At 38.5% G+C, this 288,358-nt stretch overlaps 2 protein-coding genes across 10 annotated transcripts; one reads left to right on the forward strand and one right to left on the reverse strand.

Moving 5' to 3' along the window:
• The first annotated feature begins 4,762 nt into the window (after positions 1–4,762).
• On the forward strand, positions 4,763–223,951 carry LOC127438980 (nuclear factor 1 A-type). 9 transcript variants are annotated; one of them, XM_051694943.1, is made up of 12 exons: positions 4,763–5,765; positions 57,566–58,094; positions 142,040–142,105; positions 151,801–151,875; positions 167,851–167,968; positions 171,780–171,907; positions 175,488–175,538; positions 182,840–182,968; positions 190,255–190,433; positions 191,797–191,962; positions 192,529–192,620; positions 213,666–223,951. In XM_051694943.1, exons 1-12 carry the CDS (start codon positions 5,670–5,672, stop codon positions 213,678–213,680), a joined length of 1,644 nt encoding a protein of 547 aa, XP_051550903.1. In that variant the 5' UTR covers positions 4,763–5,669; the 3' UTR covers positions 213,681–223,951. The 9 variants fall into 9 exon arrangements, with proteins under 9 accessions (XP_051550903.1, XP_051550904.1, XP_051550908.1 ...); XM_051694944.1 differs by having other exon boundaries at positions 151,801–151,836; XM_051694946.1 differs by lacking the exon at positions 4,763–5,765 and adding an exon at positions 51,951–52,848.
• Positions 223,952–251,055: 27,104 nt separating this feature from the next.
• LOC127438997 (TM2 domain-containing protein 1) lies at positions 251,056–286,228 on the reverse strand. Its single transcript, XM_051694967.1, has 7 exons — positions 286,089–286,228; positions 281,028–281,101; positions 279,451–279,559; positions 279,263–279,354; positions 264,835–264,908; positions 257,193–257,312; positions 251,056–252,351 (listed from the first exon to the last, which is right to left on the reverse strand). The coding sequence occupies exons 1-6, from the start codon at positions 286,220–286,222 to the stop codon at positions 257,202–257,204; spliced, it is 594 nt and encodes a 197-aa protein (XP_051550927.1). The 5' UTR covers positions 286,223–286,228; the 3' UTR covers positions 251,056–252,351; positions 257,193–257,201.
• Positions 286,229–288,358: the final 2,130 nt, after the last annotated feature.

Here is a 288,358-nt window from a genome sequence, read left to right on the forward strand (position 1 = left end):
CATAAATGCGTTGAGATCGCTGCTCAATTTCACCAATAACCGGCTCTGACTCGAGCAGCATGGTGGTAGGGGTGTGTGTGTCCACTGAAAACTCGCATTCTGATCTGCCTCAGTTCCACTATGCAACGCCCATATTTTCACAATCCAATCAACAACTACTGAATAAACTCAAATCCCCGCCCTACATTTTTTTCTTGTTCGATAAACTCAGAAATACGTCACAATACGGAAGTAAAGTCGGTCGCAACTTTCGTTTCATGCCGACTTTAATGCAATTAATCATGGTGTTACTACAGTAATATTGTGTTATTATAGTAACCATGTTTAATTTTGTAGTTACTATTTTCCACAAAATACCATGGTGATACTATGGTTACTGTAGTAAAACCATGGTTAATTTTTGCATGGGAAGGTTAGGGTTAGGTTTAGGAGTAGGGTTTGGTGTAGGCCAGGGTGTCTGTGGGACTCTAACTAAACACAATAAACATGCTGCAGTGATCCCGCTATACTGTATGTTATTATTTAATTAGGTGTGTAAACAGTATCTGCCCGACACTATTTGCACTTAGTGCAATGAAGATGCTTTTGGTTGCTATTTACACTTAGTGCAAATAGCCTCTGCCATTATTTAAATTAAGTATTTATACATCATATTAGTACTCCCTTGCTATTACGTTTAATTTTTGCTAATTTTATTTTATTTTTTTACTGTAATGCAGTATACAATTAATGTGTTGCTAGAATGAGAGAGAGACATAATTGAAAACAATATAAATACTAAATGCCTGAATGCATTACAGTAATGAAAATTGAGGGAGTAGGCCTAAAATGTGCTTGTAGAATTTGTTTTGTTTATGTAAAACTGTATTGATTTGGATTGATTTGGGGTTAAATGCAGGATCATCACACATTTAATGTTTTACAATCTTTACACATATTGTACAGTATATTAATGTCAGCTCCAATGGTGTGTCTTTGCACGCAGTTCACCCCCAGTAAATTGTTCTGGATTTCATTCTCATTGCTTCCAGACAGATTTTTCAATATCTTGCTGTAGCACAACAATAGCTTCATTATTGGATGGTTTTCCCTGGCTTCCTCTGGCAAATTGAAACATTTTGGAATGCGCTAAGGCCGATGACTATGTGGTGTGTTTCTTATTGTCGGAGCACATTTGCAGCAGGTCCCTATTACTTTTTTTGTTTAACATTTTCTCCAACAAAAGGATTCGGCCAGACTGAGAGGAAGTTTTCAACAGAGGCTATTTCTCTCATGTTAATCACTTATTGTAACAAGTACGTCTGGTTTGGAGAGTGCTTTTTATCATACCTTGTCTACAATACTTTAATGTCTCGTACAGTAGCTCATTAGCATGCATACTTGTCTGATCTTGCAGTGCACTGTAGTTTTTCTTCATGTGACATTTTAAAGAAGACACAGATAAGGTATCAGTCATACCATCCAAGACAAGTAATATAGACGCTAACAAGACTACAAATGATGAGGAAACATTTATTTGGCTTCATGCGGTTCCCTTTAAACAGTTTAATAACCTGGAACATAATGGCATCTGACAACAATCAGAGTGGAGAATGCATGGAAATAAACACTGATGTTTAGACTGGTGCTGCTTCCTGGTTTTGTCAAATGCTTTTGTACCTCATGTTGTACCTTCTAAAAGTTTCCTATTGCCTTGAAGCAGATTTTTTAGCATGTTACCAAAAGATGTCGACAACTGCTACATTTTACTTCTAACCTTAACCTACACCTAACCATAGGTTAGGTATTACAGGTTATTGACATCAGTCTTGTATCAATTTCAAATTCTGCTTGTTGATTGGTTGGTCTCTAAGGGAATAATGCTGCCTTCACTAGCTATCGGAATTTTTGTAAATATGAGTTTCCCACTCTGAAGTTTCACATGAACGACCCCTCAAGACGTAATTGCGACTGGGAAGCTCGGATATTTTGATACTTGAGTTTTCAAGTTGGGAGAAGACGAAAATTATCGACATGGAGGAGGAGAGTACACTTTCTGTAGTAAATGACAGGTTTTATTCATTTTTCTAAATACAGCTAATTGTTAGTGCTTGCCGTTTTGGTCATATATATTTATGTACAGTATATCAGTAATCATTTGATCTGTGTCAAAATAAAAGTTTCTCAAGAAATATGTATGAATGAACCTGGTGTCATTCTTGTATCTTGTTCTTTCCGACAGCAAAGCACTTGAACACAACATAATCGTAATTACCAATTCAGAAGTCGGAAGTAGGACAATTCCAGTTGCACATGAGGCAGCATCAAAGTCATACCTTTCTGTAAGAGCCAATTCGTATGAGATCTTATGATTTCGTATGTTGCCATGAGACTATGTTGATCGATACAAACACTTCTTGTCTTCCATCTGTTGGATCAATGATGTTCGAGTTTTGACAAATTCTGTTTTGCCAGGTTTAAAAAAGCAGTGGGTTCGTCCTGCCGCTGATTTTAGATTAGCCAAATTTTTGTAAACATAAACATGAAAACAGGCATACTTTGCATCAAATAGCAATGATCTTAAAATGGCCTGTAAAGAAAAATGAGAGTGTAATGTTTAACCAAGTGTGAAGTAATGGAGTGCATGGAAAGGTTAAATGTGCATGAAGGGAATGGCTTGTTTTGGAAAGTGAATTTGTCAAATCAACCATTTAAAAACACTAAGTAACGTCAATGTATTAGCATGGTAACAGGAACATGTGATTCATGGTTTGCATTGCACTGATATAGAGCATAGCTGGACATGATGGTGGTGGTATTGTAGGTTGCAAATTATGTTTGCATTGCAGACCTTGTGCCAGAGTCATGAAAGAAAAACAGATGTTGACAATCATGTTTTTGGGCATTTGAATTAGACTACGGTTAGCAAGATTATACAGTACATACACTTTGATTAAGTTATTGCATTTTCAAAAAATAGGAAAAGACTTTCTAACCACTGTATGAACTATGTCTAACTGGAATAACTGAATTCCTTAATTCAAAAAATCTTTTATTCAAACTAAATCAAAGTAAATTATTACTTAGTTATTTTATGCTTTATGACAGATCATAATTTAAACAGGCCTATATGCCTTCTCCCATCAGTGTTTTCATTGTTGGTACTTAAGTATTTGATACATGCATTTTATCGATTATAGTGTAATTCAGTTCTTTTTTTCATTTGAATAGAGTGGCGTTGTCCTCCAAATTTTCAAACCCGAAAGGGAGACGCTAGAGTCAGCTGTATATTCAGGTATGTTATTTTTCTTATCAGCAAAGTAAAATTATGCTATAAAAAGTCAGAGAAAGTGTTACTTTTGGAACTTGAGAGTAAAATAGGGTACATCAGAACAAGAGTGCCTTCTGCTGGGCAAAATGGGAAAATAGGAGACACACATCTAATTGCCATGTCTCAGTTTTCTCTAATTCAGTAAATGACTTATGCTCATTTTAACAGTTGATTTTATCTTCATGATTTTTTGTTGATCATTATAAAAGATACATTAAGCTTTGAATTTGTGTTAAGTTCTGTTTTTCAATTTTATAAAATCTCTTTTCATTAATTATTTTCTTGGATTGAATTATTTCAATAGTACACCTTGAAAAAGCACAACTTTTACAAACTGATCTGGTATTTACATAATTTACAACCTTGGTGAGATTCTGTGATCCACAGTTACTTAATTTAAACCAATCTCTTTTTAAATACTGTTAGGATTCACACAACACTTATCAAACAACAGTGCTGCAATTATTACCCCCCAAGCCATCATAGTGTAAGGGCTTTAATTGTATTCCCAGCAGTGTTAGCCTAGTCCTTGGCTGTGTGAGGACTCTGTGGACACTGATGACCTATCAGATGTATATAGTAAACAGTGCTTGCTGGCCATTTGGCACAGCTCCCAATCAGGTCTAGTGTCCAGACTCCTGCCGTTCCGTTCGCTCCGCAAGACTCGCCGCCATCATTTCTCACCAAGCCCAACATTACTGCGCTGGACGAGCCATGAGTTTATTTTGTCAGAAATTCACACTGAAAATAACGTAAGATATACGATTAACAACTTTTAAAATGTAAGATAATTCTTTCAAAATAATTTGTTTTTAATTTTTTTATTTGGATTTCTTTGAAATATATTGCATATTTAACACATTTTTATATATGTAACTTATTTTTTTTTTAGTTTGAAATTATTTGAACCTAATTTAGTTTTAAAGATATTTAAAAAGTTGAATGTGAGTAAATGTTAAGGACATAATTTACGAGCTTTATATTATTTAACATTTAAAGGTTGTTAATTAAATGTTAATTTAACGCTGAGAATATTGTACTTTTTGTTTTAATTGTTTAGTGTATTTTTCAAAAAGCTAAAAAATAAAAATAATAAATGACCATTCCCATGAGCCTGCTTTGTCGCTTTTTGAATATTTAAATGCTTATTTTGCATTTAGTGACCTGGACCTTCGGGTAAAGGTTACCTGTGCTTCTCTGCTCCCCACCCAACAATGTTCCCAATGTCTCTGGCTAAATCACATTCCTCAGCCATCGTCACAATGGGAGAACTGTTTGATGCTTAGTCTCTCCCTCTCCTGCCCAAATCTCAGGTATTCCCCTTACATACAAGAATCTGAAATGCACAGAACTCCCATAACCTCTGTCACTGTCGACTCACTGAGCTTCCCACTTTAAGGCAAAAACACTAACTTCAGAAAAGTTTATCACATTAAACAAAATTGCTTGACATCCAAATCATCCTGTTGACATTGAGTATATTGTGTTTTATTAAAAACACATCAATCAACCAGTAATGGAAAAAATATTTAACAAATATTTAATAAAAGTATTTAAAAAGTTATTTAAAAGTGCCTAATAGTTTTTTTAAGATAAAAGTTTAAAGGTTTACTTTCAGGAAGTGGTCACTTAAAGTGTTTATACTCACAAAATAAAATGTGAACGTTGTCGTAAATTATACTGCGATGGTCAGTGCCTCTGTTTATGATACACAAAATGATTTGAACATTGAAAAAGCATAGAACAAAGGTGACCCATCAATATCCGTTAAATATTTTTGTTTATGTGCTCTTTGATTTCAAGATAAATTTGCCAAAAACAAGACCTTTTCCGGCAGAGGGAACTTGGGGGAAGAAGTCCAGTACAAAACATTGCATGATAGTCTTTAAGCAGTTCCATCTGTCCAGCAGAATTTCAGGCTAATAGCCTGTGGCGCATCTGTCCGTACCCCTAACTCCCGCAACCTGACTCTGTCCTATTAAATCTCTCCACTCCTCCAAAAAAAGGAGAAAAAGAAGATCTCAAGCAGACCTAAGTCAATGGAAACATGATGGTGATGATGGTGGCGCTGATGAAGCGCGAACCCTAATTAAGGAGAAAAAAGGACCTCAGGCACTTAGTGATGTGGAAAAAAAGGGCTCACCATTGTGGAGTATTTTTTAAGGACAGCTCACTCTGTGAGCAGATGACTGCCGCTCACCTTGCCACGGGGTCTGCGTGAGATTGGTTCATTGTCAAGGCTTTTTTTTTTTTACCCATGATTCCATATGGTATGGAGTGGGCTACATGTTGCCCAACATGCCAGTGCAAATGTTTTCTCAATTAGGTGTCTTATCTCCGGTGAGTGCACTAGCATCAGATGAAGCTTGCTGACAGCGTAATGGCAGCTAAAACCTCGGAAGGCTCCATCAAATGGCAGCTCTGCTACGACATCTCGGCCAGGACTTGGTGGATGGTAAGTTGGCAGCAACTGAACCTCTTTTTTTCTTCTTTTTCATTCGATTGTTTTTTGTTTTGTTTTTAAAGAGAAAGACTTCCCTCCTTCGACTTTATGCACACAGAAGACACATGCTTTTTAAACCCCATCCTTCATTGGTCATAGTTGCCTTTTTGTTTGTTTTCTCTGTGTCTGCATAATAGCTCCTCTGTGAGTCCTGTCACATTTGTCTTCTTTGTTTTGTCTTTAATGTACTCCTCTTTTATTGTCCACTTTGTCTAAGACGTCAGATAACAATTGACAAAGTTCACGCTTCTTAATGCTCCTTTTTTAAACGCATGTCCCCGTCGCAACAAAAGCTCTTTTGTCACTTTTGCACAAATGACAGTTCATTTCCCCACTTAACTCATTCATTCATTACATTTCCGCTGGCAGTCCGTATCCGCAAGCAAGACGTCCCCTGCTTTCTTCTTCCAGCGTCTTCTGCTTTCACATGACAGGAAAGTTTTGCACAGGACTCCAAAGAAGGAAAGCCAGGGCAGAAAGGTCTTGCATCGCTTCTTTCTTATCCCTTGTTTACACTGAGATTTTGTGGTGCCCGGGCTGTGCGCGTGGTTGGTCGGTGCAAGAGTGCGAAACACGGAGCTCCACTCCTCGGCTATGACACACACACACACACACACACACACACACACACAAAACCTCCAAAGTGTTCTGGGACAAGACGGACTCTGCGCTGGTGCAGATTAACTTGCTTGTCGTGGTCAGTGAGGCCAGACAACCTTTGACATTTCTGTCGCTCCACCAGAAATGAGGAGAGGTGAAAGTGGGAGAGGGGCAGAGCGAAGAAAAAAAGACCAGTTTGTAGATCGCAGCGAGATGAGGAGGGAAAGAGATTCACAATGGTCTATTGTGGCTGGCAGTTACAAATGAGCCATGTCGGGTACATGAAAGAGTTTTGAGAGAGTCCTGGGATCATTAAGCATTGATTCATTAGCCCGGCATGAACTTCAACAGCACCCTTGTCTTTATTATTGCCTTCATAATTATAATTATTCTTTTGACATGCATGGTGTCAGTCAGAATTTTCTTGTTTTTGCGAACTGTTCTTTGCCGACTTAAATAAAAGGTAGTTGTGTTGCTCTGGGACAATAACTGTATTATTTCCCTGTTAGGGAACCATAAAGATTAGAACTCTGTCAGTCCCCCTCCTTCCACTTTCCCCCCATCCTGCAACCTCACCTAGGTCATGGCAGCACACAGACATGTCTCTCTTTATGATGTTGGTGAGGAAAGTTGGTGAGAGAAACCAGAGTACATGTCCCTTTGCTTTTACAGCATGTTATATTATGGTATCCGTGTGCAGGGCTTAGTGAGATCGGTGCAGTGGAGTAGGGGGTAGTGATGTGTACGAATTCTTCTCCACGATGCACACTGGGGCCAGGGCTGGACAGAAGCACAGCGGGAATGTGAGCCTGTGGAACTGCTCGGGGTCTTTGTCCTAATCGCATTAACTTGTTCCTTAAGTTGTTAGTTTTGCTTTTAGAATTTTTCGAAATTTGAATTTTTGTTGGTAGTTGAATATTGGGAATTAATTTGTATACATTTACTTTTTTTGTGTTGGTCATAAGGTGCATTTTGCGCAGTACACACTGTATACTTTCCATATTGTTTTAATTATAACAATTCACAATAAGGTTAATGCATTAGTTAACACAAAATACTTTTTTACAGCATTATTTAAACTTGGTTAATGTTATTTTAGAGTATCTGAAGTACTATAATTCATTGTTTGTGCATGTTAGTTCATATTGCACAAATTTTTACATATAAAACTTTTAATGTAAAAAAATGTATTAGTATATGTAAAAAAATGACATTAAGCAAGATTAATGAATGCTGTGAAAGTATTGTTCACCGTTATTTCATGTTAACTAATGTAGTTAACTAACGTTAACAAATACAACCTTTTTGAAATTAATTTAGATAACAAAGATAACTGTTAAAACATCAGAAATCAGTGACATTACTCACTGCTTTTGTAAATGTTTTAAGGAGATGGGTCATGATATTTTTGGGAGAATGTGCCAAAATAAATGGGATATTTGAAAACATATGAGAGCTTAACACAGGTGTTTAAGAGGCTTAAATGAGTTTAATAGATTGAGATTTGTGTAGCAATAAACTAATGTCAAAATTTTAAGCATGAATAATTAGATCACAAAAGGCTTTTTGTTTTGAAATTTTATTAAGTGCATTCGGAAATCAAATTCCAAAACTTCCAAATTTAAATATGATGCGTATTGCACAAGTATTGTGTGGATTTTATACCTTGCTTACAGTATTAAAATTGTCATCAGTTACATTAGTAACCATTTTTTAATACAACATGTGGCCAAGATTGTAATGTTGAGGAAAGAACTGGAATTTATAGCTGCCATATTCTATTTCAACACACAGGATATCAGCAATGCTGGTTTTAAATGTAACAAATTAGAACAAAAATAACTTTCAGAATGAAGAAAAACAATATATGTGGCCTAAATCTTATTTATTCATTTTAAATAGAAGTAAATGCATTTTGTTCACCATATTTTCTTTAAACTTACTAAAATGTAATTATTTTTTAAATGAAATGCATTTCTTGATCTGAACTTTTAACATTTTATATTTTGATTTGATTAATTTAACAAATGTCTTGTTTTAGAATTCTTAATTATTCCTTGGTTTTTATTTGAAGAACTTAAAACAAGCCATAAAATCATAGTATCATAGTATTTTGTTTGCCAACCCCCCTTAAGCAGTTTTTACTTGACCAATAATTCCTTAGACATCCTGAGAACCAATAAGCTGCCCTGTGTTAAATATCAGTTATATATATTGACTTCTATTTAGATGTGAATAAATTTAACACTTAAACTCTTTATTCCACATGGCTTCATATGTGTACTAGGTTTAATTTATTGTGGTGTAATCATAGTAAATTCTTTACAGAGTCATCACAGTTAGATTTAGCTTCTCAATGGTAATGCTTAGTAACTCGTAAAATTTGGATAATTTATTAAAGAAGTCAGCATCAAAGAAGACTTGCGTCGTTCACTGATAATAAGATCTCAATCATGATATTTTATCCTTTATAAAGGTTATTTGGTATTTTAAATGGATATGTCAAACCTTTTATAAGTGCTAGGCATTGTTTGAAATTACCCGCTGCAATTAACCCTGCATGTGTTCCAGAGGTGCCTGAGCTTTAGGGGGGAAATGCGGACCAGATCGGGAGGGATGTCCACTCACCAGTGCACTAATGCCGCTATGATGGGATCCCTTTCCACCTAAGGGGCTAATGGGATTTTATACTCTGTACAATTGGCACTTCTCTAATCTGCTTGTCAGTGAGCAGATACCCCCAAGAGGCACAAAATGTGTGTTGTGAGGGTGTGTCGGAGGGAATGGCGTGAGGGCATAAAATCATTATATGATCGCTGCTGTTAGGGTCCACTGGAGTACCTCGCTCACAACACTAACATCAAAGATCAAATTTAAAAGAGACACAAAAATACTGTCAGGTTTCATAAACCCTCCGTGTTAATTCTCTTCGCACATGTTGTTTAGAGATAGTCGGGGTTATTGCAATCTACGGTACCTGTAATTTAATGACTGATTTTCACTTGAACACTCCCTCTGTTTGAATAGGACCTTACAGTATATCTCAGTGTAATAATAACAATGCCGCACCAACTTACTGTATGTAAAACGCTAAAGTTAATTAAAGTCATAAAGCAAACTTTCTGAGTGACATTTGAGTGTGTATAATTGAGAATAAATTATTCATGATTTTGTAATTATTTCTTTTATTGGATTTAGATTATTATAACTTTGAACATATTTCTAAAACTCCCCAAGATAATAACTGCTACTTTTGATTACTTGACATGTCCTTTTGTTCCAGTCTCTTATCTTTTTTTACAGCTTAGAGCAGTTTAAACTTAATTGGACTGGGTAAAAATATAGATTTTTCGATTAATTGCAGTCTTCATTTGAGCAATCCTGATATCGATTCTTAAAATCCCAAGATCGATCTGTTACTTTTATTAGTTTACTTAGGTTGTGGTTGTGTTTATTATTATATCTGTATTAAGCTGCATAATTTGGGCAGTGTTGTTAAATTTTACAGTTAATATTTTTATATTGTACCAAGTTAGAAGTTTCCCAGTATAGTTTATAGCAAAAGCTGAGGGAAAAGTACTTTCATATGTAAGCAAAATGGACATTTTAACTGAAATATACCCAAATGAATCAGCATTTAATCAAATTGTATCAAAATCTGAGTTGAATTGAGAGCTGATTCGAATCGAGAAATCTTTAATCAATACCTAGCCCTTTAAATTAAATACTACAGTACTGTTGTACCTTTTTTGGCAATTTAATTGTCTATTTTTTATTGATTACATGACAAAAACTATAACAAATCTTTTGTGGCATTGGTAAATCTATTGTAGCGCCTTGTTTTACTCAATGTCCCATTGAGCAGCTTCTTCTCTGGGCAGCGTAGTTCATTGTGTCATGTTGGAGAGGAAGATGTTTCTAATTTGGTCTACACAGTGGACTACGAAGAAATAATTAGAGAAGAGGAAATTGGAGGATTAAAATTGTCTGCTTGAACTTCCTGAGCACTGCATGCTCTCTCAGTGTCTCTGCTCAAGGACTTTCAGGCTGAGCCCTGAAGCGAGGGAGCCGCTTCTCTACACCACTCTCTTAGACCTCCAGATCTGGGCTGAAGCTCAGCACAGTAGAACTGGGCACGCACTGTGAGTACAGTGACTCTCAGTCTGTTAATGTGCTTTGCGTTACCAGCCCTGAATGACTCATTGCCTTCCTGGAGTAATATTGGTGACAAAACAGCACCTCTGAAAAAGCAGTTGAGTCCAATGAATTTTTTATTTTCAACCTATGATAACTCAGTATGATGAATTATTGCATGTAGAGTTGACGTGCATTGTATTTCGTTTTCTATATTATCTCTGTGGTTTCTGTAGCTAACAATTAGACATGCATTATAACATTTATGCATTTGTCAGACACTTTTATCCAAAGCGACAAAGGCCAGAAACATACTTCACGCAAGTACGCATAGGTTGATATGAGCGCTTGACCAACACATGCTCAATGTGAGTTCTTGTGTTACTGTGGTGGTAACAAACCAAGGAGGTGATAAAGTTGCATTAAAAAGTCTGTTCCCTTAAACTGGATTTGTTGTTTTTCAGAGAAGTTGCTATAAATATATTGACTTTACCTCAATTGCTGCTCCGAAATGACAGTAGTTCACTTGCAGTAGAAGCGGACATTTCACACTAATGTCCTATAGCTATAGCGCCCCTTGCAGCAACGTTGACTTAACGTTGCATTATGAATTGCGGTCTGATACATTTTGGAACGCAACAAGGTACAAAATCGAGCTTGCGAACAAGGTGGTCTGCTCTCACATACTTGCATTCCCTGGGAATCAAACTAATGACATACAGCACATACTGTAACACATCACATTTTATAAAGATGTCTGCTTTTCGGAGGAATAGTTTTAACTGTGGTGCTTTGGGTAGTACCTTCGAGATGTTCTGCGTGGCTTGAGCAAAGGCTCTAATATCCATTCATATGTTTAATATCTTTGGTAGAAAACTTTGCTTTAGGGCGTCTTTGCCCCTTTTGTGATGTGATGTACTGTATATCTGAGCTGACAAAGAAGGCTTCATAAGCCTAGAGGTTTATGTCCAGTTCCAAGAGCTCATTTTGTTACTTGTTTTCATGTTATGATTATATTTATGCATATATTTGTATGCCGTATTAAAACTGCCTGAAGCTGTTAAATCTGCGTTAGAATAAATTTATATAATGATATATGTTGGGTTCTGAGAATACTGACAGGTGAATTTTCACATTCTCCAAAGCTCTCACTTGGCACACGATTTGTTTTGTTGGCTTTCCATCAAGAGATGCAAAGAAACTAGGATCCGATTTGGATGAGGCTCTTTGTAAAAAGAGAAAAAAGAAAACAACAGAGGATGTGAAGAAAGCCTAATTTGGAGTCGGTTCAAGATATTAACTGAAAAACCTTTGTGTCTAATCAAATATGTTGGGCTGTTTTGAAGTGTTTTCAAAAATAGATCTTTTATGTATGATTTTCAATGCTGCAAAACAGTGAAAAAGGTTTTGCAAGAAATTTCAGTAACAAAGTGGACAGATTTCATTGCTTTTTAAGAAGTAACATAACTTTCAGGATTCAATTGCGCCCTTAATATGTAAATCGTATCTTTAGCGCACACAACATTTGAACAGCGGAGTGAGACGTTTTGATTTAGTCAGTCAGATTTAACAAAAACTGACTGAATTAAAACGGAAGCACTTAACTGCCTTACATTTTCTAGCTTTACATATTATATGAATAATGTGTTATATTTCTTCGTTATAAGGCAGTGGATGAGTTGATGGCTGCTTCCAGTGGCGAGATTGTCACTGCTATGTGACACCTATACCCTTGCCAATGCCAAATGGTCTTTCTAAGCCTGTAGTGAGAGAGCTGGAGACAATTCAGCACAACTACCATTATAATATAGTACTGCTTCAACAATGTTGGAATATGCGAAGTGTCTACGTTTGTCTATATCTGACCTGATACTATCAGCAATGTTTGTGAGTGTAATGAGAAAGTCCCTCTGTTTGTCCTGATGTCTCACTTCTACCTTCACTACCTCCCCCTCCCTTCAATGTAAGCCCTGTGTCTATGCAGTGGAATGAAAGGATCAATTGTGTGGAAGAGATGCGTGTGAAATCCCCGCTGTCTAGGGGGGTTAGGGGTCACTATGTGAGAAAAAGGACCCCTTTTCTATTCCTGGCATCATGTCTCTGTGTGGAACACCCCCCCCCCCCCCACCCCCATCTCTGTCTCTCGTTCACCCAAGTGCTCTGTCCCTCACTTTTTCCTACTCACTATCTCCCCCTCTCTCTTTCTCTCCCCGGAGAACTGTGGCTACTGGCCAAGACAGCTGGGTCTTTGGGCTAGTCTGGTGCCATTTTCTGATGCTTGTCTTGTTTGGGACAATAACAGTAAAGATGCTCTCTTCTTAGCCCTTTAGAGAGTGTAGGTACAGGAAAGATCCCTGTTTCAGCTCTGTTAATGAGACTATGATCCTTAAACCACTACAAACTATAGCATGAATACAGCAGTGTAGTGCTGTGATCAGGTATGGAAGTGTTTGAAATGTGGTGAAAGCATTTGACTGAGTATTGACACTTTTACAGGTCAGTTTAGCACATAAATAGTTACATTTGGTTAAGAATGTTGTATTTAGTTTTAGTATAATGTTTTCCCCATTATGCAAGATGCAACTAAATCCAGTGACTTTTTCAAGGTCAGACATCGTTTCAGTAATTTATTGTACTGCAACAGCTTTAATGTAATAGTGTATAAAGCCCAACAGCAGCTCTTTTAACTTAACAAAAGTTAGTGCTAAATAAGATACTGTATGGATTGTGACAAGGTGTTTATGAGGCTATGATCTGTAAACTAATACAAACTACTGGGTGAACTAAAAAGCGTAGTGCTTTAATCTGATATAGAAAAGTTACACAAATAGGTAATTCTCACGAAACCTGTCAGAATCTCCTGGTCCAAATTTTACTCCAAAATCAAAAGAAACTATATTACGAAATATACGAAATTATATTTTGCATATGTAGTGTGTGTATATATATATATATATATATATCATGTTATCAATTATCACTGCAACACAAAAAAGATGGCCGTTATGATTTTCTCATTACTGTAATGTAAATAAATATATTAGGGCTGTCAATCGGTAAAATTGTAATCAAATTAATTACAGTATGTGCCGATTAATTAATCGAAATTAATCGCAGATCATTATTTACTGAGAAATAATTGTGAGTTAACAAATTTAAGTTAGTATATAATATAACATATCATAAATATACAAGTATAATAATGTTAATAATTGAATTGGAGACTTTAAATTGCCCCGTAGGTGTGAGTCAGAGTCCCCCAGCCACTGGGGGTTGCGTCAGGAAGGGCATTCGGTGAATATAAAAATATGAAAATATGCGGATCACTGATGGTCTGCTGTGGTGACCCCTAATGGGAGCAGCCGAAAGAAGAAGAAGAAGAAGAAGAAGATGTTAATAATTAAAAAAAAATTGCATAGTAACTATACACTTATTGTGGCAGCAGACAAAGAGTCAATTATAAATAACAACAAATAAAAAGTATAGTGCATTGTTAAATTATGTCCAAAATAATGCATCAGGTTCCCTTGTAAGGAGATCAAACACAAATCAACAATAAACACCATCATTTGTTTATCTCATGTCCTGATTATGATTATGACTGATTATGACAAACTACTGATTTGATTTAACTACTATATATATATATATATATATACTAAAACAGTTAAAGAAACAAAGTGAGCCCAATTTAAAATCTGTTAGGGCCAACTGCATCTTAAATATACAGTAATGTTGCCACAGGGCATTTCTTCGTGATGTAAGGTCAAATAGGTGAAGAATTTTTATCTTACAGAGGTTGCAGGTCTGCTGTTGATGTGTGTAGGTTTCTTGTTGATTGTAACTATGGCAACAGCCATGACACGAGTACAGCCTTGATTGCACAAAACACTATCCACCTTTTTCCTGAACGCACAAGTGTTCCACGATTCGACAGTTTTCAATTTATCACTCACATCAGCGTATATTCTTATAACATGTGTCTGGGGGGGCCTCGGTAGCTCAGTGGTAAAGATGCTGGCTACCACCCTGGAGTCGCAAGCTCAAATCCAGGGCGTGCTGAGTGACTCCAGCCAGGTCTCCTAAGCAACCAAATTGGCCCAGTTGCTAGGGAGGGTAGAGTCACATGGGGTAACCTCCTCGTGGTCACTATAATGTGGTTCATTCTTGGTGGGGCGCGTGGTGAGTTGTGCGTGGATGCCGCGGTGGATGGTGTGAAGCCTCCACACGCACTATGTCTCCATGGCAAGGCGCTCAACAAGCCACGTGATAAGATGCACAGGTTGACAGTCTCAGACACAAAGGAAGCTGGGATTCGTCCTCCGCCACCCGGATTGAGGCGAATCACTATGCGACCACAAGGACTTAAAAGCACATTGGAATTGGGCATTCCAAATTGGGAGAAAAAGGTTAAAAAAAAAAAACATGTGGCTGTATAGTGCTGATACTTTACAGGCTCGAGATGACCATTTTTTACTGACAGTGCCTCACCTGAGTGTGTAGATGTCATGAAGCAATGGTCCGAGGTTAGTTACGTTGATATCATTAACTACTTTGAGTTGTGATTACAACCAACAATAGCACAAATTAATTTTTACACTAAAAAAACCCAAAAAACTTTATTAAACGGTTGTTGCTCTCCGTCTGGATCGCTTGTTTTGATCATTTTAAAAGTGCGTCTCGAGACCAGAAACAGAAAACAGGCAATTAGAATCATCATGGCTCCTTATTCACACTAGCGCCATCTTTGATTGTTAATGGGAATGAGGCTGTGAGGGATAGACTTACCATCTCTTCAATGGCATGAACCGTATAAAGCTGCATAAAGCTCCTAGATCACATCTGATTTTCCACAACTTCTAACTGTTTTGTCTGTGGAACACTTTAAACTGCAGAACAGCCCATTGAAGAGATGGTAAGTCTATCCCTCACAGCCTCGTCGTCATTCCCTTTAAAAATCAAAGATGGCGCTAGCGTGAATAAGGGTCTATTAAATACTGCGTCCCGTGTGTAACAGTATGTATTTTTTAGGTTAAATAGAGATGGAAATTTTGAAACGCGCTTCTCAATATCGCTGTGTTCTGTTGTGCTCCGTTCAGCTCACGGTGGTATCACGAGGCATGTTATCTGTACTGCTGGAGTTTGACTGCCCCCTACTGACATATATTCATAAAAACGTCAATGTGATACGTCACATTTTCAATGGCTCAACTGAAAGGATCTCTAAAAACAATATTCCTTTATGACGGAATTTACGTACGAGTCTGGGGCATTATTAATTGCGTTATTTTATTTTTTTAAATGCATTATTCTTCAAATAATTAATTGCAGCAAATTAACGCGTTAAACCGACAGCCCTATTATATATATATATTATATTATATTATATAATATATATATTTTAAATCAGTGAAAATACGAAAATTTAATTGATACACTGCCGGCCAAAAGTTGGAATAATGTACAGATTTGACTCTTATGGAAAGAAAGTGAAGTGGCATTAAACTGATCACAATATATAATCAGGACATTAATAATGTGAAAAATTACTATTACAATTATTCAAAAAATCCTCCACGTGCAGCAATGACAGATTTGCAGATCTTTGGCATTCTAGCTGTCAGTTTGTCCAGATACTCAGGTGACATTTCACCCCACACTTCCTGTAGCACTTGCCATAGATATGGCTGTCTGGTCGGGCACTTCTCATGCACCTTACAGTCTAGCTGATCCCACAAAAGCTCAATGGGGTTAAGATCCATAACACTCTTTTCCAATTATCTGTTGTCCAATGTCTGTGTTTCTTTGCCCACTCTAACCTTTTCTTTTTGTTTTTATGTTTCAAAAGTGTCTTTTTCTTTGCAATTCTTCACATAAGGCCTGCACCCCTGAGTCTTCTCTTTACTGTTGTACATGAAACTGGTGTTGAGCGGGTAGAATTCAATGAAGCTGTCAGCTGAGGACATGTGAGGCGTCTATTTCTCAAACTAGAGACTCTGATGTACTTATCCTCTTGTTTAGTTGTACATCTGGGCCTTCCACATCTCTTTCTGTCCTTGTTAGAGCCAGTTGTCCTTTGTCTTTGAAGACTGTAGTGTACACCTTTGTATGAAATCTTCAGTTTTTTGGCAATTTCAAGCATTGTATAGCCTTCATTCCTCAAAACAATGATTGACTGATGAGTTTCTAGAGAAAGCTGTTTCTTTTTTGCCATTTTTGACCTAATATTGACCTTAAGACATGCCAGTCTATTGCATACTGTGGCAACTCAAAAACAAAAACAAAAACAAAAACAATGTTAAGCTTCATTTAACGAACCAAATAGCTTTCAGCTGTGTTTGATATAATGGCAAGTGATTTTCTAGAACCAAATTAGCAATTTAGTATGATTACTCGAGGATGAGGTGTTGGAGTGATGGCTGCTGTCTAGATTTGATCAAAAATGACTTTGTTCAAATAGTGATGGTGCTGTTTTTTACATCAGTAATGTCCTGACTATACTTTGTGATCAGTTGAATGCCACTTTGGTGAATTAAAGTACCAATTTCCTTCCGAAACAACTAAATCTGTACGTTATTCCAAACTTTTGGCCACCAGTGTGTGTGTGTGTGTGTGTGTGTGTGTGTATATATATATATATATATATATATATATATATATATATATATATATATATATATACATATATATACACCGATCAGCCACAATATTAAAACCACCTTTGTGCTCCCTTTGGTACTGCCTTTCATTTTCACTGTTTAAAAGAAATAATTTAAAAAATGTACTATGGTAAAAAAGGATAGAATCATCATTTAACAATCAGAATATTCAAGAAAATGTCCAGGCCCTTTTTTACTCCAAAATGAAACTTAACAAATAAGAATTAAATTATGCATTTATAAAATGTAGCCTATTTTTGGCCATTAGGATTTTTTACATGGTGACATTTTTTTTCATGATTTAAAATTTTGCCCTCCCAATTTTCATTAATGCAACACACACACACACACACACACACACACACACACACACACACACACAGATGGCATTAGAATATTGTAATTACCGCAATGTGAAAAAAACAATATTTTAAATGTAAGGCATTTATACATCCTAGTAGTACTCCCTTGGTATGTCTATTATTGTTGCTGACTTTAATTAAAAAAAAATAAATAAAAAAAATAATGTAATACATAATTTTAAAAATGATGATTATGGTAATGAAAATCATAATTGAAAACGATGAGAATAATAAAAGTAAAACTTCCGGCCGTGTTACAGTAATGGGAACTGGGTGGTAAAATGTGCTTGGAAAAAGTGTACTGAAAATAATGTTACAATGCAAAAAAAAATAAAAAATAAATAAATAAATAAAAATAAATAAATAAAAACTAAATGTAGTCTTAATATATTTTCTTTATGCAAAATATAGTTTCATATTTTTTTCTTATTGATTTGGGTTTAAATATGAGCAGGACATTTTCTTGACAGGTTTTGTGAGAATCACCCAAATCCTTTCATCAGAATTCAGAGTATGTCCGCTTTGACAGATTGTTTTATCATATAAAATGTAAGAATATTACATTTAGTTCTGTGTAATTTATTCCCAATTATGCCATATGTAACTAAACACAGTGACTTTGTCAAGTTCAGACACCCCTTTCAGTATTATTTCATATGTTTTACTGTCTTTATTCTCTATGTAATAGTTTAGAAGGGTTGATATTTGCTCTGTTAACATGAGCATGTCTCTCTCAGGAGTTTAAACCATCTTAAATTTGTGCTAAACAAGGTATGGATCGTGCCATGGCACTGAGCCATTCATCTACCAATTATGGCTTTAACCAAACACACTCTCATCTTTGCAGTTTGGCACACTTTTTCTCGTCCTTGTTCTCCAATCGGCAATCATCAGTTTGTTTATAAAGTTTTTGCTGTCATGTCTCACTTGATACTCGTCTTTCCGTGAACGCAGCGGCAGTAAGGACGAGTTGTATGGATCCTTACCCAAGTATGCAGAATGTGTGTTCCTTGGGAGTTGTCTTTTTTGTCATGAAAAAAAAAAAAAAATGGAAACAGATTCCAAAAACACCATCTGGTATTTGGAAGGGTTTATTTGCGTCTGTGTCTGTGTGTGTGTGTGTGTGTGTGTGTGTGTGTGTGTGTGTGCCTGTGTGTGTGTGTTTTGGGGTGGGGGGTGAGAAGTGATCTTTTTTTTTCTCTATAGCTTTCCTCTTGGTCTCCAGCCACCCACCATTTTGCTGCCAAAAAAAGGTGTAAGTCACCAATTGAAGGGGGGATTGTGGGTAGTATATGTGGGTGCAGGGCTTTGCTGGTATCACTGGATCATGAACAGAGCTATTATCCTTCCTAGTCATTAACAGCACCACCCCACTCACCTGCTCCAAACTATCTGTCAAAATGTTCAAACATTCAGTTACTGATTTATGACCATATAATTCGTAGCTGTAGAAAAATATCTGGGTCCTGTGCATGACGCTGACATGCAGAGTAAAAATATCTTAAATGGCTAAAAGAAGTCAACAAGTAACTGACCATTTTTATACTGTAAATCACAAATGATTAAAGGAAATAAAATTTAGATTGCCACTTAATTCATTAAAAGTGTTGTGCTGGATTAGGAGAGTTTACTGTTCAGAGAAAGATCAGAGATGAGTGTATTTGTTGGGTGGCGATGTTGATGAAAGCAGGACATACAGAGGACAGACAGTGTGAGAGAGAGAAAAAAGGCAGTATGGACAGATGTCACCAAAATCAGGAGATTAAATATGATCACACCACCACGGCAATCACCTCTGTGAAAGTCTGCCTGTTGCCAGATAATGAGAGAATTGGCCTACTTTCATAAGGTCAGTGAGATGCCACTTGCACATAGTCTGCAACTGCCTGTTCAACCACTGTTCACCTCATATTTATTATCTGACGGAGTGACCCTGTAACTCTTGTGGAAGCTAAACAGAGAAATACAGTACATGCACTGTAACACCCCTTCACATGTGAAGACTTTTCAGTTCATCTCAAAGATGAAAGCAACTGTGCTGACAAAGTCTTGCTCAGTTGCACTGAAACATATTCCACATTAGATTTTATTCAACAGATGCAGTAGTTATGGCTCTAAAATCTGATCTGCAATCGAAGCTGATGAAAAATAGCCAATATAATCACACTTGTGTATGCACATCAATAGAGCGCAACAGTGTGGCCCCAGAAGTGAAAAGTTCCATTCATTTTCTCCACTGGGGAATAGATTTTTAAAAACTAACTTATAAACCTGAAGGCAGACCTACCATGAGCTCCGAAGTTGTTAATCGATAATATATGCTTTTGTTGATGCCATCAGTCCACATCATTTTAATTAAACTTTTTGTTTTTTATTGCGTTTAAAATAATTTGTGCTGAATAACTACCTTACTTATGATTCTGAAGAGAAAGATCCACCAATCAGAGAATCGTGGCGAACCAAACACCAAAAGAGCTCCGCAGCACCTGCAGACTTGATGAACTGCGAATGACACAACCGTATCGGTCTCCTAACACTCTCAAACTACGTATGTTTGTGTATATCTGAATATTTTGCAGTAAACTTGAAACAGATCGTTTATAGACTTATTATCAGCAACTTTAAATCAATAGTTATATATTTTTCCATCCTTTTTTTATTCAATTATGTCATTTGCATTGCTTCATGGCAATGTAGTTTGTACCGTCATGAAAAACGTTAAGTTCACAGTCTTGTATCTTTTGTCTTTTTATTGAATTTTCAAACACTTTGTTTGCTTTTTGCTTCAAATCTAAGTTTTCAACGTTGTGATTATCCTAGTAGCTTGTTGGTTTGGTTCATGGCTTTTATGAAGTATTTTGTTGAAAAAAATGAATGGGAAAAATACTTCTGGAACCAAGATGGTTGTTATTCAATTCTTTATTCAGAATTGGAATGTTTTATCATATTGCTGTTGCCGGCATTCTAGAAAAGGAATAATCCACTTGAGGTGGTGTTACGGCAAAATCTTTCTAGCAAGTCAGTCCTCTGTCGGCCATCTTTGGAATGCTCTCAGGATGCTATTTCCAGTCATGACAGTGCAGCTCGTATCTACTTGAATGGAGAAAGACCAAAATCTCACAGTTGGTCAATATTACGATCAAAGAACATATTTTAAATAAGCAATAAAATCTGACAATACTGGTATCATAAACTGTGATTCTTTACCTCATATTACGCTAAAAAATGCAATTGTCCCAGCTTGTATAGCTAATGCGCATGTGCGTTCTCGAGTTGATTGACAGGTGATGTCTGTATCTAAAAGGTGATTGGCTCTTTTAACTGTAAGGTGGGACTTCCTTTCTACATTCGTTGACTGTTGGGCCCTCAGAGCTCCTTGGTTGAGCGTTCCAGTTTCTCCCATTTATTTTAATAGAAGTGGCCCATCTCTGCTAAATAATCTCTGGTTACGGTGATTTTTACCATTGTTAAAGAGGATTTAGACACTCAGCTTTGTGTCATGCTTAACAACAGGCCTTAACCATGGTAAAATCACTGTAAAAAACTGCCTCTCGTGGCTTATTGGTTAACAATTCCACAGTTTTATGGAAAAAAAAACAATTTGCATATTAAAAAATGAGCCTCATTATGTCCTGTTCTTTTCACCCCTCTTCACCCATCTAATTAGATTGATTCAGAGCCGTGCCTTCCTAGCAGGGAAGCCCCATTACTTATTTCTGCACAGTGCAGGGCACCTTGTGACCCTCCTGAGTCTGTCCCCATGTTACACATGCTTCCAACAGGGGGTGCTGCTGACCCCATGACTCTAGGGAGGCTTAACAGCTGGTGGGGGCAGCATCTCTCTGGAGGCCAGCATCCCCTTCTACAAGAAAAAGACAGTAGAATTTTCCATTTAAGGTTCTCGGTGCTTAAACAAATAGTTGGGAGACCTAAAGTGTTACCCTTACTGCAATTCTGGGTTGTGCCCATGTCCTGTTTGAAAGATGGAGTGTCCCTAGTAGCCTGAATCTCTTGCTCTTCTCCTCCATGGACAGATTAAAGTGAGTGCCAGCTGGAGCCATGGGACAAGCTGCCACGGGCCTCTCCAAGGTGACCCCTGGCCAAGCTGGCAGCACATCTGTAGCCCTGATGCATCCAGGAACTCTGTCGCCCGCTCTGCAGCAGAGGCTGCCGGAAGGGATGCGCCAGTGTGGGGCCGGCTGTCCCCCTGCTGTCTGGCGAAGGCCACGCTGGAGGGCAGAGGGGCGAGAGCTGGAATATGCTAAAGTTATGGCACTCATAAGTGCAGCATTTGGAATGGACCTGGTTAGACCCTCTGAGATTGAGTGCGGGACCACAGAATACTTTCCACTGTAGTTTAGCGATTGCTTGCCTTTCCTACATGTGTCAATTGTGTTCTTTTGGATTTGAGAGGTATTTTGAACCAAAAAGACTTTCATGTCTATTTTATAGTAAAGTGCTATAGAGGAAGCCAACGGAGACCCCAATGGGCTACACCAGGCTAAAAAAAAAACTAAAAAAAACATCTATATAGATTCTCATTTTGGCTTCCTTTACATCACCTTACCTAATGACTTTAACAGGGGTGGTTTAAAATATAGATTTTCCAATGCATTGCGATCTTAATTTGGACGATCTCTATATCAATTCTTAAAATCCAAGATCAATCTTTTACTCTGTGCACAACCCTTTACTACAATGAGAGGAAATCACTTGCATTTGCAACCAAATTTCTCACTATGTGGCTAAATATATATATATATATATATATATTTGTCAACTGGCTGGTAAATGTTCATATTTCACTCACCAGTTATTGTGTAGTATAGTGGTGGATTATTCAGAAACAAAATCCTTTCACTGCGTGTTGAGAGGAAAAGTCGTTCCGTGTAATACGTGTCGAAAGACGAGATCTACGCGACCCATTTGTCATTGAATAATGACTTTTTTAATATCCTTTCTGTTCTCCACAGTCATTTGTTGATCAAAAAAAAATTATAAAATAAAATAAAATAAAATAAAATAAACGTTTACTTCTAATCATGCATGGCACAGATTAGATAAGTAATTTTAGCACACATTAAACAAATCAGTGTAAATACTTGTAAATAGTATGAATTATGCAATTAAACAATACACATGTAACAAAATAATATATGAAATATAATATCTTATTTATTGATTAAATACATGGATTTTTTTTTTTTTTTTTTTTTTTTTTAAGCCAGAATGTGACCAAAATGATGAAAACTGATTAAATATAATTAGTAAAATGTTATATTTTCATAATGTACCTAGTTAGAAGGTCTCCTGTATAAATAATAGCTTTAGCTGGAATTTTTTTTATTTATTTTTTTCATATGTAAGCAAAAGGGACATTATAACTGAAATATACCCATATGAATAGATATCGAATCAGAATTGAATCCAGAGCTCGTGAATCGGAATCTTATCGAACTGGGAAATCGGTATCAATACCCAGCCCTAGACTTTAAACAGTCTCTTTTCTTTAATTGGCAGACTTACACAAGGTATACCAGTTTTTGATGCTTGGCCAGTTGATATTAACTTAAACATTCGTTAAATCCAGTAAATCCTTCTCAAATAGTGATTTCATAATGTTTGAAGTTGAATGGTTAACACTGCAGTGTAGTCTGGTCAAAGATCTGGCTCTTGGGTGGCAGCCAGACTCTCTCTCTCCTGGAGTCTGAATTTTACAGTATGGCTGGTAGAAGGTGAGGGCGTTGTCATCTTGAGTGGAGACATCCTTTTGCAATCAATGTGCCCAGCCGGAATCCTCCTTTCTGCAAATCCAAGCCATCCGCTGGCACACTCAGGTCCCATTTAACTCTTAATTGTTTCCATCTTCCCGTGTCTAAATGCACTTCCCTTGTCAAAGACCCTCTTCCTTGAGTGCTCTCACACTCCTTGGAATATTTTTACCAATGGCTCTTGCTGAATGCCTATGCTTTGCTTATAGATGTTACACATAACTTCTGTTGCCCCATCTGCTTTCTGATTTGAATTTTCATTGAAGACTTATTTATTTCAGCTGCACGTTTTTGACCTTGCTTTCTACCTCACTGCGGACAACTAGTTCTTTATCGTTTTATGAGAAGAGGGGGAACAGTTATGATGGCGTTTTAGTGCCACGTTAAAATGATTATAAAAATAAAAACACAATTTTGAGAATAAAGTCGTAATGTTTTCAGAATAGAGTTGTAACATTACTAGAGTAAATTAGTAATATTTTCAGAATAAAATCAAAATTACACTAATAGTCGTAGTTTTGAAAATTATCTCACAATTGGCGTTTTATGACGATAAAGTCAAAGTTTCAAAAATAAAGCTGTAACAGTACGGTATTAAAGTAGTTGTATTTTGGGAATAAAATCTAAATTACGAGAATAACATCATAGCATTATTATATATAAAGTAGTAATATTTTTTAAATTAAGTAAACATTACGAGAATAAGGTTGTATCATTACAAGAGTGAAGTTGTAATTTTTTGAGAATAATCTTCTAATAGGTGTTTTATGAGAATTAAGCCACGGCATTATGGGATTACAATAATATTTTGAGAAACAGATTTAAAATTACAAGAATAAAGTCGCAATATTACGAGGAAATAGTAATATTTTGAGAATACAGTAAATTAAGAGAATAAAGTCATATCATTATGAGAGTAAAGTCGTAATGTTTTGAGAATAATAGGCCTTTTATGAGAATAAAGCTGCAAAATTACAATAATATTTTGAGAATAAAGTCAAAATTACGAGAATAAAGCCACAACATTACGAGATTATAGTAATATTTTGAGAATGAAGTCAAAAGTACAAGAATAAAGTTGTAACATTATGAGATTATAGTAGCCTAATATTTTGAGAATAATGTAAAAATTATGAGAATAAAGTCTTTACATTATGAGATTTATAGATATAATATTCTGAGAATAAAGTGAAAATTACAAGAATAAAGCTGCAGCATTACGATATTAAAGTTGTAATAGTATAGAATAAAGTTTTTACATTTTTACTATTTATATGTTATAATTTATTATGTTATTACAACACATTCAGTGTTTGATGTGGCACTAAAACGCATCCGTAAACAATACCTAAAGCTAAGTGGTAAACACATCAATGTAATGCTGGTGTTAAAACATAGCAAAATGTTTGTGGCGCAGGTGATGGCACAGGTGCGGCGCTGACGAGAGCCTGAAATCCGAACTATCTGTGGGAGACCAGCCCTGATGGTCGACTGGGAGCATTAATTTACCAGATTAGGTGTCCCAGCATAGAGTGGGGGGTGGGAGGAAAACATAAATGGGCCTCTCTGTCCAGACTAGACATTTACAACTGAGTTCTAAACTCTGCGTTACTATGACTTAGAGGTTAACATAGAGAGAAATGTTTGAATAGAATAAAATGGATTGTTAAATAATACAGCAGTGAAACAAAAAACCCAGTGAGGCTTAGCAGGCTTGTAAATGACAGTCTGGACCTGCATCCATTCCAGCTGGGGATCTCTGGTTGAACAATTGCTCACTGGCCAGAGCTGATTTGTGTGTCAGGCTGGTCTGGCCTTGTCGCCCATAAATATGAACGTCTCACACTGTGGCATTTGGTACCCCCCGCTAGTGCGTAAATGTACTTTTCCCGCTGTACAAATGGGAACAATGGTTTATTTTCATAAAGGATAATGTTATTAGCACATAATTGATAGCTGTAGCACCATTGCCACTGCACAACTTTTTCCAAGTATGACTCGAAAGATTTTAAATATATATATATATATATTTTTTTTAAGTGGCTTTTCCCATTTTGATAAGTGACATCATTATTAGCTGACCTTTCCATGGCATGGCATCTCTCCCAACTTTGCCACCGAAACCTTTGCCAGATGGCGTCTTTGCTCACAACTCCATTGGCTGTTTTCCTCTTCTGCCCACTCCCTTGCTCAATGCGGTGTCAGGTTGACACTGTAAAAGAGGTGCAGGGGGATAGCTTTTCACCTGCTCCTTCTGTAGGACCCCTGCTGAGAGCAAGCTGTTCACCCAGTGCCCTCCTTGAAAAGGCACCGGCGAGCTGACACACCTGTCCTCCTTTTATACCTCTCCCTGTCTCTACATTCAAAGGACATGGATATGTGTTATTGAAAGTGCCTTAAGTGTTTTGAACATTATATATAGTGTAAATGATTACTATTGAAAGACCCCATTAAATCTAAGTTGTAGTTTTTAGGCTTGTAGTCCATGTCTAGTAGCTTTGAAACCATCTATGAGCTAGTGTACTCTTAAAAGCTGACTAAATTAACCCTTGTGCATCAATTAAAAAAGTTACTCAGAGGTCCTTAGAGGACAAAAATGTCCACGTCAAAAAACTGCCATAATAATATTATATATTAATATTATTTTTCACTTTCAATAAGTTTATTTTTTTTTAACCAAAATCAGTCCTGATCATATCTACCAAATATTCATTCATTTTCAGGATTTCAACCCTTTAAATGCCAGTTTGTTTATATAATGCCACTGTTATTTTTTATGAAAATTAATATATATATATATAAAAACTCAGTACCTTAGGGGACAAAAATGTCCACGTCAAAAAACTGCCATAAAAATATTATATATTAATATTATTTTTAACTTTTACTGACTTAGATTTTTATTTTTTTATTTATTTATTTATTTATTTTTATTATCTCCTTTTTTCTCCCCAATTTGGAATGCCCAATTCCCACTACTTAGTAGGTCCTCGTGGTGGCACGGTAACTCACCTCAATCCGGGTGGCGGAGGACAAGTCTCAGTTGCCTCCGCTTCTGAGACAGTCAATCCATGCATCTTATCACGTGACTCGTTGTGAATGACACCGCGGAGGCTCATGCTACCCTCTGCAATCCAAGCACAACTTACCACGTGCCCCATTGAGAGCGAGAAACACTAATCGTGACCACGAGGAGGTTACCCCATGTGACTCTACCCTCCCTAGCAACCGGGCCAATTTGGTTGCTTAGGAGACCTGGCTGGAGTCACTCAGCACACCCTGGATTCGAACTCGTAACTACAGGGGTGGTAGCACACACTGCACTGTCAACATGGTCAAACGAGAAGTCGCCATGTTGTTTCAGAGAGTTTCGGTCCCCTAGGATCGGTCACATTATGCCGATTCACTGACAAGTGCAATCTCCTATCAGACATTTTTGTATTGGCATCAGCATGTATCCCTTCCCCTGTGGCGTGACCGGAAGTGCGTTGCATCAACAATGTGAGAGACCAGGGTTCAGATCCTGCAATGAAACCAGAAAATAATCACTTTCGCTTAATCAGTGACGAGCACGATTCAAAGGTTGCATTTTCCCCTTTAACATTCTATTTTTACTCCACTGATGGTTAAGTTTGAGGTTTGGGTTGGCGGGTTCAGTTTATAAAACACACATTTCTCTTCACTGTATTACAGTCTGTACAGCTGAAGACAACTCGCTTCAGAACTCACTTTTGGCACCCCTCTGTGGACAGTACACCTGGAAAATTAAGCTCACACATGCCCAAAAACACTTACTGCTTTGGCCACTGGTGACAGTGTTTCAAATTTTGGAAAGTACTAGTACAGACTTATTCGACTGTCTTTTGAGATGCACCTGGAGAAACTATGTCTAAAAGATTACGATTTTTATTGGCTTGTATTGAGTGGGTAACGGTGTATTGGAACTCACGGTGGGACAAGCACACGTGCAGGACTGAGAGACAAAGGAGGGGAGCCAGTCATTATTTAGTATCTTTACAGGACTGTAGCTAATAAAACTAAACTTGACCTGAGGGGGAAGCAGCTGAAGTTCCTGTTGCGGTTGTATTTATTTATTCTGAGGGTCCGTTTCAGGTCTCCTGAGCAGCCAGTAAACAAAGAGCTTTCCTCTGCTCCAGACTGCCTATTTTACTCTTATTTATTTATAATTCCCCGAACCCACTTTGTGTTGCAACTTGATAGCTCCTAGCTTGTGAAAACGCTGGTTTCATCGAGATCGCCCTCCCCAAAAAAACGACTGCCCTGTCCCTTATAATTCCGGCCCCTAGCCACACACGCAAATAAATACCTTTCTTCTTAAACATACATTGGCTAATTAATCTATCCCATCTGCTTCGCTCTCTGAATCACTCGCATGACACAGAAGTTTCCGAAATGGATTTGGCTCACATTGCGTTGATGACTCGGTCACCATGAAGAAAACTGTATATATAAAATTGAAATATTTAATGGACAAATAAACTAAACTTGATGCTTTTCAAGTTTTCACATGCTTACAAAGAAGGTAAATGTTTTTTATTTTTTGTGAATTTTTTTGAAACATTGGGAAACATTCACAAATAGTCCACATACATTTCGACTTTCATAAAACGTTAATTTAGTGATACTGTTGGATGTGACCAAGTCTTTATCTTGTCAATACAACAATAATTTCATTTCAGATTAATTCTGATGTGATTTAGATCATTCTGAGTATTAGAAATTATGCTATTGTTTTCCTGTTGTTGAGAACAGATGATGCATCTGTGATCTGTGTGCATCTCTTGAGGAACGACAGGTTTCACAGACAGTTGTTGCTGGCTGCTGGAACATCTGGTCAGCCAAATGAGGATTTGTCTTTATTCCCCTTGGTAATGGAGTGAAAAGTACAGTTGTAATATTTAAGGGAAAATTTGTTTTTGGAACTTTATTAAACTGTGAAACAGTGTTTGGAAACTTGCTTCAGGGCTTGTGGGACAACATTCCCTGAACATGATAAAGATGCTTGGAAAAGATTATCCAATTAAATGCCCTCTGGCAATGCATTCAGTATATGCTATCTGAAATGCATCTATGGATGATGTGCAATGCTTGGAATGCCCACTTCCCACTACTTAGTAGGTCCTTGTTGTGGCGCGGTTACTCACCTCAATCCGGGTGGTGGAGGATAAGTCTCAGTTGCCTCCGCTTCTGAGACAGTCAATCCACGCCTCTTATCACGTGGCTCGTCGTGATCCACACACAACTTACCATGCACCCCGTTAAGAGCGTGAGCCACTAATCGCGACCACGAGGAGGTTACCCCATGAGGTTACCCTCCCTAGCAACCAGGCCAATTTTTTGGTTAGGAGACCTGGCTGGAGTCACTCAGCATACCCTGGATTCGAACTCGCGACTACAGGGGTGGTAGTCAGCGTCTTTACTCACTGATTCTTTTTAAAATACATATATTAATATCATCTTAGTTAATGGAGTAGTGTTACATACATTTTACATGTAATTTAATTTACAAAATAATAAAAGATAATATATATACTGGCGGCCAAACGTTTGGCAGCTTTCTCTAGAAACTCATCAGTCAATCATTGTTTTGAGGAATGAATTTCAATGCTTGAAATTGCCAAAAAAAAAAAAAAAAAGATTTCATACAAAGGTGTACACTAAAGTCTTCAAAGACAAAGGACAGCTGGCTCTAACAAGGACAGAAAGAGATGTGGAAGGCCAGATGTACAACTAAACAAGAGGATAAGTACATCAGAGTCTCTATTTTTGAGAAATAGATGCCTCACATGTCAGCTTCATTGAATTCTACCCACTCAACACCAGTTTCATGTACAACAGTAAAGAGAAGACTCAGGGGTGCAGGCCTTATGGGAAGAATTGCAAAGAAAAAGACACTTTTGAAACAGAAAAACAAAAAGAAAAGGTTAGAGTGGTCAAAGAAACACAGACATTGGAAAAGAGTGTTAAGGATCTTAACCCCATTGAGCTTTTGTGGGATCAGCTAGACTGTAAGGTGCATGAGAAGTGCCCGACCAGACAGCCACATCTATGGCAAGTGCTACAGGAAGTGTGGGGTGAAATGTCACCTGAGTATCTGGACAAACTGACAGCTAGAATGCCAAAGATCTGCAAATCTGTCATTGCTGCACGTGGAGGATTTTTTGATGAAGTAGTTTTTTTTCAAATTGTAATAGTACTTTTTCATGTTATTAATGTCCTGACTATACATTGTGATCAGTTGAATGCCACTTTGGCGAATAAAAGTACCAATTTCTTTCCATAAGAGCAAAATCTGTACATTATTCCAAACTTTTGGCCACCAGTATACATATATATATATATATATATATATATATAAAATTTCAAACTCTCTGTGTAGTAAACGTGTCAAGTTAGCAAAAATCTAATCCCTGAGTCCATGTTGGTTTCACATATTTTTAAAAAACATTTATAGCTTTTTATTTTTTTTATTTATTTATTTATTTATTTATTTTTTTTTTAAAAAATTAAAAGTAATGACTTTTAAATTGTCATGTGGTCTAACCATCAAGTAAAAGTTATTAAAATAGTCAGGCCATTTCTGAGCATATGGGGGCCCTAAGCAAAATCCTACAAGTCAAGTCAACCTTTATTTATAGAGCACATTTAAAAACAACAGAAGTTGACCCAAAGTGCTTTACAGATCAAACAAACAAAATGACAGAATGATATAAAAACAGATTGATATAAAGTTAAATATAAAACATAATAAAATTAATAAAAACATTTAAATACAGCGTCACGTATTTATCAATTTCAGTCTATTCAATGATCTATTCAAAAGCTACAGAATAAAAATAAGTTTTCAAAGAAGATTTAAAAATGGCTAATGATGAAGCTGACCTCACATGGAAAGGGAGACTATTCCATAGATTAGGACCTATCACAGAAAAGGCACGGCAACGAGGAACCCTCAGTAGAAGTTGATCAGAAGACCTGAGCACTCTGGTGGGGGAGTACAGGAGGAGAAGGTCACTGATATATTGGGGCCCGAGACCAGATAGTGCCTTGAAGACATAAATCAGAATTTTAAAATCGACCCTGAATTTCACAGGAAGCCAGTGTAAAGATGCTAAAACAGGGGAATGTGATCCCTCTTTCTTGACCCTGTTAAAAGCCTAGCTGCCACATTTTGAACCAGCTGTAGGCAGGATAACGCAGTTTGAGGGAGACCAATGTACAATTAGTTACAGTAGTCTAACCTTGATGAAATAAGTGATGGATCACAATTTCCATGTCTTTATAGGAAGTAAAATGTTTTACTTTAGCGATAGATCTCAGGTGGAAAAAGCTACCCTTGACAACAGCACTGATCTGTTTATTGAAAAGCAATGTAGAGTCTAAATTCACTCCAAGACTCTTTACATTATCTTGTACATTCAACGACAGAGGATCTAACTGGGCAACCAGGCCAGGTAAAGACATGGATGAACATAAAATCAGAACTTCGGTTTTTCTTTCATTTAATTGTAAAAAATTGTTTGCCAGACAATGTTTAATATCTTTGAAGCAATTTAGGGCGTTATCAAATGAACACTTCTTGTCTACACTCACTGGGAAATAAAATTGTGAATCGTCAGCATAACAGTGATAAGATTTCTATTTCTGAAAAAAAGAGCTCAGAGGAAGCATATACAGGGAAAATAGTAAGGGTCCTAAAATCAACCCTTGAGGGACACCACACTGTAATTGAGCTGACGTAGAAAGAAAATTACCCAAATTTACAGAGAATGTCCTTTCTTTTAGATAGGAGGAAAAACACTGGAGGGCCATACCCTGGATGCCAACCATACACTCAAGACGATTGAGAAGAATATTATGGTCAATAGTGTCGAACGCAGCACTGAGATCTAATAACTAATGCAACAGGTGAACCTGAATCCATGGAGAGAAAAATATCATTAATGACCTTCAACAATGCAGATTCAGTGCTGTGCAAGTGTCTGAAACCAGACTGAAATGTATCTAAAATGTTAAATGTATTTAGATAGGGGAGTAGAGTTGCGAATAAACAGCTCTCTCCAAAATATTGGAAATAAAAGGCAGTTTGGAGATTGGTCTGTAATTGTTGTGTATTGCTGGATCCAAAAAAGTTTTTTGAACAAAGGATGTAAAATTGCATGTTTAAAACTACTTGGAACAACTCGACTTGCTAAGGAGCTGTTAATTATAGCTGTTACACAGGAACTGGTAGTTATGAAAACTTCTTTAAGAAGGCGCGGAGAAAGAATATTCAGCTTGTAACTGGAACACTTCATCTTGGAGACTACATCTGCTAACTGTGCTGACTTAACTGGTTGAAAGTGAGTCAGGGAGCTGGACAGGGAAGGTATTAGTGGTTGATCAAATTGTTAAGGTACAATAGTACCTTTGATCTGCTCAATTTTGTGAGTAAAGAAGTTTAAAAATGTTTCACAAGTCTCTTGGGTGGCATCCAGAAAAGCATTTCTAGTTGGGTTTAAAACAGAATCACCTACATGGGGTTCCACCTACATGTTGGCTACCTCATTGACCCAACTATATAATATCCATAAATGTCCCTTGTAAAAGGTAGCAGGAGCTATGAAGCCAAAACAGTAGCTGGAGTCAATGTTGATGATGTGTTTTCAAAACCAACAACTATGAAAAACAAATGACAAAAATGATGAACATTGCAAGTAGCATACAATATATATCTCTGTCCTTACACTCTCTCTCTCTCTCTGATTTACGGTACTCTAATAGACCCAGAAAGTGGCCTAGAACAACTGTTTGAACATGTGACATCACTCTGGTGGCTGTTTCTTCCAGAGGCTGGGCCTGAATATTCATGATGAGTGTATTCCCATGGCCCACTGGCTCCAGCTGTCCCAATATCAACCAACACACATACAAACGAACTCAACACAAACACCTTTTTACAAATGTACACTCACACTCTGCTGCCAGAATGTTAGGAAATGACAGAATTGTTCATTTTTGGGTGAAATATCCCTTTTATGTCACCTCCTTGTGATTGTGAGGTCTTTTAAAGTCTTGATTCTGAAAGTGGTCTCAGAGTGGACCCTTATACTGTGCATCATTCTGCCCTCTGCCGGGTCAGTTAGTGTGTAGATAAGAGGCATTGAGGGCTTGCAGGAGACCATAGCTGTAACCTGCTTATGAGTGATGTTGCCAGGCTGACAGATGGTGCTGGAGCTGTAGTCAGATATGCCACATCCTTCACCAGTTCCCTGGCCCTGTCAGAACTCTTCTAGCAATACACTTGGCCTCTTTGCCTGCCTGCATACATGCCTTGCTTATGACTGGGACAGATTCCTTGCCAGCTGGGACTAGGACTCATTCTAATGTCCTCCTTTCTTTGATTTACAATACTTGTAGATCATTGAAGGTAATGCAGTCTTGGTAGGAACTAACAGCAATATACAGTAATCGTGCAATGGAGAAAGTCAATTTGGTGTGGATGTATATTTCAGTTATAATGTCCATTTTGCTTACAGATGAAAGTAATTTGATGATTCTAAATAACAATTTCAATACCACAATAAAACACTGACTAATTTGAGTAAATATTGTTTCAAGTTATCAAGAAATCATTCAAGACAAAAAAACAGTCAATAATAAATAAACAAAGAAACAATTTAACCAGCAGAACAACAAATAAAAACAACAGAACAAAGGTACAAATGAAGAAAATGGTGCTTAAAGCAGCAGTATCAAGTATTTAAGTAAATATTCAGAAATGGAAAAAAGTAAAGAAATGTCACATAAAAATATTTACTGTGTGTGTATATATATATATATATATATATACACTGGTCTTTACTGTATGATTATAATTAGGGATACACCGATGTTTTGGCCACAGATGTTTATCGGCCAATTACTGACCAAATTAAAACCATCAGCGGTTATAAGCAAAACATTTCGAAGTGTTGGCATTCATTAAAACATGCAATATTTAATTTTTATTCTTTCTCGATCTCACATTTATGAGGACAAAAGGGTGTTACAGACGTGACAGTTGTGAAAGTTGCACTTACCTATACATGATGAGGGAAAACCATCCAAAATGCTTTGACTCACTTTGATTTCTGAGACATTGGTATGGTATCCATTAAGGCTGCATGATTGATTGAGTTAAGATTGAAATCACAATATGGTCTTGCATGATTATTAAACCTTAAAGGGCTGCATTTTAAAATATAGTCTGCATTCAGCTCTTCGGTCAGCGCTTCAGTCAGCGCTGTGTGAGCAAGCAACGCCCTCTACTGGTCTGGACTACAATATCCATTATCCATTACTCCACGATCGAATTTAAAAGGGCATTTTGTTCCTTTGGTTAAAACTTTTCATTTTTCTATGATGTGGTTGACGTTTCTGTGGGACTGCCCAAAATATGCTTAACATGAATTTGTAATGTTTTATCATATACAGTACGTACATGTATGATCATAAATGGAGAGGGCAGCTTGATTTAAAGTCTTTTTACTTGGTATTTGCCGCTGTATTCAGTTGTTTTTTCTGTTGTCTTTAGTCTGCTGCCTCCAGGGTTGAGCTTCCTTCCTCATCCATCGAGAGAGGGAGGAAGTTTGGCGAGAGATGGATGAGCCAGAGGCGGGAGGGAGGGGAAAGGGCAGGTTTACTAAAACAAGAACTGAGCCATGTGCTTTTCATTAAGTTGTGCGGAAATAAGTGCTGACCCAATCCTTCATGAGGGCACATCCATTTAATGCTGCAATGAAGAAAATTAGATACGCAGAGGGCTCAGGTAGCAGACCGAGCGGGAGATGGGCCGAATGGCATGTTGAAGAATGGTTGGGGGGAGCAATCAAATACACAAGCAATGCGTCAGCTTTATTGAAAGTGAAGCTGAAAACTAAACACATCCTTTGGCATTCCTCGCTAATTTGACGAAGTTCTGTATGGTCTGCCTAGACAATCACCTTCTCCCTCGAGTTTAGGCCCACCAACATGTCACACCATCACGCCTGCTGCACAATTTCACATCACTTTTTATGAAGTTGTGTGTCATGAATCTTCCAAATAGACCTTAGTGAAAGTAGATGCAACATAGCCTTAAGGTATGTTTAAAGCAGCTATATCTTTATGATAAATATTATAATATAGCATTTAAGAGGATATTTTCAGAATTGTACATACATCAGTTTTCAGATTCAAATGGCACATATAGAGAATGTAAAAACATAAAGAATTTTGCTACATTTACACCTCTCATCCACACTAGAATGGTGTTTTCCTCCACCAAAAAACAGACATTCTCTTGTAGTGCTTGCTTTGGAAAACAGCGACGTTAAGAAATGGAAAGCTCAAACGGAAACAGATTAGTGTGAACGTGGCCTAAGCACGATTGAGAATCGGATGGTTGCAAAGCGACATTTGCACTATAAAATGTGTAATTTCCTCTCTATGTACAGAGCTTGAGATCTGTGGAGATAAAAAAGGAATTAAGGTGAAGAGAAGAGAATTGCAGCGCATGAACTGTTTTTGAACATTATATTGGAATTTCTCCTCGCATATGAGCACATCTGTTCTCAGAACATAGTGATCCTCAGTTGCTGTGAGCGTAACCTATGGGGTTTATTCTGCAATCCCAGCAAGCCTTTGCTGGCCCCAGTGCTTGGAAAGGCAGGCCTGAAGGAATAGTTTGAAACAAAAAAGTTTGAAAACTCTGAAGTTGTGGGTTTTTTTTTTTTTTTTTTTTTTGTCTGTTTTGAAAGATTTAAGGGATTTATAACAATAGATTAACAAGTACATTAGGACAAGTTTAAAAATCACTTTAGATATGCAATTGTCACAAATGACCATTAGAGGGAGACATTTCTCTAAAACAGAAGTCACAAGTCTTTCAAGCACCTTTGACATGCTGAGTTCATTACTTAGGGAATAGAAGAACAATTATGGATGGTGTATATATATATATATATATATATATATATATAAACAATAGCCAAAATAAACAATTATTATAATTCTTAAAATGCATTTATTTAATATTTAAATATTGTTTTATGATGTTTTATGAGTATTGTGTATGTTTTATGATGATTGTTCTGCATATGAATAATAATAATTAATAATAATTATTATTATTATTATTATTTATTACACACACAACGTGTATTACATACATAAATACCTAACATATTTCTTGTAATTTCTTATACATTTCTTATAGTCCTTAAAGAGGTTTTATTAAATATTTAAATTGACCTTTAAAAAATATGTTAATAAATATATATACTCACACACACACACACACACACATTTTTTAAAAGTCAATTTAAATATTTAATAAAACCTATTTAAGAATTACAAGAATTAAATAATATATTATACCTATATACAGTTTGGATTTTGCCTTTTTTTTAGGCTGCCCTGTTCAAATAATATAAGATTAAATATTTTACCATTTTAAGCAGAGTTTTAAAGAGTCTTTATGCTTGATTATTATTTAATTTATGCTTTTAGGAAATGTATTGTATAAATTCTAAGGTTATTCATACCCATATATTTATTTCTGTCATGAATAAAAAAAATAAAAGGTTAATCATGTGCTTGCAGTAAAAAGTCACATTCTGTATAAAGTAAACAGGTTTTAAAGTTTAAACTCAAGCCTTTTGCCGGGTTTTTCTCACTGAGATCACTGCAAAAACACCCCTGTCCTCTTTCATCCCTTTCCCTCTAACAGCATATTAGTACATTACAGTGTGAACCAGACAAATAAAACAGAACCCCCCCAGTAAATAAAGGTAGACAGATTCACATGGCAAATGAAGACATTAAACACATGGCTGCGAAAGCGGATTTCACTTTTTTTTTCTTACAGTGGGATATTGCCAGTGTGGGTTTGATAGAAGCACATGTTGTGAGAAGATAGTGAAGCCACAACAAAGGCAGCCTTGAGTGGAGGCAAACAGCAGTGGTTCCCTTGGCAGGGCCAGGGCCCTCTTCATCCCTGGCACTGTCGTCATGAGTTAGTCACACCACAGGAGAGGGCCCCAAACGGCCTGTCTGTCTCTGTCTGCCACAGATGGGCACAATAGACCTGGCACTGCCACACACCTCTGATCATAGACATGAAAGCTTAATGATTGCGCATCACAACCGTGATACTCTTTAAAAAAATCATTGACTGCGTAGCGCTTTTCATGCGTCTTATCTAAATGACGTACGGCACCTCTTTGGCAGTCTGTCTTGTGGTGGGCTTAAGCTGAGAATTGAGTTCAAAAAAAGTTCTCACGTTGTGAATGTTTACATTTCAACATGCTCTCAAAATATTTGGCATGGAATGTTCCAATGTAATGTATATCTTCATATCTTTAATTTTTTAAAGCATTTTGGCTTCTTATTTGATGGATATAATAGAGAGAGCAAGAGTTTGAGGATCGTGACACATCACAGATCGGACTCAAACCTTTGCAAATGGATTTCAGTGCTACGGTTGGTCCTGTCTGGAGTTTGTACACTTGCCGCCGAGCAACCGTAACCATTTTGATACAGGGTTCCCACAGTCATGGAAAACCTGGAACTATCAGGGAATTATAAAATTGTGTTTTCCAGGCAAATGTTGTAGTTCTGCACTGTTCTTTCATTGATTAAATATTGCTCTTGTGTAGAGTAAAAATTTCTTGCAAGCCTTTAGGGTTGTCACGATGCAAAAAAATCAGTAGTCGGTACCAATTTCACAGCAAAAGTAATTTGTTACATGCTCAACTAATTATTGAAGACAATGGCATATGGCATGTACTACTAAGGCCACATCCACACTAATCCATTTTCATTTTAAAACGCATTGCTTTTGCTACGTTTACCCTCTCATCCGCACTAGAATGGCATTTTCCTAAATCAAAAACTGAGACTTTTACTTTGGAAATCGATGATGTTAGGAAAATCTATCCTATTAGTGGGGATGTGTTCAATTGAGAATCAGTTGTAGAGCGACATTTACAGTAGATAATCAATGGAAATTTCTGTAAAGAATATACTTTAAAATTTTCTAGCTATGCTCTGCACTGAAATATTTCATTTTTTTAAATATTTCAAACATTACACATTGTGTAGAGTAAAAATTGCTTGCATGACAATGTCTGATTTGTTAGGGAATCGTTCTATTGAGCCAGTTAATCCCTGAAACTGGTACACAATCGGTCTAAATGTTTCATTCACAAACTGGACATAATGATTTAAAGAAAAATCCTAATAATTTCAAATGACTGGAAAGAGCATGGAAATTCATTGGTTTAAAAGTGTGTCTATCTATTTTACAATCACCATTTTTTTCTTTACCTCTACTCTGCTTCACTGTGTATTAAAGGGATAGTTCACCAAAAAATTAAAATTATCTTATCATTTACTCACCCTCATGCCATCCCAGATGTGTATGACTTTCTTTCTTCTGCAGAACACAAACAAAGATTTTTAGAAGAAAAGCTCAGTTCTGTAGGACTTTACAAAGCAAGTGAATGGTGATCAGACCTTTGTAGCTCCAAAAATCACAGAAGTAATCCATATCTTTAGAAGCGATATAATAGATGTGGGTGAGAAACAGATAAAAATGTAAGTCCTTTTTTCCTCTAAATCTCCACTTTCACTTTTACATCTGAAAGTCACATGTGGTGCCTGGTTAGTTTCACTTTCACATCTGAAAGTGAAATTTAAAATGGAGATTTAGAGTAAAAATGACTTAAATATTGTTCTGTTTCTCACCCACACCTGTCATATCACTTCTGAAGAAATTGATTTAACCACTTGAGTCATATGGATTACTTTTATGTTTCCTTTGTGTGATTTTTGAGCTACAAAGTTCTGGTTTCTGCATTGTGTGGACCTACAGAGCTGAAAAATTCTTCTAAAAATCTAGTTTGTGTTCTGCTTAAGAAAGTCATACACATCTGGGTTGGCATGAGGGTGAGTAAATGATTAGAGAATTTAAATTTTTTGGTGAACTATCCCTTAAAAGGAGTTTCATTCAACAAAGAAATCACGTAATATGGGAAGTCGCTTGGGATTGTCCCTTTAGTTAATTTCCATCGTAGTCACCTGTCAGTTCCTGCATGCTGAGAGCAGAGCGTGTGTGCACACATGTGCATGCCATGAACGTTGGGAGGGGATTTGTTTCCATATCCAGCTGCAAATCTTTCCCTCTTCGTTTTTTCCAAGAACAGCTGTCAGGGGTCTTGTCGTGTTTTTAAAAAGTGTTTAGGGTTGGTAGGTTGCCTTGTACATCTGTTTGTACACATGTGCACAATGCTATTGCATTCTCACCGTTGCTCTCTCTACGGGACCCAGGCTCAGTCGTTCTCCACACTGAGTCCATTGATGTTTGCATCCCTTATATGCGCCCGTATCTGTGCTGAAGGAACGCACGTATGCAGTAAACAGCGAACGTGCGGTCTGGTGTGCTCCTGGCAGTTTGCACCACACTCTGCCTGCGCATAAACAGAAGGATTGAGGGGGAGGGTGAAAATGTGTTAGATATACCCAGCATATGCCTGGCTATTCCAACAGCTTGCATATGGACCATACTTTCCTGGAGGTTTGTTTTTAAGAAAGACTCTCTGAGTTCTGGACATTGGTAGATGTGTGTATATGAGTGGCCTGATTTCGTAGAGCTAATTTGGAATTCCCATGTATTAAACTTATGGAAAAATCACATACTCAGATTAGCATCGCAGTAATATTGATACTGACACTGATAGTCTGTAATTCATTGTTTTCTACAATATTCTGCTTTTGCAGCAGAGAGCCCTCCATGTGTGCATTTATACACTAAACAGTATATACTGTATGTGTGTATGTATACACATATATATATATATGTATATATACAGTATATATATATATATATATGTATATACACCTGCCTAATATTGTGTAGAAAATCACAGGAGATCAGCAGTTACAGAAATACTCAAACCAGCCCGTCTGGCACCAACAATCATCCATGCGATTATCTAATCAGCCAATAATGTGGCAGCAGTGCAGTGCATAAAATCATGTAGATATGGGTCAGGAGCTTCGGTTCATGTTCACATCAACCATCAGAATGGGGAAAAAATGTGATCTCAATGATTTGGACCGTGGCATGATTGTTGGTGCCAGATGGGCTGGTTTGAGTATTTCTGTAACTGCTACTATCCCTTTCAAGGAGTTTCATTCAACAATGAAATCACGTAATAAGAGAATTTGCTTGGGATCGTACTTTTAGTTAATTTTCTTCGTAGTCACCTGTCAGTTCCTGCATGCTGAGAGCAGAGTGTGTGTGCACACATGTGTATGCCATGTATGTTAGGAGAGGGATTTGTTTCCATATCCAGCTGCAAATCTTTCCCTCTTTGTTTTTTTTCCAGGAACAGCTGTCAGGGGTCTCTCAGGTAGTGTTTTTTAAAAGTGTTTAGGGTGGGTAGGTTGCCTTGTACATCTGTTTGAACACGTGTGCACAATGCCATTGCATTCTCACCATTGCTCTCTCCACGGGACCCAGGCTCAGTCGTTCCAGTGATGTTTCCATCCCTTATATGCATCCATATCTGTGCTCAACAATCGATCAACAATCATGCCACGGTCCAAATCATTGAGATCACATTTTTTCCCCATTCTGATGGTTGACGTGAACAATAACTGAAGCTCCTGACCCGTATCTGCGTGAATTTTATGCACTGCTACCACATGATTGGCTGATTAGATTATCGCCTGGATGGTTATTGGTGCCAGATGGGCTGGTTTGAGTATTTCTGTAACTGCTGATCTCCTGGGATTTTCATGCACAACAATCTCTAGAATTTACTCTGAATAGTGCCAAAAACAAAAAACATCCAGTGAGCGGCAGTTCTGTGGACGGAAATGCCTTATTTATGAGAGAGGTCAATGGAGAATGGCCAGACTGGTTCGAACCGACAAAGTCTACAGTAACTCAGATAACCAGTGGCACAACTGGCTCTGACAAGGACAGAAAGAGAGATGTACGACTAAACATGAGGATAAGTACATCAGAGTCTCTAGTTTGAGAAATAGACACCTCACATGTCCTCAGCTGACAGCTTCATTGAATTCTACCCGCTCAACACCAGTTTCATGTACAACAGTAAAGAGAAGACTCAGGGGTGCAGGCCTTATGGGAAGAATTGCAAAGAAAAAGACACTTTTGAAACATAAAAACAAAAAGAAAAGGTTAGAGTGGGCAAAGAAACACAGACATTGGACAACAGATAATTGGAAAAGAGTGTTATGGATCTTAACCCCATTGAGCTTTTGTGGGATCAGCTAGACTGTAAGGTGCGTGAGAAGTGCCCAACAAGACAGCCACATCTATGGCAAGTGCTACAGGAAGCGTGGGGTGAAATGTCACCTGAGTATCTGGACAAACTGACAACTAGAATGCCAAGGATCTGCAAATCTGTCATTGCTGCACGTGGAGGATTTTTTGATGAGATCTCTCTGACGTAGTTTAAGAAGTTCTGAACATTTTTTTCAAATTGTAATAGTAATTTTTCACATCAGTAATGTCCTGACTATACATTGTGATCAGTTGAATTTTGGTGAATAAAAGTACCATTTTCTTTCCATAAAAGCATAATCTGTACATTATTCCAAAATTTGGCCACCAGTGTATGTACATACATGCATACATATATACAGTATATAAATATACTGCACTGTATGTTTGTTTTCGAGTACAACTAATGAACATATCATAACAGAAAAATGTGTTGTTTTGGCGTTATTTCATGGTACACACTCTATCTCATAAATTAACATTTCTTTTACTGTGAACTATGACTTCAGAATCATCAATTTTTTATTTGAATCTGCTTTTAGAAAATGTGGGCATTTTCTTTTACTGTGAAACACTGCGCTAATTTTTTTGTGTAATGGGTTGGTAACCGAAATGATAAACCTATTACAGTTTTCATATAAAGTGCTTATTGAGAATTTTACAAACTTCAATTTAAATCAGGCATTTTGATGTACAGTAGAAAGTAGTTTAGTAATTGTGATTTTCAGGACAAGTCATGGAAATTTATAATGATGATTCTAAGACATTACATCTTTATTTTCTGTTAAAGTATAATCCTGTAAAGCTGCTTTGAAACGATATCTGTTGTGAAAAGAGTTATAGAAATAAAAATGACTTGATTTAATAAAACCTAAAGTCAAGGAGTTATTTTTTTTATTGTATAGACCTTTAAAAAATTTTTTAGTTGTGCTCAGCTCTAAACCGTTTCATTGGCTAAAAATGGCTCTTTGTGTGTGCAATGTATATTATATGATTTTTTTAAATCCTTATCCAGTAATCATGGAAACTGGCCAAAAGGTGTAGGAACCCTGATAAACGTGTAGTACTTTTGAAACCTGGCATAGAAAAAAGTGTATACTGTTTGAATTTATAAAAATAAGCCCTTATATCATCTGCTTTCACAGTTTTGGCCTAAACAGACTACTACCAAAATTAAAAAGGGTAGTGTTGGCATATTCGATCACTGAATGTGTTTACATGCACACCAATACACTGCGAACTACCAAAAATCAGCTTCTTCAAAAAGTCAGACAACACAAGAAAACCGTAAACGCTGGTTTTTCCATACAACGTAAAATCGAGGTAATGGGCAAAAAATCTACGTGTGCCAAATCGATCAGATTATGCTTAAACCCACCCTATTAAAGAAGAAAACATTGTCTACTTATTAAGCATTATCGGTGTAAGATCGTGCATGTAAACACATTCACTAACATATTGTCCATCTGTTACTTGGATAATTGCTATTGTTCTACAACACGCAAATGGTTCGGAATATCTCTAATTATTGTTTTCGTTTTTCCACGCATCATTAGCGCATTGTCCTTGTGCGTTTATGCTCACTCATCAAGGTAGTTTTCATGCCTCCTCATATGTGTGTTTCCTGTCTCCTCACACCATCCATAAAGCCCATCTGTCTCCTCTCACTCCTCTTTATTCTCACAACTGCCTCTTGTCTTATCAAGGCCTCTGTCTGCAGCACACCACACTCATTAGAACTGTCATAAGTACCATCCTTCATTAATACAGTATATGCCCAATCTGTCCAAGTGAAAACTGTGCTGTTAAACACCACATTACTCTCATTGTTCAGCATTTGTGAAGCTTGGAGGAAACCCCGTTTTATTTATTTATTTTAACGCAAATGTGAGTAGAGTCATGCCTGTTAGCTGCAGGTTTAAGCACTTTATGTTTGTGAATGAGAGTGCTGTGCAGGCCTGACTCACAGATCTCCTGTGTGTGTTTGTCTGTGAGGGGAGTATACTATGGGCCGATCCTGGCCGTTTTCCAGCGCTGGCATCTCAGTGGCAGCAGGTGGAGCCCAGTGCTTCCTAACCACCACTCCTCCCCCCACCCCATTTCATCCCAGCAACACACACACTACTGATCAACATGGCAGCGCAATGCCCACATTTTCTAAAAGCAGATTCAAACACAAAGAATTATGATTCTGAAGTCATAGTTCAAATTTGCCTATTAAAACATGTTTAGATGATCCATTAACAGTAAATTAAAACTAATTAACAGCATGCATAGTTGTAACTTGTAAAAAACTGTAGATTGTTACCATATTATAAATGTTTTTCCCTCCCTTTTTAAAGAGCATTAAATGATCTATATACAAAAAGTTAAATATTAGTAATATCATACGTGGTTTTAATTGAAATTATATGCAGTTGTGGCGATATTTTTGCAAAAATGACATTACATGGTTCCTTAAAAGTTTTGTGGTGATTCTGAGGTGAAATGGCCCATTAGTGTTGCTAAAAGCAAATTAAATGTTCGGTAACGCTTTATTTTGATGGTCCCAGATAGATCTTTAACTGGTTATAAGTGACTTATCGACTGACTTGCTATAGCTAGTAAACAGTGTTTCAACAAACATTCAGTAGACTTTCAGTAGCCTGTATATAGATCTCTATTAATGACCTTTTAATGAACTGATGTTCTCAACAATAATGTAAGTAGGTCATTAATAGAGATCTATATACAGGCTACTGAAAGTCTGCTGATTGTTTGTTGAAACACTGTTTACTAGCTATAGCAAGTCAGTCAATAAGCTATTATTTTGCTGCTGTTATACAGGCTATTGATAGTCTACTGAATGTTTGTTGAAACACTGTTTACTAGCTATGGCAAGCCAGTTGATAAGTCACTTATAGTCAGTTAAATATCTACTTGGGACCATCAAAATAAAGTGTTACCAAATGTTCTCCTAAACAGATGGGGTTTTTAAAGTTAATGCTCTATTAAGTTTTAAAGCAACAAAACCTACCTCCTTACCCTAAACCTTAAACCTAACCAATAGTGTCAGAAAATGCAAATGTGAAGTGAAAAATGCAATTGCTCAAACAACCACATCATTTTGTAACCGGTGTTGCTTGACCTGCTCTGAGCGGGATTCGAACCGGTGTTAGCCAGCATGGGAAGTGGGTGCACTAACAAGGAGGCTAAAGCATCAGTCACCAGTGTGTCTCTTGAGACTAGGGGAGTGAGGTTTACACATACCGCACAGCTATCATGCAGCTGGCTCCCATTATATTTTTATGGTGCTTCTTTGACACTTTCAGCTCATGTGTTGACTCACATACTCTTCAGGACACGTATCTCATTCCTTTGCATTGCAAATGCAATGCTCAATCAGTTGAGCAACTGCGCATTTAAATGTGCTTAAGCATGCATGTAAATGTAGTTGGTTATGTAATTCAAAAGTTAAAATGTATCACCTTACAACTTACAGACTATGGTAAAAGTGTTTAGATGTCATAAGATAGCATTGTGTGAGCAACAGGGTGAAAAATAAGTGTTTATGAAGCGTTGTTTTAGTGCCCCTAGTGTTCATTTCACCAGGAAACTGATGCGATATGTACAATGAGCCACGTAAAAATCACCTTGCAAACATTTATGTATAGCAACATGATTCTATGAAACACTATGTTACGTTAAATGTTTTCCCTCTACCATGTCTTTTTTCAGACATGCTAAGTCTGAGTGTATTAAAGCTTTGGTCTATTTAAAAACACAATGGAGGTAGAGTAAGGGGATCCTCTGTCGTGTTTCTGGTTGTTTATTCATAAGGCCCAGCTTGGCAGAGCCCCCAAGGCAAGCTGCTATAGAGCTGGATAATGTTATTACCCTCCGGCTGCTTGAGCAGAACTGTAGCTCCAGCGACTCCACACAGTCCCCTTCTATCCCCTCGACAACCCCCCATTTCACAAAAATCCAGCCCTTCAGTGCCGTCGCTCCAGGTGTGTGCAGTTTGAGCTGCCGAGCGTGAGACTCTAGCTTGGGTGGTATTTACATTTAGAGCAGGCAGAGTGCCACCTGGATAGGCGCTGCATTTATCTTTCCCAAGCACCCATCTTTAAATCAGGCTCAGTTGGGTGAATGTAAAGACACCTGTATTTATAACACGCTCACACACAAAGATGTACGCATAGTAAATCAGGTTGTTTTTGAAATACCTACTCAGCATAGTAAATAATCATTAAAATAATCACAATCATTTAAATAAGAATGAGTGCAGCATGTTTGCAAAATGCCATTTTTTCTTGTCATAATAAGGACACAGATATGAAACATTTGAGTTTTTCTTTATTGTAATGCATTAAATTATTATCACAAGATTCAGAAGATTTAATAAGTTAAGAAATTGATGGGCATAGCACTGTTGCTGAACTGGAAGGGAGTGCTGCTCACCTTTAAAGCCGCGGAGACAGGATATCAAAGGGGTTTTCTGTATTGAAAAATCACCCTCTTGTGGCTTTTAATGGAATGCAAGATAAAGGGTGAATTAGTTACACATCTCTGGTTCACTCTTGACTCTTTAGATATTTCAAACTGAGGCCAGAAATGTGTTTTTCCACAGTAAAGTATTGGAACTCTACATAGGCTCATCATTACTGAAATGTTTTAATATTTTACATGAAAATGTTCTAAATATTTTACATGAATTTGTATTGATTTAAATATTTTTAACATGGCTGGTTCAACAACATTAATAATAATAATAATAATAATAATAATAAATTATAATCAAGATAAGTACCATTATAATTGACAGAAAAAAATAGTAGCCTATATTTCTCACAATCTTAAATTCTATAATTCTATAATTGTAGTATAATTATTCGAAATTTATACAAACTTTACCACACAAAGTTTATTCCATTTTGGTCATCCAAAATTACAGATCCCTTTATAATTTGAATTAGGCTTCACATGTATGTGTATACTTGTGAAAAGGTAAGAAACAGTCTTTAGTTGACTTAAGCAGTACATATTTACCATAATTTATTTCGTTTGAAATAAATTTTGTAAATCAAAACACCTATTTGTCCTTAACAATTCTACTGTATCTAGGCAACCATATTAAACAGCTCTTTCTTCAGCACACCTGTCTATTCCTTGTAAAATGTGTTACTAAATACTTCTTTTCTGCATTTTTGTATGTTATACAATTGAAGAGGACTTGAATTTGAATAGCATGCCATCCTTATCACAGGAGAAGCAGATATCATATTGTCTCTTTTGATAAATTCTTATTTTTATTTTTAATTTTATTTTTATTTACATGTGCTATTATATCATGAAACACATTCTTTTTTAATCCATTTTGTAAAATATTGGTTAAATATATAAAAGCATGCTCACGATGTTGTTTAGAGGAGTGTCAATTCAGTTTATGGCCTCTAGGTGGAGTCTCTACCAATAATTGATGCTCGCCTCGTTTGAATGGAGGAGAACGTCGAGTTAATGAATTATTAGAAGCATTGAGTCGAGGCAGTCCCCACAATGGATTTATATATTTTATATAATAATAATAATAATAATAATAATAACAATAACAACAACAACATGATAAGAACCATAAATTAAATAAGCTATAAGCACAAATGATTATAATGACAGTATTACCAACAAAATCGTTATTATAGCCTATTTATGAGGTAATATCTTCATTACAAATGTGTGTACAATTAATTTTTATACTTTAATTTTAATGTAGGCCTGTAGTTTCATGAATTTTAGGATTAAATGGCAGCATATTTTATTTGAAAGATTTTATTTTCTCTAGTTGTTAATTTTTTTTAAACAGATTTTCTTCACCTTTCTGTCCTTCTCATTTTATGCCATTTAATTTGTCATTGTTTAACAGTTATAATAAAAACGTTTTATTTTTACACAACCCAAATTAATTTACATTTCTCAATGTTTCAAGTTGTTGCCTAGTATATTTGTGTATAAATCAAGACATCTGAAATATGATGGGTATACCAGGGGCATATTATGCTTTCAAAGTGTGTTTATGGTATAAGTTTATCTCTTTATGGTATATTACAGTCTATTTTGGTCAAATAATATTAAGCAACCTCAATCTCATTTTTTTTTCATTATTATTATTATTATTATTATTATTATTATTATTATTATTATTATTATTATTTTACTACTTCAGCAAAGTATAATGGAAACAAAAATCATTTATTTTATTTTATTATTATTATTATTATTATTATTATTATTATTATTATTATTATTATTATTATTTTACCACTTCAGCAAAGTATAATGGAAACAAAAATCCCGCGTTGGTTCAATTTGAAACTCATAGTTATTTATGAAAACCTTTACGGAATATTGATTTATTTTGTCTGCACATCAAGTGGTCAACAACATCAACGCACTGAAAGCTAAACAGATAGGCTACCTCATTTATTTAGTTTTCTTTTACATTAAGTTTAAGCCACTTTGAGTCTAAGTTTTCATTTGATGACCATCTAATGCTGAGTTTATGCCTTTTTTTAGCCCTGAAGACTCTCGAGATCTTCTGTGGAACTTCATGTGACCGCAGCGAGTGCACTTTCTTTCCCCACACAATGATAGATTTACACAACCAGACACGTCTGGCAGCGATGTGCTTTCACAGCCGGTAAAGCCCGAACGGATTCTCAACAAATACATGTCTTACTTCTGTGTAACGGCGTTAATATAAAATAAACATAAAAATGATTTGTACTCACGTCAACCACTCAAGTTGGGGAGAAACTCCATCCAAGTTGATTAGTTGCGTTACCTGATTTGGTCTGCGACAGTGATTCATGTGAGCTGAAATAAAACACACCATAAAACCAAACTCTAGTTTGGATGGAAGAGTCCAAACCCTGTAGTTAGCTGTGTTATCCATGCCATTGCCCTTCATACAGTGCAGTTTCTGCTTCGTCTTTGCCACTCTGCCTCTTGGCACAGATGCCTTGGCATTCAGTGCCATCTCGTAGAACATGGCAGAAAATGCAATAAAGGTGTCTCTAATGTCTACCACAATTAGACACACGGAACGACAAAGTCCTCGTTTTGTTGCTGTCGACAGATATAGAAACTAAATTACGGGAATTTTAGATCTTTATTATAAATGAATGATTATTGTTTGCTGGGGCCCATTCCACTCTTTGTCTCACAGTGGGCCAAGATAAAATAAATCGGAACTAACTGTGTAGGTTTTATAACTTATTCATTTTTAGAGATACAGTAATGCATCAATCGGTATATATTGTTTTTTCCTGAAGTTTTTAGAATACCATAATACCATAAAACACTGCGCATCTTTGAATATAGATGAAAATTAAATACCATTTATAAGCCTTAACCCAGAATAATAATAATGATAATAATAAAAAAACATAAACTAAAAATAAAAAATAAAAACAGTTGAATGTAATTCAGCTCAATACGTTTAATGGCACTAATTTAAACTTTTTAAACATTTATATTCTCAAAGAGCATTTAGAGGACTTTGAGAGAAATGTTCCTGCAATTTTTATTGCTGTATTCATTATAGCATATAACTTTATTTTAGTAAATGCATATAGTAATGTAGCCTCGAAACATAAAAATAAAAAAATAAAATAATAATAATAAAATTATATATATATATATATGTATATATATATATATATATATATATATATATATATATATATATATATATATATATATATATAAATAAAAAAATAAAATAATAATAATAATATATATATATATATATATATATATATATATATATATATATATATATATATATATTATTATTATTATTATTATTATTATTTTTTATATATATATATATATATATATATATATATATATATATATATATATATACATATATATTATAATAATTGGCGCTGTTCAGTCTATCAGTGCTGAAATCGTTGCTTAAATAAACGAAAAAAAAAATAAAATAAAAAAAAAAAAAAAAAAAAAAAGGGCGTACAGAATATGTTCAGGGCCTAAAATCAGAGAAATCTAATCTGAGACAAGAGACGTCAAACGTCAATTTGGCATATTTAGGTAAGCGCTGGGCATTTGAGGGGGCGCCAAACATCATGAGTATCAGATAATTTAACATTAATTTCAACTTTATGAAAACTATAAAAAAATAAATAAAAAAAATAAAAAGATTTTAAATACATGGTTACTCTGTTCAGCGTCGTTTCTTAATTCGAAGTTTCTAAGGGTTGCATGATTAAAGACAATCTTTAGAAAGGCAGTTTTCTGGTTTTTATGACCTAGGCTACTACGATTTCAGAATTACGTCAGATCTGACAGTCCTCCAAAACTTGAGCCCTTTCCTCGTTAGCATGGAATCAATCATGTTAAGTAATTACATGCATACATTATAATGCATGTTAAATAATCATAACCATCTAGTGCACCTGGATGTGAAATTTTAACCTTTTAACGAGTCTTAATGAAATCAAGGAGTCCCTTTACAAACACTGACGCTTATGGGCCATGTGTAAAAAATGATTGCAGTGCGCGAGCCGCGACTATAGCGTTCTGAGGGGAGAACATTACCAGTGAGACTTCAAGACCCGTTGCATTTAACATAAAATAAAAAGCAATTGTGGAATTAAACGGGGGCGACTTGCTGAATCGATTGCAACTTCTGTCTGTAAGCCAAAGACAGTCAAAGTGTGTATTGCACATCAGCCAGCACTGTCAAGCTTGGATCGCGGTCAAACGTCCAGAAGGGGAGAGCAATCGTCAATTTTGCAACAAATAATATTTTTATGAGTATTGAATTATTGATATCGGCTGCAAGTTTTGCGCCTCGTCGCAGCATATGAAACTTACTAAAGTTTTCACATTTTGCAACGGCACGTGCATTGTGAGAGACACTGACAATAACATTTCTATCATTAACTTTCTAAGCAGTAATGAAACGGAACTTCACACTTTCAAAAGCCAGGTCTTATTTCTTGTATCGCAGGTTTTGAGCCTTGGCATCCTTGCCAGGCTCTGAAAACCAAAAGGAAGTCTGATTTCATAAAGATAAGCACTCGCGCTCTATTCCACGTCTAACTTAATTGTGTTTCCGCGAGACTGTTTACCGACAAACCGAGTATCTATACGAGGGAGTTTGTCTTACAGCGTGCAGGTTTTTTTTTTTTTTTTTTGCTGTGACATGCATGTGAAATTTGCCCAATAGCGACGTGGAAACCTTTGAATTGCAGAGTTTTGCCCAATCACAGATGAGCTCGCCTAAGCTCGTGAAAACACCGAGGGACGGCCGTGCACCTGCAGCATGTTAGTGTGAGCATAATTATAGGCAACTGCATATTAATTTCTATGATCCACACAGTGCTAACTGAATCGTCATCTCGATTGCATGCAACAAATCGTCTACTCGAAGGGTATTTCTTTCACTCCATGCACCAGCAAATTGCACACGAATGTTAAATGCTTGACTTAATGGAAATACAGTGCAGTGTTTTTCAACTAATTGATGTCTTGCTCGCTAAACATAATGCCATTCTGTCTTCCTGTAAATACTTTTTTCTGTGCGCGCTGAAATGAATGGAGAGCTGCGCTTGGCAGTTTATAGGGGGCGCCCGATTGACTTACATGCGAGAGTGTGTGGTTAATAATAAAACAGTGTTGAGTGCCAACCAAACTGAGCAGCTGAATTACATCGGACTTGGTTTGTTTATTAATGGTGTTTGCACGTTCAGTACACGTGATTAGAAACATAACATTGCACTGGTAGCCGCTGCCATATCCACGGCGATTTGACAGAACAGAGGATGTGCTTGACCAGATCACTGAAATAATTTAGGAGACCCTGTAGAGTTTGTGTGTGTGTGTGTGTGTGTGTGTGTGTGCTTTTTTGCATGCATGCATGCACACGACCTGCCAAATTTTATTTGCACTTTGTGAGGCCTGTTATTTAGATATGTCAAAAACTAACCGAAATATTAAAATTAATAGGCAGATGCTCTTAAGGAACCAGCCAGCCAAATATCAGTCTGAAAAAAAAAAAATTTGCATTCAAGACAGAAGTGAAAGATAATATTGAAAATGGGTGCATATAACTGGCATTTTCAAAACGTAATATTGACTTGGCCTACATGCAGATAGAAATGCTGCATGTACCATGTTGAATTACTTGAATTATTGGTTATATATATATATATATATATATATATATATATATATATATATATATATATATATATATATATATATATATATATATAGGTATATATATATAGATATAGGTATGTATATATATATATATATATATATATATATATATATATATATATATATATATATATAGGTATATATATGTATGTATATATAGGTATATATATATATATATATATATATATATATATACCTATACCTATATATATATATATATATATATATATATATATATATATATATATATACCTATATATATATATATACCTATATATATATATATATATATATATATATATATATACCTATATATATATATATATATATATATATATATATATATATATATATATATAGGTAATGGTTTTTGCATATTTTTTGTAATTATTATTTAATTTATTTTGCATTTTTAAGCGACGGAATCAAAGAGTCAGTGCTACATGTGCACTTGTAACTTTATTTGAAATTATTTGAATGAATTACAATGAATGAACCATATAGCACTGATGCCAGACAAATATCGATAACATCGGATGCAACAGACACGCTTGACCTAGTCGCTAAAATCGACAATAATCTTTTCAGTCAAAGCAATCGCTCAGGGAGTTAATAACTTATACTGAAGTCCAGTAGCAAGTCCGGCAATTCACTAAAGTTCGGCCTTCGTAAAAGTTCAGATTACTTTCGTCCTATAGCCATTTATTACGAGCTTCCATCTTCATTTCCCACTTTTTGATTTACTTTGCTTATGGCCCCGAAAGTGTATCCACGGCCATTCACAATAAAAGCAAAAGAACATGAGGAATCAAGAGCTAGAGATTTTAAATCGGCGCACGAGCTATCAAATATATGTCAATGCACGATCGATAAATGAATTATAATATCGCACTTTCCCCATTACAGTGTTTTTAAACCGAGCAGAAGTACTGTCAATATAAAGTGCAACGACATTTGCAGTGCACATTTCCCTTGTCCCGCAAGTGTGTATGGCTCGTGTGCCGAAACTGAGGGCGCTGTGCTGAGGGAAGAGCCCAAGAGTTTGTTCACCGGCCACTGTGAACGAGAAAATTGAACGGGAGCTTCGTCTCAGCGCAGTGACGGACGGAGTCGAATCGTGCGCTTCAGTTTTCCCCACTCTCTCTTTTTCTCTCTCAGGTCGAATCAAACCTCGACACAAGTGCCAGCATTTGCAACAGGGGGTTTTAAGGATATTACTATCTTCCTAAAGCACGCCGAACCCTCCTCGCTGCTCCGGCTCAGTTTTGTTTTGCTCCGCTCCGCCACATGCAATGCAACGCGCTCGGTGGATATCAAGCGCGCGACACGGCTCAGTAAGAGACGGCGAAGAATGAACCGATCGCGAGTTTTGTAAAGCATCCGGACGACTTTTAGCATCTTGTCTTTATTTCACTTATTTGTTTTCTCCACGAAAATGACTGCAAGATGAAACGATCGCTCCTCGTCACAGTTTCACTCATGGCTTTGTGAAATCCCCGTGCACTTCCAGCCGTCCGACGTCGGGACATTTCTAAAGGCTGCAATCGATGATAATGCCTTTGGTGAAAGTTTGGATGTACGGCTTTAACAGTCGAGTACAGTAGATGTGTGTAACTCGAGGCGGGGTTAAAGTTCAGCTCTATGGAGCGCTGAAGAGACGCGCGCACTCCGCAGAGTTGGAAATGTGAAAGCAAGAAGCAAGGCTTTATTTTCCCTCTCTCCCTTCTTCTCTGTCTCTCTTTTTTCTCTTTTCATACACGGACACACATACGCATACATACATACATACATACACACACACACACACCCCATACATTCACATATACACACACACGCGCACGACACACATACATAATCACGCTGATTCGTTACAGTTATCCCAACACATCGCCAATTCAAGAGTTAAAACCGACAGATATGTATTCTCCGCTATGTCTAACACAGGTAAGTGACATTTTCACGTATTTTTAACTCTGTTTACTGCATTTAAGTGGTGTTTTTTGTCGGGACGGATAGAGGCTAACCTTTGCTTTAAGTCAAGTAACTTTGTGTGCAGTAAGGCATTCCTGCTCTGACAGAGCCAACTGAACTACCACATGGCGGATGGCGCCCACCTCACCTAAATATAAACGTTCATTGCACACATTTATGTTGTTGGCAACTCTTATATTTTATTTCAGCTGCGTTTTGCATGGGGAGAGATGATTGCTATTTAGCATTTGAAGTTTTAACATAGTGTTCCGCATGAAAATATGTGGAGGTAAGAGGTGTGCACGACCTTACCTAAAGTTTTCTTTCTTGTGCAAGCAACATAACCTTGCTGTAACATTATGCATGCACATTTGCTTTGTTACGTCGTATTGACTGTTTCCTTCAGCGTCTGTGTCAGTCTATTAAAAGCGGCACGTAAAAGGCAAACGGTTTCGTATATCATTTAAAAGCACGTTTGCTTTCAGAAAAAAATAATAATAATATTTTGTGTGCATTTTAATACTAATTATTGATACAGCTCGCCTGTATAGCAGATCAACTTTTGCCTGATCCATGTGCAGCTGCCGACAGTATATTTTACATGGCTTTCTGCTGCCCTATATTCCACTTCTTTTTCTATAAAGTTTATTCGTTTATATCCCCATATACTTAAGGCATCAGAAATACTTTTTATTTTTATTCTTATTTTTTTTACATTTTTAATTTTTAGCAATAATCAGTTTTGAGAGGTTCACTATCTTGCACTTTTTATTATTATTATTATTTATTTATTTTATTGTTAGGATTAAGTAGCAGTTGTATCAGACAGTTCAGCTTTTGAATATTGATTGATAAGTATCATTTAAAAATGAACTGTTTAACTGTTTGTTAAAAGTTATAACTGTGCTAGAATTGGTGCTGTCATGTGTTTGGGGTTGCCTCATAACTGGGGGGGGGAATTAAATAATATATATATATATATATATGTATAAATACTTAGGACTTCTTGTTTGTTGCTTATCATTCTTTAATAATGGACTATAAATGAAAGGTAAAATCAATCAAAATAAAGTTGAACGGCAAGTTTAAAAAGAAATCATTGTGGGAATCGTGGTGGCAGGTGAAGTAAGGAGACAGACTGTTATAGTGCATACTTGACATGATTTAGTAGGGTTGTTTAGTTCTAAAAATTCCTGTTTTAGAGTTTTGAAATATTTGTTGTGTGCACAAAACCTAGAAGGCCTTAGGATTGTGTTGTGCATAGTTACAGTCTGTTTGGAGAAACTGGGGAGGATTTATGCAAAAACAAAACAAAAATTGTCACAAATTATGGTTAATGTGAGGAGAAAAACAAGCCTTACATTAGAAGATCTGAAAACAAAATTTTTGACATCATTAAATAAACCTCAAAATGACATTTGTATTGACGTCTGATTGACTGACACCTTATATTCTAAATAAAAGCTTATATATTTTTATATTTGCTTGACTAACAGTATTTTAGATAAAATTAGGGACTTCTGTAGGGTGCTGAACAAAATGATGAATGTCTTTGATCAAAATTGAGAGGATTTGCAGTCTTAGAAAATTCGTTCTTTCTTTCTAATAATTGACAGTCATAAAATTAAATGATTAAAAATGATCAAGCTCACTGAGACTGGGTATTGATCTGTCTGTTTGTTTCGGTGTTAAGGCAGTTTACTTTTTGCTATGTGTGTGCAATATCGTCTTGTAAATTGAAGTTCTGAAATAGTTCTCTGTGTGCCAGAAAGTAGCCATCTTTGCATTTTGTTTTTGTACACTTTATTATCAAAAACTCTTAAAATCATAAGAACATTTTTCATCTTTTTGCAGTGCAAAATCATGTAAAATATACATTTATTTTCTGTGCTAGTAAATTATTTTCAATGTATTGACATCTTAATTGCCCTTTTAGAGGTCTGTTTATTTACAGGTCCATTTTATCTGTTATTTCTACATGCATAAAAATGTTCATGTCTTTCTCAGCCATGAGGCACTGTTGTTCCCTGGTGAGGCCTTCCTATAGGACAGAGGGTGTCAGCTTGAAACACTTGAGGAGCTACTAACTAGATCCTATATTGTTACTTTTTTAACTCATGAATGCTCCAAAAAGTGCTATTTTTGGGCCATTCTTACATTTTTCCCATTTGTAAACTGAGCATCTAGTTTTATTGCAGTGTCTCTGAACTCAGTTCACATAAATTGGTAAAATACCATTTGAAACAATTAAAAACATAGCTATGAAATAACAAGCTTTTTGGACGCCCTCCTAATTCTGGTTCTTTAATGTAGTTTTACAATGTTGGAACTCAAAATTGAATTATTTCAATAATTTGCAAGTTAAGTTACAGTTTTAATTTATTCACAAATAGTGCAAAAAATCACATTATTTAAAACATTGCTTACATCACCAATGGGGCACTGAGAACTTCAGAAAGTTAGCATTGTGTTTTGACCGTCAAGCTGGACTGTAGTCTGTTCCCCAAACTGAGTTTTCAAGCAAATGTATAAAAAGTATGAGAGTGTATGTACGCAAGTCTGGAGACGCACCCTTTCTTGTTTTCTTAAAAATAAAAAATATGATATGCACATGATGTACATGTACAAAAGCCACAACAATAGATGATATCAGTTATTGAGGAGCAATATTTCACAGAATTTGGATAAAGTTACTTGATAGTCACTGAAGGGAGATAAGAGAATTCATTCACTGGATTAAGTGCAGGATGAAACAATACCGTTTTTATGCCTCGGAGGCGAGGGAGTTGGAGTCTTGTACGAGACAGGAAGGAAACAATATGATAAAACATATACATTTGATCTGGTGTCTCACAGGAGATTTGAGATTTTTCTTGTTGACACACACTAATACAAGCACACGCACACACACACGCTGCACACATTGTGCCTTACACTATTATAAAGATTTTTCCGCATGATGCAAATTTGATTTCCTCTGTGGTGTAAAAATAGAGATATTGGCAATTATACTTGCATGGATGACATAATAATCTTAAACATAGATGCATTAATTTTAATCTGGATCTTTGTTGTTTTTAAATCCTCCAGATTGTTAAAATATTTTACATTTATCTTTTAGGTAGAATTTCAGAATTTCATAAATCTTTTTATTTATTTATTTTTGCTCGATGGTGTATATTGTGATACATTTTAATTATGAAACCAACGTTAGCAGTAGGGCTTGAAATTGTCCCAAGAATTAAGAATTACAGTCATTTAATGAATGTTCATAAATTACACTGAATTAATTGTTTTAATTTCTAAAAGCAGCGAGCCGAACCCAATGTGTTATATTCATATCTCTGTAGTTATTTAAATGAAATCTGTCCCCAGCACAGAGACGGTGTACTTTCATTGCTTTCTGGCAGCCCTCTCGTGCTCGCACGGTCGGTTTTGGGACACGATGCGCGGCTATTGCTGTTTGTGGAAATGTTATTCTAGTGATTGGCAGTCTGCCATTATTCTCTCTGTGTAATAAAAACCCCAGAGTTATTTTTCTGTGTAAAATCCCAAATTATTTCATTTTAGAAACCACATGATATTTATTTGCCCAGTTATTAGTTTTAATTTTTTAAGGCAATAAAGATATGGGTATTTATGTGGTCAGTCATCATAAATCCATACAGTATGCAAGCCTACATTTACAGGACACATTTTATGCCTTGATACATGGAGACAATAGAGAGAATAATTACATATCACAAATGTGTTGGCATTGATTTAATGGTTATGTAATAAACGTTCCTTAAGTTTAGTTATCACAGTAATTAGACTTAACAATTATTGCATTATGCATCTTTCCAATACAACTGCATTATTAAATACAATAGTTTCTGATAAATTGAAAGATTCCAAATGTATCCTACTTTATATAGTAGATATATATATATATGTATATGTGTGTGTGAATTATTATACCTACTGACAGACAGTGCAAAGCATGGGTGATAATTCAGTGATGTTTTTGTCAGTTGTTGAAGTTGTATTGTAGAATTGATTTTCTGCCAGGTTGTGTGCTAGCGGCAGGTGAAGCAATCCCAAAATTGCCACACTCCTGTCTGAAAACAACACACGCCTCTCCGATACGGAATAAAGCTGCAGTACTTTGGAACTGTGTGTGCATTTTTAGGGAGAACAGATAAAAATAGCCAGTCCAATTTTCCTGGTCGGTTGTTGCTTTTTCTCGGCCCTGGCAGACCCCTACAGACCAGCATTCTTGCCAGAGAGCCAAGATATGTCCGAGACGAGCTTCACACACACACACACACACACACACACACACACACACACACACACACGTGCAAACCCACCCCCAACCCCCCGTTCGGCTCACAGACACACTCCTGCTGTCGAAGGCTGTTTTTCAAAATAATCTTGTGGAATTTATTAGCGATATGCATGTTTCGCTTTCATGGTGTCTGCTCTGAAAAGCATGTTATTTTTTCAGCTCGTTATTATGTATTTTATTTCATAATTGTACAAAATGTTCAGAATAGTTACAGTTTCGTATTTTTAATCTCAGTGTTTTCATCTTGCAGTGCTTAATATGATTAAAACTATTCTTGAAGCTGTAACTTCTGTGGTTACTTCTCTCATTTCTCCCATGTGGACTAATTTCTCCTCTTTTGTCCTTCTGTTGTGTTGGCAGGATGAATTCCATCCTTTCATTGAAGCACTGCTGCCCCATGTGAGAGCGTTCGCCTACACTTGGTTCAACTTGCAGGCCCGCAAGAGAAAATACTTCAAGAAGCACGAGAAGCGCATGTCTAAAGAAGAGGAGCGAGCCGTGAAGGACGAACTGCTCAGCGAGAAGCCAGAGGTCAAGCAAAAGTGGGCATCGCGGCTGCTTGCCAAACTCCGCAAGGACATCCGGCCCGAGTTCCGCGAGGATTTTGTGCTCACCGTCACCGGGAAGAAGCCCCCTTGTTGTGTGCTCTCTAACCCCGACCAGAAGGGCAAGATGAGGAGGATCGACTGCCTGCGCCAGGCGGACAAAGTGTGGCGCTTGGACCTGGTCATGGTGATTTTATTCAAAGGTATTCCGCTTGAAAGTACTGACGGCGAAAGGCTGGTTAAATCTCCGCAGTGCTCGAACCCAGGGCTGTGCGTGCAGCCGCATCACATAGGAGTTTCTGTAAAGGAACTCGACCTGTACTTGGCCTACTTTGTGCATGCAGGTAAGTCCCTTCTCTTGATAAGCTAATGAATACAAAACATAGGTACCAAATTGTTGATTTTCTGTTATTATAAAAGCATGGATGTTTCACACAGTGTTTTTTATAGGAAGTTATAAACCATATAAGCAGCAGAAGCCCTTCATTTTATCAGCTGGCAATAAAGCAGCTGGAAAGAACAGAACAAGAGCATCAACTTCCTTCCTTACTGCTTGTGCAACTCAAAATATACTCAAAACTGACTCTAATGCAGAAGAATGACCATCATCTGCTTCTTTTCTGCCAGTTTACATGTTCCCCAAATAAATACAACATGCCGATTGAGCAGAGCGACTGACTCTTGGCAGAATATATGATGTGAGATTCCATTCCAAGTAATTACAACCAAGAAGACATATACTGTATATTCATGACTTTTTCTAAATAAGCGCTGCTGATTACATGTGATTGCTGTTAATTATAAAATACACTATTAATATGTGATCATTTTGGGATAAAATTTTGTTAGAAATATAACATGACTTATTCGAAGTTAATTATCTTAATTGCAAAATGACTGTCCGATATAAAACACAGAGCAATTCTAACAAAACTGACTGTCATATTAGTTTAGCTTATACTTGAAGAACCACCCGGGAGAAGTCCGGTGCAAATATCTGATGGAGAGACTGTTAATTGGCAGAAGGCAGCAGGGGATCCGTCTTGCAGTGACAGCAGCACAAACAGAGGCTTTCTCTTGGAAGGCGAGGAGCGCACTTTGTTTCACCAGGCAAACTGAGCACCTTAATTACATTCATTTCCTCTCACATACAAATCGTGGCACTGAAGTCTAAGTGAGTTGGCAGTGTACACATCCGCTTTTTGCTGTGTTCTATATGGGCCCAACTTCTGCTTTGATGAGGCACCGATAAAAGAGTCAAAATGCAGTGTAACTCGAAGACGGCGGAGATAAAGCCGTAAACGTGAGATTTAGCACCGCGTTGAAAAACGAGTGTATCTGGCAGACGGCAGGTTGCAAAATGGGAGCGTGTGAATGACTTTGACTTGGGGGAACACAAAGGCCCGGAGCCTTTGAGCTTTTTGTAAGAATAAGAACGAATAATGCACACTGTCATTAAAACGCATTTCCCCGCGGCCTGCTGAAATCCTTAGTTTTGATGTTCTGAAAAGCTGTTCAGCAGGGAGCGCCTTGCTCCCGCTAACATCCTAATCGGCAGAGTTGCATTTTCTTTTTAATTCAGTTGTGATCGTGAGTAAGAGATGTCAGAGAGAGAACAAAAGGGAGGAAGATGCTGAAGTGCCTGTGGTTGTGTTGAAGTCTCCTCGCAGTTATTGGCTCTCTTTCTCCCCAACTCTGACCTGCATACAGACCGATCAGGTTTCCTCTGTCTTATTTAAAGCAGTGGAGCATTGCTGGAGCCCCCTTGATTAAAATCCATCTGAAGAGAGGCTGACTTCATACACAGATGGCGAAAGTAGGGTTTCTGAAAGGAGCTAAAGTCAGTAATTAAATTTATCCCATAGTCTCGCCAGGGCAAAAGGGGTGCAGGCCAGCAAACACACCCACTTGATTTTGACAATAACACAGCTGAAATACCAATCCATTGTAGCAGACTTATTTTCTGTTTCCTGGAGGACAAAAATACTGCTCGGCTCAACAGTGAGGATAGCCTGATGGCCAGGGGCCAGTGTGAAAGAGTTTCGGGCCAGTTGATGGAACTGCCACTTGTCCAATCTTACATTCATGCCTTAGCTTTAACATTTGGGGGGGGGTTCATTAAGGCTATATCCACACTTATTTTTTTGTTTTTTTTTTATATTTTCCAAAGTATGCGGTAATGGAGCGTTTCGTTATTGATGAGAGGCATAAATGTCAGGAAATAAACAAGGTGGAAGAATGAATTGCACCCGGTAAAAGCACCATTTATTAGGGGGCCTGGGTAGCTCAGTGGTAAAATACACTGGCTACCACCCCTGGAGTTCGCTAGTTCGAATCCCAGGGCATGCTGAGTGACTCCAGCCAGGTCTCCTTAGCAACCAAATTGGCCCAGTTGCTAGGGAGGGTAGAGTCACATGGGGTAACCTCCTCGTGGTCGCTATAATGTGGTGAGTTCTCGGTGGGGTGCATGGTGAGTTGAGCGTGGTTGCCGCGGTGGATGGCATGAAGCCTCCACACGCTCTATGTCTCCGTGGCAATGTGCTCAACAAGCCACGTGATAATGCGCAGGTTGACGGTCTCAGAAGCGGAGGCAACTGGGATTCATCCTCCGCCATCCGGACTGAGGCGAATCACTACGCGACCACGAGGACTTAATAAAAAAAATATAAAAACATATTGGGAATTGGGCATTTCAAATTGGGAGAAAAAAAAAAACACCATTTATTTGTACACTTTGGTTTAGCGCCTGATCTATAGAAAATATACGCAAACATCTCCTTTCTGTTTAATAACACAATGTTAATTGCGCCGGGCAAGTGGCGCGGAGGTTTGTGAAAAAAAGCGCTATCTATAATGAACGTAATTTACATAGAAAGGAGGCATATTTGCGCAGGAAGGAATGACAATGTGACTTAATTTAAAAACTCCAGACGCAGCGATATGTCAGTGCAGATTTAAAAAAAAAAAGGTTTTTGTGCTGAAATACCACGTGCTGCAACTGTTTAGTGAATTTTTTGTACATCATTGGTGTGAATTCTGCTGATCGAAATAAGTCACCAAGGTAAAGTTGTCTTATTGCCGAAAATATGTAAAATTTGGTCAAAATTGCGAGAAAGATAGAATGGGTCGATTCTTATTTTCCAGCGAAATCACTGTTTTCCAGCTAAATGTGTTTATGAATTTATAGGTGTTTTGATTTTAGCTGCAAAATTTCAAGCTATTACTGGTTGTAAAACAAAAAAAAAACAAAAAACAAATTAAAATTTATATTACTAATGTTTAATTAATGTAACTAAAAAAAACATGACACTTTTTTTTTTTTCTTTTTAACATATACAGTATATTGCTAAGAATAACATGAAGAATTTTCTGTGGTGGGGCCTGTGAAAGCAGCAGGTACATATACAAGTACAAATCTGAATGCCTGGCAGACATCCTTATTGTAGAGCCCCATGGAGTGTTTACAGAAGTCGATTTACGACATCCACATTCTCGAATACTTCAGCAAAACAATGGGAATAAAGTCACAAGTTTAAGTTTTACTTTGTCTGACAGTTGTTTTCAAATTTCCATATTAAGTTTCTTAGAATTGTCGCATTCAGTATGTAAATGTATTTTAATGTTAACCCTGGGTCTAATCTCAGTGGGCATGTGGTTGATTGTTCTTGTCATTCCTCATAAATCTTTTAATACAAAGTGATATGAGAAATTCTAGAGAAAGGCATGAATGTGGTGTTCGCTGAGGCCTTCGCAAGGGTAGGAGGACGTGCAACTAGGGCTAATTTATGGCAGGAGCACTCCGCACGTGGGAGAGGTCACAGCTTAAGATGTTAGGGTTGTGACCCCATCTTCAAGGCATTTGACCTCCTAGATAAACATCCACTCCCATTATCAGCCAGTCAAGCGGAGGGCAGGCTTTGGTTTTGGGTTGCCCCCTTGACCTCCAGTTAAAACAGGTGATTTTGTTTGGACCAGAGAGTGGTGTGCTGATAGTTTTAAACCAGACAAAAGGGGCTAATAGCCATGGAGACCCAGACTAATGCTTCTTTTTTAACACAGCTTTTTGGAGGTAACCTGTAAAGTCAGGTGACTTCACATTACATTTTTTTGCTGCAAATTTGGGTAGTCTTGCCACTTATAGATTGTTGTTACATAATCACATTAGAACTTTTTTTTTTTTTTTTTTTAAGTTTGTTAGAAGTTATCCAGAGTTCATAAAAATGCTTAATTTAATTTTATGGCATTCGGATACATATAAAATCATTAAAATAAATAGACATGGGTTATCATTAACCTTTCATTTAGATGGGAGATTAAAGGGATAGTTCAACCAAAAATGAAAATTCTCTCATCATTTCCTCACCCTCATGCCATCCCTGATGTGTATGACTTTCTTTCTTCTGCAGAACACAGATTTTTAGAAGAATATCTCAGCTCTGTTGGTCCTTACAATGCAAGTGAATGGTGACCAGAACTCAGAAGGTCCAAATAGCACATAAAGTCAGTATAAAAGTAATCCACAAGACTCCAGTGGTTAAATCCATATCTTCAGATGCTATATGATAGGTGTGGGTAAGAAACAGATCAATATTTAATTTTTCAAGATCAAGATCCTTATTTTTTTTTACTATCAATCTCCACCTTTGACCAGCCCCAACCAGTAACTGGCTGAATGTGAAAGTGAAAGTCACTTCCACACCAGAATGTGTAAGTGAAAGTGTAGATTTTCAGTAAAAAAGGACTTTTTTTACTTTTGATCTGTTTCTCACCCACACCTATCATATCTCTTCTGAAGATATGGATTTAACCACTGGAGTCTTATGGATTACTTTTATGCTGACTTTATGTGCTGTTTGGACCTTCTGAGTTCTGGTCACCATTCACTTGCATTGTGAGGACCAACAGAGCTGAGATATTCTTTTAAAAATCTTCAATTGAGTTCTGCAGAAGAAAGAAAGCCATTCACATCTGGGATGGCATGAGGGTGAGTAAATGATGAGAAAAGTTTTATTTTTGGGTGAACTAGCCCTTTAAAAGTTCAAGTTCAAGACTGAAATGGACGTACTTAAGTATTGTGTCGTATTGGAGGATTACACTGATATCCACTCAAAACAAGCACAATTTGTTAGTAAAATAAACAATGTATTTTTACAATTAAACTCAATTAGTGCTTTATGAAATAATGCACTAATTGAGTGCACTTAATAACATAACTTAATGTGAGTTTACTTGTTTTTAGCTTTAGTCTTATTGTACTTTGTTTTCAATCTCACTACACAATGGAAGGATACTGCTGGTTTAGATAGATAACAAACCCGAGACCGATAGATATTTATATTGGACTTACCTTAAGTGACCCGGGGCTGGGTCGAACAATCCGTTTGCGTGTGTAATGTTTCTAAAGATGTCTGACCCACTTCCATTTGAGCTCTTAAACAGATTTACAGTGTGTCTTTCAAAACATGTTAGCTTTGATGATGCATGCTCAAGGTGCCTAGTGTTCAAGTCCTGTCTTAGGTTTTTTAAATTAGTTTTAAACGGTCGTTGGGGAACGGTCATTAGCAGGGGCATTAAAGGGATAGTTCCCCCAAAAATGAAATTTCTCACTGTCATGTGAGAAACCCATCAACCCCATATGGCTTACTTTCTTCCATGGAACACAAAAGGAGATGTGAGGCAGAATGTTAACAAACTTACTACATTGCTAAGTTTTATCAACATACTTTCAACATTAATGTTTTTTTGTGGCACTAACAGAATCCAATGATATCTTCAGGCTGACTTTTGGCACATTTGTGTTACAGCCGTTTTATATTCCTCTTCCTTTCCACAGCCGGAGGAATAACAATAATTTGGATCTATTTAAGGCGATTGTGGGATAAACCACAGCCTTTGTTGTGGTTACTGCAGTACACATTGTGGGTTGGGACCTACCCACCCCCTCGCACCCATCCTCCCCTACTTTTCTGCTCTCATTTCGGCCTCGCTCTGCAAATCCCACCAGCTGACCCTGTTACTGCAACAATGACCATGCCGCCGCGCTCTTTGATGCACACACATGCTCCCACAGCACCATTCATTAAAAATGAGGTTGTTGCCCATTCATAAATACATCGCCATGCAGTTGCACACACAATAAGTTGCTGCACGGTAACTTTTCTGCACAGACTGCGCAAACCGCCCCTCTGAAGGACCAGCCACGATCCAGTGATGGGATAGAGTGCAGGTTTTAATATCATTGCATTTGACCTCCTTTTGTACCATTTTTTTCTGTCGCAATGTGATTGGATTAAACAAAGCAGATGGTTGTGGGATGGGAAACATTGCAACATTGGGGTAATTTCTCCTAAACCTGATTGCAAAACAAATTCATGTAATCCGTTTAATGCGCATTGTGAGTGCCGATCTTTCCTCACAGATTTGGACCATATTCGCTGGCTTCAGTTACAGGGTTTTAAATGTCAATAATCGCAATATTTATTTACTTACATCCTTTCTTATTTGCTTCCTTCTTTTTTTATTTCTTAACTTACATCCTTTCTTATTTGCTTCCTTTTTTATTTCTTAACTTACATCCTTTCTTATTTGCTTCCTTCATTCCTTAATTCACTTCCTTCATGATTTGCTTCTTTTCTTCATTTCTCTTTATTTACATATTTCCTTCCTTTTCTTTTTAATTTCTTTACTTATATCCTTATTTTGCTTCCTTATTTCCTTCCTTTCATCCTTAATTCTTACCTTCCTTCCTTTAACATATGCAAAATTTGTATAAAAATGCAGATCATCACCATTAATTTCCTCACTGACATAAGGACGGCGTAGGGAGCTCGGTAAAGGGTTTAGAGTGCATAGGCAGTGGGCAGTAATCTAGAGCCGGCATGAGCGGTACACCTGTGCTCTGGGCTTAACACTGTTCCCCTGTGTAGTGAGGCAGGAAAAGGAATGAGGGGGGTTGGCACCAGTCAATTTTTGCTAATTAGTTTTGTATTAACTCCTCAGTCATCCCAGCGCACAGCCACTGAGAGAGAAATGGGCCCCATGATGGGAGATCGGCTATTTTTATTTCTTTTCCTTTTTTTTTTTTTTCTCCTTTTCACACATTTATTTAATGCTAGTTACAGTATGTTGGGTTAGCTATGTATGACAAAAGTGCTTCGGAAAGCATTAAGACCCACACAGACTGCATACGTTTTTCACCTTTTCTGCGCTAAATGTAAAAGAAAAAATATAGAATTGTGTGAAATGGATTTAAATATGGTAAAATGTGTTAAACGGAAGATAGAGTCCTATACTCTGTTCGGTTGCTGAAATCAATATATTTTTATAAACATATTTAAAATATTTAATAAACGTAATTAATGTGAGAGCCGGTGGATGCCTAAATTCTTTGGACGTGAATTCTATTCAGACATAGTACTAAATAACTATTTGAAACTAGCGAATAACAGGTGTATGGCTGCTACTAGAGTTTCCTTGTTTGTTGCTTTTTTATTTTAACATCTAACAGTGTTTGCACATTTTTTCCTCAATCTTTTTTTTCAGTCATATCAAAGGAACACGTCTGCTAACGGATCAGACTGTTCTGGACTTCAGCTTTGGCCAACTTCTGAGAATGGAGCCTTTATGTTCACATGCCATTCAACAAGAGTGCCATTGTCTTAAGCCCCAGCCGGTAGCAAACGAGGCATTGTAAGGCCTTTGCAGTGAGAAACATTGATTGTAGTAGGTCTTGATGAGGTCTTCATTCGAAGCTCATGTAGTTCTGCGGTAGAGAGTGAGAAAAAAACGACTCTCTGCAACGACATCGTAAAAGCTACATTTCTTTTATGGCTAGGTAGCTAAAATGTAATTTGTCCACCAGGCTGTACGCAACAGAGTTTATGACTATGCGGAACTAGGCATTCCATGTATAATAAGCTGTTAACAGTTACAGTATTTAAAAAATGTACAATGTAGATTGCAAGGCAAAGAAGCCCATGTTAACCTACTCTACTGTGCGTATCAGTATACTCTGCTATGTGATATTCATGCATGTGCCATCCTCCATCTGTACATTCTGCACTAAACATAAGTCATAACATGAATCCTAGCAACCAAAATCCTCTTTAGCTGTCCTTAAACTGGGTTTAAACTGACAGGTTGAGCCTGCTTCATCACTAAATCTCTCAAACTGGATCTCTTGTCATCATGTGATGTGGAGATTGATTTGCGACCAGTCACCCTGCTTTATAATGCCTGATCTGTACGTCACTGACTATTGATCAGTAGAGTGTTTGCAGTGTTAGGCAACATGCTGTCAGTTTCTCTGAATAATTGTGGATTTCGCACACTGTTGAAATTCACTACAATGACCACACATTCAAATCAACAGAAGTATTAATATACTATAATATAATTAATATAAATATTTTACCTCACAATCCTGTATTGATATTCTAATGCGAAGAATCCGGATAAAAGTTTTCATTTTCAAAACGCTCTTTGTCTACACTGCCGTTTTCATACGTTTTCGAAACGTTGCTCATCCACACTGAAACGTATAAAAATGCTGAAGTACCCATACTGCGCATGTGGAAAATTGCTGTTCCATGTGCGATCTAAAATGCAATTATCCTGGTGTTCTGCCACCAGACACCAATTTCAAACAAACTTCTCGTCGCCTTTGAAGGAATGCAATGTTAAGGTTGTACAAAGAAACATTTGTCTTTAACATCTCTATCAAAGTGGATATCAGGCACAACAGCGCCGCTATAACACGGGCCGCCACCTTGATTGTTTTGGGTTGAATGGATCACATGACTGAATCACATGACAACAAATACGTCATTGTTTTCCAATGTTTCCGTTTTCCCAGTCCACACTACAACGTGAAGACGGCGTTTTCAAATTTACCCACTTGGGTGGGCATTTTCAAAATGCCCCGTTTTCACTGTCAAAAATGCCGTCTCAGTGTGGACAGAAGGCCAAAACGTCGAGGAAAAAATTTGTTTTCAAAGGGACGCAAATTAATGTGAACTTAGCCTTAGTTTATTTAGTATATTTAGAAACACATTACAGCATTCGGTCAACAAACACTTAATCTTTTAACTTGTCTATATTCTATAAGGGTTTCTATGCAGACCCTCTGTATGGCTAGATTGTGAGGGTTTTCGCGAAGCTGAAACAAAGGTACTCTATTCCCTCACAAAGTTTTTTTTATTTTTTTTATTACCTAGACTGCTATTGTTTTTTGATGAGATGGTAGACATGCTAGAACATAAGTATGCTGCTCCCTCAGATAGTTTTTTTTAATAGCTATACTATATAAAAGCTACAGTGATAAACACTGGAGCAAAGGTATGCTGTTCTCTGTGAGATTTTTTTGCTAAATGCTAAACTCTAGAATAAATGTGAGCTATTCCCTCACATTGTCTTTTTTGCATTAGCTCAACTGTGAGTTTTTTTTTTTTCCCAAAATGATAAACATGCTGGAACAAAGGTACGCTATTTCCTCAAGAAGTTTTATTTTGTATTAGCTAAACTTGCAAAGGTTTTTTGCAAAATGTTATATACGCTAGAACACAGGTACGCTATTCACTTTCTGTGTTTGTTTTTGTGTTAGCTAGACTGTGAGGGTTTTCGCAAAAAGCACGCTAGAACAAAGGCATACAATTGCCTCTCAACGTCTTTGTTTCTTTAATGACACAGGCGTGCTTATGAATGATAAAAGCAGGAAGTTAGCACTTTTTTGTGCAAACACCAAAGTCCAATGATGATGAATTAGTAAAAGATAGCAATATATCACAGTTTTGAATTGCAGTATACTAAACATAAAGAAGAGTGATATTATTGTTTCACAACCCAAATATCAGTAATATATAGTATCTCCTGTACCCTGCTGATTCACACCGCAAATTCAAACCCTATATTTTCGTAAACAGTATAGTAAACTGCATTTTTACAGGAATCAGATTTCATCGTAAATGGCCTGTTTTTACATTATTTTGCTGTTTGCCATAGCTGGCCCTGGCACCATGAAAGGCCCACTCCCACTGCCAAGAGAAGAATGCAGACACCATGATTGAGGCATGGGGCACTATTGTATGCCGTAGGCATTTGCACCGGGATATAAAGGAGTGTGCAGACATGAAACAGGACAGCTGTGAGTGTCTGTGGGGGAAAGTTGCTACAGATGGTAAAAGAAGTGGAAAATAAACTACCGTATGGCTAGTAAAATATAGAAGAAAGGCTGGGGGGGGGGGTGCTGAACAGGATCCTCTCATGTTGTGTGTGTGTGTTTGTGCGATTTATATGTGTCTGTGTTAAAGAGAATATGTTACCTCAATTGCTTGTCTGTCCCAATACCCGTTATGCCCATCTGCTGCTAAGCAATGCACAGATTTATTGCTTTACACTGTCTGTGACTGACATGTGTTAGTCACTCAAAATCCCTCCATTTTCACAGAACTTCATTACATTATACAGTATTTGGATTAGGGATATTAACACATGTATAATACATTTAAAGATTACACTTGAGAATTTGACTAGCTAAAATATCTATCTATCTATCTATCTGTCTGTTGGTGAAATATGATGTCAAAGAAAGACGTTTGGGAGTTTTAAGAACTTTTATAAAGTGTGTTGAGACTTCGACGAGCATAACAAAACTTTCTAGTGTTATTCTGAAAACTACAGGGCCATTTGCCAACAGAGCTTTTGCTCTAAAAGCAAGGTTATGTTTTGTATTTGTTAGAGATTTTATATTCATATTGTCAGATGTTGTTTTTAATTATTGAAAGCAGAGGGAGGGGGTTGGGCTAAGTATGGAATTGACTTTAAATTATTGAACTATTTATCCCCAGAACTGCCCCCAGTCCCTCCATCTGTCTGTACTACAGAAATATAAATAAATAAGCAAATAAGGATAATAAGGCTATGGCACACTCCTAGCCAGACCCCAAGCTCTGGCACCATTCTGTTACTCATTTCTGCGGCGAGTACGGTGCCCCTTCGGAAAAAACGCAGAGCATCGGCTGAACACACTCCCAATTAGCCTGTTCACTCTTGCTTTGGATTTGGATAGAATGTAAACATCATCCTTTTAGGGACTCATCAGTGGTCCAGCGATCATGTTTGGAGGAAATTCAAATAGCGTAATAAAAAAAAAAAAATGCTGAAAATTTTAACCCCCAGTGTTAGGCTATAGTCCTTAAAATCACAGGCCAACCTAATCATCATCGTGAAAGGATATTTTCTGTGTGCTTTTAAAATAAAAATGCACTTCAAATAATTTGTTTTCATTTATTCAGTCAGATGCCAATGTTACTGTTTAATTAGTGGTGATTAGTGTACTTCTAGATAAGTAAAACCTCTTAACGCATTCCCTTCTATATAGTTGCTCCCGGACACACCATATGAGTAAATATTACTTATATACCAGTTTTTGTTTTCGCAACTCCAACGAGGCATCATCGAGACTTGTGCGAAACTCTCCTCCAGCTTCATTAAATATATCAAGGAGTGCCTTCATGAGCAATGTCCCAGGCTGAGTTTCACCCACACTTCAATCCCAAAACTGTTTTCACAGACAAAACAAAAGCGGCACTTCATTAGCTGTAAACCATCTGGGAACAGGGAGCTGTGTGACCAAGCTAATTGGTTAGATTTGAAAAAGAATGGGAGAGACCTTCTCGTTGCATGCATGTTTGAAAAAGAGACCCCCTAACCACAAGTTGTGTTCCTCGCACCCCCCACCCACCTCCCCCCAATGCCACTTCTGTTATATATTCCCAGAGATGAGCTCCAGTCGTAACGCTAATGCATCAGGGCTGGGAAACCTCCCACTCATGGGGCTTGTATTACTTCACAGTTGGGAAACAACTGGCACTCTAGAATGTGCCGCTCTGTTGTGAAATATAGAATATTGTTTAGAGATTCTTGTGTCAGTGCCAGTCAAAGTTCAAGGCATTATTAATGGACCAACAGTAGTCAAAGGCATGCACGGTGTAATCTGTGGATAAGTGGATGGGTCAAATCACAGTGCCACCTGTTGGCCATGGCCACCTGTGGTCGTTACCAGGGGCCGGTTGCACCAGCTATACGTAAGTTAAAACTTAGCCTAGTTGTGGCATAAATGGGCACTAAGTCACAACTTACACACTACTAAATATTTGAGCGTTGCACCATTAAACTTAGGTAGGACGTAACCCTACGTATAAACTAAATATTTACGGCAGCCTCCAAGCAGGAGTAATGGATGGAATAATAAAGCAGACTCATTTAATGACATCAGTGAGCTCATGTTTTGGTTGACAGGCTTCAGTCCTTTCGACATATATGATGATGTTGGCATTTACACTCGTTTATATTTACGGGAGAAAACATTATGTTAAAAACGTACTTCTTCAGCATGAAACCGATCTAACGGTGCACTTTCCTGTGTATGCCGCCCGGTGTCAAGTTTCAACATATACAAAATATATAAAATATTAAAATGAATAAATGTCTATTTTTCCAGCCTGTTGTATAAGTAATTCTATATTTAGTGTCCCTGATTAGTTTCAGATACAGCTATTAAATATTAGTATTTACATAGTCTAAATATACCATTAATGAAATTTTGTTTTATTACGTATCGTATTTTAATTGGGATATAATTTAATACAGCTGACAGTTACGTGAGTAAACAAGGTTTGAACATCAACCGTAACAAGATCAAATTGAAGTTCACGGCTTTTTAACAGTTCTGTGTACAAATTTGAAGCCTGTTTATTGGACCAATACAGGTAAACATCGTATTATGCGACTACGCATGACTTTTCGGAGAGCTTACGACCTACTAGTTAAGTCTTGCCTTGAGAACAGGTGGTGCAAACAAATTAAGCACTGACACTGACTAGTATTTACTAAGCCTTTAGTGTGAACTTTACGTCCTAACTTACGTGAGAACTTACGCATGGCTGGTGCAACCCTGCCCAGTATACTAAAGCAGAGCGCAACAGGGCCCGCCCACCTTTTCTGCCATCTCGGTTCCAGAAGTATTTTTCCCATTCATTTTTTTTCCCATAGGGACTTCAAAATCCTTCATAAAAGAGTTCTAAGCCGCAAATAAAACCAACCAGCTCCGAGATGAATCACACCATAACAAACTTTGACTTGAAGCAAAAAAGTATTTGAAAATCAGAGAAAAAGATAAAGGTACAAAACTGTGTACCTAATGTCTTTCATGAGGGCATTAACTACAATCCCATGAAGCATTGGAAATTATGTAATTGAATGAAAAACTATTGATTTAAAGTTGTTGATTCTAAGTATAGAAACTATACATTTGAAGTTCATGGCAAAATATTCAGATATATACAAATATACATGTAGTTTGAGAGTGTAGGGAGACCGACACGATTGCATCATTCACAGTGCATCATGCAAGAAAGTGGTCGCTGCAGAGCTCTTTTGCCTCATTTTGTAGGCCACGATTGCAGGATCATGGGAAGTGTACTTATTCACCATAAATTCTACTAATAAACATTATTGTTTTTATATAAAGTTGAAATAACATGGTCTGATATCTACAACAGAAGCATATATCATCGATTAACAACCTCTGAGTTCATGGTTTATAGGTTATTGTTAAAAATAAATTCGGCTCTGGAGAAAATGAATGGGATTTTACTTCCGGAACTAGACTGTTGCGCTATATTAGCCATCATAAGCCATGAACTATAATTATTTCACCACGTTTAGGTGTAGTTAAACGGACGTGAACCTCTATAGAAATCTTTGCTGTTTGCGGACGTGAACCCTTATAGAAATCTTTGCTGAATCTTTGCCAAGCTTTGCAACTGTTTTAATGGTTTGTGGCAACTTGTTTCATTAATACAGAATTCCATTATGCAGTGAAACATGGCTCCATCCATTCAGATTTTGAAGCCGAAACTATCTGTTTTGTTATAGATTTATTTTCAGTTTGCCTAAACGCCTCTTACCATGTCTGATATTAATTTGATTTGGCCATAATTGTGTTGCAACATGGATACATGCACAGGGATTGCATTATCTGTGGTTAAGGCTATCGGTGCCAGTCAAACTCATTAAATAAACATTTCAGCGGATAAAGTCAATATTCCAAGAAACTGGACAGGTATGGAGCACTTCCTGAGGAATAATCCTGATGTGACCCTCCCACTCATGGTTGCAACTCACATTTGCTGCAAACCATTCTTTGCCCTACTGTTGGGAGGAGCCAATGTACAGTTCAAAGTCAGAGCTACAAAGATAAGGCAGACATAGGAACTCTGTACTGTAACCAGCCCAACTCTTCCTGCTGTGAGCATGCAGGGAAAAATGAGCAATTAGTAATTTACCATCTCCTTTTCTATCACTATTTCCCTCAGATTCCCCCTCTCAGTATTTGGCCACTTAAGACACCCTTAAAAATGTTCATTGCATTAGACAACAAAATATCAAACTAAGTGGTATTTATTTTAAAGAAATAGTACTATAAATAGTACACTTTTCAAGTAAAATTTAATATTTGGACACTTTCTGGTTGTCAAACTTTAGTGGAACATGCCCACCAGTGGACATATGGAACATGGCACCAGTTAGTGAAAAATAATTGCAAAAATGGTGAAGAAGCGCGACATTAGTTTAGCATCATTTGTTTGCAGACACCACTTTGTTTTTATATTTTGTTATCTAATGCAATAAAATGTATACATTTTTAAGTGAGACTAAAGCCTGGTGCACACTGTACGATTTCTTCCGTCCTTCACAATAGTTGCTTGTCAGAATGTACAATTTGATCTCAGTGAGATCTTGGGTAAAAGTCCGATACACATCGTAGCCAAAATTTTGGTCCCAATCGTCTACATCACCTTGCCATCATAGGTTCAGTCACACTGCACAACTGTGATGCAAAAGTTCAGACACTGCGATGAATCTTAGCCTCCAACGAAGTTCTAGCAATGGCAATTAATTGCCCGATAGTGAACATTCGGTCACACTAAGCAAGCAAAAACAGCCAACTTTTCCCTACAACAAGAGAATTCTTGTACATTCACTGAAATTTGATGGCAAAATCGTACAGTCTGAACCTGGCTTTAAGTGTCCAAATACGTTTTGGGACCACCATCATATACTATTGCGTAATGCATGCTTTTGTCAAATGTTATGTAGTTGATTTGTCTTCCTTTAGATTGCTTGACTAACTCATAATGTCATTAAAACATCTGTACTTTCTACTTGTACACAAACCTTCAACAGTTGCTTTAGAGGTCTGGTTTCCCAGTGCATGTCAGAGACAGTCCAAGTGTCATATCCTTTCTTTGGTGACTGACACACACACACAGGGACACACGCTGCTCTGCTGCTCCTCTGTCCCGAGGAATCTTCAGGCGGCCCACTCTGCAGCTTCCTGCTAATTAAATTCCAACGCTGTCCATTAGATGGATAGAGTGAGTGCACTGCTGACTCAACACAGGTAGGGCAGCGTGCTGTAATGGGAAGCTCAAGTGGCCAAGCAATTCATTTGGACCCCATTTTACACATCCCTGGGTCACCACATGCTTTCAAGGGTGGAAAGAGGAGAGAGGGAGTGGAGAGGGGCACATAAGCTAATATCGTCCAAATGCTTCAATTCTAAAACGGACACCATGCTAGGCGGTGTCCTCTAAAATGTAGAGAGGTCAGGAGCTTGCAGGATCCGAGTTGTCATCATCAACGTGAAGCTGTGCTGTAAAGTAAATTCTTAAAGGGATAGAAAGTGATGTCAGAATTTTCATTTTTGTGTGAACTGTCCATTGACGGTTCAGTATTGTTGGTATTTCACGACAACAGTTTAGTTTTGTCATTGAAAATGTAATCTCCAGCACTTCAAAAATGATTGGTGTTTTGGTTTTGCTTTACTCAGGGATATTGCAGCTGAAAAAAATCTAAGTTTTCTCTACTGGATTAGCCAGAGGTCATCTAAAGGGCTTAAATGAAAAAGCCTGTGACCAGTAAGAGAGCGCGTCGAGATGAAGTCTGTAATTTGGTTGGTCAGAGTTTGGACGGAGGCCCAGACTGAGTTGGTTGGATGCGGTGCTGGGTACTACATCAGCCATGGAGGCAGGGCTGTCGATATGTCATACACTTTTACACACTTTCATGTCAACAGGAGTGTTTGCTTTGGTCAAAAACTAAGTTGACTGTATTAAAGTAAAGTGGTGTTGAAACTCAGGCCTGAAATGTCACCCTCTTCTTATTCTTAGGGATGTGAATTGGAAGGAATGTAATGATTCTGGTTCCAATTCTGGTTCCAATTCTGTCTCCTTAACGATTCCAATAATGATTCTTTTAGTACTTTTGAGGAAGAATTATTTGGAAATAAGAAATGCAATTCTTATTGTATTTACTTAACAAATGATATAGAGTAATTTCAAATTGAAATAGAACAGAGTCTTAAGATTGCATTATTCATTCATTCATTCATTCATTCATTCATTCATTCATTCATTCATTTTTATGAAATACCACTAATTACCACAAAACTCATTATTTGTATCTTTAACTACACATTGTCTAATGAACAACCAGACATTAATTGCTCTATTTTTCACAAGTTGGACATGACGAAGTTCAGTACATTTTTGATTCACAAAAATGAACTGGCTGATAAGAGTCATTCACTCGGGAGGTAGCATTGTATGTTTCACGCTGTAGATTCAAATGAACCGGCTCAAATGAGTAATTTGTTAGGAATCAGGCTCAAGTAGTTGCGCTGTATGTTTCGTGGTGTAGATTCAAAAGAACTGACTCTTAAGGCTCATTTATTTGGGTTTTGGGCTACACTGATAGTGCTGAATGTTTGTCCTGTATGTTCAGGAGTGCTGTTATGGTGCCGCTAAATAGCAATGAGTGTTTTAGTACAGTGTTTCATCTGCATAGGAAGAATGCACGTTTGAACCATTAATATACTGAAAACCATGAACATCATTCGATTAAAAAAAGTAAAAAAGCAATTAGTTCCCAACCGGTGGGGTTTAAGATACTCAGTCTCTCGTATTTTCTCTCAGTGCAATTTTAAAAGTGATACAACAAAAAAGACCAATGCTTTAAATTTAGATCTACCAGCTTTACAATTTGCCTTTGATAATTAAAAAAAAGAAGAAAAAAAAGAAATGCATTTTAATTGATTGTTAATTGATTTTGTTTTACATTTGAATTATGTTTTATGAATTCAACCAACTCTTAACCAATTCTTAAGCCAGGAGCCGTTTTATCATTTCTTTTGAGCTTTGGCAATTCACATTTAAGGATCCCCAATGAAAGAGTTAACTCGCAAGCTGCAACTAACAAAACACTGGTTGAGCAGGCAAGAATCATTGAAAAATTAGAGAAAACAACAAAACTTTCCCCTTCCTCCTCTTTTCGTATTAGCATGTGAATCGCCATTCATTAATTTATGTTCCATTAAAACCTCATGAGTGGCTATTTCTATGGGCCCGTCCCAGCAAGGGTTGCACACTAAGGCTTTGGCGAAGATTTAGTGTCAAGCGAAAAGAAGTGTCTTTTCCGTGCACACCTATTTCTCCCTTCAGCCTCGGTCAGGCTGAGGTGACATTATGCATCAGACTATCGCTCAGGCGAAAGCAACAATATGTCAGTGCCCTGCAGGGAGGCACAGGGCACAAGTGAAGTCGGGCCGGAAGAGGAGGGGGAGTTTGGTTGGTGATTGAAGAGGGAGGGGTGCAGCTGGCTCCCTAAGTCTCCCCATTCCCACACTTCCATTCCAATGGGCTGGTTTGTACTGGTATATTCTAATTCACCATTTGCCTAATTAACATGTCATTTGCATAACTTGTTGCATCCCCCTCTCTCTCTCTTTTTCCAAAACAATGCGGGCCGACTGAAGAGACCTAATCCTGAGCGTCTCTCGTCAAGATAAAAGCAATCTACAATTTTAACAACCCTTTTCTCCTGCTAAATCAAAACAGCCCATCAAAAACTGCCTGGTGTTCTTCGTTAAGATTTCACATAATGTGAGCTTATTTAGGCATTATGACATCATTGTTTGCAACATGTCATACTTAATGTGGAAGCTTTACCTTGACTCTCACACTTGCGTTGTGGCTTTATGATTTATAGATTTAATTTATTCATGCAAACTAAACAATAATTACATGTTTTCTAGAGTTTCCAAAGTCTGTTTAATCAATTAGTGCCTTCTGTATTTAAACATACAGTATATCTTGGATGTAAAAGACATGTGAAATGGAAAAACAAAAAGAAAGAGACAAGGATGCTACATCACAGGAATATTTAGTAGCAATTTTGAATTTTCTTGCGATTCAAAGCAGATGGGCATCACTTCATTGCTGGCATGCTATCATATCCTGCAAAGATGTGACAGGACCACAGTGCTTCAGCAAATGCTCTGGCTCCTTAAACGTCTCTACAATTCACGCTCTGATAAACCCTTTATCCATTTTGGACCAGAGCAGGGAATTTTCAATAAATCAAGCCATGAGATGTGCATACTTTCAAAAACCTCACTTAATTCTTGTTTTTGGATGCTATCTGAGCACTTGAGGTTATGTTCAAGTGTGCATGTATGTTTCATCAATCAGAAAGCCGAGAGCATCGCTCAAGTTCGCTAGACAAAATATCTGGCGTGTTTGTCTTCTATTACATTAGGGATGGGCATTTTTTGGATGTTTTTTCCTATCCTGCCATGGCGGTTATCCTGGGGCGAATGCCACAGTAATATTTATACCCCAGAAACACTGAGCAGATACATTTGTTCCTCTGGCTGCTCTTTACGAGTGTTGCACAAAGACTGGTGGTTGTTGAGGTTTGTAAAATTAAAGGGAAATGAGAGGGGAGTGTTTTGGTCGGGCCTGTATATATTCGCAGCCCTTCTGCATGTGGACTGCAGTGCAGCTTGGTTCTACCACAAAACACATGAAGTTAAATGCTTGTTCTCCACCCCCACCACTCCAGCTCCTGACATTTCCACAATGATTCAGCATAGGGCAATTTGGAGAAGGAAAGAAAAAAATGAAATTTCAAAAATCTGTGTGGAGATGAAATGATAGGCCTCTAGGTTTATGACAACCCTAGCCTGCTACGGCCACTGAAGTCCACTGGGTGGAGAAGAACAAGGTGGAGGAGGATGAGATTGAGGCCACATCCACAACAATTCGTTTAATTTGGAAATGTATTGATTTTGGTACGTTTACGCCCCTCATCCACACTAGGTTCTTTCCCAAATATGGATATTTTCGAAAACGCTCTCCATTACTGCTTACTTTGGAATACAATAATGTTAGGAAACTGAAAACTGAGTTTTCAAGCAAGAACGAATTAGTGTGGATGAGGCCTAAGTCCGTGTCCAAGCTAATAGGTTTTCATTTGAAAACACGTTGATTTTACGAAAACTAATATTTTTGATTGAAAACGTATTGATTTTGTGATGCTTACGTCTCTCATCCATACTAGAATGCCGTTTTCGTCCACCAAAAAAAAACCTAGCAAAGCGGCCTCTACTACCACATAATTTGGAAAACAGGATGGAGATTTAAAATGAAAACAAATTAGTGTGGCTGTGGCCTTAGACCGCATTCACACTAATTAATTTTCATTTGAAAGGCTTTTGCTAAGTTTATGCCTCTCATCCATATTAGAATGGCATTTTCCTCCAATGAAATGACTTTCGAAAACGCTTTACATTAACCCATACTTTGGAAAACGACGACGTTAGGAAACTGAAAACTGAGTTTTCAAATGAAAATGAATTAGTGTGGATGTAGCCTAAGACTGCATCCATACTAATTCATTTTCGTTTGAAATCACATTGATTTTGCAACTTTTACACATCTCATCCACACTTTAGCAGTGTTTTCCTCCACCAAAAACTGAGACTTTTGAAAACACTCTCCATTACCACATACTTTGGAAAACGATGATGTTGGGAAACTGAAAACTTTCGTAAAATGAAAACGCATTAATTTTGATACATTTAGGCCACTCATCCACACTAAAACGGTACTTTCCTCCACCGAAAACTTTCGAAATTGATCTCTATTTCCACATACTTTGGAAACAGTGATGTTAGAAAATGTAAAACCGAGATTCCAACAAAAATGGGTTTGTGTGGACGTGGCCTCAGTGTCTGCTTGGCCAGACCCAACCTGTACTCCACTGGACACCCATAATTCTTTTGGCTCCTTGTTTATTTTTTCTCTGTTGTGAGACAGCTTTGATTCCTTTAGCATGCTTTCATGACATGGAAAGTTATTGCCTCTCTTTCTGTAGGCTAGAAGCACCGCACTGCTCTGCAGTGTCTGCTTCAAGGGTTGAAAAGAAGATGTTTTAGGTGCAGTAAGACCAATTAAACAGACTTTCATGACTAGCACCATTTTCTTGGTCTCAAAGCTTACGAAAACCTCTAAAAGCCTTTCTTCCACCTACCACCTTCTGTAGCGCTAATCAAACCTTAACACAAGCGACAATGCTGGGGAGCAATGCTGTGATGTGTTTCACAATAGCACTTCATTCAGTCAGAACTTCACATGAAAATAAAGCACATTTGACTTCACAGGCACCTCAGGCTTGCTAGGAATTAAGGTTTGGTGCTTTTTGTGGACATTTGATTTACACATCTTCAATTTACATTTTGTTAGATTCTCTCCCTTTATAGATGAGGAAAGTTAAATTAGCTTGATGGATTCCACTGTGTCAGGCCTTGATATGAGACTTTCTTGTGGATTAATGGGATGTGTGGGTTTGTTCATAGCAGTCAATAGAATGACTGAGCCATTGTGTAATATGAATTCATGTATTCAGTTATCAGAACAGCATGCGTCATTTATCTGTGTATGGCTATATGATTTGGGACAGTCGTCCTAGCGAGAGGAGATTGTACTGTAAATATCCGCTAGCTCTACTGGGAATATCCGAGGCAAATGCTCTTCCCCTCAGGGGTCTGGCCTGAGACTTGTCTCTGTTTCTGCATGGCTGTTGAGATGGACATGGCACCAGGATGACCGGGTTCACCCTGCAGTGTCAAATAAAGCACACAAACAGATGACTGTCTTGAGCTGCTTTTAAGTCAATTTAAAAAATGAAACTGAAAAATGTCAATCATTTCTTATCTTACTGCCTTGTATTACTGACACAACAACAACACCGACAAGTGTTTATAATTATTTTATTTTATTTTTTGTTTTGTTTTGCTTTGCTTTTTATTTGGTTGTGTTTTTTTGTTTTGTGTTTTTGTTTTGTTTTTTAGTTTTGGTTTAGTTTTTTGTTTGCTTTGTTTTTCATTAAGTTTAATTTAGTTTTGTTTTTTAATTTTGTTTTGTGCTTTGCTTTTTAATTTAGTTTTGTTTTTTGTTTTGTTTTGTTTTGTTTTGTGTTGTGTTGTGTTGTGTTGTTTTGTTTTTTGCTTTGCTTTGCATTGGCTTGCTTTGCTTTGCTTTGCTTTTCCTTTGCTTTTCGTTTGCTTTTGCATTGCTTTTGCTTTGATTTCTCTTGCTTTTTTTTTTGTTTTTTGTTATGTTTTGCTTTGTGTTTTGTTTTGTTGTTTTTCTTTTGTGGTGTTTTTTTTTTTTTATTAGGGAGAGAGGGGCAATGGGTCTGGGACACATTAAAGACGGACTCAAACTCTTGTACGAGCACCACAACTCAAGTCATGAGCACCTATGCTTACCACTGCGTCACGACTCTCTATCATTGTCATCATTTACTCACCCTCATGTTGTTTGTAAACTCTTATTATCTCTTCTGTGTAACATGAAAGGAGATGTTAGGCAGAATGTTAGTCTCAGATGCAATTCACTTTCATTGTGAATGTGAATGGTGACTGAATGTCAATAGGAGTAAAGGGTCACCTATCTTTGACACCTGTTAACTTTCCTCTTGATCACAGTGTGTCCATCCATAGCAAACACATTCTGCTCTTTAGATAACTTACTAGAGCTCATTAGTGGTTCCCCACTCTGTCCAGCACTGTTTGCAATTCATAATTACATAAAAAGTAAAAGCATTTTTACAGGAAAGCCCATAAAGTGAAACATGAGGGCATAATTTGAGTCAGTGCGATTAGATTAAACTCTGTAATTAAACCGAGTGGCATGGTGTAGCACGCCGGGGATATCACAGAGGACAATTACAAAGGAAATAATGGTGAGAGAGAGGGAGAGATGAACGAACTCCATCCTCACCTCTCTTGTGTGTAAGATGTTGTTTGGGGAGATGCCACCATTTTCCCACCCGATATTTGCAATATACATAGGTCTGTCCCCTCTCAGTTCTCACCTTATTTGCTCAGGAAACACAGAATTATCTCCATTCCCCCCCACCTCCTGGTTCCCCTGTGCAGCACATGATATTTAATCCGTCATCTTTGTTTTCAACAAACATGGCGCAAGCTGTTGCTGGCAGGCCATGAGGCTGAGGGCCCATCTGGAAAGCGGGCCGTGTGCAGGGGAATTAGAGGGGAATTTAAGTAGGGGTTTGCTTGGGAAAGTATGATAACAGTGCAGTACCCTGGCCTGTTGGCATCACTGTGGCTTCTCACCACCCCCCTGCCGCAGTCTGCAATGTATTATTGATGCTGTGTGTTGGGGAGGGGGGGGGGGGTTGACGTTGCCTTGTTGTATTGTGTGGTGCTTACCGTTTTTGAATAGCGAGAAACATTGGGGGAATCCCCTGGTTTCTCGTTCTCATGATGGTGTAACGAGAGCTATAGTGGCTTTGTTAAACCAGATCAATTTTATCTCTAAAGTAGCAGTATCTCACACACTGACACTTTTAATAGAGACCACAGAATCACAGCAATGGCTTTATGTAATGTACACCCTATGCATTCAGTTTAAAGAGCATACAGCCACTCTCAACTCTTCTCAGTGTGTTTGTGTGTTAAAGTGTACATGCATATGTGCGCAAATGCCTGGGATCGATCAGTCGCATTAGGTTTTCGTCCCTCTCTACCCTCTGACAGCAGTTGTGTGTATCTCACCTGCAGTTAATGCGACAGAGCAGCACAGGACGTGATAAATGCAGTCACACTAATAACACTTGTGTGTCTCAGCTCAAACCCCCATCTCTTTCACTGGCTAGATCTCACCAATGCAAGATCAACCACCATCCTGCACACTTTGCTTAATGTTCCCATTCTCTCAATTTTTATTAGGATTACATCGTTAAAACATGCCTCTGATCAACCACTGGTAGGCTCTTAAAGACCAGGCTTGAGTTTGGATTCAAAGTATTTGCTTTTGATTTGTTGAAATTGATTGGAATTAAAACGATTGCAACTAGGAGTGCAAATAAATATGCCGCTTGATTTTCATGGTTTAATCCAGTATGCGTTACAATGGAGTAAAAAAAGATTATAATGGTATATTTGAACATCTGTTAGCCATCAGGTTTTGCTATTTTATTTTGTTATGGTGAAATGCTGTAAATGCATATCAGTCGACATTTAATCTCTGGTTGTCCATTCTGACAGCTTCATAAAGCCTAATTTATACTATGGAAGAACCCAAACTTTTTTTTTTCCTGAACAAACTAAAGCACCCAAGGTGAACGAAGATTGTGTTTGTACTATGTACGGCATAATTTGAAAATAAGTTTGTTGAGGAAAATAAAAAATAAAGAACATCTTGTTCAAACCACACCCACGATTAGTTTGAACTTTTTTCTCCTGAAGAAACAAAAGCAGACTAAGCGAACGAATTCTGCATTTATACTATTGTTTTAAAATTAGTTTGTTGAGGAAAATAAATAAAGAACGTCATGTTTAAACCACACCCATGATTAGTTTTACCTTTTTTTAGTTTTAACGAACTAAAGTACCCTTGGCTAATGAAGTTTGCACTTATACTACGCACTACATTGTTTTAAATTAGAATGTAGAGGAAAATAAATAATAACGAACAATACTTCTTTTTTTCTTTTACGTTTTAACCAGTCATCAACGCTCTTCAACTAGCCGTGTTCTCCTAGGTCAAGAATTTCAGAGATGTGCACAAACAGGAGAAGCATCACCAAACAAGCACCTTAGACTAACAAAAACATCAGTTCATTTATATCATCATAATTTTTAGGCGAACTAAAAGAAGTCTGTTTCGCCCTTAAATATAAATTAGCCTTAATACAAACTGCCATTGTACAATACATGACTCAAATAAAAAAAAGTTGAAGAGAATTTGAGTAACTTTGAAAAGTTATTGTAAAAAAATGATAGTTAATCTGCGTGAAACGCAAGAGATTTTAAAGTTTTTTTTTTAGTAGTTTCATTTCTTGGCTGCTAGGCTATTGTTTCTTCGCTTTCCGTGAGGTGCAAGAAATACCTGTCATGTGTTAAATTTTTTGGTGCCTTGGGGCTGAAGCTACATTTGGTCTTGCAGTGGGCCATTCCAAGTTAACCCATCTGAATCATAGTGTTATCTCTGTGTCTCTGTCCTAAGCCTTCTGGCATTGCCAGGTCATTAAACTGTATCTCCATGCAGCTGAGCCTGTTTTATACCCATAATAAGCATTGCAGCTATTTATTAGAGTTTATTTTTGGTTTATTCATCAGTAATCAGTTTTGAAGGTGCTAGCTTGTGATCTTTGCATTACAAGCTGCGTATCTTTGTAGAAAGTCATCCCACAGCTATTTGGCAAGAGGTCTCACACCGAGACTTTTACATATTAAAGGATTGCTTTAAAGTTGATGCTCTCACATCATCTATGGCCTATTCCCCGGTGTGGTTTTATTGACTGGCATTTGCCTCTTGTGGGGCTTGTTCAGCTTTGTATGCTCATTAGATCAGTGAGTGATTTGTATAAAAGACGTAAAATGGAGTGATCACACGAAGTGATGTGCACGCTAAAGGCAGAAGGGCCCAGGCGAGACTGGACGCTACAGTAAAAAGTCCTGCAGGGCTGTGAAACTTTAGAGGCATATGTGACAAATCCCCCCATCCACCCCCACCTTCTTCCCTCTTGTCTCACGCTCCTCCCTTTCCCTGCCTGCACTCTTTCACCCTTAGAGGGGATAAGTCTCTGATGAGAGCCAGATTAGTTTAGCCTACCCCACCAGGAAAGCTTTTTCCCATCCCTCTCTTTTTGTCTGTACGTTTACATGTGCAGTTATAATCAAGCTACAGAGGGTTTTAATGCGTAGTCGAGTGACAGTCTTCATCTATCTGTCCAAGTATACATGACACAGTGCATAATTGAAAATTGGAAAGAAGGATGACAAATACAATGTTTTTCGAAACACATGCAAAACACAAATGGCAATTGTGGTCGGGTTAACGTGTACATGTTGGACGAAGTCGATCTACAATCGCATTATCTTGGTCTGTTAGTCCGACTTCTCAAAAAGTAGACTGGTATAAGGGATAGTTAATCTGTATGATAGTTCATACCCATATGACTTTCTTCTAAATCCCCATACAGCCATGCAGTACTTCAGAAACAACATTCTCTAACACAATAACTGTTTAGGAAGTGATCTGTTCAATGGTGGAATGTGGTACCACTGATGATTAGGAAATGCAAGTCTTCTGACCATTTTTCCAGGCCATTTGGAGTCAAGATGATACTCTTTAGACACTCTCAGACACCCATCGCTCACTGCAAATCCTAAGCACTTTAAGAATGCTTGCCTGTGCTGGGGGGTGGCAACACAAAAGCGGGATCAACAGACGGGTTGCTTGGTAACAGTAGATGATGGTCACAATAGCTCGTGGGAGCCCAGACGAGGCGCTGTGTTGACCCCGTGTCCTGACGTGACTCCCCACTGATCCTTTTATGCAGACTTCATATGCCAACAAACATGTATTGTCTTTTCACAAACCTACAAGCCTAACATTACCTCAAAACGACATACACTCGAAGAGATTTACTATGGGTGCACAGATACAGAAATGTTGTCCAGTAGCCAATATTAATATACTTATTAATTTATTTATTTGTTCCAAACCCATATGACTTCTTATGCAGAAAGCAAAAAGAGGTGTTTTAGTGAATATACAATACAATGGCAGTGGAAAGCGACTTTAATGGACCAAGATGTATCATAAAGATAGTCCATGTGAAGCGTGCATCATATTTCAAGTCTTCTGAAGGCATACAGTGGGAAACAACCAGAAACTGTTTTTTTGTTTTTTGTTTTGTTTTGTTTTTGTGAAAATCTTGACATCCATAGCATGTTAATGAGCGCTTGGAGAGAAGCTTGTTCTCAGTAGCAAGAATGTTCACATGAGAACTTGCAATGTTTTGTTTAAACGGTTTGTGATGTTTAGTGCTAAAATCTAGAATTGAGCATGCTTCTGTGAAATGTACATTTTACAAGTGAAATTTTACTATTACAATTTAGTGCTTTGGAAAGCTGGCACAGAAAGAGAGTGCACCGTTTACACTGAAGAATTGAATTAGAAAGTAAATAGTAAGGCTTCTTGGGAATCCAAAATATTCGTAACCTTTTAGAGTTAGAAAATAAGAAAGTAATGGTTAAGAAGAATTTTATTCCTAAAGGATTATTCCGGGATCAATACAAGTTAATCTCAATCGACAGCATTTGTGGCATAATATTGATTTCCACAAAAATGTATTTCAACTCGTCTTCATTTTCTTTAAAAAAAGCAAAAATCGAGGTTACAGTGGGGCACTTACAATGGAAGTGAGTGGGGACCAATTTTTTTAGGGTTTTAAGGTTTGTTGACATTACATCGTCATGGCAATGAAATTGTAAAATTAGTTATAACTTGGTTTCTCGAAAAGGTTAGCGATTTTATCACACTAAAATCATGTTTGCATGCATATTGTATGCCTTGTGGCTATAGTTTTGAAAAAGTTAGTATTTTAACATTCAGAAATTGGCCATTCACTTCCATTGTAAGTGCCTCACTGTAACCCAGATAATATTGCTTCTTTAAAGAAAAAGAGGAACGAGTCAAATTTGTGGAAATCAATATTATGCCACAAATGCTGTCGATTGAGCTTAACTTGCATTGAACCCGGAATATTCCTTTAAGAATGAGCTTGTTTACATGCGCGTTCTTAAACCGATGTTTAATAAACTGACAGCGTGTAAGGTCACGCAAATACCTCAAACGCTTTTCCTTTAACGGGAAAAGGTCATAAACAGTTTAAGCAAAAACCAGTCCACACGTAGAGTTTTGCGCATTACCGCAATTTCGCATTGCTCATAAACACCTTTACTGCCGTTCTTACTGGCTTATCCAATGCGCGCAATTGTTGTGCATTTTTGTGTCATGTAGTTTACATTTGTACATTAAAAGCAGGAAATAATTGGATTATTTCAAATGATAAATAAATATAGAGGCGGGGTTCTAATGTTGTACGATTTATTTTAATTATCTGATTTTTGATAGTTATAGTCAGTGTTATATATATATATATACAGTATACTGTATATAAATGTGCTCAGTGTTTCATGTGTTCCAAGCAATAATTTAAATGCAGTGATGTGATTATTTAAACTGTAGAGTTGTTTATCTTTATTTACACTAGGCATGAGGTGACTGTGACATTGGGCTGTTAATATAATATTTCGAGTGTGTCCTACTGGAACAGGTAGGATTCTGGTGTGCATGTGTGAAAGCCGTGCCCCTCCACTGCAACAGCTGGCCAGCCAATATTAAAACCCTGCTGTCTTCCACAGCACTGCTCCTTTCACAGCTGTGATTAGTGGCCGTCCAGTCTGTTCTGTAACCTTAAGAGATCAGACTTATGCAGACAGGAAGTGAGACACATTGTGAATCCAGTCATAGACATGGGCACAACAAGAAAAAAAGCAAATCCGATTGATATGATAGTTTGTTATCACTGGCCTGCGGATCAGCATGCTGGTTAGTGGGGGGTGTTGCAGATCCACCTGGTAAACTGATAAATATTTAAGAGCTTTTGGAGCCAGAGCATGGTACAGTTGGAGCTTCTCATCTGGGTTCTTTAATTAGGACGCATTCTGCTCCAGTGCCCTCTGCCTCCCGCATCCAGGGAGATGCGTGGTAGAGAGAGGGGCAGCAGGGCTGCTTGCCTGGACCCTCATCCGAGAGAGAGAGAAAAGATCAGTGCAAGTCTGCCAGTGTCTGCTGGGTGACATTAAACATCAACAGATGCTGTGCACATATTGCGGGCTGAGATGCGCTGGTTGCCACAGAAGGCCCTCTTTTTTTATTTGTCGTAATCACAACATCCGTTCAAACAAATGACGAGAAGCAAAGCCCTCGAGTAAACAATTAAAAAAATGCAACTGAAATGAAAAACAAAGGCAACCACAAAAAGCCCTACAACCTCTTCCAGCTGTGTTGCTCTCTTGCCTCGAAAGCATCGTCTTGTGGTTGCACATCACATGACTACCTAAATGTGGCCACAACAGTGTGTGTGCAAGATGTTGTTTAACAGTAGCTGTGTAAAGCCACCCGGGATCTTTATCTGTGAGACAGGGTGATTAAATACAGTGTTTTTATCCCTGTAAAAAGACAAGACAGAGGGATTTTAGGAGAGAGTGCAGATCTCTGCTGTGTGTCATACTGATCTGTGCACACCGGCATCCCACCTGCTGCTGCTGTTGTCACAGACCTGTTTGATCACAGGGTTTGGTTCTACCCACAGATGGACCACCAGCTAGCTTCCTCTCTCCTTTCAGCTGCCCCACAAAATACACTCACTATGCACTTTATTAGGAACACCTGTACACCTACTTATTCATGCAATTATCTAATCAGCCAGTCATGTGGCAGCAGTGCATAAAATCTTACATATATGGGTCAGGAGCTTCAGTTAATGTTCACGTCAACCATCAGTATGGGGTAAAATGTGATCTCAGTGATTTCGACTGTGGCATGATCGTTAGTGCCAGACAGGCTGGTCTGAGTATTTCAGTAACTGCTGATCTCCTGGGATTTTCATGCACAACAGTCTCTAGAGTTTACTCAGAATTGTGCCAAAAACAAAAAACATCCACTGAGTGGCAGTTCTGCGGACAGAAACCCCTTGTTGATTAGAGGGGTCAACGTTGAATGGCCAGACTGGTTTGAGCTGACGAAAAGGCTACGGTAACTCAGATAACCACTCTGTACAATTGTAGTGAGCAGAATAGCATCTCAGAATGCACAACATGTCAAACCTTGAGGCGGATAAGCTACAACAGCAGAAGACCGTGTTGGACACTTTAATAGGACCATAGTGTTCCTAATAAAGTGCTCGGTGAGTGTACACACAAACAACAAGCTAGACTCGGTCTTTAAGGTGTAGTTCACCCAAAAATGAAACTTCTGTCATCATTTACTCACCTTCAACATTATACCTTATAACATTATAATGTGTTTCATTAGAAGAAATTTAAATGGGTAAACTTTATTAAGGAACACAAAAGTAGATGTTTAGTCATCATTCATTTTCATTGCTTCTTTTTCCATAAAATGAAAGTGAATGATAACCGATCCTGTCAGTCCTGAGCAGAGGCAACTTATGAATTTCAGCTATTCCGCATATTCTAGCCATCATGTTGAACCTGGATGTCGCTGCCCTTCACTGCCGCCCCGCTGTGATGACCTCACACAGTCACTACGTCTGTAAATAATACTGCTGTGCATTGCTTTGAAATGACAGCGTCCCTCTGAGTCTCAAATGATACTGTCAGGGTCCGTACACACCTTCCGTTATTGAGGAGCCTGCGGTACTCTGAGCGCAGCCACCTTCAGCTGCAGATAGTTTGTCAGAGCCGGACACTGTCACATGCTAAATCAAGGGGCATGGGTGGGACATTTTAAGCTCCAGCCTGATTTGAATGGGTTGCATAAATCTCTGTACACAGTAGCTTTAAACGGAGCACACCCAGAGGCTCTCGGCTTCTTGGCTACTGAAAAGTGCTTGTTTTGTGCCAAGGCAGTGTGTTGAGATTCCTTGAGTCATTCACACCGAACACGTTTTTGCATCCGTCCATGCTGTTGTGCTGCGAACATTTTATTAGACGTCATGTCAAGTTAAAAATACCTTTCAACTGTTAAAAATGCTTTTCGTGTTGGTATTTTTTTTTTTGCCACTTCGTCTAGCTTATGTGCTACAAGTATTCCTTCGTTTAAACAGACCCTAAAGTCCGAAACATACTCTGCACAAATATGTGAACGCAGATGCTTCTAGATCTACATCGTTGTATTCCTAAATATGTCCGCAATTCATTACCCAACGCAAGGATGCATTGCATTCTCAACAGTGCCACAAGGGGCATTATAGTGGACATTAGTGGTCCTGTGTCTAACTTTTTAAGCGTAAGAATGCGTTCGGGCTAAACTGCCCATAGGTCAGACTTGAAGTGCCATAACACATGGGCGGTAAAGCTATGGGATGTGTAATTAAACAGAAGCGAGCACAAAGGGCCAGAGCAGTGTGTGTGTGTGTCTGTGTGTGTGTGTTACTCTGTGCCCTGCCATAGAGCGCAGGTGGGTGGCAGAGCACGAGGAGCGGAGAGAAGAAAACAGGTTAAGCTTGCACTACAACTAATGAATCTTTCGAATCACCCAGCTCAACAAGTGCACAGGCTTCTGAATGCCGCTTTTGCTTTCTCTTGTGTGCTGTTCTTGCAAATATCTCTGTGTGTGTATATATATATATATATATATATATATATATATATATATATATATATATATTGTTTTTAAAAAGAAATAACACAACATGGAGGTATATTAATTTAAGGACTTCAAGTAGCAACAGGGTGTAGTGGAAAAAAAAAATTAGGATAAGAAGGAAAGAAATAAATGCAAGCCATATCCTTTGAGGTGTGCCCTTGACCTCCCTGCATCACTCTGGTCATATTCACCGCCTCGACTACAGCAATAAGGAGGCTTTATGTGCACTGAGCCCGGGGCCATAGCGTCAGGAGCTGAGGACCTCTGCACCAGGAAATGCTTAAGGGACCTGCTCTTTCGCACAGTCAGTCTCCCACGGACTCCGGGAGACCATTTTATCTCCAGTTGCTAGGATAACAACTCTTAAGCTTCTAGCAGTCAGAAGGCCTGCTGGGTCTTTTTCTGCACAGACACAAAAATGTAACATTTTTGAAGGGGTTCATTATTTAAAAAAAATTATGTCTGAGGTTCATCCCTGATCCGAGAAAGTACTCCAAAATACATATATACTTTTTTTGTCCCTTTAACCTTTTTTGTTTTGAGTGTTATTTTTTGGAAGATTGAGAGTAAGGGAGGGAGGTACATTGTTATTTGGCAACCCAAAGAAATGCACCTCTGATGGTCTTGAATGCCTTTTTCGTTGCGAGGATTAAAAAGACAAAGAATTTAAAGTTTCTTTGGTGGGGCAAGCTACTAATGGAACGGTAAAATAGATAAATGAAAAGTGTGAGGGCCGTGCCGATTCTGAGTGACTGCACCCCGCCAGGAATAAGTGGACTCCTCCTGTTCCTTTTGTGCATGTTTCCCAGCAGCACAATTGGGTCCAAGTTGCCAGCACAAGTGCGCAGCAAAAAGCCGCACAGCAGCCACTTTCGGTCTCTATTCTTTAGCCACAGAGAGACATGCCGGCCTGTAATTACAGCACTCTTTCAGTCGCCTACAGACCCTTCACTCCGGCCCCCAGATACCTTGGCAACATCAGCCTAACAAGACTTGAGAAATACTGTATAGTTTGTGTTAAACAGTCAATACACTTCTATCATCAAACAACTCCCTCCCCCACACCATTTTCTTTTGAGTTTCACACAAGGGGTGCTGCAAACTCAATTTCAGGTTTGAAGAAATGATACTGCTTGTTAGTGACCATCTCAATGGACAGGTTTCGTAAGAGAGATTTGATTACACTTCTGCAGCTCTATTCTTGCATTTAACCCCAATGCATGAGTCTGTTCTCTTGATTAGATAGCGTATGAACTGGGGTTACAAATTATTTGAAATATCCTTGATCGACAATCGTTAACATTCATGAATGAAAATCAATTAATCTTTAACATGATTTACTAATAACTACTTGCTTGACCAACATAAAATGGGTGTGATTTTAAAGCTTTAAAGCTGGATTTTACAATGCATATAGGTAAAATGACCAACACTTAAGGAGTGCAATTACAAGTGTTCTGTTTTCTTAAACTATGAATTACTATACACCGTATATGTCAAACATGTGGTCAAAACATCATACAGATCGACTCTGTCCAACATCATTGAAATCTTTCTGCGAGTGGAATGCAACACAAATATGAATACAAGCACACGGTTACTTAGAGCAGATGCTCCAGATTACAACGAGCCCAAATACAATGTGATGCACTTCATCTGAATCTTCACTGAGTGACTTGATGTAACTGGTCCCGCTCGACCCGCTCTGAGCAGGATTCGAACCGGTGTCAGCCAGCATGGGAGGCGGGCATGCAAATGAGGAGGCTAAAGGCTACAGCCCCTAGAGTGGAGTTCCTAGAGTGAGATTTACACATACTGCACAGCTATCATGTGCTAGCTGGCTCCCGTTGCACTCACCCCCCTAAACTTCACTCCCATACGGGTCACGGCACCACTGTAACCGGTCTCGCTTGACCCTCACTCCCATACGGGTCACGGCACCACTGCAACCGGTCTCGCTCAACCCTCTCTGAGTGGGATTCGAACCGGCATCAGCCGGCATGGGAGGCGGGCGTGCTAACGAGGAGGCTAAAGGCTACAGCCTATAGTGTCAGTCGCTACTGCACCTCTTAAGGCCAGGGGAGTGAGGTTTACAGATACCGCACAGCTATCATGATCCAGCTGGCTCCAGTAGCATTGACATGCTAAGTGGCTAAAACCAGGTTCATATTGTGCGATTTTGGCCTTGATTTTGCTGTCTGAGACAAAATCCGGGGATTGTAAAAGATTTCTCTTGTCTTAGGGCAAAAACTGAAGTCTTTGATTATTTTATGTGACATGCTCACCGACGGCCGATTAATTGCATCTGCAATTATTCTTAGCCTTCGACAAAGTTCTAGCAGTGTCTGAAATTTTGCATCATGAAAGTGTGACTGCTCCTACGACGGCCAATTGACATTAAACACCCATTCAACACTGTTAATCGGGATGATTGAAACTAAAGTCTTGGTTACGAAATGTATCATACAGTCGGACATTACGTCGCACAATGTGCCATGGCTTTTACCCAAGATCTCACTGGGATCATATTGTACAGTGTGTAAAAAAATTGTACAGTGTGCACCCAGCTTAGATGCTTCATATATTCCCCATTTCTTTTTTGTTTGTTGTACATTTGATTAAATTGTTAACGGCAAATCATTGATAATCAATTAATAGCTAACAACCCTTTGTTTACTTTAACAAACATTACATTTGTTTGTTGTTAGGCAAAGAGGTAGTTGTGTTTTGGGCACACATGAAAGCGGCAGCTCAGGTTAGTGTGTCACACAGCCTGTGCTCAAGGCTGCTTTCGTGGCCTACTTCCCACCGTGGTCACTGGGTCGGCTGTCCTGAAGTGAACTCTTTCCACTCTTTGGCCCCCCCTCTGTCTAATGATACTTCAAGCTTAATCGCTCTGGACTTTCCAATTACGCAAAGGCTTTACTGCGCTGCTCCTTTCGTAGTGGCGAAACACTGGAGTTTTTCTTCCCCCGAATCCCGCTCTAATCTGGCAGCCGGTGAAAACAGACATATTGTTGAAGAATTTTGTGTGAATCTGGCAGCTGTGTCAGATTTACAGTTGTACAGTTCATCCCTGATCGTGCAGCCTATGGGCAAGGATCATTGTCCCGGGTGCCGAGAGAGAGAGGAGTAAAGGATAAGAAGAGAGAAAGAAAGAGACTGCTGTTGGCCTACAGGGAAAGAGGGGTCGTGCTGGAGCAGACAAGAGGAACACACTTTTTTGTGGGGGTGTTGTGTTGGTTGAGAGGAGGGTCAGTTTGAGGGCAGCGCTGAGGGAAGATGAAGGAGGATGCCACAGGCTGACAGCCACACAGGAAGTACATCACATACAAACCTAGTAAAGACCCCCCCAACATCCCCCACCATTCCTCCCCACTCCATATCGCCCCTAGCCCACATTGGGATCTTCTTGCCTTGGTTTGTGCCTTGTGATCTCCACTTTGATGTGATGTGGGTGGTGGGAGGCTTCAGTCAAAGAAATCCAAAGCACAACAACAGACAATTCCTTGTCTCAGATGATGTTAGTGTATATGTCAAAACTGGCTATAGCTGTTGAACATACCTTTGTAAAGAACAGATGTTCAACCTGTTTTTCTGGTATACCCAATTTAGTGCTATGGAGTTTTCTCTAGTGATTTATTTCTTCTTTAACAATAAATGGTGATCAGTATTCTAATACAGCGGTAGATAAAGTTTGTTTGGCCAGATGAAAATGTAAATACTGTCAGCTGTAGCCTCTTTGCTTTGTGATTTGATGGAAACCAAATTAACCTTTTCTCTATCACTTGAGTGACAAGACTTGAGTCTTGGTTCTGAAAGTTTTTTTTTTTTTCAATAGGGATTTCTTAAAATCCTTCATAAAAGCATTCTAAACCATGAATCAAACCAACCAGCTCTGAGGTAAATCACAACATTAAGAATTTTGATTTGTAAAAAAATTATTTGAAAAATCGGACAAAAAGACAAAGGTACAAGACCGTAAACTTAACGTCTTAAATGAGGGAGTAAACTACAATCCCATGAAGCACTGCAAAGATGTAATGAAAACAGAAATGATGGAACAATAAAAAAGTACTGATTTAAAGTTGTTGATTAGAAATATTTAAACAATATATTTTAAAGGAGTATTCTAGGTTCAATACAAGTTAAGCTCAATCAACAGCATTTGTGGCATAATATTGATTACCACAAAAAAAAAAAAAAAAATCATTTTGACTTGCCCCTCTTTTTCTTAAAAAAAAAAGCAAAAATCTGAGTTCCAGTGAGGTACTTATAATGGAAGTGAATAGGGCCAATCCGTAAATGTTAAAATACACACTGTTTCAAAAGTATAGTCACAAGACATAAACAATTTGCATGTTAACATAATTTTAGTGTGATAAAATTACTTACTAACCTTTTCTGTGTAAAGTTATAGCCAATTTTACAATCCCTAAAACCCTAAACGAACTTAACAACGATTTAAACACCTTTACAGCTCAAATAATACATGAGTTTTAACAGAAGAATTAATGTAAGTGCTTTAATAAAATTATATGCTTCACATTTCTGCCTTTAAACCTCCAAAAATTGGCCCCATCCACTTCCATTGTAAGTGCCACACTGTAACCTCGATTTTTGCTATTTTTTAAAGAAAAGGAGGGATGACTCCAAATAAATTTTTGTGGTAATCAACATTATTCCACAAATGTTGTAGATTGAGCTTAACTTGTACTGTACCCGGAATATTCCTTTAATTTTATTGGAAATATATATATATACATATACAAATATATAAATAATTTGAGAGTATAGAAGGAACAACTCGGTTGTGTCATTCTTCCTAACATCACCTTTTGTGTTTCACAATTTTTGGGTGAACTTTTCCTTTAAGTCCTCTTATGGTACCTCACTCACTCTTTTGTTCCTGATACCCTTTACTCACCTCCTTTCTCTGTTCTTTTTTTATATATATAGCTTGTTGATTATTTCAAGATTCCACCTGTAAATCCAATCTTCGGCCCTTGGTTTATTTATATGGGCCATAAAGTCAGTGGGCCCTAAAATATCTCATGAGGTCTGACACTTATGCACAAACACATGTGTTCATTTGCGTGGCTGTATGTGTCAGCACAAGTGAGTTTGTGTATGTGTGTTAATGTGTGGGGCCTCCCAATGAAAGTGCTTTCTTGGTCTCCGGGTCACACTTTAACACCCAGGTCACGGGGGTCAGACATGCCCGCTGTGGAGCAATCTGGGTCAACATGGCAGTGATGGAAAAGAGGCAGAGAGGCTGTATGTCACAGGAACAGGTGGCCTTCTCTGACACCACACTCAGTTTAGAGTGGGGCCGAGGGAGCTGGAGTTTATGACAAAGTTGCAGTTGGGGCTGCTATTTTATCCAGCAGCCATTTTCCAGCTAGCCTGGCCTTTAGATCAACAGGCCCACGAAGCTGTTTAGCCTTTATCACAAGTGGTATAGCTAGTCTCTTTGCCTGGAGCTATTATTATTCACCAAGGGAGATCAGAGTGTGTTTTGGGGTGGGGGAACGCTCGCAGGAGTCCACTTTGGCATGCAGATTAACAACAAACCAAATCTTGGAGTGAGCCACTGTTCGCAGTGAGGAGTTGTGATTGGCTCTGCATGTTGGGTTATGGAACATTTGATAGTGAGCCTGGGAGTAAAGCCATGCCTGATGCTGGCAGTAAAGCTAAGAAGCCTGGAAGAAAGGGAGATGGAGGGTGAAACTACTGTGGGAGAGAGCTACTGTAATGTGACCCAAACTCCACACCTTTTCCTGTGTTCACCAACAGTTGGTGCCATGTTGGTGAAAATAATTTTCTTACTCAGTATTTTTGTCTTATTATCCAGTAGAAATATCTAAACATATTAAACAAGATACATTTCATTGAGAAGCATAATGACATAAGATATCAAGTGGGGTATCCGCAGGTCATTAAAAAGTATTAAATCAATTTGGTGGAAATCAAGGTCATTAAAAAGTATTGAAAAGTCTTAAATTACATTTCCCAAAGTATTATTTGTTTTGTTTGAACATTTCCCTCCTTGGGTCGTAAGGCTGAATGAAAACCTTCCACGCCTTGCAGATATCAGCAAGAGTGGGCGCACGATTTTATCTTGTGTGTGTGCGTTCAGTGTACATGTTATCATGCACTGATCCTGTGAGTGCTCCGGGGCTCGAGATATTCCCCATTCATTTTCTCCATTGTCATTCCAACATCATCAGACTGGGCGATAAAATAAGAGACGACATATTTCAGTAAGTTGTACGGTATCTTTCATCAAAACCTCAGATGTTCATTCATGTTTTGTTTTTTTTGTGCTATAAGTTGGAGAGAGAGAGAGCGTTGTTCCCCACTCTGCCAGCTTCCGCAATCTGTAACACACACCATTAAAGAGCATGAATACAACATTTATTGTTTGAATTTCGAGATAAAATGACATCATTTGACAGCTGAGACTAAAATCATGTTTCTCCCAAAAACTACATCTGACTCAAATGATGGAGCATGTCAGTTTGTGGATATGTAGCTGCCTGTACTTTCACTGCATTGGTGTGTGTGTGTGTGTGTGTGTGTGTGTGTGTGTGATGCTGGGCAAGTGCTTCTGGACATAATTTTTTTCAAGATAAAAGTCCCACATTGAACGAACACATTTTAAGATTATTTTAGGATATCCTTCAATATAGTGAAATTAACATTATATTCAGATGCTTGACAAAAATCCAAATAATTAAAGGTGAATTGTAATATCTGCTACATAGCTAAAAGGAAAACTGTACATATCAAACACAGTCTATTTGTAATTTCGAACAAAAGTCAACTATGTTGAATATATATATCTGATATCTGTTGGAAGTGCTTTCCATCATTGGGGAACAGAGAATGTGAATGATTGAGAAGGTCTTCAAAAGGGTATTAAAAAGTATTAAATTGGATATGCTGATACCTACAGATACCCTGTCAAGTCTCTCTTAGAGAGAGAGAGAAAGAAAAGAAACAAGGGGGGAAAAATAACTTGTTTTCCTTTTTATTTAATTTAATTTCTTCTTGTTCTAAGCATAAACCTCACTTTTTTTTTTTTTTAGATTTCTCTGAAAACAAGATTTAATGTCCTATGTCATTTTGCTTCTCAAGTAAATGCATCTTGTTTTAAGGATGTTTAGAAATTTTTACCATTCTAATTTGGCCTTGAGAAATATCACTTGTGAAATAATGTTTGCCAAGTGATTTTATTTAAATTAAATTAAAAGCAAATTAAAAGACAACAACACAGACAACTCTATACTTAAGACACAGATTGATCGTATAGACATACACATGTACATAAATACAGTCTAAGTCTACATCTAGAAATGTGCTTTATAGACCATAATCAGAGGCAGAAAGTGCCAGGGTTATTGTAGTTTTTAGTCTTTGATTGTTAATTACATTTTTTTGTTCTGTTTAGTTACATTATATTTAGTTTTTATTTAAATTTATGGTTACTTAAATATGCTATGTTATTAATCCTCATGGCCATCGAGTGATATTGCCAGTAATGAAGGTGGGCTGATTTCAAATGGTTTCACATATTTTTTAGCATACTTTATATAAAAAACTTAAACTAAAATTAATTTGATTTAATTTGTATTTTATTTAGTAGCTTTTGAGTCATGAAAATGTGTATTTTATACACGCTTTTTCTAAGGTAATGAAAAGTGATTATTAATAATTAAAGAATAATTACACTAGAAAGTGTTATGGTCCTGTAAATGGTTTGATTTACTGTGAATGGAGATTCCTCTTGGTAAGGAAGAGATGCCCTAAGCAGAGATGTAGCACTGTCATGGCTGACAGTAGAGGATCAGTCAATAGTCCCTCATTAACCTCATTTGCACTGCTGGAGGATAACAAGACTGCTGTTTCTTCTATCTGAAACCTGAGCTCCCACGCATTTTATGGACTCACTTTTCTCCATTAATGCACACGTTTATTTTTGATACTCGTTTCTACTTGTTATTAAGGATACTGAACAATGGCCCATTCATGTTTCTACGTAGGAGTGGATCAAGGAGGGACTTGTGTTTGTGGGGTGTAGAAAGAGTAACAGGGGGTGCACAATCATGCAGGATTTGGGGTGTCTACTTATTCTGTTTTTTTTATTCTATACGTTTTTGTTTCGTTTACTTATTTAGCCACTTATGGTTCTTTTTAATGGAGCCGCATTTTGTATATGGCGCGGTGAGAATTTGAAAGGTTCTTGAGCTGTGAGGAAGCCCCCTTCCATCGCCTGTAATCGTTAATGTGAGGTCGTCCCCCTTCCCTGCTTTCGGCCAGCACGTTATTTATTATTCAGTGAGAGCTATTACTGTGGATAAGAGGCTCCTCTCAGGGCTGTATCGATTGCTTTAATTGCTCCAAAACATTGTCAACTCTTAAGATAGATATTAAAGAAGGAGCTTTCCAGCATGCATGACAATAAGACATGGTGGAGGGGAGGGGCAAGTCAATGCTATGCTTGGCAACATTAAAAAATGTCTCTCGCTGCCATGTATCTCTTATAATGTAATCAATAACATCTTGTGAACATAAGTATTCATTCTTGCCGAGAGGAGACTGGAAGAGCCGCATCCAGCGCCTGCCCAGGCTGAATCGATACCTTTGGAAAAGATAGCTGTCAGGAGTATATGGAGCACATCTGGACACTGCAGAGGTCTTAGAGGCTCCAAACTCTAACTGCAGCACCTGTGAAGCCAGTGGGGAGCATCAAATCGTGCAACGTCTACAATCCCTAATCCAGGCTCTCCATGCTTTTGTCGGTAAACCCAAATGGAGCGTTGCAAGCATTTGCTGGCTCTCTGACTCTGATCTGTCTGATCTGATTTCCAAACTGAGCCGAGGTCAACTGAGGCTACGCACCCAGTGCACTGCTAATGCTGGAGCAGCTAGTTCAAGGCCACAATTGGAAGGTCAATTAAGCAGCCAGCACTGTCTATGTGGGTGTTTCCGTTCAGACCAAACACGTTCTTGGGTTGCCGTGCAATGAATATAACAACCCAGATGTTTTTAGATGCGCTTTTAAAAGTTCTTTTTAACCTGTCACTGTTAGCCCTTTTCCACCGAAATGACTATGGTTCACGTGCCGGGGAAATCTGGAGCCTTTCGTAAGCTTGCCGTGCTTTTCCACTGACTACAAAGACCAGCAAGCTTTTGGGGCTGGTGTTGAAGCAGGTTTTCGGCCACAGAACTGCCTTTTCTGTGGTGGAAACACACGGAACAGTTCAAGAATTCGCACCGGCCCAGGAATACCCCCGAATCATGTTGGTGGAAAAGGGCAATGTGTCTTAACACGGAGCTCCTGCACGTGACATAGCACAACGGTCAAAGATTAGCGATTGTAATTGAAAAACTATTGAAAAACAGTGCAGATGCAGGCAAAAACGTGTTCGATCATACGGCCCCTTAAGTGGCCGTGCTTTCTGCATTACGGCCTTCTGCAGGCTCTGTCATGAGAAACGTTTTTCTTACAGCTTTTTCAGAAGAAAAACAGCACATTAATGGAATTGCAACAAGGAGAAGGATGGTTTGAGAGAGCAGAGGTAGAAAAAGAATAAAGTATTTAAATAGAATGGAGGAGGTGGAGATTAACATTGAGCTTTAAACGTCTCGCAAGTAGCACAGAGCAGCTTAAAAGTCTGGTCCGTCACACTTTGCTGTCTGAACGATTTAAGAGCAGGAGAAGAAACGGTTGAAAACCAGTGGATTAAATGCAAAAATTTCAACTAATGTGAGTGTGACTAAATCCAGGATGAAGTGTATTGGTTTGATATGACTGTCACACATTCAGTCATAAAACGTATGTAAACTTTTAAGGCTTATGGGAGACAAAGACTCCTTTGTGTAGCAGATCTGGGTTAAAGCTCTGGAAAGGCATAAGTTAGACCTTAAATTATCAACTGGGCCATTTAATTGCATTTACGTTCCTCTGAGGACCAGTCCTGATGGAACCCTGGCAGGCTTCGATCCCTGATTAATCCCTGAGTTAAACACTGTCCACGTCCTGCTTGTGTTTGGGTTCCAGCTGGCTGCTGGATTCATCACGCTGCTGTCTTTCCCTGAATGCTCAGTTTGAAAGAGAGAGAGGGGAAATGCACAGGTGCGATTACTTAAGGTAATCCACGGGTAATCCAGCAATCCCGTCTGATTAAAGCTATTAGTCCGTCTTCTCAGCCTTCCCTGTTACCCCACGATCAGGGCAGGGCAGGACAAGATGTAGAGGCCCAGCTCTCTTTAAAGATCTCCTTAACAAACAGGAGGATTCCGAGTTTCCTAATCATGTCAGTGTCGCACTCGACTTGTCTTTCCCCGAGAGCCCCTACCCTACCCTTGCACGCTTCTGCATACATGCCAGTAAAGTGCACGCAAGGTTTTTTGGGGGGTTGATTAGGCAACCGGCTCGGGTAGCGCCTGACCCCATCTGGTCACATGGTGACCTTGCTCACACTTGGATTAACCCACACAAAGCAGTGTTCCCTCACACTGGATTGTTCTTGCCCTGCAGCGCCCCCTCCCATTAGTTCTCAATCATATGGTCTGTCGGTCATGTGATTAATAGTGGGTCAGCTGTCTTTAAGAGGGCTGGTCTTGTGGAATGTCAGAAAGTGGACTGTCCGTGGGGGGTGAGCAAGTGGGTTGACATCCAGAGACATCAAGCATGTGATCTATCCTCACTCACTCTCATTCGCTTTCTCTCTCTGTTGCCTGGGGACAAAGTTAAGTGGCGTGGCTTACAGAGTTCACAAGTGTGCCATGGTCAAGTTTCCAGACAGTTTTAACACATTTATCCTAGTCTCATGGCAACAATACTGCGCCGAACTATTTCTGCTTGCTCTTTTAAAGGAGATTGCCTATCAGTACAGATAAAAATGAACAATAAACCAAATTTTGTGCACTTTGTTGCTGCACTTTAAGCCCACAGTTGCAAGTCCTGCCACTCTGCTTAAGTAATTAAAATCATTTTCAAACTGTTATGACTTTCTTTCTTATGTGGAAACCAAATAATTTTTAAATAAATATTTGAGCTGTCTTTTAAATACAATAGCGTTTGATAACAACTCACCACATAGCTTCAAAAATTATCCAAAAAATCATAAAAGTAGTTCATGGGACTCCACATATTCCAAGCCTTCTGAAGGCAAACAATAGGTTTTGGTGAGAAACGACCATTTTTCAATTAAAATATTTTGTGCGTTCATGAATGCAATGAGAGAATCTCGTTCACAGTGGCTTGCATGTTCAAGCGAGAAATTGCATAGCTTGACCTTAAAAACAATACACGTTCTTACGTCAATATGTGCCACTGTGAGCAAGCTTCTCTCATGAATGCACAACAGACGTCAAGATTTTCAATGAATGCATTTACATGCACAATTTTTTATGATTATGCTTAATAAGCCAACATCATGTAAGATCATGTAAACACCTTAAATGGTTTTACTTTATTGGGGTAAGGTCATAAACGAAAAAGATTTTTGCCCATTAATCCGATTTCACATTACTTGTAGAGACCTTTATCACCGCTCTCACCGGCTTATGCAATTTGCGCAAGTGTTGTGCACATGCCAGCTAATGTTTTGACAACAAAAGCAGAAAATAACCTGATGATTTCAAATCCCATGTAAACATGGTTTTCTTGCATTGTCTGACTTTTTGAATGGCCTGATCTTTGGTAGTTATCAGCATTTTGCTGTGCATGTAAATGTGCTTACTGATACGGGTGAGTAAATGATGGCCAAGTTTTGATTTTTGGGTGAACTATTCCTTTAAATTGATTTAAAAAAAAAAAAAAAAAAAAAAAAAAAAAAAGCTCTTAGAGCCCCAAATAGATATACCTTTGAACATCACCTGCACTTTGAAATGGAGATCCTGAGAAGACATGTACATTTTGGCCAGAAATTATCTACAGTAGGTGGCTAAATGTGGAAAACAGGCTGAACTTTCACTTCAAGTGCCATAAGCAAGCTTAGCCATTTCCTCTCTCAGGAGAATCACACCAAGTAGCTGTTATTTTTCCCTAAATCAAGTCAATTCATGTAACTCAATGTGCTTCAGAAGTGCCTGGACCACATCAAAAGCAAAGCCAGTAGTTCCCTCCCACTCAAACACTTCCAACCTACGCTCCTGCACTTGAACAAGTCTTCCGTTTACCGCCAACCACCAATCCTTAGCACTCACATAAAGCCTCTTCTCCAAACACAAGGCATCCAAAATATTTGAGAATGACCTTGCAGTGTTCCTTATGTGAGAGAGCCTGGGATAATTTATATATAAAATGTGGGGTTTGAAAAATTGCCATTTCCATCTTTAGGTAGCCGGGGCTCTCCATTACCAAAATGGGCTGAGTCACCACACTATGTGAATCTTAATAAGCAGCCGGCCCACAGCCTGGACTGCCTTGTCTCTTTTCCTCTCTCTCTCTCTCTCTCTCTCTCTCTCCCTCCCTCCCTCCCTCCCTTGCTCTCCAGATCAGATGAAGCTGACTAGCTACTTTTTCTTTTACTCGCTTTGATTAATAGTTTTACGGATATCTGGACAGAGCAAAGTTTCTTAAACAATACCCTTTTCTGTTGGATATTTGTATTGCATTTTTGTGCATGCGGCATTGTTTCTGTTGCAATAATAGATTGCCTTTTGTTTTTTTATTAAGAGCCTTTTAAGAGTCGAAGAGTGCACGGCGATGCCAATGTTTAATGTTGATGTGTACGTTTATTTAATGAAAAGGCTTTAGACTAAAATGCACTCGTGGCAGATTTAGATATGGTTTGAATTAGGTTGCTCTTCCTTCTGTGTTTGTGTGTGCGTGCTCACATGGTAGAGGGCTTTGGGCCAACACAGAGACAAAGGGCTCTGGAAATGTGTTGAACACAAGCTGAGGTTTTCCCTCGTCTCCCACTTTCCCTTTCCCTCTTGTGGCTGCTCTGGGCTCAGCCTCACTGACCACACATTTCCCCCGTCACCAGTCTAAACGGCAGCCACGGCATGACCCGGCCTTCTCACAGCCTCTGCGCCAGCCCATGGCACGAGACCCAAACACAAACAGCCCCTCGCCAGCTCCAAACCCAATCCATCGCCCCGTCCACAGTCTTGGCTCTGTCAGCAATTGGACACTCTAAAAAATATATATCATGTGCTAGCCGTCACTGGGAGCCAAGATGTGGCTGAAAACAGGGAATACTCTCTCCTTTCTCTCCGTTCTCAGCCCAGACAGGAAAAGCAGTTTCAAATCCCCTCCAACAATAATGAGCCTAACACTAGCGGATCAGCCGCCTTATCCTGGCTAAGGTCATTAGTGTGCCGGAACAAGTCGTTCTCTGCGCTGTAAGTACTTTACAAGGGAAAGCAGCTGTTCAACAAATCATTGAAAGTATTTCTGTCGTAGGTCTTTACTTAAATAAGATATTTGATGGATAAAGGGGCCCTGTAATATCCGCAATTAATAGCTAATTGCCATAATTTTCCTAGCAGTGCTTTGTCACTGACATCTGCGTCAAATGCGCACTCCGAATTAGGTTCTCCACCCTAAGGCTATGTCGCCTTCTGCAATTTCATATTTTTATGCTTTGTTGATGCCCTAGAGACATTCTCGCATCACAAATGTGTTTCATAGGAAAGTTCCAAGTATTTGTCCCATCGCTTACAATAATAATTTCTCACTAACCCAGAAGAACACCCTGGCAAAAGAATAGACAAAATTTTACCCTTGCTTAAGGGCTGTAGCCAGACTTGCTGCAGCCCCCAAAGATACTGAACAGAATGATGCTGATTGTGAATTTTTACAGATAATTTACAATGCTTTATTATTCTATGTTCAGCACTTAATAGTCATATTAATTAATTCTGAAATGACTTTGAACCTTTCGAGTGTAATGTTTAATCGGTTGAGTAGTTATATGGCTGCTGCTTCCATCGCTTGAATACAGAGCATCTATCTATCTATCTGTCTGTCTGTCTGTCTGTCTGTCATAAGTCACGAATCTAATAGGAATTTTGCTCTCTTTGATATTATTATTTCAAAGCAATGAAACTCCTAGACTTTACTTTTATTGTTTGTATACATAGAAAAAGGAAATGTACTGTATATTTAGAAAAATCTGGCCAATTATTTTTGATTGGTAAGTGTGTACTAGATCATTGAAATGATTAATATTAATGATCTGAATCAGTACTTTGCATGCCACCTTGTTGCATCTTAGCAGCAGGGTCTCGAGCACAGTATATCTGCTTGTGTGCATGTGTGTGTGTGTTTGTACAAGGGGAGGTGATCGTAACTCAGCGCAGTTCTCAGTGCAGCCTGTTATTGTCAGCTCCTGTTGTACAGATGCGGCTGCAGATGGGACTCCTGTACCTGCCTGCATAGCTAATGAATCCGAATGGCATTCCCCCTTATAAAGCATAAATATGTAATTTGTTCAGCTGTTGTAATGAAATATGTATGTGTGAAACAGCGATTGTTTGGGTCATTAACAGCATGCCAGTGTGTATTAGGATCTTGGTGCTCAAGAACAACAGGAAAAATAATATTAGCTGAAAAATTCATCACAGGGAATGCATTGTGGATGGGGAGACAGACTGCATCCCCTCTCCGTCATGCTTTGAGTATTCCGTCTGAACTGAGGGCATGGAGAGGAAGAGAGAGAGATCCCTCAATCAGATGCCATTACAGCTACTGCGAGAGTAAGCCCTCATCTGCTGTAAGGGAAGTTGACAATGATGTCCTCTGTGGAACTGGTCCGACATACACTGAGACTCATCAGGGGTCCTATATCTATGTCACACAGGGTCATGTTGTTGCCTACAAACTGCCCAAAGTGTTAGGGTCTGAATGTGTTTTTGCGCATCTCTGCATTTTTTTAAATTGCTTTTCTATGTAAACATGCGCTAGATGGATGTTTTTGACTGTTTGACTGCATCTTGCAGCCTGATCTGTCAGTGAAATCGGAAAGAGTAGGTCAACTTTTCTTTAGCTAAAATCGGTATATGCTTATCGAAATGTAAAACACTGCCCCTAGTGGCCAAAGCGGTAAGTACTGTAAGATGTATAAGCACGTCTAAGCTCCATTCATGTCCAGGAGAGGTCGCCAAAAGCTAGTTGTGAAGCGAGTTCCTTTCAGCTGCACGGGATGTAATACAGTGAAGAGGAACATTTTAAGGACCGTACCCCCAAACCGAACCATTAGTGCAGTAAAAATTAAATGTGCAGTCTCGATATCATGCTCGTCACTGATTAAGCGAACGCGGTTACTTCCTGGTTTCAATGTGGATATGAACCTGGGTCTCTCACACTGCTGATGCAACATGCTGCCAGTTGAGCCATGTGGGAAGGTAACACATTGAAACTGATGCAAAAATGTCTGGTAAGAAATGACGCATGTCCTTGAGTTGGCATACTGTCGGCGGTGCCCTAGGGTACCGGAACTTTTGGAAACAACATGCCGACTTCCTGTTTTCAGCATTTCATGCAGGAGAGCCGCATTTTTTTAGCCCCCATCTTGGGTTACAAAGAGCATGAACTTGTACAAACGCATTGCAAGATGCTTGCGTTCTGTTCTGTTTGTTGTGCTTTGTCTAGCAGTTTTAAGGGCAAGAAAGCGTTTGGTCTGAATGACCCCTTACAGTTCAGCATCTTGCGACACACAAGCATTTTCGTTCACATTTGAAGATTAAAACAGCGAAGGGAACGTTCAACAGTGTTGGGTAGTAAGGAACTGCATGTAATCTGGATTATGTAATTAAATTACAAAAATCATTTAAATCATTTTGCATTTAAAAAGTATGCATAATCAGATTAAAGTGAATTTGTTATAGATTACATATTAATTACATTAGCCCATCAGGCAATGGCAATCAATTATTTCATAATTTCTTTGTATATTATCATATTTTTGTCTTGTTTTCCAGTAAAAAATTTGAAAACATTCTTAAAACAAGATACATTTACTTGATATCTTGATATATTTTAAATATCTGATAACATGAAAAAACTTTCTGCCAATAGGGTAAGGAAAAAACTTGATTCAAAGGTAAAACAAGTTTTTTTCTAACCCTTTTGGCAAATAATTTTTTCTTGTCATAGGCTAAACACCACAAAATTTTGTTAGATTCAATAGAAAACATGACAATTTTGTTATTCTGCATCCCAAGTATTTTTACAGAATAATATTATTTTTTGCAGTGTTTGTTGTTCCCTTATGAGGGTTAATCGGTCCTTAATGGACTGAAAATTAGTGTTTAGATCAAAATGTGTAGTTTAAGGAATATGTTCCTCTATGCTCTTTTTTTTTTTTTTTTTCACGGTGATCAGATTAGATTGCCTAAAAAGTCAAATCTAAAAGATTATAATACTGATTACAATTTAGTCATGTAATTTGCAACAAGTACCAGATTACATTTCAGAAGTCTACCCAACACTGTCGTTGGAGCAGCTCTATACGGTGAGTGATGTGCGTACTGCACTCCTTGCCCTCCCTGGAGCAAGAAGGTAAACGTAACGTAAACTCCCAAGGCCAGGGAAAACAGACCTGACCTACGTCCGCCTCTACGCACAGTAACAACATGCAGCAAAAGTAAAAGAGCAAAAGCGACAGTGGCTGTGTGAGATCGTTTTATAAGCGTCTCTTTTAATATCTTGGTCCTGTCGTGAGGCCGCTCTGAAAGATAATCAGTTTGACCCGGCCCCTGTGATTGGTCGAGGGGATCTACGGCAGAGTTAATTCCATGAGGCACAGGCCTCTGGGAACAGAACATTCCACCGTGATCCTCTTTCATATGAGTCACTGATGCCTGAGAAGCCAGAAGACATGATGCGATTAGCCCCTGCACCTCTTAACACCAGTGCCACGCCCCCAACAGCAAAACAAAAACAAAAAAAAGGTACTTGCCCAGTTCAGTACCTTGGACCCAGCTGGCGTCTGTTGCTCAGTTTAGCTGACCTGGGTTAACGCTTCCAGCTGGCTCCTTGTGGACCAAAGAGTTGCCATATAGCTTAAGTTGTTTCAGATTGCAAATCAAATTAAGTCACTATAAGCTGTAATCAGACATTTCAAATCCTAATCTTCCTGCAGGTAGATTGTATCAGGGTGACTTTTTAGGCAACCTCGCAAGGACATGATTGTCAGTTTGCCATGTGCTTAGAGGATTGTTTCCTCTGTTCGCTCCAAACTAAACCGGAGGTGTGTTTTTATTGTAAGCCTACCAATATTTTGAGCTGGATGTTGGCCATGGCAAAACTTCTGTATTCTTAAAGCGATAGTTCACCAAAATGTAAAATCTGTCAGAATTTACTCACCCTCATTTTGTTTTCAAACGCGACTTTATTGCCTAACTTCTCCTTTTGTGTTTCATAGACAAAAGAAAGTCAACTTGAGGTTAGGGTCGGTCATCGTTACAGATTTCCCAATTTGATTCGATTCCGATTCATAAGCTCTCGATTTGATTTCGATCTCAGTGCCATTTGATTAGATTCTGATTTGTTTGGATATATTTCAGGTATAATGTCCATTTTGGTTACATATTATACAAACCCAGCTAATGCTGTAAATTATATAGGGAACCTTACATTACAAAAGTATTTATTAAAAAAAATTAACAGGGCTCAAACTATGCATTTCAATTGATATTTGATTAACAGATATAATAATAAACACAACCAAAACTGAAGTAAATTTTAAAGTAAATGTGAGAATATGAATAAATACATTTTTATTTTAAGAATAAATTTTGCACCCATTCAAATTAATATTTTTACCCAGCCCTACATAAGGGTCAGTGATGACAGAATTTTACTGTTCCTTGAAATTTGCAGAGCTTGTTTTATTTTGCATCAGCTTTCCTTTGTGAGCAAAATTATTTTGTGAAAGCATTTCCTGCAGTAAAGGTTGACTCCAGCACTTTGAGTTTGTTCAATTAAAAGATGTATTAAAAGAACATACCACAGGTTCTTTGACAATAATTGGAGTGCTTAGAAGCTAAACGAAGCAATCAGTGCTGTAATGTGTCAATGTGAACTGGATTGTGCCAGGTTGTATGCTAAACTCCAATCTAAACCTCTGTGTGTCATTCTCTACGGCCTTGCAGAGAAGCAGGGAGGGTGGGTGTGCCAGAAGCCACTACTGCCCTCTCTTGTGTCCGTTGCCTTGCAGCCGCCCCATCCTACTGCGCTGCCAGAACTTTAGCCCAGAGGCAAATATTTGTCATATTCATGCACACAGCGTTGAACCACACTAAGCCAGTGCAAGTCAGGATATTGTGTTGTGTGCAACAGTGTTCAGAAAGTCATCGTTGTTTCAAAGCCATCTGTTAGTATGTTTCTTTAGTCTCGACAAGTGTTTGCAGTATCTGCATATATTTATGCTCTAAAAAGCGCAACAGTGCCCGCCTACTTTTTAGCCATCTTGGTTCCGGAAGTATTTTTCCATTTAGTTTTTTTCTATAGTGATTTCATTAATCTTAATAAAAGCGTTCTAAGCCATGAGCCAAACCAACCAGCTCTGAGATACATCACGTCATTACAAACTTTGATTTTAAGTATTTAAAAATCAGACAAAAAGACAGAAGGTACAAGACATTGTACTTAATGTCTTTCATAAGGAAATGATCTACAATCCCATGAAGCACTGCGAATAGCGTAATCAAATTAAAATGATGGAAATGATTTAAAGTTGTTAATTATAATAAATATAAAAGGAAAACGTAGAAGCATTTTTTTTTTTTGTGTGTGTGAAATATCCAGATATACATATATGTAAGTAATTTGAGAGTGTATGTTTTTAAACCGACTCGGTTTCGTCATTCGCAGTGCATCATAGGAGTGAATGGTTGCTGCAGAACTCTTTTTGTGCTTTGTTTGTAGCAATTCTCTGATTGGAGGATCTTTTCTCTTTTTCTCTTGGGTACTGTAGTTCTTCACCAGGAATTCCGCATTTAAACACAATTTTGAATTTGAAATAACACAGACTGATGGCTTCAACAGAAGCATATACTAATGATTAACAACTTGTGAACTCACGGTTCAAAGTAGGAATGCTCCGATCGATCGGCCACTGATTGCTATTGGCCGAAATTCACGTCCTAGGACTCGATCAGTGATCGGTAATTTGGCCAATCGCATAAACTGATCGCTCATGTCGCAAAAGACGCGCAATAAAGACATCAGCAACACTGTCATGGCATCACGGAGGTTGGGGAATTCTGGCATAATGTTGTAAGACAACAAACTTGATTCAGCAGTTAAGAACAATGCAGTGGGAGAGGTATTGCGAATATGAAAAGTTTGTGTACTGTTAATGTGGCATTTCATACACGACAAGGCAAAGGGAAAACCGTGCAAGCTGTGAAACGGTCCTTATTATCATTCATGGTGGCAGCTTCTTAGTCTCCACTGGGTAGAGGTATCTCAGTCATAACGCGAGTAACAAGATGTGGTGTAATTCAAACATCTTTATTAAATATCTCCCGATTAAATGACATTAACAATAGGAATAGCACCTGTAGAGTCCAGAAACATGCGCTCTTTTTCCTCTTTCCTTTTATCTCTTGCCCTCATGAGAGAGCTTTAATTCCCTCATTAAAGTTCAAGCAGCAACAAGTAAAAAAAAAAAAAAGAACTATTAATATAAGCATCCAACTAAATGAAAAGGCAGGGAAGGAATTTATAAATATAACAATTCTTCATACAGTATTAAGATACCATAAAATAATGTATTTAATATATGCTAAAACTTAAGACTTAAACTTTTTTTGTCAGCAAAAACTAGGCAAATGATATTACTGGGAAGAGGAAAATTCAGTTAATAGGGATAGTGTGCAGAAAGCTTAATACAAATAGCCTGTTATGACAGAGATCCTAATAAAAGCTGAAATGATCGGGATCAGTATCGGCCGATCAGGTGACAAGAGGTGATCATATCGGCTGTAAAAATCGGAGCATCCCTAGTTCAATGTTATCTTAAAAAATCAATTTGCCTATGGAGAAAATGAATGGAGTTTTTACTTCCGGAACTAAGCCTGTTAATGCCACTCCTGTGATGTGCCTACTCCTGCCAGCCAAAAGAAAGTTTCCTCCTTCCCTCAACAACTGTGCCTCAGCGTGCCGGACACAGCACAGTTAATGTTTTTTCCTGGCCCGCTGTCAAACTTCCCCCTTAACTGCCTGTACCAGCCAGTGCTCAACAAAAAACAAGCCCGCTTCATCTGTTTCTACTCAAAGCTGTCCCACTCTTCTTTTGCCGTCTCTTTTCTTGGAATTAAGAAAAAATATTTAAAAAAAAAAAACGAAAAGAAGTGTTTAAAAGAAAAAAAAGAGCATCAGGTTCGCTCCCTTTTTGGCAGACTTCCCCCCCAGCCGCCATTTTAAGATTGGAATAAGAGAGAAGCAGAGAGGGAGGGAGGAAGAGAATGTCGCTTCCAGCCCTCCTTACATGGCGGACAAATTTGCTCTGCTTCCTGACCAATAGGAGATGGTCTTGATCATGTGATATGCCACGATAGCAAGGAGAGAGAGCTTCTATCTACCACTTTGACTCTGTGCTCTCTCTCTTTCCCTCTCTTTCCTTTTCTCTTAAACACTCTAAACTCACTCATTACCCTTGTCACAATGCAATTAGAAAATAAAGTTTTGCCTAAAGGTTCTGAGCAATCCTACCCCTGAGGCTAGCAGAATTTCGTCTGCTTGTAGGGATTTGGTGGAAAAGTTCGGTGCAGTGGCGCAGCTCTTGTGCAGTTCACATTCTTCATGTTTCATGGATTTCCCTTCCTGGCCCATGTCCAAAAGCAAGGGATGGGGCTAAGGTGGAGGGACGAGTGAGTGAGAGAGAGAGCGAGCAATCCTCTATGAAATGCAGTGAGATTGAGATAGACTAACTCCAGTGAAAATACTAGTGCCGTGACACACCAACTTGTTTTTGGTCTATTAATATTTTGCAGCCTCTCTCATTTTGTCTCCTTGACTTATCACCAAATGTAAAGACATTCGCACTGAAATTCAACCAAAATAATGATTGGGTGGTAAAGCGAATATTGTGAAGCACTGTGAATGGGTGAAAACTTTCATGAAGTGTTTTCCAGACTTTTTGTCATATGAACCCCAGCAGACTTATCAGTAAGAGTCATGTACATGTACAAGTACAAGTACAACATTCGGGTGAATAAATTACTGTATGACAGAATTTTCATTTTCTGCTAACTCCTAACCCCTAACCCCAAACCCAACCTTTTCCCTTTAAGATTACCTGGTTAGGAATCACTTGTCCACAGCATGCATATGTTCCTGAACCCTTGTTAGTACCAAGGGTTGAATTCACAGTGCTGTACCCTGTATCTCTTTTCCTCCTTTCTCTGTATTTCTTCCTTTATTTCTTCCTCTTTGTTTGCCTGCCAAGCCCCATCACCAGGATAGCTACAGAATTGTTTGGAAAACAAATTGGCTCTGTCTTTGGCTGGGAGCTGGAGATAACACAGGGTTAAGAAGTCAGACAGGGCACTCCAGTATTCTCAGAAAAAAAGGAAAAGCGATACACTGGGCCTGCAGATGTTTTGCTTCAATATCAGATCATCTCTAGTCCAATTTGCTTTAATCTCTCTCTAATGTTCACTGAAGTATTGTGTGGTGAAAAGGCATTAGGATTGATTTTTAATGGAGTAGGAATCAGATTGGAGTGGAACAGTCTCTGTTTCCTCTGCATGCGAGACTCCTATCAATTTCGGTTTACTCTCATCTGCTCCCAGTTTATAATTCTGCCACGATAGGAAGCGAGTATGTTGGATTGTTGCCACCGTGTACCACAATAAACTAGAGCTGACTTACCTTTGGTGTTGTATAGCTGGTGGATTGCCTTAGCAAAAAGGACTCTGTAATGTCTGATTTGCTTTTGTGTTGAATTGGTTAATTGTTGATACTTTGCCAAGAAAAATGTTGTATTTTTTATTTTTCTGCAACTCTGAAGTTCGTCTCTAAGCAACGCTGTGCGAAACTTCATTTTAAATTGCATAAACCAACAAACTTTGTTGACCAATCACACAATGCCACAATCATTAGTACCACTTTGCATGTTGAGAGAGGCATTCGACCAATTTTTGTCACTCTACATCCAAATATGCCACTTGACTAAAATCACAAACTGGGAACTTTTCCAAATCCCCTGCTTTTCTATAATTTTCAAAAGCACCAATGCGCTTTTTTCACCCTTTTATCCTCATATCATACATCTACCATGCTTATTTCTATAGGGAATGCTTAACCAAAAACACCAATATGATCTCCCATGATCCTCTCCACAGGATAATCGCCCTAAAGCTAGCACTCACACCCCTCCTTCCCTCCGCAGTGTCCATCCCTACAATCCTGCTCCAGTCTGATAGCAGCTAGCGGATGATCATCTGCTTTGATCTGTTTCGCTTTACCTTGGAGCTTATGACCAGAGTCATCTTGGGTTGCGTACAGTGGAGTGTCCTGTCTGCAGATGCCCGAGGTGCTTTAACCATGGAGCTACTTTAAGAGGATTACAAAGCCACTCATTAATATCATCAAATTCAGGGATTGATGAATAAGCCAGTGATGAGCACCTGTCAGTGAAGACTGCCTTGGATACTTTGCAGTACAGTAGTATGATAAATTGATTTCATCACTTTGCTGAGCTGACATTAGATGTTAGAAGTTTTTGGAGGTCTAATGGACATTTATGAAGACTGTAGAGGCCGTAGTGTAGAATAGACAGCAATGACGAAAATGATGCCGTGAGGAATAGAATAGTACAGTCAGTTCAATATGTCATTTAGACTTTGGTCATTTCCACACTAAACTGTACTTGTTTGAAAACACATACATTTCTCTTCATTTACATCTCAAATCCACAATGCAATGGCACTTCCTTCCAGTGAAAACTGAGCATTTCGAAAGCGCTCTCCAATATACTTTGGAAACTGATGACGTTAGGAAACTGAAAACATTTTCAAACAAAAAGAATTATTGTGGATGTGGCCTAAGAGTTTCGAAAACGCTCTCTAGTATCGCATACTTTGGAAAATTATGATGTTAGGAAACTGAGTTTCTAAACAAAAAAACGAATTAGTGTGAGCTTGGCCTTTAGGTCCTACATCTAATTTTCACAACCTAAGTTTTCTGGAGTTTTAAGTCCATTGGAAAATGTTTGGAATATGTATTTAAAATTTTTCATCGGCTGAACAATTGACACTCAGCTTCACAACAATACGAAATAAAATACAGACTATTGGATCTCACCATATATGTTTGCCATTGTTCTTTGGGTGGTGGATGACGACGCTTGCCAAAGAAGCTGTGGTTTTGCTCGCCACTGTGCTGCTATTGGTACTATTGGTAAATAGGGTGTCTGTGTTAAAGATTAAGTGTGCATTTTGTATGTCAAAGTACTTTCTCCTATTCCAGTTGTGAATTGACAACTATGAGCAATTCGTACGTTGAAAAATGTTTTCTTTGAAAAGTGTAAGCACTGTATCTCTGTTTGTTAGAGCATCCTGACAAATCAATGTTGGCTCAACCAATGGCATTAGTTTGGGGTGGGACTATCTGTTTGGCTGACCAATAGAAAATGGTAAAATGGTCGGGAAACATGTTTGAAAGCATTAATTCTTTTTGCGATTCTGTTCGGTGGTGCTAGTGGCACAGAAATGACACGCTTTACCTTTACTTCATACTTTTTGTATTTATCCACACAGTTTGGAGGTTTCCAGTAGCATTGGAGGCATTTTCACACTCCCGGGAAACCCTACTCTTGAGACATGGATTCTACCCACACTACACTTTCCTGTCATTTCACATCTGGACTGTTACATTCTCAGTCTGTATTCCCACACAAAATGTGGTTCCCAGGATTAAAAAAAGGGGGAGGAAAAAGGAGAGAGCGAGTGAGCTGTGGTCTAAACATGCCCAAACTCTGGAGTTTACAGGCAGAGCTGCTGGGGCCAAAACTGTGGAAACAGAAGCCAGGCTTGGCCAGCCTGAACATGAACACACCGCCTGCATGTGCGGATGGCTTGTGTTACTGTCATTTCCAGCTCCATCTATAACCATGTCTAATAACAACACGGTGGAGAGCAAAACCACAGCTTCTTTGGCAAGCGGTGTCGTCATCCTCCAAAAACAAAAGAGCCGCTTTATTATTGCCGCAATGCTCACAGACATGGAATGAGACAGAGAGTAAAGGTTAAATGTTAATTTATACTTACTGGGCGAACAAGCTGCTTTGTAGTTCGCCTAAAAATATGTAGAAATGCACATTTTCGTTCAGCTAAAGTTTTCCTTTGATGTTTCTTCTTTTCGCACACATCCCTGAAATTCTTGACCAAGGAGAACTCGGTTTGTTGAAGAGCGTTAATGATTTGGCAAAATGTATGAGTGTGGTTTGGACGTGATGTTTTTTATCATTTATTATAAAGTAGTATAAACACAACTTTTATTTGCTTAGGGTACTATAGTTCATTCGGGAGAAAAAAGTTTGACTTATTCCATTGTATAAATTTGGCTTAAATGAGCTGCTAGCATCGATACTTAGAAATATAGATTTTTGTCCCCTCTGCATCTTAAAAAAAAAATGTAATTAAAGGAAAAATATTCGCAAGTTCGCAAGCTTAAGCAGAGTTGAAATAATGACTGTGGAAAGCTATTATTGGGCGCAAATGAGAGGGAGGGCTGGACCCAATTATGGATGAATGTGCTGCATATTTGCTGATTTATTTGTGAAATGGCAGACAGGGTAATGACTTTAGTGAAGCCCTAGGCTCCTTCGGAACGATAATAATCGGGGTCCTCGGACAGCTCTGAGTCTCCTTATCACTGACCACACACACACTCATACATATCAAGGACGAGCTATGTATGCTGGTCACAATATAAATATCCCAACTGATGGGAAAGAAAAATGACCAATGAGATGTCTTAAATATCTCAGTTATTTCTCCTTGACAGAAATTGGATTAAACAGTGAGCGAATGGAGACTGGGAACACATTCTGTACCAGTTAACCCCACTAGACAAACCGCAGCTTGACCTCCCGTGTGTTTTAAGAATATGGCACTAATTCACGGCGGATTAAGGAGTGTCAAGAAAAAAGTTTTGCGGTGGACTTCAAGCCTACTAGGCATTCCTCGCCATTTCTGCCGACTTTTACTATTGCACGTTTTCCCTTTTCGAGCATAGCTGGATAATGAGAGATCTGTAAAACTGCTGTAAGGAATTAAAGTCCTCCACATAAATGAGAAACACATGTACATGCTTGTCGGTAATAGCGACCCCTAAATCACAGTAAGAGGGACACGTTTTTTATATAATCACGGTGATAGCATGTGTTTATCTTTGGTTTTGGGTGAAGCCAACGTGTTGTACCTTGGTATTTCAGCTTTCCAAAATAGCTTTTTTTTTTTTTTTTTTTTTTTGCCGTTTGGGGTTCATTGTGTTTTTCCCTCCATCTGTTTATTTCTGCTTTTTTTTTTTTTTTTAGCAAACCACAGATCTTTAAACCCTCCTCTCTAATTCATTTAGCATTGGTTTGCACAGAGGGAAACGGTGAAGCGCAGACGAGAGAGAGAGCATTCCTGATTAATACGGGCTGTAGGATTAGACGTGCTCCCTGTGTGTTTATAAAATGCGGTGCTCCATGAGGCCTGTGGTCTGAAGACGATGGCACAGATGAGGAGAATGTAACCGCCCTTTTTAAACAAAAACAGCAGGGAAGAGAGAAAAAGAGACATATCTTCACCAGAAATGCCTAGCAGGATGAGGGAGTTGTAGCCTGTAATCTGAAGCTCTAGTTATGTAGACTTTGGGAGCTCTTTGGGTGCAAGTGTAGAAAAGTAAGTGTCTTAAAAGAAAAGATGCTGATTCCAAGCATCAGTATAGCAACAGCTTCCTTCAGTTGTTTGCTGTACAAAGTTTGGAAAATATGTTGAATACAGTGAAAGAGGGAGACCGACGAAAACTGTTTGTGATCTAATTAGCTGATATTGGTTTCATTAGCTGATTTTGGCATTTGTTTGCTTATTTTATTGTAATTTTTAAAGAAATATTTCGAGTTCAATACAAGTTAAGCTCAATCGACGGCATTTGTGGCATAATGTTGATTACCATAGCAACTGCAACCTTTTCTTTAAAAAAGCAAAAATCTGTTACAGTGAGGCACATACAATAAAAGTAAATGGAGCCAATCCATAAATGTTAAAATGCACACTGTTTCAAAAGTATAATATGCGTGTTAACATGATTTTAATGTGATAAAATTGCTTACTGACTTTTTCTGTTTAAAGTTATATCCAATTTTACAACTTTGTTGCCATGATGATTTAATGCTGTATACCCTAAAACCCTAAAATGACATTAAAATGACAATTAAAACAACTTTACAGCTCAAACAACACAAGTTTTAACAGAAGAATGAATGTAAGTGCTTTTGTAAAATTATAAGCTTCACATTTCTGCCTTTAAACCCTCCAATTCACTTCCCCCATTCACTTTTATTGTAAAGGCCTCACTGTAACCTCCATTTTTGCTGTTTCAAAATTATTTTTTGTGGTAATCAACATCATACTACAAATGCTGTTGATTGAGCTTAACTTGTATTGAACACTGAATATTCTTAAGGGTTCCCACAATAATGGAAAACTTGGAAATGTAAGGGAAATTTTACCTTTTTTACACCCGGAAAAGACATCGAAATGAACACCATTTTCAAAAGTTACAGAAATGTATATTGAATAATTTATTTATTTATTTATTTTTTTATCAGCTCTAAAATATTTCATTAGATAGAAATTGCTCTTTGTCAGTGCAATCTTTATAAAATTATTTGTAAAAATCCTTATCACAAATGACTGGAAGTACAATGGAAATAAATCAAATTTATAATGAATATATGAATACAGAGCGGTTATCTGAGTTACCGTAGACTTTGTCAGTTTGAACCAGTCTGGCCATTCTCTGTTGATCTCTCTCATCAACAAGGCATTTCCATCCATATAACTGCCGCTCACTGGATGTATTTTGTTTTTGGCACCATTCAGAGTAAATTCTAGAGACTGTTGTGTGTGAAAATCCAACGAGATCAGCAGTTACAGAAATACTCAAACCAGCCCGTCTGGCACCAACAAACATCCATACGATTATCTAATCAGCCAATCGTGTGTCAGCAGTGCAGTGCATAAAATCATGCAGATACGGGTCAGGAGCTTCCGTTAATGTTCACATCAACCATCAGAATGGGAATTTTTTTTTTATCTCAGTTATTTGGACCGTGGCATGATTGTTGGTGTCAGATGGGCTGGTTTGAGTATTTTACTCAATATTATACTTATTTTTAATTTTGAGATTGATTATGTTGTGGTTTTGAGGGGTACACTGATTGTCAGAAACGTCTCATAGCAACCAAACTGATTCAACACTGCAATGCTATCATTACAATAATCAAAAGAGAGTGTAATTAACCATGTTTTGATCACCTGTCTCTGCAAAACGTTTGCTAAACACGTTTTATTGTCATTTCATATAAGAACTTTGACTTGTTAATGGATATTATTTAATAAAAGTGAATGTTTGTCACTGACCATAAACCTCCCTGCCCTGCGTGATGTAACACACCTGCATCTTGATGAAATGGGAGCTGAAGATTTCTGCACGAGTTTCCAAGTTAGATGTCCGATAAAAAGTGTCATTCCGTTGCACTTTCCCCAGCTGATAGGTGGAAATTCCGACTCTCCGAGTTGAATGGAACGCTTTGTGAATCACAGCAACAAAAATACAGAGCATCGCGTCTTTCCTCACAAGAGCGAACATTTGGGGACACACACACACACACACACACACACACACACACCAGACACGTGTGGCAGTGGACTCAATGCGCTGAAGCAACGCTATACAGCAGGCGAGTGTTTCAAACAGCTAGACAGAGTGCAGCTAAATGGAACGGAATGCAGCGTCTTCAAAACTGAACTTCAATTTAACACGCATATTAAAAACGCAATGGTTATGGCGTCTCCTGTTTTTGAAAATAGACGGTTCAGACAGTCACTAAAAAAAACTGGTGCGTGCTTACTAAGATTACTATGGTACTACTACTATTGTAACATATTATTTTATAATAGACTATAATAATGAATAGACGATACACTGGAACAACAAGACACAATGCAGCAGCCATAGACGTTTGTCAGACATGTTATTATATATACAGTTATGAACATGTAATTGCCCCTTGAGTACTCGACAAGTACTCGAGTAATTAGTCCGAGTACTCGAGCAGACAAAATGCCCAAAATGCCCATCCCTAATATATAGTATTTGTTTCTAGTTGTTCTCAGTTCTAAAATATTTATTTGGCTAGAGATTGCTCTTTTTGGCTGAATCTGCAATCTTTGTAAAAATAAAAATTTGAAATCCCTATCACAAATGACTAATTCATGCAAATGTATTATTCAAAAGGTGTGGGAATCTTGCATGTTTTTTTATTTTTATTTTACAATGTTTTTTTTACATGACAAATGTGTTCTTTTATGGTACAGCCTTGGCCTTGCAGTTGCACATGACACGTTGAAAATAGAACAACATTTTTAGTATTAAGAACAGTGGGGAATTTCGTAATCAAAAGATGAACATGTTCATCTAAGCACTCAAGCCACTGCATTCACTAATAAGCTGAAGATTGTATTACATGTTTTCTTTTTTAAATGTTTGATTAAATACAACATACCAGAAGAAGCCAAAAGAGGATCAACTTTTGCATGGCCTGTTTAGCGTACTGCTTTAACAGGTTTTCATTCACGCTGTTAATTGGGGTGCAAATGCAAAAAAAAAAATTTCACACACTCAAAAATACTTTATCAGAAAAAGCAGCTTTTATTTTGTTTTTAATTTTCCAAGAGGGACCTCTCAGTAACATGCATCTTAGCACATGACACAATAAATAAACCAATCCATAATGTTCCTTCCCCCTTGCTCGCTATTAATAGTAAAGAGGACAGCTATGAATTCAGACAGGATTAAAATCTCTTTTGATGTGGTTCCACTTTTTACAGAATGCATTTTTTTTTCTCCTGTGTTTATTGCACAAACTTCCGAACTGAGGCTGATGATTTGGATATGTGTGAGACAGTACCGAATGGAAGCCTAACAAAGAAGTGTGTGTGTGTGTGTGTGTGTGTGTGTGAGACAGAGAGAGTGAGGGGCCTGGGGAGGATCAGAGAAGGAATTAAGCTGATTTTACTGGATCGAATGATCAGAGAAAGAAAACGACGGTGCTCAAGATAGAGAGGAAAATAATTTGGGTGGTACAGCAATATATGGGGGAGAGAGAGCGAGAGAGATGGATAGAAAAAATAACGCATCATATATCAAAAGGGCATCCGTCGTTTCTTTATTCAGGCTGAGAACAAATTCCTACACAAATGCCAAACTGCCAAATGATTACATTTGTTTGAGGATCTTTCATTGCGATGGCTACTATTCAAAGTCATGTTGTTCAATTTGTGAACGAATCGTTCTTTGAAGGCAGTTCTTTTTAATGTGATTGTAAAGTATTTGTAAATCACTGTTAGAAGTTTTTTTTTTTACTGTGTGTGTAAGAAATGTAGTATTTGGCTGGGAAAAAAATATAAAAAAAATAATTTGATTAATGCATTGAACTGTAACATACAAAAACAAACATTGAACCATATCAATTAAATACATTTGACTTACGGTGATTCAAAGACGTTTTTATGCGTTTTGTGATTTGCAAAATCAGAAAGCTTCTTTGTTAACAGTCGTATTCATTTGCATCACGCTTTTAATATCCAGAATTGGTGACAAAATCAAATGTAGGCCTCTCTGCCTGCCCTGTAGTGGATGGAGCTGTCATCTATGTGTATCCACATGTGTGCACATGTCAACACTGGAGTTCCACTGCTAGAAACACAAACACACATTGCAGTGGCTCAGTAAAAGTGTGAGATTAGCTCCATTTACAAGCTGGCCTGCTGTAAGGGATATAATGTTTATAGGACTCAGACAGGGAGAAGGGTACGCCACAAAAGGATAATGGCCAAACATTGAGCCATGCCTGAAAGAGCTAACCTGCCCCTCACTCACCGGGGGTGGAGGCGACGTCTGGGCCGTTCAGAGCAGTGCTGTGAGAATTTTAGTGAAATGCTTGACATCTCTAAAGGACCTCTCGTCTCTCCTTCTTTCTAGACTTCTTGCCCCTTTTGCCACATTTATCGACGGAACGGGGAAAGTGGTCACGTACGGTTCACAGTGGTGCTCTAATTATCAGTAGTGTATGGTGGAAGCACAGACTAGAAGAACAGGGGGACATTTTCGGAGACTCCTCAGCATAAAAAAGGAGGCTTTCAGGGGGCATACAATTCCACTGTCAGTGCTAAAACCAGATAATGATTGGGTAATGATGGCATATTGCGCATACCTGGTCCATGGGGCAACATAAAGGGAGGCTGAGATAAAGGCAGAAAGCCTTTATTTATGTGGAATTGTTTTTAAGAGATAAAGTTAATAAATGATGCATTCTGGGACCTACAATCTAAATGAAAATTCCATTTAGAAACTGAACGGTCTTATAGGAGAATCAAATGAAGTTTAATTAAGAACTTTTAAATAACTAATTCTCTATCTATATACTGGTGCGTTAAAGAACCCAATACAGTGATCTGAAGAACCTAAACCCACATCCATACGTGGATCCACACATCCATATGTTTTCATTAAATTTGTCTACATTCACATCGCATTCTGAGATCTACGAAATGTTCTCTAGTACTGCATACTTTGGAAAACATTCTAATGATGTTAGAAAAGTACAAAGTTAGTGTGGACATGGCTTCGTAACATCAAGAACTGTTTGAATCTCCAAAGAACCAGAAAGTCAACTCAAGAACCCTAGACAGTGAAAAATGCTTAAAAGAAGGTTCTTTGCACTAAACAACCATTGAAGAACCTTTATTTTTAAGATTGTATAATGTGGGCACAGATACTTTGGAGACAAAGTTCAAATACTCTCAGGGTTCTTTGCTGCAAACAACCATTTAACAACCTTTATTTCAACGATTTTTAATATACTCTTACACATCGTTCAGACTGCACGCATTCTAGCGTTTAAAAAAAGCGCAACAAATGGAACAGAATACAGGTGTCTCAAGCTGCATTTTCAAAAGTTGAACTACTTTAGCATCTAAAAACACAGCACTCATTGCGCAAGGTGCTGAAGAAACAGCAACATGCGGCGCAACGGTCAAAGATGTCCATCCTGCATGTGTTTACTTCGAAAAACAATTACAAAACAGCTCAAACTGATGCAAAAGCACTTACTGTGTATGAACAGCCCTTTGGATGTTGAGAGCACATTTTGTAACACTGTTTTTGCCTAAATATCTCGCTACACCTTGCATTTCAGTGTTCATGTTAAACATATTACAGTGTTATATAATGAATTACAGTAATAACAATAAGAGTGCCAATTTGCGCAGCTCCGTACATTTTTGTGCAAGTATAACTTAAGTACAAAGTATTATGAATGCCGTAATTAAAATTTCAAATGGCAGTAAAATGTTACGAATTGTTATTGTCTGTTTCTACATGTATGTCTGTTTTTCGTTTATCATTGTGCTGCCATAACACCTTGGATGTAAATCTGATGTGGACCACGCAATCTGAAACATTATATTACAATCATGCAGTCATAAATTCATAATTTTTTATGGAGTATGCATACCCCATGTATGTACACTATGTGTGTGTGTATTTATGGAGGTCTGTGCTGTGTGTGTACATCAATGGAGCAGGGAAAGGGAGGGTATGTCTTCGCTGGGTGCAGACAGCTGTGAAGCGGGGCTTGGCGAATCCTTCTCCATATGTTCTGGGAGCATTTCACACAACCACAGAACCTGATTTCGGGCCCCCATAAACCTGGAACACAACGGCATGGGATTTCATTTTTTTTTTTTTCGTACTCACTATAAGCATCCAACTTCAAAAATACTTTTTCCTCTCATCTAAGTGGTTGCGATTGATAATATACACGAGTCATTGACATGAAATGCTTCTTTTTTTACATTCTAAATAAACATGCAGTTTTTATGAGTTCATATTAGACTACATTTGTCACACCGCAGGCCCATGTAAAATGAAATGGCAAAAAGCTTGATAAAAATTTGGTGGCCAGTTACGGCACCTAAAATATATACTTTTCCTTATACATTTTATAAATTTTAACCTAAAATCTTGATGTTCAGTTAAAAAAAAAAAAAACTCTTTTCGCACTCAAATATTGTCAAGTGAGCTTACAGAATGGAACTGAGGGTACGCTGGGGAGTTTTGGATGCCATGGTGATGGTGTCCCAGCATGGCATCACACACAGCAGACATGGGCACATGCATAAAGGCAGCCTGACTCAGCTGGCATCTTCATTCATTTTTTAAGGTCTCGTGGTCTCTATTCGTGCCATTATAAATGAGCTCGGCACCTTTCTGTATCATTAAAGGGTATTTCACCTGAAATTTGTGGGTGATGACAGAATTTTCCAAACTATCCCTTTAATTCTAAAACAGCCTTTTTCTCTCTTTTTTCCCACTATGGTTTGTCCTTCTATCCTTAAGGGAGGGCATATGTCTGACTTTACATGTGCATGTGTGCATATTAGAAGAAAGACAGAAAGACTGAGAGAGAGAGATCGACACCTAAAAAGGCGGCGATGGGAGCCATCTGCATAGGGCGGCATGCCAGTGTCTTGCCAATGTGCCCAGACCACCTGGCCACAATGCTAGCCAAGTATGCCAGCCTGGGCCCTGTAGCCTACAGACTGCTGCCCTCTTTCACTGCTTTGAAACTCCAGTGGCCCTGGAAACAGGGGCTGCTGCCTCTCCCTTGCCAGTAGCTTTGTTTGAAGTGAGACAGGCTGTGCAGTGCTGGGGGAGACCAGACAGTAAACAGTGCCCCCTTTCAGTACCCTCCCCTCCCCCAAACACACACACACACACATACACTTCGCCTTTGTGTAAAATGGTACTGTTTTGGTGTGTGTTTGGATGTGGGATGGATCTTTTTTTCCATTCACTTCCACTTTATATCTGTAGCACATTATATTTTCTCTGCACAAACCCGCTCACTTGATAAGTTATTCTGAAGTTTTATTTTCTTTTTCTTTTTTTGAGGCTGTGATCCCCTCCTTTCCATAATCTTGCCTCCTGTGCACGCATCCATCCCCCTCACCACCCACCTCCCTCCCCTGTGCCCGGAGCCTTGGCATGGGCTCCCTGACAACCCTGGGAACCAGTGATTCCGAGTGGCACTCAAGGGCCACAAACACTGGCTCTGCTGCCCGCTTCTGTCTTTGTTCTGTTTGTCTGCGCTTGAATATCAATGAGTACGTACTTGTGTCATTTAATCACCAAACATTTAGTCGGTGCTGACAGATTTATGTAAATGCTCGTTTGCAATTACAGCACCGCACTTTGAAATTATACACGTCGAATCGATACAGATAGGAAATGGGATTAGGAGGTATTTCAGTTTATATGAATAAATACGGATTTGAAATTGGATATCTGTTTAATTTTGGAGTTGATTATATACACATCTGAGAAGTGCCTGAACTAGCCTGAACAGTTGGTTCCCACAAAAAAACCTTCATGTTAATTAAAGTCTGTAAAGTGAAATAGATTTGTGGTGAGCTTTAGTTACACCACAGATTCAACGCAACATAGAGCTACAAATTAATGTGGCCTTCAAGTAGGGATGGACACTTTCGAGTAATTTTGTAGCTGAATACTCTAACCCTCAAAAAACGAGTACCAGATTACTTCTAAATTAAAAGGCACATTAAAAAGTGTCAAATTTTTTCCACTATAAAAGCGCATCCTCATCTGTTGGTTTGCATGACTCTAACAAGAGCCGAATACAAATAGAGCAGAATTAAATAAGAACCAAAATATTACAAGTATTGCCTTATAATATAACTTATATAGGCTGCACTAATGCCATGATATATCTTCTTCTCTTGTCCAACACCTCAACACCACACATATTCACAGCGCCCCCGTTTGGACTCAATTGTAAATGCGAGATTTGGTGGGAGATTCAGAGGGAAAACTGTGTAATTCAGCACTGCTCAGGGCTGGCAAATGCGGAAAGGAAACTTAATTTGCGATATTCAAGTAGCGTTTTTAATACTCAAGTTGCTTGTGCAGAACAAGTACTCTGTTACTCGATTACTCATGCACATCTCTACCTTCAAGTGGAGTTGCGAATATCGTTATTACGAGTTCAGAGAGCATGAATGATGAAGCAAAGTCGTATTTAGTGAGAATCTCATCATTTTAGATGATACCCGAGTTGCTGAGTTGTGATGTTGGAAAGGGCATGTCAACATGAAAGACGATGGAAAGCAGTGCGTAATTTTGCACAATTATTTCAGTACTTTATTTAAAAACATTAAGTTTGTTATGTTATATATGACATCTTATAGATTCATTTATGCATCGGTACAACAGAAAAAAAGAGCTTTTCCAGTCTTTATTTGTTTTAGTTTGGCTACGTCTGTATTTTGTTTTCGACTTGAATGCCTGACATGTCGTAAAATCAATTGCCTAACTCTGAAGTAGAAGCTTCCCATGTGCACTAGAAGGCAGCTGCCACTGTGAATTTCTAGACTAAAATCACTCCAGTTTGTTGACTTGTGGCGACCACAACATGATAGCTAGATTTTTACATTTTCTGAAGAAAATGAGTGGTGGTTGACCACTCATAAACCCACACCACAAAGCTTGGGTGTTCCGGGTGGTTGCTAGGGCTTTGCTATTTGGTTGCTATGGTAATAAAAGTGTTTTTTAGCATGTTGCTATGCAGCTGCTAGGGTGGTATAGGTGGTTGTTAGGTGATTACCTGCTTAACCGGCTTAAGTTTCTATGATATTCTGTTCATTATATATCAGAGGTTGACCAATTTATACTTTTTTCTGGTTAACTGGCACCAATAGTTGCTTTTGGAACTATTGGTTATCTACAAAAATTAACAATGATAGTACACCGATGGGTGAACTATCAGTTAATGTCTGTAGCACAAATGTAATAGTAATAGCGATGCTTGAATCGGCAAGCACCGCTAATTTACCAGATTGACCCATTATATTGGGTGGAAATGACGCATCAGTCCTTCGGTGACCCTACCATCTACTGTCAAGAGGCCCATTTTACCCAGATTACCAGCCAGATTGTATGGCTAAAGTCTGCACGGAGTGAGTGAAGTGAAGGAGGGTGAAAGAGAAACGAGAGACTGGAGAGAGGCCCTGCAATTCCAGGAAGGCAGTCTTGTAACAGGTAGTGCCAGGCCGGAGGGGCCAGGTACGCCCACTGAAAGACTAATTGATTACTGCAGGAACTGCTGGGTGATAAATAGCCTGATGTATTGCCTCCCTCCAGAGACACTGTCCAAAGGCCAACTGAGGATATTTTGGTAAAGTGGAGGGGGGAGAGAGACGGAGAGAGAAAGGGAAGGATAAAGTGGAGGGGGGAGAGAGACGGAGAGAGGGAGGGAAGGATTGTGAAGAAACAGATCTGATATTGAAATGTTGTCTCTACTGTGTTGCAACCTGGTCCGTGGAGTGTAATCCATACGGTTGACTAGGTGATGAAGTCGGATCTAGCCATGAATTCAGGCTGTAATATTTGACAGGTCTAAAAGTGGCCACACACAGGGCCCGGGGGTCTGCTTAAATGTTGTGCACACATTTATTCATCATTTTAGACCCTAGTTTTAGTCTACAGAGAAATTGGGAATATCAGGGAAATTGAAATTGTGTGCTTTCCAGGCCTGGAAAAGTCACAAAGTAATTTTTTTGCTTTGCTCTGCTCAAAAATATTTCATTGTAAATATTGCTCTTGGCAGAGTAAAACTTGACAGCAAGTCTGAGTCGATTCTTTTCAATGAATTGGTTTAACCGATCTGCATGATTCATTACTGAATTGGTTTGAATTTGAATTTAAAAAAGTCCTTATCCATTAAGGTGTAAAGGTCATGGAAATATGTATAATACTTTAAAAATACATTTTTCTTGTTATGCTCTGCTCTAAAATATTTAACCAGCTAAATACTGGCTATGTAGAACTTAGGTGTGGATGTGTGAGAACTTGTGGACAAATCATTCTTTTGAGTCGGTTCTTTTCAGTTAATCTGTTGAACTGGTTCACAAATAAGTTGTAATGATTCGCTAATGAATCAATCAAAATTGGAAAATTGGAAATTCATTGGTCAAGAAGTGTCTTAACTTTTAAGGTATGGTATTTTTGTGAGGCTTAATTTTGTCTGGTTATTATAGTTATGTAACATTAAATGGTCTAACATTTGGTCTTTTCTGTCAAAAACATGCAGATACATGTGCATTGTAGCTCATATGCAGCAACTGAATCGTTCCTCCTCTGGTGTGTGCATTTACACGGCCCAAGTGAATCAGATATCCTGAGCAACAACAAACAGATCGCCTCTCCGTTGAAAGAGAGGGAGCCCCACAAAGCACTCCTTCCTTACAGTAAAACAAAATCCAGGGAGGGAAAAGAAAGGGCAGTGAGGAATCAGAGCGAGCATTGCTCAGAAATCCAAGCTCTACTACTGCAAATTCCGTCTCAATTTTCCCCAGGAGAGATCGATATGTTGGTCGATGGGCTGGGCTGAGATTGTCCACAGCTCATCAAGCATAGCCAGCCAATACACACATATTTGTAGATCTGCAAGTTCATTCAGTCACCGTGACATTTGCAATCCAATTACTGTTGCTACTGTAATATTAATTTGAGTTTTTTAGGCGTAACATTACATTGTTTTTTTCTTCTATCCTATTAATTATGCATATTACTGTAGCATTAATGCTAATGGATAACTGTAGACATTTGGATAGACTACAGACATTTGCAAACCACTTAAGGACTGTAAATTTATCTCGCAGTGAATTTTAATAATGGTCTTGACACGGTTTTGCATAGAAAGCACAATACGAAAGTAAAGTTTAAATGAAATGATTTTCATTTATATTTCGTATTCTCTTTTGGTTTCTGTATAAATTATAAACACAGATAGTAAAATCTAGCACTGCATTAATACCAGGTAGAGTGGGCAATACACAGTCCAAGCCTTTGGTGAGTGTGTGTGGTCAGGACTCAGGGCAGAGCTCCAGACGGGCTCGTGGGCAACACACACAGTAACCTGAGAGACGGCAGTTCCTAACGGCCCCATCGATCTCTCCACACCACCCTACAGTACACTGGACCTCTCTTTTTCTGCATTCTAGCCCAACACCGGCCCCTTAAATAGCTAAAAAAAATTAACAGATAAATAGGAAAAACTGAGACAAATTAAATTAAATTTAAAATGAATGGTATTTCGTCTAAAAGCACTGTCAGTCAAAAAAGGCTGTTCATCCAATCTTAATTTGGCTAACATGTAAGAAATTTGACTAGCTATAAAGTTTTCACTGATGTTAGAGCGCTTTATATTGTTTTAATACTTTATAAGCTATGCTTTAATGGCATGCAAAAAAAAAAAAAAAGAAAAGAAAAGAATAAATACAACCACATTCTCCACATGATCATACTATGGCTATGAAGGGTTGACTCTGTTTGTAACAGACCCTTCTAAAGTGAGACTTGCCAGGAGTCCTCTCACTCCCTCTCGCCTCGACCCAGGGGGTTTCAACAATACAAGAAGCCCATTGTCTGGCTCAGAGGAACCTCTTTCTGGTAACATTTTCTACTTATCAATGAATGAGACGCAGAGAGAGGGGGGAGAGGCAGCCTGCACTCTCTTGCTATGAGTCGGCACTTTGTGTTCATGAGCGACTGACATCGGCTCCCCACGCTGGCATTCTTCATCAGATTGGAGCAACCCTGCAAGGCAGCTTGCAGCAGAGGGTCACAGTGCAAAATTGACATGGAGAATGCCAGTAGGTAGAGCAGTTTAGTTGTTCAGTAGTGAAATACATAATAAAATAAAGGACATTATAAAAATAAAGGACATTAAGGAATCTTTTCACACTGTCAAATGAACAACAGCAATGATACTCAAACGATGTAGTTATGAAGATTTAAGTCTCACAGACATTAAAGGAATATTATGTGTTCAATACAAGTTAAGCTCAATTGACAGCATTTGTGGCATAATGTTGATTACCACAAAAATTTATTTAGACTCATCCCTCCTTTTCTTTAAAAAAAGCAAAAATCAAGGTTATAGTAAGTGCTTACAATCGAAGTGAAAGGGGCCAATTTTTGGAGGGTTTAAAGGCAGAAATTTGAAGCTTATAATTTTATAAAAGCACTTACATACATTTTTCTCTTAAAACGCATGTATTATTTGAGCTGTAAAGTTGTTTAAATCATAATTTTGTTTTAGGGTTTGTTGACATTACATCATCATGGCAACGAAGTTGTAAAATTGGCTATAACTTTACACAGAAAATGTTAGTAAGTGATTTTATCACACTAAAATCATGTTTACAAGCATATTGTTTATGTCTTGTGGCTATACTTTTGAAACTGAGTATTTTAACGATCAAAAATTGCTCCCCATTCACTTCCATTGTTAGTGCCTCACTGTAACCTTGATTTTTGCTTTTTTTTTTTTTAAAGAAAACAAGGGGCAAGTCCAAATACATTTTTGTGGTAATCAATATTATCCCACAAATGCTTTTGATTGAGCTTAACTTGTATTTAACCTGGAATATTTCTCTGAGTACATGAAACAGTTCTTGTTTCATTGTGAGTCGAACATGACTGAAAGTAAAGACTTACGGTTTGGTAGTGAGTCAGATGTTTGTTCGCTAACCACTCTGATTCAGTGAGTTTATTTAGTGAAGGGATCATCAGACTTATTTTAAAACAATAACGGGTGATTACGTTAGCCTTTTTAGCGATTCACAAAAAGAACCGACTCATAAGAGTCAGTGATTCGAGATTGGAATTACGCTGGTTGCGCTGTATGTTCGTTTCCAAATACAGCCAGTAAAAATAACTCAACAAACATGTGTTGCCTCAGCATTATTATGCAGTACTTGGTCTTTTTATGTCATTGCATTCAATTGAGACTACAATCTTACAATTTCTATTGCTGTGACACTCTGGAAAGCAATCCGGGAAACTAGTACTGCAACAACTTATCGATAAAGTCTATTACAAGCGACCACAAATTTCATTATCGAATAGTTGGATGTGTACGTTGTGCTCTGAGAAGCTACATAGGATATAATCCTTCATATAATACAATAATGTATTAATCAATTTTCAAAATAATCGTTAGTTGCAGCACTACGCAAGACACATGCTCATAGTTTCCCAACAATTTCAAAACTAAAGTTGAAAGATAGGTGAAAAAGGAAAAGCATAAAACCTACAAAGGCAGCATCAGTAATGCTATCCATTACGGCGCTATAATTATGGTAAGTGAAGCAGAACTGAGTCAATACGGCAATTCATCAATTGCATTCCCAAACTATTTCGGTCTGGCTTATTTCATGCTGCTGCTGATGGTGTCCTTCACTTGCGCAATATCTCGGCCGCACGTCAAGGTTCCTCTCGTCCTAATCCACTTTCTTGAGATGTCCATTATTCCACGGTGCTCTCCTGTAATATTAATCATGCTTTCGTTAATTGATCCGCCGTCGCTGCTGGAATTGCCATGGGTGAGTGATTCCTTGAACATCTTAACAGAATACCAGGCATTATAAATGGGGCTCGGGCCTACAGATCTGGGCAGAGGTCCACACTGGTGCTTTCTCTCAACAAACATGCACAACTATCATCCAACACACATGCATGTTACTGTAATAGTTCCACTGCTGTAAAATTAAGGCTGTAATATGAGCTGGGAATTAAAGTCATGCTCATGTTGTGGATTCTGTGTTATGCCTTCTGAAGAGTGCAGTCAAACAAACATTTTACACTACAACATTTACTGAAATAATACTTGTTTATGCAGACCACTTTTCATTCTGCTGTCAGCACAATTTGAAATTATGTCTTCCAAAGAACACATTTTGCCAACAAAATGTTTTATTTTTCCAAAATTAAAGCACATTTAGGGTACTAATTACAAATTCTTATATTGTGGATAGATAGATGTATTTATTTTATTTCTCTATTATTGGTAGAAATTCTAACTGATATTCTAATATATATATATATATATATATATATATATATATATATATATATATATAAATAATCTCAGCAAGTCAAGCAAACATTTTTTTTCCAATATACAAAATGAGTAAAAAAATAAATAAATAAATAAATAAATCTAGAATATACTAATATGATACAATAATGAAGATTTAATTCTCACAGTTGTACACAAAACAGTTGTAACTTTATTTCGAGTTGGAAATGACTGAAAGTGAAGACTTAAGTCATTAGTTCATGATTGTAATAAAATATGTTTTATTTTTGCCAACAAGTTGTTATATTGTGGATAGATTTGTTTCTTTTATTTCTCTATTATTGGTAAGTCAACAGAAGTAATCTTCGGTTTGAGTGATTTGCTGTATAAACTCTAAAATAAAATCTAAAAAGCCCAGTAATAATGAAAGAATTTACTTATGTTCAAAGCTCAATTCAAACTAGCATTTTTTACTAATTCACAAAATTAGTAGATACAAATCTAGACTCTTCCTGTATCCATACATAAACATTCTATCTATCAAGTTTTGCACTGTTTCATTGATTATGTGTTGTATCTAAAACACAATGTGAAAATATTACCTTGTGATAAATCAGATTCATTGTCGATATAATGTCAGAATGTAACATCATGACATGATTTGCATTGTCTCTCGGTTTGTGTCGGTTTCTTGTATTTATCTCCAAGTCATATTATGTTCGGCATAAAAATGACAAATTTGTGGATTTGGGAATCGTGGTTGCTAAATCCTGAGTAGCCCATTGTTCAAAAAAGGGCATGGGGGGATGGCAGCCGCTCAAATGAGGAGAGGGCACTTTTAAAATGGTTGTCAGATCTTTTAAGATGGCTGCCAGGGTGTTAAGTATTTAGAGGAGTGAGGGTATATTATGGATAAATGGTAACATCTGCATCTCTACGTTATTGATGAGTCTCTTTAAAATAATGGTTATATGTGGCTGTGTGTGTGGGATAGGACTTTTGTCTGTTTTCCCTCCTTTTTTCAAATCAGGATGCTGTTGAACTTGGCAGTAAACTTGTTGGCAACGGCGGTTTCTGTGTCATCCAACAATAGGAGCAGCTAACGTGATTCTCTCAGTATTGCTGTGCCTGGCAGGACGATTTAGCAGCTATGGTTGGGATAAGCTTGTGTGGCGGAGAAAAAAATGGATGAGAATGAGTTGCTTTTAAATGGTTTCTGGCATGCAAGATGTTTTCTTCCCAAAACCCGAAGCCTTTATGTTTTTGTCAGAAGATTGCATTTTTAATTAATAGATCTATTGTGTGTGGATAGTAATAAGTACAATTGTGCTAAACAAGAAAATCTGAACGACGTTGCTCACCTGACAGGCCCGATTGTTTTGTTTGTTTTCCTGACAACAGGCGACTGTCTTAAAATGGTTGCAGACTGATCGGCACAAAATGGAGGTGGAGGGGAGGAGCTTTGATGTGGGAGCTGAACGTGATAGCATTATATTTCAACATTCAACGTCCTACATGAAATTGTCAGTTCTTGTTCGTCTGTCTATCTTGACGTGAGTTGGATGCTTAACAGTTTCTTGTCCGTAAGCCCAAAACATTCTAGGTTGAGATGGCACACGGTCGTTTGTTTGCCTAGTTTCACCCTGTTTTGTTTGTAGATGCCAGCTAGCTCCTACACAAACGCGTATCTCTTTTTCATGCCGTCTCTGTTGTTCTACCGAATTTACTGCTTGCTAAAGGACTTGTGAGAGTTGAAATGACAACCCAGAGCTTTGGCTGGCATCTCTCTGAATGCTTCTAACGCTCTCGGGTGTACGCCAGAGACTTGGACCGAGCCACCGTTCACAACTGAGCATTTGTCCAAAGGCTTTTGCTTCCCCAGACACTCAAAGTGTTCATATTTTAATTCTAATTAGTATCACAATTGCACTGCATAAATAAAAATGACTGCACTTTGCACATCTTGACGATATAGAGCTTATGACAATACTTGGAACATAGTGCCACCTTTGTTGAGATTTTTTTTTCGTGGAACATTTCCTGTATATGCTGTATCTGAATTATGGTCGCTTGTGATTTATGTGAAATTTAGAAAGTGCAACAGAAAGCATTTTAGCACCCTATGTATTGACTCGGCTACATTTTGAAATTAGTTTTTATAATTTTCATTCATCGGATGAATGAAATCAAATCGATATAAAATGAAAAATCAATAAGGAATGTATTTCTTGAAAATTACATAATTTGTTCTCATTTTTATCCCTCACCCTCGCTACAGACCAGCAAGAAATATAACACTATGTATAAAACAGTTAAATTAGTTACCATTTTCAATCTATTTTTATCAATTTACTTTTTTCTTTTCCCCAACCATTTTGGTTGCAAATCTATAAGTTCCTATGAATTCAGACTTTTTTTATTAAAGTAAATTCAATTACTTATCCTATTAATTATTAAACCCATTTCTGACATGATTGAGACACCCTTTTTTAAGTGTTGACATGTGTTTTTGCATAGTGGTGGGTGGTCACTGCTTCTAGTGCCCAGACTGCGGGGGGAGTTCCCTCAGTGAGGGGCAGAGAATAATACAGTGAAGGGGAAGTTGCGGGCTGAGTAGTGCGTCTCTGGCAGTGTATCCTTCAGCCTTGGCAAGTGTCTTCCAGTCTGTTCCAAACACGAGCTACGGCCATTCTCCAAGGAAGAGAGAGCAAATAGAGAGCAAGAGAGAAAGACAACGAAATAGAGAGAGACTTAATGAGAGGGGGTGAAAAAGTTGGCTGCCAAATTGATGAACACCTCTTTTTTTTCCAATGTCCTACTGCCAAGATCATGGAGACTTTCTATATTCACTCATTCTGACGGAGAAGGAAAGAGGGGGGTTAGACAAGGCCTTCTTGCCCAAGGGTTAGAGTTCGATATTTGCGGCTAGTCAAGCACCCCCTCCTTTGCCACAAGAGGTGCAAATGTTTCCCGTCATTTATTTATCCACTGTGTATTTATTTACGTATCTAAACCAGAATGTTTATGTGTAAAGCTGACAGTTTGTGTCCAAAGAAATACAAAAAAATCTCTATTACAGTTAATGGACTTTAGTCAGGGTAGACGTAATACTTTATTTGAGGTGAATGAAAACGAGGCTGTGATGAAAAGAAGTACAGACTGTACAAACTGTTGTGTTCTCTTAAAGGGATATTTCACCCAAAAATTAAAATTCTCATTATTTACTCACGCTCATGATATCCCTGCTGTGTATGACTTTCTTTCTTCACCAGAACACATTTGAAGAAAAATATCTTAGCTCACTAGGTCCTTAAAATGCAAGTGAATGAGATTTGTCTTTTAAAGCTCTAAAAATCACAGACAGTTAACATCATCGATATGACACCAGCGGTTAAATTACTGTCTTCTAATATCAATATCAACCATCGCTTCCGTTAGGGTTCACGAGAGGGTGGAGTCCAAGCAGTCTCTCGTGCGACATTTGCGTTGCCAAGATACCAACGTAATCTCACATTCTCCACTCGATTGAGACATCCAGGAATAGCACACAAACACACCATTGTGAGGATAAATACAGATACAAATACAGATCTAAACCAAAATCAACAAAGGTTCTGAACAGCGTTCCTCCTCCTCACTTGTAAACAGCGCTGCTCCTCTGGCTGTGACGTACGTGCGTCAGTTCTTGCGTGTTTCAAATGCCAATGGTATTACGTTACACGTTAAAGAAAGTCATTCACACCTGGGATATCATGAGGATGAGTAAATAATGAGAGAATTTTCATTTTTGGGTGAACTATCCCTTTAAGTCTAGAAGGGGTAGGCAATCTTTCTGACATGGAGTGCCATTTTTTATTTTTCTAGTCAATGGCTCTTTTAATCATTTAATGTAATTTTGAGTGTGACCATGGTTTAAAGAGGGTGTACATGTATGCTGGGTAGGAAATCTCAAGGATTAATAGTGGTGTTTATTACATCACGTGTTGTTCTGAAAGCAAAAAGAAACAAATGAAACACGGAATGTAGACTGTCATCCGCGCAGCCTGACCGGAGCAAAGCAGGCGCATTTACCCACGCGATTATGCGAAAGTGAAGCGCTACCAGCTTGTCATCTGCGAATGGCTTGCCTGCGCTGCACAAATCTGTTGGGTATTCTGCAGTCTCATCACATTTTATCTTTTTGTTTAGCCTCCCATTCAGCTCATGAAACGCTGCATGATCATGTGGAAGGATTACATCAAGATGTAGATTGGAATGCTGGTGCGGAATTTGTATAAATAATTTAGTCTACTCCTCTCTCGCCGTTGCTGGCATGCCTGTGATTACCCCTCCGCATGCCAATGCTGGCACACGTGCCATAGGTTGCCGACCCATGGTCTAGAGTATTCTTCGTTTTTCCGCATGCCATTCGGTCTCATGCAAGTTCAAGTGCTCTGCCTTGCAATGTGTACTTTTAACTACAAGCCCATATGGATGCGTTGAATGCATGCACACTACGACTGCTTTTTGATATTCTTTTAGCACAGTCAACAGCAGGCTCATGTGCCGATGATGCACAAAGAAGCAAAAGACTGTCCAAATGTCTTTAAAAACTAGCCTGCATGCGCACAGTTCACACAAACTGTGTTGTTGATGAAATGTGCATCTCACACACAGTGTGCGAGACGTACCGGCACGTGGAAAACCGAAGTATACTTTGGACTTTAAGGTCCTGGGTCACATCTAGATTTTTTTTTTTTTTGGAAAGATATATTTTTTAAATGTCATCACACACAGCCTTGTTTTTTGTGCCAGATTAAATATCTGCCTTAAATCTGTAATGTCTGTTTAATGAAACAGCCCCTTCAAGCTTCTTTTATACTATAGACATCATGTTTGAATGTTTGTTTTGGGCCATACATGCACTGGGAATCCATTGTGTGGTCCTAACCGTAGGTAGGTAAGAAAGTCTTGGAAAAATACCTAGACATCTTCTCCCCTTTCACCTCACTGTCAGAGTGATGACTATAGCAAGCATTGACACCTCCGTGTCAATTGAAGACGGACTACCTGGCTACAGGCAGTGGTTGTTGTGGAGACAGGCGTGTCCACTAACCTGACAGCAAATGAAAACCCACCATGCACATTGCATGTCTCTTTTCCATCTGCAGCTGGAGCCTGTCAGCTGGACTTGTGTAAAGCGATGGATTACAGCATGCATGTACGTACGCACATAGTCTCCATTTCCCCTCACTCCACTTCTCCCGCCCATGCCTACAAAGGGAGGGTCTCAAGATACTCACTGAGATTAGATCTCTGGCAAATGACAATCAAACTGACAACACATTTTTTTTTGGATTCAGTAACATGTCCTTAGACACAACTCCACTTCAGCAGGAAGTCAGGCCTGACAGAGGTCAAACACAAGCATTGTACTCTCTTAACAGTACACATAGGCTTAGAACAGGAATAACAATGCCCATAGTACCTATTGTATTGTTCTCCTGGACCTCAAATACCACATGGAAAGCCAGGTTCTTTTTTCTGATTATGTTTTTGTGAAGATCCCTGCTGTCAGAACAAGGACAAACTCTTTTACCTGTGCTGTTGTGTTTCCTTGACTGAGGGAAAGTAAGAGACACTTTCAAGACAAAAACAGGATGTGTCTGCAGCTTGTGGAAGTAGGCATCATAATGTGCTTTTTCAATTATTTTATTTTCCAGCAGTTGGAAACCTAATTTTGGCCTGGCGATTACAGAAGATCTTGTTTATGCCTAATCACTTTATTTTGGTATTTTAAATTCAGAGTCAAGTCTCTGTGTTTGGTATTTCAGATATTCCCCTGCCCTCATACTCCCTTTGAGGAATCCATGCTCTCACAGACACTTGACCCACTCTCGATCTTTCTATTTCTCCACATCAGGGCTACAGGAGGTCGCAGTACACATTAGATCCCTGACAGCTTCAACTTCTCTCTCACAACCAAGCTATTTAGAGAGAGAGAGAGTGAAAAAGAGAGTAAATTGAAAGCGGCCCCAGGGCTGTATATTTCACCATATCCCAGGGGAATTCTGGGATTCTGGTTCTCTCTTTCCCTTCCTGGGAAAAGGCCAAGAACATCTCTTCTCCTCCTCCTCTGCCTGCCTTTCCTGCCTTTTCCTAGAAATTACAGTTCATATCAGGGGAGTCGAGAAGTAGTAACACTCAGTAAGAAAGCAAGGCTTTGCCTACAGGCTCGGGAATTTGTCTTTTCCCATAAAGAAGCTGCAAGCATTGAGGAAGAGGCTGTCGATGGTCCAGTTTTTCCTCCTTTTACTCTTCTCTTTCTGTCTATGTAATGTCAATCTGGAACAGTTCGACCAGCCTGAGAGAGACATAGATAGAAAAAACAGACAGTCCAAGCTAACAAGAGCCAGATTCTAGTTGAAGAGCCAAATAGATTTCATTGCACAATAATTTAGTTTGTTTGCTAAATTGCCAGGTAATCATCAGACTCAACATCAAATTGTCCTCCCCATATCTGTTTTGTCCTTAGTGGGTACAATAATTGACATCACCCCCTCTCTTCTAGGTCCAAATGGCATAGATATGTCCACAACCATACAGTGTCGTGGCCCTGCTGTTCAGCAGATAACTCAGATAAACACTCTGTATAATTGTAGTGAGCAGAATAGCATCTCAGAATTCAGAACATGTCAAACCTTGAGGCGAATGGGCTACAACAGCAGAAGACCATGTTGGGCACTTAACTGCCATTAGGACCATAGTGTTCCAAATAAAGTGCTTGGTGAGTGTATGGTGTTTTCACACTTGAGTCATACTTAAAATACTAAGCTCAGACCCCTTAAAGCGGACCAAAAAGTTTGCATTCACACTGTCTGTCTGAAAGTGGGCTCAGATCTCTTTTTGGTCCACTTTACCTGTTACAGGGTCTCAGTCCATTTTCCATTCACACTGTATTATTTTTGTGTAACCCCCTGACCCTAACTCTATTCCAAAAGGAATGTACCATGGCATGTTTTCTTCACAGATGAAGCAATCCCAAAAAGCATTGCAATGAATGAAAAAAAAAAGCATTATAATCATCACAGAGTCACGATCATCATAATGATAAATTAAATCAATACCCCTGTCAGTCCAGGGGGGACGTGGATTCAACTTAGCCAGGAATGTCCCACTTTTGTGTCTTGGTAACGGTAGCTTTGCATTGCAGACAGCTTCTCTTACACTGCTAGGAGAAGAGCTGATATACAAGTTCAAGTAAGGAAACATGGCATTCCTTTTACCCCAGTCGTCTTCAGCTAGTGCTACATGATAGCTTTTAGTTGTAGTCTGGTTCAGCTTTATACTTGCTGGAAGGAATAGCATGAGTCACTCTGACAAAAGAGTAATTGACACTTGTGTAGTGTTTTATTGCTTTTTACCAGATTGCAATAGTTGGTTTACTGTACCACAATGATCCCATAATGTCATCACTGGATGACCGCAGAGTGGATTCTGCTTATTTTACACACCCCATTCTGGTGCATGAGCTCGGCTGAAGCACATCAAACACTTCAGACTTTCACATAGAGCCTAGATTGGCCTACAGTGTTCCCCACCTTGGTAATGTGTTCTGTCTCTCTCAAAAGTAAAAAAGAATGGATAGAAGCATCGAAAGAAAACAGAAGGAAAAAAATCACCAGTATTGCTATTTAAAATCCAGACGGGAACTGTAAACACCGTTATAACACTATCCCTCTGGTCTCGCTTTCAGATCCTCTGAAAACAGCAGTGTAAACAAGCGACACTGCAAGAAAAGAAAAACAGCACAGGCCCGGGCAATGAGGCTGATCTATAGAGGAGAAGCAGAAGGGTCCTGTCTAAACACTGGCTCTTATTAAATACGGTGTGACGTTAAAGTGCAGGGGGAGAGGTCAGGGTTATGCAAACACTGCACACGGGCAGCGGCCTAACGGAAACAAACGGTTCTCTCCACCTTCCTGCTCAGAAGAATGAAAACCAGTTCTCATTAGGAATGGACATTTTGGTTATTTAGTCTATTCGAGTACTCGACAGATAAATCAACAGTACTCGAATATGTTTGTGCTATCTTGCTAAATGTTTTGATAGATAGTGTATGTACAAATACATCAGACAGGTCTTATTGCTTTTCCAGCGAGTAACGTTTTAGATGGCATGTTATGTTGAAAGACCTGTCTCAAGACCCCTGAATTATATTCTATTCAGGTGCACTCTGTCTACCTGTTTTGAAAAGGAAGATCGTGTGTATGGCTTTCTCATTGTTGTCACCATCATCATGTACAATGTTTACTGACTGCAAGGTATTGCCATAGCAATCACAAAACTAAAAAATGATGCCCCATTTTGACTCGTTTGTTTATAGTTGTTACGAAATTTTGATCCGTGTGAAAAATTGTCAAGTGTACGGTAACAAACAGCATGGTGAGATGGCTGATTGTGGCTGGGCAAATGAGCCTAGAGTAAAAAATGTTGTGCTCATTCTCTCTTGCTTATCCTTCCTTCTTGCAGTTTTTTCTCGTGTCGTTCTCAATTTTAAGGTTCCATCAACATGTTCCCCATCTGTCTAGTGACTCATTGTAGTTCCCAGAATTTTTTTTATTTTTTCAAAGTCCTTTTTATGTAATATGCATCATTGCAAAAAAATGCTGCTCCACAAAAAAACATTTAGTTGCTGTAGCGATTGTTCTATCTAAAACCCTTTCCTTCTGAGCTGCACAGATAGTCCGGTCTTAAGTGTGACTACACAGGAATTCTGAATAAACCTCTTGGCTTTCCAGCACCCACCATCTCAATGTCTGGTGGCCAAAAAAAGAATAGGTAAAAAAATCTGGGGGACGATACTTGTGGAAACAATGCTCCAAACCCTGGAGCTTCACCTTCCATTGATACTCCAGAAAGGCCCGTTTGTATTTCTAAATTAAGTTTCTGCCTCCTTTTATGGGCCTTCGTGTTCCTGAGCTCGCTGTGTAAAAGGCCTTTTGAAAGCAGTTTTAACACACAATTGGATTACAGCAAAGCACTTGGTGAGAAAGCGGCGGGTTGGGGCTGAGGACCTGCGAGAAGTACAGATGGTTTAGCGCATGCATAATGAAACAGACCAGGCGGTGTGTTCGTGTGTGTGTGCCTCCTGCCTCCCCCTCCCCCAAAGCCCTCAGTCTGGCCTGGGAGAGGAAGAGTTGGGGTGGTTGATGTGAGAGAAAGAGAGAGAGAGAGGCAGGCCAGGGGGATAACGCTCCAGCCCATCCTGCCTCCTGCAGCAAGCCAGTCCTTATGATCTAATTAGGGAATCACCTCAGCAACTAATTCTTGGAGTGCTATGACATTACATCCACGCTCCTACCAGTGTGTGTGATCTGGCTGCACTCAGTGAAAGCTTGTTAATCACTCTACAATGTATGTAAGGATCTAGATAAAACCTGAGCTGTCTCAATTAGTCCAACCTTGTTTCAAGTAAAGTTCAGGTTTTCCACATGCCACTTCAAATTTTGGCATCGATACAGTATGCAGGTACTACCTGGGTGCAGTCCACTTTTTCAAAGTATACACTGGCGGCCAAAAGTTTGGAATAAAGTACAGATTTTGCTCTTATGTAAAGAAATTGGTACTTTTAATCACCAAAGTGGCATTCAACTGATCACAATGTATAGTCAGGACATTAATAACGTGAAAAATTACTATTACAATTTGAATTTTTTTTTTTTTAGAACTTCTTAAACTACTTCAAAGTGTTCTCATCAAAAAATCCTCCACTTGCAGCAATGACAGCTTTGCAGATCCTTGGCATTCCAGCTGTCAGTTTGTCCAGATACTCAGGTGACATTTCACCCCACGCTTCCTGTAGCACTTGCCATAGATGTGGCTGTCTTGTCGGGCACTTCTCACACACTTTACAGTCTAGCTGATCCTACAAAAGCTCAATGGGGTTAAGATCCATAACACTCTTTTCCAATTATCTGTTGTCCAATGTCTGTGTTTCTTTGCCCTCTCTAACATTTTCTTTTTATTTTTCTGTTTTAAAAGTGGCTTTTTCTTTGCAGTTCTTCCCATAAGGCCTGCACCCCTGAGTCTTCTCTTTACTGTTGTACATGAAACTGGTGTTGAGCGGGTAGAATTCAATGAAGCTGTCAGCTGAGGACATGTGAGGTGTCTATTTCTCAAACTAGAGACTCTGATGTACTTAACCTCTTGTTTAGTTGTACATTTGGGCCTTCCACATCTCTTCCTGTCCTTGTTAGAGCCAGCTGTCCTTTGTCTTTGAAGACTGTTGTGTCCACCTTTGTATGAAATCTTCAGTTTTTTTGGCAATTTCAAGCATTTTAAAGCCTTCATTCCTCAAAACAATGATTGACTGACAGGTGTCTTGTGAAAGCTGTTTCTTTTTTGCCATTTTTGACCTAATATTGACCTTAAGACATGCCAGTCTATTGCATACTGTGGCAACTCAAAAACAAACACAAAGACAATGTTAAGCTTCATTTAACGAACCAAATAGCTTTCAACTGTGTTTGATATAATGGCAAGTGATTTTCTAGTACCAAATTAGCAATTTAGCATGATTACTCAAGGATAAGATGTTGGAATGATGGCTGCTGTCTAGATTTGATCAAAAATGACTTTTTTCAAATACTGATGGTGCTGTTTTTTACATCAGTAATGTCCTGACTATACTTTGTGATCAGCTGAATGCCACTTTGGTGAATTAAAGTACCAATTTCCTTACAAAACAGCAAAATCTGTACATTATTCCAAACTTTTTGCCACAAGTGTACCCTGGCCTTTACTAAATGAGACAGTCATCAAGACGCCCTGTCATTGGTTGGCATCTCCAGTTGTAGTTAGGGGAACTAGAGTCGGTGCTATCTTTTTGCATAACATTTCTCACTTAAACTTGTTCTAAGTGGAGTCAGGACTAGTGAGAACTTTTTGCATTACATTTCTCATCAAATAAATTACAGAGCGCTATGACAATGCTTCCAACTTCCTACCAGGCCACACACAGGACGGGTTGTTACGCTCGTTCTAAACGCATGTAAGCATCTAGAAGCAACATGAGCCATCTCAATTAGTCCAAGCTTGTTGTCAGTTACTAAACGACACAGTTGTCAAGACAACCTTTTATTGGTTGGTGTCTCCAGGCGAACTAGAGTCGGAACTAATGTGTGAACTTTTTGCATAATGTTTCTCACCGACTTATTCTCAGTGTGCTAAGACATTGCATCTTCATTCCTACCATTGTGTGTGATCTAGTGGATCTAGAAGCAACCTGTGTCATCTTAGTTAGTCCAGCTTAGTTATTAGTTACTAAACGAAGGTCTTCAAGATGCCCTTTCATTACACAGTGGCCATACGCAGTGCCGTCAATTGTGCAATAATGAATTCTGTTGTCGAATCGAGGCGGAATAACGCTTTTACTGAGTCACTCCAGGATCCTTTTCTTCTCCCACACCCAAGTGGCGTTCTCATCTTTTTGATGGTGTGAGAACAAAATTAGAGATAGGCAGGAACTATCCCTCCTCTGTCTTTCAGACCATGGCCCAAAGAGTGGCTTGTTATACACTTGTATAGAGGGTTTAGGCCCTGTGAATAGCCCTGTTTGTGCACGGTATTTAGTTGTTTGTTGTTTAGTGTCTTTTTTTATGTTGTTTATTTCAGGCGGGAGGGGGTTTTTTTTGTGTCCCTCGCTCTCTGAGGGCCCTCATCAGGGGGTAAATGCAGATGTAACACACAGAGTCTGGGTCTCACGCCTCATTTGCATATTTAATTAGCAATGTGCACTGTGTGGGAGAGCACTTGGTTTGCGGAGGGCAACTGGGAGAGTGTGTGAAAGTCTCGGCACACACACACAGCCACCCAGCACCCGGTCTCTGCCCCCTCGTTGCGCTTTCACATGTCTCTGGGCTGTTGCTGGGGGGGCATGCATATTATTATTATTTTTTTTATTTTTTTTGGCCCACTCTTCAGATTGCCTTTGTTTTAAACTGTTGATGCAGATGACAATGCTGAGCTGAACGCAAAGAAGGCCCTAAATTGTTTACTTTGTCTAGGAGCAGATGAAGGGGCTGGCCAAACCTTTTTTTTTTGGTGGGGGATACTTTCGTTGCACTTTCCCTCCTTTTATAAATGACATTTTCTGGTCTCATTTGAAGCTTGCACTTTTTCTGTTACTTAATTTTCCTTGATTTATTGATTATGAGCCATTGAACATCTTGATTAAGAGAGAGAAGCATTTCTGCAACTAATCTTTGTGTAATTCAACCTTGAATCGGCTTATTACTTTCCGTCTCATTCAGATATGTAAATTTTTCAGCAAATCTTCCCTTGTTGTGCTCCACACAAGTGCTACTTTAATCTAAAATCTGCCAGAAATGAAATTAAGATGTCTGACTGCTGTTTTGGTGGGATTCCATGAATCAGATCCTGATCACAAATTCACTAGCCCTGAGTCATTTCATACCATGCTTTTAGCTTTTTGTTTTGAGTGGATATAGGTAATATTTCTCCCAACTCAACTATTTGTTCTGCAGTGGGAAATCAATACTCACCTCGGCATCTAAATCATCTTAAAGGGTATGTTTCCTTACAATTTTTGGCAGTTGTAGAGGAGTTAAAGAGACGGGAGCAGGGCGAATCTTGCGAAAGTTCCTTTAACGTCTCAGCGCGAATCATTGCTATCACAACTAATGGCACCGTTAAAGAGCACTTCTTGGGAGAAATCGGAGCCCGTCAAATTTATAGGGCTTTTTTATGCAGTACACACAGGTCTGAAGGCTTTCTCTCTAGACTTATTTCCATAAGTGCTTTGGCTGCAAATAGCACACTCAGTGTGAATTCACATCCCAAGTCTCTCCGTCAGTCTGGCCTACCGAGCCACGTAACAAGAGGACACTGGCTAAACTACAATCAAGTCCTCTTTTCTGATAACTTTCCTTTGCTTCTGAGTACTAATTTAGTTTAAAATTTACAACATGCATATTAATGTATATTCAAACAAATTTGTAGTCTGTTTAATGTCCAGAAAGACAAGGAGCCTTTTTGTTGTTGTTGTTGTTGTTGTTGTTGTTGTTGTTATTGTTGTTGCATACAACCTTTGCATTTGTCTGATCGGCACTGTAAGTGTCTGGTTGTCTACCATGGCAGAGTCATCTCTATTGAACCGGTAATGCACTGGCCTCCTGTGTATACACATACCAGAGTAGGGTTTCACCTGCATGCCCAGCACAGGGTTAGAAACCAGACTGTATGGTTAGCACGCCTGCAGGTGATTCCCAGTGACTTTGGACTAGAAGTTTGCCATCTGCGACCTGAGTTTTGTGAAAATTCATGACACCTTGGCCACACAGAGGGTTGCGCAATGGGCAACTCATTTCAACAAGCTGTCAACAGCAAAAAGCAGAATCAATTTTGATGTGGTTTTATCTGTTATGAAACTGAGGTCTCACTTTCTGTCTCTCTCTCTTTGTGTTTCTCTTTCTACAGAAGCAGGGCAGTCTGAAAGTCCGAACCAGCCCAGTGAAGGTGACATCAAAGACCAGCCGGAAAATGGTGAGTCTGCCTACTTACATTTCCAGACAACACGACTTGACTGCCTCTTCTTTTAAACCCTTTATTTCACAGCTCTCTGGAAAACTTGATTCTGATTGGTCAGTTGTGCCATCCATCGTTCTGATATACAGTATCTGAATAACTATAGCGTGTAAAGTGATATAAGACCGTTTATCTGGGTATTGCGAGTCATCTTTACTACTTCTCGTATCACTTGTGATCTCTACAAGTAAACTAATAAAATCATTTAAACTCAACTCAATATTTCATGTTAATATATTTACTTATTTTCCATATAGTTGTGTAATAAGCGGGATAAGTCAGGTAGTCATTTTCGCAATATAAACATTAACAGAACTCTGACGCACACGGGAGGTGGAATTCAGCTGTTTCTGGATACTCCGCAGTCTCTTTTTTCTCACATAATAACATAATTTTTTATGCAAATCAATATTTCATGTTTGTTTGTTTATTTATTTATTTTAAATAGTCGTGTTATAAGTGGGATAATGAGCAGTGGTTCAAGTTCATCAGAACTCCGACGCACACCAGAGATTCATATGGATATTCATATGGAATTATCGATTCATATGGATATATTTAAGTTATAATGTCCCTTTTACTTACATATGAAAGAAATTATTTCCCAGGTTATATTTCCCAATTATACAGGGGACCTTTTAACTAGGTACATTATGAAAATATAAATGTTACTAATTACATTCTATTATTGGTCACATTTTTTCATGTATTATTTTGTGTTATATGTGTATTGTTTAATTGCATAATGTTTACTATTTACATGTATTTACATTGATTTGTTGAACACATGCTAAAACACGTACTGTCTCTTTAACAAAACTGGCTCAGTGGTAAAGACGCTGACTACCACACCTGGAGTTGTGAGTTCAAATCCAGGGCGTGATGAGTGCCTCCAGCCAGGTCTCCAAAGCAACCAAATTGGCCCGGTTGCTAGGGAGGTTAGAGTCACATGGGGTAACCTCCTCATGGTCGTTATAATGTGGTTCGCTCTTGGTGGGGCGCCGCAGAGAATAGCGTGAAGCCTCCACATGCGCTATGTCTCCGGGGTAATGCACTCAATAAGCCACGTGATAAGATGCATGGATTGACGGTCTCAGATGTGGAGGCAGCTGAGATTCGTCCTCCACCACCCAGATTGAGGAGAGTCACTACGCCACCACAAGGACTTGGGCATTGGGAATTGGGCATTCCAAAAAGGGGAGAAAATAAAAAAAGAATAATAACAAATAAATAAATAATAAAAAGACATATTCAGACATGTAAAAAGGACATATTCAGTGACAAATGGGCCACGTGGATCTTGTCTTTGGACATGCATTGCACAGAACAATGTTTACTTCCAACAAGCAGTGAAAGGAAGTGAAATCTCGCTGCTGGAATGCTCCACCACTATACTACACAATTACTGATGAGTGAAATCTAAACATTAACCGGCCAGTTTCCAAATATATAAATTTCGCCACATAGCAAGAATTTTGGTTGCAACTCCTGTCAGTTGAGCTGTGGTGCTCATGCCTGAAACGCAGGTTTAAACCCGGCTTACATTGTGTCCTTATCCAATTCCTCCTCTCTCTTCACATTATTTTTTTGTCTACTCTGTACTCTCTATCTCTCTCTCAATAAAATGGAGCCAAAAACTCTAAAAATATATAATACCAATGGGAAAAAAAATACTTTCTCCATAAATCATTAGTCAAACCATTCTTGCCTTTAATTCAGTGCAACAATTTAATTAAGAATTATTATGCAAACAATTTACACAGAAATGAGTTCTGTTCATTTTTCATGAATGAGGTGCATTGTCTCTCCGGTGAATAACTTCAGTTGTCGCTAGGTGAACTCAAGTCAGAACTAGTTTGCAAACTTTTTGCGTGACGTTACTCAGACAGGAAACTCCATGATTCTCTCTCTTCTCTGCAGTTCCCCACCAGAGGGTAGATCAGTGTGAGCAGTCCATTTGCGTAAGCCCAAGAGAGGTGATTACTCTTAATAGGATTTTACCCATGGACGTGTTCGCATAGACATGTGTAGATACAGTACAACTGGCCGGTTTCCAGTGTCTATGCTCGTCTATAGAATTGTTCGGCCCCTTTTAAAACAAAGAGCGGCAATTCCGCCAATTTTGTATCTGTTTACAAATTATTAGCAGACAATGAAAAAGTCTTCAGTGTTCTGGAAAACATAAACACAATGATTGAATGGAAACAGCCGCCTCTTTGCATGAGTTTAAATAGAGAATAATGTAAAAAAGTCCCATTTTATCCCCCCACAACCCCTTAGAGCTCAGTTACGTGTGTCTCTCAACACTGGATTATCAGGCATATTTTCCTCCTAATTTAAAGATTATCGCAGATGTGCGCGGCAGAGCCTGGGCTATTATTTCCACGCCCTTGTGTGTGACACCAACATTGCCCTGTTTACTCAGATTAGAGGATACAGATAGATGAGTGTGTTCATCTCTCTCTCTCATCCTGCATGTGATATTATCATGCTGCTGATATTATCTTTTCATCTCTCTCTCTCTCTCTTTCTCTCTCTCTCTCTCTCTCTCTCTCTCATTATTGAACTGAAGCTCACCCCTAACGTGTGCCTTCTGTGCAGACATAGGCCTCATATAATCACTCCACTAATGTTTTTTTATATATATATATTTTCTCTCCCATATAAACTATATCCATCTGGTATCTGTATCTGTTGGTCGTGATCTTCAGATTATTTCCACTTTTGATCCAAAGCAGTTCTTTTTACCCTGTTTTATTCTTTTTAATCCACAAAACTGGTCTCAGGTCAGCAGCTTTTGACTTCTGGCTCTAAGCAAGGTATCCAAGCTGTAGTTAAAGACAACTGACTTCTTTCACTGCCTCTTAAAGTGATAGTTCATCCAAAAATGAAAATTCTGCCATCATTTACTCACCTCTCAGGTAATTCCAAGCCCGTTTGACTTTTTTTCTTCATTGAAACTCAAAAGGAGATGTATACATGCTGCTCTTTTCAACACAGTGAAAATGAAAGGGGGTGAATGCTGTTGAGCTCCAAAAAATGACTGAAAAACATCATAAAAGTACCATGAAAGTGATTCATACAGCTTTGAATTCAAAGTCTTCTGAAGCCATACGATAGCTTTGTGTGAAGAACAGATTGAAAATTAAACTCATTTGCACATACTTAATTAAACTTGCTGCTAATGAGGAACATGACAGTCAGTGGCGTCAAGCATCATTGATGACACTTTTATGGTGGGGTTTTTTCTATTATTGGTGCTTGACAGCGTCCATTCCCATTCGTTTTGATTGTATAGGAAAAGACCAGCTTGGATATTCTACTTAAGTTGTCCTTTGGTGTTCTACAGAAGAAAATAATGACATGGGGGTGAGTAAATTGTCAGAATTTAAATGGTTGGGTGAACTAAGGGGCCATTCAAACAAATTCATTTTTCCCGTCCATCTGTGCAGTTTTTTTAATTGTTTTTCAATGTAAACACATGCTAGATAGACGTCTTTGACTGCTGCGCTGCATCTCGCTGTTCTTTCAGCATCACGTGCAGGAGTGGCACGTTTTTAGACACATTGTCAGAATGTACTATAAAGAACGTCAACTTTTAAAAGCATGTCTTTAGACACCTGTGTTCTGTTGTATTTATTGCCCTGCATCTAGCTTTTTTGGGGGGGGGGGGGTTTTCCCCTTTTTCTCCCAATTTGGAATGCCCAATTCCCAATGCGCTCTAAGTCCTTGTGGTCGCATAGTGATTCGCCTCAGTCCGGGTGGCGGAGGACGAATCCCAGTTGCCTCCGCGTCTGAGACAGTCAACCCACGCATCTTATCATGTGGCTTGTTGAGCGCGTTGCCACGGAGACATAGCGCGTGTGGAGGCTTCATGCCATCCACCGCGGCAACCACGCTCAATTCACCATGCACCCCACCGAGAACAAACCACATTATAGCGACCACGAGGAGGTTACCCCATGTGACTCTACCCTCCCTAGCAACCGGACCAATTTGGTTGCTTAGGAGACCTGGCTGGAGTCACTCAGCACGCCCTGGGATTCAAACTAGCGAACTAGCGAACTCCAGGGGTGGTAGCCAGCGTATTTTACCACTGAGCTACCCAGGCCCCCGCATCTAGCTTTTTTAAACACAAGAACGCGTTCAGTCAGAAAGGCCCCTAACGCTTTAAATACTGACAAACATAGTCAAACACCATCTCATAAAAAACTGTGGGTAACTCTGGTCTTTCAAATAACGCTTGTGGTTTACACATATGTAAACACACACAAACTTCCACCTTTTCCCTGTCACCGCCTCTATTTCTCCTTTTGTTTCTCTTCGTTTCTTTCTTTCTCTCATCCCTGATGCAGGAAAATATGACCAACTTTTTTCATGGCTTGTTTTTGCTGGTAAACCTTGACCCTTGTTCTCCATGCTACGTGCATTTTCACAAAAAAGGCTGCTGTCTTTCTGGGACGGGGCTGCCGTTGCACAATCCACAGTCTATTAGATAAGGCCAGAGGATATCCTCTCCTTTACAAACCCGAGAGAGAGAGGAGGTGAGAAGTCCATAACAGAGAGCGAAAGAAATTGGAAAAGAATGTGAGAGCGAAAAAGAGAGAGAGGCATTTAATCAGCACACAGTAAATACAGTAAAGCAATTTTTGGTGCGATAATGACATGTCAAGCAGTAATACTGTATGCTCTGTATAGTGCAGTGTGGCATGCTATAGTTCATCTAAAACTATTTTAAGCAACATTTTTTAGATTCTTCTAGTTTTATCATACAGTATATGTGCAATTTCATGACTTCATATTAATTGAGACACTATCTGAGTATTTATACTTACACAGAAATTCATTTGTCATACTGCAACACTAGAGTATTTAAAATCAAACATGAAATCAAAATAGACCCTATTTCCTTTATAATACTCATTCCTGGTTCTATTGTTTCATCAGTGCACATTACTTTAAAGATAAAACAAGTTTGTATTTTCATTATCTGTCTTTAAAATGTTATAACTTGCACCGCAGTTATAACTTCCTGAAAGATGTTTTGTAGGTATACATGTATGTAGTATATATAATTCCCAGATTTACAAGTAAAATGTGTTGCAAATTCCATTTCATGGTGACTTTTGCGTGCAAAACGACACAAGAAAAACCAAAAAGGTTTTTGAAAGAACTGGTTACCAGTCATAGCACCTAAAATCCCATGCACATTAAAAAATTCCAAGTTATTTGCCAACTAGCCAAATACAGTAAAACAGTTGTTTGCTGCCTCTCCTAAGGCCTGTATATACAGTCCATTGTAGATATGTATTGAAGTTTGAGTCGAGGCAATGTTCTTGTTGCTGTGCTGGAGGCTTGCTGAGGTCTCACTGCTGCTAAGAAAGTTGAACCCTGGCCCCTCCCTACGTGTATATATATGTGTGTGCAGAGCTACAGTGGACACAGCTGGGAGTGATTATCCATGTTGATATAGAAGCCCTGCCCCTTCCTTCGCCCCTGCCTCCCTATACGAGGCACTCATGGAAATGCCCTCAGTGAACTCCGGGTGCATATGCTCCCTATACTGGAATTCTAGTGATGAAGGCTCCTTCTCTCACCCTCTCGCTCTTTCTTCCTCCCATCGCTTTTTCTCAGTTCCATTGCGTCATTCCATCGTTTTCCAAGTAATTGTTTGCCACACTTCTGCTCTGTGTTATTGTTGTTTCACAGTATGTACAGCTGTGTGGAAACTTATGTCCAAATTCCTGTATTTCCACAGTATGTACTGCATTTGATGACGAACCGTTAAGAAAGTACATTCTTTTGGTAGGCAGGTGTATAGTATACATATATTCCAGGGCATACTACATCAGGGAATGTTGGCATTGTTTTTTTTTATATGTGTGTTTCTGGACATATGACATACTAATAACAATCACGAAAACAGTTTACTTTGTCTTGTTAAACAAGTACAGTATATCCACAGGGAACAACTTTCTTGGTACTTGCTGTGTTGTACTTGCACTTGAAAAGAGCTTTTCGACTTTTTCGTTTTTTAAGTTCAAAATCACGAACAAATCTACTCTGGTCTTGTTAAACAAGTACAATATATCTACAAAGGAACAACTTTCTTGGTACTTAGAAAACATTGGCGAACTGCGAGTCGGAAAGCTCTTTTCAAGTGTAATAGCACTTACACTTGAAAAGAGCTTTCTGACTTGCAGTTCACAAATGTTTTCTTTAAATGAATCGTGACATAAAAATCAACATTTCATCGATGTGAAAATCTTGGTACTTATAGGACTCACACTTGAAGAGAGCTTTCCGAGTTGCGGTTTGCCATCATTTTTTACGTTCAAAATAAAATATTTGGAATTGTAAAAATTCCGTAAAACATTTACTCTGGTCCTTTTAAACAAGTACAATATATCCTCAAGGAATAACTTTCTTGGAACTTTTAGCACTTACACTTGAAGAGAACTTTCCGACTCGCAGTTCGCCAACGTGTTCTTGAAATTAATCATGACATAAAAATTGACGTTTCATTGATATGAAAATTGAAAAAAATAAAATAATTTTGCTCTTGTGTTGTTAAATAATTACAATATATCCACAAGGAACAACTTTCTTGGTACTAAAAGGACTCACACTTGAGGAGAGCTTTCTGAGTCACGGTTTGCCGTAATTTTTTTAAGTTCAAAATAAAATTTTTGGTTTTGTTAAAATTGTGTTAAAAATTTACTCTGGTCCTTTTAAACAAGTACAATATATCCTCAAGGAACAACTATCTTGGTACTTTTAGTACTTACACTTGAAGAGAACTTTCTGACTAGCAGTTCGCCAACATTTCTTAGTTCAAAAAAGTGGGGGAAAAAATGTACTTTGGTTTTGTTAATTACAATATATCCACAAGGATATATCCACAAAATTTTAAGTTCAAAATTGAATTTTTGGTTTTGTTAAAATCACGTAAAAATGTACTCTGGCCCTTTTAAACAAATACAAAATATCCTCAAGGAACAACTGTTTTTCATGTACTGTTTGATTAAAGCATATTCGGACATCCTACACTGTAAAAAATGTCCGTAATTTTAACAGTAAAAGACTGTAAAAATGCTACAGTAAAAACATTTTTTTTTTAATTGGTTAACGAGTAGTTACCTTAAAATATACGGTAAATGTTTTAATGTTTAAAAAGACAATACATGTAGTTTTATGGTAAAATGTTGTAAAAAAAAATTTTTTTTAGATGTAAAAAGTATGATTTTCCCGTATAATTAACTGTAAAAATGTATATTATGTTTAATAAGTACATGTACTTTTTACCGTAAATTATTGTTAAAATTACGGTATTTTTTATTTATTTTTCTTATTTTCAGTATCACTTATCTACATTGGGGTGTTCTGTTTTATATTTAATGTAGTTTAGTTAATGTTTATTGTATAATTTTAATTTCACGTGTTATCCTTATGGTGTTTAGTGTTTGTTTGAGTGACACTGTGCACTGTCTCTACATGTTTATTGGTCATTGCTCCAGGAAGAGCCTCTGTTGATGAACTTCATGTCATCACGTGCCCTTCTGTAATTACGGTGATTACATTACAAAGTGAAAAGCAGATTTTCACAGTTTCGGAAGGTTAATATATCAGGTTTTTCATTTAATAATATAAACGACAGTACTGCACCGTCAAAATATACAGGCATCAAAATTACTTCCCGTAAAGCCTGAAATGTGGTTACTGTATTTTTTACGGTGAATTTCTGGCAACCACAGCTGCCAGTTTTTACCGTAAATTTAACAGGAATATTTTTTTACATTGTACTTATTTGACGTACAGCTTTTTGCATACTATATAGTACAGAAGTACACAATTTGAAAGTGGATTAGACTTTTTGCCTCTCTCACTTTCTGTTGTTTACCCTCACGATGTCTATCTCTCTCTGTCCTGTCGCTTTCTGTTGTTTCTGTATGTCCGTATTACTCTCATCTTTGCAATCTAACTTGTTACCCCCTGTCTAATTCCCCCGGACAAACTCGCTCGCTCTCTCTCTCTCTCTCTCTCTCTCTCACTCTCGCTCTCTCTCTCTGTCTCTCTCTATCTCACTCCTTCTGAATTTCAGGGGCATCTGTGCTGGAATGCTCTCTGGGTCTGCTGTCTTTTAGGTCATGTCAGCACTTTCTCTTGCAATGAGCCATAGATATTACCCCTCCCTCTGTCCCTCTCTCTCTCTCTTTCTGTGTTTTTATTATTTATTATTCTGCCCGTCCACATGCTATACGTCTTCTCATCCAGCCAGTCAAGACTAAACTCATTTCTATTGTTGGTTTTATAGCTCACCAGCCACCAAGCAGCAGAGGAAGCTGTTTAATAGCTACATCACTTTTGCCCCATATTCATCTTGTCACTCGTCTTTTTAACAGTTTAAGTAATACATAATTTTTTTAACATTGCGGAAATGAGAATATCATAATAATCATCTTTTTTCTTATTGCGTTAATGAGAATTGGGGGGGTAAAATGTGCATAACTGTCATGAAAATAATGTCACAATGTAAAAAAAAATCCTAAAAGCCCAAAAATGTTAAATATAATTTCTTATCTTTGTCTTTTGATTTTGGAGAAAAATCGGACCAGGGAATTTTCTTGACAGATCTCGCGAGAATCACCATGAAACACTGCAAAGGAGCTGTGTTTTATCGTAAAAAAGGGCATCATGTTTTGTAACTAATTACATAATGTGACTCCTGAACGTAAATTGAGTTTGATCCTTTGCTGATTTACTTTTGTTGATGTTGTTGTTGTCGTCATTATTCATGATGTAAAAACTCAGTAGTATTTTTCCATAAAAAACTGACAATTGTCTCTGTAAGAGATTTTTGTAAGATTTTTTAAGAGAGTTTTTAAAGCAATAAAAGTTAGCAACACTTAAAAAAAAATTTAGTTACACTTCTATAAAAAATAAAATAAAATAAAGTCTAAAATCATAATATAAACTAATAAAAATTGACCTTGTATGCCATATCAGCAGTTGTTTACACAGATAGCAGATCATTATGGGATGTGTAGTCCGCACTGACTGCATGTTTAGACACTGTCTAATTTCAATTTAGAGCAGTTCGGTTGCTGTTAATTCAATCTGAAGCTGATCTGGGTTCCTTCAGCAGACAGAAGAGCAAAAGCACGCAGTATGTGTGACAGGTCCAGGGTCAGCAGTAGACAGCACGAAAGACACGGTAATTGTGGTCAAAGTTATGACTGCGGCACAAAATGTGTTCCACCTCCACCTGGTCCATCACGAATTATATACAAACACACAAACAAACACATGTAAAATCATATAATCATGCACTTTCTCTGGCTTCCTATGCTGATTGAAAGCCCCTTATTTGTGAGTGTGTGTATGTGTGTCTCTGAGTGAGCCTCTGCCCCACTGTAATACTGCACACACTCAGGGGGACCAAATCCAGATGTGCACTACCCTCCGTGTCACTCTAAACATCCCCTATTCCCTTCCCTACGGAAGGGAATTGGGACTGTGCATGTGGAGTTGCTTGCCTGTTTTTAGTACACTGACTTGAATGTTCTGTTTCCTCTGTATTTTCTTATGTTCACAAATAACAGTGAATTCAGTCCTATAACAGTCTCTCTCCTCTTTTTCATTTTGTCTCATAGGACACCTCGGCTTCCAGGACAGTTTCGTCACATCAGGTGTCTTTACCGTCTCTGAGCTTGTGCGAGTCTCACAGAGTAAGATCTCATGTATTCCTCCACTCTGGTCAAACACAAATACGATACCATAAGTCCATGCTATTCCATAATACCTCTCTCTATACTCATCTTTATCATGCTTTGGTTTATGTAGATTACCCAGATCGATATCTCCTAAGTCTATACTTCTTCATGCAGCATAACTAACTCCATTCAACTCTTTTTAATGTACCACCACATACTTAAGCACTCTTTATCATCTAAATCTTTCGATTAATGTCTACTACATCTCTTTAAACCCTTTGACTTTACATTAGAGTACTACTGTTTACTATTGTAAAATTCTATTCTTACTATTTACGGTTTAACTTTCAGTTTTTCACTTTGCATTAAAATTAAATGATTGACGTGCTATTTAATAATGTAATAATTGTAAGTTTTGTTCACCGTTACTCTTCATTGGCACCTCAAAGCTACAAACAAGGGTGTGTTTGATTCTCTCCTTCTCCTGCTTAGCTAGCCGCCTACAGGTGGGATCCATCTCAAGAAGAGGTTTTGTAATAAGCCAAAAAATGTGTCTTACAGTAACCACAAGCAAGTTTAGTGGTGTCATGTAAGTACAGGGGCCACAACCTTCAGTTTGACTTTAGGAGAGAGTGTGTTTAGGGCAATGCTGTTCTCGTAGCACCGGTTCTTCCTATTGTGGGAAAGCTAGCATCGAATTGTAGCACTCTAGCTCAAGCTCCCTAAATTTGGCCCAAAGGCAGGATGAGGCTAGTGATAAACCGATGTGCAGGAGGGAACATCTCTGGTTCCTCACCACTGTTTTCAGAACAATGGGCTGAATCCACTATCCCTCCACTCATTAGAAATCGAAACACCTGCAAAATGCAGCAGTCATCTGAAAGAGTGCTTCAGTGCAATGCGGTTGAACAGAACTTGGAATCCAAAGTACAAACTAAGTGTGTTTTAGGAAATGTCTCTTTTTTTACCTTATGTTTAACTTCATTAGTAAAATGAAACAAACTGAGAAATTTTGAGGGAACAATCACTCAGTCTCAAAACATTTCCTGATTGATTGAGTGATTAAGGCCACGTTCAAACTAATATGTTTTAGTCTGAAAACTCAGTTTTTAGTTTCCTCATGTCATCATTTCACAAAGTATGCGGTAATAGAAAGCGTTTCCAAACGTTTCCTTTTTGGCTGAGATAAACGCTGTTCCAGTATGGTTGAGAGGCTTAAACTTATCAAAACCATTGGGTTTTTAGCCAAAAACATATGATTGTGCACACGGCCTAAGGGGCCGTTCAGACCGAACACTTTCATGTCTAGTCTCGAGATGCACTTTTAAATGTTGCCCTTCTTTTTAAACCTGACACAGCATCTATAAAACGTGGCGCTCCTGGGTGAAATGCTGAACACAGCGAGACACTGTGCAATGGTCAAAGACGTCCATCTAATCCATGTTTACATAGAAAAAATTGAAAAATAGTGCAGACAGATGCAAAAATGCGTTCAGTGTGAACAGCCCCTGAGGCAAGGTGCAGAAGAAGGTAAGAAGACTGTCCCGAGAAGATGGAGCATGAAGGAGGATGGGAGGGAGTTGCAAACGTGACCTTTAAAAATTGCAGATGTCCATGGTGGAGAGTGATAGAGCGCAGCACAATCCATACGTGCCTGTCGATACCCGCTAACAATAGACGATCCAAAGCGCCTGTCAGCACTCACTGGAGCCTTCTGATCAAAGGTGCATTGATCACACTTCTTCGTGACCTAATCCCAGGCGAAGGAGAGAAGAGGAGAAAGAAAGGAAAGAAGGTGTCATGGGCCTGGGCAAAGAGCCCACCATGGTCTCACCTCCCAGTCAGCTTTCAAAAAGATTCATAGCCCCTGCCAATGCAAAGAAAGCGTCTGGAGAGAACAAACATTTGGGTGCCACCACATTCTGACACAACTCTGATATTAGCTCAGCCAGTACTGTGCAGCATCAGAAGTCCTGGCATATGATGGTAACAAGATTAAGGAATATGCATAATTGATCGAGCTCTGCAGAGAGATCGGCTTTTATCCTAACATCTGTGACACGCTGAGAAGAAAGGCAAATGCTGGGTGGCATATGCTGGATGTTCAATTCAAATCAAAGTGTTCTCTCTCTCTCTCTTGCTCCCCCTCTCTTTTTACCATCATTCTCTTTATTCTCCTCTGCTCTCCACAGTCCAGTGGCTCTTAGTCAGCAGGGGGGGGGGTTGCTCATGTTGGTCTAAAGGGCATATTTCTTTTGCATGGCCCACACATTGTAAATTCACAACTAATGTATTCATTTAAGGGTGAAGGCCAACATACCAAAAGGGAGAGGATGTTCATGTACTACAAGACGTTGAAATGATGATACACACTAATATGGTTCATTTACATATTTATGCTTGGTTGTCTGAGATGATAAAAATGAGAAATCTTTCAAAATGTAGTTTAAACATGTGTCAAGTTCATACAGATGTAATCTTTGTGTCCATGTTGGGTTCATACATTTTTGAAAACTATATACTGCACAATGACTTAAAAATCAAGTGGTCTAACCGTCTGGTTAAAGGTATTAAAATACATTCCGTGCACCTTGAATACATGAGTGTACACAAGTAAATTATATTTAAAAAGTAAATATTTTTGAGTCACGTGACGCCATGCGAGGAGCGGACTTGTGAGCGGCGAGCTCTGCACACTTTGCTAGTTTTATTGCTGTTTGTGTCATAAACCGGTGAGATTCGATATAGCCTGATTCTTAACTGTTCTAGGAAGACAGTATGTCAAAGAATTCAGAATCCTCAGGCTCTGGAGATATTAAAAGACACTTACGTGCTCAAGCTGATTCCCCTCAGCAGCAGGCCGAAAGCCCCGGACTCAGTTCGGACGGTGAACTGAAAAAAAATGATGAATGTGTCGGAAATGCTGACGAAGGTCGTTGCAGACTTGGAGGATCTTGCTGTGATATGTTGATCGATCACTTCCATGGAGACGAAATTCTCTGAGATGGTTACAAGATTGTTGGACATTGGGAAACGGATTGATTATCTGGAGTCATCGGAGAGGGAATTAGCTGCTAGCTCGCTAGCGACCAAGGCAGATTTGAAATGCGTCTGGGAAAAATTGGAGGATTTGGAGAATCGTAATCAACGAAACAACGTCCGAATTGTTGGAATTCCTGAGCATGAGGAAGTCAGAGATATGGTAAAATTCCTAGACGGGCTCTTCCCGAGTCTGTTCGACATAACAGGCCATATGCTGGAAATTGAGGGAGCTCACAGAGTCCCGGCTCGAGGAGACAGGCCCAGATCAATTCTGGCCAAATTTCTGAGATCATCCGATAAAGATCTTGTGTAACGTGAGGTGAGGAGTAAAGGAAAGCTTTCTTGGAAGAACTACAGCATTTTCTTGTTCCCAGACTTTGCGAATTCTACAAGAGAGAAACGTGAACGATTCAAGGAATGCAAGAAACTCTTACATCAACAGAAGGTCGCATTTGCTCTGATGTTTCCGGCCAAACTGAGAATAGATACTAAGGATGGCCGTAGAGAATTTACATGCCCACTACAAGCATTGTCCTTCATAAAAACATTGGAGTGAGTAAGCCATTTGGTGATTTTCATGTTGCCGCCTAGGGACCTGACTCACTGAACATACACTTGACTGTCCGAGGAAACTGGGCGCCTTTTTCGTTTCACTTTGTTCTGGTTCCGCTTAGTGGCTGGAGTTTGTTTTGTGTAATATCATTTCTTCGGGACAACTTGTGGATGAATCTGCTCGTTTTGGGCGCTTATGCCTCCTGTTGGCTGGAGCTGGTTTTGTGCAATATTTCTTGCAGGACATTGGAGTGAGTTTGACTGCCCAAAGAACTGAACGGCCCAGTTATTTTTTATGTATATTTGTTATTTATTGTGCTGGTTCCGCTAGAGGCTGGAGCTTGTTTTGTGGAGGAACACACCTTCAAGACAGTTAAGTGGATGAATCTACATGTTTTTTTTGTGTGTGTTTATTCCGCTTATGGGCTGGAGTTTGTTTTATAGATTATCTTCTGTTGTGTAATTCTGTTTTACAAATTTTTGTATAGAAACACCAGACTTGAGCCATCTGACGGCAGAGTTGTCATGGGGACTCTCGTAGGCGTACATGGACTTTTTGAGTTTAGAGGGATGGACACCAGTTGGCGCTGTCGTGCATAGGGTTAATGCGCACGTTTTTCTTTTTTCTGTTTTTTTTTTTTTTTTTCTGGGGAAAGTTCAGGGGTTGATTGTTGCACCAATGTGGAATGTGGTCCTTATAATTTTATTTTTGACACACAATCTAATTTTTCTAATATGTCAAAATGTCAAATGTTAATATGAGTGGATTGTCTCTCTCCATGCAGAATGTGAATGAGTTGGGGCACCCCATAAAAAGAAGGAAGGTTAATTATTTTCTTAAACGTAAGAAATATGATATAGTGTTTCTTCAAGAAACGCATCTTTCCCCGCAGGAAGCTGAAAAATAGATAGATATGGGGTGGACATGCTTTCTTTAGTGCTGGCTCAAGTAAGAGCAGGGGAGTCATTACATTGATAAGTAAACATCTACAATTCAAATGTCTCAAACAGATTAAAGATAAATTAGGAAGAGTCATTATTGTTTGAGCAGAAATTCAGGGGCAAAGGTTGATTTTGGCTAATATTTACGCACCTAACGCTGATGATCAGGGCTTTTTTATAGATCTTGAAGGGATGTTGCAAGCCGCTGGCACCCCTCATGATATAATATTGGGAGGAGACTTTAATCTTTTGATGGACTCAGTCCTTGATCATAGTGAAGCAAAAGTGTGCTAGCCCCCTAGAGCAATATTGACGCTTCACAGGATTTGTAAAAATCTTGGTCTTACAGATATTTGGAGACTTTTGAACCCATCTGGTAGGGACTATACATTTTTTTTCATCAGTCCATGTGATTTATTCTAGAATTGTTTTTTTTTTTATATATGTCTAAGTCCCTCATTTCATCTGTTGTTGGTTGCTCAGTTGGAAAAATTTTAGTCTCAGATCACACTCTGGTGAGTTTAGAGGTGTTGCCACATATGGAGAAAAAGAAATCATATAGTTGGCACTTTAATATATCCCTTTTGCAAAATCCTGAATTCCAACAAATGTTAAAGGCTGAAATCATGTTTATATGGAGACCAACTGGTCTTCAGTATCCACTGTGGGCGTGGCTTGGGAGGCACTTAAAGCGGTTCTTAGGGGTCGGATCATACAGTATGCCTCATTCATCAAAAAATCCAAAGCACGAGAACTCGTGGAGTTGGAAGGGAATATTAAAAGTGCCGAGGCAGAGCTGAAGCGCTGAATGTCTTCTGATGGCCTCATAGAATTGACCCGATTGAAATACAGATATAATACTATTTTGTCACAGAAGGTGGAGTTTTGGCTATTCAGGGCAAGACAGTCATACTTTAAGTCGGGGGACAAAGCAGGGAAGCTTTTGGCTAGATACATAAAGCAGAGAGAGTCTTTTTCTACCATTCCCTCAGTGAAATCTGCTGGTGGTGAAATATTTTCCTCAGCCACTGATATTAATAATGCTTTTTAAAAATTCTGTCTTGATCTTTACAGTTCCACATCTTCGTCTATTGATGAAGACATTGGAAACTTTGTGGAACCATTAGAACTCCCTAAATTAACGACTGAGCAAAACAATTTTCTTGATTCTGACATAATCTTGGAAGAGCTCGGTGAGGCAATTAAGGCATTGCCCACAGGCAAGGTTCCAGGGCCAGATGGTTTTGCCGCTGAATTTTTTTAGATCTTATGCTACAGAACTGGCTCAACTTTTGTTAGAAGTTCATATGGAATCATTAAAGAATGGAAAGCTTCCACCAACCATGACACAGGGCCACAGCTCTTCTGATAACATTAGGCATTTCATCAATATCATGTGGTCAGTGGCGAATGATCAGACTCCGGTCGCTGCCATCTCATTTGATGCCGAAAAGGCATTTGATATGGTAGAATGGGATTATCTTTTTAAGATTTTGGAAATATATGGGTTCGGGAATACTTTTATGTGATGGATCAAGTTACTTTATAGACACCCTGTAGCAGCGGTACAAACAAATGGATTAATTTCAGAATATTTTACTCTGGATAGGGGCACCCGGCAGGGTTGCCCTTTTTCCCAATTATTGTTCTGTCTTGCCCTGGAACCATTAGCAGCCGTGATAAGAAAGGAGTGGTGGCAGGAGGTGTGGTGCATAAGCTTTTGCTTTATGCAAATATTTTATTATTCGTCTCTGACCCTACTAGATCTATGCCTTGCCTCTACAGAATTACTAATTCCTTTTCTAAGTTCTTGGGATACAGAGTCAATTAGTCTAAATCCGAAGATTTGGCTCTGACAGCATACTGCCCAGTAACAGCTTTCAATCCGGGCGCCATCTAGTGGCCCAAACAAGGCATTAAGTATTTGGCCACTTTATTCCCAGAAAATTGGTCTGATTTAGTTAGTTAATTTTGACCCCTTAATAAAAAGGTTTTCAAGCGATGTGGGCAGGTGGGCTTCATCTATGATTGGGAAGGTTAATTTTATCAAAATGAATTGTATTCCAAAATGTATCTACCTGTTACAATCTCTCCCTATAGATGTCCCCCTCTCTTACTTTCAAGCAATTTGATAGTATAGCGAAGTCCTTCATTTGGTATGGTAAGCGTCCCAGATTACATTTGAATAAGTTACATAGACCGATTGACAAAGGTGGGCTAGGCCTACCCAAGATTTTTTTTTATTATTATGCATTCGGTCTCAGACATTTGGCTCACTGGTCACTTCCACCTGAGAGAGCCCCTCCCTGGTTTTGTATTGAACAGGAAGTTCTTGCCCCTATTTTGCCATTGCAAAGCCTTTCTATCAAACTAATCGGAGAAGTTAAATTACACCCTGTTATCTCGCATTTGCACTGGGTATGGACAAAATTGTCCAGAGTGTTTAATTCAGACATTTATTTAAATGTTGCCTCAAGCATATGGCTGAACCATAAATTATGTATTATGTCCCCTTTCCGCTGGTCAGAGTGAATTGTGAGGGAGGTTAATACACTCTGGGACCTATAAGAGAGTGGACTGTTGAGATCTTTTGAAAATTTGGTTCATCATTTTGGGTTTCCTAGATCTCAGTTCTATAGGTATTTACAGCTGTGCCACCTGCTCTGTATTGTTTTGGGGAGTGGCACACACCCCCCTAAAGCGGCAGATACTCTGGGAGAGGTGATTACGGCTTTCGGAAAAGGTCATGAGTCATCAGTGTATTACTCCCTGCTAATTCAGAGTCTGGGGGACAGAGCTTCAATTTCTCTCAAGAGATTATCAGAGAAAGATTTAAATTTGGGATTGGAGGAGGGAGTGTGGGCTAGGATTCTAAAAAATTTCAAGTCTGCATCTAGAGACGCAAGGGTGCGTCTTATGCAATTTAAGATTTTACATAGATCAGTCAGAAGATGGAGACACAACCCATGCTTTTTGGGGGTGTGTTAAGATCCAGGAATTTTGGTTGAAAGTTCAGAGTTTTTTGTGTGATGTTTTAGGCACTCGAATTTCACTCTGCCTCAGACTCTGTATTTTGGGTGATGGGGCGGTCATACATTTTGGGGATTAACACATAAAAAATTGGGTTCAGACCAGCATTATGGTTGGCAGGCTAATTATTTTAAGGGGATGGAAGTCGGATAGGGCGTCCCTCATTTCCGGAGTGGTGTGCGGAGATAGGGAGGGCGGCTGCTTTTGAAGGGATGTCAAGCAGAAGGCTGGGGGTTCAGAATTTGTTTAACAGGAAGTGGGGCAATTAGTTTTTGGGGGACTCTCGGGAGGGGCTGAGGAGAGAAATGTTTAGTTTTAATTATATATGATTATTATGTTTGTTTATTTTTTTGTTTTTTGTTTTTGTGTGTGTATCTAATTGTGATCACAGAGGTGTTCATTGGGGGTTAGGGTGGGTTTGGTGATTGGGGAGGGGTACTGAGGGAGGTTAAATTTTAAATGTTGATTCAGTGTATATATGTTGTGTTTTTTATTTTGTTATATGTTTATGAATCAATAAAAATATTAATTGAAAAAATATATATTTGTTTTTTTATTTTTTTATTTCCTGAATATTTGAGTCATGAATATCATAAGTTTTCTTAGGGATACTCCATTTGACCTGAACAATTCAGACCTTTTCATAAAAATGTCTAATAGCTGATATTAAAACCATTTTATATATATTTTTTAAACATTTCACACATACAGTACTTTAGCATCTGAAGGGGTCCAGCAACCTGGGGTTAAGTGGCTTGCTCAAGGGCACAATGGTGACAGTTCATAGTTTTGCTCATGGTGAGGATTAAGCCAGCATCACACCTTTTGAATATCAGCCCTTAGTTTTAACTACTACCCCAAAAAAATAAAAAATGCAGAAGTGATTTGTGACAATCAACAAATGTGATAATCTAGCACTTGCACTAAGGTATATAAGCACAACGAATCTAATAATTTCCAAGGAAAATCTTGAAATCACCCTAGCCTGTCTTCCACCCTCTTTGCAAAATTGCAGAAGAGTTGATAGTGTCTCACCCTCCTGCGTCAACCTCTTTCTTCTTTAATGGGCAATACCATCTCAGAATTTCAACAGTCAGCAAAGCCAGGAGTTAGCATAAGTCCTCTAACAGGATTGCTCCCTATGGAGCGGCTGTGAATTAAAGTGCCGTATGCATGCACACTCATGACTTTGCTAGGTTCTTGTGGAAGGCACCCGAGATGATGCGGTTGATTGAAGAGAAGAGGGTAAGTGCACCAGATTGGAAGATGGGTAGATGAGGGTAATCTGATGTGTGATGGTGTGGTGAAGTAGCATATGAATCACCTGGAGAAGTTCTTTCGGGGCTTCAGTGCTTGAACATCTAGGAGATTTATTTAAGCGAATGGGGAAGGGGTTGAGTGCAGGCTCGTGCTCATTCTGAAGATGAAAGTTCGTGATATTGAATGGACAACGGGCTGCCTTAGCTCTTCCCTTACTATACACTATGACCTTGGCTTTGTGCACCCATTACACAATTCAGTGGCAGCCCAATCGAATCTGCTTCTGTCGATCAATATCCTATTAAAGCACCACACAAAAAAGGAGAGGAAGGGAAAGAGAGGGAGGGGTGGTTGGGAGAGGCGAGAGAGAAATGAAAGTCTCAAAGTTAGCTGCTATAACTACGTTTTTGTAAATGGAACTCCACATAATTGGGCAGTCAATACCAGGCTGGGGTAATTTCTGAGATTAGGTCCGCCCTTTCCATATTCTCCCTGGCCCCCGCCCTTCCACAGTGCTCCTTCTCTTTCAGCTATTCTTTTTACCTTCTCCTCTTGAAGTCCCTGTTCCCTAACGCTCCCAGGAAGAGCCACTTAGAGTTTATTTTTCCCTCTGCAGTATGGCTACTATACAGCTGGCCCTGTATGAAGTGAGACATCATCACAACACTGCATGGGACTCAGTCAAACTCAGGTGCGCTGGAGGACTTGTATGTGAGCCAGTTTTACAGTTGCTACCGCCCATTCCGAGCCTCTCCAGAGGAGTTTGCAAGGGCCATAGAAACAGACAGGAGAGGAAAGAGAGAGGATATGGGATTAGGACGAGGTTACTGTTATAAGTCCGCTAGCAAGAGCCTTGCAGAAATATTGGCAAGCAGCAGGCAGTGTGGTCCAGGGGCAGGGACACCTGGAAATCCCCGGATGAAGGCTGGGTGCTGGCACGCACCATTTAGCCATATGACCAAATGGGGAGCGTATGAATTATGGAGTAGGAGAGGGTCTGCCGTGCGGGTGCTTCCGGCCATGGCCCTGCCGACACTGCAAGCATGCTCCAGCAGCACCGGTTGGGATACGCCCACCACTCTAGTCAGCAATGTGCCAATGCTGGGCCAAAGTCTGCCAGTGGGCAGTGCCATCTGTAGTGAAATGCATGCACAGGGCTTGAATCTTATCAATACTAACTGGCTGTAAGGTTCCTGAGAGACTGCTTTTGTCTTCCAAAATATAGTCTCTAAATGTTCACCATAATAAAAGATGCCATTAATAGTAAAATAATAATATTTAGCTGTCAGTAGTCATGAGACAGATGCTTTTGTCCAAAGAGACATACAGTACACTTAGTACAGAGACAATCCCTTTGAAATAACCTGGGGTTAAGGGCACAATGGTGAGAACTCATGGCTCACTACTTGCAGGGATTGAACCAGCAACCTGTCAATTACCAGCCCTGTGCTGGTACAACTACACCACACTAGCCACAACAATGATATTAGCAGGAGTGATGTTATGCTGAGTCCTACATTCTCCTCGACCTCCCTCTATTAAGAGACTGACCTGCAGACTTGACCAACAAGATGCCTGCTGCTTTTCCCCCAGTTTGATTTGATGGGTGAAGCTATATGGTGAAGACTGCAGATTCTAGCCCCACAGAAACCCTCTCTTCCAGTCTGAGAATTATCAACCATAATATCCACACTGGAGCTGATACAGCAAAAAACAACTACAACAACAACAAAACAATGAAGACCTGTCAAAGCTCACCAACTTCAGAACAGTTTGAGATGAGATCCCATCCTCTCACTCAATAAAGCGATTAGGAGTAAGGCTGCGGAGAGGTGGGGGGAAGAAGGGGTGGACAGACGTCCAGGGTTTTGAAGTTGATTGCTGCTGCCTTTGTTGTCAAATGCTTCAATTTGAAAATCCGGCCCAAACAAAAGACATTTTTTTTCTCTCTTCCTCCTCCCCCTGCTCTTTTCAAATGAATAGCCTCCCCAGCTTTTGTAGATTCTTTAGCGGGCAGTGTTTGGGTGAAGGGGAGTAGAATGTCTGTGTCTGTGTGTGTGTGTATGTTAAGAGGGATTGTCAACCTTTGAGACAAGAGACCACACCAAAGAAACTCTGGCACATCCTGTAGAATCGTTCACTTTCGTGTCCCAACACAAAACTCTCTGTAACTCGCAGGCTTTCGGTTCAAAACCTATTATCTTGGCTCTCCTTTACTACACACGTCTTTATCTTGACATGGACTTCTATTGTTTTTGTATAAAGTGAATTACTGTCAGTACAGACTAAGGTGTTGTTCAGACTGAATGTGTTCTTTTTGACAAAATAAAGCTAGATGCAACACACATAGCAGTGCAACACGTCTCGAGATTTTAACACTTTTAAATGTTGACGTTTTTTATACCTGACACGGCGTCTAAAAAATGCGGCATTCCTGCACAGGACGCTGAAGAGAAAGCTAGATCCAGCACAATGCATATAACAGAACGCAGTTGTCTCAAGAAACACATTTAAAATTTGACATTCTTTTTTACTTGACACTGCATCTTAAAATTGGCACTCCTGCGCAAGACGCTGAAGAAAAGCTAGACGTGCTGCAACAGTAAAAAATAACATCCGTGTAGTGTGTGTTTACATAGAAAAACAATGTAAAAAGGGCACAGACGGACACAAACGTGTTCAGTGTGAACAACACTTAACCCTAACACTACATTAGAATAAAAAAGACATTATTTACTTTATGGATCATTTTTACTTTTTAGGATTCCAAGTTTACAAAGGAAAGTTTTGTCAGATTTAGCTAAATTTTGGGACCAGTTTTGTTATAGCTAAGTGAAACCATGCACACTAAAATTCTGCAATGTTACCACAATTCCTCTGCACTTAAGGCTCTAAGTAAATGAATAGATTGAAACATTTTGCTAATGTACTTTGTACCCAGCAACTTGAAAGGCAAATCAGTAAATATCAGAGATGGAGAGAGAGAACAGGAGGAAAGGGCAGGAGAGAGAAAACAGGAGGAAAGGAGAGGAAAAGAGGGAGAGAGAGATCAATGCCAGTCTGATAGCCACAGGCTTCATTTGGAATCCTCCAAGCGAAAGCACTTGATAAAGCCTTTAAGAGGTAGAGACTGTGGATTACCTTTATGATTGATTTCCATTCCAGTCAGACAGACTGCAGTGTGGTCATTTTTCTACCCAAACTGCAGCAGCAGGACCGGCTATTCTCGGTGTGAGAGCATGTTTGTTTGTGTGTGTGTGTTGAGTTACTGCAGCCCGGTGCCCAGGTTAGCTCTCACACAAATTACTTCACATTCCACTATTAGCCATGCAAATGAAGCCGGCTTTACTGCTCCTCATAAATAATCAGCTCCGTCACTTCTATTAGAGGGGTGGACCGCCCACCCCACCACCCCCCTTACAAAAAAAAAAGTTAACAAAGAGATGACTCAGAAATTAAAACACTTCCTCCCTCTCTTCTGCCTGTCTCACTTCCTACGTGGCCAACTTCTTGTTGGCCAGCTTGCCAACTCTCTCTCTCTCTCATCCTACCTTGGCCCAACTTGCCCCTTTAGCCGTGTCCTCTTCCAATGTTAATTAGGCAGCCCATTACCGTGTCTATCACAGTCTTCCACACTGTCGTCCCCCTCCACACTCACTCTCTCAGCCCGACCAGGTTTATTAGGTATGCAGGACCAGAGCTGCTACACATTCGTGCTGTCCTCATCAAAAAATAGTGGTCTCAGTCACTATGAATATAAAGAGGCATCACGGCTTTATGTACTGTATAAAAAAGGCGTTTGATAGAGAGTCATGTTTGTCGATGACCTACAGAAGCAAGGTGGGCAGGATCCGTAGCATATAATAAGGTGCAGTTGGGGGAGAGTTTCATAATAAACACATTTTTACATAAGATGAGCCTGTGTGTATGTTTTTACTACTTATTTTTGCCATTTCTGTTGACGGATCGTTGAAATTATGGGGGAAATAAAGGGAACAGGGTCAAGAAATGGTGCAAACCGAATTCAAACTCGCGTCACAGGCATGTGTGACTACTGAGTGTTGGAACATATGCCCTAACCACTAGGACACGATGGCTATCCACTCTTTTCATGAATGTGAGTGTTCTTCGATTCATAATGGAAGCCTATTTTCATTTTCCGGTGTCCAGTGTTTTCACATGCACGGCGTAAGTTCTTAGCGAATAATGGGATGTTTAGTGTATACATTTTTTCTTATATTGTCACAAAAAAAGCATGTGGCTCCAAAGTATTTTGTTCTATTTTTTTTATTTTTTTTTTTGACAGTGTCTCACCCATCAAATTTTAAGTAGTGGGTGGATGACGTGAAGCTATGAACCCAGGTGAGTTACTGTACGTGGATATCCGTCTGGTTCTCTGTCTGGAATACTTGTGTTGGTAGTTTTTACATTGCATCTTTGAGTCTGGAACTAGAAAACAGTCCAGAAGCAATTAAAATCATCATGGTGGGGCAGAGGTTAGTCAGGAAATCTGTGCATAGAAAAGTTTGGCCTTTCAGTTAAGAGTTTTTGGTAGAGGTGTTTCCTCCAAGTTGATGGAGGCTGTACTTGCATGATGCAAAAATAGCTGCCAAGGGGGTGATTCTTCAAAAACATAGGATAGCCGGGGAATAGGGCTGCAATGGTACATGTATCCGCGCCGAACCGAATGGATACAGGTCCTTCGGTACGGTACACGCAGTCACACAAATGATTACTTATCTTAGCATGCGTGAAACCAATATTAAAATAACATATAACTAACAACACAAACCACTTATAACTAAAATGAAAAATGATTATGGAGCAAAATGGGACCACGTTGTTTGGGAGCATTATGGTTTCGCAGTAAACTACAGTAATACTGGGCAATGAGTAGTGAACAGGTCGAAGTCTGTGTGTCGGCTCAGAAAGGGGGCAGACAGTTCTTCCATCAACGTGCGCTACCCCGCCGGCTTTTGCTTTCGCTGTTGCACACTGTCTCCATGTTTATATCCGTCTCTCCCGCTGAACGTGTTTAGATGCACTCTACAATGTGGAACAGCCTTTCTGTGGGCACCACACAGGATTTGAGCATCTGCTTAATGTGCTTGAGCCCCGTTATAAAGTAATTTGTAATTGTCCAGCAGGGGACATTGTCAATGCTAACAGATCCGCCCTCTCCTCTGATAATGTGGATATTCTGATTTTCCTGAAAGAAAACTCAAGAATTTAGTGATAAGTACAAGCGGTGAGCTGAAATTCAAAAGACACAGAAATCTGCACTGCTGTTGTCTTAATTTTGTTACAGTTATTATCGGTGTTGGGCAAGCTACTCAAAACATTTAGCTAGCTAAGCTACCAACTACTCAAAAAAATTAGTTAAGCTAAGCTAAAGCTACACTTCAGAGAAAGTAGCAAGTTACACTACAAGCTACACTCTAAAAGTAGCTTGTTACATTTAAGCTACTTATTTATTTTTTTCAACCAGATGCACAGTGCATACTGTAATAGACAAAGCATTTAAAATATGAAATGTATGTGCATGTAAAAAAACAAACATATCAATTCATATTTATACATGCTATTTGTACATTTTTCTTATTTATACTACCTCTACAAACCCATGCCCATTTGAACAAAATTTATTTTGCACATTACTGTATAAAAACTCATACATACTGTACACTATTCATCTTATTCTGTAATTCTGTGTCTAGCTGTTGTATTTCTGCATGTACTTGAAGCTTCTGTTCAGAGGCTAAATTTCTTGTGTGTGTGAGCACATCTGGGCAATAACAATGTGATATCTGATGGTATCAGATGGTAATACCATGGTACTTTGAGATGCAATTACCATATCTATTTACTATTCTGTACATGGTGCTTCAAAGTACTTCAAAGTACAAAGAAAACCATGGTACTACTATGGTACTTCACTATATGATCATCTTATTCATATACCATTTTCTTAACATGGTGCCCCCAGGTAATGGTACATGTCCAAAAAACATGGTAATGCCATGGTACTTTTCCAATGTATATTCATGTAGGCTACTAAATGTTTTGATACTCTTTTGTTGGAAAAATGGAAACATTTCTTTATCTGCAATATTCTGTGAGTGTGTTGTCAAGTGAGAGCATGCACCAAATGATTGAGCGCACGCATGAGCTTTCAGAGTCATTCAGTTTGAACTGTGAAACAATTCAGACCGCTTTGCTATCCCGTGTGACCAATTCATTGTAAAGAACCGACTCAGATGAGCGATTCATTTGTGAGACTGACATCTTTAGTTCTGATTCAAAACTGGCAATAGTAAACACCAGGTGCACGCGTGATGTAGCAGTGTAGGTTTTGTCAGCGCTATGCTGCTACCTAATCAAAAATATAGCTTTACTACTGAAAAGCTACTTGATTTAAAAACTAGCAAAGCTACCACCTCGCTACTCAGAAATGAAGTTAAGCTAATAGCTTCGCTATTTGTTGCAAAGCTACTCCCCATCACTGATTATTATAATTGCACTTTTTTGTACTTTTATTAATATTTATGTTTTTATGCAATGTGCATATGAGGCTCTTAAGTTTTGTATTGTAATTTTGTTGAAGATATATGCATAGTGCAGTCATGTATAAATGAGCCTTCACAATAAGAATTGTTGCCCATCAGCCACTGTGTTTTCAAACTAAATAATTTAAAGAAAGATTATTTGTTTTCCCTGCTGTACCGAAACCGTACCAAATCGTGACCCCAAAACTGAGGTACGTAAGAACCGTGAATATTCTGTACCGTTGCAGCCCTATCAGGGAAGAGTTAATATTTTCATGTGGAAAGCAGTACCTGATTGGGAAATTCTGAAAAATGTATCAGGAAAGTGCTACCTGATTGGTCGGGGAAACTATAACCTAACCCTAACGAATCAGGTAGAGCTTTCCTCATAAATGACTCTTTCCATGTTATCCTACATTTCAAATATCCATACCCAGGTGTGTTGCCAAGATGGCAGCAGAGTGGAGTGATTTGCTTCAATAAGGACTTGTGTGTATTTTTGACATGGGAATGAAGATGAATTAAATGTAAATCTGATGAATGGTTCAAGCTTAGATGTGTGTTTTTTGTCCTCAAGTATTTATGTTTTTGTTTTATTTGGTGTGTTTGTGTGTGGCAGCACCCATTGCAGCAGGGACAGGGCCCAACTTCTCATTGGCAGACTTGGACAGCTCTTCCTACTACAGTATGAGCCCCGGGGCCATGAGGCGCCCCCTACCCAGCACTTCTTCTAGCAGGTACACACTCAAAACACACACACACTTTCTCCCTTTTTCACTCTGAGTCTTAATTAATCAGCCGAGGCAGAGATTGATGTGTTGGCTGAGTGATGGAAGAGGCTGCAGGAGTCTGAGCTACACAAGCTTCCAACATATGTGTGTCCACCTGGAACTTCCTCCCTCTGCCACCCACTCAGCCTGTGGGCCAGTCACACATACACACACACACACACACACACAGCTTCCCAAAGCAAGACTCCACCACGTGGCGCCCGTCTTCTCCTCATATGAGGTGTGTAGACAGATGTGTGTATGTTTGGACACGTGTATTTGCACAGCTCAAATGCAGCATATAAACGGCCCCTGTGATTTTACAGATGGGGCAAATTTTGCTGTCACTTTTTCGCACCACACCAAACTGTAACTTCACTAACATAGGCATGCATAAACATACAAGCTAATATTTAACATACACTTATGTTGTATTTAGGTGTATTACGCAAACTTTAGAATGATCATCACCACAGATGTGTATGAACTTTTATTTTAGCTAATGTTCGTGAAACGTGTTGAATTTGAGAGAACACACTTATCAATAAGTAAACATTGAAAAAAACTTGAACCAGCCTAAGGTGGTTTGCTGGTGATTTTGCAGGTTTAAGATTGTCTAGCGGTCTTTTAGCCTAGTCAAGCTGGTCTCCGAGCCTGAACAGCTAAAAGTGCCCAAAAATGATCAAAACAGACCAGCCTGACTAGGCTGGAAGACCAGCTAACCACTTTAGGCAGGTTTAAGCTGGGTTTTTTGTTTTTTCAGTATTGCCAATAGATTTAAGGCATTACAGGCACCTATTGTGGCCAAAAATGCTGTAAAGGTAGGTTGCTCATTAGGTTTTGCAACATAGTCCATTGCGTCCACATGTATGCGCTCACATACAACTGTGAGTGTGTGTGTGTGTGTGTGTGTGTGTGTGTGTGTGTGTGTGTGTGTGTGTGTGTGTGTGTGTGGGCGGGTTTGGGTGGTTTACGAGGACAATTTTTTTAGGTTACAAACTGTTAATTATAAGGGTATTATGCTATAAATGTGGTTTATGAGGACTTTTCTAGTGTCCCCATAATTCAAATCGCTCAAAAATATACTAAACAATGTTTTATTGAAAATGTAAAATGCAGAAAGTTTTTTGTGAGGGTTAGGTTTGGGTGTAGGGGTAGGATTAGGGGATATAATCTATAGTTCCTACAGTATAAAAATCATTATATCTATGGAGAGTCCTCATAAGGATGTGTGTGTGTTTGTGTGTGTTTGTGTGTGTGTGTGTGTGTGTGTGTGTGTGTGTGTGTGTGTGTGGGTGGGTTTGGGTGGTTTACGAGGACAATTTTTTAGGTTACAATCTGGTAATTACAAGGGTATTATGCTATAAATGTGGTTTATGAGGACATTTCTAGTGTCCCCATAATTCAAATCGCTCAAAAAATATACTAAACAATGTTTTTTTGAAAATGTAAAAATGCAAACATTTTTGGTGAGGGTTAGGTTTAGGGGTGGGGTTAGGGTTATGGGATAGAATCTATAGTTCGTACAGTATAAAAATCATTATGTCTATGGAGAGTCCTCATAAGGATGTGTGTGTGTGTGTGTGTGTGTGTGTGTGTGTGTGTGTGTGTGTGTGCGTCTGCCCACATGCATCGCTGGCCTCTTCAGCCAGGCCTGCCAAAGCAAACATCTGGAAAAAGGACTCTGTGTGTGGCTGCATGCTAGAAGCTAATTAAGCGATTATGAGTGAAAAACACCAGTAGGCCTTACATTAACAAATAAATGTCAGAGCTCAGCTTTCAGCAGATAACTCACACACACATGCTCACACACTCACACGACTACCAGCCTTTAATGACTTCTCACTTCTTGAGTGTGTGTTAGATTATGGTATGTCTACTAGCATCTGACTGTCTATGTGTGTCTGTGTGTGTAAATGTATATGGGTGTTTCTTCAACTTCTGGCAATTTCGTGTCCCAGGGGTTGATTTTTTCATTTTTTTTTTACTTTTCTTTTATGAAGGTCAGATTAAAACTAATTAGAAACTTTTTACCAAGCCTTCGATTTTATTGTTTTAGTCTTGTCTCATACCCAGACTTTCAATTTTTAACTGTGAAACCCCCCCGCCCCCCCCCCCCCCCAACAAATGCAAATTGTTACATGTTTAAAACTCTGAGGGGCAGTTTCACAAAGAATGAATTGCGGCCGGTAAAAGCATCATTTTTCTGCATGCGTTCTCTGCGCTGGTTTAGTGCCCAATTCACTGATTAAATTATGCAGATATGGCAACGGCGCAAACGCGCCCACAAAATCACTGCTGAACGCAATTTGCATGCGCAATTCTGATCTTGCGGTCTGATTCTGGGCGCATCACTTTGATCCAGATACCTGAATCTTCTCTTAAACATGCAGAATGTATGCTTGACGACACCGCACATCTTGATATATGTCAGGCTATAACGCTCTTCTCCATCATTTGATTAATTACTGCTGATATGATCAATTGGAAATGTTCACAAACATCTCTTTTGAATGAATGTATTTTACCATCTACTTTCATTTGGTGGTACTAGCGTGATCTAAATTGCGTCAGGAAATTTTCGTGAATGAATCGCAGTCTACAATTAGACTTATTTACATAGAAAGGAGGCGTGTTTGCTCAGAAAGAAAAGAAAATTTCATTGCTTATTGTGCCTGCTGAAATAGATTGCTGGTGGTTAGTGAATAAGACGCAGATTTTTGCGCTGAAATACTACGTAAAAAAGTGGCGCAACTGTTTAGTGAATCTGCCCCTAAGAATCTAAACAAAGAGTGAAATAAACATAAAACACTTGAATAATTATTGTGTGAAAATGATTACTATCAATTTGGTAAAAATTACATTTGTCGCACAATGGCATCATTACCACCACACCAAACAATTTTGCCCCTAATAAAGTTTTAAGTTAGTGTACCAAGCCGTGTCAGTGAAGTGCACGCTTGAGATGAAATATTCGAAAAGTAATATCCAGGTCAATAACACTTATAAGCTGAATATTTTTATTGGGCGTAATATCCAGTCAAGGTGTAATTTTGACAAATTATGTAAACATTTATAATTGTTTGTATTTTGGATACATAAGATACATTTAATGCATGTGCATACGCTGTTGGAAATTGTTAGTAGACAAATTAGTGGGAGTGTGAAACATGTTTTAACGAGACCTTACTTTCTAGAAATCCACAGTGCTAACATAAACTCAAAATTGACTATGTACTTTGTGGACATTATTCAGGACAAAAATTCTGTTTTCATAAGATTTTACTGAAATGACGAGAAACGACTTTTCAGCTGACGTCACCAAAGCAAAGCCTTGTAGATGGCAAAAACAATGTTGGACAATAATATCAAAGACTTTTCTCTATTGATAAAATGAAGTCTACCCTACATTATTTCCTTCTGAATATTCCATTTCACTCAGAATGACGTCACATTACTACGTTAAATGTGTTGCAGATGCAGTTTCATATTAACTTGATGCTTGTCCACACAAAAATATAGCATTTATCTAGATGCACACTGACTGTACAGACAAACATATTGGACCTTTCACACACAAAGCATGCTGGGACAGTTGGCGACTTCCTCTCTAGAGAATATACACACATTTGCAGAATACAGACAAGTGGCAGAAACATATTCGCTCTTAGACCAAACTACCATAATAACAAATTCATAACATTGGTTTCTTTTTTTTTCTCTTAATTTTCTGTCCTTCCTTAAATTGCCATCTCACATTCTCTTTCACATTGTACAGTTCTGCAAAGCGCATTAAATGCATGGAGGATGATGTGGACAGCCCGGGAGAGGACTCCTACTACCCAGGTCAGGGACGCTCGCCTGGCAGCGGCAGCCAAGCCAGCAGCTGGCATGAAGTGGAGCCAGGTAACCCAGCCTGAAACCCAGCCTCCCCCCAGAGCTACCACACACACACACATTCACACACGGTGGGTTGCGGGTGGAGAGCGGGCGATCAGATCTGGTGTGTTTGTGCATCCTGTGGTGTGTGCTGGTTGTGGGACGGCAGCAGCTGTGTAGGGATTATTTAGTTTCTTCTTCTGTTTTGGAGTTTCCAGCATCTCTGATCCGTCTCTCTGGATCGGACATTTTGGATCCATGTTTTTTTTTTTTTTTTTTTTTTTTGATTTATACTGTCTGCCCTCCTCAGTCCATCTGATTAGAAGTTAACCATAGAAGGCTTGTAGATAAAGAATCATTTAACTTCATACCCATGTGTCTACTAATGATGCTAACAATGTATGAAGGGTCCCATAAGACAGCGTATGAATGGATTGTGTGAGTGTGTATTTGGGTGAACCTAGTTTTTTTAGCTCTAAATATGCAATGTTAGGTTGTGTAATTATAATTAGCTTTATATAGTCACAATGTAAGTCCCCATTTAGAAGTAAACATATGGCTAGGTAAACGTATGTGGCACTTGTGCTGATTCATCTAGGTCCACTCATTGTGTATGTGTCCTATGAATGCCGCCGCATTGCCACAGAGCAGAGGACTGTAAATCTGTCTTGCTAGAAAGTGTCTTCAATCAGTCTCTCTCGCTCTCTTTCTCTCTCTCTCTCTCTCTCTCTCTCTCTCATTCCCTCAGTTTTAGAAATAAATGCTGCATAGTGGACAGAAATACAGTAGAGTGAAAACATGTGTCCCACATTATGGCCAGGTCAGGACAGAACTAAAGGAGGGCACCAGAGGGCGTGATAATTGTTAAATAGTCTGATAACACACAAGGACGAACTTGTACAAGCTTGACCAATGAAGCTCCACCTTCAGGCATAGGTGTTAAATACTAGAGGAACTTCTCCATCGCTGGTAGGCATGGGAATTGAGAGGAAATTAGTGGCTCTGATTCCAGTTATACTTAACGATTTTGGTTCCTTAACGATTCCATGAACGTTTCTTATAGGCCACATTGTTTAAAACGCATTCATTTTTCTACATTCACACCTCTCATCCACACAAGGACAGCGAAAACAGAGACTTCCTAAAATGCTCCCCATTACCACATACTTTGGAAAACTACAGCATTAGGGAGGATTAAAATGTAAATGGATTAGTGTGTATGTGGTCTTTGGTACTTCTGTGATGGTCTGGCAGGTCTGAAGTAATCCTAACTCAGTAACAGTTCTCAGTTTATTTCAAGTTATTTCGGCATGACTTGCGGTTCTGTGAATTAGATGTTAATTTGTTGTTAGACAGATTTAAACCAATAACTCATGAGACACACTTGGTTTGGCGCATGTTTGTTTTTGCGTGCAACCAGTGAAGATGATACAATAGAATGTTGTAGTCACAGTCTTCAGTCAGTTGAGACCACGTCCACACTAATATGTTTAGTTTGAAAACGCATTGATTTTGCTTCATTTATGCCTCTAATCCACACTGGAACGGCGTATTCCTCCAGTGAAAATTTAGACTTTCACAAGTGCTTTCTAGTACGACATATTTGGAAAAGGATAACATTATGAAACTGAAAATGGAGTTTTCAGACTAAACAAAAAAATAACGTAGCAATGCAAATCAGTTGTCGAACCCTAACCCCAACACTTATCTCTGTTTACCCATCTCTTCTCTCTGTCTCTTTCCCTCTCTGATTCACATGTAGTTTGGTGGTGGCTCAGATTTTCTCTCCACACCCCGGTGAGCCACCCACCCTCCCTTTTCCCATTAACGTAAATACAAATCCAGCCTACTGTATTCTGAGAACTGTTATCTAATATCATCCCACGCCCAGGAGGCCGTCTGCTGTTTATTTGAAAACAACTTTCATGTACATGATGCTGCTGCTAAACTAAAGCTGAAGTTAAGCGTTTTAATCCCAATACAGCAGCTGATTTCCACCCCAATCGCCCCCTTCCTCTCATGACATCATAATGGGAATAGCCCCAGTCACTGACTGTTTCCTTTCTCCATAGATAAAGAAGGAAATGCTGTTTCGGTTGCAGACCAGTACCTATGGAAGAAAACAGATTTAGATGGAGGGATATTATGGAGAATAAAAAGAAAGATGGCAAACAAGTGTAATGACTGAAACCCACCTGAAATTAAAGAGTGGAAATCCTTAAGGAGAGGGTACACTTGTTTTTATGTGTGCCGTTACATCTTGTGCACGGTTGAGCGCTTTAGCCTTTCGAACTATACGTTTTGACCGTAAGCCCATATGGATGCTTTCGACACATGTGCACTGCGTCTGCTTTGTGAAAGATGTAGACTGTCTGCGTGTCTAGAAAAACTGTGCTGCACCTGTACAGCCAATGGACAGTCACTGTGCACGAGACGTGGAGGCACATGAAAAACCAAAGTATACTTTGGCCTTTAAAAGTCCTTAGAAGAAAGCCTAGATGATGAAAACTCAAAACATACTCTACTCAAGTATATGAATGCAAACTCTTCTAGCTACAAAAGCTTAATTGTCAGACCATATTTCATAACTCAACACAAGTATGCATTGCATTCTCAGTAGGGCTACAAGGGGTGCTATAGCAGGAAATAGTGTGTGTGTGTGTGTGTGTGTGTGTGTGTGTGTGTGTGTGTGTGTGTGTGTGTGTGTGTGTGTGTGTGTGTGTGTGTGTGTGTGTGTAACCTGAGCACATGACTGTTCCAGCAGGCTACAGACATGTCAGGGTACAACATATCTGACATGAATAGTTGAATTGCTGAGGTATTGCACATTTGCTTCTACACCTCTGTGGTGGGGTGAGCAAGAGAAAGACACAGTGTGTGTGGCATCAAGCCTAGGTGAGGCATTTATTGGAAATAATTGTAAACATAACATTTTCATAAATGGGGGAAATAGTGTCCAAGAGGGAAAGTGTCCAAAATAAAGGGGGGTCAGGGGTGAGTCCATGGAGTGCCCCAGGCTTGAGTGGGGTCCAACGGCCGCACACGCTCCCCTCCTGGATCCGTGGCGCATGGGGCAGCGTCATCATTAGCGGCCTGTCTTCCCAGGCCCGCGGCAGGTATGAGAGGAAGCGGCCCGGCCCGGCCTCTAGATACATCGCCAGACCTGCTCCTTGGACCCCCAGCGTGAGTTAGATGTGTCGCCGGGGGACAACAGCATGCGTCGTGGCCAACATGCTAGAGGATGGGAAGACAGGCCGCAAACGATGACAACGCGCCACAGATCCAGGAGGGGAGCGCGTGTGGCCGTCGGACCCTGCTCAAGCCTGGGCCACTCCATGGATACCCCCCGACCTTCACTGAGTAACACTGTATTTCACCGCGAGGATGCCAGATCCCCCTTTGTTTTGAACACCATTCCCCCGGACACTATTTTACCCATTTTTGGACATTTTGTGTTTACTGTTATTTCCAATGGATGCCTCTCTGAGGCTTAACGCCATACCCAATGTGTCCGTCTCTTGCTCACCCCGCCACACCTCTTATTCACCCTGCCTCTTTTTGTTCTTTTGTCCCTTCTTATTTCTTTCTCCTTCCTGGTCTTTCAAAGCTGGATATAAACTGCGTGGCACGCTAGCTAGTTCGTTCATCTCAAGACAAGGTAAAACTACATCAATGTTGTCACCTTTCCCCACCTCATCTTCCCTCCCAACCCAAAAAGGAGCTTGTCCGTTGTGCCGTCTAGTTTTGTTGTAGTTGTTTCGTTTCTTTCTTTTGTTGTATTTTGGATCAGGTGATTTTGTTCCCCTACCTGCTTTTCCCCCCACAACCATCTCTACCACAAAAAAGTAATGAAGGAAAACAGAAGAATGTTTTGTCTTCCAGGAACCACATACTCCCTTCCCCATGAGACTCTTGTGATATTTATGTGTGCATGACGTCATCCATATCCATTATCAGTGCATCTGGAAATGTTTGCATTTAAGTGACTTATCTTTATGTTTTTAAGCACGCAATGTCTGTAGTAGCTGTGTATTTTATGTATATACTATATTTTAGGGAAGTGCAAAACTACATATTTTCCAATTTGATCATTTGTTGAGCTTTCTGAATGACTAGTCAACTAGTCGGTCTTAAAGAAGCCAAATTAGGCTGGTTTAGATCAGACATGTTTTTCAAGGGTATATAAAGTATACTGTATCTATACATAAAAAACAACATGAGAAAGAAATCTAGATAATCTCACTAGTCAACCTCACTACCTGACAGTAGGTTGTTAGATGACTAGTTGACCATCCTGCCCCATCTCTAATATAATTATATATTAATGTGGAAAATGGTGACACAAAAGGAAAATATGGAGGGCTATTGCTTTATTGTTTTCACAGTTTCATAGTCACCAAGCAAGTGTAAGTCTGTTCTGTTGTGTTTGCTTGAATGTGAGAAGGAATGTCCGAGTAAATGAAGAGGGTGAGAGAGTGAGATTTGACCTCTGGATCACTCACCCGTCACCCATGATGGGATCACATTTCCCGGCCAATCAGCAACTTTCATCCATTTTTCAGCCACTGTGTTGAATGCCAAAACAACTATGACATCACAAGTGCTTGTCATGGCTGCAGTCTGTTTGATTTGTGTCCCTTTCCATGAATTTGCCCTGAAAAGTGTGTTGTTGTGCATGTGTTTGTGTGGCCTCTATCTCTATTTGGTAGCGGAGGCCATTGCTATGTGTTTAAAATTAGCCAGCCTCTTGAAAGTATGTCTGTGACAGCAGCGTGCCTGTCATTGCTCAGGTAGTGGGTGTCAGGTGATAGGTCGGTGTCGGGACTACAAGGGTGACGTCAGCCCGTCAGTCGCCTCACTGCACGTAGCAGAGAGTCAGTGCAGATAAAGTGTGCCACAGTCACACTCAGTTGACACCACGCAACCTACTCAAAATGCAAAAATCGAAATGGTATAGAATTAAAAGTTTTCAAAACTTTAAAGTGATTTTATTAGTAATGGCTAGACTTTTTACATTTACATTTGCCAAAGATGCTTTTATCCAAAGTGCATTCAAGATATACACATTATCAGTAAGTGTCCCGATTGACAAAACAATCTTAAAGATTAATTAAAAGAAAAATCAGATGCACCTAAATTGATAATGAAAAACTTTGTAGACTTAAATTCAGCAAAACATATGTAGCACTTTCTGCAAAATTCTCTGGGTGCATTTTCTGTTTGGTCATAATAATTCTGGTCAAAAATTAACACATAAGGGGATGCATAGCTAGTGATAATGACAAACTTTATAGACTTGTGTGTGCTTTCGCTTTCTGCGAAATTCTGCCAGTGCAGATTCCGTGTGGGCCTAGTAATTACTTCATCAAAATGAGTGATCAATAAAGCAGTAATTATTTCTATAATTTAAAGAAACTAATAAACATGCAAGGAGATGCTTCAATATTAATAATGACAAACTTTGTAGACTTCAAATTCTACGTAAATCTGTGGCGTTTTCTGCAGAATTCCACGGCCGCAGTTTTCGTATGGACCCAGTAGTTACTTTGTCAAAAAGAATGATAAAAAGTACTTAATTCTACATTGTATTTCTATAATAAAAGAAAAAAAAAACATTTTAATTATAAACTTTGGTAGACTTCAAATTCTACGGAAATCTGTGGCATTTTCTGCATAACTCTACAGATGCAGTGTGGACCTAGTTACTTTGTCAAAATGAATGAAATTTTTTCTGTGTTATGCGTTGTAATGAACACCTGTAAATTGGAGTGTGTTGAGGCTAGTTTGGGTAGATTCACTGCCTGCTGCAGCCAGGGCAACACTGATTGATGTGCTGGAGGGGATACCGAGCGTTTCAGGACGAGAGCGATGGAGAGCAGCAGAGATGCGCTCAATACAGAATTGCTTCCTTGCCCGTCTGGGTCCCGTCTATTTGTCAGCTGTGAGGAAGGAGAAAGGGAGAGAAGAGGAGAAACGGGCCAGGACCAGTGCCCAGCATGTAATAACGGCTCGGAAAGGAAAGTGCTGACTACGTTCGGGCTTTGATTCCAACTGACAGAACCTTTTCAAGTGTTCATTACTCACTCCAAGACATCAGGCCCCGTTCACCCAAACACAGACACTTACACACATACACAATCAAAGAGAACTGTCCACCAACCCACAGTGTTCAGTCTGTTTTCTCTTTGGTTTTTCTTACTATATGGCACCATCCCATCCCACTCAGGACCACATCCTTAGAAAACAGTATACGTACAATGAACAAAGCTTCTGATGGTAGCAGATTTTACATGGGTTCTAGCTGGTCACATATGGTCATCAACAGACATCTTCACAAGTCTGATGCATAGTCAAGTCTGAAGTCTGTCAAAAGTCCAAGTCAAGCCTCATATTGTTGTGTGCAGTGCTTGTCTGGTCATCTTTGTCTTTAAATTTTAGAACAAGCTGTAGTCTTTGTGTGGTTGTCAACATTGCTTTGATGATTTTCAAGTTGCTGATTTGTCCATAATTGGTCCAAGTCAAGTCGCAAGTCAGTTGATTAACAGTAGGGCTGCAACTAACGATTACTTTGATAATCGATTAATCTAACGATTATTAGAATGATTATTCAACTATTCGTGCAATTATTGCAATGATTAATCATTAGCTTTTACCAACTATTCAGCTTGTGCCCAGAGATAAAAGGTTGTATTAAATATGCTTACTAACAATAAAGAGGACAAAATCATCTTTTAAAAAATGCCTCTAAATGACATTCACTGAATTAAAGGTAAAAAAATACTTTTTATTAAGTTTAATTCAGTAAACAATTCACTGCAATTGTTATCAAGTGTATTTGTCTTGTTTTCCATTGAAATTGTCTAAAAATCCTTAAAACGAGATACATTTACTTCAAAAGCAACATATAAGATATTAAGAATTGCTTTTTGAGAATTTATCTTGAACATAACTGTATTTTGTATGTAAGTGTATTTTTTCACTTGTTTATACTTCTGCCAGTGCAGTAAAGAACAAATATACTCATATTCAAGATCTATTCTCTAAAAGCAAGTCCAAATATATTATATGCGGCTTCTCAGGTGAATGCATCTTTTTTAAAGAATTTTAGATAATTTAAATATTTTTAATATTATATTCAACATTCTCAGATAACAAATATTTCATCTGCAGTATAGCTCCTAAATTAAATGTATGTTGTTAAAAGAGTTTTAGATATTTTTATTGGAAAACAAGTCAAAACAAAAACAAATCAAAAATGTATTTTGTTGGGGCTTGGGTAGCTCAGCGAGTAACGACACTGACTACCACCCCTGGAGTCGCGAGTTCGAATCCAGGGCGTGCTAAGTGACTCCAGCCAGGTCTCCTAAGCAACCAAATTGGCCCGGTTGCTTGGGAGGGTAGAGTCACATGGGGTAACCTCCTCGTGGTCAATATAATGTGGTTCTCGCTCTTGGTGGGGCGCGTAGTGAGTTTTGCGTGGATGCCGCGGAGAATAGCGTAAAGCCTTCACACGCACTATGTCTCCGCATTAACACGCTCAACAAGCCACGTGATAAGATGCGCGGGTTGACAGTTTCAGACGCGGAGGCAACTGAGATTCGTCCTCCGCCACCCGGATTGAGGTGAGTCACTACGCTACCACGAGGCCTTAGAGCTCATTGGGAATTGGGGAGAAAAAAAAACATATTTTGTTGCAGTGTATAATGGGACAAAGACTACCCTCTCTCCTTTTTGTTCTCTTCGATCTTAAACTCACAAAAAACAAACTCTCTCTTCTTAACGATAAGAAACACGCAGTGACACATATATTATGATTCAATACGTCGCGAGCCATCACGTTATAATCTAGCTGCAGCAAGCGCGCGCTTGAGGGACGAACATCCCCACGTGAGAGAGCGAATCAGCCCGGATGCAGTTTCAATCTCTCCGCCTTAGATCGGGTCACTTCACGCGACTCATAGAAGCGGCTCTGACCGCACAGAGAAATGCCAGTTTCGAGTTTGTACTTATTTACATGACATGCTTCATTATTATTTGAACTTTAATAAAGGATGCATTAAAGATATAATGCCAGCGTGTTTCCTTCAAAGCCACTCGACACAAAAGTATTGCTTAAGCAGAACAGCAGCTCTGGCTCTGCTTTATTTCACAACGTAAGTGCTTCTGTATTTACTTATTTTGTATTTTTTTATAATTCCCTCATACTGTGCGATCTACATCAGCAGAAGCTGTTTGGAAAGTTTGGAGTGCATCTGGACTGTGAGCTGTGTCTTCATCCTCTCCTCAATCAGGCGCGAGCTGAAGTGCTCCTCTCGCGCACCATCATTAGTTTCATTTGATCTCATTTTACATTAAATAAGATCAAATGACTATTCTACAACAAAGAATTTTGTCAAAATGTTTTATTGTCGACGTTGATAACTTCGACTAATTGTTTCAGCCCTACTTACCAGTCTAAGTCTAAAGAGTTTCCATCATCTGGTCATCAGCTGGTTCAAATTGGTCTAGATGATTAATCTTGTGGACCTTGTTTCTATCTGTCTGTCGGTCGGTCAGTGAATTATTATGATTAGCAATATAAAAGTAATAGAAGTCTATGGTATGTCCTCATTTAGGTAATTAAGTAAATGTGTGTTTGTGTGTGTGATGAATGACTCTGTAAAACATTGTAAAGCTGTATTAAGCCAATGCTAATATGCTTGATGGCTTCTTCTTTAGAACCTTTTTTATATATTCATAATAAAGTAGCCATTATCTCTTTCCGGTTTCATTGACCTCTTAGATGACCTAAAGTGACCATCTTATTTGAATACATTCACTTTATAATAAACCAGATAAAGATGTTTTAGCCTCTGTCTTGTGGTCAGTGATGCTGGGGAGAGATGCTGTCTTTCTGTCTGTCTTGTTTTCTCTCTCTTTCTTGCGCCTGAAAGGGGAAGAAGTCTGCGAGGGCTGGAGAAACCAAGGATGACTTCTGATTATACATACCCACACATAAGTGCACACCAACACACACATGCACATTTGACCCACTCATATCTTAATAGCTAACATCTAAAATTATTTAAAAACAAAAAGCCTTGAGCTTGGTATGTGGTGCCTGCTCTTCTAGAATGGCATTGATGTAACAATGCAGCAGACGTGTGGACAGCAGTAGGAGAGTGAAGGCTGCTGGCTAAAACCATTAATACAGCTTTAGCTACAGATGATTGAATTGCTCCAGCTAAAGTCATTTGCTAGCGTCTGGATGAAGTTGTTCCTGAGGTGTGGGGTGGGGGGAATGGATGGCTCTCAGGGAGAAATAAGACCTTATATCCTGTCCCAGTGCAGAAGAATGGACTAAATGCTTTGAATGGGTGATGAATGGGCCAGCAGTGTCTCCTAATTGCCCCTTCTATTTGCAGCTCATTCTTATCAATTTGCATTCCTAACCTCAAGCGGTAAATTGGCCATGGGGTTTCCCTCACGTCTGTCTTTTTTACCCAAGAGTGAAGGGTAAAGACTGAAAATGAGGCAGTATGGGAACGCTAATGCTGGAGGGGGCAGTTGAACTAAAGTGACCGAGCATGCACTAACAGACTCCAGTCATTCTTGGTTAGCTCATGTTAGCCTGTGTATCTGAACTGTTGCTCACATTAACCCCTGTCAAAGCAAAGCCGCCTGCCGGACTGTGAATGTGAATGCTGTGTGCTTTGCATCCCTAACTCCTCTTCCCTCCATGCCTGTTCACTTTTTCTCTCTTCCATTTCTTCACCACATCTTTGTATGCTCATCTTTAGTCCCTTTAAAACATCATTTCATTCCACTAGCCCAGGGGTATGGTACAAAAGATACTTTCAAAACAGTCTGCTCAATCAGAGATCTTTTGTCTTGTTTTTTTTTTTTTTTCATTTTGCAGGAGCCATTTTACCATTAATAACTAACCTCACTCTCATAATATTAGAAATACCTCATCGCCTGTAATTGACCCAAAGATCACCTAGCTATAACTGTTAATTTAGCAGTTTGAGAAAGGAAGAAAACATTTTCATTTAAGTTTGTCCTCAGAAGATTTAATTTTAACCATTAACCTTTTAACTGTGCACATATATTTGTTTTGATGGTCAAGCCCTGGGAAAACCGTTTTTTTGTTTTTGTTTCAACAAGGCTATTTTTAATAGCAGTTTAATCAGTATGTTTAATGGTCAGTACATTTACATGTGCAGCAATCAAGCTACAGTGAGATTTTGCATACTCGAGCTACAATCTTGATCAGTCTGTTCACCTTTACACAAGACACAATGCGTAATTGAATATTTGAAGGAAGTACAATCAGCTGAGGAAGTGTGAATACACTTGGTCACGGGACACCCCTGTCTTTTTGAGTATGTGCATGATGCCAAGGACAATTTGGTTTTATTAATGTTTACATGATTAACGTGTTTCAAAAAGCCGGGCTACAATAGCATTATCTAGGGCTGTTAGACCGACTTCGCAAAAATTAGACTCGTATAATTTCAGTCGGACTAAAGCGTCTAAAATTTTTTGGTTTAGTCCACCTGAAATTAAACTTTTAATGTTCATGTAAATGTACTGAGTGAAATATTAGCCATAGATTTTAATGACACTAAAAGCAGACTTTACAACCAGGACAAAGCTCTTGACTTTGTCTTCAGACACATAAGACGTCATCATCCATAAGACAGCACTATGTATATAGGCGTGATCTTGCATTTTACTGGGACAGATACAACCATTCTGGCCATTTTGAGGTACCCACATCTTACACTTTCTCCAGATTGATTATGTCCCATGTAGTGTATTCTGTGCCACACCCCGCTGGGCCTTGCAACAATCTCCCCTGCTGTCTTTCCCCCCATCAACCAACCCACCCCTCTTGTCCGCTCTCTCTCCTTTCCGCCAGCCTGTGTCTACATGACCTTGCGTTATTAAATTGCACTTATCAATCATTCTTGCCAGGGATGCCATCGCCTACCACATTAAAGAAGTCAGAGAAGTCTGGTTTCAGCAGCCCCGTGCCTACGCAGATCTCTTCCCCCCGAACGGCATTCACACACCATCATCGACCTGTCATTACAGGACCCAGAGGTGAGGTCCCTACCCACAAACTCCCAAAACTACACCACTACTCACCCCTCCATAGCCCCCCCCCCAACCCACCCCCTTCTTCCCCAAGCCCCTAACCCCAGCCAGCAAACCACTAGTCTCAGACGGCACTCCACAGATCACCCACAGTAGGTTTGCTAACCGCTATGATGCATATTGCACAGAAAACGGGAAAACACTTTCTCGATCTTGGAAGTGCTAATCAGATTGACTGGTTTGTAGCAACTTTCGTAACTTCCTCTGCACTGTGACACTATTTTTTTATGTGTTTTCTGTACAGTCATTCACAGAGACCATGTCAATCAATTGTTATGGTATAAAGTATCTCGGATAACCCTGCTCCTAAATGGCACATAATATAAAACAAACTGATTGATAGTTTTAATTGTCTGTCAGACTTCTTGTCTAAGGCCCTATTTATACCTGGCATTTGAAACAGGACGACGATTAAAAAAAAGAAAAAAGGTGGTCCAAAACTTTTTGAAATTTGTCCACTTTAGCCACATTCGGAGGTGGTTGAAAATGCATATGACCATATTGGGCTCATAGTGTAAATGTTCTTCTGTTCGAATGTGTTCAAACAGCAGCAAAGCACCGCCTACTCACCTGTCAATCTATGTGTTAAAACAAGATTTGTAAACTTTGCCGGTTACGTGTTTGTTTGAAAGTAAATAACCGACCAATCGGAAAATGTAATAAAACATTGTTTTTGATGTTTGACGTTATAAAAATCAGACACCCTACCCTCAAAATCTAAGCTTAAGTAGTCCAAAAGATACAAGCAGGTGTAAGTGGTGATGTGTGTCGCTTGTCAATTTGTGATTGGATCGCCCAAAACACCATCATACCAGATGTAAACAGTGTCTAAGTGGGCGATTCTTGGCCAGAATAATCCGTGATGCAGTCCAGACCTTTTGCTTACCTTTAGACTAAAGTCTGGATACGCAAGACTAGCAAACCCCTGCTGTCCCCTTAACCACTATTCCTACACACCCCACAGTGTGGCTATGTCAAAAGGGGTTGGATGAGTGGGAAATTCCTCCTTAGTCTGAGCTGGTCAGTGCAAAGCAGGCTCTGTCTGAGACAGTGTGGCTAAAAGCGAGGGAAAGTTATATTTGAAGCTTGTTAAAATTGGACAGTTGTTGACAAACACGCCAAGGACATGTGGTCAATTTTTTGAGTGCAATCAGAGTATCTCACCCCGTCCAGCTGTTTGATTTACAATTGTTTAATGTAAACACAACTGGATCTCTGAGTATGACTTACGACAGGTTAGTATTCTCCGTGAACAAGGCTTTATCAGAAGGTTGCTTGGATCAGGCTATCAGGACATATTGTCACTGGCTGTGAATGGTTCTGTCAAAAGATAAGGACAGTTTTTAATCAAACACTCACTCATAAAAGCAAACAGAAACGCAGCTGCTACAGTACATACTCTTGTCTTTGCAGTTATGAGTTACAGTGAGGAAAATAAACTCCCATTTGAATTTATGGCCCATTGGCTGGTTTGTGGTTTTCCATCGTAGATTCAAAGCACATTTTTCTCTTGTCCAGTATTAAATGAGCTCTATTCAAAGGTCAAGGTTTAGTTTATGGAATAGTTATGGAACATTTCAAAGTGTTCATAATGTATGAGCATTTGCCTCAATAACTTTGATGTAATACATTTTGAATGGAATGAGATATGTCAGAAGACTTTGTTGAAGGGGTCCTCAGGCTTTTAGTCACAAAAGAATCTCTTATTTTAGTAATGTTCTTTATTTACTGCATATAAACTGTGCCAAATGGCTTGTTTTCAACATTAATTACTTTATATTTATCGATACATTGAAGTGGAAACCACACAACTTAATTTTTGAGGCTAATAGATTTAAATCAAGTTTGGAAGTGGTATGCTGTCACATTTTGTATTTTCGTACTTTACGCCCATGTGGAAGTAAGAAGAAAAATGAACTACGATTGCATATGCATATGCAGTAGAGGCTAAATCCATTAATCTATTATTGATTTAAAGTAGCTGAGATTTGCCTGCCTCTCTTTTAATACTTTTTAAATGTTTTAATATGTCAAACCTGGTGCGGTTTAAGCGGCTAGATGAGATGGGTGGGGAAGCCTAAAACATTCCCTTCTAAAACCATTAAAGAATTTTTAAAACCGCCTAAATCTGTCCTCCCTTTCAATTGTCTGTGCGACTTTGTAACACTTGTTCTCCGCTCGTTTTCAGTGTTATTCAAACACCCTGAAGGGTGAAGTGGGGACCTGTTGCTGATCGCGTTAAAAAAATAAAAAGTCTTTAGTTATTATTTTGATAATCCACCATTCAAGGAAAGTTGGCAGCAATGGGTCGGCGGGAAAAAAGGTTGCAGAGAGTGAAAAAAAAAAGATCAGTGAACCAATACGATTTGCAAAGTGGAACTAATCCCTAGCCTTTCTAATACGCACATAGCCCTCACGCGAGTGGTAGCACAATGGCAACAGAGGAGCCGCGCTCAGCCAACTGCTGGAGTCTGCCTCCTTTTCAGCGCATAGTTATCATTTCCATATTTGCTTTGGGAGAAATGTGTCAGCTGGACCCCCCTCCGATTAACTCTTGGGCCACCCACTACCTTTAAGACTGGCCTGTGCCTCTTTTGGTTCAACTGCCATCAGCAACAGGGTGATATTGATGGGAAATAGGGACTTTACTTCTCCCCTGTAGACATCTACTCCACTGCTGTACTTGGGAAACATATTTGCACTGTTCCAAATCCTAGTGAGCAGCCTACATAGATTGCATTTTAAAGGCTAGGGTATACTTTGGTTTTCCGCGCAACATTCCTTCTTGTGCACAGTGCAGCACTTAGCCTTTCAAAGTATAATCTTTTGACCGCAAGTCCATACAGACATGTTCAACGCATGTGCTGTCTGTGTGTTTAGAAATACAAGGATGCACATGGACAGTTCCACATGTATTGTGCTGAAGTACAGTATACTTTGGCCTTTTGGCATCACAGGTGCACCGCCAAAGCTGTTTCAAAAGTTAGGCAAGTTAATTATGCTGCCTCTTAAGGTATTTTGTTTGGCCAAATTCTAAGGCAATGTGCATGTATACTTCAAGGTGAAGGCAATCCCAGAATGCATTGCTACAAACTCAGTGAAAAACAGAAATCCAAGATTGCGATGAAATTAGAGAAATGTTGTGCTCTATTTGTGCGCCATGTTTTGTATCTGCCTATGTCACTTGTGTATATATACATAATGGCATATATATACAAATGGCATAGGAAGATTATATGTCACTTAAGAGGTTCCATAACCATTAGGATGCTGCTTGAGGCCACATCCGCACTAATCCGTTTTTGTATGAAACCTCTGTTTTCAGTTTCCTAACATTATTGTTTTCCAAAGCATGTAGTGTTTTTGAAAACCTTCGGTTTCATTGGAGAAAAATGCCATTGTGATGTGTATGACAGATGTAAACAAATCAAAATCAACACGTTTTTAAATGAAAAACATATTCGTTTTGACGTGGCCTTAGAAGTCAGCTGGCTATGTGCATAATAGGCACTAAGGCAGCTCACTCGGTTTAGGAAAATAGCTTTTGTATCCACAGCATCTTGTGAAACCCCATCTCCAAAGAGTGCTTCTTCAACGGACCAGGTTCTCTTTGAGCATTCCCACCATTTGATGCTCTATACTTTCAAACATGGTGGCATCATACTCACAAAAAAAAAGGCAGCTGGTTAATAAAACATGAAGAAGAAGTCATTTCTAAGGATCAGACTCCTTTCATGGGGCTTCCATGTTCTTCTTATGTCTATAGTTTAGATACTGTTCGTCTCAGGGCCTCCATGCTCCTCCTTACAGTTGTGTGTTCTGTTATTAGTCTCATCTCCACCCCCTTTTTAATTCATGAGCTCATGCTAGCCTCTTTCAGCCCATGAATGGGGTTTTTCCCCATTCACTACATCAATATTAAGGCACAGGAGTCAGAGTCTCCATTTGGCGCAACTGGGAGTGTTCCCTCAATGGTTACAATGGAAGACTCACGTCTGAACAGCCTCGAAAGTGTCAAAGGAATTATGCCATCTTGCAGCCTTTACAACTTGTTTACTTGCAATTTTCCATCCAAATAAGCACCATTAAATGAATAAGTACATGACAAGGGAGCGGGCCATTTAAGTAATTGGCTATCATTCCACAACACTTAGATTCTGTCGGCGAGTCAAGGAAAGAAACGTTTTTTTGTTTCCCAGCACACTAATTTACTGGGGCTATTTGCATAATTGACAAAGGAGGTTTCCAGAACCATTTCACCCAAGTTGATGTGAGCTGTTAAGGGGCCATTTGCAATGGTCACTAAACCTGTGACATGTAGTTTAAACCTGATCTATGGTTTGTTTGACCCTATAGAACTGACAACTCCTAAATGATTCAGAGACGTAACAGGTAAGCACCTGTCTTCATGAAAGCGAATGTTTGACGAAAGTTTGAAAAATAGTTTTGTTTGGCAAGGAGAAACGTCACGCTGCGGTCCAGTCTCAACATGTTGCCTCCAGATAGATGCTGTTATGCCAATTGGATCTACTTCTTACAATAACTGAGCAGAAACCATATGCTGTTCAAGTGTTTCATTAAGTCAGCTCTTGGATTATGAATAGCACCCATGAATTTCATGGAAAAGACCATTGATTGCCTTTCTCTGGACCAGTGGGTTTCCAAGTTCAGCTTGGTTTTGTGGTTCGATATATATGTGCTATATGGGCTGATTCTCTTGGACTAGCATTGAAGTATTTTGGGACACTTTTGGACACTTAAGTCACACTTTAATGTCTGAATGCCATTATATAAGATACACATTATTAAACCAAGTTGCATCTGCAACTTGCCACAGCTTTTCTCAGAACTACACTTTCCTTAGCCATTTTGTCAAGTTACTGTACTTTTAACTATGGGCATGTTCCACAAAGTTTGACAAGCAGAAAATGTCTGAATATCTTTTGTCTTAATTTTAAATAATATATTTATTGGCCCATTAGCAATTGGTTTGATATTTTGTTATATATAATGCATAGCCATTCTTAAGTGTGGCTGAAGTGTCCAAAACCTTTTTGGGCACTTCAAAAGGTGTGTGTTCCACTCAAATCCTGACTCAGCTTTGGAAAGGGTGTGTCTCAGTGGGGGTCAGTTGCTGCGGCAGAGTCTCGGCACACAGGGCTAATCCAGTAGACGAGCGACAGTAAAGAATATTTTTGCGCACGTCTACGTATTTGAACTACCACAGCCGGTCTCCTTGTAAAAGTTTTTATTCCACCCCTAACAAAATATCCATGACTTAAAAAGACGGCATCAGGAAAGGGACTCCAATCGGACAACGATTCCAAAGAAGGGCAGGAGAGAGTCATCCATTCCATTATTACTGTAAATACAATGGCTACATCGCAGCCCCAGCGTCCAGAGTTTCCAGTCACCCTCTATTGACAGAGCCATAAATCAAGGGCCGAGCTAAGTGAATTACTGCAGTAGGGGGGCTGTGGTTTTAACAATGTTTATGTAGTATCAGCTTACCATCTCTCCTGAAAGAGAGCGAGAGAGAGCGATTGGAGAGGGTGAGTGCGGAGTCTTATTAACTCTGCTGCGATACATCACAGGCTTAAAGACCCTGCACTGCTGCACATCCCAGGCATTATACTAATAACCAATAACCGAATATTACCTCTATTAAGAGCCACCTAATTAGATTGTGCTGGTTACAATTAAATACTTGATAAGGTCCGATCCATTAAAAGACTGTCAGTCTCAGGGCGAACTGAAGGCCTGCCAGCAAGGTGCGTCAGAGCAGAGGACCGATACATCACCCTCTTCCATGAGATGGTTAAATTTTTTTATTTTTTATTTCATTCGTGACGACATTGTATGAAAGAAAATGCAGAATGAGGACATGGCAAAATTGTATGTGCGTATTTGCGAGGCGTGGACTCTGCCAGCATCCTTTTGCTAATTTTACAAGTGGAGTGTAGCAAGCACCACATGAAGCACTCTCTGTCGTTACTCTTACGAGTTTAATCGGATGTGTGGATTTTTCAAGTGCTGTTGACTGAACAGCTGGTTGTTACAGTGGCTACCCATTGTTTAGAGCAGGTGCATGAATTGTGTGCGTGAGTGCGTTCTGTCATAGACCTTAGTCAGAGTAGACCGCATATTTATTTTGACTTGAATGAAAACGAAGCTGCGAGGGATAGAAGTACAGTCTATTCAATTTGTCCTACCATTTTAAAGGGATAGTTCACACAAAATGTGTTGTTACAAACACGGAACAAGAAGCATACAGTGACCAGTGCTTGTCAAACTTGAAAAAGAACAAAACAAGCACCATAAAGTAGTCCATATTTCTCAAGCACTATATCCCAAGTCTTCTGAAAACATACAATAGCTTTGTATGAGGAACAAGCCGAATTTGGGTCATTATTCACTAAAACAATCCCATCAGTCATAGCTCTCAAATCTCATTCGTGCATACTCAAACTTAGCGCATTAAGATGACGCCAGATTTGATGTCATTGGTTCTCAAGTGTCTTTTAACTGATCACAGCATGCCAAGTTTCAATATGCAGAAGCGTAAGATTCTGAAACTTACCCTACGCAAGTACATGAACACAGGGCCTTCTAGCTGCACAAGCTCGATTTCATGCATTATTGCATTCCAAAATATGTTGCACCGCAATTCATAATGCGACGCAAGTATGAGTTGCATTCCCAACATTGCCACAAGGGACACTATAGCAGATATTTGTGTGCTTGGCTGTCCACATGGCGGAGCTACAGTCTGAAGAGAATATTGTTGAGCAAGCAAGTTAAAGTCAATATGTTTATAGCAAGTTACCTAAATTATAACACATCCAGTTTAATGGCACACATAACCGCCTCCTTGAGTACTGAGGTTTCAACCAGACTGACACTGAAACCAGACACTGGCAATGTGTTGGCCAAGCGTTCGCATCTGCGTACGCGTACTTGCACTAAGGATGTTTCTAGCCTTAAGGGCAACATTTTCTGTGAACCTTATGAGAGAGTGCATGCAAATATTTTGTAACAGTCAGCCCAAACTAGATGCTCCACCTCTTTGTCTGTGACCCCATCTGCATGACCAATCCACCCAAGCACAAATCCACCAAGCACAATGTCTGCATCCTGTCTTCATGGACCCCAATGCCCCTGTCCTCCACCCTTCCCTTTTACTCTCCTTCTGCCCTTTCTAACCAAACTCATCTCTCTCTCTCTTCTTTCAGCGAGTCCTCACGCCACACCGTCAAGTCTTCATTTCCCGACGTCGCCAATCATCCAGCAGCCCGGCTCCTACTTCTCCCACCACGCCATCCGCTACCACCCCCAGGAGACGCTCAAGGAGTTTGTCCAACTTGTCTGCCCTGACAGTGGTCAGCAAGCTGGACAGGTGGGCTTCCTTAATGTAAGAATTAGCATTTTTGTATATGCACACATTCCCCTACCTCCATTTTACGTATTATACTTGTTCATAGTGATTTAACGTAGTTATTCATGTAACGTTGATGCAACGTCTGTGCATGTGGCATAAAACATATAAGAAGACTGTGTAAGCTAAACATAGTCTTCGCAAGAATATGAATGCTAGGCTTCAAGCTTTGCAAGCTTGATTTCATGCGCTGTTTTCAAAAAAATTATTCATAAAACAATGCAAGGATGTAAACTTGCGTTGTCTTCAGTCAGTATTCTCCTTCAGTTCTTGCTGAGCAAGTTGGTTAAAATTAGTTAAACTGTTGACATGTTTATATTTAGCTACCTGAACAACAAAATATTAGTTATTTTGGCACAGACAGTTTAAGGTAGCTCTACCGCCCCCTTAAGTACTGAGGTTTGTTACCGCCACAGTAACGTTAGAACAGGGCAACGAATTTGCTATGTGATGACCAAGCATTCGCATTTGCGTACTTGCATAGAGTATGTTTCTGATGTTAGGGGCCGTACACACAAAGTGTTTTTGCTTCTTTCACTGTTGCGCAGTATCTCGCTATTTTTTCAACATCTCGCACAGGAGTGCCAAGTTATAAAGAACTTTAACTTTTTAAAATGTTTCTCAAGACACCTGCGCTCTGATTTATGTGTTGTGCCACATCTAGGTTTTTTTTTTACCACAAGAATGCTTTCGGTCTGAACAGCCCCTTAAGAGTTACTGTTTGTCTGTTTGTTAACACTTTTTGTTAACACATTTCATCTGATTACAAGCACATGCACATAAAGCAGTGCTGTACAAAAATACACTAAGCTCATAAACGGTAAGTTCATAAACGGTTAAAGCAAAAACTGATCGATACATGCAATTTTTTGCCCATTACCCCGATTTCGGGTTGCATGTAAACACGGTTTTCTTGCATTTTCAGATTTGTTTTAACAGGCTGGTGGGTGGGGGTAATAAATCTGATCCCTGCACTATAGTGACCCGACTCTAGGTTACGGACTCACCGATATGGCACTGACGGCTGGGGAAGAGAACGTGCTGTTTGGGTCATAGATTCTGAAATGTGAAGTGCGCAGAGCAGCAGAACTGTTTATGACTCGGAGCAGCTGAAAAATGCTGAGCAACGTCTCTCTGATTCTTCTGATGTGCACATGTGTGTGTTTACAACACGGTTGTGTGTGTGCGATATATTTACAGTTTTTGCTGTGCCTGCTGGTCATACATGTCCGTACACGGGGGGTGCATATGTACTTATGGGGCTTGGAAGTTGAAAGATAGGATGTGATGTGCATTTTCATGTTTTGTTTTTTTTTCCTTTTACTCTCACTCTATCCAGCCTAACGGGAGCAGTCAAGGGAAGGTGCACAACCCGTTCCTGCCCACCCCCATGCTACCCCCTCCTCCGCCTCCCCCCATGGCGCGACCCGTGCCCTTGCCTGTGCCAGACTCCAAACCTCCCTCCACCTCCACCGAGGGAGGGGGCAACTCCCCCACCTCGCCAAGTGAGTATTCAAGCTCTGTTATGGCCCATCACCTGGCTTCACACACACTCATACACACATTTGCTTTTCTATCATGGTGAGGACTTTCCCTCAACTTCTGTTGTTTTTATACAGAGCCTAATATACAGTATTTTCTATCCTTAACCCTACCTTTTACATCTAACCCTCAAAGAAGATTTTTTTTTGCATTTATACATTTTAATTAAGACATTATTTAGGATGTTTCCTCATGGAAAACATCCTGATGATGGGGACCAGCCGTTGTCTGGAAATCATGATTTCAGGCTTTACTATCTTGCACTAGAATGTTGGCAAAACTTGACCCACACACACGCTCAATACCAATCCTGTATTACATATAGAGCCAGAACATAAAGTGTCTCGGTTTTCCCAAGCGAGTGTAAGTTTATCTAGAGTGTTTTTCGAAATGAATAGAATATCTCATCAACCATGCATAGTGTCCGTATCAAACCTTAGTTTACAAGCCATCCTCTCAATAGCTGTACTGCTCTCGACACAATATTGATATTCATCTTGTTTGTGTTTGTGTGTAATTCTCACCACAGCCTATTCCACACCGAGCACGTCTCCCGCTCAGCGCTTTGTCAGCGTGGGCCCCAGAGACCCCAGCTTTGTAAATATCCCTCAGCAGCCTCAGGTGAGAACACACCCACCCACACATCCACCCAAATCCCTCAAAGTCCATCAAGAGTCCTTGTTTTCTGTCATAATTGGCTTTGAGCAGTTTTATGGCAGCTCTAAGCAAATCTCTCTCTCTCTCTCACTGCAAGTGCTCATAGCTGATTTATTACACATGTAATTAGCGTGTTCTGACTCGGATTCCACTGCATGGTGGCCGCAGGCATGATTTACACCCCTGAAACACAAATACTCACACTTATGTGCTACGCATCAGTTGTCAGATGGTACAATTTGACACAACTAGTACAGTCAGGCCAATTAATCAGATAATATTTGAACAATTTGAGACCAATTAACAGCTTTGATAAAATAATCATACCTGGAAGTATTAGCGCTCTGTCTGTCTCTCTCTCTCTCTCTCTCTCTCTCTCTATCTGTATACTCTCTCTCTCTCTCTCTCTCTCTCTCTCTCTCTCTCTCTCTCTCTCTCTATATATATATATATATATATATATATATATATATATATATATATATGTTTGTGTCAGTATACTGGCATATATTGTTATAATATTGAGTATATGTTGAGAAAATGTTGTTCTTTTAAATAAAATACCCAGTTAAATGTAATTGCATTATTTTATCTAGGTTGCATTCTTGTTTATTTTTGCCCATTTTTAAGTCATTTCAATGTTAAAAAGTTTCTCAATTTACCTGAATTTGCCATATTTATATAATATAATCTGGATTTTAATATTTCTTATTTAATGTTGAGAAGCAGTTTGCTCGTTTAAATAAAGTATCCATTTAATTTCAGCAATTTTGCCCTAAATGCTATCATTTAGCATATTCAGTAGTATCTTATAGGGTGCATTCACATTTATTTATTTATTTTTTATTTCAATGTCAAAAAGTGGTCCAATTTACCTGAATTCATCCTATATGCTTTAATACAATCTGTTTTCTAATATTTTGGAGTAAATTTTGACAAATATTTTGTTCATTTAAATAACATATCCATGTGTGTGTGTGTGTGTGTGTGTGTGTGTGTGTGTGTGTGTGTGTGTGTGTGTGTGTGTGTGTGTATATATATATATATATATATATATATTTTTTTTTTTTTTATCTCAAATGTATAGGGTGCATTCAGGTTTATTTTGCCAATTGTTGACAGTCCATTTTTTCAATGTCAAAAACTGACTGAATTGACATAAATTCACCCTATATGCTTTAATACATTCTGTTTGTTCAATATTTCTAAGATGATGTTGAGAAACATTACATATCCAATTAATTTCAATGTCTGGCCCAAACTGGCCCAATTTACCTGATTTCACCTTATTTTATATTATACAATTGGTATCTGTGTCTGCATCAGCCGTTGAAAAACCCATTTGGGTCAACCATTATTAAACACCTATGTTGCCAACATCAGAGCCACCATGTTGATGTACATGAACTTGTGTTTGTTTTGCAGTCATTTAAAATGTTAACGCCACTGGAATGCCTGTGCAGTGTGTAAACTTAATCTTCACACACATGCCCACATGTATGCACATGCACACACACATACTGTATATCTCCAGTGACAAATGCTGCCAGTGCTGCCACCTATCCCAACAAACATGAGCTCTCAGTTACTGCTGTAAACTGAGCTATAACACACACACACACACACACACACACACACACAGGGATGACTATGCTCATATAGAAAACACTGAAGACTAGAGAGAACAGAGAGAGAAAGAGATTTTGTGCGTTTGTAATATGTCCTGAGGCCTGCAGCAGCCTCTCATCGATTTATTGACTGTGTCGCAGGCCGCAAGACACACATCTCCCAGTAGAATGGAGGCAGGTGTTTGTCAGGCCGGCTGGGAGGAGAGCAGGGGGTGGGAGGGTGGTTTGTTATTATTTATTGTTTGTATTTATTTATTACTCCTCCCCCCTACCTCCTCGTCTCTCTCTCTCTCTCTCTCTCTCTCTCTGTCCTTCTTTCTAGCACATTCTCTCTCCCTCTTTTCTCTGTCAGGAAGTGGCAAGGATCTGTACTTCTATCCATCTACATTTAAGACTGATCTGCCACTCATCTGTACCTATTCTCCTTGCCCATTTAAATGAGGGGGTTGTTACAGTTTTGAAAGCTTTATATATATATATATATATATATATATATATATATATATATATATATATATATATATATATATATTCAGTTTTTAATTTCTGTTAGCCGGTGCTTGGGGCAAATATGGCACCAAAAGTGAAAAAATGCCCCAGATATTTTAACTAAGGGGGCAAAAAAGGTCCCAGTAGTGAATTCCTATTTTTATTTTTTTGTTTTTATCTGGTATCGAACATTTGATATATTCCATAATATTTTATTTTAGATTTAGTCTCTGTTGTGACAATTTCAAGTAACTGATTTAATTGAAGTATTTTACATAAATGGTCAACATGCTGAGTGTTATTTGACAATATATCCCAGGGGAAAGATAGATTGCCCCTTTTCTTTTTAATAATAAACTAAAATTTCCATTGAAAATATGAAAACTAAAGTCATTTTCACTTTCATTCATACTGTAGGATACATTGTAGTTATAGTTTTTAATTTTTTATTTTTGTTAACACAGGTTTCCTCACAGCTGTTTTTTACATCGTGCTTTTCTTTAAACATGATAATATTGTTTGAATTACAATGTGAAGTTAACTCGTACAAAACCTTTTCTTTATGTTCTTTATCTAGCTTATGGGTTTGTTAATACGCTTATAAGTTTGAAGGTGTTTTTTCATTGCATTGTGTATGTTGAGAGTTGATACTGAAGCCGCCCCATTTTTAACATTGTAAAACCATGCAAGCAAACAAATGAACACCCCTCAGACCTGAATTGTTGCTGGTAGGTGCTTGGACAGAGAATTGCATTGCACTCTTCTGGAGCTAGCTAAATTCCTCATCTTGTGAGCAGCGTGCCGAACTATTGTTCTACTTTTCAACATCCTATCACCAAAAAATAGCAAATTCTGAATAATGAAACGTCTACCGAGTGCCATCACCCACTGTGTCAGTGAACTCTGAGAGGCTCTGTCTAGCCAGACAGTGATTTGACTGAGAGTTTATATTGCAGCACTCTTTGAGTCACAGGCTGGCCATATTGACAAGTCTGTGACCCCACGGCAGGATTCAGTCGCACCATTTCATTGGTCTAGTAAGCTGGTGCAGACCATCCCGGGGCGGGGAGGACAAAAGTTACCCACGGTGGCCGACGTGTTTCGGGGGTTGTAGTATAAAGGAGAGCGAAATTGACGGGCAGACAAGAATGATGTGACCCTAACTGTAAACATTCCTAGAAGGCTGGCTATGGTAACCAGGCAGAGAGCGAGAGACGGGACAGTAGGGAGGGATGATGGAGGGGTCTTTAATGGGAGGAGGAGAAGGGAATAAAAGAGAAGGGTGGTGGGAGGGTGGCAGCGCCCTCAGGGGTTGGCTGCCATGGGAGCTGTTGGCGATTGCCCTCGGAGATGGAGAGGTTGGCAACACATGCAGGGATATAGGGATGGTGCCCTGTGAAGGGTTGGTTCTCACACACAAACATACACACATCGGCACATGATTGGTAAGACCCACAATCTGTATGTGTTTTGCCAGTGTTTTCTGCACCGCTAGCATTGGCTGAATCTTCATCTATGGCAAATAATTAATATTAAAATAAATTAATATAATTTATTAAATGAAATATAATTTCTAATAAATATAATTATACTGAAAAAATAATTTTTACATTAAAATATGAATGGCATTTATTATTATATTTATTTATAATATATTTGTTGTGGATCTGTAGATTAATTCTCTGTTGACCTCTCTCATCAACAAGGGGTTTCTGTCCACAGAACTGACGCTCACTGGATGTTTTTTGTTTTTGGCACCATTCTGAGTAAATTCTAGAGACTGTTGTGCGTGAAAATCCCAGGAGATCAGCAGTTACAGAAATACTCAAACCAGCCCATCTGGCACCAACAATCATGCCATGGTCCAAATCACTGAGATCAAATTTTTTCCCCATTCTGATGGTTGATGTGAACATTAACTGAAGCTCCTGACCCGTATTTGCATGATTTTATGCACTGCAATGCTGACACACGATTGGCTGAGTAGATAATCGCATGGATGATTGTTGGTGCCAGATGGGCTGGTTTGAGTATTTCTGTAACTGCTGATCTCCTGGGATTTTCACACACAACAGTCTCTAGAATTTACTCAGAATGGTGCCAAAAACAAAAAACATCCAGTGAGCGGCAGTTCTGTGGATGGAAATGCCTTGTTGATGAGAGAGGTCAACAGAGAATGGCCAAACTGGTTTGAACCGACAAAGTCTTTGGTAATTCAGATAACCGCTCTGTACAATTGTGGTGAGAAGAATATAATCTCAGAATGCTATTCTGAGATGTGGGTTGGCGCTGTTTTGGCAGCACGAGGGGGACCTACACAATATTAGGCAGGTGGTTTTAATGTTGTGGCTGATCGGTGTATATATACTGTATATATTGAGTAATCATTAACAAAATTCTATTTTAAAACCTTAGATATTTTTATTCATTTAATTTTAAGATTACAAAATTAAATTTGGTGGAAATTTGTAATGAAATTGAAATGCGTAAATCTTAAAAATAGGTTAAGAATTAAGAATTGTTTATTCCAAAAATGTATACTAATTTATCTTAATCATTACTTAACTATTCAATTATTGTTATTAAATTAATTACATATTAAAGTTAAATAAAATAAAAAATAAAGATTATTCATATTAATTATAATTTAACCTAATTGAGTATCGCAGTATTTTCCATAGTGCTGTTGTCTGTGTTTTATACAAGCTATAAGCCACTTATGTCTATGCATTACAGTGATTTTACTATAGGTAAGGGGTCTTTGTAATGCTGCTTTATCGGCTGTGCGCAAAAATTAACATACAGCGGAACCAGTGTTGTCTGATTTGCGAACAAATGACACGAATGAGCTTCTTCTTTTTCTGATTCGGTCATAAAGACTCACTTGGGGCTCCCACGCAAATTAAAATTCTGTAGCAAACGCTGCACTTTGCTAATCAAATAAACACACACAAGTTGACCAGTCACACTGTATGATGGCATTTTGGAGACAAGACAAACCAGAAAATTTTCAATTCAATCAAATAAATTCCGATCAGCGAAAAACTGCAAACACCAGCTCGCACAGGCCCGTAATCTGTGTTTAATTGTGCCGCCAGCAGGGACTGCAGCCTGACCCCCTTCCCAAAGCGATGCTGATAAAGCAATGATTCATAAACTGGTTTTTTAGTCTGAACAATCTGGGAGGAGCTGAATGTGTGATGGGCAGTGCAGATAGGCACCGCAGTGACTCACACACACATAGAGGCAGTAAATCGGCCCCATGGAGACTGGGATGAGAACTCCGGCACCCTTGGCTTTTATTCCTTTCCTATAAATGTTAGTATACAGAAGAGATAACATCAATAATTGACTCATGTCCTCCATGTCAATTTGCCATTGTTAAGCATCTACAGAGAAAGTCCCCACAAAACAGGTCAAAAATTATTACTCAAATTCGTAATACATTTTTATTTGAGAGACAAAGAATTCTGAAAAGGTTGCAGGAAAATGTTTAATTGTAGTGCCTCCTTAAAGACCCTATGAAATCTTTTTACGAGTGCAGTTTTTTCCCCCTGTGTTGACAAACGTATAGATTGATTGGACAAATTAAAGGGCTCATCCCTTTTTTTAAATAGCAACCTGGTCTCAAAATCACATTACAATACCTAAATTTTTGCTAAATACATTTTATTACATTGCATTCTCATTCATTTATTTATTTTGGCATTTATACATTTCATGACAGTTCAGTCAACCCTGCTATATCTTTAATAGTTGCCGAAAAGGAATAGGCTGAAGCAAAAGCTTATTAAGGTGGTCGCACAACGGACAAGAAGCACGGCATTGCGGCTAGGACACGGCACAGGTATCAAACACAGGGCACGTCAATGCGGTTCAGGTGGCAGACAGTTCACACAAAAGTTACCAACACTAGAGTAAATAATCAATGTCCTTTGATAATGATTTGGTCGAATTTAATGGAAAATATGCGATTTTGTGCTCCGTGGCATGGCAGAAATTTGAGCAGTCTCCGGAGTCGTAGCTGGGCGCCGACAAACGGCAATCGGTGGCGGTGGTGTGTGTACCTTCATTGAAAACAGTTGTTTCTAATTTTAGAACGCACCATGTCGTCTGCCAGACACATCTGGTGTGTGACCCCCCTTAATGCCTACCCTTTTTACCTCTCTATTTAGATATTCTCAATATTTCCATCAACAATCCATTTTCGCAACTTGTAAAAAAAAAAAAAAAGCAAAGAAAACAGAAGAGAGATGTTTTAAGAAGATAATTATTTTTACATGGATTTTTGGGGTATTTCAGTAGTTTCCTGGTGAAACAAACACTAGAGGTGCTACAACAACGACTTTTGTTCCCTTTTTACACCAATCACGAGTAAAACAGCAGATTAGCAGTTCATAAACACTTTTCCCCTGTTCCTCACACAATGCTTTCTTATGACATCTAAACACTTTTACAATAGGGCTTGACTTGTAAGGCATTTTAAATTTGCATTACGTGACCAACTACATTTACAAGCTTGTTCCGAGTGTGATTAAATTGTGCAGACGCTCAACTGATAGAGCATTGCATTTGCAATGCAAAGGACCGGGGTACAAGTCCTGAAGAGCATGCAAGTCGACATATGAGCTGAAACATCACAAAAAGACATGGTTGCTTCAGTAATTGCGTTTTTCATCTCACATTTGCTTTTTATGACTCTTATCGGTTAGGTTTAGGATTTTGGGTGGGGAGGTAGGTTTTGTTGATTTAAAAATCGATACAGCATTAACCTTCAAAACCTCATTTGTTTGGTAGAAAATGTAACTCGCTTTTAGCACCACACAGTGGACATTTCACCTTGGAATTACTGTGATGCGTGTAAGGAATTACATTTTGCAAAAAATGTCTCCATTTGCTTCTTGCTTGTCTTTGCAGTTTGTATAAGTGGAAGGGACATTCTCATTTTAGGGAGCCTTTTGTTGGACATCAGTATGTGTAGTGCAGGTTGAGTCATCTATATTTTTGGTCCATTTTGTTGAAAGAAAAACACTGAATTTTAAATGCACATATCTGCTAATTTTTTATTTTGTCCACTTTTAGGAGTACACTAAAATATAGATGGTTTCCAAGCTAGTACACATGGACTCAGAGCCACAAAACATCAATTTTGATTCTTCAGTAGTGTTGTTTAAAAGTCTGCTAATTTAAAATGGAGTTGTTTGGTTTGCTATGATCAGCACCTTGTCTAGCCCCAAGTCGATGTGCAATCAAAGCTGTTGCAGCTCCATTATTGCATGAGATAGGACATGCACTTCCTCTCAAATCCAGAAGGGGGCAGAACACCAGACGGTGTGAAACAAATTAATTACCCATGATTGATTTCAGCTCTATGCTCCGTGTCACACCCCAGAAAATCACTGGCTCCTGTTTCTGTCTAAGCGCATACACACTTCCACAAATCTGGGCAATATCTCAGTCTGGGAGAAGGAGAGGGAGAAAAACAGACTGCCTTTCTTCCTCTACGCACACCTGTGAACATTACCGCACTGCCACTCTCTGTTCTACCTCTAATAATAAACATGAATGTTTATAACCCCTGTAGGTGTGAGCTGTTTGTTTGGGGTCCTTTAATGGACTACGGAGCTTTTTTTTCCATAGCGTCTGATGGCAAAATGTAAATAAATAATGTAGTAAATGTCTGGAGGGTCCCGCAGGGAGCTGTAATACGTGTGGGGGGGGGGTTGGTTTGGTTTTGAGATGGCTTTTATAAGCACTGCTCTCTAGGCCCGGGCTGGTTTGCATTACATGAGGCTGAATTCCTCCGAGATGACACTCATCCTCGGGCACTTTAGTGCTGCCGCTGACTCAGCAGTCCTCCGTCCTGATGAGATTACTTCTGCCATTGACAGAGAGTTAAAGGACCAGCAGAAGATTCCCAGCCCCTTTTTCTATCACTCTCTCTCTCTAGTTTGTACACTACAATCTATGGTCGACACAAAATTTCAGTTGGTGAAACCAGTACCAGTGAAATGTCACGATTTTCGTACTACTGTACCGATACTGTTATTTTTGGTATTTTAATACCAACTTGATACCAAAATACATATACAGATACTTTTGGCATCTGTTTTCATCTCTTAGTCATTTCCTTAGTCTCCTCTACCCAACTTTCTTGTCTTGTCCCTTTCAATCGCTCCAACTTGTCGATTACCCTTACTTTCTCCCTTTACTAACTGTTACCGGTGCATTTAATTTTCTTTGTCCTTCCATTTTCTCTCTCTGAAAGTATATTTTTCAGTGTCTTTCATTCTTTACACTGTACTGCTATATCTGATGTGCTGCAATCTGTGTTTGGAGTGTGATTCCCTCCCCTCCACCCCTCTCTTTTTGCTACATTAAAACGGCTTTCACCTTGAAGGCTTTCAAACGGGACACTAAGGCTATTGATGGGTAGAGTACAGCTATCTATCCATCACTTGCAACTGCTGACGTACGTCCTTTAAAAGGAAACGCACAAGTATTGGGAAGGTGGGTTCATAATGCGTTCATTCGAATGGTTTGTTTCAATGAACTGGTTTAAAATACTATGCATTTGAGTCATCACTCAACAGTTTTTGTAGAAGTCCAGCATCTGGAAGTTTTTCTATAAAGCCTGAAATACCATTGTTTATCACTACATTTTATTTAGCTTGATTGTATGAAATGTTGAGATATGTTTCCAACTTGGTACATCATTTGACATTTTACTCCCAAACAAAGTTCTACATTTTATTTACAAACATTTTGCATATCCGTTCGAATAAATCAATAAAACCGATTTAAAAGAACAATTCAGAGATTCAGGGAATCATCACTCAGTAATGTTTCTAGAAGTCCCTGTCCAGTATATTACATGTTCTGTTTTGTAGTGAAATAAATAACAAATTAGTCATTAGAATACTTGTGTTATCACTGTATGATATCAAGATATCCAAACTGATCTCACTATGAATTCGGCAACAGTAGGTCGAAAGTTCTGCTGCTGAAATTGGTTTGTGCTTACCGACATTTGAAACTACTGAACCTAGTGGCCGAAGCTGGAAGTGTTGTTGAGGTGAAATGTGTGAAATATCCACAGAATGGTGCCAAAAGTGAGTTGTATTTTTAGTTGTAAATTACATAAAACAGTCAAAAAGTATGTATATTTTACTAACCCAAACCCCAACCGTAAACCTAACTGTTTGAAAATGCAACCTCTGAACCACACTTACCATTACTTAGGTGAACGCAATTACTAGTTGGTTTCCACAGGACCGAAAACCTGCCTCGTTTCAAAAGAACGATTCATTAGCGAAACTTGCATCACTAAACCGATATGTAAGTATTATAACCAAGCATTATAACCCTTTCCTTCTCTGCTTCACATGGTGAGCGCTAAACACATGTCGTTCTAGTTGTAGGCATGGAAATTACTTAATCCTGTGCATACCCTCCCTGCCAAAGTGAGCACATGTTGCACTCACATTTAAACCTTGTTTACTCTGCATGGGTGGCTCGAAACTCCGTCCAAACAGAATGTTTAGGAATAAGGAATGCTACATTTAGAGAACGCTTGGAGAAGATGTTTGTGTGGTCAGCACGAGATTGTTTGAACAGACCAAGGTATCGTCAATCCTGCTGTCTCTCACACAAAGTTCAGGGATGATTGCGGATCAGCTCGCATGCAGCCCGCGGGACATCTGGCTCACCCTCACACCAGCGGGATTTGTTTTTGTGCTTAATCTTGCTCGTTTGCAATCTCTCTGTCTCTCCTTTGGTTTTTCACTCCCAATCTCTCACTCTTCTTGGGCCTGCAGCGCAATTCAATCCCATGAGAGATAAAGAGAGTTTGAGAGCAAAGAGAGGTTCGGTCCCATAATCCCTCCCTTCCTACACACCCTGCAGCTGCACACTGAGGCCCTGACCCCTCGTCTGCTTACCCTCCCTCGTGCAGAGCTCCACGATGGAGACCAACTCCACTGTGAGACCCAAAGAACTAGCCGACCCAACTTACATAAGGTTAAAGGTAGAGATAATCCATTATTTTATTTCATGGCCAATACAATTTTTACATTACTTTTATTTTTTTGTGCTGATAACTGAAATACAGATAACTTATATGCAGAACAGTTCCGGATTCACAAAATATTAGAGTTGAGATACACGAGTTTGGACTCGGACTTGAGTCCGAGTCATGAGTCCAATTTTAATGGACTTGGACATGTCACGGACTCAGATGCATTTTTACTCGGACTTGACTCGGACTCTGGATTTTTTTCAGAGTCTAGCTAAGTCCGTGACATTTGTGATGCAATGAAATTGTTTTTATTTTTTAAATAACAAAATAGAAATTAAAGAACACATCTCTGTCTGCATGCAGCTCTATTAGCCCCTGAAGTCGTAGACACACATACACACGTGCACAGGCACACTCATCGGTCAACCAGTACACTTGAATGTTACTACAGAGACTACTGTATAACATCAACTACCGAGGTGGCTGGCACAACGAAAACATAAAGACAGGTATGTATCCAATGTAATAGAAACTAAACGAGGCAGTTTCACACGACATGGGACCTGACAACTGGTAAAATTGCGTGTGGCATTTGTGCAGCCAAGACAGTGCTTGCATGGTGGTTTCATTGTGGTTAAAAACTTAAAATCAAGAACTTAATTGAGTCAAGTCACCCACATCATGTCTCACAGGAGAGTTTGCTAAAAACTTGGGAGTGATCTTTGACATGGCTCTAAATTTTAAAAAACAAATAAGTGCTCCTTCATTTGGAATGGGAAACGTCCCAGATTACATTTCAGTAAGCTGCATAGGCCAATTGATAAAGGTGGGCTAGGCCTACCCAAGATTTTGTTTTATTATTATGCTTTCTGTCTCTGACATTTGGCTCATTGGTCGCTTCCACCTGAGAGAGCCCCTCCCTGGTTTTGTATTGAACAGGAAGTTCTGGCCCCTATTTCGCCTTTGCAAAGCCTTTCTATCAAACTAATTGGAGAAGTTAAATTACACCCCGTTATCTCGCATTTACACTCAGTTTAATTCGGACATTCATTTAAATGTTGCCTCGAGCTTATGGCTCAATCCCAAATTATGTATTAATAAGTCCCCTTTCTGCTGGCCAGAGTGGATTGTGAGGGAGGTTAATACACTCGGTGACCTATGTGAGAGCGGAGTGTTGAGATCCTTTGAAAATTTGGTTCAACATTTTGGGATTCCCAGATCTCAGTTCTTTAGATATTTACAGCTGCGCCACCTGCTCTGTACTAGTTTTGGGAATAGCATACACCCCCCTAAAGCGGCAGATACTCTGGGAGTGGTGATTACTGCTTTTGGAAAAGGTCATGAGGCATCAGTGTATTACTCCCTGCTAATTCAGTGTCTGGGGGATGGAGCTTCAACTTCTTTTAAGAGATTATGGGAGAAAGATTTAAACTTGGTATTGGAGGAGGGAGTGTGGGCTAAGATTCTAAAAATCATCAAGTCTGCATCTAGAGATGCAACGGTGCGCCTTACGCAATTCAAGAGTTTACATCGATTTTATTGGACCCCCTCTAGATTGTATAGGCTTGGTCTTAAAGACACACCCACCTGCTGGCAATACCAATCAGAGGATGGAGATATAACCCATGTCTTTTGGGGGGGTGTTAAGATCCAGGAGTTTTGGTTGAAGGTTCAGAGTCTTGTGTGTGATGTATTGGGCACTCGGCTTTCATTTTGCCCCGGACTCTGTATTTTGGGGCGATGGGCAGTCATCGACATTGAGAATAGACACATAAAGAGTTGGATCCTAACTGGAACAAGGAAGAGGGAAAGTATTTCACCTGTTCTAGCATCTCTTCACTAGTTACCAGTCCAATACAGGATTCATTTTAAGATTTTGTTATTGTTTTTAAAGCTATTAATTGTTTAGCCCCATCTTATCTCTCAGAATTCTCAGATCTTCTGATAAATGTCTCCTGCATACACCACGCTCCCGCTTGAAGTTTAAAGGGGATCGTGCCTTCTCCGTAGTCAGCCCTAGACTATGGAATAACATACCTCTGGACATTAGATCCGCTCCTACGCTTCACATTTTTAAATCACGTCTGAAGATGTATCTATATTCTTTGGCTTTTGTATGAATGTATATTGTATTGTTTATTGTTTTTAATGTCAATCTTGTTTTTTTATTTCCCTTTAATTCATTGTTTTATTTGCCCATGTACAGCACTTTAGTATACACTTGTTGTTTTTAAATGTGCTCTATAAATAAACTGGCCTTGACCTTGACAGTTTACTAAAAACAAAAAAGTAGTATTAATATTGGATATTAAGTCTTTTTAGGCGTATCTACACATGTAGGCTTCTGTAGTCTCTTGTGGTCCATGCAGTGTTGTCAGCTTGAACTGGTCCATAATAGCTTGATGAATTAACTGTGTAAATTTTGTAATAGTCAGGGGGGATAAAGCATTATTGCTAAATCAGACAGCAACTCTAAACAGATAAACAGCACTTATTTATTATTGATTGACTATTTTCAAAGCATTGAGAAGCTGCTTAAAATACATTCTTTTACAGCATTTGTCCACCATTCGCAACATTCAACCATGCACAATAAAATATTAGGATATTTTGGGCAGTGAAATGTTTTGTTTATCATTTAATTATAGACTATAAAATAAATGTATTATTCGATGACAAAGTTTGTGTATGAAGCTAAACTTCATGTTACGAGATGAATTTAGTTGGTTATGACATTTTTATTTTAAATGTTTATTTTATTTTTATTGTAAACCACCTGGTAACTTGTGCACGTCTTTTTTTAGCCTATATATCTGACACTTTTGAAGGACAATTCTGTTACATTTATGACTCAAAATTATTATTCTCCATGTTTTTGCTGTTAAAGAAGAGCTCAATGAAATTTTCTTTGGTTGGTATTTAAAGATTTCAGACTGACTGCAGACCAACGTGGCTGCCGCTCAAGCAAATATCAATTTTTTTATTTATTTTTATCTTTTGCGGCAGCTGCTGTGAGATGCACACGGATGCATCAGGGATTTAGGTACACGAGCAGCACACAGAACTGCCTTGCATTGTGCGGTTTCCCGCAAATTAATTAGTCATGTCCGTGACGACATGGCCCTAATATTATCAGTGGGCTTTTCCAGTGTTTTTGGATGTAGCATTTGCAGTCAAATCGTGAGACGTAACTTCTCATCAAGTGCTAATTTCTACTGTGTTGACTCATTTGTACGGTATGTATTTTCCCAAATCAGTCGGCAGATAGAGAAAAAAGATTCAGAAAGAAATCTCAGTATAGACTATTATTTCTTTAGATAGGGATAATTTTAAATAAAACTAAATTAAATTGAATTGACAAATTGAAAATGAAGTAGAAATAAAAACTAAATTAAAATTTGAAACATAATATCCTTGGTTGTAATGACTAATGCAGCTTTCACTTTCTTTAGTCTTCATTTAAGTGGAGGGGATTTCAAATAATTGAAATGTCAGCAGAACGCAATAAGAATTGTGTTGAAGGACAGTTTTGTCTTCATACACCTAAAGCATATACTGTCATTCTGAAACCACTTTGAAGTCTTTTCAGCAGGATACTAATCATAAAATATATATATATGAAATGCAACAGATGTGTTTTAGTTACATTTATATTGACAAACTGTTTTTCTTAGTTATGTTAAGGTTTTTTTTAATTTTTTTTTTATCCCCTTTTCTCCCAATTTGGAATGCCCAATTCCCACTACTTAGTAGGTCCTCATGGTGGCGTGGTTACTCACCTCAATCCAGGTGGCGGAGAACAAGTCTCAGTTGCCTCCGCTTCTGAGACAGTCAATCCGTGCATCTTATCACGTGGCTCGCTGTGCATGACACCGCGGAGACTCACAGCATGTGGAGCCTCATGCTACTCTCCACGACCCACACACAACTTACCACACGCCCCATTGAGAGCGACCACGAGGAGGTTATCCCATGTGACTCTACCCTCCCTAGCAACTGGGCCAATTTGGTTGCTTAGGAGACCTGGCTGGAGTCACTCACCATACCCTGGATTCGAACTCGTGACTCTAGGGGTGGTAGTCAGCGTAGTTTTGTGAAGTTTAAAATAAACTTAAAATATTGATGTTGAGTTTACGGTTACAATTTTAATTCAGATTCATTCAGACTCGGCCTGTTATGGACTTGGTCTTGAGTCCGACTCGGCCCCTTGTGGACTCGGACTCAACTCGGACTCGATTGTTTAAAGACTCGGACTTGACTCGGACTCGTCTAAGGTGGACTCAAACCCAACACTACAAAATATTCTTAAAGGGATATTTTGCGTTCGGTACACGTTGAGCTCAGTCGACAGCACTTACAATGGAAGTGAATGGGGCCAATCAATAAACGTTAAAATCCGAAATTATTTTGTGTAATGTTATATTACAACTTCGTTGCCATGATGGCGTAATGCTGTAAACCCTGTAATCCCGCAAAACTTATGATTTAAACAACCTTACAGCTCAAATACTATGTGTTAACGGATTAATTAATGTTAGTGCTTTTATAAAATGATAACCTTCTAATTTCTGCTTTTAAACCCTCCAAAAAATTGGCCTGATTCACTTCCATTGTAAATGCCTAATTATAACCCAGATTGTTGCTTTTTTTTTTTTTTTTTTTGAGGAGGAACATGTCAAAATTCATTTTTGTGGTAATCAGCATTATGCCACAAATGCTGTCGAATGAGCTTTACTTATATTGAACATGGATTATTCCTTTAACTACTATTTTCTTAAGTTAAGAATATTTCATTTTCCCAAAAAGTATTTTCGTATCTTTTTTCCTTGAACCGTCAGAGTTTATACCTAGATACCTTTTTACAAACTTATTATAGTTTATCATAAGAACTTTTTTTTTTTTGTTCTTAATATTTTCGTGAATTCAGCCCCTGATTTGTTGACAATAATCATTACATTACAACTGCTAAAGCATAACAAGCATTTTTATAATAATAAAATAAACAAATTTATATTATTTATTCCTTTATTATTATTTATGCTTTTGCCTTAATGCAAATGGTAACAAATGTATCTTCATCTTTGTTTTGCAAAGATTTGTTATGCATTTCTAACTCAAGAATAAATTGCTGTTGCATCAGAAATGGACTAATTAATGCAAGCAATACATTAAATAAGTAAGATGCTTTACCTGTGAATACCTTATTACTTTTTGAAAGCAAGGTGGAATAATGCTGGTTTTGGGTTCTGTTCTTCAGAAACTCTCTAAATTGCTAAATATATTGGAAGACTTGATATTGAAGAGCCAATAACCGATTAAGTTGGCAGTACAGTAGCATTACCAGTAAAAACTCCTGGTTCTGGGTACAGAGAAGAAGAAAAGGTGGGAAAAGGAAAGAAAATGGTTAGAGGGAAAAAAAAAGTGAAAACCTCAAGCCAGGGAGTGTGGTTGCATGGTTGAGGGTGTGATGGGAACTGGGGTGTAATCATGTAACCACACAAAAGCACCATATACTCCTCTTTACTGTCTGTGGAAATGGCAGCCGTAGGAAAGGAGGTATCTGTGGTTTACACCTCTCCCTTCCTCCCAGCCACTGGAAAGGGGACGAATCGAGCTCTGGCCAATTCTCAGTTTTATGGTCGGCCATCTATGCCAACTTATTTTCCATAAGTTTTTTCACTCTTTGGCAAAGGGCAGGTTCTTCGGCAATGGGGCTCTTTTTTTTTTTTTTATTATTATTTTTTTGGTCTGATCTAAGCTGCCCTGCAAAGGCAAAACACAGTAACTATTCTTTACTGTGAGTTTTGACCGAAATCAGGTCTCTGTGACAGACGGATTTAACTGAACTATGCTCAGATCCAGAGAAAATTGAGGAAGACTATAACATTATAAAAAATATATTTTATATTCCACATTTGGCGGCACAATCAATAACCTCTGAAACCATTTTTCTGAGTTTCAGTGTTGCCGTAGTTACTGCTTTTGGGGTTTCTGACTCTATACTATGGTCACTCAGGGTCAAGATGAACTATTCGACAGTGCAGCCATTACAGCCTTTGACAGTACTTGGATAGTTGGGATAAAAGAATCCTAAAACACTTGATGTTTTAATCTGGCAAACTTTTTTTTTTTTACTGATCAAGGTTCTGCAACCCTTAATTAAATCTTAACATCATCCATTAGTAGAGAGTCTATAAAAAAGGAACGGATGGTACGGATGTGTGTGAAACCACTTTAATTCCTGGCACAGTATTTCACCTCACCGCAAAGGACTTTTGAGGACTTATTTTTTTAAAGCCAAGAGCCAATGAAAAGATTCATTAGTGGTACTTGCTAAGGCAAGCATGACTATTGTTATCGCAATGCTAATACTTATGATTAAGGATTTGAACAAACCCCAAAACCTAACTATTAAACTTTGGTTGTTGCTATTACTTTTAAGTGATCATACGTACAATTTTCACCTGGCCGATGATAAAATATGAAAAAAATCCTTTAGACTTTATATTAAGCCCATATCTAGAGACCAGAATATCATAGAGATTTGGGTGGTGGGCTCTTTTGACAAGTAAGCAACCACCCAGACCAACCTAGCAACCGCATAGCAAGGCAGAACACCTTAGCAAATGCCCTTGCAACTACCCACAATGGTGAAAACGACTCACATTTTCAATCTAGTTTTGGAATCTCTTTTTTGTTGACAATTGGATGGTTTGTACATACATTTTTCTTTTTATATTATTGCGTTTGCTCCAGTTATGAAAGCCCACCCTTGTCGAAAGCGTAAGACTGACAGGTTGCAATTTCACACCTTTTATACATCTCTGTCTCTCTCCCCTCCATGCTTCTGCTTGCTGCATATCTGCAGCCTAAATCATAGCTGTCTGCACAGCCCTCTGTATTGTAACATTACCCCACTGTCCGCAAAGTTACGGCGAATATCGAAGAGAACCTTACACGCTGCCGCTCTATTTACAGAATACCATCTCCAAAAGTCTTCTCAGGACAGGGGGGTGGGGTGTTTCAGAGCAGTTGAGCCAATAGACAAAGACACAAGGAAGCTGCACTGCACCGGGGCACAGAAGTCCAGAGTCAGCAACTTCTATTGATTAAAAACTAACCTTCCATTTTCTCCGCTGCGCTTGTGGTGAGCAATAGAATTTAAACGAGCCGTAAGCCCAAGCTCTCGATGCAAATGTCTGGGACGTGTCCAACCTGATAGAATCCACTTCAGTTGAGAGTGATTGATTTAATTGTTCTGAAAAATATTAGTTAATTTACCGTATTAGCCCTGTAATACTTTCTGTGAAGCCTGTACAGTATTTATAATGCAATAAATGTGTTCATAATGCATTATAAAACATATTATATATTTTCATAAACAATATTAACTGCAGTTGTTAATATTATAAAACTCATATTGTGGTAACAATTATTTACGAGAACAAACAGCTGATCATAAGGGTTTATGATACTTTATAAATACATTTATAATGCATTATAAAGTATAAACAGGCTTTATAGAAAGTTTTACTCTGTTCCTTCAACTTCGGCCAATTTCATGTCCCAGGGTTTGATTTTTGTTTAAACAGATTTCGACTATTTTCTTTTTGTTATATGAAGGTCACATTACAACTGACAAACATTTACCATGCCTTTATAATTTATTTTTGGTACTTTTCAAATGCCTTTTATGTATAAACTTTATTGTTTTAGCCTTGTCCCAGACCCAGACTTTATTTATGCTAACAAAAATAAATGAAAATTCTTTTAAAAAAAAAAAGAAGAAAAAAAAAAAGTAAATTACACACAAACCATTTCAAAATGTATAGTCTGAAAAAGATTTCTAAAATATTTTCAAAAATTATGACTGTCCCACAGTTTGGAGCAAAGTTAGTTTACTTGTTAACCAAGTCGACAAAAGTGTCAGTGAAGTATGAGACAAGTGATGTTTTAAGAAAATAAAGAAAATTCAAGGTAAATATCACTTGTGAGCAGAGTATTTTATTGGGCGCCATTTCCAATCAAGCTGTAATTTTGCCAAATTATGCAAAAAAAATTAAAATACTATTTATTTGTATTTAGAATGCATGAAATGTTAGCTATTGAAGTAGACTTAGAAAGACAAGGGAGTCAACCATTTTATTTCATAAATGTTAATGTTACCCAATACAGAATTTGAGATGAAATTAAATTAAACTGATGAGAATTTTCATGACTTTTAGAAATCAAATGACATAAATCTCCTGAGATGCATGTACATACACTGTTGGACATTGATAGTAGTAAAAAAAATAGTGTGAAAAATGTTCTAAGACTTGACTTTCTATAAGTACACAGCGCTACTAAGTTCCCGTAGTTGAAAAAGCGCCCATAAATATTTAGTACTTTTTCATTGTTGGGTATCTTATTTGTATTTGTAAGTGTAGCCTTCTTCACATGATTTGAAATTAGAAGGCAGTCTTAAGCTCTTCACTCTAATTGGATAAAAACTAAAGTAGTCTTAATTAATCATGGCTGTTGATTGGTGGACAGTGTGCGTGCGTGCGTGCGTGCGTGCGTGCGTGCGTGCGTGTGTGGACTGAGCAGTGGGAGGAGTGTGTGTGAATCTCGTCACTCATTGAATCAATATCATGTGTATTTGCAGCAGGGACTGGACGTGGTGGATCGCACGAACAGAACGCTGGCCAGAGAGAGAGAATAGTGAGGAAGGAAACGATAGGAGCAGGGCAAGAGGGATAAGGAGAGAGAGAGAAAAATGGATAGGAAGGCAAGACCCGGTCTTGCTAATGATAGTCACGTATATGGCTGTCTGGTTGTCCCTGGCAACCAGACATGATGTAACACCAGTATGAACTTGAACTTGGTGGAAGGAGGGAATTTGGAAAGGGGAGGGGAGAATGGAGTGAACGAGGGAGTGAAAAAGTGGGGGAGGACCAAACGACACTTGCTCACTTGCTGGAAATGTGAACAATGGCGCAAAGCGATCAATAAGCCCATTTCACTGAAGGATTACAGGCGTACAGCAGGATAACCTTACCACTTGAGTCCACTGCCACCACTGCAACAGCATTTCTCCAGTTTTGTGTTGCAGAAAGCTCGGCAAAGGCATACAGAGAGAGGGGAGACTGAGGGAGCAGATGGATAGAAACAGATAGGGAGTGAAAAAATGTTAGTCAAGCGGGTAATGGTCGTACCTGTCATTGCAGAGTCGAGCACAAACTTTTCGGGTTCAATATAAGTTAAGGTTAATCGACAGCATTTGTGGCATTATGTTGATGACCACAAAATTAATTTTGACTTGTCCATCTTTTTCTTTACAAAACAAAAGCAAAAGTCTTGGTTATTGTAAGACACCAATTACAATGGAAGTGAACATGGCCAACTCGTAAAAGTAAAAATAAACACTGTTTCAAAAGTAAAGCCACAAGACTTAAAAAATATGTGTGTTGACATTATTTTAGTTAAAAACATTTATGAACCTTATCTGTGTAGTTATTTCCAATTTTACAACTTTGTTGCCATGACGACATAACTCCGTAAACCCTAAAATGACTACAAAATGGTGATTTAAACAACATCACAGTTTAAATCAGAACAAACTTTTTTTACAGAAGAATAATTTTTAGTGCTTTTATAAAATTATAAGCTTCACATTTCTGCCTTCAAACCCTCCCAAAGTTGGCCCCATTCACTTCCATTGGAGGGACGAGTTAAAATTATTTTTGTCAAGTAACATTATGCCACAAATGCTGTCGATCGAGCTTAACTTGTATGGAACCTAAATGCAGGCTTCATTTTCTTTATGCAAAATATAATTCCAAGTTTTTTTGTATTGATTTGGGTCAAAATATGACCAGAGCATTTTCTTGCTAGGTTTCTTGCAAAATCACCCATAAGTTTTTAACTTGTGGTTCGACTAACTGTGCTAGGTGCACCAAAAGACAGTAGTTTTGGTTGCGTATGACGAACTTCGGCACATTGCGGCCCAAATATTAACCATAAAAATTCCTTTAAAAAAGTTTTTCCACCTGAAACCAAGGGCGTAGCCAGGAAATTACTTTTGAGTGGGCCTCAATGAAAATGGACGTGCCAAGTTTTCCCCAAATAGTTTTTTACCAAATTTTCCTTAACAGAGAAGTGGCACATTCAAACAGTTCTTTCACACTTTCAGAAAATAGAATTTATGGATTTTTGAAGTCAAAGAATAATATCTAATTTGGGTGAGCCCAGGCCCACCCTTGGCTATAGGGCTGAAAGGATTAGTCGACGTTATCGACAAAGTCGACAATAAAAAATTGTAGACAAAAATTGTCGTTGACGAATAGCCATTTGATCTCATTTAATGTAACATGAGATCACATTAAACTCTATTGATAGTGCAAGTGCAGCACTGCAGTTCGCGCCTGGCTGAGGAGAGGAAGAATTACACAGCTCACAGTCCAGATGCACTCCAAACTTTCCAAACAGCTTCAAGTGATGTAGATCGCAAAGTATGAGGGAATTATACAAAAATACCAAATGAGTAAATACAGAAGCACTCTCGTTGTGGAATAAGTGGAGCCGGAGCTCATTAAAGTAAACACCCCGGCATTACATCTTAAATGCAGTTATATTTAATGAGTTATAGCTTTATTAATGTTCAAATAATACAGAAGCAGATCATGTAAATAACATCAAACTGCGAAACGGTCATTTCTCTGTGCGATTATCAAAGTAATCGTTAGTTGCAGCCCTACTTGGCTATGACACTGCCTGAATCTCACTGGATAATTCACACACTGATTGTTAGAGGTAACAGATATCAATTATATCAACAATGAACCTTGCACACCAAACCTCACTTATCTGTCCATCTCTGTCTTGTCGTTGCAGTGGTACCTGGGCTAAAGACTCCCGACATGGACCTTGAACACCCTATCTGTCTCCCCTGAGAACGACCCGCAAACATGAACACCAGTCTGGTGTTCATACTTGCTGCCCCAATACCGGACAGACCCACAGCATGGCTCCAGCAGAACCCCGCCCAAGCCCTGGAACAAGAGGAATCAATTCAACTCGCTTACACCCATTTACTATATATCTATATAGTCCATATGTATTCTTCTATATGTATGGTTTATATGCCTATATTCATATATAGTAGTTGTCCAGCTCTTCTGAGGGTGGAGCTCGAAAAAGGAGAGCTTCAGTTTCTTTGAAAACATGCAAGACTTTTGTCAATTTTTTTATTGTTTCGTTTTGTTTCGTTGTTGTTGTTGTTGTTTTTTTATTTTTATTTTTTTTGGTTCACCCTTACAGACTGACAAGGAAAACATAACATGACGCAATCTAAGATCTTCCCTCATCTTGTGCCTGAGGCCGGTCTTGAAGAGAAATCAGAGGCATCGTGAGCCAATTAATTTCTTCCAAATTTCAAATTTGCCACTGTCTACAGCCAAGGGGTGCGAACCCACTACCATCTCTAAGTCGGAGCTCTGCCTTACCCTTACTTGCATTTTGATGGATCTATTTGGTTTCGTATTGGTGAATGTTGGTGGTTGGCAGGCTTGGAGGTTTTACCTTGGTCAGATACCACCAGCTAAAATCTCTTCATTGCGTTTTCTGACCAGGACCATTTCCTCCACTTTCCTCCACCATCACCACCACCATCAACTCAACTTCAAGGACTCAACAAGACACCATCAAACCCCCTTTTCCCATTCCTTTTGTTGTTTTTGTCATCATGGGGCAGGCAATGAAGAGATCATGAATAGTGATGTTTGATATCAATCAGGTCATTTACGGTATGCTAACGGGAGATTTCTTTCAGAGACATCTCCCCTCTTGGAGACATGTTCATATTTTGTGTTTTCGTACAAAGTCATTTCAGTTCTTTCTTCTAAAACCCCAGCTAAAGGTATGTCGCACACAACTGAGAATACAAAAGGGTCGAGTGAAGGTTTGAGCTTCCATACACTGACAGGAAAACAATGATCAAGATTAACCGTGAATATTGAATTGAGGAAAGTGCAATTTTGTTGGACAGATGTTGGATTGTTTAATATCTTTGTAAGATAGATCGTTGAAGTGATTGTTGAAAAGTATATATATATATATATATATATATATATATATATATATATATATATATATATATATATATATATAAATATATATTTTTCTTCTAGTCCGTACACACCTCCAGGACTCTAAAATATTGGGGTACAAAAAAAAACATAAAAAGAAACAGAACAAATAGCCTTGTGAGAAATAATGGGAGCTGTAACTGCTTTTTATGTTATTTTTTAATGTGTTTGATTGTTTGTTCATCTTGTAAATTTGTTAGTGTTGTAGAACAAATATCCCTTTAAGAAATTCCGCCATTTAAACAATCAGTTTCTGGACGCTTTGGTAGTTCATTTCCAAAACGCTAAGGTAATTAACTTATTTTAATGAAGCACATAATGTAATGGGAAAAATTGCTGTTGTAATTTCTTGCAGAGCAATTTCAGGATCATAAAACGAACGCAAAACGCAAGAACTTGTACCTGAAAATGTTGTTAAAGATTTGGTTTCCCTACAGCTAATGGAAACCTGTTCGTATGCCTTTTTCAGGCAAAAGCACTTCTGCTTGTCGTACATGATTGCAGGTTGTCAATACTGGGGGTAAAATATTCAATGTACAGCAAGGACTTCCTCACCAGCACTTCTGAAAGTGTTGCGCAAAAATGTGAAGATTACTAAACAATGCATTTCTTCAGTTCCCTCGCATGCATTTTAAAGAATTTTTTTTTTTTTTTTTTTTTTGCATTTTAACAGTTTTTTTTATTTGATTTTCCATTTTAATGTTTGTTTCCTATAAAGAAACATATATACAGTATATATATATATATATATACACTTACAGCCTCATCCACCGTCGATCAAAGCTCAGTAAAGTTGAAAAGAAAATAATCTGCATGTTCTAGTGTTAGTGACAAATTTTTACATAGATTATGTAGAGCAAAGTAGTGTAAAAAAAATAAAAAAATATTGTAATCCCAACATCAGGCACTTGCCGATAAAGTATTTGTTTGGTCCCTTGCAAAAGGGTATTTTTACTGCTGTTCTCAGAGTCAACCAGCTAAACATCTCTCTGACTCTTCTTAGCTTGTCATCATTTCTATAACAATTCCCTCCCTTCTTTATTCCCTTCAGAACAATCATTTTCTGAATGTTTGCAAAGTACGTATTTCATTTTCCCTTCTCAAACTGCACGAAAAAATTGTTCCACATCAATGTGCCTTGAGCGATGATCTAGTTCACAAATTGCACAAGCTGCAATGTGGGGAATTTTTTTTTTTCCCTTTTCAAACCACCTTCCATTGTGCAGTAACTTGGAGAGAGTGGGCCTTATTGAAACATGAATTCATTTGTAAATCAATTCTTGCGTATATTGTCACATTCAGTTTAATGAGACTATTTGCGGAAGAATCGATTCATGAACGATTTACGCACAAATTCGCTCTGCTAATAATTAATGCTAATAACATGGCATTTGCTAAAGCTAATACACATTATTACTCTCTGCCATTTTACTACATCACACGACTATTCATCAGTCCTCAGAGTATTTCAACGCAATATCCGATGCTGTGTCTGTACAGGACCTTAAAATCAGATCTTTACCACGTCAATCAGCCGAAAGTCAATCATTTGCAAGTAGTTGTACAGAAAATATGGAGATTCTTTGTGTCAACTTTAAACTTAAATCATCATGCCCTTACGTTCCTCATATTGTTGATTTAACACTAGTGTTTTGATATTTATGGATGTTGCTGCAATTTCTAAATGAAGACTACTTCATTTTCTTTTCAGTCTTCCTGTTATTTTTCGTTCCCAGATGAATAATGTGGAAAATAATTGATATGCAATACTTGCTTGCACTCATGTAGACATTCACTAGTCATTTTTTATTTAAATTTTATACCTTTTTTTTTTTTTTTAATCAAAGTGAGTGTTGCACTTGGAAGGTTGAGTGGCTGAACGTCAGTGTTTATCATACCCATCAAAACATGACATTTATGAAGTCCACATCAGCCTCGCTTGGGTATTCTGCTTTCTTTGTTTATTTTATTTGTATTTTTTCGGTCATAAGCGAGCCTTAAAACAAGGAAACTTACTTTCCATCACCAACACCAAGTTTTTAAAAGCAAAAACGTCCAGGACAAAAAAACGAAATAAATATGCCCACGTTTTATGTGCATTTTGACAAAGTTCCATGTTGTATTATATGTTTACCTGTTTTTTTTTTCTGTTTTTTTTTTTCTATTGCATATATCATTTAAGAAAGAAAAACAAATATGGGGAAAACCTTCCCCTGATGTGATGGTTTAGTAGTTAAACTTGTGTGGGTTGTATTTTTGTTTTAGTGTGACATTTTGTTTTGTCATTGTTCTTGCCTACCCTTTAGAAATGAGTTGGGCATTACTTTCTTAATTGTCTGCACTAAATATAAAACAATGACAATTGTGATAATTGAAAGAAAAACGTTAAAAAACACACAAAAAAAGAAGCTTCTAGTGCTTAAAAGAGCGAAGGGAAACATGATTGCATGGATATTTTTTTGTCACAAAACCTTGTTTTCGAGCAGCCTGGCATCTAATCAGCGTGATTGGCTGTATGTGTGTAAGATAATGACAAAATTGCACCCTTTTTAAAGAAAGAAAAAAAAAGAGAAAAAGAGTTTAGAAGCAATAGTTTGGGCAGTCTGTTTTTGTTCTTGTGTTGTGTGTGTAATTTAGTTTTTTGGTACAAAGTGGAGAAGACGTGGGAGAAGCGAACAAATCGAAACGATTATATTAAGAGAGTTCGGGCGGACGCACCTGAGTATGGGAGATTTGATGTTTGTAAATTGTATAGTTTTATTAATTACACTGATTTTAAAGCTGCCCTATTTTATAATGCAGGACTTTTGTAACATTGATTAAATGAGGAAAAACTAGTGTTGTGAATTTTCTGATTGTTTGTATTAAGGCCACATAAATAGAACTGATTTTGTTTGTCCTCTGGGGAACTGGATTTAAGTTGAAAACTTTCCTGTTTCCTGTTTTTATTTGACTTTTTTTGCTTTCCATTTTGTATGTATTTAAGGACTTATTTCTTCTTTTGATGGTATAGAGTACTCCTATACTTGAAAAGTGTAGGATACTGAGGTGAAAACCCCATTGTAAATGGATGTTACAAGTATGCTGTATGTTTTGAAGGTTATTTGTCGCATCAGTGTTGATGAAGCTAAATCTAGATAATTCTGAGGATGTTGGTAAGACAGCATTTTTATGCATTTAAAAAAATTAGTTTTAGGCAGAAGACAATGACATAGACAGCCAAAGGATGCCCCTATTATAAATGCATCTAGGCATCTTTTTGTGTTCACCATTCCATGCAGGAAAATAAACTGCTTGATATGCAACATGATTCTTTTTCTTTTCAACATCTTTCTCTCTCTCACCTTCCACCAGTAACGATGCATGATCAGCTGGCATCGTACCCATATCACCACACAAAACACACTTAGACACTTAAGTGACATTAGCTACAGAAAGGTCAGTCACAATAGAGCATCAATAAAGCCATAACGTCTACATGTAAAGATTTTTCATTCTGCTCAGACAATTCCCCAGACCCTTTTCCGTTTAATGTATAAGTGAGGCCCCTGAGTCCAACCTTGCACCATAACTCACATGAATATCACTTGATGGTGGTTTAAAATGCTAAACTGGCAAGCTTAAAGGGGCAGGTCACTCAAAAGATTTGTTCCGAACACATAAATGAAGACAGAATTTTCATTTTTGGTTGAACTATCCCTTTAAGACATACTGTTACTCCAAAATTGAAAGGAAATAAGAACATTCATCCCCTCTACCAAATATGCATGTCATATATATCAAACATATCTTGAATTTCCCATTCCATTTATCACCTGGGACACTAGGCCAATCAGCAATTTGTCATGTACAGGTTAGATGGTCTTTCTCAGCAGACTAGGTTCTTGGGTCAGCATCTAATCTTGATCATGTAGAATAAAATAAAAACAAAAAATTGTGGAAAGCAGTTTATCAAATTCCCAGTAGGAAAATACCCTAAATATATTTTAAATCTTGAATATTGTAGAACTTAGTCCTAATCCAATGGTGTTTCCACTAACGAAGTAAAGATGTTTCCCTACATTTCCACCATTAATGGCCTTTTCAGTGCTAATAATAATTCAAGATAACTAAAGGATGGAAATGTAAAAACGCAGATTAGCCTACACAAAAAGGAAGTACTGTATCTGCAAGGATCTGCATTCCATCCATTGTTATTATCATTCCCCCCAAAAAAATGTAGGCCACGTCAACACAAAAACTCAGTTTTCAGTTTCCTAACGTCATCGTTTTCCAAAATTTGTGGTAATGGAGAGAGTTTTCTAAACGCTCGATTTTCGGTGGAGGAAAACACGGTTTTAGTGTGGATAAAAGGCGTAAACGTTGCAAAATTAACCCATCTTCAAATGAAAATGTATGGTGTATTCACAGTCTGTAAAGTTCTGCTGAATAAAGGTCTCACTTTGCAAATGCAATAGCATTGCATAGTAGGCCTTTATTATTTTTATAGTCCCCATTTTTGTGGGCGTTGTTGCGTATTGATAACTTTTTCGTTTATATCTTTGAAGGAAAACAAAGCATTGAATGGTTTATATGGGTATAAGTATGGCTTTTTTTTCAGGGTAATATTCAATCATGAAACATTTTAAAGTGTAACAAGCCAAAAACCCTACATCATTTAATCAAATGAAAGCCCATTTATTGTTCTGGAGCACTTGACTACAAACGACATATTCCTTTCTGCTGTACAAACACTTTGCAAACCTATATTTCATTCTGATTTGTTTGTTTACACATTGCATTGTATGATGTGGCGTCAGGGTTTAATCATCTACGTGCCCCATTAATGCACATCCATCAGATCAGAAAGTCTAAAGTGTCTGAAATGCAGAATTCTTACTTGAGGGCCCATCATATGCTTTAAAAAATGTGTCATCATGCATAACCCAGTCATGCATCAATGGCAGGTGGTTTGAAGGGATGGTTGGGTGAACTGTCCAACACCTACATCAAACCTTACAAGATTACAAGGTGCTTTATCTTAATGATAAAGTCGAGTCTAATTGGAAATCAAACCATTGCGAGCGACCCTGCTTTCAGATAGCATAGCAGTCTAATCTATATGAGAACTATGAACTAGTGACATGCTAATCTAATCAGAATGTAGTATCTACTTTCAGCTTGCACCTTTGCCTTCCTCTTTTTTCAATACAAATTATCAGAATTTTCAGAATCAAAGGAAAAATAAAAACAAAAGCAAACCAGCATTTTACCTGACATTTTTAAAAAGATGAAATGTAGTGCCTCAGAAAACCTGTATTGCTCTTCTGAATGTCAAATACTAGTTAATAGTTTATAATTGTTTGGTTTCTCAACTCCAGTAGCCTTTGCCCTCTGCCAGACTTTTCTTATTATAGCTGTTCAATAACCACACACTATAAACTGCATGCTCTTCCCCATAACCACCTAGTAAACTGTAATAAACTTGACTAAAAACGATCTATGAAAACCCAGCTCTGCTATCAAGTCTTCTTTATTTAAAATCCTCCAAGAATCAACTTCTGTTTACTTTTTCTTGACAAAGTTCACTGTAATACATTTTACAGATGGTCGTTGTTTTGGAACATAATAGCTGGATTGGTTTAACTGGTCATTATCTGGTCCAAGCTGGTCATTAACTGGTCAACCAGCCACCATGTTCCAAAAACTAGCTTGACCACCTAGCTGATATGACCAGCTGGTAACTGGTTTGTTGTTGGTCTAAGAGGTCTGCCAACTTAGTATAGCCTAAGGTGGATTTTCTAGCAGAGATAATAAAGCCTTTCTATTTAAGGTATGAACCAGTAGTTTATAATCATTTTTCATATACTATAACAAGAAGCCATCCACCCATATTTTTGGTTTTCCTGGTTATTGCCCTGCTGTAATCCGTAGGGGCCGTTCAAACCAAAAGTGTTCTTGCGGCAAAAAATTAATTAATTAATAAATAGACGCAGTCCTCAAATAGAGCAAAATGCACATTTGTTTACGTAAAAAAAAAACAGTGCGGATGGACGCAAAAATGCATTCGGTGTGAACGGCCTTTTAGTATCTCCATTATCTCCATCGATCGTGAAGGTCCATAGTGTTTCCTGATGTCAGGTGTTCAGTCTATACGTTCCCACACTCAAGACAATATATACTGAGCAGAACTGGCAGCGTCTTGCTGTTGGTGCAGTTCACCCCTGCTCTCACGCTCTGGAGTAAAAAATGAATGCATTCATGGTTCTTCAGCATTGTTAATCTCAAAAGGATAAGAATCAGCACAGTTGTTGTACAGTATATCCACTATTCAGCACTACTGAGGGCAGAGGCCTTCTTTGAACTGTAGGATAAGTCTTGAGAAGTTTGTAGCTCCCTGGACAATCCTTCAAATTAGGTGTTTTGCTTTGAGATGACTGGTGGAAATGGTTCAAGCATCAGGAAAACCTTCCAGACTCCAAAATACCCCACAATCCTGAACTTAGTCTTATCTAGGTCCATCAAAATCCAGGGCCAAAAAATTTTATTTCTAGGAATTTAGGTCTTCTAGTCAATAATATCCTTTAAAACAAACCATGTACAGTGAATGCATTGTATTAGGTGCCGTTCACACTAAACACGTTTTTGTGTCCACTCAGAGCTGTTTTTCAATTGCTTTTCTATTTAAACGTGTTAGACTGACGTCTTTCACTGCTGCGGCGCGTCTTGCGCAAAAGAGCTAAGTTTTTTAAACGGTGTGTCATGTTAAAAAATAACTTCAACTTTTAAAAACGTATCGTGAGACAACTGCGTTTTTTGTTTGTTTTTTTTTTATTCGTTGTGCTGAGTCTAGCTTTTTAGAGCAAGAACGTTTTAGGTATGAATGGCCTTGTAACAAAGTTCAAGGAATGAGGAAGCGGGAGACGGCAAATCCAACTCAAAGGTAAATTTATTACCAGCAATTCATCTCAGGTGAAACCCTTACGGCTTCCTCTCTCCCCAGATGGACGCTCAACCATGCCCTCGCTTCTACAGACCTCTTAAAAGAAAAGTATACTTCGGTTTTCTGTGTGTTGCTACATTTCGCGCACAGTGCACTTGATGGAAATTGCATCAACAGCACAGTATGGACAGACTTGTCCACATGTAGCCTAGTTTTCTAGACAAGCAGACTGTCCTGGTCTTTGCAAAGTTTTTGCTTCCTTCAATACTGCATTTCAATTGTTTTTCCATTTAAACATGCACTAAATGGACAACCCTTACAAAAATCGAGAGTTCTTGACAAATTTGCCGCTGATCATTTTCACGTGCAATTGAGCTTTGTGGCAAACTTGCGGCAAATTGTCCATTGTTGCCAAATGTTTGCTGCAGGTTCACCACTATCGGTGAAGAGCTGCAAACTTCTGGAAAACATTTGCGGTGAATCACAAGCTCATTTGCATGTGAAAATAACGAGTTGCAAATTTGTGGCTAGTTTGTCAGAACTCTAGATTTTTTTGTAAAGGCATTTTTGGCTGTTGCGCCACATCTCGCTGTTTTTTTCACCGTTTCACGCAGGAGTGCTGTTTTTTTTAGACGGCGTGCCAAAAAACACTTTTTAAAAACATCTCAGCACCTGCTTTCTTTTTGATTTGTTGCGCTGTATCTAGTAATAACGCATTTGGTCTTAACCCAAAGTATACTTTTCCACGTGCTGTTACGTTTCGCACACAGTACATGTGACGGAAATTTCGTCATGAACACAGTACCCGCAGACAGCCGGGTTTTTGCACTGAACACGTATTGCATCTGTTTTTCAATTGTTTTTCCATTTAAATATGCACTAGATGAACATCTTTGACTGTAGCGCCGCTTCCTGCTTTGTTTTCTGCGTCTTGCGCAGGAACACTGTTTTTAGATGGCGTGTGCAGTTAAAAAGAACACCTGCGTTCTTTCCGTTTCTTTGGGCTTTGTCAAGCTTTTTTTCCGCAAGAACGCATTCAGTCTAAACGGCCTCTTAAGGCCAAAGTATACATCGATTTTCCACATGCCGCTACATATTGACACAAATTTCTGCATCAGCAGAGTACGTGCGGACTGTCTGCGCTCATCCTAGTTTTTTTAGACATGTGAACAGTCCGTGTCTTAGCGCGACGTTGGCGCATATGAAAAGTATCACAGTGTAGTCTTAGTATGCATGCAAGAAACGCATCCATATGGATTTGCAGTCAAAAGAGTATACTTTGAAAGACTGAGTGCTCGATGGAACAGCACGTGAAACGAAGTATTACTCTGGCCTTGAGGGTGTCTCCTCTTTGTTTACTTTGGCTATTTAATGTCTTAATGAGGTGTTTTTCAAATTCTAAAACCACAGCATTTTTTTTGGAAACATACATGTGTGTGAATTGTGTACAGTCTGCCAGTCGAAGCGAACAGTGTTTGGCTAGACCCTTGTGAACATGTCTGTTTCTTACCATTCTCAAACCAGCACTAGCCCAATCATTGCCCTTAGCTGTAAAGAAGACAATGCCGCTAATTAGCTTGAACTATCTCTGGCGCAGGAATGACATGGTCTGAAACTCTAGTGTGATGTCACAAGATCACTTCAACCAACTTTGCCACTCCAAATCTTCATTTCCATTGTTCTCTTTTGTATATTTCATACTACTCCATCCCAAACTGAAGTATCACCTTATACATACTTAACTTTTGGATACAATCTAAAAAAGAAATCAAATAAACCTTGTGCCTCTAATGCATTTACTGAAGAGAAATGGTCCTTTTTAACACTTGTTGTATTGGTACCAGCTCCATAGTTGGACCTACTGCGTTTAAGCTGTGAAAGACTTTGTTTGCTTTCCTTTTCTTCAATTTTGTTCGAAATTACTTTGACTAGCTTATTTCCTGTTTTTTGTTTCCTGACATTTTTTCTATATGTGTAGTGCCCCTTTCTCTTGGAATCATTGGTGTGTGTTCACCTCCATCCACTCAGTTAATAAAAGCAAGATGTGCATTTCCTATGCAACAACAAATGAGAAGAAAAAAAACCCTCAAAATAAAGATGCTAATGCTGTACATGTCCGTGTCTGGCTTCATTCCTTCGCATTTCAAAAACTGTCACCATCACAGACCGTCAAACATAACAACATACTCCATTCTCTGTACTTCTTCTTTGAGGGATCCAGAATGAGTTACTGATGTGGATGATTTGATGAGTACAAAGTCTGCAGTGTGTCGAGCAGCTTTAAGAGATGTTGTATGTAATCCAGGCACTTTGTGGTTAGTTTGCTGATGCCAGCTGTCTGAGCGCAGATGGAGGCGTGGGCCGCACTGCCGGCGTTCTCTCTCATATGCTGGTAACTCGTGTTTATGGCTCGTTTGATGTCGAAGTGCCCCGTGGTCTGCTCGCGGAGAGTTGGTTATGGCTCGGGGAAGTGGAATGAAAGAATTCTCGGCACAGGGACTCATCAATACGTTGATGCAGCTTTCACATGATTCGCATTAGGGCATCGACGCTGCGCTCATTGGCAGTGTCAAGCATGGCTTTGACCTCCACATGAAAACCGTTGCAGATAGTGGCATGGATGGGCAAGTTTGCCAGGCAAGAGAGCAGGAGGTGTGCAGAGTAAACACTGAAAACATGTATTTGGACTTATATTAATTGCAGAAAGTAATAAGAGGATTACTTTACATTAAAGGAATATTCCGATTTGTAGCATGATGTTGATTACCACAAACATTATTTTCGACTTGTCCCTCCTTTTGTTTAAAATACTATATGTAGCTAAACTTTCAAAACACTGAGTATTGCAAGTGCCTCATTGTAACCCAGATTTTGAAAGAAAATGAGGCGCAACTCAAAATAATTGTTTGTGGTAACCAATATGCTGCCAATTGAGCATCATTTTTACCCGAACAATTATTATAATTTTTGTTTTAAATGTTTTTGTATTATTTTTTAATTATTTTATCCAGTTGGAATAAAATTCCTTTACTTTGTTCAAATATGGTACCTGAAAACAAAAAACAAAAAAAATTGGATTATCTTCTTTTACTTTGTGACACTTGTGTTCCCGGTCAAAAATGACCAACCATTGGAAATGAATGGATTAGACTACAAAATACAGAAATATTAAGTGTTCAGGAGCATCCCAATACTTTAGATGAGCACATACACTACCGGTCAAAAGTTTTGAAACACTTATTCTTTATTATAATTTTTTTTCTTCACATTTTAGAATAATAGTAAAGTCATTAAAACTATGGAATAACATAAATGGAACTATGGGAATTATGTTGTGACTAAAAATCCAAAATAAATCAAAACTGTGTTATATTTTAGCATCTTCGAAGTAGTCACCCTTTGTCTAGAATTTGCAGACATGTACTCTTGACATTTTCTCAACCAACTTCTTGAGGTATCACCCTGGGATGCTTTTTAAACAGTATTGAAGGAGTTCCCATCTATGTTGGGCACTTATTGGCTGCTGTTCTTTATTATTTGGTCCAAGTCAAAACATTTTAGTTTTGTAATGAAATAAATAAATATGGTGGCACAATTATATTTTTGTCTACAAAACTAATTTCAAACATTTAAGCATATGCCTTCAGATCAAAAGATTTTTAAGATCATGAGAAATATTTCAGTCAAGTGTTTCAAAACTTTTGTGGATGTTTTTTTGCACACACGAAGTCCTCGGACATGTGCATTACACACACACACACACACACACACACACATACATTGTGTGTTGAACATCCTCTTCTGCATCGTCTTTCCATGTACACTCATTAAGGAATATTTCAAGATCTTCTTATATTATGTATATGATCTATTATCATATTATGTTGTGTTTGGGCTCGTTTGAATGGGGATAGTCTTCTGTAAGTTACAATATGTCATTGTCTATGTTATATGTATGTTTATAACGTAAGGAATAAGGAAAAATGGGACAAAAAGACACTTCTGTTTATTGTTCAAAAAGGAGTACAAAACCTGTCATTATTACTAAAAAAGAAGTTGATAAAAAGATCTAATGCAATATCTTTTGATAATATATGCAATATAAGAGATTCATAAACAATCTTAGTGGGCTGGTCATTTTTGACTGGGAACACAAAATGTGTTAGCACAAAACAAACACAACACAAGGGTTAAGATGTTCTTTGTTAATTTCGAATCAAAATCCGAACTGAATCGAGAGCTTGTGAATCGGAATCGAATAGATTCGGGAAACCATTATCAATACACAGCCCTAGTAATTTCCAGTAAATATTGTAATAATAGTAATAAAATATGTAAAAGTTTACATATATACTGTATATATTGCCGCATACTGTGTCTTAGAACAACAACAAAAAGAACAGCACTGTTGTATTTCCTTCAGCACCTTCAAACAAACAAGGGGAGAAAATAACCTCTCTTTAGGAATGCAATCTGAAACGTAACTGCCGTGAACTGACTTTCGGGTGTGGTCACAAGCACCTTTATCAATGCAGGTTTGTAATGTGGTCACCCCAGCAGACATCTACCTCAGCATAGCTGCTGACCATACCTCTAACTCTCTCGCTTACTTTCCCTGAGAAGTGTGTGTGACAGTGAACTTAGATTCTCTCAGGGGAACAGTGCAAGCGAAGGATTGGGTTACAGGGCGAGACACAATCCTGAGACGAAACCGCAAGAGGCCCCGTGAATAATGCACAAGCAACACGGGGCTTTGGGTTTCCTCGCCGGGAACAGCCCGTCTGAGCTACTCCAGCCTGTCCCGAGACATGCGACACACCTAATCTTCCGAGGGGCTAAAGGTCAAGAGGTCGAGGCCTCCGGTGTGAAAGTCGTTGCTACATGAACACCTCATGTGCATACACGCCTTCTTGTATGCATACTCTTATTACACTCCGATAGGAGCGGACAACCTTTGCGAATACATCCACCACGTCTCTTTCGTTTTTTGCAGCGCCTCATTAAAACCATAGATCATAAATTGAACACTGACTTAGAGGGGCTAATCTGGGATTTAGAAGCCATTCAGTGAGAAAAGATAATTAATTTCACTCGCATTCGCCTAGCCGACCACATACTGGGTGAAGAGCTTAGTGAAGATGCACATGAATTAGAGCAAGTCTTTAGAAAGTTCTAGGTAATCCCATGCAACACGACTTGGGGAAAGGTGTTGTTGACACGCTTGACTGCGGCCTCCGAGCAGGACTGCTTCGCACATTAATGCCGTGAATGAACTGAATACAGCGTAAAAGAGGAGGCACATTGAAACAATAACAATCCAGTGTCCCATGCTAAGCTTGAACTGCATCCGTAACAATCATGAACAAGCAGCAATGTTTTCAGGGTAGGGGGAAAAACAACACTGATTATTATAACATTCATAACAACAATGAACAAAATGTGATAATGCAAAATCATGCAACCATATAATTATGTCCTAAAAGAATTTGAGAGTGTTGAGTGTTGCAGAAGCCTGGGTCAACAATCACTTTCATTGCCTCTTTTTTTACATACAATGCAAGTGAATGGTGACTGAAGCAAATGTTCAGTCTAACCACTCCTTTTGTGTTCCAAAGAGGAAAGAAAGTCATATGGGTCTTGACCAACATGATGGTGAGTAATGAGAGAATTTTCATTTTTGGTAATTTTAATAAGAACTGAATCGCTGACACTTTAATGTTTGCAGATCATTTGTAAGAACTTCTATTTTTGTAGGCTATTGCTGTACTGTTTTTTTTCCCGTAGTTACTATTCTTTATCAATATCTTTTGTCTTTTTTTTTTTCACTTAAAATATCCAACCATCCTTAAAACATGACCCAATAAAAAACAGCACATTACGGTCAAAAACTCGCATTAAGATGTTAATTTGTACGTTTTTGTCTATTCTAAAACCCACAGTACATAACAATGTAAACGTGCAAGTTTAAGGGGCTGTTCGGACTGAACTTGTTCTTGTGTTAAAACAAGCTAGATTCAGCACAACAAATGGAAGGGAACGCAGATGTCTCGGGACACGTTTTTAATAAGTGAAAGCAGTGGCGTAGCCAAGGGTTGGCTAGAAATTAGAAATTAGAAATATTATAGAATATTCTTTGACTTCAAATATATATTCATAAAACAGTTTAAAAAATGCTTAAATTCTCTGTTGTTAAGGAAAATTTGGTAAAAAAAAAAAAAAAACATTTAGGCGAGAACTTGGCCCATCCATTTTTATTGCGGCCCACCCAAAAGTAATTTCCTGGCTACACCCTTGAGTGGAAGTTTTTTTAACTTGATACAACATCAAATATGTTTTCAATTGAAAACTCCAATTTCCATTTTCTTGTCGCCATCATTTTCCGAAGTATGTAGTACTAGAGAGTATTTCGAAAGTCTACGTTTTTGTGGAGGAAAACATTCGTTTAAATGCTGTACTGCACTAATGTGAGTCATTGTTGTATATCAACCTCTGCAACGTTCATAAAAATAATCAGACATGATAATGAAAAACAATGAAAGATTTGAACAAAAAATAAAATCACACAAAATCCTCCCTGCAACATTCTGGAAAGCTTAGTTTATGGTTATAAAAATAAAACCTAAAAATAACCATTAAAGACCGTTCTGTGCACGTTCTTTTTAGGTTGTCCCATAAAAACCTCCCTGCAACATTCTGGGAATGTTAGTTTATGGTTATAAAAAATAGAACCTAATAAGAATGTTCCTAGAACGTTAGGAATTGGTTTCCAAAAAATCAAACAAAAGGGAACTATACGCTAACGTAAGGGTAAAAAAGTGGACATTCAGAACGAACACATTCTTGTGCTAAAAAAAGCTAGATTTAAAATTTAACAAAACGCAGGTGTCTCGAGATGCACTTCTATAAGTATTTTATTCTTTTTAAACCTCACACTGCATCTAAAAAAAATGTGCCGCTCCTGCATGAAACACTGAGAAAAACCTCAAAGTGGCGCAGTGCAACAGTTAAAAGATATCTAGAGCATGTTTACCTAGAAAAACAATGCTGATGGACACAAAAACATGTTGCATTAATACACAGCTAACTCAAGGTATCAATTGACTATATCATCTAATTTTAATCGGGTGTGGCAAAGTTGGCTCAAAAATCTGTTAACAGTTAAGCGTTAGAGCCACAAATACCATTTTAAGATGTTCTGATTGAACAAGTGATAAGCAAAGGAAAACCAATGTAATCAGAAAAGAGTTCGGACACGTTTTGTGTTACCACAGTGTGTGAACTCCAGGGTGTCATCATCCTGAAATTCAAAACAGATGTCACCTTATGACTGGATGATCTCATTTAAAGATAGCCACCAAATGTGTTCATACAAGTGTATTTCTCGCAGACAGAAGGTGGAGTTAATTAAACTGGTCCGAGTGGAGCTGTCAAAGTTGAGGCGACCTGAAGTTTAAATAAATAAATCAAGAAAAAGGGAGTGAAACTTTTGGCAAAAACACACATTTCGAATCCAGAAGGAGACAAAGTGCAATCAAATTTATTTTTTCCTCTTCCCATTTGTTAGTTTAAATCTGAATATGGTGTTATTATACTAGATGGTTAAGTACATTTTTCAGTTGTGGGGGATTGGGGGGGGGGGTCTAAAAAGTATTAATCATTGGCGGTAAAGCAACAATTACACCTGTGCCTTTTGTGTTCAGCACACAAATGAACGCTCCCTGTCCCAAGTCCGTACTGTGCGTCCGGGATTACCGTGGCTCGTTAATCAAAGGGCTCCCGGCAGGATGGGTCAGGCCTCTCCAAGGCAGTGAAAAAGTTCACCCTGGGTGATAGCAAGCCTACTATCACATTATCGCCTCAGGCACTGCTATTAAACTGGAAATTGCAGACCAGGGTTTTAAAAATACATGTGGAGATCAGTAAAACAGCTTGGAGCCACTCCAGGCTTCCTCCATTTTGTCCATTCCTCCTCTCGAGTTTACCATCTCTTAGCTGCAACAATTGCCTGAACATGACTGTGAATGTACAACATATTATAGGCCGTCTTTCTGGAACACTTGATTGTGATTGGTCAATTGCAGCATGCACTAGTCCCATATTTTCGTACAATAGTTGAACATTGTCCCATATAATTAGCTGTTGCCAAAAACAATCCTACATAGCTCTGCTGGTTTCATCGACATCGCATCACTCTTATTTATTTGGTTGGTATAGCGATGTTATAAGCACTTCGCATTGGGGTCTATTTTGCTAAAACCTCCTGAGTCTCGCTGTGTGACTACTGTGTGCATTTTCCATTTCCCTTTTTGATTTGTAACTAGTAACACCTAATAAACAAGCAAAACAAAACAAAAAAATTCTAGAGCAAATAGTTTTCCTAAAAATGTATGTCCACATATGTATACAGCGGGACTCAGTTGTGAAATTTTAAGTAATGCCAAGCTAAAGAAAGTCCGAAATATCAATTAGTTTATTATGTGTCCAGGAGTGTTGGTTATTCATGTTTTTGAGATGTTATAGACATTAGACAGCTGATTTTCTATAAAGCTGATTAAATAATTCTGTTTAAAAGTAATGGCCAGCATCATCAAATCACTGCCAACCACGTCTAAATAAAATGTTTGCATTTTGCATGTCCCATATCTGCCAAACATGTTGAGTGGTTCAAACATCATCTGCAGCCTGAAACTGAACTTTTGGTCAGATTTTAGGAGTGAATGCACTTAGCTGTATAGAAAGCTATGATGCACCCTAGCTCCCTATTTAGTGAATGACTTAACCTCCAGTGTGCTGTCTGTCTGTACTGGTCTCAGAACAGTTCAAAATACACCTTAGTTTCATCCTAACTCCACATAAAGCTTCTGAAAGCAACATTTTTCAGCTTTTGCATTTTTGTGAAAATGCATAGTAAATATATAGGAATGCATTTACTAATGTTAATGAATAGAACCGTATTGTACAGTGATAACAAAATAAAATATAAAACAAATTTTATTAAAAATAAGTAAAATGACCCATAGATGTGTTATGGTTGAAAATTAACATGTTTTTTCAACTTTTGAGGGAAAATGGTCCCATTTTCCACATATGTGGACTTCATGTTTATCAGCGCGCTGACGCACGAAAAATGAATGGATTTTTTAAAGCGGCATATCAAACAAAAATTGAGATGCTACTCTTTACAAACCAAACTTAGAGGTTTCTTACCAGAGGCACTTTAGTTGGTGCTGCGCCCATAGGAGTGCTTCCTGATGCTGTTGTGTCATGTGACGGGGTGCGGCAGAAGTTTAACCTTAAATGACAGTGCGAACAGTATTCAGTCATTTTTAATTCATTTAAATTATGCGTTGCGTATAGTGAAGCCAAAATACAATGTCCACACATGTGGATGCAGGGTCGCACGAGGATAATGACCAGTTGACTGTACATACACACTAATCTGTTTTTGTTTGAGAATTCTATTTTCAGTTTCATAACCAATAGTACGCAGTAATGTAGAGCGTTTTTTAAATGCTCAATTTTCGATGGAGAAAAGTGCCATTCCAGTCAAATGAAAACATATTAGTGTTGATGTGGCCTTAATTTGACCACAAAATGAAACACTTAAAAATAAAGTTTGCCACAAAAAAGTTTTTGCAAGGCTTCCCATGACTTCCTTAAACTTGAATAATCACAAATGATCGAATATAGAAAAAAAATCTATATTTCTGCAGCTCAGCATTTCATCCACAGTATTTATGGATCTTCAGTATGGTTCTTATTGTTAGTGCAATTCATCCTGTATTACCATTTTCCTTTGCTAATCGGTCAGCTTCAAGTTCCTCATTGGATAAATTACCCCGAGCCTGGTCAGTGTATCACAGATTACTTGAATAATACCCCTCCGAGGAGTCCAGTATCGAGTCCAGCCCACTAATGTGATACATGAATAGGCATGGAGGCATTCACACCTCCCCTGGCCATGGCTAAAGCGGAGGTAACAAAGCCTAGGGTGATGAAGGGCCCAAACCACGCCTGGCCCCATAACGAGCGGGTAATTAGTGAGCGGGATTACAGCCCTGCCGTCCACTGAGAAATTAGCATTAATCAAAGAGCTGGTCAGGGGGAAAGAAGTATTGGTCACACCGGGGTCTGATGGTCCTGCTGGACGGTGAATGGCAATGAGTCGCCTAAGGCACAAACACAGCACGAGACCCTTTAATTGCCACCAGTGTTTTAGAACCAGGGCGATAATCAATGGCTTCCCATTGCTTAATGGCGGTGGGATGGGGAGTGGAGAATGTGTGAATGCTGGCAGGTGTTGGGGCCCAATGAATGTACTTCAGAGAAACATGATCTCACTCGGTTCTCCATGTGCTGTGCGTTTGGTGAATAATGGGGTCAGGTATTTTCAGTGACCTCACCACTGAAGTTTATATTTGAGGTATGAGTTAAATGATTATTGTTCTATCTCATGGATGTTCTTGGCACGTAGCGAAATACATTTGTAAGCTAAAAGACACTTGTAAGCGTCCTTATTTAAACCCATTGTTTCTCTAAAGCCTAGTCTACACCACGATTTTGGCCATGATTTCACCATCAGAGAAAATTTGGGGGAATCATAAAAGATTTCTTTCATCGTAGTGCATAATCTAAAGTCTTTGATGGCTTACACATGCTCATCAATGGCTGATCAATCATGGCTGGGTCTAAGGGGGGCTAGATTTGCCTCAAGCATCCCCAGAATGGTGCCCCCACCCTACCTGACAGCAAAATGATCAAGAGGCACTTCCGCCTCCTGGATTGACGGAGAAACGATCAACTTTGACAAAGCTAATATACTGATATTCTACAACCACTGATAATTATCTATAAAATTGGCTAAAATAAATGAATTTCATATGATGAAATATTGACTACATTTTAAATACATTTGCATCAAAAGACTAATACTATGACTAAAAAAATAAAAAATAAAAAAATAAATAAAAAAAAAATTTAAAAGAACACATTGATCGGTATAGACCTGGCGATTTTCTTCTGAGAGCTACAGTATTTTTTGCCCATGTTGTTGAAATGTTGTACTAAGTACAGTATGCTTACTTGCATTGTTAAATACCTTTAACCTCGTCAGTTGAGGGATGGTTATTGACCTATTAGAGATGTTAATAAGGATGTCATTACTACCACATAGTCTTGATTAGTACCGGTCCTCCAATTTTAAAACACATAGCTACTGAAAAGAAACCTTGACAAAGGCTGTAAGGCCTAAACATTGGTAATTAAAATTATTTGCATTGGTGGAGATGAGTTGTGCATAACTTTTGTTCTTTGAAATGAGCATTGTGACACTTTTTACATCTGTGTTTTGAATTAACAGCAATCATGCCTTGTTGCATCTTAAACTATAAAACATGTTAGCTATAAAACATGCGTTAGCTAACAGGCTATGTTAGTCACTTTGAATCAACATACCTGTCAACAACATTCACATATCACACAACACAAAATACTTTTGCCAACTATGTAAGCTTGATGTAGCTTAATGGTCGAGTAAAAATTTAGTTTTTTGTATTATTGGAATAGCATGTATAACTTGTTAATACTTGCTGACATATATCACTGAACTGAGTGTCTTGAGAAATCATACCTCTCTTTTTGACAGTTCTTGGCTCTGTAAACAACAACAAAAAATTCAGGGGATGGCGCTTGGTTATTTAGCCAATCACAAACTCTATCTGTCAATCATTTTGCACATTCAGAATTGCTGACATCCGGTTCAGTTGCTTTGGCTAGCATGGCCTAATTAGCCCCTGCTGGAGGATACTGTAACTACACCATTCTGCCAGCAAAAACTGTCTTTCTCCATTGATGTTAATTCAAAATACCCATGCACTTTTGCAAACCAGTATATACTGTAAATATACAGTATAAAAGTGCTGTCCTGTGCCAGCAGAGCAACTACCATTGAAATGAATGGGAATTCTAATTGTTAGCTCTTTCCAGGAATTACATCCTTGCTGTAAAGAGAGAGAGAGAAAAAAAAAAAAAAACAATAGTTAGATGGCTGGCTCACACTACCTTGGCCAATAAGAAAACTAGCCAATCAGAAATGTTATCAGTCTGTCAATTATTTTGCACAAATCATTTTGGAGGGAAGCCGTGCGGCTGACGTTAGCAACTTAGCTAAGCATCTGAAATCCCCTAAAGCACCTGAAATCACCTTTAAAGGAATGTTTCTGGTTCAGTACAAGTTCATTCAACACCATTTGTTGTATTACTGCAAAAAATAAATAAATACATTTTTATTAGTTCCTCATTTATTTACAAAAAAGTAAGAAACGTTCAATGGAAGTGAATGGGGCCAGTCCATAAACAATAAAATACTCACTGTTTCAAAAGTAAGCCACAAGATATAAACATAATTCATGTTAACATGATTTTAATGAGTATTTGAAGGTTTACGGATTGGCCCCATTTACTTCCATTGTAAGTGCCTCACTGTAACCATGATTTTTGCTTATTGTAAATAAAGGGGGGAAAAAATGGCCTCATTTACTTCCATTGGAGGGACGAGTTGAAATATATTTTTGTGGACATCAACATTATGCCACTAATGCATTTCTTTAAAACAGGTGTGGGGAATGTCCGGTCTTATAAGGCCTGTGAGGCCATTAATTAATTAAAAATAATTTTAACACAAAATATTCTATAATAGAAAGACCTTTTTTTCTTGGTGAGAATCAGAAATTTCAAGCAATTGTATGGTCCGCTAATACTTTTGTAAATACTTGAATGGCCCTTAAAGGGAAAGTCACCCAAAAATGTTAATTCTCTCATCATTTATTCACCCTCATGATACCCCAAGTGTAGCCTATATGACTTTCTTACTTCTCCTTAAAATGCAAGTGGATGGTGATCCAACTTTTGAAGCTCCAAAAGTCACAGACAGTCAGCATAAATGTCATCCATACAACAAAAACAAAAGTACTTAAATATTGATCTTTTTCACACCAAAAGCGATCATATCGCTTTAGAAGACATTAATTTAACCGCTGGAGTTGTATGGATGCTGTATGTATTTATGCTGACTGTCAGTGATTTTTGGAGCTTCAAAAGTTGGATCACCATCCACTTGCATTTTAAGGACCTACTGAGCTAAGATATTTTTCTATTTTTCTTTAAACGTGTTCTGCTGAAGAAAGAAAGTCATACACATCTGGGATATTGTGAGGGTGAGTAAATGAAATTAAATTTAAATTTTTGGGTGAACTTTCCCTTTAATAGGAAAAAGGTTCCTCATCCTGCTTTAAAACATTATTCTTAACCTTTCTAATGTTTTCAGATACAGTATTTGCATGAATTGACTTGGCCCGTGATGGACTGTTCTTTGTGATTTCTGCTACCCAATCTCGTCTGATGCACTTCTTGTCCTCTCAAATTGTCTCGCTGATCCCCCTATCCGAGCAAAACTTAAGACATTGCAGCAAAATCCCAAAACTCATCACAGTCCACATCAGCAATATCCTGCAATCCAAACTGGATCTTCCACTCCACTCTACGGCTGAGGAAGCAACACAAAACAGCGGTGGAGGAGGACAGGACACCAAGCAGGTGTGTGCTGGTGTGTTCGTGTGTGTGTCCCTCTGGTCAGGCACCATTAACTCTCCCAGTGGCCTTGGCTCTTAACCCTCCCCTATGCCTGGGGCCCAGACTGTGACGGCACCCTGACAGCGGGTGCGGGGTGTCTGTGCCGAGCACTTATGGTTTGTGTGTGCCGTTCACGCTCCACTGATGCAGTGCGGCCTGACAAATGAGAGCCCGATATCTCGCCCCCATCCCACCGCCCGTTTGCATTCTTACCCCGATTGAGTTACGCCACCGATGAGCAGTCAATGGAGTCAGTGTTTGGAGCTTTTGTGCAGTATTATTCCAGTTGGAGATGTGACAGTGTATGAGAGTGCTTGTTGTATACCAAGTGCATCTTTTTGTGTCCATAGGCTTTACCCATTGTGTCCTTAATTGTTCAAATGGAGGATGTTGTCTCGTATATTGGACTTGTCTTCCTCACAGTGCTCTATAAATCCCTTTTGGTGACATACGACAGGATGGCTGGAACAAAGCAGGACTGTTGCCAAGACACAGTGTAGAAACACTGCCTCCTATAGGTCAAATGAAGAACAGCACTTTAAACAATCTGTTCAAATATGCCTTTATGGCATATTGAATGGAGCACTATGCTTATTCAACTTTGGGCACTTTTAACACTGTAAAGTTTCGTTAAAATCTTTTTCACACTCTCATTTGTCTATTAACAATGTCCAACATTGTATGTACCAGTGGCGAATTCTCAGGGCCAGCAAAGCCTTCTCTGCTGGCCTAACATGCCAAATAAATAAATATTTTTCATCCTTTCATTCTCAATCACCTTTTTGCCTATGTATTTTTAATTGCTTTCCACTCTTAATTAATCTACAAACAAACAGAGAAAATCGAAAAGTTTATCCAGTCAGAATTTATTCCTTAATGCTTACTGTTCGAGGCCTTCTTGCTGGCCTTGAGTGATGCAATCACGTTTTAAGTGATGTATGTAATTTGAAAGTGAAGAGCGTGAGATCTTGCTAACAGTCGGCTGTCATCACTGCCACTTTCACCATTGAGAAAGAGATCCTTATGTATTTACAAACCTGAGATGTTCTGCATGACCGTGTGATTGCTTAATTTATTAATCAGGAAAGGAGGACTGATTTTCACTTCAAGTAAATTGGTAAGTGCTTTTTGCATTGTTATAGCAACATCAGTTGTTTTCTAAGTGTAAATTAGGCTGCTTGTGCATTCAGTGTCGGATCAAGTTTTGAAAAGTAGTGCTGCGTTCCATTCAACTCGGAAAGTCGGGTTTTACAACTTCCTACTAGGAAAAGTGCAATGGAATGCATCTTGAAGTCAGAATTACAACTTGTAGGCTCGTGCAGAAATTCTCAACTCCGAATGCGACAAGATGCAGGGGCATGATGTCACACAAACATGTCGACACTCAGGGAGATATACAAAGTAAGTGATAAACATTCACTTTATTGATTAATATCGATAAATGAGTTTGTTTCCACATTACATGATGTTAAAGCTTGTTTAACAAACGCCTGCAGAAACATTATAATCTCATTTGATAATCGTACACCTGAAGCACAAATGCTAGCGCTGCAGCATTGTTTATCAGTTGGGTTGCTAGGAGACATCTCTAATGAGAGTCAAACCCCTGCTAAGCTAACGGGAATATTGCAGTTCCGAATATCGGGGAATGGAATGCATTTATGGTTGGAGATCGGAGATATCAAGTAGGAATATCCCACATCCAACTTGAATGAAACGCAGCATAACCGTGTACCCTGGCGAAACTAAATTTATTGCAAGCAACATTTAAATTGCAAATATTATTAGATAGATTTTTCTAGGTATTATAGACTTCCTTGGTAGATTCATATGAAAAATATGATTTTTGAATGTCTGTTTGGGAGACGTTCATTTCACAAAACAGTCATGCTGCAGTTAAAATTAGGCTTATTGAGCATTAATTGTCATTTCAAGTTCTGGCTTTCGTGTGTGGACATGTTTTTAAAATGTCAGTTGGTATTACTAGTTAGCTGCGACATAATGTATGATGCCCAAAGGCATAGGGTGTCTTATTCATTGTGAAACTGTGTTTTCTTAATGGCATGTATCACACTGAAGGCCTAGACTTAAAATGCATGGCCCGCCGCTGGTATGTACAGTATGCATCACAGGAGATTTATAATATTTCTGGGAAAAAAAAAAAAATTAGGTATTGAAAATTCCCACCACATGTGTGTTTATTAGAATTTTATGGTGGAAATGATAATGATGGAAATAAAATGTTTTAATGGTTTTTCACTGGGTCCTTTGAGTCCTTTGTCTTGCTAAGGCTAATTTCATTATTAGCATTTTATGTAGGCTAGGCTAAAACAACACATTTCAATAATATTTTCACACTTTTTGCACTTTTAGAAATGACATCACATCTGTGGGATAGTCGCAATTCTTGAAAGATTGATAGTAAACATTTTCACACAAAAAATACTGAAATGGTTTATGATTATTTCACTCTGTTTAGATTATGGGATTACCCAGAATTGAAGAAACGTAAATATTATATATATTTATATTCTTTGATCGTAATCTTGACCAACCATTTTTGAGATTTCTGTGTCCCCCCATTCAAGCAGATAGGAGCTGCACTGGTATGACTGGAAATAGCCTCCCGAGAGCATTCCAAAGATGGCCGATAGTGGACTGACTTGCCAGAAAGACTTTTTTTCTGGCTTCCGACTGTTTTCTGACAGCTTGGTTGGAGCAACAAGAAGCTCTGCATTTAACGCCTCTCCAACAGCCAAGCATTCTTCACAATGACCCTAATGTGATCCTAGGGACCATCACCTGCACACATCTCATCATTTATCTTATTTACAGGGGCCATTCTCATCTTTTCGGCCTTACTCATTGTGTCTTGTCTCTTCATTGCATTGCATCAGATGAATGCCAAATGATTTAATGCACAAACCATTAGCGTTGCAATGATCCTGGATGTAACTCACGGGTCTTAGTGTAATCGAGGGAAGACAGGAACTTAAGGTTCCATCTTTTTGTAAAATGATTTGCTTGAAAGTGTATTTGTGTAATATTTCTTAAATAAATACCACATGGCTTTATATTTTGTTATTTAATACAGTGATATTCAGTGATTTGTAAGTGAATGTAAATATGTTTTGTGGCCACTGTATACAAAATCACATAAAAAGGCTTTAGCAGCTGTATGGTGACTGAATGAGAGGTGTTGCTGAACAGGTGCTGTTCATTTCACGCAAACTGCCCTGTTTTAAGTGGATTGGCAGGCAGGGAGAGGATTACATCCAACACCCAGATAAGACTCTTTCCTCGTCGCGTTGAGTCTGGGTCTTACATGTGGGCTTTTCTCTGTGTGCGTGTACAGACTCCTCCCATTAGGCCATTATGGTTATGCTTGTATGGTTGATTATGCTGTGAGCCGTCATACTGAGACTGTTGGGCAAAGATATGGGCAGCTGACATGACATTTCGCAGTGGTTACAGTGCTAAGCTCCATTTAAAACTGGCTAGATTTTTACATTTTCAGAAGACAATTGGTGCTTGTCTCTTCAAAACTCACAACCATTATGCCAGGGTGTTGCTATGTGGTTGCTAAGTGGTTCTGAGTGGTTATTAGGCAGTGGTTTACCAGTTCAAGTCAAAAGAGCCCAGCCCCATGTCTCTGATATTCTGGTCCTTAGATATGGCTCGGTTCCCTCCTTCGATGTAACTCAATGGGATATTTTTGCCCATTTTATCAGGCGAATTCATAAGTCTGATCACTTTGGTCCCCACAATTTAAGCAAACTCTGACCCCCAAACAAACACACATCACACACACACACACACACACTCAAAACCTTTCGTTCTAGAATTCTTCATTGTGGAGGTAACACGAAAAGCTCTGAAAATGGCAGGCGGTGCCAGCCCTTCCCGGTAGGGAAGCGGTGCATCTGCTGAGAAGACCACGGCTGAGCCAGCGTGTGAATATTGGACCGGCTTATCGGGTGACACGCCAGCGGCAAACGTGAAAATTAAAATAAAGGATTAGAGGAGGGGGGCTGGGGGGCGGAGAGGTCTGACTTCCATATTTATTTATTTCTCAATCACCATTTCGTGAAGCCTGTCACCTTATCATTAATTCCTCTTGACACTTTTGGTTCCAAGCGACACAACTGTAATTTCATGGGCTTGTGTAACCTGGGCAAGCATGCCAGGGGGGTGGGGAGGTGGGGGGGGTTGTGGATGGATGTGTGTGCGTGTGCATGTACTGTATGTCTTTCACTGCCAAAATCAGAGCAAGTGGGTGTCACTCCCTCCAACAAACAGGCAGTTGACAGTGCCGTGCGTATCTGTGACTTTAAAGTCAACATGAAATTGGAATTGAGCCTATTTACCTTCTTAATACATGTCCCTGGTCTTATTGTGAATGACTCATAGGTGCATTTTATTCCAAAGATAAAAAATTGTTTGTATTTGTAATCCTTCAGCAAAATGTAATAATCGCCAAGCCGTTGAATTTTCCAACCCCTCCGCTCTAACCACCTGTCATATTGAGACCACATTAAACAATACAAACGATTCCCAAAGGATAAGATCAAGTCTTACCCTACATGTTCTTAATACATTTTGTCATTGATAATTCACTTGGAAATACTTCACATTATAGAATATGTTCTGCGAATACTGTCGAAATAATCATGACAATACCATGGTGCTTTTTTGTAATTACATATGTACCATGTCTAATAAATGGTCTGATAAACTATAGTAATACTGCTACTTTTTTGTGAGTCTAAAAGTAACCCAAGTACTACATGGTACTCCAAGGTATTTCAAAGAATATCATGGTATTCCAATGGCATATCTCCAAATGACCATGTTATTACTATGGTACATGACCAAAAAACATGGCGTTATCATGGTACCACATCCAAATTACCCTGGTAATACCATGGTACGTTTTTGTGACTGCATACACAATTACTCTAACTACTACATGGTACAAAGTATATCATGATATTACCTTGGTATATGTTTAAATAACAATGGTATTACCATTGTACTTGTCTAAGAGACAGTTTTACCATGTCCAATAAACCATGGTTAGAATACTATGATACTTTTTGTAAGTTCATATAAAATGACTCCCTACGTGGTACTCAAAGGTATTTCTAAGAATACCATGGTGTTCCCATGGCAAATGGCCAAATAACAATGGTATTACATTGTACATGTCAAAAAGAACATTATTTTACCATGGTGCATGCATGCCTAAAAGAACATGGTTTTACTATGGTACCATGTCTAATAAACTATAGCAATACCATGTTACTTTATTGTGAGTGCATATAAATGTACTCCAACAACTACATCGTACTCTAAGGTATAGTGTTGCCATGGTTTGTGTCCAAAAAACATGGTTTTACCATGGTGCCATGTCCAAATAACCATGGTACTATGGTACTGTTTTGTAAGTGCATTTAAAAGTACTCCAAAGTACTTTGAAGAATACTATGGTATTACCATGGTACATGTCCAAAAGACATAGTTTTACCATGGTACCAATAAAATATGGTAATAATACCATGGTACTATTTGTAAGTGCAAATAAAATGACTCCAACTACTACATGGTGCTCCAAGGTATTTCAAAATACCATGGTATTCCCATGGCGCATGTCCAAATAATTGTTATATTAACATTATATGTGTCTAAAAGAACATAGTTTACCATGGTACTCCAAGTACTACATGTTACTCCATGTCAGAGGGTGAGGGGAGACAAGGGACCCAAACGCAGAGGTGACAGTTCAAAAGGATTTATTAAACACAAAAGTTCTCATAGAATGAGGTCCGGCGCACCCGGAGTCAACGTGAGCTGCTCAGTGGGCTAAGGGAAGAGTGTATTCGTAGGATGGGTGCGTGCACTGTGGAAGTCTGGAGCAATCTGAAGAGAGTCCGTTGAAGCTGGTGTGGTGCGAAGCAAAGCCCAGAAGATTTTCTCCCCCTGAGATGCAGGCAGAGACCAAGGAATCCTCCTCCACAGGAACTGGGCAACAGGACTGGCGAAGGTGGCAGCAAACGGGAAAGTAACCACACCTCTACAGACAGGCAACCATCAAAGACACAAGCAAGTTCCAACTACACAAAAGAGCACAGTTAACATTCAACAGCAAATAATAAACTGGTGAAGAAAGAAGGAAAACACAAGGAATAAGTAGGGAGTGCAATCAGAGTGAAAGCAGGTGGAATGGGTGAGAAAATCTGATCAGCATCTCCCTGAGAACACTTGCCGGCTCCACCTGTGAGACACGAGGAAGAGAGAAAAACAAACAACAGTAAGAGCTGGCACAAATGCTGGAACCGTGACACTCCAAGCAAATGTAAAAATAACCATGGCATTACCATGGTACATGACTGAGAAAACAACAGAACTTAGTAAACCATGGTAATGCCATAATGATAGCACTTTATTTTACAGTACTGTTCTACATTTACTTACAATATAATTACAACAACTACAGTAATTACTAGGTACTAAACCTAAACCTAACTCCAACCCTAACTTTAACCCATAATAAGTACATGTACATTGGTTACCTCTCAGTACTTTCTTGGGTAGGTACACTGTAAGTATACTGAAAGTGCACATACTGTAAAATAAAGTGCAACTGCCATAATAATATTTTTGCAACTGCAATTAAAAGTAATCAAACAGGTTCATGATTTAAAGACTAAATGCACCAACCAGAATGTTAGCTGGCCAAAGCAATGAGTCGTGACAGCATAACAGCAGTGTTCTCCACACGTCTGATTCCGAATCACCACAACCTTGACCCGTATCACACTGAACTGATCAGAGTGATGTAAGAAATGGGTGGAGGGATCGAGAAACGAGAAAGAACGAGCAGCAAGAGAAAGAGACCAAGAGAAGGTGAGGAGGGGAAGGTGTACTGAAATACCTCCAGCAAAGGAAGCTATTTATCATAACATGCTAGGGAGAAATTGGCTCCATACTGAACCAATTAGGGCCTGGGCCAGTTTCATCATACTTCATAACTTGGGCTGTGGGGTTTTGGAGCGTGGTACGGCACAGTAATTGAATTTTGATTAAACACACATGACGCGTGACCCTGAATAGCTAAAGTGAGAGCCGGACTCGAGTTTGCGCGAACTCTCCCAGCCAAGAACTTGCCAAAAAACAGGATGTACTTTAGAAGAAAAGGGTAAAGGTGGGGGTGGAGGTGTATAAAATGTTTGTAAAACAAGGGACAGCTGGGGAACAAAGATTTCTGTATGCCGCCATGGTGTCTCTGTCGGTGGGGACGTGCTCTGCTCACGCCTCTCATGTCATGCAAAATTTAGTCCTCCCTGCAGAATCCAGTCCCACTTGGGACTCCTCGGAAGTGTCTGTTACTACTTCTTGTTCAGTAAATACAGTGTTGTAATATCCATTTACCATATAGCATGAAACTCAAAGTTTTGATAACGTGGAGTAACTTGTGCAATTGCACAACTGATTAGCATGCTAACCGTAGTGATTGCATGGTGGAACGTAAGCTTTACAGGCTAATCAGTAACTGTAGCATGCAAACTGAAAAATAAATAAATACTTTAATTTGACCATTTGTTGCTATTTGTTGTTATATGGTTTTATGATTTAAACAACATTAATTGACTTATTTTCTATTTCTGCTGGAAGAAAAACAGCTTAAGCTGGTCTCCAGCCTGACCAGGCTGATCTGTTGGCTGGTTTTAGACAGTGTTGGGTGTAATGCATTATTAAGTATGTAATTACTGTAATTAAATTACTTTTTCATTAAAAAAGGTAAAGGGATCACTCTTAATTTTCAGTAAATTAATTAACAGTTACTTCTGATGTAATTGCGTTAAATACTGTATAGACTATAGAACAATTCTATATATAAAAATAGTGAATTTAAAATTGAAATTTAACATCTAATGTTAAAATATATGTTTTCAAATTTAATGCTGCCCCCTTAAATTCATTGGCCAGTTCATGAATAATTTATTTGATTTTATATGATTTATTTGAAAGAATTAAAAGAACAGTTTCATGTCTATCCTTGTATTTTTCATCTGTTTGAGGTTGATAAGGGTTTTAGAAAGTAATGAGTAATGCAGTTACTTTTCAGACAGAGTAATTAGTACAGTAATCTAATTACACTGTAGAATATGTAATTAGTAGTTAGTAATTAATTACTTTTTTAGAGTAACTTACACTACACTGGTTTTAGAGGGATGAAGATAGCACTTGCTGGCCTCCTATCTAAACTAGCTTGACCAGAATGGAAGACCAGCTTTTAGTAGCTAATACCAGCTTAAACCAGCTAAGACCAGCAAACCATCTTAGTCTGGTTTAAAATGTTCAATCAGACAAAAAATAAAACATCCCAAACAAATTATTTCAGCCAATAAAATCACTTTTGTGTTCAAGGGGGACCAGATTCTAGACGCGACTGAATCTTGCACTTCAGTGCTATAGTTTACTAAGAGACGGCAAGATGCAGCAGGGCCATGAATCTTCCCAGTCGACGTGCAGCATCTGCAGCTTCATTGCAGTGGGGCTGCGAGGGTGACAGGAGACGATGACTGACTGCGTTTCTGCTGAGTCATAGACTGCGTAGAGAGCCTCGACACTGGAGGGCCTCTACTCGATCTGTTTCTTACAGGCTAGACCAACGCACACACTCAGAGCGGAGCCAAGCAGATAAGCTTACACAGACCAGGCTCCGATTGAAGGTCACTCACACACAAACCACATAAACAATGAAGATTGAGACCGTGGCCTGTTTCAGTGTGTGACCTGTATTGCTTTTGCTGATAAACAATGCTGATCATTCTCGCAAAATACAAAGAAGGGGGATTCACTAAGAATAAACTGTCTGCGTTGTTTTAGTACCAGATTTACTAAAGGAATTAAGCAAATCAGGGAACAGCGCAAACCACGGGCGTTTTTAGTCTAATCTCCCCCATGAAGTAAACATTTTTCCCCATTACTGTTTTACTGAGTGAGACACCACTTAGAGGTCTGAGCATTCCATTTAAGCCCACACCTGGCCCGTACCCAAGACCATGTGACCCAACCCAACCGGTATGTCAAATTTTAAGCTGAACCCGAAATCGCTTACTCTCTTATAGTTTCTTCTCCAAGCAAGTAAATTTGTTGCAATAGATTGTATTTTATTTAAGAATTGTAGGCAACATTCACAACAGTATAGTAGGCTACCGGTAATCATGCAAAGTTTAAATAAGGCACGGTGTCCTTTTAGCACATCAGAGTAATAGGGGGAAACGTTGATTAGACGCAGCGCAACAAATGAAAGAATGCAAGTAACTCGAAATGCATTTTTAAAAATTAAAGTTATTTTTAACTTTGCCTGCATGTTGTTGAAAAAAATAGCGTGACACAACGTTCAAAGATGTCCGTGCAGCGCATGTTTACATAGAAAACAATTGAAAAGCTGCGCAGACACACGCTAAAATACATTTGGTGTGAACAGCCCCTAACTCGTCTGTTTGTGTGTCATTTTTCAGCGATTACAAACCTGAACAGAACCCGAAGTTATACTTGAAAAACTGACCCAAACACGGCCTGAAACACAACGGTTTGTCAGGTCAGGAAGCAGACCTGTAGAACCACTCCAAGCGATTTAGTCAAAAGAGTGATTCATTCGCGAATCAGGTATAATTAGTTCTGATTCTTAACATCCGACAGAATAACTGGAGACACGGCACAAATTTCTGAAATAAATTGTCAGGGAAAATGTTTCACAATACTCAGGTCTGTATAGGGTAATCTCTAGAAGTTTCAGTGAAACATGAGGTTTTGAGCGCAATTTGACAAAAGTGAACATGATACTAATTTTAACTGATTGCTTTTCCTTTCAAGAGAAATTTCACCTCATGTTTTTGATTTTCCCCTTGGATTCCAGTATTAGCGCATGCAGAGCTTTGATCAGAAACGCTGTATCATGGAGGCCAGGCAAGTGCAGTATATCAAAGCGCTGTTACAGTAGGAATTGGTTCATCGTTTTCTTTACAGGCTGTCGACAATGACAAGGACAGCTTGCTTGGCAGGATGTTAAACAGAAATGCTTGTCAATACCACAAGTGTATAAGCGCTTCATACATGATTGCATCTGCACTTCACTGTGTTGCACTTTTAGAGAGAGTGGGTCCACAGAAGAAAGTCATACTGTTTGGAAAATGATTTGTTTAACTATCCCTTTAAAAGGCCCCATGATCTCACCCGTTTCCTGTTGGAGCTGTTTATCTAATTGTCTTACAGCTTCTCTCGAGACTCTTCAGGTTGACTGAAGGCAATTAATAAAATTTCAGCATGAGGCCTTTAACATTTGAAGGTCAGCTATTTGAATCAAACAGTGAAATTTAGGGGTTAAACTTCAGGAAAAAACAGACTGATCTCACAGTAAAATCAAAAACAGTAGGTTGAATTTTCTTTAGCTTAAATTGGTCTGTGCTAACCGAAATTCCGAAACACTGCCCCCAGTGGCCAAAGTGGTAAGTGTTGTTGGGCGTATGGGCACATGTGAGCTCAATTTTCTGGGTATAATGTCCACAGAAGGGCACCAAAAGCGAGTTGTGAAGTGAGTTTTTTTTCAGCTGGAATTCAAATTTGATTTAACTAATCCCCCCAACCCGAACCCCAAACCTGAACCCAACCATCATTGGAGTAAAAACGTAATGTTAGAGGGAAAAATGCAACCACCGAATCGCCCTCGTCACTAATTTTGCCAACGTATTACTTCCTGGTTTCAACATAGGATCCGAACCTGGGTCTTCCGTGCAGCTGATGCAACACGTTTCTGGTCGCACCACAAGTAAAGGTAAACATGCTGGAACTGATGCAAAAATGCCTGATAGGAGATGCCGCTTGTTGTTGAGTTGGCATAATGTGGCCGATCCTAGGGTACTGGAACTCTCGGAAACAACATTCCGACTTTCCATGTGATCATGTGAAGAAAAAAAAAAACAGTTCCATTGTTCGTTGGTTTGTTTATTCTTCTCATGTGGAGTAATAGTCGTTTTTGTACATTGTGCATATATGTTTTTGTATGAGCCTATTTCTTGTGATTTCGCCATCTCGTATTATTATTACAACATCTCATGAGACTTTACACCACTGAAAATATATCTTTGGTACAAATTGTTAGTAATAAGTGTATATGCTTAGCATTTGCCATGATACCTCTTCCTTGTTTGTGTTGCGTTAAACAGAGTCAAACATCGAACAGAGTCGAGCATCACCTATGTTTCAGAGCATGCACACAATGCTGAAGGCAACTGCTTTCCGATTAAAGGAATACTTTGGGTAAAGTATTTTATGTTGATTACCACAAAAATGTATTTTTTCTGTACACTTTTCTCTTCTTTTCCTAAAAAAAAAGCACAAATCTGGGTTTCTGTGAGTCACTTACAATAGAAGTGAATAGGGCTGATCCCTAATGTTAAATACTCACTGTTTCAAAATTATAGCCACAAGATGCAAACAATATGCCTTTTAATGTGATTTTAGTGTGATAAAATCACTTACTAACCTTTTCTATGTAAAGTCATATCCAACTTTACAACTTCGTTGCCATGATGTCAAAATGCCGCAAACCCTAAAACGACTGCAAAAACTATGATTGAAACAACTTTACACCTCAAATAATACACATTATTTAATTTATGAGCTTCACAATTCTGCTTTAAAATACTCCAGAAATTGGCCCCATTCACTTCCAATGAAAGTGACTCACTGTAACCTCGTAAACGTGTGTGCTGGACATATCCAAGCTACAGTCGCATTACTTAGGTCTGGTTAGTATGGCTTTGCAAACTTGTACGTAGTCAAACTAAATGATTGTTTACAAATTATTGTTTTACTCCGACTGAAATCAAACTTTTGAAGTGTATGTAAGCGTACTGAATGTGGTCTGCAACACAGGATTATTACACCCCTCCTGCGGGAGTTTGTTGTTTTTGGAAGGGTAAATGAAAGAGAACACACCATTCCTTCTCCGATCTTTGTACTCATCTTAATTTCCCTCCATCAGAAGAGTGAAAGAGAGAGAGGAAGAGATGGAGGTTGCACATATAAAACACCAGGGCTGGATGAGGAATGGCCTCCTCCGCACACAGAGAGGGTGCAGGCCCAGAGCTGCTGCTCTCTTGTGGGAAGTACACTATAAATCTCTGGGCTCTTATCCGGCTGGTCTATTGATAAGCCCTCATTGAACTAAAGAGGGGAGGAGAAAAGAAAAGGAAAGGAGGGGGTTTGGAAAACATCTCGCACACTTATTGCTTTTTGTCTTGTATATTAAAAGTTTAAGATCAAAGTTACAGTATCTTATTCTTCATTTCTGCAAAGACATTTCACAGCATTGACAGCAGTGTCCTGCAGTTTGATCAGCTATACTGCATCTAAAGCAACAGTACTTTGAAAAACCAAATTAGTCCAACTAAGAATGAGCTGTGCGGTGCATCTTAAAACCAAGTGAATCCTTGTTGTCCAAACTATTGTTTCATGGAGATTTATTGAGATGCCTCAAGCAGGCTCAAGAGACCAATCGTATCGGGACAGTCCCCAGGCAGCGCTGGTTGCCCATCATTGCATACGCTGGGGAATGGGCTAAATCCATTTTTACATTTCCAAGCAGAGTGGTTCATGTTGTGGCAAGGATACTGCAGTTCACAACACACGTTGGCGTAGTCGGCCCTATGCCGCAATCACTCCAGCGTGATGAAGAGCTTCTACTGAAGTCTGTATTAATGCCGATGTGACAGACTCAGGCTGAGCTTACAAGTAGACACACTCAAGTGAAATTGGAGCACTTAACATAACTTAACTGACACAGATCGTTTGAAGATCACAGAGGTGATAACGATGGGATACTTTGGAATAGTTCTTCAGAATTAGATAATACTTCATATTTTCATGTGCACCAATATAGTAATTTTGGCCAATTCCAGTTATATTTATGTTATAGCCTATAACCAATGTGATGGCGATATTATAAATCTATACTATTTTGCATTCACAATAAAGCCCCAAATGTAGAATCGTACATGCTTCATGTAATATCAGGCATCAAAACAGTTATGTACAGTAGAAAAGATGGATAACAGTTTAATACCTTTGTAACGTGGCATATAAGAAAAGAGTATTTAACGGGTTAGGGTTAGCACTTGGTTAACATTTGTAAATGCATTATGTAGTTACATAAATGTATCAAGAACGTTTACAGCATTTATTAATTTTGGTTAATGTTAATTAATGAAAATACAATTGTTCATTGTTAGTTTATGTTTGTTCATAATGCATTAGCTAATGTGGACCCACTTTATAATAGGTGTCTTTAACTACTGTGTACTTAAGCATTTGATACAGTGTACTTATGTACATACGTGTTGTTGCATTGTACTTACATTTAAAGTACCTGCATTTAATTACATCTGTAGTTACACTTTTAGCCTTACCCCTAACCCTAACTCTACCCCTATCCCTACTCCTAAACCTACCCGTACCTCAACCTCAGTAGCACCAAATGTTGAGAATTTTACAAACACAAAAATGTAGTTACACAAAAAATTCATTGTATTGTATGTATTTTAATGTTAGTACATAGTAGTTAAGGACAACTAATATAAAATGACCACTAATGTTAATGTAAACAACTTTAAATTTTAAAAATGTACATGTAGAAATTAACATTAACCCAGATTAAAAATGCTTTAAAAGTATTGTTCATCGTTAGTTTAAGTTAACTAATGTTAACTAATAAAACCTTATTAATGTAAGTTACTGCAAGTTACTAACAAAAAAGATGCATTGAATTTAGTTAACATGAACAAACAATGAACAATACTTTTACAACATTTGTTAATCTATGGTTAATGTTAATCTCGACATATACTAATACATTTTTAACATGAAAAAAGTTGCATATATGAATATTAGTTTGTGAATTATAAACTAACATGAACTAAAACTCAGCAATAGTATGTTTAAAAATTAACATTATCCAAAATTAATACATGCTGTTTAAAAATACTGTTCATTGTTATTTCATGCTAGCTAATGTACTGTATTTACTAATGTTAAAAATAGAACCTTATTGTAAAGTGTTAATCAATATCTTTTAGATAATTATCAGACTGTATAATTTTTAATAAAAACTTGATTTTCTTTGTTTGTTGGATTTTTTCCCCTTTTTCACCCAATTTGGAATGCCCAATTCCCAGTGCGCTTTTAAGTCCTTGTGGTCGCATATTGTGATTCGGCCCAATCTGGGTGGTGGAGGACGAATCCCAGCTGCCTCTGTGTCTGAGACCATCAACCCACACATCTCGTGGCTTGTTGAGCGCATTGCCACGGAGACATAGTGCGTGTGGAGGCTTCACGCCATCCACTGCGGCATCCACGCTCAACTCACCACATGCCCCATCGAGAACAAATCACATTATGGTGACCACGAGGAGGTTACCCCATGTGACTCTACCCTCCCTAGCAACCGGGCCAATTTGGTTGCTTAGGAGACCTGGCTGGAGTCACTCAGCACGCCCTGGGATTCGAACAAGCGATCTCCAAGGGTGGTAGCTAGCGTCTTTACCACCGAGCTACCCAGGACCCCTTGATTATTTTTCTTGCACAAAAACAGTGAGGATCTCAATTAAGGTGACAGCATCAAGTTTAAACACACATTCTCATTAAATAGGCTACAACTAATAAATCAACATAAAAGCATTATTTAACTAAATATTTAACTTAAAAAAGGGGATATTGTCCCTAAAGACAAGGGACTTTTGTGAACATTATTGATTGGTAACTCATATGAGTCATTAAGACCATCTGATTGGCTAATACAAACCGTCTGGACGAACTGATTCACTGAAATGAATCAGACTTTGTTGGGTGCTTCTCATTTTTAAAATTGTGCATCCTTGTTTCCTTTCCTCGCTTCCTTGCTCCTCCCTCTTAGGAAATGAGTAAAGGATGCAAGCAAAGGAAACGAGGATGGAGGACTCGAAGCACGATGGATTTGTAAAATGGAATGTCACTCACGCGTCACTTCAGAGCACCGTTTCTTCGCAGCTGCATGACCTCAGAGCGCTTGCCGTAAAGTTGTTGAAACTTGATTAATTTATATTTTCATAATAAAACCTAATTATTCAAAATGCACTTATAAAGTATGTGACAATTGTGGTTTATTTAAACCATGTTGTGTCAGAATTGATCCGTGCGTCTTGTGCTTTGACCAGAACATCTTCTGCATTGGATGCTCCTGTGCTTCCTCGCTCAAGCATCCTCGGTAAGCTTCCTCCATCCTCAGTCCTCACCTCCTCACTGTGCATTTACAGAATTGATCAGGTTTCCCACTCTTTTTCAAGATCATTTTCCAGGACATTTTCAATAAAGGCGTGAAGAAAAGAAAGAGATCGCACCCTTAAGTAACACATTCCTCTCACCAGAAGTCTTTAAAAGATGCGCAGTTTATTACACTTTTATATGAAATCAGCTCTTTAACATGAGCTATTAAGATCTTAGACACTGACAAATTGATTACAAACGAATACACACAGCTTCTAATGTTCAACTCTTTATTAGCATCACCCAGGGTTGTTCTATGATTTAAATAATATATTCAAGGTTGTTGGTATTAATGACTGTGTTTATTTATTATATTTAATAGAATGCGCCTTTTAGGTGATTTACATCCAGAGGTGCCTGCAGGTTTTTATTTAAGGATATGCACAGAAACTTGCCAAAGAAAAGAAGTGTAGGCCTTCCCTTATTCACTTGGGGGGTCGGGGGCTTGACTCCATGAGAAATTTTTTGCAAAAACAACACCAAAACTTTCAATTCATGTGACTTTGAGAGAAGCACTTTTTGAGTATGTGTAACACTCATGTAACTACTGGCTAAAGTGTTTCTAAGAGGCTTCAGTCCAAACGTCTTTGCTAAATACGCAAGATGCAGCAGAGCCTCTAAAAATGCAGTGCCCCTGTGAGATATGCTAAAGACAGCTAACGCTGTGCAGTAGTCAACAACATCCATCTAGCGCATGTAGGAAAATAATTGAAAAACAATGTGGGCAGACGCAAAATCAGTGTGAACGGCTCCTTATTCACATGACATAGCACTAGTTGAGGTTTCTCAATGTTACCTCTAAAAAAGTTACCTTTGCTTCATCAGTTTAAAAGGAACCCTGATTGATATATCATTCATGATGGTGGACTTTGATTGGTTTCTGGGTCATGGGCTTGAGGACAGAGGAGCTTGGAAACGAGGATGCACAGTTTAAGAAATGAGAAGCTTAAACTGTCATCCAATTGTCAAATTGTCATGATTGTTGAATCTCAAAACTCACGTGTTCTTCATCCTTTTCTTCTGAGTTCGCTCTTTCGATGTAGTTAGGCAACACCGATTTTCGGTTTCTTTGCATTCTTAGCATTGAAAAACACCCCATATCAGATACGAAATATATATTTACATTTTATTTACAGTGTTTAACATCAGAACATCACACAATGTGCAACATATAGCTAGGGAAATACAGTAGATTGCAATGAAAAGTAATAAAAGATGGATGGCATTCCAAAGCCCTGACTCAAAGGAAGAGATTGATGATCGATGGACATATGGAGAAAATGATGGTGAATTGAAGGGGGTGGGGGGGGTTGTGCTTCCAAGCAGAGTTCCAACGCTAGCTCAGCACATACATGAGCCATATTTAGAAACTCCAGACGTGGACTCTGTCTTTCCCAGAGAATAATCTGGCATGTCCGTGTGTCTTGATGTTTGGACACGGCAAAAATGAATCCAATACATAACATGAACATTTGTCTCTGTACATTTTTTGGGTCATCTCGAATGGATCCACCTGAAATGAAAGAATGGAAAGAGTTAGTTCTGTTTGGAAGCAGGTCCAGAAGAACACAAGCAGAAGATAAATCTTTCCCACACTGGAGGAGACACAACATCCAATGCTGAAAATGGATCCTTGTCATTTTACCTATACAAGTAAGAACAACATTAGGCTTTCTCGATTCTACTTTTTGGGTGGGTCGGATGAGGGTGGGGGTAGAAAGATATAAAGTACAGTATGGGCAAAAAGACAATAGCTGGGTTTCCGTCCACATATTTTTGTGTGAATTTTGGTATATCACACAGAAAAATGCTGGATGGAATCAAAACTCCAAGATGCAAATAACATTTCCAAAATGTGCATAAAAGAAACGTATACGCACGATTGAGGTGTATACATTTTTTAATTATTAAGACATACACATAAACTATGCTGGAAACACATTTTATGAATAAATTCCTGGATGGACATCAAAGAAAAAAAAAGTCACGTGACTGAATAATTTGCCCATATCTGGACTAACCAGAGGACCAACAACATCGCATAACATCTCAAATGCAGCTACTTTAACATCCCAGAACTGTCCGAGATAGCACACGTACATCTCCGAGATGCCTGTTTAGATCTTTAATCTGGAAAGCATCACATTTGAATTAACGTCTGCTAAACATCTTAAAAAGATCAGATTAAAAGCATTCTAAATCATAAACGTCTCAAAGACATCTGCTTAATGTCTTATTAACATACTAGAGGAAACGACTTAGACGTATTGCAGATGAGCAAACAACATAAAAAATACATCTTCCAGATGTAAACACACAAATCAAATAGTCATCTGGGTGATGTATGTGTGCTATCAGTGGTCTAACACGCTGTTACTCCCAGACATAAGGCCTCTTCCGCGATCGCTTCCAAACATGAAGTTCGTCAGAGCGTTTTGTCTGCACGCCCGAAACTGAAATGTGTTTTTTATATTTACAAAACTTCCGAATACGCCTCCGTCTGCTGTTAATCGAACAAACAGATAGTTCCGCCCCCAACTCACGCTATTGGTTGTTTCAATGTTGTAGTGTTGGGATGGACAAACACAAAACAGACACAATGTTTACAGTTTTCGAGATTTTTAACATAAAAATGGTTTACTTATAGCTGTCTCTGAATATTAAGCTGGGATAGGAGAAAGTATTTTAACTCTGGAAAATCTACACACTTTAGCTTTAATAGAAGTGCCACAGTGGATTCCCCAGAGGCTACAATATCCATTTCCAATTTGAGCACATTTCCCCGGCAGTGACGATTTTGTTCTCTTTAACAGGGATGGAAACACTGCTTTATTCGCAAACTTTATTGCGATATGCACATTTTTTTCATCAATTAATTTTGATATGCTTACACCTCTCATCCACACTGAAAGGCGTTTTCCTTCAATGAAAATTTGAAAGACGTTCAAAAATGCATACTTATAACCGCATACTTTGGAAAATTATGACATTAGGAAACTGAAAAAAGAGTTTTCAAACTTAAACGGATAAGTATGGCTAAGTTAAAGGAATATTCAGGATTCAATACAAGTTAAGCTCAATTGACAGTATTTGTGGCATAATGTTGATTACCACAAAAATTAATTTCAACTCGTCCCTCCTTTTCTTTAAAAAATCTGGGTGTGGCAGTGAGGCATTAAAATCCTCACTGTTTCAAACGTATAGCCACAAGACGTAAACAATATGCGTGTTAACAGGATTTAAGCGTAATAAAATTGTTTAACTTTTTACGACCTAACGCCGTAAACAATTAAACTACTGTAAACACGATGATTTAAACAACTTTATAGCTCAAATAATGCACAAGTTTTAACAGAAGAATTAATATTAGTGTTTTTATAAAATTATAAGCTTCACATTTCTGCCTTTAAACCCTCCAAATCTTTGGCCCCATTTACTTCCATCATAAGTGCCTCACTGTTACCTCGATTTATGCTTTTTTTAATTTTAGTTTTGTAAATAAATTATTTTTGTGGTAATCAACATTATGCCACAAATGCTGTCGATTGAGCTGAACTTTTATTGAACCCAGAATTTTTCTTTTAGTTTGCAACTTGAATGGAAGCCTGACAATAGATACAGATACAGGAAAAAAGCCTAAAAGGGACATAGGGACAGAGAGATGTACAGTAGGAACCGAGACACATTGGACAGAAAGACAGAGTGAGCAGCAAAAAGACATTGTGTTTGTTGGCGAATATGGCTGAGTGAGCATGGATGAAGACCTCGACTTGTCTCTTCAGAGGCTCATGCTGGAACAATGTAAACACAGGAGAGCATGTAATGGTCTCCACATGGTCCCATTCAGCATTACACTCCTGTCACCGCCATTACCATTGCAGCAGCTAATGTTAACCAGAGCGAGGAACTGGCAAGAAACAGAAACTGATAGGGGACAGACACAGATATAAGCAATCGTCTACAACATGGCCAATATTTCTTTTGAATATAGGGGTGTGCATGGGGGGGTACCAGGACTAATGATTCAACATATGCTGTCCTGGTGCCAGCTGTAATAAGTGCAATCTCATGACCCCCCCCATAGTATTTTTCCAACGTCCTCCTCGGCACGCCTGACATTTAATCGCGCTGTCCCCGGAAAAGGAGAGTGAGGGCCATTGGATAGGGTACTGTGCATATCTGAAGGTGTCCTTGGACCGAAAGTTTGCTTTGACACCCCAGAAGACCACTCAGTCGAAGTCTATCACCATGACCTTGCGCTTATTACTAAGAAATGGTTCTTTGAAAACTTTCAAGATTAGACATTCACCTATAGGCTCTTTGTCCTACTCAGTCTAAAGGCCAAAGTATATCATGGTTTTTTTCGCAAAATTTCGTCATCAGCACAGTAAGCATGGATGTGCGTGCAGCCTAGTTTTCCTAGAAGTCCGCATCTTTGTGCGTTGTCGGCAGATGCGCCTGGCATTGATATACATGTACTTTGAAAGGCTGAGCGCTCGAAAAACTAAGAATACCCTAACCTTAACAGTGATTATTCAGTTAGGGGAAGTTTTGACTATGTACTGGAATAAAGATCTTGATCATTCTTCAAGTGAATTTTGGTTATGATACGTGATGGACGGTAATGACATTTTTCACTTTTTGTAGAAAAAGTTGGATAAGTTTTGGGCTTTCTAACACAAGTTAGCTAGCAGTCACTTTGAACTTATAAAGCTAGAATGATATGAATTTGATTGTTTCTGAATTTAAATTCTCAAATACCAACTGGTTGGTTGCATGCAGATTTCCGCAGAACTGTGACAACTGTCATTCACTAAGTTTCTATGCATTCCCACACCCCTTCAATGTTTTTTTATTAAATATTTTGGCTAATTTGATGATGCTTTCAGCTACCAATAAGGGTTCAGCACTCATAGCTCCATTTAACACATTTTCCCATCTTTGAATCCCTTCCACAGAATTCAGCAGATTTTCCTTCAAAATCAGCGTAGAAAATGCTAAAATTTCAACAGATTCCTTCTGAGACTGGTAACGAAACCTAATAAACCTACTCTCAGATCATGAATTAAAAATCTTAAAATTAATTGCTTAATTAATCAACTTGTTTCTTAATTGTTCTTTAAAATGCTTGGCATGATGGTAATGAGTAATAACAGCATAGTGATTCTTTGCTACTCAAAAATGACAAACTGTACATCTAAATACCAAATTTAAATATTATGTTTTATGTTCTATGGAAAAAGTGCAAATTGTAATTTAATTAAATAATAATATAAATATTTTACAATTTAAATATCTATTAATTAGATATTTTACAATATTATTTAATTAGAATTAACACTTTTATATGTTCATTATAGATGGAAAGTTATAAAGACTGGGTGGGGGACAAATACAAAATAGTACATTTCTGGCAATTTTCCCCTTTTCACCACCCCCCAATAGCAATTCTTTGTTATAAACAAAATTTAAAATTTAAAAATACTGTAAACACCAAATAAGGATATTCGAATATGATGTTTTAAGTTCTATGGAAAAAGAGAAAAGTGAAATGTTCTAATATATTTAAAAAATATTTTATAATTTAAATATGTTTTAATTAGATATTTCACATATTGTTTTAAATTAAAATGAACTCTTTTATATGTTTATAAATAATAGATGGGAAGTTAAAAAGTCAAGGTAAGGGACAAATCTAAAATATAAAAAATTCTGGCAATTTACCCCTTTCAAGAATAAAAGAGAAAAAAATAATGAGCAAAAAAAAACAACAAAAAACAACAACAAAAAAAAAAAAGACTAAGAGACAAAAAAGTAAAAAATAAAATAAAATAAAAAATCATTTAATAATAAACAAATTTAAAAAATGTCCCCCCCTTAAAATCATCCTTGGAAACAGAAAAGTTCTGAGTTGACATACCGCCCCTTAAAGGAATAGTTCACCCAAAAATGAATTTCTAGCAAAAAAGGACTTAAATATTGATCTGTTTCTAACACACACCTATCATATAACTGCTGAAAATATGGATTAAAACGCTTGTATCATATGGATTACTTTTATGATGCCTTTATGTGCTTTTTGGAGCTCATGTCAAAAATTTTGGCACCCATTCACTTGCATTGTATTGACCAAAAGAGCTGAGAAATTCTTCTAAAAATCTTCATTTGAGTTCAGCAAATGAAAGAAGGTCATACACATCTGGGATGGCATGAGGGTGAGTAAATGATGAGAGAATTTTTATTTTTGCGTGAATTATCCCTTTAACTGCTGTTTTTGTGTGTGTGTGTGACATGATTCTGGACAACACTGGATAATGATTTCATGTATTTAACATGTATTTAAGAGATCCTCACCTGGAGTCTTCACGGAGAGATCTGCGTTCTTCTGTAGGTCTCGTTTGTTATCGAGAGACGGGTGAGGCGCGCCCCGTAGTAATCCACAATGTAATCCGACCCATCTGACGGTCCCACGATCTACACCAGAGCAAACACACCGATACTCACATGTCAGAGCATCGCTCCGAGACCAACATAACAATGTAATCTTTCACCAGACAATTACATGATTCTACATTACACAATGATGAATACCAGGTGGGCTGGTTGAGTCTATAGTTCTCCTCAGATGGCTCATTCTCTTACAATTGATTTATAAGACAGTAATGCCAAATTGGAAGCAATTTAAATTTAACCCCAGGCAGTGCGGTAATTGAGGTTGCTTTCAGAGTTCTGGTGAGGAGGAGTGTCCCAAAGGACAGTCCTCAGATCAGAGCTACAACAATGAGCTCAGGGCCCGAGTTGGGCCCATGCCAGTTCTAAGATCAGCTCCTATCCCAGCAACATGATTGGACTGACACACAAAGACAACGTAATGGCTTCCTGCAGGCGTGCGCACCCAACACCTGTCTCTGCCGGCTCAGCTCGGGTCCGCTTTGGGATGGGATGATAATGAGAACACGCATCTGGTGGAGGGAAATAAAGCGCCTACCAAATACAGACACAGTTGTCGTGTGTTTTACCATATCGAGATTAGCTCTTGTTTGGCAGGGGACCAATACAAGCAGCCCGATTCGCATTTTTTCAGAGTATGTCCTGAATTCGATGACAAACTTACTTCTGGACCGTTGACATAGTACATTTTGTTGGTATGCAGGTGTGTAGTATAAATACGTTCCTGAACATATCACACTCGCTGTTGGCTTTGTCCTCTTACCCATACATTCTTAGACCAACTGTATGACGAACTAACAAACAACGACGAAAACCACTTTCTTGGTGCCTATAACACTGACACATGAAAAAAGCCACTCAGCTCACAGTTTTATCAACGATCTATCTATCTATCTATCTATCTATCATTTCTGTAATGTCTGTATAACCATCAATCATCAAACTTTTAAAACAAGTTTAAACTTTCAGACAAGGCTTTGTCAAGCCAACATCAAAGTCTCGACAAACTTTGCCCCATCTAGTTTAATATTACTTTTTTTGCATATTGTGTAGCAGGGAAGTATGCAACTCTCACAGCGGTATAGTCTGATTCCTTGTCGCTATCGGCATGAAGACGACTTGAGTTTCTCAAAAACATGTACATTCTCTCATACCATTACCATTTGATCCATCAAACTTGTTCCATTCTACCACTTTTTAGCAATTAAGAGCAAACCCAAAAGTTACATTGTGTTGTTAATCTTGCGCCATTACTTTCAAAAAGCTGAGACGTGGTGTGACTCACGGGACAGAATATCAATAAATATAAATAATGTTAACACGTCCCAAGTGTTTATTCATTAGTTCTCAAAGATGCATTTCCCAAACGACGTGGCTCTTAGCGAAGGTAGTTTGGTATAAAATATTGCATTTTAGCAAGGAGCAATGTGTGCAAATGGGGTCCCAAGGGAAGGGGATATCCTTTATCAAAAGTGTCACAAATTAAAAATGAAGAGGCCCGACAGTCAACAGCTAATTGAGAATGTACGCACGTGACAGCTCTGGCTGCCAGAGGCACTTCTTAAAAGCATTGCTCTTTCAGGGCCTTCAATAAGACATTAAGAGAACAATAAACACACTGCAGTGGCTCTGTTAATCAAACCCGCCACGGCCATTTTAAAAAATAAAGGCTTGCTTTATTTATCCACTGCGGCTAGGAAAGAGTGTGTATTTCAGAACAAAAAACAACTGAAGGAGGAATGATAAAAGGTAGAAGCATGAAATTGTCAAAGGATTGACAGGTATTGTTTGTAGGGGGTGTGTTGTGATTGAGTAATCCAACCAGGTACAACTCAAATGTTAAAGGCACTCAGTGTTTATGAAAGTCAGTAAATTTAAAACGGATTGAAAGTCCTGAAGGTTGAAAGCCCTTTTAGAGCTTATAACATTATGTGCGTATATTCTAGGGCTGTCAACTGATTACAGTTTTTAAGTGAATTAATTTTGTGACATGCTGATTAATCAGATTAATCACAATTATTTGCATTTATCAATATTTGCTAAGAAAGGCCCCAAATAAAGATAATTCAATATAAATAATATGTAATAATTCAAATAATTTTTAAATCTAATAAATAATATAATAATTCAGATCTCACTGGTATCTCACTGGTATTCAGTATCATACACAACACATTTTTAGGATACTGTGTCAAGTTAAATGTAGTTGAAACTCTGAAGATCGCATCTCAAGAGCCCTGCATTCTGTTATGCTTTTGTCCAGCTGTCAAAAAAGTGTCCTGTGTGACCAGCTCTCATTCTGTGGCTACACTGCTTTTGAGGTTAAGTCACGCTGATTGCCCCCTACTGATGCAGCTCGTAAAAACATGAAGTTACATGTACTTCAAGCTTGAATAGCTCCGTTGGTAGGAAAATGGCAAGCCTCTACGATATTCTTGTTCTTAGATTTGGGCTGAATTTTTTCACCAGTTTTATCATCTGGGACAAACTCTGGCTAATAGATTCAAAAAGTAAAAGCACACCCCTCCTCAAGACATCATGCAGCATCATGAAAAAACAGTCTTTCTCAGTTATCGATGTAATTGTAAAAATGCATGTTTTGCAGTCAGGCATAATTTATACATTTTGAGAGTGAAAATTTACAGGAAATTATCACAATAAAGCGAGTAATGTTCGTCTGGATTTCAGAAACGTAGGATGGCAGGGGGAAGAGACATTCATATTTATGAGGAAAGCGCTACCTGATTTGTTAGTGTTAGGTTTTAAGGGTAGAGTTAGGGTTGGGTTACAGTTTCTCCAACCAATCAAGTAGTGCTTTCCTGATATTACAGAATCATCCAATCAGGTATTGCTTTCCTCATGAATATTAATGTCTTTTCTCCTACCCCTAAATTTCAGAAATCCACACCCAGCACCACTAGTAGAATAAAGCAGCTTTTTCCCCTGAGACTGATATGACTAAAGTCTTAATCTTGAGTGTATGTGAGTGTACACCATTTTTCTTTTTTTTTTTTATTCCAAAATACTATTACAATTTCTTTGTTTTAAAGTTTAGTATAGTGAGAAAAAAAGACTGTTTAGCTTTCCTCACTACAACAGACTGTAATAAACTATCCTGTCCTGATCTTTTACAACATACACATGATGGAGAAGATCAGGATACTGTTCCCCAGGCATTTAGCAGCTCAGATATATGAACAAATCCTTAAAAATGTTTGGTTTCACCAGTACAAGGGTGGTAAACATTTCCAACAAATGACGCAGCAGCCCGAGGAATTCCAAAGAATGTGTAATAATTATTTCTGGAGCCATCCTTCAACATGCATAAGAGTGCGCCATAAATATCTGTCATCAGTGGCGGGTGAAAGTGGCGGCGGAGAGCAAGCGTTCTCTCATGTATAGCTTCATTCAGGCCTGTGACGCCTAATGAGAACAGAGAGGGTGAGGTTAGGCCTAACAAGATGACAAATGGACTGGTTTTTTTCAATTGTCAGGCATAGGGAGTCTTTAATGGGGGTTAGGGGAGTCCTATGGGAGTGTGCAGCACGGGGAGGAGAAGGAGGAGGCGAAAACCAACCGTGCTCTCGTTAGCTCCTTTCACAGTGTCATAGAGACACAGGTGACACTGAATACAAACACAAGCATTGAAGGAGACTTGTGAGATTCAAACCTACAATGGTTACCAGCCCACAATATGAACAACTGGGTCACACCATCTCTGATGTGTGATAATTTTATTTCAAATGAAAAGGTGACTAACAGTGTGCTACTGGGTGAATCTTACAAAGAAAAATCAGATTTCATCCTAAAATCAAAAGAAAATAAATTATGTATTGCATTTAGATTTTGATAAAGCCAACTTCTAGGACCATTAAGATATATTGCACTGTGACTGTATTTTCATTCAAATTAAGCACATTTAACTACCCAATAATGGGAACATGTGCATAAAATAGGCTTCATTTTCTTTATGCAACTTTTAAAAACAATTTTTATATTTATAAAAAATATCTATATATATTTATGCACAATTGTTTATTTGTTCATATTTGGTGGGAAATATGAGCTAGACATTTCTTTTATAAGATTCTCCCAGCCAGACGTGATGTGATGTGAAAAATGTCCTAATTGAAAGCAAATGTCTTATGGAACTCACGGCTGGTGAGGACAAACTCTCAATTAAGACAGAAGAGATAAAATGTATTACTTGCTACTTCATCACTTCATGTCTGGTTATAACATGATGTAAAGTTGGCCCTAGTTTCAGATCATTACCTCATCTCTTGTATGCTGCAATCAGCAAATGTTACTCAATCTACACCATGCTATCATTCAGGTAGAACTATTCTTTCGACCACTTAAGATAGCTTCACTAATAATCTTCTAGATTTATCTAACATACTCAGTAAACCAGTCTAGAAGAACTTGATGCAATAACAGAAAATATAAATACAGTCTTCTCTAGCACTCTTGATAGTGTCGCCCTCCTTCGATTAAAGAAAATTAAAGAAAAAAGCCCTGCACCATGGTACAATGATCACACTCATGCTCTCAAGAAAGCAGCTTGGAAAATGGTGCACAAGTGAAAGAATACAAAATTAGAGGTATTTCGTGGTGCATGAAAGGATAGTGTCTGTAGTTACAGACAGACAATAAAAGCTGCCAGGTCAGCATATTTTAGCAAACTTATAGAAAATAACCACAACAATCCTAGGTGTTTATTCAGTATTGTGGATAAATTGGTTAGGAATAAAGCCTCGACTGAACCAGATATTCCATCGCAGCACAATAGTAATGACTTCATGAATTTCTTTACTAATAAAATTTAAATCATCAGAAATAAAATTTGAATTTTGCAATCGTCTGTCACAGTACCTCAGAAAACAATGTCTCATAATTTTCTTCACGAACAACTTCAATCCGTCATAGGTCATGAAGAAATAACAAAACTTATCGAAACATCAAAAGCCACAACATGTATGTTAGATCCAATACCAACTAAGCTCTTAAAAGTGGTATTCCCAGGGTCCTGGGTAGCTCAGCGAGTATTGACGCTGACTACCATCTCTGGAGCCGCGAGTTCGAATCCGGGGTGTGCTGAGTGACTCCAGCCAGGTCTCCTAAGCAAACAAATTGGCCCGGTTGCTAGGGAAGGTAGAGTCACATGGGGTAACTTCCTCGTGGTCGCGATTAGTGGTTCTCGCTCTCAGTGGGGCACATGGTAAGTTGTGCGTGGATCGCGGAGAATAGCATGAGCCTCCACATGCTGCGAGTCTCCGCGGTGTTATGCACAGTGAGCCACGTGATAAGATGTGCGGATTGACTATATCAGAAGCGGAGGTAACTGAGACTTGTCCTCTGCCACCCGGATTGAGGTGAGTAACCACACCAACACAAGGACCTAGTAAGTAGTGGGAATTGGGCATTCCAAATTGGGAAAAAAGGGGGATAAAAAAAAAAAGAGGTATTCCCTGTAATCTCAGAACCTATTCTTTATATTAACTCCTTGCTATCCCTAGGACATGTCCCAAGAAACTTTAAAATGGCAGTTATCAAACCACTTATTAAGAAGCCACAGCTTGATCCTGGAGAATTAGCGAATTATAGACCAATTTCCCATTTACGTAAAAAATACTAGAAAATGTAGTGTCCATCCAACTAAGTACATTTCTACAGAGAAATAGTATATATGAACAATTTCAGCCAGGATTTAGGCCCCATCACAGTACAGAGACTGTACTTATCAGAGTTACAAATGACTTGTTCTTATCATCTCATCGTGGCTGCATTTCTCTTCTAGTGCTCTTACATCTTAGTGCTGCCTTCGACACCATAGATCACGACATTCTCTTGGATAGGCTTGCGAATTATGTTGGCATTTGTGGACTTGCATTAGCATGGTTTAGGTCCTATTTAGCAGACTGCTATCACTTTGTCTATGTAAACGAGGAATTGTCAAATCAAGCAAAAGTATGGAGTGCCACAGGGATCAGTTTTAGGGCCTCTGCTTTTCTCCTTATATATGCTTCCCCTGGGAGATATTATCAGGAATCATGGAATAAGTTTCCACTGTTATGCCGACAATATTCAACCTTATATTTCTTTGAAACCCGGTGAAATTTCACATTTCTCCAAATTAGCAGAGTATCAATGAAATCAAAGATTGGATGGCCAGAAATTTCCTTCTATTCAATTCCGACAAAAAGGAGGTACTAATTATTGGACCAAAAACCTCTAAAAATAAGCAGCTAAAATATAATTTGACTCTCGATGGAATTACTGTTACATCGTCTTCTACAGTGAAGAACTTAGGTGTTATATTTGATAAATCTGTCCTTTGAAAATCAAATTTCCAATGTTTGTAGAACAGCATTAATCCACCTCAGAAATATTGCTAAGTTACGACACATTGTCTCTGTTGCTGATGCCGAAAACTAATTAATGCGTTCATGACCTCAAGACTAGATTATTGTAATGCATTACTGGGAGGATGTCCAACAAGTTCAATAAATAAACTTCAATTGGTTCAAAATGCAGCAGCCAGAAACCTGACTAGAACCAAGAAATATGATCACATAAGCCCAATTTTATCGTCATTACATTGCCTACCTGTTAAATTTTGTATTAATTTAAACATTTTGTTAAAAAGCTTTGAATGGTCTAGCCCCGCAATACTTAAGTGACATTCTACCATGCTATATTCCATCACGTTCATTACAATCGCAAAATTCTGGCCTGTTAACAGTTCCTAGAATATCAAAATCCACAAAAGGAGGTAAATCCTTTTCCTTTTTGGCTCCTAAACTATGGAAGTCTCCCTAACAATGTTCAAGACACAGACACACTCACTGAGTTTAAGTCTAGACTAAAGACTCATCTATTTAGCCAGGCATATACCTAATTTATCCTTCAACTCACAATAAGGCTACTTTAGTTAGGTCTGCCGGAACCAGAAACATTTATCATGATCTATAACTCTGGAAAAAGTTAAATGGCATCTACGCTAATATTATTCTCTTTGTTTCCCTGGGTCAACTTTGGGATTCATATCCCGAGGTTACCAGAGCCGGCCAGATCCAGCTCCATTCCTGCTTGGTGTCGGATTCCACTGCTACGTGTCTCTGAGTGATGACGACTAAATGTAGCCGGTGCCAGCCAGACATCACTTCAGTCTATTACAATGGACTTTAGAGGATGAACTGATGCCAACTCCAACCATAAGACATGGGATACTTCATATGCCACTGCCTGAACCTTGGACTTAGGATAGATCTCACTGAAATGACCTGCCGGTTGAACTGTGATGCACCTCACTGATCTCTGCCGGCATCACCTTGGTCTAATGATGGACTACACTCTTAAAATGAAATACATAGACTATCAATTAATTGCCAACAAAAGCCTTCATCAGCCAGCTAACAAAGGACAATGGATTAATTTCTGCAGTTAATCCAGGATGAACTTCAAAGAAATTAGTCATTAATCTTACAGTTCATACAAAATCTTTGTTTAAACACTAGCCCTTAGCACGTACTACTTCACTTACCTGCATTGAAATCAACATGAAGTCAACTAAGCTTCCAATGCCACAGAATCCCACAGTGCAGAATTTCAGCAGGCCTGAAAACACACAAAGAGGAAACCACATGTCAACCGAGCAAATATGACAAAGCCAGCAGTCCAAAAACACTTATTCTTGGACTCTCTGTATGATATCAAAGAAAACAGTTTTGAAGGGCAAATCTATTCAAAGTAACATTCATGGGCAATGTACACCCAAGGAAGTGATTTTGTGCCTTTTTTTTTTCATCAGTATTGTGACCACCACAATAATTTGCCCAGGTCAGATTTAATTTTCAATGATATAGCCTATTTTAGGTCCATTCAGATTTTTTGGTAGCACTTAACAATAAGGTTTATTTGTTAACATTTTTGTTAACTACATTAGTTAACATAAAATAACAACGAATAACATGTTTACAACACTCATTAATCTTGGTTTATGTTAATTTCAACATAATACATTTCAATAAATGTTTAACTTTTGTAGATTTTAACTAATGGATGACTGATATGGGTTTTTCAATGGCCGATGCCCATATCTGGAGAGCAGGATGGCTGATATAAATGCAGATAAATATACAAAACATTTCCAAAGTGAAACAAACACTTATTTTATGCAATATTTACTCAGTTGCAAAAAAAAGAAAAGAAAAAAAACTTGAAAACAGAAAGTGTTGACTATAAATTGACAGCTCTATAGGTAGATTTTGGAACTGACACAAAGGAAAGTTAACACTTCGGCCAAGCAAACATGTTTTTTTGGCCTAAGCAGATAATCACAAAATGACCAAATATCAGCCAATTAATCGGCCTGGCTGATATATCAGTCTATTACTAATTTTAACAGTAAAGCATTACGAACTAGCATGAACTAACAATGAACAATAGTATATTTATAAATTAACGTTTAACCAAGAATAATTAAATGCTTTAAATTTGGTAATTGTTGTTTAAATGTTAATTGTTACTTCATAGCTAATGTATTTTCTAATGTATAGAACACACAGATACCTTTATTGCATTAAGACATTATATGCATGACAATTAGGCAGATTTCCTTCCTATTACAGTAATACGCCTGGATGTGTTTTTAACGTGAATTTTTTTGTAATTCCAATTATTTTTAATGGTATTTATCATTAGATTTTCATTACTGTAATACAGTATACAATATGTAATAAAATTCATCATAAAGACAAAAAATAAAAAAATCACCTTTTATGAAAATTGGAGGTGGGGTGCCTATTTGTCAGAAAAATAATGTCACAATGCAAAAAAATCAAATAATAATCTTTACTTTCTTAAAGCAAAATCAATAGATTTTCTTATTTTGAATTTGGGGTGAAATGTGACCGGAACATTATAAGTTCTACTTTTTAGAAGAAAGATGCGCTTGAGTTCTGTATGAAGAGTATTTAAAAAAAACAATGTGCGTTACGCTAAAAGAGTTTCAACATGCGACAAGGAAAATGTATCACTCTAGACTCTTGATTAAAGACTAAATCATCTGTGGCCATACAAATGAATAAAATAAACAGTTTGCTTTTGCAATGAAGTATCCCTGCTTTGGATGTCCATGAGTGATCATTTGAAACACCATCAGGAGCCCATGAGATATGCAGTCAATTAAACCCCCTGCTATCTTGTGATTCAAACATAATTGCTGCTAATCGTCCTTAAAAATACTTATAATTAGTCATTGAGGGGTTTAGGCATGTTGATTCCAGGGCCGATATCTAAAAAGCCACCTGCAGAATATCTTCTCAACAAGTCCAGCCTTTCCTTTGATACGTAATGGCCCAGCAGCTCTGGGGTCAGGTGTGGCTCACTGAACGTGTCTATAGAACTGACTCCAGCACGGTGTGAGCCTGCCTTTCACAAACTCCAGTGTTTTTCGCACAAAGAACCAAGGAACAATGGGGACCTTCAAATGCACAGGCGCTTTTGTCCCAAAGCAGGTGTTTAATTGATCAGGAAGTCCTTCAAACATGGAGAGATGGAGAAAGGTGGAGTGTCCCGCTGTATCTTGCCTAACCATGGGTTTTAAGACGTATGGCTTGGACTCATCTATGTGATGATAATAATAGCATCAGTTAGAGCATCGTGGGATAGATGGACACCCTAAGATCTTCTCACAAAGCTCTGATGGTAAAGGAGAACTATTTTAGTTAATTAGTTGTTACATGCGGACTTATTTTGTTAAAATGGCTGGTACAAAAAGAGCAAGGTGTTCAAAGGAGAAAAAGGGTCATTTGATGGGCTTTTCATATGAAACCTGGGGGTACGAGATCTATAAGCTCATGTGTGAGCAGCATGTGGTCTTTCTTAAAAGCCTTTTCACAGAGGTGCGCTAGGGTTTGTCTCCGACTTTTCAACATAGACGTAAACCTCCCCCCCAAAAAAACAAAACAACAACAAGAAAACACAAACTATTTTGTATATAAAAAATGAAACCTATTTTTAGGGACATTATGACTTCTGCCATTACTTCCACATAAATAAAGCCCCCCCGTCAGGGATCACATAAAGAGACAGAAGCAATTGAGACAGCCTAAATAGATAGAAGAACTGTGGTGAATTCTCCAAGAAGCTTGGAACATCATATCTGCCAACAACCAAGAAAAACTGTGTCCAGGTGTATCTAGGAGAACTGGGGCTGTTTTAAAGGCAAAGGTGGTCAAACCGAATATTGATTTAGCTTTTTTATGTTTACTGGACTTTGTATGACATTAAGTGATAAATGAAAACTATTTACGTCATTATTTTTGAAGACATCCTCACTATGCAACATTTTTCACAAGTCCCTAAAACTTTTGCACAGTTATGTATGTATGTATACATATATATATATATATATATATATATATATATATATATATATATATATATATATATATACACACATACAGTTGTGCTCAAATGTTTGCATACCCTTGAAGAATTGGTAATATATGTACCATTTTTAAAGAAAACACGAGTGAGCAGGCAAAACACATTTCATTTATTTCTTATGGGATTCATATTCAGCTGTAGGTTATAACAGAATGGTGCAATCATAAACCAAAACATGGCAACAAAGAAAAAAATGAAATGACCCCTGTTCAAAAGTCTGCATACCCTTAGTTCTTTATACCGTGTATTGCCCCCTTTAGCATCAATGACAGCGTGCAGTCTTTTGTAATAGTTGTCTATGAGGCCCCAAATTCTTGCAGGTGGTATAGCTGCCCATTCGTCTTGGCAAATGCATCCAGGTCATGCAAAGTCTTTGGTCGTCTTGCATGAACCGCACGTTTGAGATCTCCCCAAAGTGGCTTGATGATATTAAGGTCAGGAGACTGTGATGGCCACTCCAGAACCTTCACCTTTTTCTGCTGTAACCACTGGAGGGTCAACTTGGCCTTGTGCTTAGGGTCATTGTCGTGCTGGAAAGTCCAAGAGCATCCCATGCGCATCTTTCGTGCAGAAGAATGCAAATTGTCTGCCAGTATTTTCTGATAACATGCTGCATTCACCTTGCTATCAATTTTTACAAGATTCATCATTCCTTTAGAGCTCACACCCCCTCAAAACATCTGTGAGCCACCACCATGCTTCACAGTGGGGATGGTATTCTTTTCACTATAGGCCTTGCTGACCCCTCTCCAAACATAGAGCTTATGATTGTGACCATAAAGCTCTATTTAGGTCTCGTCACTCCAAATTACAGTGTGCCAGAAGCTGTGAGGCGTGTCAAGGTGTTGTCGGGCATATTGTAACCGGGCTTTTTTGTGGCATTGGCGCAGTAAAGGCTTCTTTCTGGCAACTCGACCATGCAACTCATTTTTGTTCAAGTATCGTCATATTGTGCTCCTTGAAACAACCACGCCGTCTTTTTCCAGAGCAGTTTTTCTTTGTATCCCGAACAATTTTTCTGGCAGTTGTGGCTGAAATCTTTCTTGGTCTACCTGACCTTGACTTGGTATCAAGAGATCCCCGAATTTTCCACTTTTTAATAAGTGATTGAACAGTACTGACTGGCATTTTCAAGGCTTTGGATATCTTTTTATATCCTTTTCCATCTTTATAAAGTTCCATTACCTTGTTACGCAGGTCTTTTGACAGTTCTTTTCTGCTCCCGATGGCTCAGTATCTAGCCTGCTCAGGGCATCCACGTGAGAGCTAACAAACTCAATGACTATTTATACACAGACACCAATTGCAATTTAAAAAGCCACAGATGTGGGAAATTAACCTTTAATTGCCATTTAAACCTGTGTGTGTCACCTTGTGTGTCTGTAACAAGGCCAAACATTCAAGGGTATGTAAACTTTTGATCAGGGCCATTTGGGTGATTTCTGTTATCATTATGATTTAAAAAGAAGCCAGATGGCTTCATATGATCACTATCCTTAAATAAAAGACAGTTTTTTTTGCATGATCAGTCATATTTTCAAAATCAATACCAAAATTTCACAATTTCAGCCAGGGTATACAAACTTTTGAGCAAAACTGTATATATACAGTGCATCCGGAAAGTATTCACAGCGCTTCACTTTTTCCACATTTTGTTATGTTACAGCCTTATTCCAAAATGGATTAAATTCATTATTTTCCTCAAAATTCTACAAACCCCATAATGACAACTTGAAAGAAGTTTGTTTGAAATCTTTGCAAATTTATTAAAAATAAAAAACGAAAAAAAAATCACATGTACATAAGTATTCACAGCCTTTGCTCAATACTTTGTTGAAGCACCTTTGGCACCAAATACAGCCTCAAGTCTTTTTGAGAATGATGCTACAAGCTTGGCACACCTATTTTTGGACAGTTTCTCCCATTCTTCTTTGCAGGACCTCTCAAGCTCCATCAGGTTGGATGGGGAGCGTCGGTGCACAGCCATTTTCAGATCTCTCCAGAGATGTTCAATCGGGTTCAAGTCTGGGCTCTGGCTGGGCCACTCAAGGACATTCACAGAGTTGTCCCGGAGCCACTCCTTTGTTTTATTGGCTGTGTGCTTAGGGTCGTTGTCCTGTTGGAAGATGAACCTTTGCCCCAGTCTGAGGTCCAGAGCGCTCTGGAGCAGGTTTTCATAAAAGGATGTCTCTGTACATTGCTGCATTCATCTTTCCCTCCATCCTGACTAGTCTCCCAGTTCCTGCCGCTGAAAAACATCCCCACAGCATGATGCTGCCACCACCATGCTTCACTGTAGGGATGGTATTGGCCAGGTGATGAGCGGTGCCTGGTTTCCTCCACTGTTAACTGTGGGACCTTATATAGACAGGTGTGTGCCTTTCCAAATCATGCCCAATCAACTGAATTTACCACAGGTGGACTCCAATCAAGTTGTAGAAACATCTCAAGGATGATCAGTGGAAACAGGATGCACCTGAGCTCAATTTTGAGTGTCATGGCAAAGGCTGTGAATGTACGTGATGTTTTTCGTTTTTTTTTTTTTAATAAATTTGCAAAGATTTCAAACAAACTTCTTTCACGTTGTCATTATGGGGTATTGTTTGTAGAATTTTGAGGAAAATAATGAATTTAATCCATTTTGGATTAAGGCTGTGTAGGGCTTTACTGGTTGTTTAGATCAGTGTTACTATCAGAAATAATTAATAATTATTTCTGTAGTTATTAATCAATATTTAAATTAATTAATTGGATCTAACTCATTAAAACCTCATATGGGACTCCAGTAAATGTAGTGTGCTACGTTTAGGAGCAAGTTTGGTTATTAGCAATAATTAATAATTATCAAAGATAATTATTAATTATTAAAATCAATAGAACACTGATGAGAATCAATGTCAATGTTAGCTTTTTTTAATCCTTTAAATCAACAGTTATCAAAGATAATCGTTAATTGTTAACGTCGATGAAACATTAAAATTAACACTAGCTTATTGATCATTCAAATTCAATCAAAGATAATTATCAGTTATCAAAAATCAATAGAATATTAATAAGGATTAACATTGACGGGGCACCACCCTGGAATCAGGGACTAATAACCGAATATTAAAACAGTTTCAATATTAGATTGTTTTCTTAGGAAAATCGACATCCGAAGAATATCGATTTTCGGGAAAAAAAACAATGAATGAAGGTTTGAATCCGAGCACTGACATCCCGTCAGCATGACACAGGCGTATGCAAAACAAACCAAAACACTTCTCTTTGAAATATAAACAAAATTTATTTATGCAGTAATATCAATTAATAATTAATACAATGCAGTCAATAAACTTCTGACTTACAACTACAAACTAAACAGTGATATGATTAGATATGGAAATAAAAATAATTCTATAACACAAGGTGTGTGTGTGACAGTGTGTGTGTGTGTCAGTGTGGTTAGTAAGAGAGAGAGAGAGAGAGAGAGATGATTAAGTGACAGCCCGAAAGCTGATTTCGCGATAGCTGGAGATAAAGCAGCTGTGTTCATCACTCAGAGACGTGGTTTTACGAGCGGGGCTCGTAAAAGTCCCTTGTTATTTGACTCTTTAATGGATGAACTCAGTTGCTGTCTCACCCGCGATGGCGAAAATGCACAACAGTCCAATTTGGTTGGACCACAATACAGCAAAACAAATTCGTGATAATTAATACCCTGAGTATTAATAATGAGCGGACATGGCGGTCCGTAAACTGTACAAGAAAAAACCTTGAAACACAAGAATAACACGCTATAATATTCTATCTCTGCCCAGACGTAAACCTCTTACTTGAATCGCATGAGGACACAGGTAGAATGTGTTTTCCTCTGTCCTTTAACTTTGACCTGGTGCCTTGAGGCTCGTGTGATGACGAGAGGTTGTTTCCTCGTGCTGTCGGCGGGCGGTACGGCTGTTGATTCTCAGAGGGCGGTACGGCTGTTGATTCTCAGAGGGCTGGCGGAGAACTCAGAAATGTCGACTTGATTGAAGATGGAAGAGAAATCTTTAATCTCTTCACTTCTGTAGGCCAACGGATGAAGATGCGAATTGCTCGGCGGTCTCCTTCGGATCCGTTAGAGTGTTCGGTTGAACACAGAGTAATCTTAGCTCGTCCAGCGAGATGGAGATTGTATGGCTACAGTTTCAAGTCGGACATTACTTCCTTATGCCACGAGGTTGCACCGGAGAGCAGCAAAAAGCTACGTCCGTATTCGGTGAACTAAGTCGCTGGAAGCCACTTTGGAAGCATTTCAGAATTATTTGAAGTCCTGATGATGTCATGTTTGAGGGACGTTCTGTGGTGTGCCTCATCCAATAGGAGTTGAGTGCTCGATCCTTTAGTGGGCAAGGCTTCATGGATCTGTAGTCTGTTTTGGACTCCCTTTGTTTGATTTTGGCACGATTTTTGTCAGTAAAATTTACGACTTAGAAGGAGGGGCTTGAGGAATGTTTTTGACTGTTAGGCCTGCCTTTGTCTTCTATCTGAATACATGAGGCCCAACAGCTGTAACATAACAAAATGTGGAAAAAGTGAAGAGCTGTGAATACTTTCCGGATGCAGACTCCCCCAGACTCTGAATTAGCAGGGAGTAATACACTGATGTGATACCTTTTCCAAAAGCAGTACACACCACTCTCAGAGTATCTGCCGCTTTAGGGGGGTGTATGCTACTCCCAAAAATAGTACAGAGCAGGTGGCACAGCTGTAAATACCTAAAGAACTGAGATCTGGGAATCCCAAAATGTTGAACCAAATTTTCAAAGGATTTCAACACTCCACTCTCATATAGGTCACCGAGTGTATTAACCTCCCTCACAATCCACTCTGACCAGCAGAAAGGGGACTTATTAATACATAATTTTGGGTTCAGCCATATGCTCGAGGCAACATTAAAATAAATGTCCGAATTAAACACTATGGACACTTTTGTCCATACCGAGTGCAAATGCGAGATAACAGAGTGTAACTTAACTTCTCCGGTTAGTTTAATAGAGAGGCGTTGCAATGGCGAAATAGGGGCAAGAACTTCCCGTTCAATACAAAACCAGGGAGGGGTCACTCAGATGGAAGCGACCAGTGAGCCAAATGTCTGATACCGAATGCATAATAATAAAACAAAATCTTGGGTAGGCCTAGCCCACCTTTGTCAGTCGGCCTATGCAATTTACTGAAATGTAATCTGGGATGTTTACCATTCCAAATGAAGGACTTCGCTATGCTATCAAATTGCTTGAAATTAGAGTGGGGGCACATCTATATGGAGAGACTGTGGCAGGTAGTTGTATCTTCAGATTTAGACCAATTAACTCTGTATCCTGAGAACTTAGAAAAGGAATGAATAATTCTGTGGAGGCAAGGCATAGATCTAGTAGGTTCAGAGACGAATAATAAAATATCATCTGCGTAAAGCGAAAGCTTATGCGCCACACCTCCCGCCACCACCCCTGGAAAATCATCCTCCTTTCTTATCGTGGCTGCTAATGGTTCAAAGGCAATACAGAACAATAATGGGGAAAGAGGGCAACCCTGCTGGGTGCCCCTATCCAGAGTAAAAAAATCTGAAATTAATCCATTTGTTTGTGCCACCGCTACCAGGTGTCTATAAAGTAACTTAATCCAAACAATAAAAGTATTTCCGAACCCATACGTTAACAAAATCTTAAAAAGATAATCCCATTCTACAATATCAAACATCTTTTCGGTGTCAAGTGAGATGGCAGCGACCGGAGTCTGATCATTCGCAACTGACCACATGATATTGATGAGACACCTAATGTTATCAGAAGAGCTACGACCCCCAATAAACCCCACCTGATCTATATGTAAAAGAGATGTCATAACTTAATCGGTTAGCCAAAATTTTTGACAATATTTTAACATCTAGCTGGATCAGGGAAATTGGACTCGCTTGGATCTTTGTCCTTTTTAAGAATCAGACTGATCCAGGCTTGCACCATGGTTGGCGGAAGCTTTCCATTCTTTAATGATTCTGTATAAAATTCTAGCAAAAGTGGAGCCAATTCTGCAGCATAAGATCTAAAATACTCAGTGGCAAAGCCATTTGGCCCCAGAGTCTTGCCTGTAGGCAAGGCCTTAATTACCTTGCCAAGCTCCTCCAAGGTTATCTCAGAATCAAGATAATTTTTTTGCTCAACCGTCAGTTTAGGAAGTTCTAATGGTTCCACAAAGTTTCTAATATCCTCATCAGTAGACAAAGATGTGGAACTATAAAAATTGAGATAGAATTCTTAAATAAAAGCATTATTAATATCAATGGCTGAGGTAAATATTTCACCACCAGCAGATTTCACTGAGGGAATGGTAGAAAAAGACTCTCTCTGTTTTATATATCTAGCCAGAAGTTTTCCTGCCTTGTCCCCCGACTCCAAGTATGACTGTCTTGCCCTGAATAGCCAAAACTCCACCTTCTGTAACAAAGTAGTATTATATCTGTATTTCAATCGGGTCAATTCTCTGAGGCCATCAGATGACATTCGGCGCTTCAGGTCTGCCTCAGCACTTTTAATATTCTCTTTCAACTCCACGAGTTCTCGTGCTTTGGATTTTTTGGTGAATGAGGCATACTGTATGATCCGGACCCTAAGAACCGCCTTAAGTGCCTCCCAAGCCACGCCCACAGAGGATACTTAGGACCAGTTGGTCTCCATATAACATTGATTTCAGCCTTTAATATTTGTTGGAATTCAGGATTTTGCAAAAGGGATACATTAAAGCACCAACTATATGATTTCTTCTTCTCCATATGTGGCAACACCTCAAAACACACCAGGGCATGATCTGAGACTAAAATGTTTCCAATTGAGCCATCAACAAAAGATGAAATGAGGGACTTTAATATATATATGAAAAAATCTATTTTAGAGTAAATCTTATGGGCTGATGAAAAAAATTTATAGTCCCTACCAGATGGGTTCAAAAGTCTCCAAATATCTGTAAGACCAAGATTTTTACACATCCTGTGAAGCGTCAATGTTGCTCTAGAGGGCTTGCACACTTTTGCTTCACTATGGTCAAGAACCGAGTCCATCAAAAGATTAAAGTCTCCTCCCAATATTATATCATGAGGGGTGCCAGCGGCTTACAACATCCCCACAAGATCTACAAAAAAGCCCTGATCATCAACGTTAGGTGCGCAAATATTAGCCAAAATCAGACTTTGCCCCTGAATTTCTGCTAAAACAATAATGACTCTTCCTGATTTATCTTTAATCTGTTTGAGAAATTTGAATTGTAGATGCTTATTTATCACTATAATGACCCCCCTACTCTTACTTGAGCCAGCACTAAAGAAAACCTGTCCACCTCATATCTTCCCAAATCTTTCAGCTTCCTGCAGGGAAAGATGCGTTTCTTGAAGAAATACTATATCATATTTCTTCCGCTTAAGAAGAGAAATAACCTTCCTTCTTTTTATGGGGTGCCCCAACCCATTCACATTCCATGTGGAGAGAGACAATCCACTCATATTAACATTTGACATTTTGACATATTAGAAAAAATAGATTGTGCCAAAAACAAAATTATAAAGACCACATTCCAACATTAGTGCAACAATCAAACCCCGAACTTCCCCCAGAACCAAACAAACAGAAAAAAGAAAAATGTGAGCATTAACCCCGCACTCCATCCCTTTAAATTCAAACAGTCCATGTACGCCTACAAGAGCCCCCATGTCAACTTTGCCGTTGGATTGCTTAAGTCTGGTGTTTCTATACAAATTTTGTGAGACAGAAGAAAACAAACTCCAGCCAATAGGCAGAATAAAAACAAAGAGCATGTAGATTCATCCACAAAACTGTCCCAAAGGTGTGTTACTCCACACAAAAAAAACTCCAGCCGCTAGGCGGAACCAGCACAAAAAAAAAAAAAAAAGGCCCTCAGTTTCCTCGAACATTCAAACGAATGTTCAGTGAGCCGGCCCACTCGGCTGCTACATGAGTGCAACAAATGACCTAATCACTTCAATGTCTTGCAAGAAATTCTCCACAAAACAAACTCCAGCCAATAGGCAGAATAAACACAAAGAACATGCAGATTCATCAACAGATCTGTCTTGAAGGAGTGTTACTCCACAAACAAACTCCAGCCGCAAGGCGGAACCAGCACAAAAAGAAACAAAAAAGGTGCTCAGTTTCCTCGAACAGTCAAGTGAATGTTCATTGAGCCGGTCCACTCGGCTGCAATGTGAGTACCACAAAATAACTTACTCTATTGACTTTATGAAGGAAATCACTTGCTGTGGGCATGTGAATGTTTTACGGCCATCCTTAGCATCTTTTCTCAATTTGGCCGGGAATATCAGTGCAAAAGCGACCTTCCGTTGATGTAACGGTTTCTTGCATTCCTTGAATCGATCACGTTTCTCTCGTTAAATTCGCAAAGTCTGGGAACAAGAAAATGCTGTGGTTCTACCAAGAAAGCCTTCCTTTATTCCTCGCCTCGCGTAACAAAAGATCTTTATCGGATGATCTCAGAAATTTGGCCAGAATTGATCGGGGCCTGTCTCCATCAGCAGACAGCTGAGCCAGAACCCTGTGAGCTCGCTCAATTTCCAGCTTATGGCCTGTTATGTCAAGCAGCTTTGGAAAGAGCCCGTCTAGGAATTTCACATATCCTGACCCTCTTCGGCCTCAGGAATTCCGACAATTCTGATGTTATTCCGCCGGCTACGGTTCTCCATGTCCTCCAACTTCTCCCAGACACGCTCCAAATCCACCTTGGTCGCTAGCGGATTAGCAGATAATTCCCTCTCCGATGACTCCAGATAATCGATCTGTTTCTCGACATCCCCCACTCTTGTAACCAGCTCAGAGAATTTAATCTCCATGGCAGTGATCGATCGACATATTACAGCGAGATCCTCCAAGTCAGCAACGACCTTCATCAGCATTGCCGACATGTTCAACATCTCTCGCCGAATTTCCCTCACTTCTCCGACCAAACTGACTCCCTGGCTTGGGGCCTTCTTGGGGGTGTCAGCTTGAGCACGTAAGTGTCTTTTAATGTCTCCAGAGCCTAAGGATTTTGAATTCTTTGACATATTGTCCTCCTAGAACAGTTATGGAACAAAGTGTATCGGTTTATGTCATTAATAGTGCTAAAACTAGCAAAGTGCGCAGAGCTCGCCGTTCATACATCTGATCCTCGTATGGCATCACGTGACTATCCTGAGAATAGGTTTTTGCATTACAGTACCAATAATCTTTTCACTTGCTAAAATGCATCATGTATTTGACAGGTTTCGTGAGATTCATCCATTGGTTTTGAAGCCATCTACAGTATAATGTATGTTAGTGTTACTAAACTTATAACAGATATACACATTTAAAACTGAAAGAATTAGATTACTTATCTCGGTCAGCCACTACTCGACAAGCATTAACTGGAAAATGATTAGTCTTTAGAATAAGGTTAAAAAAATGCATTAGGTATCATGCTCTAAGAATAAAAAAATTGGTAGCACCTTATTTTAAGAGTCCATAATAATGCTCTAGTTAAGCATGAATAAGAAAGTAATTAATAATTAACTGAATGTAGAGTAAGGCTACCTTAGCCTTACTCTACACCAGTGGTTCTCAATCAGGGGGCCAGGACCCACTAGGGGACCTCAGCACACTTCCAAGGGGGCCTCAAGATGACTTAAAATTAATTTAAAATAAGAAATATTAAAATAATTACAATAATCCTACTTAATTAAAATCCTAAAAAATATTTTAAGATGTATGCCTACAAATTATAAACAGACTCTTTCTGAAACTTCTAGAATCAAAAATTATCAATGATTAACTATTTTAATCAGACATGTCGTTTCAGACGAGGGGGCCTTCAAATATTGTCTTGGACAGTGGGGGGCCTTGTAGTCAAAAAGGTTGAGAACCACTGCTCTACACAATTCACAACTTATTAAACATCTTATTTTTGTGTGGAAAGTACTGTAATTAATGCTCAATTTCAGAGATCCATCATAAATCAAGTTTAATAAACAATATTAAGCCAGTAAGTAAGGCTATTGGCTTTACAATTTTTTTTTTTGCATTTATTAGGTGGTATTAAAATTTATTTTATATTTATTTAAATATATGAAGACAGTAATTATGACTAATTAGTATTGTTTTGTTTTTTACTAATAAATTGCTCAAATTGTATAAAGATTTTGTATTAAAGCCCCTGTTCTAAGTGAAATTTTTACCTACTCAAGTTACTGGATTGCTTTGCACTAACTATGTTGTATTTTAAGTTTATTGAACTGTGTTAATTATTAGTATTGGTTTTACTAAATTGTTACTAATGAAATGTGATAAAGAATTACTAATAAACTAATTACATTCAATTAAATTAATTTTCAAATAAAGACTTTTTGATAAATTTGGTAACAATATGTGTGACATTTATTGAGTGTTTACTGTATTTGCAGTAAACAAAAAAATATGTGTTTTATTGTAATTGAAACGTGCAAAAAAAACAAAAACAAACAAAAAAAAACAATAGAAGATTTTAGTAAGTTATTAGTAACAGATTTGAAAGGCAGCAATAAAAATTAGCCTTAATTACTGCCTTAATATTGTTTAGTAAACTTGATATTTGATCTCTGAAATAGAGCACCAATTTCATTACTTTCTACACAAGAAAATAAGACATTCAAGAAGTTGTAAATTGTGGCTAAGACAGCCTTACTCTACGTTCAGTTAATCATTAATTAGTCTTATTCATGCTTAACTAGTTATTGTGGATCCTTTAAATAAAGTGCTCCCAAAAATGTATATACTTACAGCATTTATTATTCTTAATGTTAATTTATTCAAATATAATTGTTCATATTTTTTTTCTATTGCTGTAATGTCAACAAATACAACTTCTAATTTAAAAATGTATGTTGAAATTAACATTATCCAAGATTATTATGTGAGTAAAAAGTATTGTTCACTGTTAGTTCATGTTAACTAATGCAGTAAATACAAATACAACCTTACTGTAAAGTGTAACCTAAATAATTATCAGTATCATCCAGCATTACAAGTGAAGATCAGTGCGCAAGATGTGCGATTCCTCTTCAGAGAACATCTGTCTGAAAGGTGTGCCCTTGGAATGGAGGAGGAAAGTGATGATGTCAGCAGCAGAGCATCCAGGACTGATTCTGTCTGTTTTGAAGGTCTCTTGAGTTGCAGCGCAGCGCTAGCATGAGATATTTCTTACGAGTTATTGATGGGGAAAATGGATGCCAGAAAGCTATTTAACACGAGATGTCAAAGTCAGAGGTGATTTCAGGCTACAGCATACAGCCGAAGAGAGAAAAAAATGCAACATAAGAGCACATGCTCTTACACACTGAGCCACAGTGCTAATGTGGCCGTCGCAAATTCAATTTAAGATTACGACATTTACTGAACCCATCCCTTCCAGCGTTCCCAATATAAATTCAATTATCATGATGAGAGACATGTCATTAATCTGCAAAGAAGGTAATACCTTACCTAGAGCTGGGTATCCCAGGTAAAACCGGTCCGCCCCAATCCATCCCAGGAAGAGTGATAGAGCAACAGCTACTTTGTATGAGTAACCACTCCTGTATCGTCCAAAGAACGTGTTAATTATTTATGAATGTCTACAAATAACATGGTAATCATACTGAATGCAAGAATGAAAGTGAACTTGAGCATACACATTCCGGCAGGGGATGCTTTTGTTAAATCCGACCTCTCCACCGCTGAATTTGGACATTGTCCCATTTGACAGTCGACAGCTGACGTTTGGAGCAGGTAAGCATTCCACTGCAATGACAACACTGCGTTAGATTCCAGATTGAAGAGAGCATGTCAGGACAATGTCATTTCAACCTTTTCCACTACAGCTGTGATCACTAATCAAAGTGTCTATGATGCACAAAAATGCTGTCTAGATAGGCAGCTCACTAGGTTTTGAGACACAGCCAAAGATTTTAGCATGTAATCAAACAAATTAACTTGGGTCAAAATAAAAGACCTATGGGTAATTAAATAAAACAGATGTATGATATAGTATTTTTCTGTTTATACACTGGTGGCCAAAAGTTTGGAATAATGTACAGATTTTGCTGTTTCGGAAGGAAATTGGTACTTTAATTCACCAAAGTGGCATTCAACTGATCACAAAGTATAGTCAGGACATTACTGACGTAAAAAAACAGCACCATCACTATTTGAAAAAAATCATTTTTGATTAAATCTAGACAGGCCCCATTTCCAGCAGCAATCACTCCAACACCTTATCCTTGAGTAATCATGCTAAACTTTTAATTTGGTACTAGAAAATCACTTGCCATTATATCAAACACAGCTGAAAGCTATTTGGTTCGTTAAATGAATCTTAACATTGTCTTTGTGTTTGTTTTTGAGTTGCCACATTATGCAATAGACTGGCATGTCTTAAGGTCAATATTAGATCAAAAATGGCAAAAAATAAACAGATTTCTCTAGAAACTCATCAGTCAATCATTGTTTTGAGGAATGAAGGCTTTAAAATGCTTGAAATTGCCAAAACAATTGACAAAGGGCAGCTGGCTCTAACAACGACAGAAAGAGATGTGGAAGGCCAGATGTACAACTAAACAAGAAGATAAGTACATCAGAGTCTCTAGTTTGAGAAATAGATGCCTCACATGTCCTCAGCTGACAGCTTCATTGAATTCTACCCGCTCAACACCAGTTTCATGTACAACAGTAAAGAGAAGACTCAGGGGTGCAGGCCTTATGGGAAGAATTGCAAAGAAAAAGCCACTTTTGAAACAGAAAAACAAAAAGAAAAGTTTAGAGTGGGCAAAGAAACACAAACATTGGACTACAGATAATTGGAAAAGAGTGTTATGGATCTTAACCCCATTGAGCTTTTGTAGGATCAGCTAGACTGTAAAGTGCATGAGAAGTGTCTGACAAGACAGACACATCTATGGCAAATGCTACAGGAAGTGTGGGGTGAAATGTCACCTGAGTATCTGGACAAACTGACAGCTAGAATGCCAAGGATCTGCAAAGCTGTCATTGCCGCACGTGGAGGATTTTTTCGATGAGAACTCTTTGAAGTAGTTTAAGAAGTTCTGAATTTTTTCACGTTATTAATGTCCTGACTATACATTGTGATCAGTTGAATGCCACTTGTGAATAAAAGTAACAATTTCTTTCCATAAGAGCAAAATCTGTACATTATTCCAAACTTTTGGCCACAGTGTACATAATAAGTCACACTTAATCACAGATGACCCACCCCATGCCAAGCGGTCCTTGCAGTTCTCTGGCTCTTGAGTCGCATCATCTATTTTAGGTTCTTTACACAAATACTTGATCACTGTTAAGGCGGGATCAAACAATAGTGTCAAATCAACCAAATTTCATAAAAAAAATTTTTTGTATTTTTTTAATACTTTTTCTAAAGAAAGATAAATATTAATGACAATGAAATCCAAAATACTGGATGTCATAGATCAATATTTACTGAATAATCTATTATTTTGTAGAGCGGGGTCAAAATGGAAAATGTCGCCTATGATTTTGGAACAAAACTACAGGTTAAAAAAAAAAAAAAAAAAAAACTAAGCTTAGAAAGGTGGCAGCATCATTTTATTTTTACACAGAGATAGGTTGGTATATTACAGGGGTCGGCAACCTTTTTGACATGGAGTGCCATTTTTTATTTTCCTGGTTAATGGCTGTGCCGAGACTCGCGCTGCACGTGCAAGCCATTTGCACATCACAAGCCGTTCAACTATTTAGCCCTTTTCGGTGAATCGCATCTGCAAAATCCTAAAACTTTATTTCCAGGTTTAATTTATATTTTGCATGGACTTGAAAAGATTTTTGAACCTCACGATGTGGGTTTATGTTTTCTCTATTCATTGTTTAATGTAATTTTGAGTGTGACCATGGTTTAAAGAGGGTGTCCCTGTATGCTGGGTTGGAAATCTCAAGGATTAATAGTGGTGTTTTCCTTATTACATCACATGTTGTTCTGAAAGCAAAAAGAAACAAATGAAACACGGAATGTAGACTGTCATCCGCACAGCCTGACCGGAGCAAAGCAGGCACGTTTACTCGTGCGATTAACCGAAAGTGAAGCGCTGCCGGCTCGTGATGCTCGAATGGCTTGCACGCGCTGCACGAGTCTGTTGGGTATACTGCAGTCTCATCACATTTTAACTTTTTGTTTTTGTCTCCCATTCAGCTCATCAAAACACGCTGCGTGATCATCAAGGAGGATTATATCAAGATGTAGATTGGAATGCAGGTGCGGAATTTATATAAATAAAATAGTCTACTTCTCTCGCACCATTGCTGGCACGCTAGTGATTACCCCTCCGTGTGCCAATGCTGACACCTGTGCCAAAGGTTGCCGACCCCTGGTCTATTACTAATAGGAATAATTATTACTACACTGAAAAACCTTATAAGTTGACTACTTAATTGATTGAGTAAACTCGTTCCCTCAACTGAACTGAGTAATGGTGTCTCCAAAACTTGTGTAATTAAGTTCATTTAACTTAAGTGTTCATACAGAATGAACTCAACTATTTAAGTTTAAGTAACTAGATGCAAGTAGACTAAACTCAGATTTACTATTTACATGTTGTTGTTTCTGCTTTATAATTTTAGTTGAACTGACTTAAAATTAGATCATACAATAACAGCTCAAATAAAGATTACAACTGATTCTAGGTCAAACATTAAATAAACTTATTTCTCCACAGAAATGCATATATGCCTGTACTTTAATTGCACATGAACAAGGTGAACTGACATAGAGTTAACAGGGTCCAACTTGACCAAAAGGGGACACAGATCACCCTAATGGTGACATCACACAAAACAACTATTTGCAACAAAACTACATAAGTAATACTACAAAAGATCTAAAACTATAAATTCTTAATAACAGCTATTTAAACGTCCCCATAAGTTCCCTTTGACCAAGGAAACATAATTAAATAATGCAAGTGCATGGGATTATGGGTATTCCCACAGCCTCAATATTGTACTCAATCTGAGTTAACACTTAAAATTTTAAGTCTGTAGATTTTTAAGAAAAGAGATATATGAGTTATGAGCCCAAAACTTTACATTTCGAGAAATCTTAAGACAACTTGATTTTTCCAGTAATGACAATATTAGGGTTTACATTTTTTTTTTTTTTTCCACTGGAGCAGTCAAAACAACCTGGAGCTGAACACACTTAAAACAGTGGAGATGATAGTGAACTTTAGGAGGAACACCCCAACACTGACCCCCCTCACCATTCTAAACAGCACTGTGGCAGCAGTGGAGAAATTCAGGTTCCTGGGCACTACCATATCATAGGACCTGAAGTGGGACACCCACATTGACTCCATTGTGAAAAAGGCCCAGCAGAGGTTGTAGTTCCTTCGCCAGCTGAGGAAGTTCAACCTGCCACAGGCGCTGATGTTCCAGTTCTACTCAGCAGTCATTGAGTCTGTCCTCTGCACTTCTATAACTGTCTGGTTTGGTTCAGCTACGAAATCAGACATCAGAAGACTACAAAGGACAGTTTGGACAGCTGAGAGGATTATTGGTTGCCCCCTGCCCTCCGTTCAAGAACTGTACACTTCCGGAGTGAGGAAAAGGGCTGGAAAAATCACTCTGGACCCCAATCACCCTGCCCACTACCTTTTTAAACTGTTGCCTTCTGGCCGACACTACAGAGCTCTGAGCACCAGAACTGTTAGGCACAGGAACAGTTTTTTCCCTCAGGCTATCCATCACATGAACAGTTAAAACTGCCCCACTGAGCAATAATTATGTGCAATACACAGCTTGGTCACTTTGTATTTTTATTCTATTTTTTTTATTATTATCTCTGTCTTGTTGCTGTATTGTTTGTGCACTGGATGCTCCTGTCACCAATATAAATTCCTTGTATGTGTAAGCATACTTGGCAATAAAGCTCATTCTGATTCTGATTTCTAAGTATAGGTGACACATTTTCAGGCTTTTCAGTCAATGTGTCACATATTCATAACAAGTAATGTATTTTTGGACTATTGAAAAATCGAGATTTTTACATTATAGTTTAATGTGTATAAATAAAGGCACATAACACTAATTAACATTATTTGTACTTCAGACCTTTGTGTTGTTGGACAATAAAAACTAGCTTCATACCATGTGACCCACATTTGTTTTTTGACCATTGAAATTGGGTAAAACTAAAATGTAACAATTTACACATGGAGCCACATTGAGAGCCCCATATCTCTGGGATTTAACCATAAAGGGCCTTAAAAAGGAAGATACAAAAAGAGGGTTTGATCAGAATCAGAATCTATAAGTAAATTAAGATATCTTATAATTCTTCTGGAGTTAAAGGCACTGCAACTTTGGAAAAACATTATTGGACTCACACCACTGGCATATAATGCAACAAGGGGTGCTAAAGTTAACTGATTTTAGTAATAGGCCAACCTTTCTCTGTGTAAAAATGAAATAATGTTGCCACCTTCCTTATGTTATATTTTGACCTGCAGTTTTGCTCCAAAATCATTGGTGAAAATGGTCGTTTTGACCCCTCAAAATGGATTAATAATGGATAACTCTTGAATTAATATTAATTCAAGGCATTTAATATGTTATCCATAATCACACACACACACACACACACACACACACACACACACACACACACACTGGCGGCCAAAAGCTTTGAATAATGTACAGATTTTGCTGTTTCGGAAGGAAATTGGAATTTTAATTCACCAAAGTGGCATTCAACTGATCACAATGTATAGTCATGACATTACTGATGTAAAAAACAGCACCATCACTATTTTAAAAAATTAATTTTTGATCAAATCTAGACAGGCCCCATTAACCAGCACCCATCACTCCAACACCTTATCCTTGAGTAATCATGCTAAATTGCTAATTTGGTACTAGAAAATCACTTGCCATTATATCAAACACAGTTGAAAGCCATTTGGTTCATTAAATGAAGCTTAACATTGACTTTGTTTTTGAGTTGCCACAGTATGCAATAGACTGGCATGTCTAAAGGTCAATATTAGGTCAAAAATGGCAAAAAAGAAACAGCTTTCTCTAGAAACTCATCAATCATTGTTTTGAGCAATGAAGGATATACAATTCTTGAAATTGCCAAAAAACTGAAGATTTCATACAAAGGTGTACACTACAGTCTTCAAAGACAAAAGACAACTGGCTCTAACAAGGACAGAAAGAGATATGGAAGGCCAGATGTACAACTAAACAAGAAGATAAGTACATCAGAGTCTCTAGTTTGAGAAATAGACGCCTCACATGTCCTCAGCTGACAGCTTCATTGAATTCTACCCGCTCAACACCAGTTTCATGTACAACAGTAAAGAGAAGACTCAGGGGTGCACGCCTTATGGGAAGAATTGCAAAGAAAAAGCCACTTTTGAAACAGAAAAAATAAAAGGTTAGAGTGGGCAAAGAAACACAGACATTGGACAACAGATAATTGGAAAAGTGTGTTATGGATCTTAACCCCATTGAGGTGAAATGTCACCTGAGTATCTGGACAAACTGACAGCTAGAATGCCAAGGATCTGCAAAACTGTCGTTGCTGCACGTGGAGGATTTTTTGATGAGAACTCTTTGAAGTAGTTTAAGAAGTTCTGAATTTTTTCAAATTGTAATAGTAATTTTTCACGTTATTAATGTCCTGACTATACATTGTGATCAGCTGAATGCCACTTGTGAATAAAAGTATTTATTTCTTTCCATAAGAGCAAAATCTGTACATTATTCCAAACTTTTGGCCACCAGTGTGTGTGTGTATGTGTGTGTGTATATATATATATATATATATATATATATATATATATATATATAAAAAACAACATTTTGAGCTGGGTTTGTCAGTATCATCTCTAAGTTAGTGATGCTATTTACCATTAGTGATGATAACTTAAATGTGCAATCATAGAGAAACAAAACAGATGACATAATCAGCAGCAGATACATCATTATTGTGTACTTACAGACACAAAATAAATGAATCTACTTGTTTATATAATAAAAGCAACTTTGAACTGGTGTTTATGGCTCTAATAGTTATGTTCACGAATAAATCACAGATGTATTGATTTAAAACAACAAATCCCCATACTTTCGCAGCAGTTAGAATAAGTTATATAAAATATAAGTTTGATTAGCACATTTAGAGTCAATCACTGCTGGCTGTATCATAAACAACGCATCAATTAGCAATCAGGCTAGCTAGCATGAAATCAGTTTAATAATCCTCATATATTTACACTATTTTTTTTTTAAAGGATATTGTCCCAGTCGGAGTTTATCACAGTTGTCCACATCATTGCCCAGGCTGTGGATGACAGTGAGGCAGAAAGTAAAGATGATCAACGCCTGTGTTGCTGAGCGAAAGGGCAACAAAATCATCCAGTATGCAGCCATGTTGAACTGTCACGTGATTGACGTGGACCTTAAAGAGACACACACCTTAGTCAACGCACAATATCCTGCAAGTCTCTTCTAGTTCTGTTCTTTAACGCTTTTAACTTTGCGTATTTACTTACTGAAATCGGGTTGTGTTGTTATAATAAGTTCTTTCATAATCAACTGTCAGTTGAACTTGTTTGCTGTGTTGGATGCTGACAATCAACTTAATACTCGGCCAACTGCGCTAGCCTGTATAACGGGGTTTTGAATGGGAAAGCAGTACAGTGTTTGTGTATTTAAATTGTATGTCAGCTTTAACATCTCTTTAAAGCATTTTCTAGGCAGACGAACGTGTAGAAAGAGTAAATGACTCCTAAACACCTCAAGTCTGCCAGTAACTTTTCACTGCACTGTTTTCAATTGTGACGAGTGTTTCATGAATATGCACCTGATAGATTGGGGTTTTATCACTTATTTAATACAAGTCTATAATTTATGATTTAATTTGTTGCGATTAGAACGTAGTAAGATATACAGCTCTTTATAGTTTCGTTTTACGATGGTCTCTTTATTTGATTTGAAATTAAGTTAATGGAGATTTTAATGATCACGCGCACTTCCTGGTTTCAGGTGATACTGCTCAGTGCATCCACATGAGAGCTAACAAACTCATTGACTATTTATACACAGACACTAATTGCAATTTAAAAAGCCACAGGTGTGGGAAATTAACCTTTAATTGCCATTTAAACCTGTGTGTGTCACCTTGTGTATCTGTAACAAGGCCAAACATTCAAGGGTATGTAAACTTTTGATCAGGGCCATTTGGGTGATTTCGGTTATCATTATGATTTAAAAAGGAGCCAAACAACTATGTGATAATAAATGGCTTCATATGATCACTATCTTTAAATAAAAGACAAAAATGTTTGCATGATCAGTCATATTTTCAAAATCAATGCCAAAATTTCACAATTTCTGCCAGGGTATGCAAACTTTTGAGCACAACTGTATATACATACAGTTGAAGTCAGAAGTTTACATACACGTTAGCCAAATACATTTAAACTCAGTTTTTCACAATTCCTGACATTTAATCTTGGAAAACATTCCCTGTCTTAGGTCAGTTAGGATCACTACTATATTTTAAGAATGTGAAATGTCAGAATAATTAGAGAATTATTTATTTCATCTTTTATTTCTTTCATCACATTCCCAGTGGGTCAGAAGTTTACATGCACTTTGTTAGTATTTGTTAGCATTGCCTTTAAATTGTTTAACTTGGGTCAAATGTTTTGGGTAGCCTTCCACAAGCTTCTCACAATAAGTTGCTGGAATTTTGGCCCATTTCTCCAGACAGAACTGGTGTAACTGAGTCAGGTTTGTAGGCCTCCTTGCTCGCACACGCTTTTTCAGTTCTGCCCACAAATTTTCCATCGGATTGAGGTTAGGGCTTTGTGATGGCCTCTCCAATACCTTGACTTTGTTGTCCTTAAGCCATTTTTCCGCAACTTTGGAGGTATGCTTGGGGTCATTGTCAATTTGGAAGAGCCATTTGTGACCAAGTTTTAACTTCCTTGCTGATGTCTTGAGATGTTGCTTCAATACATCCACATAATTTTCCTTACTCATGATGCCATCTATTTTGTGAAGTGCACCAGTCCTCCTGCAGCAAAGCACCCCCACAACATGATGCTGCCACCCCCATGCTTCACGGTTAGGATGGTGTTCTTCGGCTTGCAAGCCTCACCCTATTTCCTCCAAACATAATGATGGTCATTATGGCCAAACAGTTAAATTGTTTCATCAGACCAAAGGACATTTCTCCAAAAAGTAAAATCTGTGTTCCCATGTGTACTTGCAAACTGTAGTCTGGCTTATTATGGCAGTTTTGGAGCAGTGGTTTCTTCCTTGCTGGGCAGCCTTTCAAGTTATGTCAATATAGGACTTGTTTTACTGTGGATATAGATACTTGCCTACCTGTTTCTTCCAGCATCTTCACAGGGTCCTTTGCTGTTGTTCTGGGATTGATTTTCACTTTTCGCACTAAACTACGTTCATCTCTAGGAGACATAATGCATCTCCTTCTTGAGCGGTATGATGGCTGCATGATCCCATGGTGTTTATACTTGTGTAGTATTGTTTGTACAG

This window comes from Myxocyprinus asiaticus, chromosome 50 (genome assembly GCF_019703515.2).
Source record: "Myxocyprinus asiaticus isolate MX2 ecotype Aquarium Trade chromosome 50, UBuf_Myxa_2, whole genome shotgun sequence".
NCBI classification, from domain to species: domain Eukaryota; kingdom Metazoa; phylum Chordata; class Actinopteri; order Cypriniformes; family Catostomidae; genus Myxocyprinus; species Myxocyprinus asiaticus.

What these genes read in the sequence shown, in the direction of transcription:
- LOC127438997 (XM_051694967.1), bottom strand. Translation starts at nt 286,222, where the DNA reads ATGGCTGCATACTGGATGATTTTGTTGCCCTTTCGCTCAGCAACACAG. An exon ending in GATAAACTCCGACTGGGACA is followed by an intron (nt 281,102 to 286,088) that starts ATATCCTTTAAA and finishes AACAGTGATCAA; the next exon opens with GTATTTGTGTAAAGAACCTA. An exon ending in CAAGGACCGCTTGGCATGGG is followed by an intron (nt 279,560 to 281,027) that starts GTGGGTCATCTG and finishes TTGTCATTGCAG; the next exon opens with TGGAATGCTTACCTGCTCCA.
- LOC127438980 (XM_051694943.1), top strand. Translation starts at nt 5,670, where the DNA reads ATGAAGCTTGCTGACAGCGTAATGGCAGCTAAAACCTCGGAAGGCTCC. An exon ending in CAAAGACCAGCCGGAAAATG is followed by an intron (nt 142,106 to 151,800) that starts GTGAGTCTGCCT and finishes TTTGTCTCATAG; the next exon opens with GACACCTCGGCTTCCAGGAC. An exon ending in GACAGGTGGGCTTCCTTAAT is followed by an intron (nt 190,434 to 191,796) that starts GTAAGAATTAGC and finishes CACTCTATCCAG; the next exon opens with CCTAACGGGAGCAGTCAAGG.